A 288358-nucleotide genomic window follows, 5' to 3' on the forward strand; every position below is an offset into this window, starting at 1 on the left:
GGCAGTGCAGTTTCTGTATGTTTTAATGTTAAATGTGTATACAACTCTTCTTTCTTGCTTAGGCAACTAGACACTTTTTGTGTAGGCACCATGTGACATTTTCTTTAAACGAATTTCATAAAGTAAAATACTGTGTCTGAAATTAAACACTATTTTATTCAAGAAAGCTCTTTTTATCTAAATCCTACAAAGACCATGTGAAATAATGAAAAGTTCTCATCCTCCATAATTTGACTTTGTTCATGTTCTCATCATTGTTGCAAATGAAGTAAAGGAAAAGCTTTTTTCATTTAAATAAGATTTGATTTAAATAAGATAAATTAATAAGCATCAGCACTTTTAAATTGCACACATTATCATGGATCAATGTTTTACATTGCAGTTGTTATTCCAGATCCCTGTAACAAAGGTACATTCTTAAAACTCCAACATTAAACTCCCGCCTCCCTAACATTCAGCATTAGAAGAAATCCATGTTGCTGGGACCCACTGAGGCTCCTCCTGAGCCTTCCTTATGGCAGACAACAACTGAGCACATGCATCTTGCAAGTTGTCATTCACAAGCACATGGTCAAAAAACTGGCCAAACTGAGACTCCATTTTTTGGGCTATATCCTCCATTTCTTGCAAGTCTTCCTCCTTCAGAAGAAATAGAAAAATACGTTTAGCACAGATTTAATGGAACAAATAGAAGTAATGCAAATTTTTATGCTGTCACATTCAGTTGAGAAGTTATTTAAAATAACAATTAGGTCAATAATTGTACTCTCTTCTAAACCACAAAATTTATGATTCTATGGTTAATCTTACTCAGTTTTTCCCTGGTCAATGTTTCACAAAATTGAGTGATGATTAATTGACAGACAACTCCCTCTCTCTCATGTAGATTTAAGTTATTTTATTATATTATCTAAACACTTGAAGCTATCAGAGCAAATACAACATAAAACCAAAGCATATTTCCCAATTAAATAAAATTTAAACATAAAATTCAAATGAATATTCATCTGTTAAGAATGACAATATTTTGCAATACAAAATGGCCACTTCCAAAGGGAAGGATGATAACTGGCAGGTATGAACCAGTTCTATTGAATTAGGCACACCTAAATTGCATTTACTTCATGATGACTTTAGCTATAACATTCTGCACTGTAGCTATTAAGAAATGTCCATTCATTAATGAAGGTCATTTAGCCTTCACTTGTTGCTAGGGCATTAAATTCATTGCTATTATTTTCTTATTTGTCCATTGCAACTAAAAGAGTACTGCTTGTTGCCAATGAAGTCATAAACCCAAATGCAAATCAGGCATTGAAATCTTGTAGCAATACTCCTTTACAAAGTGGCCATATACCTGATCAGAAACAATTGTATTAATTTGTTTGGACTACATCAAAATGAAAACACAACACTTTAAATGCTAGTAATATTCAGAGACTACATCCATGGTATCCAAGCTCCTAAATGCAACCTGGAGAATCAGACTTTCATGTAATGTAGTCATTGGAAAAAATATGAAGATAAAAATAATAAAAGATGAATAATATAAAGATGTCTCATATTACAAATGTATATTCACTGCAGCATTTTTAAACTTCCAAGTGAACTTATTTATAAAATTAATAGTCCTTTTTAAATACAATTAGGTTTCTGCACACTCAATTTCTGTGTTTAAAAAGGACTTTTGCAAACTGTGGCTTTGAGGCCTTTTTTTTTAAGCTAACTCCACAAAGGAAAGAAAAATGATAGCATTGTAGCATTGATTAAACTTAAAATATCTGTAATTGATATCCAGTTTAAAAAAGTCAAAAGAAAATTACACATTAGAAACAAAATTTGCATTCCATAACATAAGAATCCTGTGGAAATATGCAGTGATCTTTTTTACTAGAAAAAAAGAATTCATCTACTTCCTCTGTGTCTTACCTTGAACTTCACGTCCACAAAGTAGTCTGTAATGATCTTGGCATTCTTCCGAGATTGCTTCATACAACTCATGTTGGATGGCTTTATATATATAACATAAGGCTTCAGTTCATGGGTTCGAGCCACTTGAATATCCTACACAGAAAAACAGAGGTCCTAGTTTCCTAGAGTCAGCATGAATGTTCTCAAAATTCCTGAGACCGGAAATTAGCAATGATTTTTTAGCCACAGTATATTTTCAATGTGCCTCCAAGTCCTCAACTCCAAAAGACAGACAAACATTTTAATAATCAAGAGGTGAAGCTCTAGAATACATAAGGCTCAGAGAATACACAAGTGTTCCTACCTAGTTCCATTTATGAACTAGGACACCCTTATTAAAATCTGAGAGTAGGATTCTGTATGTGCTCCCATGGGACAAAGATATAACTCTTCTGGTGCACCAGCTCTTTTCACCCTCACTTCCCTTTCATCTCACTATTGTCTCTCCTTGGATACTCCTGCCATTCTACCAAACACTGATCACAAGGTTTGATCCAGGTAAGAACAAATCTCTCTTTCCTTGATTCTCTTTAGCACATAATTCCATTTCTTAATGACTGAGGAAAACCCAAGGATCATAAAAATTGGGACTACTCAATTTGAAGCCATTAAAACCAGCCTACAACCTTGCCTCTGTCTCCACCACGCCCCCAGCAGAGAGAGTCTTCCAAACTTAAAGGTGCCACATCTTTTGCTGGTAGGACCCACAGGCAGACAAGTGCCACATACTGGGCAGGATAAGAAAAACAGAGCCCAGAGATTTCACAGGAAAGTCTTTTAACTTGCTGGGTCTCACCTTCAGGGAAAACTGACGCAGGTGACTCCTTCCCCCTGATAGGAGGCCAGTTTAGTCTGGGAAAACCCAGCTGGAGTCTATAATACCTATGTAGATCCTCCTAAGGGTGGGGAGGGAAAAGGCACCATACAAGCAGGGCAAGATACAAGAAAACAAACTGAAAAATTATCCTCTGTTAAACAAAACCTAAGCAAGAGGTCCAGAAAAAGCTGAACTGAAGGATAAAGAACACATAGACAACAAATTCATCTAGCAAGAAAACCCTAGGTAAGAGAAGTGAAAGCAATCTCCAGAAAAAACTAATTAAGGTAATTAAATGTCTGGATGCCAGCAAAAAATAACAAATCACACCAGGAAAATTGAAGATATGGCCCAGTCAAAGGAACAAACCAATAGTTCAAATGAGATACAAGAGCTGAAACAATTAATTCAGAATATACGAACAGACATGGAAAACCTCATCAAAAACTAAATCAATGAATTGAGGGAGGATATGAAGAAGGCAAGGAAAGAACAAAAAGAAGAAATGGAAAGTCTGAAAAAACAAATCACAGAACTTATGGGAATGAAAGGTACAGTAGAAGAGATGAAAAAAACAATGGAAACCTACAATGGTAGATTTCAGGAGACAGAGGTTAGGATTAGTGGACTGGAGGATGGAACATCTGAAATCCGACAAGAAACAGAAACTATAGGGGGAAAAAATGGAAAAATGTGAGCAGGACTCAGGGAATTGAATGATAATATGAAGCACACAAATATACGTGTTGTGGGTGTCCCAGAAGGAGAAAAACTAATGGAAGAAATTATCACTGAAAATTTCCCAACTCTTATGAAAGACTTAAAATTACAGATCCAAGAAGTGCAGCGTACCCCAAAGAGAATAGATCCAAATAGACGTTCTCCAAGACACTTACTAGTCAGAATGTCAGAGGTCAAAGAGAAAGAGAGGATCTTGAAAGCAGCAAGAGAAAAGCAATCCATCACATACAAGGGAAACCCAATAAGACTATGTGTAGATATCTCAGCAGAAACCATGGAGGCTAGAAGACAGTGGGATGATATATTTAAATTACTAAAAGAGAAAAACTGCAAACCAAGAATTCTATACCCAGCAAAATTGTCCTTCAAAAATGAAGGAGAAATTAAAACATTTTCAGACAAAAAGTCACTGAGACAATTTGTGACCAAGAGACCAGCTCTGCAAGAAATACTAAAGGGAGCACTAGAGTCACATATGAAAAGACAGAAGAGAGAGGTGCAGAAGGAAGGAAAATTAGATATTATATATAAAATACAAAAGGCAAAATGGTAGAAGAAAGTACTACCTGTACTGTAATAACACTAAATGTTATTGGATTGAACTCCCCAATCAAAAGACATAGACTGGCAGAATGGATTAAAAAACAGGATCCTTCTATATGCTGTCTACAGGAAACACATCTTAGACCCAAAGATAAACATAGGTTGAAAGTGAAAGGTTGGGAAAAGATGTTTCATGCAAATAACAACCAGAAAAGAGCAGGAGTAGCTATACTAAAATCCAACAAATTAGACTTCAAATGTAAAACAGTTAAAAGAGACAAAGAAGGACACTATCTACTAATAAAAGGAAGAATTAAACAAGAAGACATAACAATCATAAATATTTATGCACTGAACCAGAATGCCCCAAAATACATGAGGAATACACTGCAAACACTGAAAAGGGAAATAGACACATATACCATAATAGTTGGAGACTTCAATTCACCACTCTCATCAATGGACAGAACATCTAGACAGAGGATCAATAAAGAAATAGAGAATCTGAATATTACTATAAATGAGCTAGACTTAACAGACATTTGTAGGACATTACATCCCACAACAGCAGGATACACCTTTTTCTCAAGTGCTCATGGATCATTCTCAAAGATAGACCATATGCTGGATCACAAAGCAAGTCTTAACAAATTTAAAAAGATTGAAATCATACACAACACTTTCTCGGATCATAAAGGAATGAAGTTGGAAATCAATAATAGGCGGAGTGCCAGAAAATTCACAAATACGTGGAGGCTCAACAACACACTCTTAAACAACCAGTGGGTCAAAGAAGAAATTGCAAGAGAAATTAGCAAATACCTCGAGGCGAATGAAAATGAAAACACAACATATCAAAACCTATGGAACGCAGCAAAGGCTAAGAGGGAAATTTATTGCCCTAAATGCCTATATCAGAAAAGAAGAAAAGGCAAAAATTCAGGAATTAACTGTATACTTGGAAGAACTGGAGAAAGAACAGCAAACTAACCCCAAAGCAAGAAAAGGAAAGAAATAACAAAGATCAGAGCAGAAATAAATGAATTGAGAACATGAAAACAATAGAGAAAATCAGTACGACCAGAAGTTGGTTCTATGAGAAAATCAATAAGATTGATGGGCCCTTAGCAAGATTGACAAAAAGAAGAAGAGATAGGATGCAAATAAATGAGATCAGAAATGGAAGAGGAGACATAACCACTGACCTCACAGAAATAAAGGAGATAATAACAGGATACTATGAACAACTTTACGCTAATAAATACAACAATTTAGATGAAATGGACGGGTTCCTGGAAAGACATGAACAACCAACTTTGACTCAAGAAGACATAGATGACCTCAACAAACCAATCACAAGTAAAGAAATTGAATCAGTCATTCAAAAGCTTCCCAAAAAGAAAAGTCCAGGACCAGACGGCTTCACATGTGAGTTCTATCAAACATTCCAGAAAGAATTAGTACCAACTCTCTTCAAACTCTTCAAAAAAATCTAAGTGGAGGGAAAGCTACCTAATTCATTCTACGAAGCCAACATCACCCTCATACCAAAACCAGGAAAAGATATTACAAAAAAAGAAAACTACAGACCAATCTCTCTAATAAATATAGATGCAAAAATCCTCAACAAAATTCTAGCAAATCGAATCCAACAACACATTAAAAGAATTATACATCATGACCAAGTAGGATTCATCCCAGGTATGCAAGGATGGTTCAGCATAAGAAAATCAATTAATGTAATACACCATATCAACAAATCAAAGCAGAAAAATCACATGATCATCTCAATTGATGCAGAGAAGGCATTTGACAAAATTCAACATCCTTACCTGTTGAAAACACTTCAAAAGATAGGAATACAAAGGAACTTCCTTAAAATGATAGAGGGAATATAAGAAAAACCCACAGCTAATATCATCCTCAATGGGGAAAAATTGAAAACTTTCCCCCTAAGATCAGGAACAAGACAAGGATGTCCATTATCACCACTATTATTCAACACCGTGTTGGAGGTTCTAGCCAGAGCAATTAGACAAGAAAAGGAAATACAAGGCATCAAAACTGGAAAGGAAGAAGTAAAACTATCACTGTTTGCAGACAATATGATACTATACGTCAAAAACCCGGAAAAATCCACAACAAAACTACTAGAGCTAATAAATGAGTACAGCAAAGTAGCAGGTTACAAGATCAACATTCAAAAATCTGTAGTGTTTCTATACACTAGTAATGAACAAGCTGAGGGGGAAATCAAGAAACGAATCCCATTTACAATTGCAACTAAAAGAATAAAATACCTAGGAATAAATTTAACTAAAGAGACATAAAACCTATATAAAGAAAACTACAAAAAACTGTTAAAAGAAATCACAGAAGACCTAAATAGATGGAAGGCATACCATGTTCATGGATTGGAAGACTAAACATAGTTAAGATGTCAATCCTACCTAAATTGATTTACAGATTCAATGCAATACCAATCAAAATCCCAACAACTTATTGTTCAGAAATAGAAAAACCAATAAGCAAATTTATCTGGAAGGGCAGGGTGCCCCGAATTGCTAAAAACATCTTGAGGAAAAAAAACGAAGCTGGAGGTCTTGCGCTGCCAGACTTTAAGGCATACTATGAAGCCACAGTGGTCAAAACAGCATGGTATTGGCATAAAGATAGATACAACGACCAATGGAATCGAATAGAGTACTCAGATATAGACCCTCTCATCTATGGACATTTGATCTTTGATAAGGCAGTCAAGCCAACTCACCTGGGACAGAACAGTCTCTTCAATGAATGGTGCCTAGAGAACTGGATATCCATATGCAAAAGAATGAAAGAAGACCCATATCTCACACCCTATACAAAAGTTAACTCAAAATGGATCAAAGATCTAAACATTAGGTCTAAGACCATGAAACAGTTAGAGGAAAATGTAGGGAGATATCTTATGAATCTTACAATTGGAGGCAGTTTTATGGACCTTAAACCTAAAGCAAGAGCACTGAAGAAGGAAATAAATAAATGGGAGCTCCTCAAAATTAAACACTTTTGTGCATCAAAGAACTTCATCAAGAAAGTAGAAAGACAGCCTACACAATGGGAGACAATATTTGGAAATGACATATCAGATAAAGGTCTAGTATCCAGAATTTATAAAGAGATTGTTCATCTCAACAACAAAAAGACAGCCAACCCAATTACAAAATGGAAAAAAGACTTGAACAGACACCTACCAGAAGAGGAAATACAAATGGCCAAAAGGCACCTGAAGAGATGCTCAATGTCCCTGGCCATTAGAGAAATGCAAATCAAAACCACAATGAGATATCATCTCACACCCACCAGAATGGCCATTATCAACAAAACAGAAAATGACAAGTGCTGGAGAGGATGCGGAGAAAGAGGCACACTTATCCACTGTTGGTGGGAATGTCAAAGGGTGCAACCACTGTGGAAGGCAGTTTGGCGGTTCCTCAAAATGCTGAATATAGAATTGTGATACGACCCAGCAATACCATTGCTGGGTATCTACTCAAAGGACTTAAGGGCAAAGACACAAACGGACATTTGCACACCAATGTTTATAGCAGCGTTATTTACAATTGCAAAGAGATGGAAACAGCCAAAATGTCCATCAACAGACGAGTGACTAAACAAACTGTGGTATATACATACGATGGAATATTATGCAGCTTTAAGACAGGATAAACTTATGAAGCATGTAATAACATGGATGGACCTAGAGAACATTATGCTGAGTGAGTCTAGCCAAAAACTAAAGGACAAATACTGTATGGTCCCACTGATGTGAACCGACATTCGAGAATAAACTTGGAATATGTCATTGGTAACAGAGTCCAGCAGGAGTTAGAAACAGGGTAAGATAATGGGTAATTGGAGCTGAAGGGATACAGACTGTGCAACAGGACTGGATACAAAAACTCAAAAATGGACAGCACAATAATACCTAATTGTAAAGTAATCATGTTAAAACACTGAATGAAGCTGCATCTGAGCTATAGGGTTTTTTGTTTGTCTGTTTGTTTGTTTGTTTGTGTCTTTTTTTTTCTTTTTCCTTTTCTTTTTTTTTTACTATTATTTTTTTTTTATTTTTTTCTCTATATTAACATTCTATATCTTTTTCTGTTGTTTTGCTAGTTCTTTTCCTAAATCGATGCAAATGTACTAAGAAATGATGATCATGCATCTATGTGATGATGTTAAAGAATTACTGATTGCATATGTAGAATGGAATGATTTCTAAATGTTGTGTTAATTTCTTTTTTTCCTTTAATTAATAAAAAAAAGATTGAAATCATACAAAACACTTTCTCAGATCATAAAGGAATGAAGTTGGAAATCAATAATAGGCAGAGCACCAGAAAATTAACAAATATGTGGAGGTTCAACAACACACTCTTAAACAACCAGTGGGTCAAGGAAGAAATCAGTAAATATCTCGAGGCAAATGAAAATGAAAACACAACATATCAAAACTTATGGGATGCAGCAAAGGCAGTGCTAAGAGGGAAATTTATTGCCCTAAGTGCCTATATCAAAAAAGAAGAAGGGTCAAAAATTCAAGAATTAACTGTCCACTTGGAAGAACTGGAGAAAGAACAGCAAACTAACCCCAAAGCAAGAAAAGGAAAGAAATAACAAAGATTAGAGCAGAAATAAATGAAGTTGAGAACATGAAAACAATTGAGAAAATCAGTAAGACCAGAAGTTGGTTCTATAAGAAAATCAATAAGATTGATGGGCCCTTAGCAAGACTGACAAAAAGAAGAAGAGATAGGATGCAAATAAATAAGATCAGAAATGGAAGAGGAGACATAACCACTGACCCCACAGAAATAAAGGAGGTAATAACAGGATACTATGAACAACTTTATGCTAATAAATACAACAATTTAGATGAAATGGACAACTTCCTAGAAAGGCATGAACAACCAACTTTGACTCAAGAAGAAATAGATGACCTCAACAAACCAATTACAAGTAAAGAAATTGAATCAGTCATTCAAAAGCTTCCCAAAAAGAAAAGTCCAGGACCAGACGGCTTCACATGTGAATTCTATCAAACATTCCAGAAAGAATTAGTACCAACCCTGCTCAAACTCTTCAAAAAATTGAAGTGGAGGGAAAGCTACCTAATTCATTCTATGAAACCAACATCACCCTCATACCAAAACCAGGCAAAGATATTACCAAAAAAGAAAACTACAGACCAATCTCTCTAATGAATATAGATGCAAAAATCCTCAACAAAATTCTAGCAAATCAAATCCAGCAACACATTAAAAGAATTATACATCATGACCAAGTAGGATTCATCCCAGGTATGCAAGGATGGTTCAACATAAGAAAATCAATTAATGTAATACACCATATCAACAAATCAAAGCAGAAAAAGCACATGATCGTCTCAGTTGATGCAGAGAAGGCATTTGACAAAATTCAACATCCTTTCCTGTTGAAAACACTTCAAAGGATAAGAATACAAGGGAATTTCCTTAAAATGATAAAGAGAATATATGAAAAACCCACAGCTAATAGCATCATCAATGGGGAAAAACTGAAAACTTTCCCCCTAAGATCAGGAACAAGACAAGGTTATTTCAGTTGGGGCATGCCCCAAGTGGGTCTTAATCCCCTTACTAGAGTCCTTTACAAGAGAATGAAAGAGAAAGTGAGAATGAAAGAGAATGTGAGAGAAAGATGTACACAAGAAGCTCAGAAAGAAAGCCACAGACAGTGTAGCCAGAAGCTAAAAGCAACAAAAACTGGGAGAGAAGGACCAGCAGACACCACCATGTGACAGGAGTCCAGGATTGCCTGATCACCTGTTGATGCCTTGATTTGGACTTTTTCATGGTCTTAGAACTGTAAGCTTGTAAACTAATAAATCCCTATTGTTAAAAAAAAAAAATAGGGCCTACAAATTGTATATTCCTTATCTTACTTTATCTTGCTCACCCCTGCTCCATTCCACATATGGCCTCAGGAGATAACTATAAATGTGACGACATGGGAAACTTGTCTTCTGCTTAAAGCAATATCATATTCCTCTACAAGAAGTTACCTTGAAGGCTTTGAGATCCAGGTCAAGGCAAAAAACATTCTAATTTTTTTTATGCCCTCCTGCTCAGTTATGGTTTTTTGTTTGTTTGTTTTTGGTTTTGGGTTTTGGGTTTGGGTTTTTTTGTTTTTGTTTTTGTTTTTGCCTGAGAAATAAGACTTCTTCCTCAACTGAGGTGCCCTTCAGGTAAGATCTTAGTCCCTAGATATGGAAAGTGGTCCTATCCTTAAAACGCTAATAGAATAAAATGTCTTAACTATAACCTACAGCATATGCACAAAATAGATGATACATGTTCATTACTTTAGAGAGATGGGAAATATCCCACTTTAGACCCACCTGAGGCTCTAGGTCCATGACACACACCTTTCCTTCATCAAGGACTGCTTGAACAGCATCCACACTAGTGCCATACAGGTGGCCTTTGTACTCACCATACTCCAGCATTCTGCAAAGTTTGAGCAAGGAAAACAAAATCTCTTTCCACAAGTAAAATTAGTAGTTCCATGAAAATAAACTCCAGTAAAATCAAATGTAAATATGAAGACCTTATCAGTACATAAAGGAATTTGTGGATATCATCAGGATAAAAAAAATTAGGAGTGCCAGGACTTAACTACTTTCCAAAACTCTCTAAGGTTTGCAACTCAATTCCACTCTCTCTCGAAACCCAATGAATTGGTGCACTAGTATATCAATGTACATTTCCTTGTTTAACACTTTGGAAACAAAAGAACTGGAGCGTTTTAGATCATGCATAATAATAAGGAATCTATTTTGAATGTAAGGCAATCAGAGGCAAAAATTAGATTCTGAACCTTTTTACCTGTGGCTATATATGAGGCTTTCAAATGTTTCGTTTGACACATAGTGATACTCACGCCCATTCATTTCATAACTCTTTTTGGGACGAGTAGTATCTGTCAAAAAAGGGGATGAAAGTTTTTAGTCTTCAATTTTTTTTACTTAATGCCAACATACACTTGAATAAAAATGTCCAATTAAAATTAACAAATGAATGCATAAGCAAACAAATAAATAAGATGCTAGAAACAAAAGAGGAAGCCCAAAATGGTGATAAGAAAGTAGACATTCTCATATCAAAATCAGTTAATTTATACACCTTTATTGAGTGCTCACAGTGTATAAACAATGTGTTAGGTATTAAGACAGGATAGGCTAAGAGAACACAATAACAACCTGCTATTACTTCAAAACAGGCACTAGTGAATTGGAAAGGAGCCCTCTGAAGCCTAAGTGCTTGGAGCAATGCCAGCAATATTTTCATGTTTCAATAGTACATTTTCCACCATTCATTCATCCCCATACTCCTTGCTAGGTGAAATGTTAATGTCCATATTTTACCAATGAATAAGTGAAGGTTTTGGAGAGTAACTAAGTTGTGCACAGTCATAAATTCAAACTAGAACACCAAGGTGCTCTAACCTCTACCTGAACTAGTGGTCTTTCAACTACACCAGATAGTCTCAGATTTGAAATGGAGAAATCCTGTGACATTTTGCAGTCTTGCTAAGATACCAAAGAGGAGTTGTGATTAGTACTAGGGATCTCCACAGGGAAAGATTTGCAGACTTGCTTCAGTCTGATTCTTTGATATGGTCACTTTGGTTATAAATTCTTCAACTTAAATGGAATAAGAAGTTCACCAAAACTTTAAAGTAATTTATTGATTGCTCATCCGTTTATCCAACTAATGTGTACTAAGTGTCCACTGTGTTCCAGGTATCATGTTAGGTTCTTAAAACACAAAGATGAAGAAGACACAGTTCCAACTCTGTGTCCTATGAGCTGCGGAGTTAATCCACTGATCTGCATTTAAACAAATTCCCTTTAGTCATAAACAACATGTAAATTTGCATTTTATAAAGTTTAAGATGAAATAGATCAACACCTGATGATATCAATACATAGAAATGATCATGCACCTAAACGACAAAAGGTAATTATGGACCTTTAAGGGGCTCAAAAAGCAAAGGTCATCTTGGGGTCATTTTTGTTTTTTCTTTAAGTCTCTCTCCAGATCCTTAGAGTTGTACACTTCTCTTATAACTACCTACTGAAAAATAATCTAGCAAAACCCTATAGCTCCCCTGTGATAGTGAATTATGTTAATAAAAGCCTAAAATGATCCCTTCTCCTTTGGATTGATGTTTGTGGTAGGTCTATTAATTAGCATATAACTGAAGGTATCCATTTTAAGTTTAAAACTGTTCATTTGATTTAAAAGCAAAATATGGACAGTATTTTCTCACTTTGAATGACAGCTATCTGTACCCCTTTAAATTCTTCTATGTTCTGTGGACATTGTATTTTTATCTAGATTATTGAAAAATGTTGCTTACTTTTGTAGTTTCTATGTTTGAGATTAATGCACATTCGTACATATGTATAAAAAGTATTTGAGAAAGCACAGCCTATGGAATATAATCATAAGGTAATTTTTTTAAATCTCCCTTTTGTGGGGCAAGAGCTTCTCCTGCCCTTGGATGAAAATGTAGCAGTTCCCAAGACTCTTCTGATCACTTTTAGGTTAAAAAAAAAAAGTCTACCATCATTTATGCCATAAAACTCAAGTCTCAATTTAGTAGTTAAAATTCCATTCCCATAGCTAGGGGGAAATACCTGAAACTGTTAAACTGTGTGCCAGTAGCCTCGATTCTTGAAGATGATTGTGTAACTATATGGTGTTTACAGTATGACTGTATGAAAACCTTGTGTCTTATGCCCCTTTGATCCAGGATATGGACAGATTAGTAAAAAAATAAAGACAAACAAATAATAGGGGGATAAGGGGTGAAAAAATCGAGTAGATTGAAATTCTAGTGGTCAATGAGAGGGAGGGGTAAGAGCTATGGAATGTATGGACTTTTTCTTTTTTTTTTTTTTTTTTTTTTTTTTTTTAAAGGAAAGACAGAGAGAAGGAAGGAAGGATAGAAGGAAGGAAGGAAGGAAGAAAGGGAAACATCTTTAAACATTTTCTTGTTTTTATTGTATTCTGTTTCTCCGTTTTTGTTACATGGGCTGGGGCCGGGAATCGAACCGAGGTCCTCCGGCATAGCAGGCAAGCACTTTGCCCGCTGAGCCACCGCGGCCCTGGACTTTTTCTTTTTATTCCTTTCTCTGGAGTGATGCAAATGTCCTAAAAATTGTCGTGGTGATGAATACACAACTATGTGATGACACTGTGAGCCACTGATTGTATACCTTGGGTGGACTGTATGATATGTAAAGATATCTCAATAAAAATGTATTTTTTAAAAATTCCATTCCCATGTAATAATCACAATTATGTGGTTCATTTACATTTTAGGCTGTTCTCCCAACATCCCACTCAGACCTGCTTCACCCAGGAAAGCCAGGAGTCAGAGAAGCCAGAAGTCAGAAAGTAGTATGGTTCTCTTCTTCTCTTTCCCTTCTATGCATTTTCGAACTCCTTCCCCAGTTTTATACCTCTCAAAGGCTGGAGTACAGGGAGAAAGGAGGGAAAAGCAGGGCTGGAAAACTGCTACCTGACTGGTACTGATATTGATTGGAATTGACTCCCTTTAAACTTGGCAAATGGAATGTTAACTATTATTATTAAATATTAGTTTTCCCGAAAGATCATCTATGTGATCATTAAGAAATGGAAACAAGACAATCAGCTTTTAAAAGCCTAACTGGCTACATGCCAGTAAGTCAATGTTCTCTACTGAAGTAAATACAATTAGAAATACCTAAGGACAAGCCTTCAATTCTAATATTTTTACAAATAAGATGGTATGACTCAGTTAAGTGAGACCTGTACATTTGTAGAGATAAAGTTTTGCCAAACCATGAACTGAACTGTTATGAAAGAAAAACAAAACATACGTGGCACAGCAATTTGAAAATGGTTGGGATTAAGTTCAATAAGCTGTCTTCTCAGTTCATTTACTCCAACACCGGAGGGTCCTAAATGCAAAAAGTCACATACAAAAATCATTAGATTTGGATAAAAGATAATCATACGGTGATGAAGTCATCATCATACCAGTCCTTCTACTGAAGAAGTTTGAGAGTGAACGTTTTTAGGGAAATTACACCTCATCTCTTCTCACAAATTAGAACAACTACAGAAAGCTCTTTGGAATTTTGCTGGTGGCTAGTAACCTACATTTCATCATTCAGAAATGAGTTAGGGAATTGCAGGAGCCTGTCACCCCAGCAAATTTTATCTAATATTGGACACAGTGGAGATAATCTGATACAACCTGCCTTTCTATTTCAAATGAAGTTTCTATAATATTGCAACCCAGAAATTAACCTCCACAATCACAGGGTATGTGATTTATAGATTGCAGCAGCACATTTCCTGACAGGTGGAGGAGTCAGTGCCCCATGTCTAACCGGATGCCGGGCTGACCTCACAAGCATACCAACTACGCAGTTGCACAGGGCTGTGCTTCGAAGGGTCTCACACTTGGTTTAATGCTGTGTTAATGCCATTTGAAATTCTTAATAATATTTGAGCAAGGGGCCCTTACATTTTCATTTTGTACTGGGTCCCACAACTCATGTAATTGGTCCTGGCTGCAGAGCATGTTGTTTAGCTCTATGGGGCCTGCCCTGATCACAGCTGGGAGGCACAGTGAGGACAGAAGGAAGATGTACGTTGCTTTCACTGCAAGGACCAGCTTCACAGAGATCTTAGTCACAAAGGCAGGTCACACCAGCATTATGTTTGCCCTGTTCTTTAGCACCAAAAGTACAGTCTAGAATATTTTAGGCACTTTCTAAATGAGGCAGCTAGTCATTTCTCAGGAAATTGGACATTAAAGACTTTATTTTTCTAATACAGATTAATGATCCAGTCTGGGAGAACCCTCGTCTATGTTTATAGAACAAATTATAAATAAGAAAAAATAATCAGTTGTACCTCATCCTAATGCAACTTGGTGTGCAACATTCAACTGTACACAATAAAAGCATGATACAATAGAATTTTATTTATAAATATACATATGTAAAATGAGCTTTATTTTGAAAAACTAGATGTTAATATGGAGGTCCAAAAAGTAGCTCTATTTTTACCACTGCTCCTATAATGTATCTAAAAGGAAGCTTCTTTGTGGATGGAGACAGCACATGCTGGGACGTACCCACGAGCACTATTGGGCGGTGTTTGTCTGCAGGGTGTCGCTGGTACCTCACCACCTCCTCGTAAGGGGCTCCCACTGCACTATAGCAGCTGCTGGTGCAGCACACACTGCTGTGCGTGCTGAGATGACACTTCCTGCGACAAAGGCGCATGCTGCGGCGGAAACCAGCTAGGAAGGGCAGAAACACAGAGAATCTAAAATCCAGGGCAGGAGAGATTACTTCTTGCTTCAAAATTGATGATGCATGTAGTGACCATGATCCTAGAGCTTAATTAATATATTCATGTCTATCTGAAATTAGAAGAGAAGAAGCAATACAAAGGTAAACACACACACACACACACACACACACTACTCCACATGTCCAAAGGGGAAAAAACACAAAATACCCTCTAAGCTGCATGAAGGACTATTTGACAGACATCGAACTAGGTGCTGGCGATAGAGTCACCAACTAAACAAAACCCCTTTTGCCATGGGATTTACATTTTGTGGGGGAGGAGAGACAAAAACTAAAAATAAGTACTTGGAAACTGGGGAAAAGGACAGAGAGTGAAAGTGGTGCTTTATTAAATAGATGGTTCAGTTAAAGCATCTGAAAAGTTGGAATTGAGCAGATATCTGCATGAAATAACAGAGCCAGCCAACAAAGCAACTCAGGGAGAGCATTCAGGCTGAGGGACCAGCAAATACAAAGGTACAAAGAAAAGACATCCTCAGAGTATTTGAGGCCTAGGGAGAGGGAGAGAGTGATGGGATTGGAGAGGGCCAGGGCAGGACCATGCAGGGCCTCAGGAAAGAGTTGGGTTGTGGTCAACATGTGATGATAATCCACTGCATGGTCGAGGACAGGGTGTGACATGATTTGATGTATATTTCTGAAGGCTTCCTCCAGTTGCTGTGGGGAGGATATAAAGTGTAGGGAGAATAGTACAGGCTCAGCAGAGAGTAGTTTGGAGGCTGTTGGATGTGTCCAGGTGGCAGAGGATAGTGACTTGGACCATGGTGGCTCATTATTCACCTAACTCACAAAGATACTCTTGGGGCTTGAATCATGATCCTACAGAAGGATGTACAGGTCCCAACCCTAGTCCTATGGGTGTAAACCCATTTGTAAAAAGGGCCTCTGAAGATGTGATTGGTTAAGGTGTGCACAAACTGAATGAGGCTGAAGTCCCTAAAGCAAAGGAATCCGGACAGAGAAAGAGAAAGTTACAGGAGGAGCAAGAATCTGGAAGACAACAGAACCCAGAAGAGAAAACATTTCTATTTCTACTTTAGCCAGCAGATTCTTCTTGGAAATTCAGCGTCACCATTGTGCTCTCATTTTGCAGCTTGCCCTACAGAATTTGGACTTGCCAACATGGTGATGTGAGCCAATTCCTATAATAAACCTCAATATTTACATATATGTACACATATATGTATGCATATATATCTCCTGTCAGTTTTATTTCTCTGGAGAACACTAATACAGATATAGACAGGTGTGCTGGTTTGAAAAAAATGTATGCACTCTAGAAAAGCCATGTTATGATCCTAATCCCATTTTGTAAAGACAGCCATTTCTTCTAATCCCTATTTAGTACTCTATGTGTGACACTTTAATAAGATCATCTCCCTGGAGATGTGACTCAATCAAGAGTGGTTGTTAACTAGATTAGGTGGAGATGTGGCTCCACCCATTCCAGGTAGGTCTTGAAAACTTTACCAGAAAACTAAAAAAGAGGAAACATTCCGGAGAAAGTAGGAGATTCAATGAGAGAGTAGAGAAGAACGACAGATCCATGAGAAAGCTACAACAGAGAACGCTCCAGAACCATGAGGCAGAGACTCCAACAGCCAATGACTTTTGGAGACGAAAAAGGAAAATACCTCCCAGGGAGCTGGAGAGGAAGCTAGCAAATGATGCAGTGTTCGCCATATGCTCTTCCAGCCGAGAAAGAAACCCTGACCATGTTCGCCATGTGCCTTTCCACTTGAGAGAGAAACCTTGAACCTCATCGGGCTTCTTGAATCAAGGTATCTTTCCCTGAATGCCTTAGATTGTACATTTCTATAGACTTGTTTTAATTGGGACATTTCCACAGCCTAAAAACTGTTAACTTGCAACTTACTAAATTCCCCTTTTTAAAAGCCATTCCATTTCTGGTATATTGCATTCCAGCAGCTAATAAATTAGAACAACAGGTTAGGTGATTGCCTGAAACTGTGTAATTCAGTGATGGAGTTGACCATCTTAGTCCCAAGTTTCAAATGCCTAGAATCCTGCTTAATCTGCCTAACAAATCACACAGCCTTTTGGTGTTTTCAGATGCAGCTACACACATATCTAGGCTTTAACGTAGAGGGAGACACAAGAAATGGAGACGTGCATCCACATAAGAAATGTACATATAAAAAGACCAAAAAATGGAAATGAACCATGCACACACATACACATACACACATGCGCAATCGGCCTTTTCCACATCTTCAACAAGTTCTCTTTCTTTTCCTAACAGTGAAGAGAAAGCCTGGAGCCATAGTATCCTTCCCAAAGTTCTGCATTAATTGTCCTAGAATGGGGCTTTATAGTCTTTGAAAATATTTTTATTTGAATTCATTTCAAGCTTACAGAATAGTTGTAAGAATTATACAAGTAATAAAAGTTTTTTTCTGAAACTTTCCATAATTGCTGATATGATACCAAATTACCTCTGGATATTTTAGTGTGTAATTTTATAACAAGGTTATTCTTTTATTTAAACCCTAAACATCCATCAAAATCAGGTTATTTGAGACTATTAAATGTGAGGTTTCCATTAAACTTTAACAAGCTTCCATCCACTAGTTTTAGCATCTGTTGAAATTCTTGTCTGAGCTAATTATGTCCATCTTGATTGCAAAAGGATGATTTTCTAATTAAATTATTCTCCTACATGTATTAGTTGGCATTCTACTCTAAGAAAATCTTTCTCTTCTTCCCATGTTTTCATTTATTTTTTTATCTTAGATTTATTCAATGGGTTACCAAGATTATGTATTTTGATGCTCTAACTGTCTCTGATATGGTCAGTGGGATCCTGCCCCCTCATTGATCTGGCTTCAGAATCTTTTTGACTTCTCCCTATTATCCTCTGAGTACTTTCTTTCTGACCTAACAGCATGATCCAGGTTCATCTTATCATTTCCCTGCCTGAATCTCAAAAACAGAGATTTCTCCAAGGAGTCCTAGTTACTTTTAGTGGAGAGTGGTATTTAGAAACCAAGACCTGAACCACAAGGAGTGCTCATTCTAGTGGGGCTTGCTGCTTCCAGTTCCTCTCAGAAGATGGAGTTATGGACGATATGTGTGTATATAAACACACACACATTTGTATCTATATATATTGAAAACTATGAGTTAAAACCAATACCTACAATGCTAATCCAATTCAAATGAGTTCATTCTAGCCTTCCCCATTTCCATATTTGTAACTTCCTTCTCTAGCAGTGAGAAATATGATTCTTATTATTCTCAAAACATTTAGTTATTGTATCAATTCCCTCTGTATGGAGCCAATCTTCCATCACCGCTATTTCTTTACAATATGGACCCCCTTTTTACTCTAATCAGGCTCTGACATACCATAATGGGTTGTTGCCATCACTACCTCCTCCACACCCCCACATAGATGCCCTTTCCACCCCACTCAGACTCTAATCCCCCAAATTAAGCTTCAGATGCCCTCCTTGCCCTGTTGAGGCTCTGATTTCCCACAGCCTTGACAAAGATGCCCTCCTTACCCAGTTTGGGCTCTGACAATTCTGCCAGGCTGTCACTACTGCCCCCACCTCCAACCCTCCCTACTTTATGCTGGTTCCAACAAGCTGCACCAGGCCACCACCAACACCTGCATAGATGTCCTTCTCACCCTACTCAGACTCTGATACTCCACCTGGCTACTTCTTCCCCACCTTTGTGTAAAGGCCTACCTTGTTCAGCCCTACCTCAAAGCTTTAGGGCTGAATTATCTTTGAAGGGAGGCTGGCAGGAAGGGAGACTCAAAGGTGACCTGTAGTTTTGAAAGCTTCTCTGATCATTCCAATGGGCATTCAGGCTTGAGAACCAACATAGTAGTTAGTAGTTTACAGACCCTGCAGCCCCCTCTCCTTCCACTGACTCCAGGTTGAATGGGTCACTAAGGAGGCAGCCCTGAGGGGTTTTAAACATGCAGGGCCTGGTCCTTCAGAGAACTTTACCCAGATGACAGATTATGGAAATGTGGTTTGGTGCTCGCTTCAGCAGCACATATACTAAGATTGGAATGATACAGAGAAGATTTGCATGGCCTCTGCACAAGGATCACAGGCAAATTCGTAAAGTGTTCCATATTTTATAACCAAAACAAAAGGGTACGTTTGGTAATTAGAGAATTGGTCTCTTTAGAGGAAGATAAATTGGTTATGGAACAGTTTGGAAGAGAAAGAAAAGATTTGTGTCCAAGGAAAAATTGAAAAATACCTAGTGGATAAAGCACAATGAACGTTCAATAGATAAGAAGACTGACAAGAAAAAAGGACAGAGGAAAACTTAGACAAGGAAAAAGTTTGGAAATGTCCATCAGCAAAAGCAGCTTTCACTCAGGTTGGTATGAACATAACTTGGCAAAGGACAAAGACCCACCTCTTATTGTCACCTACCGATAAAGAACTTCTGACCATAGCCAACAAGTTCATCCTTGCCTGCAACACAGAGAATGGCAGGAGCAGAATATGTGGATGGGGAGGAAAAAAGTTCACTTGGAACAAATGTATGAAATTATCTTCAAGTTTTCAAATGACACTATTTCAGTAGATATACAGCTGAATGCAATACAGCTGAATTTTAACTTTAACAGCTCACTGAGGACTGCCCTGAGCACTTTCCATTCTATTATTTATCTGCATCAAATTACATTGAAACACCCTTCACAATGTTAGCATTACACTGAATGTATTCTATCTAAAGAGGGAGAGAGCAAAAATCACTTTTAGGCTGGCTTGAAATTATGAGTAAAATATTGAGTAACAGTAAAAACCTATAAAGACAGAGTATATAATTTTATACATACCCTAAAAAAATTGATTTTTTTTTTAAAGTGCCTACCTGGCTTTGGCTTTAGTTTATGGGTGTTTCTTATAATCTCTTTGTTAGATATGCATTTTGGTTTACTCCATTATAAACTGACTCATTCTGTAAATTAGTATTTATTCTATGACTGCCAATTGTTTCTGACCAGGAATCAGGAAAACAAAAGTGAGGGAAACTGCCCAGAGGCTCTGAAACCTCTAGAGCCTTTTTAAATTTCTGTCTCTGCTTCCATTGGGGCTCAGAAAAATTGTCATAAACTCCAGCGAGAAATGCTATTTTTAAAATTATTTATTTTTTACTATATAGTCACATATCATGTAATCATCCAAAGTGTACAATCAATGTTCACGAGATCCTCTTATAGTTGCGCATTCATCACAATCGACTTTTTTCTTTTTTGTGTGAAAAATACCATATATAAAAAAAGCAATAAATTTCAAAGCACAGAGCAACAATTAGTTGTAGAACAGATTTCAGAGTTTGGTATGGGTTACAATTCCACCATTTTAGGCTTTTACTACTAGCTGCTCCAAGATACTGGAGGCTAAAAGAAATATCAATATAATGATTCAGCAATCATACTCATTTGTTAAACCCTACCGTATCTGTGTAACTCCACCATCACATCTGATGTTTCTCCCACTCTTTAGGGGTGTTTGGGCTATGCCCACGCTAACTTTTTTATGTAGGAAGGGGCTGTCGATAATATGGGATGGGGGGGATGGAACTAGTTGATGTTCTGGAGAGAATGGCCCTTCTGCAAGGAAATGCTGTTTGGAAAAGTCATTTTCAAATTATTATTATTTTTTTTACTTATATCAAACTTTATGTTTATACAACTCTGTTCTGATCATTGAAATAATATAGAGAGACCATTTAGAAGGAACCGACATACCCAACTTCTTTTTCCTTAACCTTTGTGTTTTTTTTTAATGTACATTTCAAAATATAAAGAAATCATACCAATATTAATTCCATCGCTTGGTAAGTAAACACATTTTTCTAAGTGAAATATGCCAGTAAATTTAAAAGGAAATGTTTACTTAGCGATATATTCATAAAGCTTAATTACTTTCATTGTTTGTTTTTAAATATTTTCTATGAAATTCAATACTTAATCATTGATTTCACCTGTAAAATATCATATTTTCATGTTAAAAGTTATGCTGCTACGTATTTACCTTGAGGCACTGAAAGATCTTACACATAGCTCTATTTGGCTTACCCAGGAAATAAAAACAAAAAAATTACCTTCTGAAAGCTCCTCTGGATATATAGGTATGTACAGAAACAGACGTGAAAAAGTTAAGCAAGTTACCCATCAAATGAAGGCAAATGATCATAGTAAGACAACACACAATGGGGGACCAGAAACTCACCTCACCTGTCTCAGCAACTCAGGGAAAACAGCATTTTCTGAAAGTGGCTTACCAAGACTATCCTGCAGGCTTTTCCTTTTTGTATTTTTGTTTGACATGGGTAGGCACCGGGAATTGAACCCAGGTCTCCGGCATGGCAGGTGAGAATCCTGCCACTGAGCCACCATTGCATTGCCCTCCTGTAGGTTTTTAATCTAGTTGTCTACTTAGCTGGCGCAAAGTGGGGAGTGAAGGAGAAAAATTAGAGGAAGGCAACTGACTGAGCCTTCTCTTTCTCCTTCTATCCAGAGGCCACGTTGCTGCCCCCACTGCCAGATGGACAGTGGAAGTGCACCGGGCGGGCTTGGCCCCAGTGTCATCCTTCCTAGCACACGTTTCCATCTCCAGTAGGCCCCTTGAAGAGAGATGGAACTGAATACAGAGAAAGCTATTTTCTACTTTCTTCACATTTTGAAACCATGACATATTCTGATTTTTTTAAAAAATAATGTTCCTATGCTGCAATATGGACAAGCCTTGAAAATATTATGCTAAGTGAAAGAAGCCAGTCACAAAGACCTCATACTATTTGATTCTTACTCATATGAATGTCCAAAATAGAGAAATCTATAGAGACAGAAAGTAGAATAGTGGTTGCTGCTTCGGGCTGGGGAGAGGGTGGGGAAGCACTTTTACTTATATTATGTAAATTAGTGTTCCCGTTCTAGAAATGGGGAAAATAAAGGACAGGGAGGTTAAATTACTTGCCAGAGGACCCACAATTAGCAAGTAATTAATCCAGGATTAATACTTGGACAATCTAGCTCTGGAGTCCATCCTCTTAACCACATTATCACACTGCCTGTCCTTTCTCAAACTTGCAAATACCCCTGATTCCCAACCACAGCTTTTGCATGAACAGTATTTGCCAGGAAAATGATGAGTTGAACAAAGCAAGGAAGGATGGCTATAATTCAGAAAAATTAAAACCTAAACCAATCCCAACCATTGAGGAAACTGTATATAATTATACTACCCCAAACAGGCCAACTAATTAATTGAGGGTTTCTTGTTATTATTGTTTTGGCATGGTCAGGGTCCAGGAAATGCCAACCATTTAATAGAAAATAAGGCATTTGGGTACAGCATAAACATTAAGTAAATAATTTAGGTGAGTGGTTCTTAACTCCATCAGTCTCAATGCCCTCTTTTTTTTTTCAGGGTAGGGGGTGCATGGTTCAGGAATCGAACCCGGGTCTCCTGCATGAGAGGTGAGCATTCTACCACTGAACACCTGTGCCCCTTTCAATGCCCTCTTTTTAAAACTCATATTTATAGCAATCCCTCTGCTCTGGTGAAATAAAATTCATAGCTAGTACTACGAAACATACAATTTTAAAATATCAATAGAATGCTCTACCTTTAATATAAAGGAAAAAATAGGGAGTAATTTATTTTAAAAATAGTATGCATTTCAAAGTAAATGCTTGGCATGACTTTTCTCAAAGACATTGTTAGATGCTTACACCTACTTAAAATGAAGAACTCTGGATTTAAAGGAAGATCAAAAAATATTCCTTATATGAAGTACAGAAAATGGAAGAGCAGAGGAACAGATGGACATGAACAAAAAGAAGTATTCTGATAAGTAATGACAGGCCAGATTTATTTTTATATGAGAAGAGAAAAAAGGGAAATTGTCTTAATTGAAATGGGGATAATGTTCCAAAGAAATTTATAGACAGATGAAATGGAGACAATGAGTAAGCATAATGTTCTAGGGTGTGGGTAATATTAACTTTCCCCAACAATTTACCATAATTTCAAAAATACTCTATGGGACATATTTGGTTACTAGTGATGTAAACACTACTCTAAGAGACATTTTATGATACCATGTGTCATCAATAATTTCAAATAATATATTGAAGAAAAAGAAAAAAAATTCAGCATAATTTCCTCATTTTCCAATTTATTTACTCTCAGAATAGAGTAGACAGAATATATGGAATTGATAAATTACTGGGTGGTTGCAAGGCAATGTCTTTTTTTGTTTGAATCTTTCTCTCCATAGTGACCATCTTTTAAACCACTGGGCTCTTCATGTTATTTCTTGTGAAAATTTACATTACTATTGTATATTAAAGAAATACCCATTCATATTTGAAATAGGTTTTGTCCAACAGGATGTTCAGAAGATATGTGGGACTATGGCCAACCCTTCATTTTGCAGGACCTTCTCACCTACCATTCTTGATTCCTACCAACTAAAAAGCCAGCAATGTCCCCAATGATTGCAACAATCAAAATATGGCCCCGAGGGGACAGTGCTGCCCTATTGAGAAACACTGGGTTAGGTGAAATTTCCAATTTCTCACAATACACTGTTGATGCATTTAAATAATTATTGTTTTGCATCTCCAAATATGCCAAGACTTTGGAATATTCATTTAAAAATCAGTACCAAAGTCCATTTTGTACCTACCAGATTCAAAAGTTTCTTCGTCTTTGGTTTTTCCATGGAGGCAAAACAAAACAAAGAAAAATCCCACAAAAATGTCATTATGTTATAAACCACACTGTCTATATTTATTTTTAACACTCTGATTCCCAGTCCCTATGCTTCTGCACATGTATCATTCTTTTTTCTTTTTCTGTAAACCAAGGTCAAGTCAGCAGTGTCTCTATACCATCTATAAAAGCAGAGGAATAGGCAGACACTAGAACAAAAAGAAGCACATGGCATTAAGTAGTTTGGGATATGATAACAAGCAGGGGTGCAGCAGGAGGCAGAAAGAGAGGAAGAGAAAAGAAAGAGAGAAAGAGAAAGAGAAATGGCAAAAGGAAGGAAGAAATGAAAAAAGGGAGGGAGGGAGGGAAGGAGAGAGGAAGGTAGGAAGGAAGGAAGGAAGGAAGGGGGGAAGGGGGGAAGGGGGGAAGGGGGGAAGGGGGGAAGGGGGGAAGGGGGGAAGGGAGGAAGGGGGGAAGGGGGGAAGGGAGGAAGGGAGGAAGGGGGGAAGGGAGGAAGGGAGGAAGGGAGGAAGGGAGGAAGGAAGGAAGGAAGAAGCCCAAAGGTGGCTTGCAGGCTTAGGAGACATGGTGCTCTGCTTGAAGAGTTGGGGGTCCACAAACAAGGCAAGTGTGGCAGGAAAGGATGGGTGTAAGAATGGCTTCATTGAATAGGCTTGTTAGACTGAGAAAGATCGGAGGTAAACCAACTTCCTTACTAGTTAAAACAATTCTTGTTAGTACTTTAAAGGAACATTAAGGATTAAGAACCAGAATGTATATGGAAGACAATTTGACCTATGTAGCAATATTATCAGCGCACACACTGATCAGACAGTGCTGTAACTAAAAGGAACTCACACAGGTGTGAGATGATGTATTTATAAAGCTATTCATTGTAGCACTGTTTATCATAGAAAATATTGGACGTAACTCAAATGTCTGTCAATAGGTGATTGTATAAGTGCACGATAATTTAATGAATAGAATACAATAAAGTGGTTTAAAAAAAAAGATGAAGAGGTTCTTTATGTGTTAAGATGCAGTCCTCTGCAAGATATACAGAAAGTGAAAAAAGCTAGGAACAGAAGTGTGTATAGCATACCATCAAAGAGTACATGCATTTGTGTTTAAAAAAAAAAGAAATGTAATAGTTGGGGAAGAAGAGGAAAACAGATAAACATTTGTTGTTAAATGCACAGAATGTGTCTGGAGGAATTCCAAAGAAACTGAGAAAACTGGGAACAGTGAAGAGGAACCTTTTACCAAATATACTTTTTGCAGTTTTTTTTAAATTTTGAATTCTGTGGACTATTACCTAATACAAAAATTTTAGTTAAAATTATAGAATGAAAATAATATACTGTAAATTAATTTTAAAAAACAGAAAGTACACTTGTAAAATAAATATAGTGCAAGCATTATCTGCAATTATTCTGGGAAGTTATGTGACTCTTTGAAATACCCACCATTTAAAGATTTCATATTGGTCTTTAATTTCTAAAAACTAGATTATCTCATAAAACCAAGGCAAATTTCTGCTATTTGAACAAAGACCTTCCAACTAGTCTCCAAACAAAGCTGTAATGAATCTTGAGCTAATTTTAGTTTTGTCACTAGATTTGAAAATTCATCTCCCAATTTACAAAAATAAAATAAAATGCAGTAATGTGGAAAATTTCATATACATTTTTCAAATTTTGGAAAACCATTTTTTATCTATACTAGAATCTACTACAAGATGGTATCAGATTTAATTACAAAACATATATTTTGATTTCACATTATGTTATGATATTTCAAAGGGCTTGGGGGTTTCCACAGTGTTGCTTAGTGTTCCTGAGATTTTCCCCAGCATATTGCTTCCTGGAACACTTTCTAGAACTTTGATAGGAGATTTGAGGCATTCCCACAGCGATGCTTCTCTTTCCAAATTCCAGAACAACATACAAACTTTGGAGAAGGAGGTTCATTTAACACATTTCTAGCAAAGGGAAGGCAGGTGCCCCTTTGATAGACTGTGTTTGAGAAAATCTATAGCTGAAATGTTTCGCGTTTCTTCTGGTAATACATCTTTCAAAAGAAATATTACCTGCTTCCACACATTTCTCATCAATTTTCATGTCATCTTCTAGAAAAGAGGATAGAAGGGGAAAAAGAGAACTTAGAATTTATCAGAATTAAAAACAAAATTCCTTATGTATAGTTTTATACCAAAAAAATGCAGATTGCCTTACAACTATTGCTTACTTGGAGAGACCAAAAAATTTTATTCTATTAAATGAAACTGTTTGATATGAGATGCTATATAATATTAAATTATTAAATATTTCAAATGCTGGACAAGTTAGCTTAGCTCTTTAAGCCTCAGTTTTCTATCTGTAAAATGAGGAGAGTGAAAATACCTACTGCTTAGGATAGGCTTAGTAGAAATAATGCATGGAAAGCTCAGGCACATGATGAGTGCTCAATAAAGGTACTATTTTTACCTTTATCTGGGACACAAACAATTATAGCTTTTAAAACCATTCATCCTTGCATCAAACCCCTCCACAATATGAACTGAACCCAACATTGGAGATTACTGTCCATTTCTCTCCTTTGCTCATCTTACACTGTCATCAAAGCAGCCTGGCTGTTCTCACCCCGTAACTTTGCTTATGCTATCTTCTTTGCTTGCAATCCTTCAAGGTCTATCTCAGATATTGATCAAAATGAATATCCCTGCCTGTTTCACATGCTTCTCCCATCCTCAGAGGACACAGAGCAGAGGAGGCTGGAGCCCTAGACTTGCAGGTCAATTTTCAAATGGCTACTCCTAGGATGCACAGGTGGTCCCGTGGTAGAATGCTTGCCTTCCATGTGCGAGACCCAGGTTCGAATCCTGGGCCATGCACCAAAAAAAAGGCAACTCTTCTGCAGTTCTCTCATCTCTCTTTCCAATTTCAGTGATGAATTGTGGGTGGTAGCTAATGGACTGCTCTCCTCGGTTTTCCCCCCTCTGCAAGCAGATAGCACTGTGTGTTTGTGTGTGTGTGTGTGTGTGTGTTTAACATCATGATGAGCTATTCAGATGGCCAGGGTGAAGGAAGAACTGGAAGTCCCATCTGGCCCCAGGGTAGGACCTTTCAGAAGGGAGCTTGAATCCAGATAGCAGTGCTTGCAACCTCTGACAACTTCTTTACCTTCTCTGAACCTCAATCTCTACATCCATAAAATGGAAATAATAGTAACAATTTACTCATATGGTTAGTTTTAGATGATGTATGCAAAGTAATTGGCGCAAAGCAGCTCATCAGTTTCACAATTTTTATTGAGTCCTCAAAGCAGTGTGGTATCAGGCTCCGGTGCCGAGTTAAATGTCCCTTCTCTTTTCTTTTATCCCTCTCAGTGTTATGCTTTCTGTGCATTCTCTTGATTGACATCTTTTTGTAAATTAGGGTGTTAGTGATTAGCACACTACCAGATACTTAGGAAAAGTTCAATAAATAGCTGAACTAAATTGAAGTGAATTTTAAGAAAACAGCAGTATACTTTGGATATGAGGTATTTTCTAAACACTGTTTCTTACCTTCTTCCATAGAATTCACTGGGTACAGCAAATGAAGCAGAAAAATAAAAATAAAAAAGAAACACAATTTGCTATAATGTCCTCAGATTTACTTACAACAAGAAAAGCAAAGGTGCAATGTTATTTTAATTAATTATTCCCAGGTTTTATTCTCTAGAAACCCAGTAGCTATTTAATAACTTAATGATACATTAATAACCTATAAAAACCAATACATTCATGAGCATTGTTAGAAATGGGAATCTACTCATTTCTGGCAACCTCATTCCCTTTGATCCCAATGAACTCTAGAGGATCGTGTTCTACTCATTCCTGAATTACTGTGACAGCACATTTTAAGGACTTTGTAAATCATGAAGGAAAGAAGAAAAGAGAGAAAGGAGAAACATAAGATCAACTGTAAGTGCATCTTCTATTAATAGGTTCTCAAGAACCATCTGCAAATTAACATACGCCTGAAATTTCTCACTAGTTTTGTTTTTTTGCATGGGCAGGCACGGGGAAACGAACTTACTAGCTTTTGATCAATAAAATTGTTTATACCTCCTAACCTAGCTCCTGATCTGCTCCTGAGCTTTTCTTTCCCAATGGCAAGAATTAAGCAGAGCAGAAAGATATAAAACCATATTTATTGCAACATTATCTATGATAGTTGGAAAGAAAAGAAACTAATAGTTCAGAAAAGGATTGTACTCCATCAGAGACATTCCCTGTGAAAGGTGACCCTTTAAAGACCATTCCCGGACTTGGAGTTTTAAGAGAAGGGTAACAGGGTGCTGAAAACTATTTTCAGATGGATTCTTCAGAAGGCCGAATATAAATTACACTTAAGCTACTCAAATTGATTAATTAATTAGTTGTTGAACATGGTCATACTCATTACCAGGTGCTGATTTAAAACCCTAGTCAGCATTTCTATATACCTTTGGTAATTGAAATAGAAAAAAAATTAAAGAATTCATTCAATCCAACTTGTAAACAAAATTTTCAAAACATGGTAGAAATAAATAAATTTTATCACTGTGAAGATTATGATGTGAACAATGCTTAAGAAAAAATATTAAGCTAAAAAAAAAGATGAAAAGTGTATTGCCACTATTACTACAACCATGTAAAATATGTATCCACAACTGAAAGATAGTATGAAAATACTGTATGTATGAAGAAATTATAAGAGTGTTTTCTTTCAAAAATGTCTTTATAGATGTCAACATGTCTCTTCAGTAGGAATATAAAGAAAAAAATATTTTTAAAAAATATATTTTAAAGTGGATGAGGGCTCACTCTAGACAAATTTCTGACTTTGGTACTGTCGTCTTTAGTCTCCTTACAGTTTCCTCTTTATGCCCCTCTCCCTCCTCCTGGGACCACGTTCCCTTCCTTCACTCCTTTCCAGGGGCCCACTCGACCACAATCTCGGAAGCTTACTCAGCTGGCTCCAGCAGGCCTCTGCCAAGCCAGGGCATCCTTTAAAGCAGTAAATTGTTCACAGGCATTTGCCACCATGAGTCCTTTTACTAACCATTCCCCCACTGCCATTTGAGTAATAATATTGTCTAGTGAACTGTCATGGTTAGGGACAGGTGTCAACTTGGCCAAGTTGTGGTACCTGTTCATCTGATTGGGCAAGCGCTGGCCTGTCTGTTGCAATGAGGACATTTCATAGGATTAGGTCATGATCACGTCAGCTACATCCACAGCTGATTCCATTTGTAATCAGCCAAAGGGGAGTGTCTTCTGCAATTAGTGATGCTAAATCCAATCATGGGAAGCCTTTTAAGGAGGACTCAGAGGAGACAGGTTGCATTCCTGCTTTGGCTGGTGAGCCTCTCCTGTGGAGTTCATCCAGGCCATCCATTGGAGTCATCGGCTTCGCAGCCTGCCCTGTGGATTTTGGACTCTGCATTCCTACCGTCATGTGAGACACTTTCATAAATTTTATATTTGCAAGTGTTCCCTGTTGATTCTGTTTCTCTAGAGAACCCTAACTAATACATGAACAAACATCATTTATAAATAATTGAGTCCCATATCTATTCATTAAAGTACACACAACCATTAATCAGAGCTTCAGATGAGTGTGAAATTTAACCCCTCTAAGTTGATAGAACCCAAACTAAACTCAATGTGCAGCTTTATAGGTCTGCTTTCAGTTAATGTATAACATATATACTAACTGCAGAGATCTCTGAGGACTTCAAGTTTGGGGTGGAGTGATGACTTAAGGAGTCATGACTCAAGTATTTTTGCATTTTCATAAACCAAACTCTTCTACATCCAAAGGAAATAATGTCCAGAGTAGAACTTTAGATGGCTGCCAGGGAGTTTATTGGGGCAAGGGATCTTGAGAGATCCTTTCTTGGGTAGGAACCCAGAGCTAGGAGAGAGGAGTAGGCTTCCCTGCCATGCACAGAGTGGGTTTGAAGTATCAGCACACTCACATGTGGTCGATTTGAGGCAGGTATGGGGTTGGTAAGGCTGAGACCAGAAGAATTCCCGTTGCTTCCTATGTGAAAGAAAATACATCAGGAGGGAGGTTAAAATCAACCCAGCATATCCCAGGTGAAACAGACCCCAGGACAACCACAGACAGATCTTTTCCCAGGGTTCTTCTGCCTCCACTCGTTAAAAGGATGATTTCTTTTCCAAATGCATTGTCAAACACATTCTTCAACTGCATATACTTTCTCATTACATTTCCTCCCTCCCAGGATCTTTTGAGAGAAATGCCGACTTAGAGTGAAAATCTGACCCATGACCCTGTGTACGTATGCCACAGAGCTTCAGTAAATCATGCATGGTACCTTGCCTCTCATGCATTTTAGCCTGTCTTAGCTGGTCTCAGGATTTTCATAACATGATCTGGTTTCCCTCTCTGACTGTTGGATATTCTCTACAGTTCCTTCAGATGCTTCTGTTTTTCCTTTTATTACTAGAACTACCCCTGGAGTTCAGGTCAAGGCCCTGTCTCTTTTTGACATCTGAAACCTCTAGTCCTCTTCCCCTGGGTCACCTTCCAGCAATTTCTTTGAGCCTCTTTCTTGTCTTCACATACCCAAAGCAACTTTCTAAGAGAAGTTGGTCTTCTCTTTCCTTATTCTAACTGTAAAGGGTAGAATAAGAGTAGACCTTGAAGCTCATTTCATTCTTTGCTACTTCAAGTGTGGTTCCCAGACCAGCAACATCAGATTTATTTGGGAACTGGTTTAAAACACAGAATCTCAGCCCCTTTCCCTAGACCTTCCCAATTAGGGTCTCTATTCAACAAAGTCCTCAGGTAAGTAACATGCACATTAAAATTTGAAAAGCACCAATTTACTTGAGGCATTATCAGACTCTGGAGTGCACCTGAATCCAATTCTCTAAAGCTAAGGCTAGGGCATCTGCATTCTGTTATTCTAATTCACACTAGAGTTTGAGATGGGCCAATTTAGTTTACCTTTCTCACTTTAGAAAGAGCAGCAAAAGATATCTATGGTGTAATCTGATTAGCATGAGACTGAGATTTAGAAGACCTTGGTTTCTGTATTCCATCTTTTCCTAAGGATCTTGGACAGATCTCCTAACTTCTGAGCTCTACTTCCCTATTGATAAAATGGCGCTAAGAACTATCTAGACTTCCAGGAGTGTAAATCTCCCTGGCAATGTGGGACAGGACTCCTGGGATGAGCCGGGACCCAGCATCATGGGACTGAGGAAGCCTTCTTGATGAAAAGGGGGAAGAGAGAAATGAGACAAAATAAAGTTTCAGTAGCTAAGAGATTTCAGAGTCGAGAGGTTATCCTGGAGGTTATTCTTATGTATTATGTAGATATCCCTTTTTAGTTTCTGGTGTATTGGAGTGACTGGAGGGAAGTACCTAAAACTGTTGAACTGTGTTCCAGTAGCCTTGATTCTTGAAGACGATTGTATAACTAATAGCTTTTACAATGTGACTGTGTGATTGTGAAAACCTTGTGTCTGGTGCTCCTTTTATCTGGGGTATAGATAGATGAGTAAAAAATATGGGTAAAAATAAATAAATAATGGGGCAAATAAAGGGTAAAAAAATTTTGAGTAGATTGAAATACTAGTGGTCAGTAAGAGGAAGGGGTTAGGGGATGCATGAGTTTTTTTCATCTATCTGGAGTGATGCAAATCTTCTAAAAATGATCATGGTGATGAATACACATGATATTGTGAGCCATTGATTGTATACCATGGATGGATTGTATGTGTGTGAAGATTTCCCAATATAAATATTGAAAAAAAAAGAACTGTCTAGAACACAGTGCATGTTAAAGGAACTGGGAGGACTAAATGATACGTGAAATCTTGCTGTAAACTCTTAATTAGTATAGGTCAGATTTAGGCATTCTTTTTTTCTTTAACCCAAAATATAAAAGCTTATTATTTTTAAATAATAATAGATTCACAGTGAATGGGGAAAAAATGTGTAGGGAATTCTATGTGCCCTTCACAAAGTTTGCCTGAATGGTGATATCTTGCCTAGCTACAGTGTAATACAATATCAAAACCAGGAAACTGACATTGATAAAATCTAGAGTTTATTCACATTTCCCCAAATTGATTTAGGCATTCTGATCCATTAATTGTTTGAAGAGCTAACATATGCACATAAAAAATTTTGAATAGTGTGAAAAAGTAAGGCTTCTTTCTTCCTTTATCCCACTAAATATCAGCATTTCCTGCATTTTAGCCTTCAGTACTTTCCTTTGGCTACTCTTAGTTTACCCTATAATCCAGAGGGTTCTTTTTTTTCTTTCTCTCTCTCAGCTCCTTCTTTAGCCTTCACTCTTGCCTTTTTCTTCCAGGAGTGCCTGGTGACTCATTCCCACTCAGTTAATAATTGATGTCCTCCTGAAAAGATTCTGGATTCCTTCACATTGTTTCTGTTTCCTCCAGAGGATAGGGCAGCTCACTCCAAGCCAAGTCATGTCCACTTGCCAAAATTCCTTGCTACTTTGGTATAAACCTTCACCATCTAATCCCAAATTTACAATACAGCGATTCCACACTCCTTTAGGCAGGTATTATTCTCCATCAACATGTCTTTTTCGAGAGGCCTTCCTCCTCATCCTTCTACTATTTTCCAAAATTAAATATGATCTTTCTACCTGGAGAGTGAAAAAGAACTCAGCTACTTGCATTCAGTCACTCTTCTTATAAATATCTCAACAAATATTCATATGCTTATCCACTGTCTCTAGCACATTTCTCTTCATACCTCTACCAGGGAATCGCCTGAGGTACTTAGTTAAAATGCAGATTCCTGGGCCACATCCTAGACTTACTGAATCACAATGGGGCCTTGAAATCTGAATTTTAATAAGCACCAGAGTTAATTTTATAAACAGTAAAGTTTGAGATGTGGGAGAGAGGTAAATTGTTTGTACCTCATTTACTGCGACTCGGAGAGATTAAGTGACATTTCAAAAGTCACATCAACTCTGGGCAGACCCCTTAAGAAGATGTGGCATTGGATTTGGTTTAAATGCTCTCCTCCAGTTCTCCAAAGGGCTTCCTGATTTTCTGAATGAGAACTGGGAACCTGAAGTGCCGAAGGGACATTTGTGAAGACTCTGCTTATTCTCTGTGGGCCACCCTTCACCTATCCAGAGTGACTGAGCACTTATCTCCTCCTCCCCCAGGCTCTAAGCCACCCCTGTCAGTGCACAGGCGCCCCGAGAGTTAATAGCACACTGACATGGACAATATGCATGAAACGTTTTCTGAAGAATAAAATAAAGCTGCCTTTATGACAGTAAAGACCACTGACCAGAAAAAAGCCAACTCAGATTAAAGCAAATAAAATCAGCTATTGACATACTGCTTTTAAATAAACTTCTTTCTTATTTTCCTAGTATATTTTCACATGGCAATCACTAAAGGCAAAATGAATTTGTTTCTTCTCTTCTTTATTTGTGTACTAATCCAATGAGCCTATGATTTCTGCATGCTCCTAGGCAAAACCTCCACCCAAACTTCCTCACTGCCTTCTGCCCCGAGACTCTAAGGACTAATCTTACTAGACCTTTGTCCCTGTGTTGTCCATCAGCCCCAGAGCCCAGATCGTCCTTTATCCTCTTCACTCTAATCCCCATAAGTCTCTGTTGACCATCTGCGCCTCCCTGAAAGCCTTGCCCACATCCCAGGAACTCAGAGTAAATCTTCAGCAAAATCTCTCAGACCTCAGCTTCTCCTTTGATGGAGCCTTTTACCCTCTTGTTCTACCTGAACAAGAAGCTTATTGCTGGTCCTGTAACTTTCAAGAGGTCGACATTTCCTCTCCCACTCCCAGTGGTGTGCTGGTAAACCAGCTCTTAGAGGCGGATGTGGGGGCTGATTTGTAGCTTTTGCTAATTTCTGTAGTGTAAATACTTTCGTTGTGGCTGATTTCATGTTACCATCCTGACTTCAATGAATGACTTGTGCTAGTGGCTCCAGCACACCGCGGCACTATGGCCCTTCTTCCACTGGCCTGGAGGTGGGGTATGTGTCCTCCTTGCTCCTCAGTGCCTCTTCCAGACCATTCTCCCTCTTCTCTAGAAGCCCCCAACTTTGAATATCATTCCCTCTAATCTCTAATAGCCATTTTTTGATCCTAGATAACTCCTCCTCACTCCCACACTCTAAATATCCATTTGTCATAACTTTCCATGACTTTATTAGGCACATAAATAACACTTCCTAATACCCAGGTCTCTCAGTTTCTTGACCTCCTGCCTTTCAATGACCTTCCCCTCATCCTGCCTTAGCCACTCTCTCCTACTGTCATACTCTGGACCTTTTCATTACCAATTGCTGCAGTCTCTCCATTATTTCCATTTCCAGCATCTCTTTCTCCAATCAATACTTTCTATCTCTTCAACTCTAAAAACCTCTCGACCCTGTGGAAACTTTTAATCCATTGCTCTCACTTCCTTTTCAGCGTACTCACCCCTTCATTGCCTCGTCTCCCTCCTTGACAGCTTAAATCCCAAGGTACATCATTATCATCACTCTCTTGTCATTCTCTTCATTTACTGTAAATCCAACTCTCTGTCTAATCTGGACCTGCACCCAAAGAAGCTGACCAGAATCACTTCAAATTCATGACCTTTTATCCCAAATGGACCTTCATGGTGATTGTACGAAATTTACCTAATCCATCCACTCCGCAGGACTCATAGAAAATTTTGAAGCTTTTTCCTCCCTCCTTTCCAATACCTCTTTCCCCACCTACACTCTCAGTTTATGACATTGCATTTGATTGCATCGATCGTGAAAAACAGAGTGGTCAGAAGTGAGCCCTCACAAGTTCCCACCATAGCCCTGCCCTCAGCTGCACCCTACTGTATGGTTACTATAGATGAACTGCCTCTGCTCCCTATATAAGGTAAGCCCTCTATTCATACACCAGATTGCATCTCCTTCTGTCTGCTAGAGGACAACAACAACAGCAGTTCTCTTCTTTCTCCTATATAATAAAAAAGTCCCTCTTGATTGGAATATTCCCAGTTGATTATTTTTATTCCATCTAAAAAACTCTCTCATATCATCCCACTTTCCCATCTAGCTATTTCTTCACTGCTCTGCTCCACTTTACACCAAAACTTTCAAAGGATTTTCCATGCTCATTGCCAACTACTTCTTTCCTCCCAATCTAATAAGAATTTTGGTCCCAACTTTCCACCAAAATCACTTTTATCAAGACCACCAATGGCCTCCACAATGCTAAACCTAATGCCCAGTTCTCAGTTCCATCAGCAGCAGTGGGCAGAGTTGATCAGGATATCCTACCTCTGGGCCATTCCTTTTCAATCTTTGTTTTTTTGCTAGTTCCTTCTCTCCTCACTCTCTTAACTTTGGCTAAGCCTTGTACCTCTTCTCTTTTCATCTTCACTCATTCCCTTGGTGGTTTTGTCAAACTCCGGTTAGCACAAGGCAAGTGTGGTGGGATGAGATTAAGTAACTGAGGCCCCACCTCAGCCTTCAAAGATTTATAGAAGGAGTTAGAATCACTTTTTAAATTTCAATTTCATTTTCCAAATAGCTTTCTCTTTTTTCTAGCCCGTTTGTAGTTAAGATGCTTAGGGCAAATAGATAAAATTACATTTGGATTTATAAACCAATTTATAAACATATAAATTGTGTGTAAACACACAACGTGCGTGCTTTTATCCATCGGTTTCTCTTTCTTTGCCTCATCTTAATGACGAGAGAAGCCTGAGAAGAACATTTACTTTCCTGATAGCCCCGTCCTGAGTCCAGGAGTGATGAATTCTTACCTCTTCAGAAGGTGGTTAGAAGGAATTAGCCCAGCACAGGTACCAAGATCGGAGAGTTTCCGGGCCTGCCACCAGAGGGCGTCATTCTGGTCCACGATCTGGAGGATGTCCCCCTTCCCAAACGGCAACCCGGCGTCCACGCAGGGGATGGCAGGATCCTCCTGCGGCCAGTACTCCGTCATGGCGCGAACGTACACCTAACAGAAGGCGCATAAGCGCCATCAGGAGAACCCTTCTCCCTGCCCGTCAAGACTTAGCATTTCTCCCAGCTTTCACCTACTGTTCCTCTCCACCCTCCCAAAGGGGAACATGCCTCCTAAATTGAGTCTAAGGGCCATGAACAAAAGTGACTTTGAGAATAGAGTCTCTCAGCTTTGAGAAATTTTTACTCGTTTTTACCATTCTTTTTTTTTTTACATGGGCAGGCACTGGGAATCGAACCCGGGTCCTTGGGCTTGGCAGGCAAGCATTCTTACTTGCTGAGCCACCGTGGCCTGCCCCATTTTTACCATTCTTAATGCAGCTTCTTGACTTCTTGGTATTCTCATCTCTTCTATTGTATTCATTTACACATTTTGCCTCTCACTTCTTCAGTATTAGACAAATATGCCACATAGTATTGAGCAAATGTCAGCACATTATAGATGACAGTGGCTTTATACACAGAAATCAGTCATGGCTATTGTTATGTGGGGATTTCCTGTGGCCTGGTATCAAAGCCTGGCAAATTCTTACCATCTTCTGGTTATTAACAGGAGGGTCAGACACTGGAACCACTTTGAACATGATTGTGCCACGAGACATGGCCTAGAAAATGTCAAAGGAGAGGAAATGACAAACTCTGTGTTACTGGAATTCAGCAGATGCAGTTGCAACTGAATGTGACCGGGTCCAATGACAACTTCCCACAGGGACATTCACAAGGGTCCAGTAACTAGATGTCACCACCAAGAAATGGCATCACGCTACACCAGGAACATCCCACCTAGCACTGCCCTTCTGCCCACGGGTACTGGGGAAAACTGGCATGCATGTCCTTAAGCTCCCCTTGCAGCACCTTTTATGCCATGCAGAACCTTGCAGAAAATGCATACAAAATATTTAGAAGCTTAGTATACTCCTTATACTACTACCCTTCGGTCCCTGAGTCACCTCTGTGAAAACCTAGAGTTCTCCCAGGAACCCAGTTTGAGAACTACTGCTGTATATACTATATATGATCAACCTCAGGCCCCACATATGGAGTTTGCATAGGGGGAGAAGAGCAGAGGCTGTGCTGCTATGGCCAGTGACAGCTCAACTGTGATTCAGGGAGGGGTTTGAGGGTTGAGAATGGGAATCTGTAGGTGACCAAAGGCTCATACAATCAGCTTATAAATTCCCAACTCCAATCACCAGGAGATAGTGGCAGGGCTTGCAAGGGCCTCCTCCCTCTATGCTGCCCTCTGGTGACTTCTTTCTTTTCCCAAAATTACCCTCAAGTAGAATATTAAGCAGTTTTGGTCATATAAAAATATTGGAGAATAAGAAGTAGTTTACTGAGGTTCAGCCTCTCCAATGTCTCTCTCTGCCCACACTGGGCTTGGTTTCCACTGGAGCAACCCAGGTGTTAAGGGACCTGAGCTGGGAATCTGGCCACATTCCTGGGGCTGAAGGAGGGGCTTGGGAAGGGAAATTTCCAAGCAGGCCAGAACCACAGGCAGCAGAGGAGGACCGGCACAGACGAGATCCCAGGGCCTGGAGAGAGAAGGCTGACCAGAAGCACCTGGTGTTACAGTACACACACCATGGCTTGCTGGGCCCAATTTGGCCTTGGTATTTCACTAAGTCATGGACAAAAACAACAAGGAGGAGATGTTACCAGAATATGGATCACTTTTTCAGGGTCCAGGCCCTCGACTGGAATGCCGTTCACTTCCACCAGCTTGTCTCCAGCGTATAACAGCCCTAGGCAAACGCGAACACAAAAGAAGGGCACAGAGAAATAGGCGAAGTAGAGATAGCTATCCCAACAGCTGTTTAACAAACTCACTCATCCAAGCATGCTCTAAATTTTAAAAATGTATTATGAAATAAGAATAATAAAAACAAACTGGTTATTCCCAGTTATGCCACCATGAGAAGTGCATGAGAGTTCCATTTTCTCCACTTCTTCACCAACACTTGGTATTAACTGATGGTAGTTTTTAAATATTTGCTAATTTGATGTTGTAAAATGGAAACAGAACAGTGGAAAGAAGATAGAACTGAAAATAAAGATATCAGGATAATAAGTAAATGAAAGGTGAAAGGGAAAAAGAGAAGGGAGTCTCTAAAAGAGAAAATGTAGTAAAACATTTGAGAGGTAAGCAAAAGTAGGTAATGTCATGGAATAGAAACCAAGGCTGATGAAAATTTCAAGAAGAGTGTGATCAATAGCATCAAATGTTTGATAGAGGATGAAGGAAAGCCCAATGGACTTAGCAACTAGGAAATCTCTGGGGTATTAACTATTAGAATTTTAGAGTATCATCCATGCTCCAGGCTTCAGGGACTGTGGGTAGTGAAGACGCTGGGCACAGAAATACCCATTTTAGGAGCACAGGAGTGAAAGGCAGAAAATTTGATTCACTAGTAAGTAGAAAGTGTAAGCAAAAGGGACTTCAAGATGAAAAGAGCTATGCCTGTTTGAAAGCAGAAAGGCTAAGTCAAGGGGGAAAGTTCAAGGCAGATGGGCCTGAATCCTGGCTCTAGCTGTGTAACATTGGGCAAGTTAGTTACTTTATCTCTTTGAGACTCAGTTTCCTCATCTATAAAATGGCATGATAATACTTACCTTGAGCTGCCATGAGAATGTAAACCAAGGGAATATGATTAATGTGGTTTCTAGAATGGAAAGGACTCAATGAAGGGAAGGAGCAAGATTTCTCTGGAGTATCTATTAATTCCTTCTTTATTGTTTTAACCAAGCAATGGAACTTATTAAAGCCCCAGCCTTAGTTAGGAAAGAGGGGTTTCCTAGAAAGAAGATTAATCAATCAAGGGTCTCCCATTTTCTGGACAGAATTGTATCCAGCTGCTCCTGCTTACCACTCCTCTCAGCCAGTCCACCGTGGATGACTCTGGCCACCAGGATGTCCCCTGTTGTCTCGTGGCGCTTGATGGTGGCCCCCTGGAGAGTCAGAACCATGGAATCCCTCTCTGATCTGAAGTGGCCATTTTTCTGGTAACTTCCCTCATTCTGGCCTTTCAGATAAAGATAGTCATGCCAACCAACAAGAGAGGAGCCACACAGGGCTCTGTCCCATCAGGCGGTCAAAGAGGAAAGACCATCTGCCCTTTGCCTCCCAAGGCTTCTATCCAACCACATCAACAAGAAAAAAGTATCTTTAGCTCCTTCTAAAGATAAAGCAAGTCCCATAATTACAACCTAATCAGAGAAACTATTCTTAGAAAATAAAATGCCTTACTTTGCTCCCTTTTAACAGAGGAGAAAGACTTAGGCGATTGCAATGGGATTAAGAGAAATATATGTACATGGCAGAGAGCCAAATATTACAATTCAATACATAGTCTTATTTCTTACAGCTTTTACTGAGAAGAGAAAAACACTAATCAGAAATCTTTCCTTAGTGAAAATATTATATACATAATAAATTTGAAAGCATGAACAAAAATTGTTAAGATACAGTTTATAGCTGTCATTATCCTGGATTGTCCTCAGATTTTCTGAATGCCTCAAACTAGATGTACAACCACAGACAGGACAGACTGCCCAAGTAGCTACTACAGATAGCTACTAGAAATAACTTAGTTCAAGATTAACCCTGGTATAATTCACAATGAAAGATAAAATGTTTCCTTACTAGAGGCTGGTGATTTTTCACCAAACAAACAATCCTCATTGCTTCCTCACTCTCAGAGATGCTGTCTGGAAGTGGGGGGAGAAGGGGTTCAAAGTCTTTCTGAGACACTGTGTCATGAGCACTTAGCAAGGCCTGGGAGTGGAGAAGGAAAAGATGAACAAATGTTACAGGGGGGACACAGCCATTTGGAAGACGGAAGCTCAATACTATGTAAGACACACAACAGGTATGACAACATTAACATTAACCGCCAGTACCACACACATGCCAGGCCCTGCTCCAGGCTGTTCATGCAGATTAACTCACTCAACAGTCACAACAACTCCATGAGGCAGATGCTTTTATCATCACTATTTTTACAGATAAGGAGACAAGGCACAGAGAGGTTAAGAGAAACAACATATTCTTTCATTTCTGCTAAATGTATGATTTCATCACTTTCTCACTTTTTGGAAACCCCTGTAGTTGTTGATGATCCTTAGAAGCCTAAACTATAAATTCAGCCTTTATAATATTTTTCCCAATTAAAGCAGAATGAGGGACAGTAAACAAAACATCTTGGTTTAATTGGTCAGTACAATGAAGGGCCTATGGGGGAGAGAATGAGAAAAAGGAGTGTCCTGGTTTAAGGTCTGATCAAAGAGTTCCTTCTATGCCTGATTCATTAAGTTTTCATTTCACAGGGCAGGGATGCTGTAACTCTATGTCACTGTCTGAACCTGGGGGACAGAATTTAGTTGGAACTCAGAGGACATTTTCTAGGAGTTTGTGCTGTTGAGGATATTTGATAGCCAATGGTTATCTTGTAAACTAAACTTTTGACTAGTAAATTCCATTGCCTTAAATGCAGATATTCTCTTAAGGTTCTAGTTTGTTGATAAACTGATCTCAAAATCCATTAATAGTAAGAGATAGGCTGCTGTAATAAAATGTTTTCCATGTACTCCCTCACGGAGTGAATCATCATAATATAGTATATCACGAATATCTTCCACATTTTATCCTAAGCTTATTCTCCCACATTGGAAAGTAGTATGAGGGTTATTTCTCTAAAACTAGAAGCTACCCTGATTGTCCCTTAAAACTTTAGAAGGGCAGTGGCTTTGTCAGGGAAATAGCACCATGGAAAATTCTGGATGATTCCTTATAAATATGGCATGCATGGCTCTTGGCTGTCAACAATGACCCAGTCACATCTAAGTTCTGTACCTTTAGTGCATTCTCTCGGGCATCCATGGACTGTAACAGAGCATCTATTTAGAGATCACACTTTGTCATATTTATTTATCCTCCTCAGTGCTGTCTGTGTTGGGCTTATCTTCTCTTAATAAGCACTTGCCTTAAAGTGTGGATCCTGGAGGATTTGTCTCAGCTCTTGGATCTCAGGAGAATTAGGGGTTCCACGCAATAGTTCCACTACCTGGTTGATGGAAAATCATAGATCATAACATTTTTGAAAAGCTTCATCACCTTGTTAACCTCACTCAGGCTAAATCACAAATCTGCTGACTAGTTGGTGTCGTCCTTATAAAAGCTACCATTAGAGACTTCATCTTTAAAGTCAGGGCCTGGCATTCTTCCTTATTCACGACACTTTCTTATCAACAGGTAGAATCCCAGATTTGAGGTTTACCTAAATCCCAATGCCCCGTTCCTGGCACATCACAGACTTGGAGAAGGAACTAATACAATTTCAAAACACCATACAAGCAAGGCACTTTTCCTCTAGCATCTTTGAAATACCTCTTTGCTAATGTGAGTGCTTAAAAGGCAGGTTAAGCTACCTGAGTTTCTCCAGGTACTTTGATTTGTACCTGGAGAAAATCAGGTAACTTAATCCCATGGGATGCTCCATTCTTCACATTGAAAATAGAATACTAATTTCTATTCTAGGGCTTATTGTTTGATTAGCAACTTTAATGCTTGTTTCAATAAAAAACTGCTAAACAGCAAAAGCTCTGATCTCTTTGCTGTGGTTTAATACCACAGCAAAGAGATCTGCCTTCTGACAGACTTAAGACCTCTTGATGCTAGCCACCTCACAAATCTTCAGCAATAGTGCGTTACATACAGTCAAATGAAACCAAGCAGCTTAAAAAGCTAAACCTCTATTCACTATGATAACTTAAAATTTCAAGTGTGTGTTTTCCTATAGAACAGTTATAACTGAGAACTATCCGAGTTGTTGATTACTGGAGTTAAGGGTAGAATTGCTTTGGGTTTTTTTTTTTCTGTTTCTTTTAATACGATTAGGCAATAACTAGCAAAATGGATTATCATATATTCATGCACTCAACAAATATTTATTGAACACCTACTATGTGCTAGGTGCTGTTTTAGGTGATATGAATACAGCAGTGAATAGGTAAACAAAATCCCCATTCTCAGATTGGAGATAGGTCTTATATTCTACTGAAGAAAGACATTAAATAAAATATATAAGTAAAATAAATAGTTTTATCTGGTGGTGAAAAGAGTTAATAAGATAAATAAGCCAGGATAGAGAGTGCTAAGAGGGGGTTGCAATTTTAGACAGGGTGAGCTGGGAAAGCCTTGCTGAAAAGGGGACATTGAGCAGAGACTGGAAGGATATAAGGGAACAAAGGATGTGGCTTTGAGTGGGCAAGGGAGTAACATGCAGAGGGAATAGCAAGTACAGAGGGCATATGGCTGGGCATGCCTGGTGAATTCAACCACAAAAGAGCAACTGTGGCTGGAGAAGAATGCACAAAGGGGAGAGCAGTGGGTGTGAAGTCAAAGAAGTAATGAGGGTTAGATTGTGTGTGGCTCTGTGAGGTCTCTGATATTTACTCTGAATCAGATGGGAAGTCACTGGAAGAGTTTGAGCAGAGAAGTGACATGATCTACCACTTTTGGAGAGGATCTTCCTGGCTGCTGTGTTGGGAATAGACTATTTGGGGATGAGGGTAAAAGTGGGAGACCAAGTAGGAGGCTATGTTGCAATCAACTGTGTAAGCGATGATGTTGGCTTATATTAATCAGTATAACAGAGGTGGTGAGACTCTGGACTTATTTTGAAGGTAGAGCTGACAGGATTTGCCACCAGATTGGATGTGGGATATGAGAGAAAGAGAGAAAGAGAAAGATGACCCCAAATATTTTGGCCTGAGCAACTGAAAGAATGAAGGTGTAACTACTGAGCTAGAAAAGACTGTGCGAGAAGCGGGATTGGGGAGGAAAGATCAGGAACTAGGTTTGGGAAATATTAGATTTGAGATGTCCAATAATCATCCAAATAAGATGGGAAGAAGACAGTAGGATATATGAGTTTAGAGTTCAGGAAAAAGGTGAAGGCTAGAGATAAAAACTGGGGAATCATTACAATAACAACATAACCCAGTTTATATAGAGTTGAGTCCAAAGTTTACTAAGGAGACAGAGAAAGAAAGAGACCCTTATCCTAAAAATGGTGTCTTTCCAATTTTAATCTGAAGAGATAGCATGTCAATTTTCTCCCTTATATTAAAAGTCAATTAAAAATACATTAGATGCATAATCATAAATTAAATATTTTCTGTTAGAGCGTTTAACTTCTTTCAAATAACACTGCTATCAAAATGGCATCATTCTAACTCTATTATTCTATGAATTACAAATCATCTTACCTCATGGGATAATGCCTGTGCATGGGCTGTAGTGGGAACTGGTTTCTTTTCTTTAAATCCCTGGAGGCAATCGTAAACCTGCAAAGGGTGGGAGGCATATAGATGACAGGGTGATTACCATTTGAGGTTCAAGGCCCCCAAAGGGAAGAAACAGCTGGGCACTACACAAACAGCTGAAACTGATGATGTTTTGTTTGTCTTTATTAAGGGGTATTTCTCTAGTTGACAAAGAGAAATGAACTCAAGTGTCTGGTGGTTCTAATGCTTCAAAGGCTTTATTATTAGCATCACTGGAAATTGATCTTCCCTAAGTGATTTCATTAATAACAAGAAACTCAAACTCTTACTCTTGCCAAATCCTAAGTAAGGGTAGGGTTTCTGGGGCCGAGACCAATAGGGACTTGAAGACTAAGTACAAAGGGGCATCTCAGGGGGAGAGACTTTTGGGGCCAGAGACCCTGAGGACCCCTGGGAGCAGGACAGCTGCAAAGGACTTGTGCTACATGGTCCAGCGTCCTGCCTAGGATCCCGACAGGAGGGCAGGCACGCTTTACATACTCGCTGATATTCTGCTCCCAAATTTTAGGCTTTTTCCTTTTCCTAATACCCCAGTAAAACTTCGTTTATAAAAATTCCAGTTATGTCTCTGTTGACCCTAAGGAATTTATTTTTCATGCCAGTATCTAGGACTGGGCTGAGTACAGCAAAGCCTGCCTAGCTCAGCCGTGCAGAACTGAATTTTATTTTAGCCATCTAAGGTCTCTTATAGATGGAGACACGACGTCGGAGATGCCAACTCGGCCCACTTTCTCCGTCTGGCCCTGTGACGCCTGTGCCTCACTGCTCTGTCTCAGTGCCAGTGCCCACAGCACTGGGTTTGCCTGGAAGTGATGAAGGGATAAGGGAGCGCAAGGCACAAACAGCCCACCCGGAGTGAGTGAGGCCACTCCTTTAACAAAATTAAAACTCCTGTCCTAGCTGAACCCAGGGTGGGGACATGCCTCATAGAAAGCAGGTGTTTTAAAATAAGTGCAAGGAGAAGTCCTTTTTCATATTAAAGATGTTGATATTTTCTCTTATTTTAAATAATGTAATATTAATATGCATAATAAAACTGACCACATTTCCTTCTTAAGTGAAGGTAACACACATATACCAAAAGAATCTTCAAAAGCACCTTTCTCAATAATAACATGCTTCAGAGGAACAAAAGTATAGTCAGATTGGAGATGCTATCTACCGTATAGTGCATGAAAATTTTCCAAATTGGGAAAAGATGAAATTTTCAGGATAAGAAAAGCTTAAAATGCCTAAACAGAACTGTAGAATCTCATTTTCCTTTCCCGGTTTTTAAAAAAGAGAGAAATAATATATTCGTAAGTATTTTTATTTTCCTGAGTTCATTTCCAGGACAAGGGGCTACAGGGTGCAGAGAAGGGTGGCTAGTTTTGGGGGGCTAGTTTGGTAGCTGCCTCGTGATCCCAGGGGACCTCTAGAAGAGGAAAAAGCCTAAAATTTGGGAGCAGAGTAGAAGAAAAAAGAATTGGGGGGAGAACAGAGAGGAGCTGTTGTGTTCTTTTCCACCTTAATCCTTTCCTAAATCTAGTGCAATAACTAAGCTAAAAGGTTTGGATAGTTCTTCTTTGAGGATTGCCTCTTAAGAACTTTTTCCAAATTGAAATTTCCTGCCGACTGACAAGTGACACTGTTGGATAAGCAGTCCTTCTGTTCCACGCGGTGAGCCAAGGCTTCCAAGCAATGGAGTGCTCACTTTTAGCAGAGCCTGCAGCCACGGGGAATAGAGGAGATCATATAAGAGACACACTCCATTCATATCTCGACTGTAGAACAGACTCAGCTCCTGCAACACATGCCTCAGGATTTGGGAGAGACCTGGAAAAAGGAAAGAGCAGAGAGAGAGTGGCAGATGGAGGTGGGAGGTAAGGCAGGCATATATGTGAGAGACATGGTTTAGGGTCTCATGAAGACAACCGGGACATGGTTTAGGGTCTCATGAAGAGTGGAAACAAGCACTGAGTTTAGAGTCAAAAGATCTGGTTTCAAGCCCTGTTCTATGATTTACTGCTCACATTTGGGAGAATCACCTAACTATCTGAAACTTAGATGTCAGACATTCTGAAAGCAATATAATGATTGCCTTCCCTTCCTCCATCTTACCAGCCTTTAGTTTATCACAAAATTATAGACTAGTTATTTTCTGCATTCTGCTTCTCTAACTCAAACATAGAGACTTTTGTCTTTTACTCTCCATGAAAATTTTGCTGAAAGTGTTATTGAAAAACTCTTCCTCCCAATATGTTTTCAAAACTCTAACCGCAGGATTCCACTGAAGAAAGGACTAAAGATAAATATTCAATGAATGCCTGATATTTTCCGAAGTGTTTTCATGGAAATTCTATTCTTGCAGCGATATCTTTAACATGAACAGATGATGAAATGTTCTAAGTTGTACTTAAGACATTGTAGGGTAGAAAAAGGAAGTTCTGAACCCAACATGCCAATTTCTTTCCTTCCCATCTTGAAAATTTCTTGCAGACTTACTCACTAATGGATGTAGTTGTGCACTCAAAAGTGTACACGGTAGAATTTCTGTCCATCCGTTTGATCACAGATTTAGACTACAAGCCTTTTTGGGACTAGAAAAGGGATTCTGGTGACACATACCATTCTCTGGATTGGTTGCTGTAGACAGTCTCATGTCCTTCTTGCCTGGTGGATCTGCTTTTTTGTCTGGCTGTATCATCCTCTCTGCTGGGCTTCCAAAAGAAGTTCAGAGCTAGGAAGCAGATCAACGAACAGTACATAACTCACTCTACCATGCTGGCCACATGGCTCCTAGCACGTTATAACATACTTTCAACAACATTTATTGTGCTAAACACTGGAATGCACATAAAATAAAACACAATCTTGTCCTTGAGGAACTTACTCTCTAACCAAACTATTATGGAAAGAGAAAACAATTTCATAAAATGTCCCCCTTTTAAAAAAAACAAGGGACAAATAAGGTTGTGTTTATCTTTCACTTCTTTGCCTAGCTGATTTTACCCACCATTCATATCTGACCACCCCTGCCCACCTTCCACTCAGGCATCCATTCCCTTTCCTTGCACTCTAAAGTTCCTCACAGCTCTGATGGTAATTACAAGTGATGGGCTACTGCTGTGATGTACTCGCAGGATAGATTTTTCTATTTTGGTTTAGGTTAGATTTAGTGCCAAGAAACAGAAACCCAAAATAGCAGTGGTTTAATAATATACAAAGAAGGATTTTTTGCTCCTGTAAAAGAACAGAGGTAGAGACAATCCAGGGCTGGCAGAGCAGACTTGCACCATGAAGTTCTCAGGGAATAGGCTCCTTCCAGCTCACTGCTCCTCCACCCCCGGGGTGTGATGCTTTTTATCTTCCTCCTTCAAGATGGCTGCTGGAGCTCCAGCCATCACATCTACATTTCAGTGAGCAGGATGGGATAAGGGATTAGGAAAACAAGAGCAAAGGAAACATGCCAGCTTCTCTTAAAGAAAAATTTCTGGAAGCTGCCCTACACAACGAGGAATTGCCTTATACCCCATATAACGTTCAAACATCCCACTGGACTTTCACATTGCTGGAAAAAAAGTCCCTATTTATAAGTATGTGAGCCTAGAACCCAAATCTTTAAATAAACACAAAAATTTTTGCACGGTTTTAATATATGCTGAATTTTTCTGGAGTGCTACTACTGTGTAAATTCAGGAACAATTTTATTTTGTTTTGCTTGGAACTTTATCCAGTTGTTCACCATCTCAGAGAATCATGTCACCAATAGTATTGCTGCTTTGGTGTTTAGGGCTTCACCACTTCACATGGCTACCAGCGTCCGTATCTGTAAAGATCACTCTGCATCTGCCATCTGTATCTGCACCTGCATTCAAAGCTGTTGCATCCCTGGAGCAGATGCAAACATCTGTTACTTCATTATATCTTTTAGTGTAGTCATGTGCCATATTTACATATTGAAATATACAATGTCTTAGTATCAACTACATTCCTTTAATTTTTCCTTATTATTTATATTAGGACATTTAAAGTGTTTTTAAAAAGTTAGGCGTAGGTGTCTTAGTTTGGAACCCTCAGAGTCAGATCCAGAGCAAGGATTCTATTGCAAGTAATTTATCTGGGAGGTGGTCCCAGGAAACAACAGCAGGATAGTAGGGAATTGAGACAAGGAGGGAAGGAAGCCTGTAAAACATGTATTATCAAGCAAGTAAACACGATGGGCAATTGGAGCTTAAGCCCATGGAGGAACAAGGGCTGGGAAGGTGGGGGTATTTCTGTATCAGTGCTGTCAGTCATTGGTTAATGACTGTTTGCAGAGAGTGTTAATTCCCCTGGCCCCTCCAGTGTGCTGCATGCCTGCCTTCAGACAGCAAGTGCAGGAGCTGGCAGTGGAAGTTGGGCCAGAGTGCCCCAAAATGGTTAGGACCAAAAACACATGGGCAGGGTGCTGACTGCATTTGCTACTACTGGATAATAAAGTATACATCAGGACCTTTTCTTAAAGGAGTGTTTCAAATAAGTGAAAAACCGGGACATTGAATCTGAGAGGGTTGAGAACCTCAGTCTGTAATCTAATCAGAGTGTTAAGGTTGAGCCTGGAAACAAACAAAAAGCTGGATCATTATTATTTTGTCTCTAAATTCTAAGGCTGTGAGAAAAGCCACAGAAAAAACTGCTATAAAATTTTAGACAATTGATGAAAAGAAATGTATCAAATAAGGAAAGTAAATTGTTTGGGGGTGGCATTCTAGTAATTTAAAAGGCACATTTTTGCAAACTGTATTCAGGTAGTGTTGGCTTGGAAAACACATATGTACTGGTAAGCATTTTTATTTGGTAAAAAATAATGTAACAGAAAAATTTCAAAGTGTTTGATCCCACCGCCCAAATGTCTTTATTTTTAAAAATCTCTTCCAATCTAAACACATCTGTTTTTACAATATAGATAACATAATAATCTTGTAATATGCTTGAATCCCTAGGAGAAATTTGAACATGAATAGGATATTAGATAAGGAATTACTGTTAATTTTGTTGATGCGATGATGGCAATCTTATAAATTTATGGATAAAATTTTCTGAAGTTTGTTTTAGTACCCTAGAAACAACTGAAAGCATAGGTGAACAAGATCAACAAAATGTGGTTCCTGTTGCTATGGGGTGATAGAGGCATGGAGGTTCAATCATGCTATTCTATCCACTTTTGTGTATATTTGAGAATTTCTGTGATCAAAATATTTTAAAAATCATCTTGAGCTCATAATCTTTTTTTGCTTTTTTACATTATAAACATTTTTCTTTGCTTTTACACTCATTCATTAAACACATATCTATTGCATATCTGTTATATGCCAATTTCTTGGGATAAACTAGAGAGCAAAACAGATCCAGTCTCTGCCTTGCTGAGCTTACAGTCTGATGGAGACACTCGATCACCAACTCAAAATCATTTCCTGACTGCACCTTGCCTCAAGATTGTAGACTAATTTGCCAGCCCTACGTGGTATTTAAGGCTCTCCAGGACCTTTATGGCTCCATCTCCACTTTCTCTCATACATTCTTTTGCAACCACATTGAAGATTCTACCAAAACTTGACACTATTAGCAGCCTTGTCCCTTCATAACCTACCATATTCAGTCAGATTAAATCAACCCTTTTCTTATATTCTGTTTTTTTTTGTAGCTGGTATTAATCATTTAGCTCAACAATTGCAAATATGATTTATCTTCCTTTCTGGAAGAGATGCACCGTCAGGGTAGAGGACTGCAAAAGAGATGGGTGCTTGCTTAAAAGTCAGAGCAAACAGATGGGTCTGACACCAAGCCATCATATTCCAGCAACCTTTTAAAATTTGTTACTTTAAGGCAGGGACATATCCTTGGCAAATCACATATCCTCCATTAAGCAGTGCAGATTAAACAGGCCAACTGTTTGCACATCAAAAATTGAGCCACATTTCTTATATGTTTAATGTCCAATTGACAGTATGCTGAACTAGGTCTCTCCATTCAACAGATGGGACACTAGAGACTGACAATTCTGGAAATTAATTTATTATAAGGAGCTTTATAGATAAGATCGTAGTTTCTGAGATGTTTTTAATGATGAAAATAGCTTCTAATAAATCTCCTGCCAACTCCAGGGCCACACAGATAACAAATTCATAAGTTCTGAAAGGCTCATTTTGGCCAAAAGTTTCAGCCATTGAAATAAAAACAGTAATTTTCAATTCCACAACCTAAGTGAATTCTGACAACTGTGTCTGCCTGGTCATTCTCAGGTTTTTATGACACATCCATAGAAAACCCAGAAAAGTATTTTCCCTCCCCTTAGGTAGCTAAGAAAACTGTTACAACTTAACCATCCTCATAGCACTTATGCTCCACAATTCTCTCATCCATTTCTTTTTTCAGTGTCTGTCTCCTGTGTAATGTCTGTAAAGGGTCTGGAGAGCAATATTCGGGTTTGTCTTGCTTACTGCTGTAGCCTCAGCCCCTGGAACAGAGCCTGAGTTGTAGCAAGCACTCAGGATTTTCAGTTATTTTTAAGGGGTAGAAAAATGGGAGGTGAAGATATGGAATAAGAAACCTCAGCTGATACTACCCCCACCCAAGGAGTTTGCAAGGAAGATCAGCACTGAGGAGGGTGGCAGCTGAACTCCAGAGAGCTGTGCCCTTCCTCTCCTCCACTGACCTCTCTGTTTATGCTGACTTCAACTTCCTTTCTTAATAAACTTTAAAAGCAGGAGCTCAAAGGGGCCTTAGAGATACTCAAATACAAACTCTTCATTTTACAGATAAGGAATCTGAGATTCAAATAGGTATTCAGTAGTTGACAAGTAGAAAAATCACACATTTTCTTCTTTTGTCTCTGTAACTAATCCTGAAAGATGGTAGTGCCTGACCAAAGATATTTCCATGATGAACATGCAAACGACTGTGAAGTCTCTTCCCTTTCATGAATCTGTTCCAAGTTCGTCGGTTGAAATACCTATTTCTGCTGAGAATGAGAATTCTTGACTGAGACTGCAATTAAATACCCTCTGATTTGTAATTCTAGACCATTTAACACAGAAAAGATGGCCAGCTTTTGTCATTAACTTAGAAGATGCATTATTATTTCTGACTCCTAAGGTATTGGTCCTAAGAATTACCTTAAAAATCAGTATTATTGCATTAACTTTTAAAATATGTAGTAACTACTATTAAATGCCACACCCCCCTACCCCTCTTACGCTTGTTTTTCAAAAAATTTTTTTCCTATTAGGCAAAGCCTGAAAGAGCATTTGAAAACTTCATGGTAAATGGCCTATATAAAAATGCTGGTTTCTCCACGCACTTCCCAAAAACAAACAAGCAAAACAAAGGAAAAAAACAAACAACAAAAATTCAATAAATAGTGCTACTATAACAGGATACTCACATGGAAAAAGAATGAAATGTGACCTCCGCCCTACAGCATACAAAAAAAAAACGGTTGGTTTCCTGCTTGATCAAAATGCCGTTGACTAGGACTGGGACCAATCCTCAATTTTACTCAGTTTCCATAACAACTCACATTATTCCAGACTTAAGTGGCTTCTTAAAGTCTACTCTTTCAAAGTCATAAAATTTTCCTTATAATTTTGGAGATATATACTTTGAAGCTCAGCTATTGAATTAGATTACCAGGAATTAGATTTTTAGCTGTTAAAACCTGACAGAAGGGCTAGATATTTATAGGAGATGCCTTCTGGTAACTGAGGGTCATTTTGTAAGGTCTCTTACCTGCAAGACTGCAAACATGCAGTGCTGCTCCTATCCCAGAGCAAAGCTTTCGTAGAAAATAGCAGTTGGCTATTAAGATGCCAAAGTCACCTTGCTGCTGCAGTTTAATCTCTGCACATCCTCTTTGTTTTAATCTAGAAACTTAAACCAGTCTAACCACTAAATTATGCACGTCTCACCTGCCACAAATCTTAAGTATTACTTGCCTGAAAAAGTATAATTTGTATGATTTTCAACATTCACTTTAGTATTTTCTTTTACAAATTGCCAGAACAACAGTCAACACCAAAAAGGCTAACATTTTTGCTGATTAGTTCAGGATAACAGATACCCCACAATAGAAGATATAGAAGATAGCATTTTAATTTTAACTGTGGGGGTAACTGAGAGAAAGCCACCATTAGAGTTATATATTTTCTCATGCTATGGCAAAAAAATGGTGGGAGTCTCTTCAGCCAATAATAATGAAGGATTTGAATCCATCAAAATAGTTGCTTCTGTTAAGTCCCCTACCAAGTTACTGCCCTGAATTTATGAATATTCACTACATTTTCTACTTTTATTTGAGAATATTATGCTGCAGGGGAAAAGGAAAAGGAAGAAAAATTGGAAGTAGACATCACAAGAAAAGGGGTACTGCTGACAGTACGGCAAAGGGTCAAAGTCCAAGTAGCCAATATTACTGAGAGGTTTACCAGTTCTTTTATTCCAAATTAAACAAGGCTTTCCTCTGCTCTCTACTGCAGAGGAAAGCACAAGCCTGGAATGTAAAACATTCGTGAGAATATTGGGCAGAGCACACTTTGTCAAAGCACTTAAATTTATTTAAAATTCTCATCTTTAACTCATTTTCTACTTTAAGAACTTTCAATGCATAACCTAGGCATCTCCAGCAGCTGTAGCAGGAAAACGCACTAGAACTGCAGTAGGAGAGATCTGGGTTGGACGGCTTACTTTGACAGCGAACAAATGACAGCCACTCCTTGCCTGTGAAATGGGGACAAACAGGTTAGCACCAGCCTGTCAGGGCTGCTGTGAGCATCCGTCACACATGGCAGAGATCTTCGTAAATTGTTTTACGAATAATAGGTATTTTTCAGACTGGCCTGGAAATTTAGGATTTATCCCTCCAAGAAAATTAACTGAAAATTCACATTTGAATATGTTATCTGAAAAGGATAAATATAATATGAAGAACCTAAAGTAACTGGACAGTTTCACTGAAGACTCTAATAAATTAAAGAATCAATTGTTAGGTTTTTTCTTAGAATTGAGACAACTTACCATTATTTGAAGATTTTTCAGTGGGTCTCAAGTTTTTCCTTCTCTATTTCTACCTATTATTCCCATTTGTCTCTCCTAAAGGGGTTCAAAATCAGTAAATTTATCTTTACCGGCCTTATCTATAACTACGTGTGGTGTCGGTGTATATAAAGTCAAAGCACCCCCCAATGGAAATACGGAATGTTTAACATAAACTAATCTTTAAATGTTGATCCCTTTTCAATACTGAGAAGGCATGTTCTGTTAGAAAGCGGCAGTGAGAGTAAACGGCTTCTTGAGAAGACATATCACTTACATCTGGGAGAGAATTAACTAATGCCTACTATTTCTGAGGAGAACTGTAAGTTCTTACTCTTTCCTTGAATTTGTTTAGGAGAAAAGAAATAAACAGCAACTATCAAAATATGTCTTTTATTCATAGAAATAATGTATTTCTTTTAAGACTTCTAGGATAATTAGAACAAGAAAGTTAATTTGTTCTTTGCCAGTAAAGATGCTATAATTATTAGTTTACATATATTTTAAAGAGAGCTCCCTCCAGAGGGAGCTCTGAGACCAATATAAAGGGGCATAGATTACAAAGTGAGCAAAAGAAATGCTGTCTGTGTTTTCTTTAATTTTTTAGGCCACCTGTGTCATTCCTTCTACAATCATAAAACAACCACAAAAAGATGAATATATTTTATTATGAAAATTGCTGCTACATTACAGCCATCATTCCAAAACAGTATTTTAATAAACACTTGTCTTGATTATAAAGTAGAGCAGAAACCATGATCCTTTTTCAAAATTAACATCTGCTGAGTCACTTAATGCAAGTTGGGGGTCATTCCACATGCCCACCATGGGGTGGAGGGGATGAGATGAGGAAAAGCACCTATATTATTCAAAACGGCTACTACTGTTACTTGTACAGTGTAAACCAACAATTTTAAAACACAAAGGACATTTTTTAAAAAGCAAAAAGCAGAACACTGAAATGTTGTGGTGTCACAATACTTTCAAGGTGGGAAAAGCAAAGCTTGCTTCCTTTTTTCTTCCCCTCTGAGTCAGCATGAGGTATAGGGAAGAACCACAGCACTAGATTGGGGATGGATGCAGTTCTTTTCTTCTATTCCCAGTCTTCAGATCTGCTCCACAACCCAGCCTGCATGCAAAAGCTCTTCAGGTTCTCATTTGTAGCCTTGGAATACAGCGTTTGCACATGGACAAATGAGGTTCCACAGTAGCCCAGAGTCAGTGTTTGAATTCCAGTGTATTCACTCTCTGCAGCACAGTAAGGAAACCAGAACAAAATTCCTATGTTCTTTCTAAGCAGGAGGCAGAAGGCTCTTATTTGAATGAATTCCATGTTTTGGGGTCAGGGTGTGGCAGTCACTGCATAGAACCTTTCCCATCATGAATACTCTGGTGGAAAAGCTTAGAAAAAGTTAAAACTGCAGTTTAAAAGTTCCTTTTCCCCCTTCCTCAGTAAAGAAGCATGATGCACACATGATTTCAACAAAGGAATAGTGTGACTACTGTAGTTTGAAGTACAATCTGCTCCTTGCAAAGAGATTTGGGGGTAACTGCAGACGGATTCAGGAAAACCAGAAACTCAAAAATATCCATCAACTTCTTTAATGCAAGAAGCTATACCTTTTCTTACAACTTCATGTAGCTGACATACCCTTTATTGTACAAAGGGATATCCTCTTTTTTTTTAAAACAGAAAAATGACATTTTTAGTCATTCACATAGGCCAAGACCTGGTTTAATTTGATTTCTCCCTCCTTTTCAGTCCTCCCTTTGTAACAGTGTTTTTCCCTGGGTTCAGAGCTCTGATCATTAGTAAGGCAGGCTCAGAAGTGACAACAAAAATAACATGACATCCTTTCTAATGTCAGCGGCGTTTTTTTGACACTGTAGGAAGACTCCAGATGGTGCTATAGCACTCTATAGCAGATAATCCAGTTTTCAAGCTGTTATGCTGTCTAGTTTAGCTTTTCACGCTGGATCTGGTAATAACATGCCTGAAAAAGTTCAGAACAATTTCAAATATACTTTTAAAGAAATCACATATCTACAACAATGCAATGGGACTAAAGCAAGAAATCCCTTATTAATACTAACAGCCAAAAAAAATTCAGTTTCCTTTCATTTTTCCCTATTTCTTTCAGTTCTCCTATTCAATGACTTTTTTTTTTTTGCCTAATTGTAAAATTTGGTACATTCTTCCTGTAACTTTATCTTGCCTTTTTTTTTTTTTTTTGCATGGGCAGGCACCAGGAATCAAACCCGGGTCTCTCTGGGACAGCAGGCAAGAACTCTGCATGCTGAGCCACTATGGCCCGCTTCCTGTAACTTTAAGAAGAAAACTTTTTCTAAGCTATATAGTATTCTTCATCAACCAGAAATATTATAATTTGCTTGGCTACTATTGATTGGACATTTAGAGTACACCAAATGTTTGTTTCACTATTAAAAGGTACACCAGATCAACTACATTCGGAATCAGTCTAGTGTGTTTGACAAAAAATATAGCTTAAGAAAGATCATCCTAGATTCAATGAGTGAGAATTTCCAGGACTCAGGAATGCATTTTTAATAAACACCCAAGGTGATTCTGAAAGGAGCCAGGCTTGGGAATTAATCACACTATATCCAATGCCTCATGCAAAAATATACATAACATTTTCCTCCTTCAGTTTAATTCCTTAGGATAAATATCCCCTGGAATAGGATTACTGAGTCAAAGTACACAAGTGTTTTTGTGGATATGCTATTGATATGTATGTTCATACAATTGCTTTCCAAAAGAGTAATAGCTATTTACCCTGTTATCAGCAATGTGGGAGTAAAACCAATTTCACCCTGATCCCACTAGTACTGGGTATAATTTAAGAACATTTTTATTAATTTAACAGATACCAAATAGCACCTTGTTTAAATCTGCAGCACAATGATTTTCCAGTGAGGGTGAGCATTTTCCTACATATAAAATGTATTAATTCTGTTTCTTCCTTAGTGATTTGTTTAGAGATGCACTTCATATAATGCATGAACTAATAGTGCCAAACCATATTTGTGACAATATGTTCTCCAGTTTCTTGGCCCCATGCCCCCCTTTGGTTTAACAGAAATGTTATTTATGCTTTAGTTTAGAAATTTAAAAAATTAATTACAGATCAGAAACCTGATATTCATTTCTAGTTTTTTTCTCATCTTAATTTTATCTCTTTCTTTTTGTATATTTATATCTTTAAGGCATCTATCATTTGCTATGTGGGATGAGGTGATTCCACCCTGATTTTACATGCCCAGTAAAACTGCTAAAAAGCAATCCCAAAACTCTGTTGTACCATTTATTAAATAATCATTCTCCTCAGTTTTATGTTAGAATATTTCCATTTTCATGTGAAATTTTTATTAATAATAGTACCCATATAAGGGCTGTCCCTTCGTTCAAGTATTTGTCTATTCCAGTAACAGTAATATACTATTTTATCTTAATTATTGTAATTTTATAATATTTCACTAACTGAAGAATTTACTGCCCCCCTCTGTTTTCAGAAGTGTTTGGCCATTTTCTATCTGTTACTCCTCCAACAAGTTTCAGTGATTCTGCCAAATTTCAGGAAATTCAAGGTGGGAAATTGAAATGACTTCTAGCAATCTTAGAGGACACCCAGATCAGAAAAACTTATTTGAACCCACTGGTTACAGTAAATACAAAGGAAAGAAAGAAGATACAATTCAAACTCATTATTTACATACTTCCCCTATGTTTTTACCTTAGTTTCTTTAAAGAGTTTTTTTTTTTTTTTTTTTTTTTTTTTTTAAAGAGAGAGGGAGGAAGGGAAGGAAAGACAGAGAAGGAAGGAAGGATGGGAGGAAGAAAGGGAAACATCTTTAAACATTTTCTTATTTTTTATTATATTTTGTTTGTTTGTTTGTTTTTTTTTTACATGGGCTGGGGCCGGGAATCGAACCGGGGTCCTCCGGCATGGCAGGCAAGCACTCTTGCCCGCTGAGCCACCGCGGCCCGCCCTCTTTAAAGAGTTTTACTGTTGGATACTTTTTGGACACTAAGAACCCTGTCATGGTTAGGGACAGGTGTCAACTTGGCCAAGTTGTGGTACCTGTTCATCTGATTGGGCAAGCGCTGGCCTGTCTGTTGCAATGAGGACATTTCATAGGATTAGGTCATGATCACGTTAGCTACATCCATAGCTGATTCCATTTGTAATCAGCCAAAGGGGAGTGTCTTCTGCAATTAGTGATGCTAAATGCAATCATGGGAAGCCTTTTAAGGAGGACTCAGAGGAGACAGGTTGCATTCCTGCTTTGGCTGGTGAGCCTCTCCTGTGGAGTTCATCCAGGCCATCCATTGGAGTCATCGGCTTCGCAGCCTGCCCTGTGGATTTTGGACTCTGCATTCCTACGGTCACGTGAGACACTTTCATAAATTTTATATTTGCAAGTGTTCCCTGTTGATTCTGTTTCTCTAGAGAACCCTAACTAATACAAACCCTTTCTGCTTCTTTTCTGGGGTTACAATTATATAGATGATCTACATTTGTCAGCATTTATAACAATATGAATGGTCAATTTACTGGGAAGATTGGGTGGTGAATAATTTGCTTTTAGTATCCTGAATAATAGACTCACTGCAGAGTCTTAGTTTCCTGCTTTACTGCTATATTATCATGTTTTAAAGTATCAACAAAGTGTGTTCTAAAGGCATTTAATATTTGCATTGAGCTTTCACAGAAAGAAGAAAGTGACAAATGACAGATTTATAATAGGACAAATGAAGGCCAGACTTTAAGATAAAAATTATTAAACATTACCTATACTCACCTTCAAGGTGGTAAACATTATACCCTGTTCCCCATGCTGAAGATATGGGTCCATTAGATCCTCAATGAGGTGTACTTCAGAACCTAAATTCCTAATCCTGCCCCAAAGAGGAAAAGATGCTGAGTTATTTTCACTTACATATCCATCCTCCTTTTCATATGATGGAGGTACGGGGAGTGGGGTGGGGTGAGAACAGCTCAATTAAAAGGTAACCCCCTCACATTAGAATGTTTCTAGAAATGGATTTTTTTTTCCAGTGGGGGAGCATATTCCCGTCATCAGTTCAGGAAAAGCAAGGGGCAGACTTGTTAAAAGTAGTCACTAATATTAAAGTCAGAAGGATTGGTCACCTGGCCCGTAGCACCACATATAGGAAAACAGGAAACAAGTCATCCATGGACCACAAGAAGTCTTCCTGGAGTGTTGCCAGGACACTCTGAGAGATCTCTTCAAAAGTCTGCTGGATGACCTTAAGTTTGTCTGAAGGGGTAAATGTTGTGCTGTTGAAAAGAATGACGAAAAGATACCCTATGATTTTCTTAATAGATCCAACTGATATTTATTTATTTATTTATTTATTTTTTTTTTAAAGGAAAGACAGAGAGAAGGAAGGAAGGATAGAAGGAAGGAAGGAAGGAAGAAAGGGAAACATCTTTAAACATTTTCTTGTTTTATTGTATTTTGTTTTTCCGTTTTTTGTTACATGGGCTGGGGCCGGGAATCGAACCGAGGTCCTCCGGCATAGCAGGCAAGCACTTTGCCCGCTGAGCCACCGCGGCCCGCCCTGATATTTATTTTTTGACAATATTCTCTCCTGGAGTTCAGATGCTTTAATTTGGACACATTAGACCTAATGGGTTACTGGAAGATATGACTTTTGTAATTCTATGGTTTTAGAAAAGAAGCCTCCAACTGTCTGAGGTTTACATGGAATAATCTGCAAAAACCATGCTTCCCCTTTTTTTTTTGCCCATGTGGATTCTTATTTTCCTAATATATGTTCTCTGAGTAAGAAGTTAGGCTAATTTCCATTTGTTTGAAGTTGTCATTTTGTATATAAATTTCTGGGTAGGTTCTCCATCATTTCGGAAAATGCAAAGGCCTTGTAAGGCAAAAGATAACCCAAAAGTCTAAAACATTTCCTAATCTCTAGGGTAAGTCTGACACCATTTGGGCTAGGAAGGAACCGTTAGAGCTTTGGTAAGGTTAAGATCTTATTAAATGCTTAATAGACTGACCACTACTTTAATTGATGTAATTTTTCAACAAATCAGAGATTACCTGATCTGTTGTAGGCATTCTACAGCTGAGGCAAAACAAGCATCTTTTGTGGTTGGCAAAACCTGCAAAGTAAAAATTGAGGAAAATCAAAGAAGAAAGTTGTCTTCTGCAATTACAATTTTAAAAATTATACTGATGGCAGATTCCAGGTTTTTGGTGAATAACTGATGCTAACACATGTTTGGATAATGTTCTACCAAAATGAAATGGAAGATTTCTTGCTATCTTGAATCTCCCACACCAAAGAAAACAGAATTGCTGAAAAAACTAAAGTCTACTATACCTTTTTACTTTCTCCAAGGATTGACAAGGTCACTGGCCAAAATTTCCTACAATGGAATCCATATACTGTTAATACAAAATTGTTACTTATGGTAGATATGCTATATAAACAATTGACCGCCCTGTCCCTATTAAAAATAACTATTCCACAGGTTGGTTACATTTTAATAAATATTCTAGAAGTGATTTAAGAGGATCTATCATATCTCTAAAGGATTGGTTATTGTATACTCAATAAATCCTACACAAATCCTATACATTAGCTACATTCTCAATTATTGGTCAACATCTTGCTTTCATGCAGTTTATCTAATTTTTATTTTTAATTACACTGGAAAAAATTGACCACTTTTTAGGTTCTTTTATTAGGTTTCTTCACTTTAATTTTTTTGGGGGTTTATTCACTCTTTTTTGATAGCACAAACACATAACTGTTGGGAAGAGGGGTCTATTTTATCACAGCACTAGAAGGAAAGCATAATCATCAGTACTCCCCTGGAATAGTAACAAATAAGTGTCCTACAACTGAAAGAACACTTCTAAAACTTTTACAATAAAATCGCAGATGTGGAGGGAGGGATGAAAAGAAGAGAAAGAAGAATGCCAAAAACTGAATACAATTAACTTTGAGAAATGTGAATATAAAATACATATTTTGTATTAAAGAACTATAAAATATCAGGCAGGATAGCTAATATTTAATTTATATATAAAATAAAATTTAAAAAACACATTCAGAGTAATGTCATCAACATGGCAATGTAAACAGCTACTGAAAACTTCTTAAAGATTCAGTGAAAAAATGGGCAATTCTCACTTGTTCAGAACTCTGGGGGAAGGTATAGACTGGAGAAGAAGCCCATAAATGCCGAGTCATGCAAAGAGAAGAATATCAGGTAGGAAACGTCCACTCCAGAATGGCCAGCCCTCTCCCCTCCTCCCCACTCTCCCACACACTCAGGAAGTGCAGAGAAGCAGCAGTCAGGATCCTCCCCACCCCATGGGGGCTCAGACTATAAAATCTCTCACAGCAGTGAGACAGATACCCACCTACATCCAGATTAACAGATCCAAGCCCACAGCTTCCTAAAAGCAGCAAGTAGCCAGGAAGAAAATGCCCAAATCAACTGTTTGGGGACCCAAGGGGCAGGGGGGACATTTCAAGGCCCAGGTCAGTGTGCGATGAGGAGTCTGAGAAAACATGAACAGAGACTATATTTCCAGCCCTGGATCCTCGAGCCCATCCCTCACCCTTTTGGAAACAGCTTGAGGCCCAATCCTAGAAACCAGCTGCAGACTGGGGCAGCTGGGGGAATCCGTTGCCACAAATACAGTGGGGGCACAGCCCCAAAATTGGACCAGATTTTGGTCAGTGAAGTGAGGAGCCGCACAGTTTCAGTCCCACCCGGTCAGATGCAGCCTGGGCTGGAGGAAGAACATTGCTTCCGAGGACAATTAAGTCACTAAACAGCACCATCTGCTGGGCAGGTAGAAAAGTGCAGGGAATTGCAGGGCCTTTCAGAGCCTCTGTAAACCTTATCCCAGGCCCACTGGAGCTAGTCTACACCACTTGCATGGGTACCTGGCCCTATTTTGGCTGAGAAATACAGATGACTCAACTGACAAAGCAGTGCCCTAAAACAAACCCAGGTCTTGTTGGCCAGGGAAAAGCAGAACAATCCTAGGCTGGCTGTTGGCTGGGGAATTTGAAGCTGTCACCCAGCCCAAGGCTCTTCCACTTGGGAATCACCAGATACTTTGTGCCCACAGGTGGGGTCTGAGCCAAAGTGCACACAGCCCAACCTCCAGCCCTGGGGTTGGCACTTTCAGCACTCATCAAGATCTGCAGCCTTGACTGGATTTGCACCTGGTTGGGTCCCAGCTCAGTGTGCTGTGGTACTCAGAGAGGCTGGGTTGTGGGGAAGAGGAGGCTCAAGACCACCATCTGCTGGGTTTTCAGGGGAAGTGCAGTCTGGCAAACTGCTTTTCTGCCCAGCTCCAAAGGACTTTCCTGTGTGAGGCCCTGGCCCTGGTTTGGCTGGGAAACACTGACAAACCAAGTGCAAAAGGAGACATTTCACACAAATCCGAGCAACTGCAAAATCTCAGACAAGCGAGGGAAATCAACTTTCAAAATAACTGATCAAGATAATCAAATGTCACCAGCAAAAAAATCACAAAGCACGTGAAGAAGCAAGAAGATATGACCAAGCCAAATAACCAAATAAAAATGCGAGAGGAGACACAGAATTTGGAATAACTAATCAAAGATACACATACACATCTCTTAAATAACTTCAAGGACTCGACTAAAGAGATAAAGAATACCAAGAAGACATAAGAATAACATAAACCAGAATGTGAAAGAACAGAAAAATCGCACATCTTATGGAAATGAGATACTGTAGCTCAAATTAAAAATATACTAGATACACACAACAGATTTGAAGAGGTAGGAAAAACAATAAGTGAACTAGAGGACAGAACAACTGAATTCAAACGCACAAAAGAACAAATGAAAAAGACGGAAAAATTGAATTGGATCTCAGGGAAATGAATGACAACACAAAGCACACAAATGTAAGAATCATTGGTGTCCCAGAGGGAGAACAGAGGAATAAAGGGCTAGGAAGATTATTTGAGGAGATAATTAGGGGAAACTTCCTAACCCTTATATAAGACATAAACACGCAAATCAGAGAAGCCCAATGAACTCCAAATAGTAGACCCACTCTAAGACACACACGTATCAGACAATCAAATGCTGAAGAGGAGAGAGTCCTGAAAGCACCAAGAGAAAAGCAGATCACCACATACAAGGGAAGCCATATAAGACTAAGCGATGACTACTCATTGGGCACCATGAAGGTGAGAAGGCATGGTACAATATATTTAAAATACTGAAAGAGAAAAATTGCCAGCTAAGAAGTCCTTATTCAGGAAAGCTGTCCTTCAAAAATGAGGGATAGTTTAGAATTTTCTCAGATAAATAAATGCTGAAAGAATCTATTAACAAGAGATCTGCCCTATAAGAAATACTAAAGGCAGTTCTATCAACTGAAAAAAAAAAATAGGAGAGAATGGTCTGGAGGAGGGCACAGAAATGAAGATTATCAGTAAGGGTAACTTAAAGGATAAAAAGAGAGAGAGGAAAAAAAATAGATCTCACAATGATAATACAAAGAATAAGATGGCTGAATCAAGAACTACCTTTACAGTAATAAGTTTGACTGTTAGCAGACTAACCCCTCAATTGAAAGACACAGATTGGCAGAATGAATTAAAAGGTATGATTCACCTATATGCTGTTTAGAAGAAATTCTTCTTAGAGCCAAAGATACAAACAGGTTGAAAATTAAAGAATGGAAAAAGATATTCTATGCAAATAGCAACCAAAAGAAAGCTGGGGTAGCTATACTAATATCAGGCAAAAAGAGACTTTAAATGTAAAGATGCCATAAGAGACAAGGAAGGACACTATATACTAATAAAAGTGGCAATTCACCATGAGGAAATACAATTATAAATGTTTATGGACCCATCAAGGAATTCCAAAGTTCATAAGGCAAACACTGGCAAAACTGTAGGGAGCAAGAGACATTTCTATAAGAACAGTGGGAGACTTCAACACATCACTCTCTTCTATAGATAGAACAACCAGACAGAGGATCAATAAGGAAATAGAGAACCTAAACAATATGATAAATAATTTAACCTAACAGACACATAGAGATTGTTGCACCCCAAAAACACAAAGATATACATTCTTCTCAAGTGCTCATGGAACATTCTCCAGGATAGATCATATGCTGGGCACAAATCAGGTCTTAATACTTTTAAAAGGATTGAAATTATTCAAAGCACATTCTCTGATCATAATGGACTGAAGCTGGACATCAATAACCACCAAAGGACCATAACTTTCACAAATATATGGAGGTTAATGAACACACTCTTAAACGATCATTCAAAGAAGAAATTGCAAGAGAAATCTGGAGATAAATGAAAACGAGAATACAACATACTAAAACCTGTAGGATGCAGGAAAGGTGGTCCTGAGAGGAAAATTTATAGCTCTACAGATGCCTACATTAAGAAGCGAGAGAGAGCTAAAAATCAAAGACTTAACTGAATAAATGAAGAAACTAGAGAAAGAGCAGCAAACTAATCCTAATGCAAGTAGAAGAAAAGAAATAAAGATCTAAGTGGAAAAATATGAATTGGAGAACAAAAAACAACAGAGAATCAATAAAAGAAAAAGTTGGTTCTTTGAGATTGAAGATCAACAGACTGACAAACCCTTAGCTAGACTGACAAAGTAAAAAAAGAGGGGAGATGCAAATAAATAAAATCAGAAATGAAAGGGGGGTCATTACCATGGACCTCCCCCCCCAAAAAAAATCATATGAGGATACAATGAATATTGTATGTATGCCAACAAACTAGACAACTTAGATGAAATGGTGAATTTCCTAGAAACACACTAACGTATACTGACTCAAGAAGAAACAGAAGACCTCAACAAACAAATCACAAGTAAAGAGATTCAATCAGTCATTAAAAGCTTCCCTACAAAGAAAAGCCAGATGTTTCACAGGAGAATTTTACCAAACATTCCGAGAAGAGCTAACACCATTCCTGCTCAAACTCTTCCAAAATTCAGCATCCTTTCATGATGAAAACACTTCAAAAGGTGAGAACCAAAGGAAACATCCTGAATATGATAAAGGACATAAATGAAAAACCCATTGCCAACATCATACTCAATGGTGAGAGACTGAAAGCCTTCTCCTTAAGACTGAGAATGAGACAAACATGCCCAGTCAGCACAGCTATTCAACACTGTGCTAGAATTTCTAGCTAGAGCAATTAGGCAAGAAAAAGAAATAAAAGGTATCCAAATCAGAAAGGAAAAAGGATTATTTGCAGATGACATGATCCTTTATTTGGAAAATCTCAAGAAATTTATGACAAAACTACTTGAGATGATAAACGAATTCAGCAAAACTGGGGGGATACAAGATTAACCTGCACAAATCAGTAGTGTTTCTACTCACCAGGAATGACCTAACTGAGGATACAATTAAGGAAAAAATTCCATTCACAACAGCCACTAAAAGAATCTAATATCTAGGAATAAACCTAAAAGTATGTGAAGGACCTGTATAGAGAAAACTACAAAACACTGCTAAAAGAAATCAAAGACATAAATAGGTGGAAGATATTCTATACACCTGGATAGGAGGCTAAATAGATGTCAATTCTACCCAAATTGAGCTACAGATTCAACATAATACCAATCAAAACTCCAACAACTTCCTTGAAGACTTGGAAAGTTAGTTACTAAATTTATTTGGAAGGGAAAGGGGCCTTATATGGCCCAAAGTATCCCAAAAAAGAACGAAGTGGGAAGACTTATATTCCTGATTTTAAAGCTTATCATAAAACCACAGTAGTCAAAACAGTATGGGTATTAGTACAAAAACAGACACAATGGAATCAATGGAATCGATCAATGGAATCGAATGGAGAGTTCAGAAACAGACCCTCAGATGTATAGCCAACTAATTTTTGACAAGGCCCTCAAATCCCACTGACATGGTACAGAACAGTTTCTTCAATAAATGGGGCTGGGAGAACTGAATTTCCATAGCCAAAGGAATCAGAGAGGACCCCTACTTCACATTCTATACAAAAATTAACTTAAAGTGGTTAAAAGACCTAAATATAAAAGAGCCAGTACCATAAAACTCCTAGAAGAAAATATAGGGAAACATTTTCAAGACTCAAGGATAGGCGGTAGCTTCTTAGACCTTACACCCAAAGCACAAGCAATGAAAGAAAAAATAGATAAAGGGGAACTCCTCAAGCCTGAACACTTCTGTTCTTCAAAGGACTCTGTCTAAAAGGTAAAGAGGCTACCAACTCAATGGGAGAGAATATTTGGTAACCAAATATCTGAAAAGGTTTTGATATCTAGTATATATAAAGAAATCCTACAACTCAACAAGAAAAGGACAGACAATCCAATTACAAAATGGACAACAGATATTAATAGACATTTTTCCAAAGAGGAAATACAAATGGCTAAAAAGCACATGAAAGATGTTCATCTTTTAGCTATTAGGGAAATGCAGATCAAAATCATCATGAGATATCATCTCACATCTATAAGAATGGCCATTAGTAAACAAACAGGAAACAACAAATGTTGGAGAAGATGCGGAGAAACAGGAACACTTATTCACTGCTGGCGGGAACATAAAATGGATAGCCACTGTGGAAGACAGTTTGGTGGTTCCTCAGAAAACTAAATTTTGAGTTGCCCTAAACCCTACAATTCTGCCACTCAGTATATACCCTGAAGACTTGAAAGTAGGGACACAAACAGACATTTGCACACCAATGTTCATAGAGGCATTATTCACAATTGCCAAAAGATGGAAACAATCCAAGTGTCCATGAACAGATGAGCAGATAAATACAATGTGTTATATACATATGATGGAATATTATGTTGCTGTAAGAAGGAATGAGATCCTAAAGCTTGAGACAACATGGATGAACCTTGAGGACATAATGCCGAGTGAAATAAGCCAAGCACAAAAGGACAGATATTGTATGATTTCACTGATATGAACTAACTAGAACATGTAAATTCAGAGTCTTAAAATGTAGAATCTAGGGAACCTAGAGATAGACAGAAGCTAGAGAAGGGGAGCGTTTTCCTAATATGTACAGAATTGTTAACAAGGTTGAACCTACAATGTTTGGGAAAGGACAGAAGTAATAGTAGCTCATTATTGGGATTATAAATTATAGTGCCATATTGTAGGTGAATCTGATTGAAAGTGGTTGTTTAAAGTCATATATGTCATCGATTAACACTACAAATATAAATAAGTTCTTGCATGGAGTACTACAAATGTAAAAAATAATAATAATAAAGGGGTACATGGGGAAAAGCATAGCTGTTGCAAACTATGGACTACAGTTATTATATTTTAACACTGTTTCATCAATAGAAAGAAATTTACTATTCCAATACTATGAGTCAACAATATGGGGGAATTTGGATTTTATTTTTTATTCTTATTTCTGTTCTGCAGTAATGAAAATGTTCGGATGTATGCACAATTATGTGATGATACTGTGAGCCAGGGATTGTATGATGGTTTGTGTGATGTGTGAATTTGTCTCAATAAAATTGAAAAAAAAATTCAGAAGAATAAACAGGTTTTATACGCATCTCCAAAAATTTCAGAACTAAAGATTATTAAATACCACTATTTTGCTTAAGAAGACAAATAGGCAAATAAGTAAATAAACTATAAGTTATATGTAATTAGATATCAAAGTACCAAATTCCTGATAACGCTATTTACATTTTAAATTAAAACCATTTGATTCTTCACCTCATAACTACTGCACTTACCTCTGTACCCCAAGAAATCCCAGAAGAGCAGTATCTGGCTGCTTATTTAGTCGCAGAACACACTCCCAGTAAATGTCTTCCTCACGATCATTATCCAAGGCATAAAGCATAAACAGTGGAGGGTAGAGTCGTGGTAGTAGCACAGGAAGCAGTAATCCAGAACTTGTTACCACATAACTACAATATTGGAATGGGAAGACAGGCATTAATATTAAAGTTGAATACAGAATCCAAGACAGAGCTTCAATTTCTAAAAGCTGAAAGCAAAGATGGGGAATTTTGAGCAAAGGAGCCACGATGGTATTACATTACACATATGGAGTTGACACACACAGCTTTACCTCTGACCCAGATTTTTGTATCAGAAAAAACTGTGAATTCATCAACTGAAAATTTACTTTACCTCCATTTCGAGGCTGATTTCTCTGTGGTTATTCTAAATATCAAATAACGTTACTCTGTCCATAACCTTTGTGCCCCAGACATTTTCCTGGGGTATGGTCAATAGAATTTAAGGCTTTAAAGGAACCTCAGGGACCAGCGAATCTAACTGCATCATTTTAGAAATGAGGACACTGAGATCTAGAGAAAAGAATTTTCCCTGGGACTCTTTGGATATGGTCATCTAGTTCCCAACTCCTTTCCTTCACCATCTCCAATTGCATTTACCATGGCTCTGGGGATTCAGATCTGGAATCTGACTTTCCAGTACAAAATGACTTCCTTTCAGTCGGCAGATGAGCAGAAAGAGGAATTGTGCTACCTTCCTCAGGAAGCTCAGGAAACAGGAACCTAAGGAATAATAGAAAACGTTATTATTCAGTCATACCTCTAGAATGATTAAACAGAGTAAAAACCTATTTCTATTATTTAATTAAGGGCCTATGAAATCAAACTTTATATCACTTAAATATCCAACAATAAGAAAGCATGATTAAGTAAATTAAAAATAACCCGATTAACATAAAATTAAAAACTTTTTTTGAAAAAGTCAAGTTGCTGAAAATTATTCTTCAAATAATCAAGTTGCTATATTATTGAGGACTTTTTTCCAGCTTTGATTTTTGCCCTAGATTTTATCTCTGACCTTCTAGATACACATGTTATATAACTCTCCCATAAGCAAGTTGTCTTCTCTATTTTTTCAGAATTAGGTCTTGACCTTTTAAAGGCAGTTTATAAAAGTATCCATTTTTGTAGAATTATACCTTGCCCCAGTCTCTGCCCTTAATTTTGTTGTTGATTAAAACAGGTCTGGAAACTTATCTTCATTACACACATCTAGTTAACATCAGAGTGCAAACACTCCCAGCCCAGTGATCATTTTAGCACTTCACTCTGCCCCCTCAAAATTTGAAACATTTCCAAATGCATTTACCAATTTTGAAGTTACTAATATATGGAAATTTCCTGAAACAAATTCATAAATGTTTATATAAGCATCTCAGTATGGTATTTATTTGTTGGTTTAAACAAAAGATCTTAAGTTCACAACTCATAAGCTTTGAATTTGCTTGCTGCCTGGGACTCTCTTTCCAAATCTGCTTTCTCAGCTCTTTCAAAATCACCACTCAAATATTGCCTTTATTAGTCAAGCCTCCCTGATCTTCTGTTTTAAACAGTGCTGTCCTACCTCCAGCCCGTTTCACTTTTTTATTTTTCTGTCTAGCACTTCCCACCATTTGACATAACTATATATTTCATTTGTTTACTATCTGTCCCCTACTAGAATGTAAGCTCCAGATCTCTCTCTCTCTCTCTCTCTCTGTCTCTCCAGGGCCTACAACAGTGGCTGACACACAGAAGGCACTCAATAACTGTTTGTTGAATAAATGAATGAATATGATGTTGTTGTCAAGGGACAAAACAAATATTCATGGATAAAACTTTACATTAGACCTCATCTACTCTATAGTTAGACTTTAGAAATACAATTTTTCCCCCCAAAGATTAAATCCAAATCATAACACCATTATATTTCATACCAAAATTAGAATAAAAAACCAAACACGTATTTTAGCCTTCTATCATATTTTAGGAGGAAAAAAAGATATAAAGAAAATTAGCAACAATGGCTAAGTTCATCTTAAAATAAACATAAAGTAAAAATATGCTTTCATTATTTAAGGACCTATGGCATAAGACCATCTTGTCAATGTATAATTTCTGCAATAAAGGGGAAAATTCATCATTTTCCACATGAGTCTCTAGATTCAGGGTGAAAATACCCAAGCATTAGTAAGTATGAACTACTATTCCACGTAGCTTGCAGATTTTAATGCAAAGATCTTATACCTCACCAGCTGGAACATTCGCTTAAGATAGGACTTAATCTCCTTAACAGCCTCCTGCAATAACCGCCGGTTGGCTCCCACACCCACATAGGTCATTCTGTACACGGCAACCAGCGTCTCCACCAGCCTACCCAGAGGGTGCAGAGGAGTATCACAGGCCTGAGCAGGAAGAGAATCAGTTAAATCAATCAATATATACAGCAGAAACAATAAATCAATAAACAATAATAATTTCTTAAATGATAAGACAATTTTCAAAGTGCTCCCAGAAGTGCTAAAAAGTCTATTAGGAGTCAATGTTTGGACTTGGAAAATTCAAATGTTTTAACTTCTTTCAGAAAGTATTGAATCTACCCAATTATATGGAGCAAGAGTTCCTAACATTCTCTTTTTTTTTCTTGTATGCTATATGATGGGGCTACATTTCATTATTTTTCCATATGAGTATCTTGTTGTTGCAGCACCATTTGTTGAAGTTTTGTTTGCTTTTTTTCTTCATTTGTTTTGCTTGTTTGTTTGTTTTTTGGGGGGGAAGTGCATGGACTAGGAATTGAACCCAGGTCTTCTGCAGGGCAGGCAAGAATTCTACCACTGATTCTTGTACCACCCCCCCCACCCAATATTCTTAATCAAAGAATCCTTTTAGTATTTTGGGAAAATAACCTCAGAAGTACTGTTTTGGAATACCATTAAAAAGAAAGTTTTTAATACATTTTAAACTTCATTAAAAAATATGAAATATTACCTTGAGAAAACTCAGTATTACTGTAGCTTACGTTCTGAAACAGTCACTCTGCAGCTGCCTTGATTTCTCCTAACACCCCTTCCTGAACTGCTATATTGGCGCACACCATGCCTTAAACAGTAACTGATCTTACAGATTTGGAAAAGAAAGTTCAGACAGCATGAAGAGAGGCTGTGACAGCACACTTCATCTATATAACGTGTAGTTTGCAAATGTTAAAAACAAAAAGCCAACTTTGACCCGAGTTCTCAGAAACCCCCTTGATCACTTTACAAACTTAGAAATTCTACTATCATAATGGGACAATCTTCAGGCAGAAATGTGCTGTGCTCTCAGCAATGAAAAAATTAACAAAAGAAAGACTTAGAAAGCAAAAACAAGACTAGGATAACAATAAGTTATGCATGAATTTGAATAATACATTGTGGTAGTTGCATCATTAATTCATAAGGGTTAATGTAATTTGACTCTAGTTTACCTTTATTAAATACTTCTTGATATCATCATAGTTCTCCACAGAGAAGGCACCAACATGCTGTGGAATGAATTCCAAACTCTCTAATGTCTGAGTCTGTGAACGACTTAATATCTCCGGGCTATAAAAACAGAAAGTAAAGTCTATCACATATTTCACTTCAAGAAACAAACAAGAAAATTTTCAAAGTGCACATGAAACATAGTTACCAACTGAGGATAAATTGGAGTGTTCAAAACAGTGTGCAGTCCAAATGAGCTCAAAAATGGTAACTGATCTGCTATTAGGTACCTGATTTATGATTTATTTAACATCCATTCAAAACAACATTTAATGTTACTTAGTACCAAGAACATTAACTTAATGAAGATTTTGCTGAATTCTAAACTATGGTACTGGGAAATACTACAAGGTTAAGTTGAAGAGAAAACTGGTGATAGACCTGAAAACTGAATAAAAGGGGGAGAAGGTGTGTGTGGAGGGGCGGGGGGAGCAGGGGCTAAGGAAACAGGAAAATAAATCAAACGGCACAGGAAGAAATGAAAATGATCTTGAGAAGCAAGGACAGGAATGAGGACAACAACAGGTGGCAATAAGCATTTAACAAGTAAAGGAAGCCTTTACTTAGAATGAATTAACAGTTTTCAAATATTTGTAATATACCAAAACACAATGCAATTATATAGAAATTGGATTTCAGAGATTGAAAAGTATTTCAGGATCTTTCAACGTAACACAGTAAAGTCTCATTAATATTAATTGTTATTCTAGTCTGGAAGGGATTATAGATTCTGATATACAAAACCTTTACTTGTTACATGCTTATTTATTTGTTATATGAAGAGGATAAGACAAAACACATACTAATAATCAAAAGAAACTTTTGGTAAGGTACTCTTATCATTACATTGGAACCAGTTAGAAATTGCAAACTATTCACGTTCATTTTTTACTATATTTTTCTAGATAAAAATATGAGATCTTGGTGGTAGAACCATTTTTTAAATATAAAAGTTCACCCACTCTCACTCCTCAGAAACACTCAACAACAATTAACACAGGTGAAACTGGAGATCTAAAGCCTCACTGTCAGCACTTAGGGTGGGCATCAGTGAAGTCTGACCATTTGCATCACAAACAGGGGTTAGCCCATGGCTTTAACCAATCCATTTCTTCCATTGATTGAAAGAACAGAAGGTAACAATCATGAACTTCATGAATGAAATACTATATACATTTTTATTTATCCTGAATACAGAAAAAAAGATAATTTTTTTTCTATGCTTGATTTCTAACAAAAAAAAATGGAGAAATAAGAAAGCAAATAGATTCTATGGTTTACTTCAAATACTAATGTTTTGCATACTTAATTAAACAGAATCTGTAATCCCTTCTAGGTTAGAATAACAATTGGTATTAATGAGACTTTACTGTGTTACACTGAAAGGTCCTGAAATACTTGTCAATCTCTGAAAATCAATTTCTATATAATTGTATTGTGTTTTGGTATATTTCAACTATTTGAAAACTGTTAATTCATTCTAAGAATTTGGCAATTTTTACGAAATCAGACTTTTTTAATCAATCAGAACAATCCATTACATTCTAGATATGTGGATGGTTGGTGAATTTTCTTTCTTCGGTTCCTCAGTATTGGGAAACAAATGGCATATGTGTAAATTAAAATCAGCATAAAACTGATTTTAAAAATCCAGTATACATGGGACATGACTCCTGGGGATGAGCCTGGATTTGGCATCATGGGATTGGGAAAGTCTTCTTTACCAAAAGGGGGAAGAAAAGTGAAACAAAATTAAGTCTCAGTGGCTAAGAGATTTCAAATAGAGCTGAGAAGTCATTCTGAAGGTTATTTGTATGCAATATATAGGTATCCCTTTTTAATTTTTAGTGTATTAAAATAGCTAGAAAGAAAAACCTGAACCGCTGAATTGTACTCTAGAAGCCTTGATTCTTGAAGATGATTGTATAACTACATAGCTTTTACAGTGTAACCATGTGATTGTGAAAACTTTGTGATTCACAATCCCTTTAGCCAGTGTATATACAAATGAGTAAGCAAATAAAGACTAAAAATAAACAAATAATGGGCAGGGGGTGGAGATAAAAGGTATGGGATATTCTGGGTGTTCTTTTTTATTTTCTTTTTATTCTTATTTTAATTTTTTTGGAGTTATGAAATGTTCAAAAATTGATTGTGGTGATGAATGCACAACTATATGATAATATTGAACCACTGACTGTACATTCTGGACGATTACATGGCATGTGAATATATCTCAATAAGATTGCATTAAAAATTAAATAAATACAGTTCCATATTCAAATCAATGTGAGCCCTTGACATTTTAAAAAAATAAAGGTGGCTGTCCTTTCCTGGTTCCTTTCTCAACTAGATGGCCACACTGGCTGTGCTGGTGAGTTATCCTCCTGCCACTCCAGTTCTGGCACCAACTACTACCCCAGCTCCAACCCTAGCCCCAGCTTCGGCCCTGGCTCTAGCTCCAGCACCAGTCCTGGCCCCATCATCCAATCTGGCGGTGGCAGCAGCTATAACCACAGCTGTAAGGCAGAACCCAGTCTCTATGCAAGCCCCAGTGCACACTCCCATGCCTCCATTGCCTGATCCTGCTCTCCTAGGGCCGTTCCCTGGTGGCCATGTGGTCAGGCTGCACCTGGTCATTTTGGCCACCATCATGGACAGCTATGAGCAACACAACAAGGGTGAAGCCCAAATTATCGGGATCTTGCTGGGAAGTGCAGACAAACACTCAGTGGAAGACACCAAATTGCTTTTCAGTGCTACACGATGAGTCTGAAGATGAGGTGCTGTTGACATAGAATTTGCTAAGGGCATGTATGAATTGTATACAAGAAATCTCTCCAAACGAGCTTATCCTGGGCTGGTATGCCACAGGCCATGACATCACAGAGCACTCCGTGCTGATTCATGAGTACTACAGCAGGGAGGCCCCCAACTCCATTCATCTCACTGTGGACACGAGCCTCCACAAGCCACAGCACATCAAGGCCTATGTGAGCAGTTTAATGGGCATTCCTGGGAGGACCATGGGGGTGCTGTTCACACTGCTGACAGTGAGATTCACAAAATATGACACTGGACACATTGGCATTACCTGATTATGAAGACCTGTTTTAGCCCCAATCAGATTATTGGACTCTCAGTGACTTAAATCAAGGAGGAGGAATATCAGCTCACATCCAGGAAACCCCAAGCACAGTGTTGCTATATGCAGAGGATGTACTGTCTGGAAAGGTGTCAGCTGACAATACTGTGGACTGCTTTTTGATGAGTCTGGTTAACCTAGTATCCAAAATAGTTCCTGATGACTCTGAGACCATGCTCAACAGCAACATTAATGACCTGCTGATGGTGACCTACTTGGCTAATCTCACACAGTCACAAATTGTCCTCAATGAGAAGTCTGTAAACCTGAGAATAGGCCCCAAGTAGCACTCCTGGAAATCTGGGTCCCAGCCCTAGGACTCATTATAGAGTGAAGGAGAAATGGTTTCTTTGTAGTCTTGAGACATGTTGAGTCAGCCAATTGATGATGACTAAATAAACACTAAATAAAACTACCTTTTGTAAATGGGGAAAAAGAAAAAAAGGCTTGACTCAAACAAAACTTTGTTCATTAAGAGGTTTGGCTATAGGAATTAGCAAGTTCTTTTGTTCCAAAATACTCAGCATTGCTTAATATTAATATTTCCTTATTTTTCAAGTTGCATTCTATATCTTCTCCTGGGACTTGAATAACATGAGTGTTAAATCTTTTGTTGTTGTCCCACAAGTTGCTAAGGCTCTCTTGATTTTATTCTCATTCTTTTTTCTCTTTATTGTTCAGACTGGATAGTTTATTGGTCTAAATTTTCAAGTTCAGTGACTCTTCTGCTATCATTTCTTTTCTGCTATTGAGTACATCCACTGAGTTTTTAACTTCCGCTATTCTATTTTTCCACTCTAAAAATTTTGATTTGGTTCTCCTTTATATCTTCTATTACTGTGCTGATACTTTCTATTTTAATATTTATTTCAAGTATGTTTGTGATCATCTGCGTGAGCATTGTTATAATAGCTACCATGCTCTGCCCCATACTGGGCTAGCATTCACTCACCTGTCTCTGTGTTGGCGTCGGTTGGTGGTCAGGGCCACAGCAATACTGTCCCATGCTTTCCAAAAGTCCCCTTTGCCTGGACTCTCACAGCCCAGTTGGCGCCAACATTCATCAAACACTGCTTTCCATTTCTCATCAGCTGGCACTGCCAAGTTGCCTAGTTTCCTGCTAATAAAGTCACATTAATCTTTTATTAATCATTCTTCTGTGCGAAAACTGGTCTTGAAAATTAGAAACCTTCTACTACAGAATCAAGAATGCTTTTGTGACAAAAATTGCCTAGGTTGATGGGGGTTTCATTTTAAAAACACTGAATGAACATTCTAAAAGGGACAGTTTTTAGCTACTTAATGTTTATTAGGCACCAAAGTATATGGATTGTTAAGTACAAAGAATATCAGAAGTGATTCCTCTGCTTTCTACAATTCTATAAAATTGATTTTGTAAAATTGATTCCTGGGTGGGCGACAGTGGCTCAGCAGGCAGAGTTCTCACCTGCCATGCTGGTGATCTGGGTTTGACTCCGAGTCCCTGTCCATGCAAAAAAGAACGATTCCTTTAAAAACAAGGACTTTATGTGCTTTGCTTATGTCATGAGAACTGTGAAATGCATTATATACTAGTCTCCAAAAATAAAACAGTGCAAACAACATATTAAACTCTTAATATATTAAGCTCTTTACTCTTTAAAATCAAGCCTATGTAGGGATTCCATTTAAGGTTGTTTAAGATTGTTTATTAAGATTGTCTATGTAGGGACTCCATTTAAGATTGTTCTCTTTCAATCAACTGGGACACCTGCACCATTGACGGCTGGATCACTCTCACATGTAGAAATTTTATTTTAAATATCTATACTTCAAGGCTTACAACCTAAGCCAAGACTGTTCATTTAGTTATCTACAGTAGTGTCAGATGACCTATCAAGAAGGTTAGGGCAGGCCACAGTGGCTCAGCAGGCAAGACTGCTTGCCTGCCATGCCAGAGGACCCGGGTTCAATTCCTGGTGCCTGCCCATGTTAAAAAAAAAAAAAGAAGAAGGTTATACCTTGTTAAAAAATGAACTTTGCAAATTTGATTGTGCAATTAAAATATGAACCAACTTTGATAAAGGCAAGACAACTCAAAATATTCAATAATTAATCCAGAAATAAGTAGCTACTTACAAAACTTTGGGTTTGTCTTTATCAGTCTCATACAGACTAGGTTTGAAGTAGGTTCCAGTGACTTTTATCCCAGATCCCCATTCTCCACTAAAAAAACCTTCAATGTAATCTCCATTTGGCATTGTCAGTATTCCCTAGGTTAAGTTTGAGGAAAAAGTAGGAAATTAGAAGAAGTATATTCAATTAAAAAATCAAGAGAAAATAAGCACTATCTGGCTAAGATTTTTCTTTCTAACTTACTGTTTACCAGTTCTCAAATTCTACCAAAAAAAAAAAAAAGTGTGTGTATACATTCATGAGCAGAAACAGAGTATATGAAAATAACCCATGGGTCAAAGAAAAATATCACAAGAAAAACTGAAAAACATTTTGAGCTGAATGAAACTGGACACATAACCTATCAAAATTTATGAGATGCTGCTTAGAGGGAAATTTACAAATGCGTATATTAGAAAAAAAGAAAGAAAGAATAATCTATCTAAGCCTTAAGCTTATGAAAACAGAAAAAGAAAAGCAAGCTAAACCCAAAGAACAAAATGACAAAAGATGAGATCAGAAATCAATAAGATAAAAAAGTGAAAAAAATATACAGAAAGATCAATGGAACCAAAGTTAGTGATTTGAAAAGATTAACAAATTGATAAACATTCAGCTAGACTAAGCAAGGAAAAAAAAAAAGAGAACACAAATCTCCAAAAATTGGAATGAAACAGAAGCTATTACTACCAACGTCACAGAAATGTTAGAAGTTATAAGGGAATAACAGGAGAATGATTTTATGCCAACAAATTAGATAACTTAGATTAAATTCCTAGAAAGACACATTAGCAAAACAAACTCAAGAAGAAACAAGAAATCTGAAAGACTTAGAAAAAAGCAAAGAAATTGAATGAGAAACTAAAAAGCTTTCACAGATGGCTTCACTGGTGAATTCTCCCAGACACTTAAAAAAGAAATAAAATCAAGGCATCAAAAATTCTTTCCAAAAAAATAGAGGAGGAGTAATACTTTCTGTGGTAGGTTGAAGTTGTATGTACCCTGAAAGCATGTTCTTAAATGTGATCTTTTCCTTGGGGTGTGAATTCATTCTAAGATTTTTTGATGAGGTTACTTCAGTTAAGTAAGGTGTAACACCTCAATCAGCATGGCTTAATCGTATTAATGGAGTCCTTTATAAAAGAATGAAATTCAGAAAGAGAGAGAGACAAGCAAGAAGGTGAAATCAATGAAACCTAAAAGAGAAGGGAGAGATTAGCAGATGCAGCCATGTGCCTTGCCAAGTGACAGAGGAGCCAAGGACTGCTGGTAGCCAGTCATTTAAAGAAACCATCACCTTGATGATGCCTTGATTTGGACATTTTCCCAGCCTCAAAACTATGAGCAAATAAATTCCTATTGTTTAAGCCAACCCATTTCACGGTATTTGCTTTGAGCAACTGTTTCAATTTGCTAAACTGCTGAATGCAATATACCAGAAATTGAATGGTTTTTATAAAAGGAATTTATTAAATTATAAGTTACAATTCTAAGGCGATGAAAATGTCAAAATTAAGACACCAACAAGAGGATATCTTCTCTCAAGAAGGGCTGATTGCATCCAGGGTTTCTCTGTTATATGGAAAGGCACATGGTAACATCTGCTATCCTTCTCTCCTGGCTTCAGGGTTCAAGCAGCTCTCACAGCTCCTTCTGCATCTCCATCCGTCTGTGTTCCTTGTTTCATCTCGCTACCCTCTGTGTCAGCTCTGAGCTCTTTCTCTCTTCTAAGGACTCCAGCAAACTAATTACGACCTACCTTGAACGGGTGCGGTTACATCTCCATGGAAACAATCTAATTAAAAGGTCCCACTCACAATTAGGTGGATCACATCTCCATGGAAACAACCTTATCAAAAGATCTTACCTAACAATAAGTCAGTCCCCATACATTCGGATTAAAAGAACATGGCTTTTCTGGAGGTACATAACTGTCTCAAACCAGCACAGCAACCTAGGAAACCAAAACACTTCCCAACTCATTTGATGAGGCCAGTATTGCAGTGATAACAAAGACAAAGATATCATGGGAAAAAAACCAAATTAACTATAAATCAATATACCTCATGAAAAGATACAAAAATCTTCAGTGAAATATTAACATTAAATCCAGCAGCATACACAAAGGATTACATACCTTGACCAAGTATGATACAACCCCCAAAAAGCAAGGTTGGTTTAACATCAAGAAATCAACCAATATAACATTCCATCTTAATGGAATAAAGGACAAAAAACAAATGATTATCTCAAAATATGAAGAAAAAACATCCTAAGAAAATACAAAACACATTCATGATAAAGGCTCTCCACAAATCAGGAATCTAAGGGAACTTCCCCAATCTTCTAAATTTATAAAAAACATTCAGGTACATCACACTTAATGGTAAAGTACTGAATGCTTTCCCAAAAAATCAATGCAATCATGTCCACTCATACCCCTTCTATTCAACATTCTAATGGAGACTCTAGCCAGTACGACCAGACTAAAAAACAAAAAGTAAAAAACCTTTCATGGGCGGGCCATGGTGGCTCAGCAGGCAGAGTTCCTGCCTGTCATGCTGGAGACCCAGATTCGATTCCCGGTGCCTGCCCATGCAAAAAAAAAAAAAAACTTTAATATTACAAAGGAAAAAATACCATATGGACATCTCAATGGATGCAAAAAGGCATCTGACAAAATCCAGAACTGCTTCTTGATAAAAAACACTTAGAACACTAGGAATAGACAGAAATTTTCTCAACACAATGAAGAGCATATATGAAAATTCCAAAATTAAAATCACATTTAATGGTGAAAGACTGAAAGTTTTCCCTCTAACATCAGGAGCAAGACAAGGATGCCCACTGTTAGCATTATTATTCAATGTACTAGAAATGAAAGGCACCCCAAGTTAGAAAGGAAGAAATAATGCTTTCCTTATTTGCAGATGACATGACCTTTTACCCTGAAAACTCCACAACAAAACGCCTAGAACTAATAAATGAATTCAGCAAAATGGTGGGATTCAAGAGCAACATGCAAAAATCGGTAGTGTTTCTATCACAAGAATGAACAATCAGAAGAAGAAATCAACTAAAAAATTCTATTTACAAAAGCAAAGAGCCAAATGTCTAGGAATAAATCAAGGATGTAAAAGACTAAACAAAAAATTATACAACATTGCTGAAAGAAATCAAGTGAGATATAAATAAACAGAAGGGCATTCCATGTTCATGGACTAGAAGACTAAATATTGTTAAGATGTCAATTTTACCCTAACAGATTTACAGATAAAACAAAATCCCAATCAAAATTCAACAACCTTCTTTGCTGAAATGGAAAAGCCAATCATCAAATTTATACAGAAGATAAGGGGTCCCAAATAGCTAAAGCCATCTTGAAAAAGAAAAATGAAGTTGGAGAATTCATACTTCCTTATCTTAAAACTTATTACACAGTAACAGTAATCAAAGCAGCATGGTACTGGCACAAGGACAGACAGACCAATGGAAATGAAATGAAAGCTCAGAAATAATCTCTCATATTTATGGCTAACTGATTTTTGACAAGGGGGCAAAGATCACTAAATTGGGAAAAAATAGTGTCTTTAATAAATGGTGCTGGGAAACTGGAGCTCTATTTGCAAAAGAATGAAAGAGAACCTCTACACCTTATACCTTATACAAAAATCAACCCAAGACGGATCAAAGATCTGAATATAAGAGCCACAACTATTAAATTCCTAAAAGAAAACATAGAGAAGCCTCTTTAGGATGTTATGTTAGGACTTTACACCCGAAGTACAAGCAACAAAAGAAAAAACAGATAAACAGGACTGCATCAAAATTAAAAACTTTTGTGCCTCAAAGGACTATCATGAAAGTAAAACAACAGCCTACATAATGAGAGAAAATATTTGGAAACCACAGGTTTAATATCCAGAATAAACAAAGAAATCTCTCAACTCAACAACAAAAAAAGACAAATAATTGAATTCGAAAATGGGCAAATGGTATGAAGAGACATCTCTCTAAAGATATACAAATGGCCAAAAAGCATGCAAAAAGATGTTCAACATCATTAACCATTAGGGAAAAGCAAATTAAAACCCAATAAGAAACCATTTCATGCCCAGAAGAAAGGCTGCTATTTAATAAAAACAGAAAGTTCTAAGTGTTGGAGAGGATGCAGAGAAACAGGGACACTAATTCATTGCTGGTGGCAATGTAAAATGGTCAGCCACAGTGGAAGACAGTTTGGCAGTTCCTCAAAAAGTTAATTATAGAATTACCATATGACCCAGAAATCCCACACCTAGGTATATACTCCAAAGAACTAAAAACAGAGTCAAACAGATATTTGTACACCAATGTTCATAGGGACATCATTCACAAATGCCAAAAGATGGAAGCAATTCAAGTTGAATGGATAAACAAAAGGACAAAAGGACAGACACAAAAAGACCAATATCGTATAACCTCAATCGTATGAAATAGAGTTAGCAAATTCATTAAGTCAAAAACTAGAATACTAGGATATCAGGGGTTGAGGAGAGGGTAGAGAATGGGAAGTTAATGCTTAACTTGTACAGAGTTTCTGTTTGGGGTCATACAAAACTTGGTTATGGATGGTGGTGATAGTAGCACAACATTGTGAACATAATTAACAGCACCAAATTATATATTTGAATATGGTTAAAAAAGGGAAATTTTAGGTAAAAACATGTTACTAGAATAAAAATTGTTTAAAAACCAAAACCACAGAACTGAACAACATACACAAGGAATCCTAACATAAACCATGAACTATAGTTAATAGTAATTATAACATTCTTTCATCACCTGTAACAAATATAGTACACTAATGCAAGGTGCTACCATTAGGGGGTATATGGAAACACTGTCTTTTCTGCATGATTTTTCTGTAAACCTACAACTTCTCTGATAAAAAAAAAAAGACACTATTAAGAAAATGAAAAGATAAGGCAAAGACTGCAAGAAAATATTTGCATACCATATTTCTGTTAAAGGATTTGTATCCAGAATTTGCATCCAAAATATATCAAGGACTCTTAAAACTTAGTAAGAAGACAACAAACGACCTAATTTAAAAATGGGCAAATGATTTGATCAGACATTTCACCAAGAAGATTTATCAATTGCTACAATTCCCCAGAAAAGATACACATCATTAGTCATTAGGGAAATGCAAATTAAAGCCATAATGAAATATCATTCATATACCCACTAGAATGGTTGCAATAAAAAAGATAGAAAATAACAAGTGTTCACAAAGATGTAAAGAAACCAGACATCATATACTGATGATGGGAATGTAAAATGATGTAGCTAGCCACTTTGGAAAACAGTTTGGCAGATTCTTAATACACTAAACATCAATTTACTCATACAATTCAGAGATTTCACATCTAAGTATCTTACCCAAGAAAAATGAAAACTTATGTCTACACAAAAAGTTGTATTCAAATGCTTATAACAGTATTATTCCTAATAGTCTAAAGCTGAAAATAACCCAGCATCTATCAGTTGGTGAATGGATACATAAAGTGTAGGCTTGGATACACTTTTTAGGTCAGCAATAAAAAGGGACAAAAAAATTAAATATGCCACTCTGTGGAAAAAGTTCATGAACATTATGCTAAGTTTAAGAAGCCACACAGAAAAGACCACATACCGTATAATTTCAATTATATGAAAGGTTCAGAAAAGACAAATCAGTAAAGTGAAAAAGTTCATTAGTGGTTGTCTGGAACTGAAGATGGAGATGGAAAGTGACTACAAATGGGCAGGAAAGATCTTGTGGGGTGATGGAAATGTTCTAAAATTGTAGTGATGGTTGGACAACTCTGTACATTTACTAAAAGTCACTAAAATGTACAATTAAAACTGGTGAACTTTATGATATGTAAATAAGCCTTTTAAAAGTCAAGATTTCATCAGTAAAAGATTGTGTTCAAGGGAAAAGAAGAAAGTTAGTTTCCAACCTTTCCACTAAGAGTCCAGCCATCTGAAAATTCTCCGTCATAGATAGTGTCATCTTCAGAAAGTAAAACCCCATTTCCCTGTGTAAAGAAAGAAATAAAAAATAACACAAAATGCAAAGTGACTTAGAGTACATGCAGCCATACCCCTAAATCCTTAAGTAATCTTAAAAAACAAGAAAAATAGTACTAGGAAGGTAGAACATTAATTAAAAGACAAAAACTAAGGACATGGGAGAAAGTCAGTAGTAACTACACATAAATATTTCACTCACCATCATTTTATTAAGGTTAAAGTTGCCTTCATAGTACAATCCAAACTGGGTAACTACCACACCATTCCCTTGACATACATCATCTTGCCACATTCCCATATACTTTTCACCTCTGCATGGAAATTTAAAAAACAGAAAAGATGTGGGGATGTTGTTCTTTCTGCATGATATTTCTGAAAAACCACAACTACTCTAATTTAAAAAATTAGAAAAGGGGGTTGACAGGTAGTTCAGAGGTAGAATTCTTGCCTACCATGTGGGAGACCCAGGTTCAATTTCTGGCCCATTTACCCCTTCCCCCCCCAAAAAACACATGTGAACAAAATTCTCTAAGATATACAAGTCACATACTTGCCTCTGTACATGTGTATGTACAGATAGAGAAATACATGTATGAAGGGAGGCATATTAAAAAAAAGGGAAAGAAAAATCAATGGTAAAGATAAACTGTGAAGAAAGCAATTAAATAGATCTCAACCACTGCCTCCAGGATGTTTTCTCTTCCATTCTTTTAGTAAAAGTGGTCAATTCTGTCTTCTCGAACATGGAACAATAATGTTTTAGCAAAGGATATTTTACTCAGAGTAATATTCTCAGAAATTTAATATTACAGTCTACCTGACAGAGATCTGTATACACTCAATGTCTTTCTTTGATAACTTAAAAATATGTAATTGAAAAAAAGAAGAACACTAAGAATTTAAATAATTTCATTCAAAATTTAATAGGCAGGGCGGTGGAACAGTGGCTCAGTGGCAGAATTCTCGCCTGCCATGCCAGAGACATGGGTTCATTTTCCGGAGCCTGCCCATGTCAAATAAATAAATAAATACTAAAATAAAAATAAATAAGTAAATAAAAGGCAGAATCAAATCTATGCACAGAGACCCAGGTTTGTTTTCCGGTACCGGCCCATGCAAAAAAAAAAAAAAAAAAAAGTAAATGAGGTTTATCACAGGATAATTCTCATTGTTCACTTATACTTAAACTCAGAGAAATTTTACCTGACTGCATGAAAAAAGTAAAATAAGTACAAATTGTTGGTTAAAGAATTATGGAATTTAGTAATAATGGCAAAAATTTTAAATCTCACTTATAGAAGGAGTGATTATTAATAACAAAAAAGAGGTGGAGGGAGAGTACAAAGTAAGTTAGAGAGTCCAGATATGGAAGCAAAAGAACTATATTCCTCTCCATATTAAGTAAATTCATATTAAGTGAATTTAACTAAGCTGATTCCTGGGTTCCTGGCATCATAACGTGGTTGTGATTTGATAGGCAGAACAAAGCAGAAAAATGTTTAGCTATCATTCTACAACCCAAAATGGAATTTCCATTGGTTCACATTTCCCTCGCCCCAACCTCCACATTCTACTGATTGCAAAAAAGGCTTTTCTTTGATGACTAGTTAAAGATTTGGCATGCTCTTTGAGACACAAAACACTTTGTATTATGAAACTTTGAGGAAAATCGTACCAATATTAATTTGGAGTGATTCTGATTTTGTAAGGAAGTAATCTATCATTCGTCCACTAGAAAATCGGTAAAATGATACCTGATAACTCTGTCTTATTAATAAATTTCTCAATGCTATCAAATTAAGATGATCAGCCTTCTTAAAATTATCATCTCTTTTGGAGAAGTATAGGAACCTTATCCTCTCACACTAAATTTTAAGATTAGAGGCAAAATACTGTACCTAGTGATATCATCAAAGACACCATATCCTGCTTTCTTATCCAGTACCCATTGGCCAATGAACATACTGGGAGAAGAGGAAGTCAATTTTCCACTCCGGAGGAGACCATGACCATGACGCATGTTATCTTGAAAACAGCCTTCGAATACTTCACCAGAAGCATAACTGCAGTTAGTCAGAAAGATAGGCAGAGATCAAAAGTACATCAAACTTCTAATGGGTAATTGGAGCTGAAGGGATACAGACTGTGCAACAGGACTAGATACAAAAACTCAAAAATGGACAGCACAATAATACCTAATTGTAAAGTAATCATGTTAAAACACTGAATGAAGCTGCATCCGAGCTATAGGTTTTTGTTTTGTTTTGTTTTACGATTATTACTTTTATTTTTTTCTCTATATTAACATTCTATATCTTTTTCGGTTGTGTTGCTAGTTCTTCTAAACCGATGTAAATGTACTAAGAAACGATAAAAAAAAAAAAAAGTACATCAAACTTCGATCCTCATCTTTACAGAGTTTAGGGAATCTAAAACTATAGTGAAATTTCAACTGCAGTTGTAATTATTTATTTGTTTCTAGGATTACTTTTTAACAACCAAAAATCTCATTTTTGAATGACAGAAGCTAAAAAGTTAAAGACATTATGAGTAGTATGATGCATTAACATGGGTTGGAGGGGGGAAACGCATGGTGATAGGGAAATGAAATTATGAGTGATCTCTGAGAAGAGAGAATGATGGTTTTGTCCATATTAGAGTCAAGTAATTAAAATAAAATACATTTATAGGGAAGATATTTAAGAGATTCTATAAGAAAGTTATGGTCTACAAGCCTGGTACAAATCAGATAAGAACTAAATATTAACCTAATATTTTCATCTTGTGATGAGAGGTTAATCTTTAAAAGAAGACTTTACATAGAACTTCAGTCATTAGAAGAGTAAATAAAATTCATCCCTTAGAAATTCTGGCTACATAAATGTTTAGGTTTACATGGTTCTTTGAAAATGCAATACCAGTCCAATAACCTTCCAATGTTAATACCTATAGACTCCTTGGCCACACATTTTTCCATCTTTCCAGTGGCCCACATAATGGTCTTCTTTGTTCAGTGCCTTGTTTGGGATTCTGTATTCTCCATACCTACCAAGGATAATAAAAATATAGAAGAGATGTTTATGGCATATTCACATTTTGCATGTATATGTTGGTAAACATTTCAGAAAGGAGGACATATTTATCTATAGAAGGAAAGGGGTTAATGAGGTCTTAGCTTAATCTATACCTATTAGCTAAGCTGTTTGGCAAATACTAGAAGAGTGGAACATTGGTCCAACTACATAAAGTGATGAGGTGTTTAACTCCATGTCTAATGAAAAACAGAAGACCTGTGTTGGAAGCCTATTTCTGCTACTAATTAGCCACATCATCTTGAATAAGCCCAGGTATCCAGCTTCCTCATATGTAAAATGAGGAAGATACATCAGATTATCTAAAGTCCCTTCCCATTCTAAAAAGCTATTAAAAAGAGATGAAGATGTCACAAATTTTACATTATCACACACATACAAATTACCTATCCGATTTACATAATAATATTTTTATATAGTAAGATAGCTTATCTCTCTAATATGATGCAAAATAATTTCACTGATGTAAAATTTGTCATGTAACTATATTAACAGTGCCAAAAGACACAGTAAACTTACAAAAGTTATGTCATTAGACTATCACTTAGGATAAATATATCACCTGGAATATTTCCCTTAACATATCATAGAAATTAAAGGTGATTTAAAACAACTAAAAGGAAAATTTTTCCATGTCTTTTATTTAATGGGGGTACTACTATCTTAATGGTTTCACAATGAAATTACCCAAGGTTTTCAGACTTCATTACTGAGGAATGGACAGAAAAACAGCTCCATTTTAACACGCGGACTTCGAGTCCTTTAGCACTGTTAATCAAGTTAAACGATTCACTCTAAGTAATAAGAAACTGCATTCCAGACTCCTCGCTCTCTTTAGGCTCACACATCTGCATCATAAGCCCTAATATATTTTATGTATTTCTTAATAACAAAACAAAAAAGTACTCATTGTTTTTGAAAGTAACTCTGAACACAAATGTAATTTGTGACTGAACCTGAATTTAACCTCATATTTACACAATTTTCTTACCCATCTTCCAAGCCATTCCTGAACATACCAGAATACATCTTTCCATCAGGCCACTTCAAAACCCCTCTGGAAAGCATAAGCAAAGAACAATGCATGTCAACTGATGTTTCACACAGTCAATATTTTTTCAATAATTAGTCAAACTATCACTGTCATCCCAGGCATAAATCAAACATTTTCACCTGCCATGAGGTTTCCCTGAAAGCCAACGTCCATCATACGTTGCATCCTTTAGGCGAGGATCCTTGTAGAAAGTATATTTGGCACTGCGTGAAATGGGTGGTTCCTGCCTCTGAATACTGCTGCCACTTCCATAAGGTGGAAGATCAGACATCCCCCTCAAAGCCTGATCCACAGCTTGGCTTATAGCCCGTAGCCACTTAGCCTAGGAGAAAAGAGTTAAGTCAATAAGCATAAGGCAACAACCCATCAAGCATTGCTTTAAATCCTGCTAACTTTCCTTGGTGTAAATAATTTTTCTGTCCCCTAATGCTTTTCCTATTAACTACATAATACTGACTGGCTCTTGAAATTCATTGCTATGTGTTTAAAATTGATTAACACTGCAAAAACAAACAAAAAGCCCCTACACTCTTGATTTAATGAGAATTTATCAGACATAACTGGATCATTAGCCAAGAAACATCAGTTTTTATTCTTTTATTTACTATCACAAGAAATAGAAGTAGTCAGTTAAAAGATTGTAAGAAAAATACCACAATCGACTAACCTTTTCCTGGGGTGTTGATGAAATGAGAGTGAACTGCTCCTCAGGTGTAGTTATTTTTAAGCCATTCCTAAAACATTCATGAAGATAAATACCAGTAGATTTGACAACCCGTCATCATAATGTCAATCTTCAAATATTAAAAGCAACCTATTTATTTCAAGTGGACCAGAAGTCAATTAAACAGAAATGCATTCATGCACTGGGTCCATTCTCAGAGCGGTGGAAAGGACACAGAGTTACTATGCTCTGTGTTGAACAATGGGGAATGTGAGCAACGGAGATGCCCTCCCACCACCTGTTTAAAGGCCAATAGGGATAGAGAAGGTGTTCTGTTGTGATTTTCACTACAAGCCGTTTTACTGCCTGTGTGTTGGGAGAGTAGGCCTCATTAAGTAGAGTGGGGAGGTAGGTTCCTAAATCCTCCTGAGTTTTCTCACATCTAAGGAAACAACCTGGGTAACACAGGGAGAGAATGGGGGTGGAGGGAGGCAAGCTACTTACACACCACCAGCATCTTCAGAAAGTGGCTCCACCCACAGTGTGGCCAGAGGAAAAACATGGTGTGTGGAGAACTGAAAACAGAGAACATGGAGATCCATCTGAAAAATCCCATGTGGACCTGGGGTCTCTGCCCACATCCCTTCATACTGTTAACCTATATGGGCCCATAGTTTCTGCTGTACAATCTTTATGGTTAAACACATACGCATGCCAACTCTGTTGCATGGCTGCTTTAACATGATTAACCCCAGTGGGTCTTGCCATCTTTGCTGCAAGGACCCCATCACATAGCCAATATACATCCTCAAGCTTAAAAACATCCTTGAAATTGAAAGCATACCACAAATGCAGACTGTAGCCAAACATTCTCTTTTATTCAACAGTTTCAGAGAAATCATAATAGTTGAAGGTATAATTAAAAGGGCAAAGTACTCCATCTTTCAGGACCTTTTTTAAGGTTAGGAATAGAGCCTACCTGAGCATGGACCAGGGCATCATTAAAGAGGATGAACCAATTCACAGAAAATCTCCCAGCATGTTGCAGAGACAGGGCTCGGTTACTGCTCTCACACAATAGTCGACGCTCTGGTTTCCTCAGGGAATCCTAAAATTAAAAAGAAAATACAAAGCCAAACAATAAAATCTATTTTAATATACAAAGAGAAAACAAGAAAGATAGAAATCACATTTAGGGGAATTTGCCAGTCATAGCTTAGCTTGATGTTAAACGTAAATTAAGATGGGATTCAAACATTTCATAAAGTTAGAACTTCAAGATTTTTAAAAAGGCAGATGAGATGAAACTTCAGAGAGGATTCCTAAAAATGAAAGAAGGTGCTGATATTAGAGCGCCCACTGCTATGGTCTTTAGGCATTTTAAGAAATGAGGTCATTAAAATGTTCTCACGATAAAGAGCGAGGAATGAGAAAATTATAGCAGTTGTTATGGAAATCTTGCTTTTTGCTGGAGTAATGACAATTGCTATGGTCAACTGGCATGGTTTACCGTCATTTTTCCAGGAAAGGTCTTCCAGAAGCCCAATGTGTACTCTGCTTCCTTTCTTTTCCTGCCAAGATGGAGAGCAAGGGACTCATAACAAGAACTGGAATCCTGCAGTTCCTTGTATTCTGGAGATGTCTAGAGACCAATAATTAAGGGAAGAAATCAATGTCAAGAATCTATAGTCTCAAAGTGACTTAGATCTGTATTATAAACTCAGGGAGAAAATTTAGCCTAATAGTCATCATGCATTAAAGGGAGCTGGGTAATGGACAAGCTTAAAGAGAAATTCTATTACCTGTAAGTACATATGAAATAGGGGAATAAGTCAAGAAGGAAAGAAACAAACACTAAAGTTATCAGTGAAGAGAGGAGTAGAGAATTCAGGATAGGGAAGTTCTCAAATGTTTTAGAGTCAGGACTCCTTAATTTTACTTATGTGAATTATATTTACTGACTTTTACTATAGTAGAAAAGAAACTAAGAATATTTAAAATTTCTTATTAATCTATTCAAGGTAAAATATTTCATTTAAAAAAAAACAAAAAGATTTAGTGAGAAAAGTAGCATTGTTTAAAATGTTTTGTCCAGCTTAAAAGACAACAGTTGAATTTTCATATCTCCTTCTGCATTTAACTGCTACAATATGCTGTCTGGTTAAAATATATTAAGAAAATCTGGCCTTAGAGAGACATATAGTTGGAAAAGGGAAGAACATTTTAATAGCCATTTCAAATAAAGGTACATACTCTCCTTTGATACTATACTAAATTTTAAGGGGTGATTTCTTAAAGGATAGCTACAATGTGGAATTTGAAATCATATCAATGAACTTTTTGTGCTGGGTTTTTTAAAATTTGCCAGTATGTCTTGCACTTTGAATACATCTTTTAAACATGCATGATTTTAAAACATCATGGATTAGACATTTGGAAAATATTGGCTCACTGAGATATGAAGAGCTTCCAAATGTGTTATACTTCATTATATAATATCAAAACTCACATGGTAAGATTACCACCAATCTTATCAGAAAAAATCTAAGTATTAGGAAACTGTGAAACTCACATTGGTAGATAAATGTTTTCCAAAATTTGAATTTTTGCTTAAAATGCCAAATTTTAACATGGGCAACAAGTACTGTCAGTTGTTATCCTTGAAGCGACAAGCTCATTTACTCATTTTTGAAAAAATGTTTGTCAAATATTCAAATCAAAATAACTACAGATATTCTTCCAAGTTGAAAAAAAAAGGGCAGCTAGATCAACCTCCACCTCAAACAAGTGCACCAGTGTCTTCTCTCAAGACAACTACTAAACTTTGGCATGGAGCAGAACTGCTTATGTGTACTTACTATTTCATAACAAAGAATTTTTAAAATATGTGTATTCAATGGACAGGAGTCTGTCTCATCAAGAACACAATTAAGTGAACTGGCATTTTGTTTAATTTTTATTTGTTTGTTGTTTAACTACAAGAATACAAAGATTACTGGGACAGCTTGGTGCCACTGCTTTGATTGATGTAAGAAGTCAGCAGTTTTACTCATCTTTGCTTTTGCATCATCAGTGCAAATGTCAACATAGTGACATTCGTAATGTGAAATGTCTTAGTATTTCGCAATATTAATTGTGAAAAAGGTAAATAATGTTTTAGTATTGTTATGAAAATAGTTTTGAGCTTATGAATCCCCTGGTAGGTCTTTGGAATCCCCAGGGGTCTGCAGACCACACCTGGAGAACCAACTGCTGGGACAGTGTATAATTGTCATGTGGAGAGAGTCAACACGATATGAGTGATCCCTCAAACTCCTGAGCAATTACTTTATATTTCACTATTCTTAAGAGTCATTCATGTTCATTCCTTCCATTTATTCAAGAAACATTTGATGACTGTCTACTAAATATAGAATAGTATGCTGAGCGCTAAGACAAAAAGATAAGTAAGGCATGATTTTTGCCTTCTGGAAGCTAGTAACTAAGCAGAGAAGACAGAAAAACATGCAATATACCAAAATAATGCAATGATTTTGTTAATAGGTTATATATCAGAAGAGACAGTATAATAAAGTGATTAAGAGAAAAGACTGGGGCCAGAGTGCCTGGATATGAATCTTTAGCTCTGTCACTTCTCAGCTGTGCTCAACTCTCTCATCTGTAAGATGGGAATAATATTCATTTCACAGGACTGATGGGATGAAATGGATATACATATGCTCAGAACGGTACCTAGGACTTGGAAGGCATTTATTAAATATTAGGTATTATTCTTTATTTGGAAAGGTTTTTAAAAATATGGGTGTGTGGGTGTAGGTGTGGGTTTGTACAGTATGTATTGGCTGTAACTTGGACTTACTAAACTACAGCTTTCAAGGGTGGAACATGGGCATGTATGATTTGAAAAAACTTACATAGCTAACCCTGGTTAAGTACCACTAACGTGATAAGCAAATAATGGAGAGACAAAGTGCTAGCAAAGCATAGATAAGGGAGTAACTAATTCTTAAGAGATGGGAAGGGGAAGGGGGTGGGGTCAATAAAGTCAGCGAGGGTTTCACTGAGAAAGTGACTTTTGACTCAGACCTTGAAGATTTCTCAGCAAAGACAGGGTAGAGGGGCGTTTCAGGAAGGAAAGATAAACATATGAGAGCTATATCTAGGGAATCTAAACCTACATAGGGTTGAAGAGAAGGCTAGAAACAAAAGAAGGTATGAGATTGTAAATGGCCTTGAATGTTAAACTAAAGGATCTGGATTATTCCCTAGAATTAGGGTTCTTCAGACTAGAAATAGTATAATATCAAGCTCCTGAAAAATTCCAAACTGATCTAGGATGGAAGATTTTTGATTAATTGAGAACATCTGTATCACTATGTTATTTGACAGCCCAAACCTTCACAGTTAAAGCTAGGTGTGTTTGAGTTAAGGCTAAAATTAAACCAAAGAAAAAGCCTACAGAACACAATAGGATCAAATGGAGAAAGCCCATATCAATTCCTGGTTCATCTTAGGGACCGCAGTCTGTCCAGATTAGGAGACAGAACAAAGCATCACCAGGATTCTAAACTTCTAAGGACCCTGGAGTAATTATGGTTTCTCCAGACCCCTTCAGAATGGAAATTACACATTTTAGTACAATTTCAAAGATGACTGTCACTATGTGGCCTCTCTAAGCCAACACAGCAAGTGAACTCACTGCCCTCCCCCATTATTTTGGGACATGACTCCTGGGGGTAAATCTCCCTGACAATGTGGGACAGACATCAGGATGAGATGGGAATAAGAAAACCTTTTCAACCAAAAGGGGAAGAGAGAAACGAGAAAAAATAAAGTGTCAGTGGCTGAGAGATTTCAAACAGAATTGAGAGGTTACCTTGGAGGTTATTCTTATGCATTATATAGATACCCCTTCTTAGTTTATGGTACATCTGAGCGACTAAAGGGTAGTACCTGAAACTGTAGAACTGTGTTCCAATAGCCTTGTTTGCTGAAGACGATTATATGAATATTTAATGTTTACAATATGACTGTGTGATTACGAAAACCTTGTGCTTGATAATCCCTTTATCTAGGGTACGAACAGATGAGTATACAATATGGATAAAAAATAAATAAATAATGGGGAACAGAGGTTAAAATATATTGGGTAGATGGAAATACTAGTGGTCTATAAGAAGGAGGGGCAAGGATTATGGTATGTATGAGTTTCTTCTTTTGTCTTTTTATTCCTTTTTCTAGAGTGATGCAAATATTCAAAATATGATCATGGTGATTAATATACAACTATGTGATGATATTGTGAGGTGCTGATTTTACATCATGTATGGAATGTTTGTGTTTTATTTGGTCTGGAACTGAAATTTTCTATAGAATCTAACTCAACCTATCTGTATAGCTCATCTAAACAACTGAAACACAGAGAGCCCAGAATAAGAGGCCCTTTAATACAGTACAGATTATTGTAATGCCTGGATACATCCTAGAGTATATTAAACAGATAATCAAAAAGTATTGGCAAAGTCCCTTGAGGGAGGGGAGAAAGAATATGGAACTATTAAACCTACCATCAGGGAATTCTCTGATACTGTGTCAAACTTTAGGGACACCCGAATCAATAGGCCATGCCCTCAATCAGGAGGCTCACTCTTATGAAGCTTAAGTAGGTACCGGAGAAGCTTAGACTACCTACAGTTGTGCCTGGAAGTTACTTCTGGAGGACCTCTTTTGTTGCTCAGATGTGGCCTCACTCTCTCTAAGCCCAAGTCTGCAAGAGAAATCATTGCCCTCCCCTCTACGTGGGACATGACATCCAGGGGTGAAAGTCTCCCTTACAACATGGGAGATGACTTCAATGGATGAATCTGGCCCTGGCACAGTGGGATCAACAATTCCATCCTGATCAAAAGGGGGAAAAGAAATGTTATCAGTGGCAGAGAGAGTTCAAATAGAGATGAGAGGCTACTCTGGAGGTTGCTCTTATGCAAGCTTCAGTTAGATCTTGCTTCCTATCATAACCTGCCAACTCCCAACCAGGACCATTCTAGCCAATCCTAAAGAACACCTAGGGCAATATATAAGATTCCACAAAGGTTTCATGCACTAGAGCGACTTTCCAGAAATCTACAACCTCCAAATGGTAACCTGGTCCAGATAAGTCCTGAAACCTAGAGGGCCCAGCCTCTCCAGAACAGCAGATAGTTCTATCTCCTTAACTCATATTAGTGACAGACCCTTCCAATATGAAAAAGTTAGAATGGCCATAGCCCAAACAACCCTAAAGAGAGGGATGGAAAGATCAAGGGTGATGGTGGAGTTATACAGTGAAGATAGGATTTAACAAATTAATATGAATGCTGAATTATTAAATTGATATCTTTTAGTCTCAAGTATCTTAGAGCAGCTAAAAGTAAAAACCTAAAATTGTGGAATTGTAACCCAGGTCAAACTCTGAAATATGTTCTACAATTAATCGTGCTGCTGTGCTTTGAAATTCATTGTTTTTTTTTGTACATAGACTATTTTTCATTAAAAAATAGAATAAAAATGTCAATTGTGATGATAAAAAAATTTTTTAAGCCTTCTAGCCTCCTATATTCTAGAGCAGCTAGAAGGAAAAATCTGAAAGGATCATATGATAGCCCATGAAAAAAAATGTTTGTATTCGTATGTGTGTTTTATCAATAAAAATATTTGGGGGAAAAAAAAAAAAAGGTGACTGTCTCAGGACCAGCTTTAACATGCACCCACATCCGAGAGTGATGCTAGCTATCTATGAACCCACCTAACTAATTCTATACAGAAAGTAGACTAGTTAACATTTGAGAAAAGCCTTTAATCCTGTGATTGTCATAACACCTGGCATTACTTTATTATGTATCAAGACCATGTGGTAACTCCACTGCCTTATAAGTGTCTGCTACTATATAGAGAGCCAGGGTTTGAAAGAGCTCCAGAAGGCGGGAGCACTTAGTAGGTACTCAAAATCCACAGCAAGGAAAACTAGATTTATGTATAATCATACATTCCTCTTCCAATTTCCTGCAGAAAGAGATGCTTTAATCAGATACATATAAACTAATATTAAATTAGTAGGGTTCCAGATCATGTGGCAGTATAATTTTTTTTTTCATGTGGCAGTATAATTTAAACAAGGAAACAAACTGTTTGTCCTTGGCTTCCCAACCATACAAAGGGGATATTTATGGGGGATTACCACTTCAAAACAAGTAGCAAGCTTCAGCAAAACTTTTGCATAATTATGAAGTCGTCTGATTGGTAAGAAAAATAAAGTATTCAGTATTTCCATCAACTGGGTGTTTTCATCATTCACTTCTGATAAATCTTGCAACAGCTCCTGGTTTTTATTTAAGAAATCACTGGAAGTAGAGAAAGAAAGATTCAGTAACCCAGTATGGTATTTATAATATGCATGACATTAAACAGAAACATTTCACTATATAGTACTTTTTCAGAATGCATATTTTACACACTATGAAAGAAGATAAATACAGTGAAACAAGCCAGATATTATTAAAAGAGTTCTTATTTTTAAAACAAAAAAAAAATTTCTTAGTATAAAAAACGCAATTGGGAACAATTCTAATAGTAACTTTAATAGAAATAGTTAGGGACTTGTGCCTTATTTCCTTAGGAAACAATCATGCATCCCAGAGTTTCAAGTGGGAATTAGAGGGATAAGCTGATGCTATTATCAGATAATTTGATAAGTCAGAGCCATAAATGGTAAAACAAACTGCCATTACAACAATTGATTAAGTTGTGTAAAAACAGAAATACTGGAAGAAAAACAAAGCTCCTTGCTACAACTGAAATGGCATGGAATATTTAAATAATTCTAAGTTTCTCTTTTTTTCTTCAATTGTTGATCACCTAACAAAAATTTTATTAAGGAGAATAAGAAGCTGCAGAAAACAGTAACTTCAATTAGTAAAGCAAGTTACATGTGAAGATTTCAATAATGAGTTTCAAAAGCATTTAAAACTGAAGCTAACACTTAGTTTTTATTTACTTTTTTTTAACAAATCCATGATTAAAACTTTATTACACTGGTGACCTGGATTCAATTCCTGGTGCCTGCCCATGCAAAAAACAAACAAATGAAAAAAAACTTGATTACAAAATTTAATGCTGGTCAGTAACCAATAAGATTAGGTTTACCAAATATCAAACACTTAAAAGATTTGTAAGTAAGTAACAGCTGGTAGGATATCATAATTATCATCTGCCACTTACTGATCAACAACTATATGCCAAGTCCAATTACAATTCCTACTAAAAGGCCTTATACAGGACACAATTTCACACAAGCTTATAAGGTAGAATGAGTCACGTTAAAACCCCTCAGACCACTACTGAGTAAAGAGAAATTTAACTCAGAAAATATAAAACAGTGTATCTTGGAAACATGAAATAGAAATCTGTAAAAACTTACAGGAACCCAAAAGTTCAAAGACACAAATTTGATTGTTTTATATTGTAATTAAGAGATTTTGGATGATGTACTCTGGATAACATGGCCCAGATATTTATTTATATTTGGCTTCTGCAGAGATCCCCCTCCTTGTTTCTCTGCCTAGATCAGCTGACCACACTCACTTGACCCTATGAAGGGTTCTGTTGTGATATATTTGTTAAACGTACTTGGAAATTTATTGCTTTTTTTGTAAATATGTTATATTACATGATAAAAAATATTTTTAATATCCTGAGAAAGAAAAACAAAGTCGGACATCTCACACTACCTGACTTTAAGGCATGTTATGAAGCTACAGTGGTCAAAACAACATGGTACTGGCATAAAGACAGATATCCTGACCAATGAAATTGAATAGTGTTCAGATATAGACCCTCTCATCTATGGACAATTGATTTTTGATAACGCAGTCAAGCCAACTCACCTGGGACAGAACACTCTTCAATAAATGGTGCTTGGAGAACTGGATATCCACATGCAAAAGAATGAAAGAGGGTCCATATCTCACACCCTATACAAAAATTAACTCAAAATGGATCAAAGACCTAAACATTAGATCTAAGACCATTAAGTTTTTAGAAGAAAATGTAGGGAAATATCTTACAAACTTATAATAGGAGGCAGTTTCCTAGATCTTACACCCAAAGCATGAGTATTGAAGAAAGAAATAGATAAATGGGAACTTCTCAAAATTAAACACTTTTGTCCATCAAAGAATTTTGTCAAAAAAGTAAAAAGACAGCCTACACAATGAGAGACAATACTTGGAAACGACATTATCAGATAAGGGTCTAATACCCAGAATATACAAAAAGATTATTCAACTCAACAACAAAAAGACAAACAACCCAATTACAAAATGGGCAAAAGACAAGAACTGACACTTCTCAGAAGAGGAAATACAAATGGCCAAAAGGCACATGAAAAGATGCTCAACTTCCCTGGCTATTAGGGAAATGCAAATCAAAACTACAATGAGATATCATCTCACACCCACCAGAATGACCATTATCAATAAAACAGAAAACAACAAGTGCTGGAGAGAATGTGGAGAAAGAGGCACAGTTATCCACTGCTGGTGGGAATATCAAATTGTATAACCACCGTGGAAGGCAGTTTTGGCGGTTCCTCAGGAAGCTAAGTACAGAACTGCCATATGATCCAGCAATCCCATTGCTATGTATTTATTCAGAGCACATGAAGGCAAGGACACAAATGGACATTTGCAAACCAATGTTTATAGCAGCATTATTTACAATTGCCAAGATATGGAAACAGCCCAAATGTCTATCAACAGACAAGTGGCTAAACAAACTGTGGTATATACATACGATGGAATATTACACAGCTTTTAGACAGAATAAAGTCATGAAGGATGTACAATGTAGATGGATCTTGAGGACATTATGCTGAGTGAGACTAGCCAGAAAGAAAAGGACAAATACTGTATGGTCTCACTGATATGAGCTAACACTAATGAACAAACATGAACAATTTCAGTTAAGAACACAGGTCATCAGGGGATAAAAATAGGGTAGATATAATCGGAGCTGAAGGGATACTTTGCAACTGGACTGATCGTAAAAATTCAGAAGTAGATAGCACAATACTACCTGATTGTAGCACAATAATGTAAGAACACTGAATGAAGCTGAATGTGAGAAGGACAGAGGGATAAGGGCTGGGGGCACATATGAAACCAGAAGGAAAGATAGATGATAAAGCCTGAGATGGTATAATCTAGAAAGGCCTACAGTGTATAATGAAAGTGACTAAATGTACAAATTAAAAAATGTTTTTGCATGAAGGAGAACAAAGGAATGTCAATATTGCAGTGTACTGAAAGTAGATGGTTATTTGTATTTTAAAACTTCAACTTCTGTGTGAGACTAAAGCAAAAAATGTTTCTTTGGTGCAAAATTTATATTTTGATTAGTGCATTTTCTAATATATGGACAGGTTAACTGAACAACATAAGTACATGGAATCTTGAACAGGGAGTGAGATTTGTAGGTTTGTCCAATGTGATGCCCCAATAAATCCCAGAGTGATTTAAACAGTGAATAAAGAAGTATTTGCAAAGTCCCTGTGCAGAATGGCAAGAAAAGGGAAAATTCAACTTCCCCATTTGGAGAATTCCTGATATTCTCAAAAGCAGTAGGGACAACCAAATCAATAGGCCAAGCCCTTAATCTTGGGGTTTGTTCATATGAAACTTATCCCTGCAAAGGATATGCTAAGCCAACTTTAAATTAGGCCTAAAGAGTCACCCTCAGAGAACCTCATTTGTTGCTCAGATGTGGCCTCTCTCTTGCCTGACATGGCAAGCAAACTCACTGCCCTCCCCATCTTTACATGGGACATGACTCCCAGGAGTGTAAACCTCCCTGGCAATGTAAAACAGAAATCCTAGAATGAGCTGGGACTCGGCATCAAGGGATTGAGAAAACCTTCTCAAATGAAAGGGGGAAGAGAGTAATGAGACAAAATAAAGTGTCAGTGGCTGAGAGATTTCAAATACAGTCGAGAAGTTATCCTGGAGGTTATTCTTATGCATTATATATATTTCCTGTTTTTAGTCTAAGGTGTACTAGAGAGGCTAGAGGGAAGTGCCTGAAACTGTAGACCTGTGTTCCAGTAGCCATGTTCCCTGAAGATGACTGTATAATGACACAGCTTTCTCAATGTGACTGTGTGATTATATAAACCTTGTGTCTGATGCTACTGATGCTCCTTTTATCTACGGCATGGACAGATGAGTAAAACATATGGATTAAAAATAAATAAATAATAGGGGGAACAAACGTTAAAAAATAATAATAGATGGATATATGGTGAAAAATGTACTTATTGCAAACTATGAACTATGGTTAACAATAATATTTTAATATTCTTTCATTAACAGTTAACAAATGTACCAATGACAGCAATACTATTGGCCAATGGGAGGGAGGGATAAAGGGTATGAGAGGATTTGGGTTTTATTTTTTTATTTTTATTTCCTTTCTGGAGTAATGAAAATATTCCAAATTGATCATGGGGATGTATGCACAACAATGTGACAATACTGAGAGCCAGTGCTACTTCAGATGGTCTGTACAGCGTGTAAATGTGTCTCAATAAAACTGTACTAAAAAAAATTTCTTAAAAAGAGACAAGACATGAATTGATTGCAACTGGGCACATTATTTGGATCACAGTTGAAACAAACTTAAAAACATAAATGGACATTTGAATGTCTCTTGGATATTTGATATTAAGAATTATTATTTATATGGAATTTGCTTCTAAATAATATGGAGGTGGATGTAGATGAAGGTAAAGGGAAAACACATTGGCCATGAAAAAAGAGAAGAACAGGAGGTTTGGAATTTTTCAGAATTGGTAACAGACACGAATTCTCAGACTGAAGAAGCACATATTCCAAAACTCAAAAATAAATTAATGCCTCGAGATATCATAATAAAACTTTGTAATACCCAAGTAAAGAATTTAAAACAATTGGAGAGATCAGATAATTTGTCTACCAAAAAAAAAACCAAACAATCAGAAAATATGCTCTCATAAGCAACAGCAATGAACAGAAGACAATGAAATATTTTTGAAGTGCTGAGAGCTTTATACCTAGTTAAAATATAATTCAAAAGTGAAAAGAAATATGCTAGACATGGATGAATCTTGAAAACATTATGCTAAATAAAGTAAGCCAGACACATCAAGACTAATATTTTATGATCCACTTATATGAAATATATAGAATAAGTAAACGCATAGAGACACAAAGTAGATGCGCGGTTACCAGGGGCAGCATGGAAGAGGTAACGGAAAGACATTACTTAATGGTACAGCACAGTGTTTCTGCTTGGGTTGGATGTAAAAGTCTTAAAAATAGATGGTGGTGATGGTAATACAACACTGTAAATATAATAATGCCACTGAATTCTACACTTAAAAATAGCTGAAATGGCCAATTTTATGTTCCATACATTTTATCACAATAAAATTGAAGTTCTAAAAAGTGAAAGAGAAATATAAACATAAGACAAAATTTTAGTTTGCCACCTGTGCTGGTTTGCAAGGATGCATGTCCCCTAGAAAAGCCACGTTTTAATCAAAATTTCATTTTGTAAAGGCAGAATAATCCCTATTCAATACTGCATGCTTCAATCTGTAATTAGATCATCTCCCTGGAGATGTGATTTAATCAAGAGTGGTTGTTAAGCTGGATTAGGTGTCAACATGTCTCCACCCATTTGGGTGGGTCTTGATTAGTTTCTGAAGTCCTATGAAAGAGGAAACATTTTGGAGAATGAGAGAGATTCAGAGAGAGCAGAGAATGCTGCAGCACCATGAAGCACAGAGTCCATCAGCCAGTGCTTTGGACATGAAGAAGGAAAATGCCTCCTGGGTTGCTTCACGAAACAGGAAGCCAGGAGAGAAAGCTAGCAGATGACGCCATGCTCACCATGTGCCCTTCCAGCCGAGAGAAAAACTGTGACTGTTCGCCATGTGCCTTCTTACTTGAGAGAGAAACCCAGAACTTCATCGGCCTTCTTGAACCAAGGTATCTTTCCCTGGATGCCTTTGATTGGACATATCTATAGACTTGTTTTAATTGGGACATTTTCTTGGCCTTAGAACTGTAAATCAGAAACTTATTAAATTTCCCTTTTTAAAAGCCATTCTGTTTCTGGTACATTGCATCCCAGCAGCTAGCGAATAGAACACCACCCATAGATCTTCACTAAAAGAAGGCAGTAGTATAATATATTCAAGATCCTGAAAGAGAAAGACTTTCAGCCAAGAATTCTGTACCCAGTCAAAATGTCCTTCAAAACTGAGTGAGATATAACTAATAAAGCAGCAGTGGCAGAGAGAGTTCAAATAGAGTTCCGAGGCTACTATGGAGGCTATTCTTATGCAAGCTTCATTTAAACATTGCTACCTGTGTTAGATTCAGCTGTCAACTTGGCCAGGCGAGCATACTTAATCTTGTTGCTGCAGACATAAGCCAATGGTATGTGAACCTCATCTGTTGCTAATTACATCTGCAGTCAGCTAGGAGGCATGTCTGCTGCAATGAGTGACGTTTGACTTAATTGGCTGGGGCTTAAATGAGAGATCGTAATGTAGCACAGCTAAGCAGCTCGGCATTCCTCATCTCAGCACTTGCAGCTCAGCCCAGGCCTTCGGGGACGCAGAAAGAAGTCACTCCGGGGAAAGTTGTTAGAACCCAGGGGCCTGGAAAGAAGACCAGCAGAGACCATCCTGTGCCTTCCACGTAAGAAAGAACCTCAGTGGAAAGTTAGCTGCCTTTCCTCTGAAGAACCAACAAAATAAATCCCCTTTTATTAAAAGCCAATCCATCTCTGGTGTGTTGCATTCCGGCAGCTAGCAAACTAGAACACCATCAATCATAATTTGTCAAACCCCAACCAGGACCATTCCAGCCAAACCTAAAGAACACCTAGGGCAATATGTAAGATTCCACAAGGATTTCATGGACTAGAGTAACTTTGCAGAAACCTAAACCTCCAGATGGGTCCCTGGACCAGATAAATCCTGAAATCTAGAGGGACCAGCTTCTCCAGAACATCAGCTAGTTCCATTTCCCTACCTCACATTATTGACAGACCCTTCCAATGTGAAAAAGTTAGAATGGCCATAGCCCAAACATCCCTAAAGAGAGGGACAGAAAGATCACAGGTAATAGTGGAGTTTTACAGAGAAGATAGGATTTAACAAATGAATATGATTGCTGAATCATTAAATTGATATCTCTTTTAGTCTCCAGTATCTTAGAGCAATTAGAAGTAAAGACCTAAAATTGCGGAATTGTAACCCATGCCAAACTCTGAAATAAGTTCTACAACTAATGTGCTTTGAAATTCATTGCTTTTTTGTATATATGTTATTTTCCACAAAGAAGAAAAAAGAGTCAATTACGATGATAAAAAATATTTATTCATTTTAGCCTCCTCTCTTCTGGAGCAGCTAGAAGGAAAAATCTGAGATGAGAGTATGGTAGCCCATGACAAACACTGGGATATTCCTATAACTACTTGTTGAAGTGTGCTTTAAAAACCATTGCTTTTTTTTTTTCTTTACTTTGTATATACATCATATTATACAATAATAAAAAAAACTGAGGGAGAGATTAAAATTTTCACTGCCGAACAAATGCTGAAAGAATTTGTCAAAAAGAGATCGGCTCTACAAGAAATACTAAAGGGAATTCTGCAGTTCAGAAAAAAAGACAGGAGAGGGAGGTCTGGAAGAGGACACAGAAGTGAAGAGTACAGTAAGGATAACTTAAAGGAAAAAAGAGAAAGAGGGAGAAGAATATACAGATCTGACAAAATTCAAAAAGTAAGATGGTAGATACATGAAACAGCTTTTCACTAATAACTCTGAATGTTAACAGACTAAATTTACCAATTAAAAGATACAGATTGGCAGGGTGGATTAAGAAATATAATCCAGCTATATGTTGCTTATAAGAGACTCATCTTAGACACAAGAATAGAAGTAGACTGAAGGTGAAAGGATGGAAAAAGATGTTCCATGCAAGTTGTAACCAAAAGAAAGCAGGAGTAGCTATACTAGTATCAGATAAAACAGGCTTTAAGTGTAAACACATGATAAGAGACAAAGAAGGACACTATATATTAATAAAAGGGACAACTCACCAAGAAAAGAAGAAGTAACAATCATAAATATTCATGCTCCCAATTAAGGAGCTCTAAAGCACATGAGACAGATGTTGGCAAAACTGGAGGGAACAATAGATGTTTCAACAATAACAGTAGGAGACTTCAATACACCACTCTCCTCTATAATAGAACAACCAGACAGAAGATCAACAAGGAAATAGAAAGTTAAACAACTTGATATGAATTAGATCTAACAGATATATATAGGTCATTGCACCCCAAAGCACAGGGTTATACATTCTTCTGTAGTGCTCATGAAACATTCTCCAGGATAGATCATATGCTGGGGAACAAAATAGGTCTTTATAAATTTAAAAACACTGAAATTATTCAAAGTACCATCTCTGATCATAATGGAATGAGGCTGGATATCAATAACCACCAAAGAATGAGAACATTCACAAATATATGGAGATTAAAAATCACACTCTTAAAACAACGAATGGGTCAAAGAAGAAACTGCTAGAGAAATCAGTAGCCATCTGGAGATGAATGAAAATGAGAACACAACATACCAGATCTTTGGGGACGCTGTGCTGAGAGAGAAATTTATTGCCCTAAATGTCTATACTAAAAAACAATAATCAAGAACTTAATTGCTCACCTTCAGGAACTTGAGAAAGAACAGCAAACTAACCCCAAAGCAAACTGAAGAGAGAAATAGAGATCAAAGCAGAGATAAATGAATGGAAGAACAAAAGAACAACAGAAAAAAATCAATAAAACCAAAAGTTGGTTCTTTGAGAAAAGAAATAAAATTGATGGGCCACTAGCAAGACTGACAAAGAAAAAAAGAGAGGGGATGCAAATAAGCAAATTCAAATATGAGAAGGGGTGTGTTACCATGGACCCTGAAGAAATAAAAGAAATGATGAGAGGACTCTATGAACAACTATATGTCAACAAAATAGACAATTTAAATGAAGGGGACAAATTCCAGGAAACACACAAACAAGCTACACTGACTCAGGAAGAAACAGACGATCTCAACAAACCAACCACAAGAAAAGAGATTCAATCAGTCATCAAAAATCTTCCTACAAAGAAAAGCCCAGGGTCAGATGGCCTCACAGGGGAATTTTATCAAACATTTCAAAAAGCTAACACCAATCCTGCTCAAACTTTTCTAAAAGAATGAGGAAAAAAGGAAACTACCTAACTCATTTAATGAAGCTAAAAATCATTTTAAAACCAAAATCGGATAATGATGCTATAAGAAAGGAAACCTACAGGCCAATCTCCCTAATGAACACAGATGTAAAAATTCTCAACAAAATACTAGCAAATCGAATCCAACAACACATTAAAAGAATTTACACCACAACCAAGTAGGTTTCTACCAGGAATGCAAGGATGAGTCGACACAAGAAAATCAATTAATGTAATACAGTACCCTAACAAATTGAAAGGGAAAAACCACATGATCATTTCCACTGATGCTGAAAAAGCATTCAACAAATGCAACATCCTTTTCTGATAAAAACACTTCAAATTCAGGAATCAAAGGTAATTTCCTCAATATGATAAAGGGTATCTATGAAAAACCCATAGCCAGCATCGTACTCAATGGAGAAAGACTGAAACCTTTCCACTTAAGATCAGGAATGAGACAAGGATGCCCACTGTCACCACTATTATTCAACACTGGTCTAGAAGTTCTAGCTAGAGCAATCATGAAGGATAAAGAAATACAAGGCATCTAAATTGGAAAGGAAGAAGCAAAACTTTCATTATTTGCAGATGACATGACACTATACATGGAAATTCCTGAGAAATCTACAACAAAGCTATTTGAGCTAATAAATTCAGCAAGGTGATGGGAAATAAAATTAATGTGCAAAAATCAGTAATGCTTCTATACACAAGCAATGACCTAACTGAGGAGTCCATTATGGAAAAAATTCCATTCAAAATAGCAACTAAAAGAATCAAGTACCTAGGAATGAACATAACTAAGGACATAAAGGACTTGTACAGAGAAAACTACATAACATTGCTAAAAGATATCAAAGATCTAAATAGGTGGAAAGGCATTCCCTGCTCATGGATAGTTAAGATGTCAACTCTACCCAAACTGATCTACAGATTCAACACAGTACCAAAATTCCAACAACCTACTTCGAAGACTTGGAAAATCTAGATCCCAAATTCATCTGGAAGGGGAAGAGACACTGAAAAACTAAAAGTATCCTAAAAAAGAAGACAGTGGGAAGATAAACACTTCTTGACTTTAAACCTTACTATAAAGACACAGTGGTCAAGACAGCATGGTACTGGCAAAGACAGAAGTATCGACCAATGGAGTTGAATCGAGAGTGTAGAAACAGACTACCAAACCTATGGTCAATTGATTTTTTTTTTTTTTATCATTCCATTCTATATATACAATCAGTAATTCTTAATATCATCACATAGATGCATATTCATCATTTCTTAGTACATTTGCATTGATTTAGAAAAAGAAATAGAAAGACAACAGAAAAAGAAATAAAACGATAATAGAGAGAAAAAAATAAAAAATAAATAAAAAATTAAAAAAACTATACCTCAGATGCAGCTTCATTCAGTGTTTTAACATAATTACATCACAATTAGGTAGCATTGTGCTGTCCATTTCTGAGTTTTTGCATCCAGTCTTGTTGCACAGTCTGTATCCCTTCAGCTCCAATTACCCATTGTCTTATCCTATTTCTATCTCCTGATGGTCTCTGTTACCAATGACATATTCCAAGTTTATTCTCTAATGTCGGTTCACATCAGTGGGACCATACAGTATTTGTCCTTTAGTTTTTGGCTAGTCTCACTCAGCATAATGTTCTCTAGGTCCATCTATGTTATTACATGCTTCATAAGTTTATTCTGTCTTAAAGCTGCATAATATTCCATCGTATGTATATACCACAGTTTGTTTAGCCACTCGTCTGTTGATGGACATTTTGGCTGTTTCCATCTCTTTGCAATTGTAAATAATGCTGCTATAAACATTGGTGTGCAAATGTCCGTTTGTGTCTTTGCCCTTAAGTCCTCTGAGTAGATACCTAGCAATGGTATTGCTGGATCATATGGCATTTCTATATTCAGCTTTTTGAGGAACCCCGAAACTGCCTTCCACAGTGGTTGCACCATTTGACATTCCCACCAACAGTGGATAAGTGTGCCTCTTTCTCCACATCCTCTCCAGCACTTGTCATTTTCTGTTTTGTTGATAATGGCCATTCTGGTGGGTGTGAGGTGATATCTCATTGTGGTTTTGATTTGCATTTCTCTAATGGCCAGGGACATTGAGCATCTCTTCAGGTGCCTTTTGGCCATTTGTATTTCCTCTTCTGAGAGGTGACTGTTCAAGTCTTTTTCCCCTTTTGTAATTGGGTTGGCTGTCTTTTTGTTGTTGAGTTGAACAATCTCTTTATAAATTCTGGATACTAGACCTTTATCTGATATGTCGTTTCCAAATATTATCTCCCATTGTGTAGGCTGTCTTTCTACTTCTTGATGAAGTTCTTTGATGCACAAAAGTGTTTAATTTTGAGGAGCTCCCATTCATTTCTTTCTTTCTTCAGTGCTCTTGCTTTAGGTTTAAGGTCCATAAAACCGCCTCCAATTATAAGATTCATAAGATATCTCCCTACATTTTCCTCTAACTGTTTTATGGTCTTAGACCTAATGTTTAGATCTTTGATCCATTTTGGTTAACTTTTGGATAAGGTGTGAGATACGGGTCCTCTTTCATTCTTTTGCATATGGATATCCAGTTCTCTAGGCACCATTTATTGAAGAGAATGTTCTGTCCCAGGTGAGTTGGCTTGACTGCCTTATCAAAGATCAAATGTCCATAGATGAGAGGGTCTATATCTGAGTACTCTATTCGATTCCATTGGTCAATATATCTATCTTTATGCCAGTACCATGCTGTTTTGACCACTGTGGCTTCATAATATGCCTTAAAGTCAGGCAGCATGAGACCTCCAGCTTCATTTTTTTTTCCTCAGATACTTTTAGCAATTCGGGGCACCCTGCCCTTCCAGATAAATTTGCTTATTGGTTTTTCTATTTCTGAAAAGTCAGTTGTTGGGATTTTGATTGGTATTGCGTTGAATCTGTAAATCAATTTAGGTAGGATCGACATCTGAACTATATTTAGTCTTCCAATCCATGAACACGGTATGCCCTTCCATCTATTTAGGTCTTCTGTGATTTCTTTTAACAGTTTTTTGTAGTTTTCTTTGTATAGGTCTTTTGTCTCTTTAATTTATTCCTCAGTATTTTATTCTTTTAGTTGCAATTGTAAATAGAATTCATTTCTTGATTTCCCCCTCAGCTTGTTCATTGCTAGTGTATAGAAACACTACAGATTTTTGAATGTTGATCTTGTAACCTGCCACTTTGCTGTACTCATTTATTAGCTCTAGTAGTTTTGCTGTGGATTTTTCAGGGTTTTCGATGTATAGTATCATATCATCTGCAAACAGTGATAGCTTTACTTCTTCCTTTCCAATTTTGATGCCTTGTATTTCTTTTTCTTGTCTAATTGCTCTGGCTAGAACCTCCAACATGATGTTGAATAATAGTGGTGATAATGGACATCCTTGTCTTGTTCCTGATCTTAGGGGGAAAGTTTTCAATTTTTCCCCATTGAGAATGATATTAGCTGTGGGTTTTTCATATATTCCCTCTATCATTTTAAGGAGGTTCCCTTGTATTCCTATCCTTTGAAGTGTTTTCAACAGGAAAGGATGTTGAATCTTGTCAAATGCCTTCTCTGCATCAATTGAGATGATCATGTGATTTTTCTGCTTTGATTTGTTGATATGGTGTATTACATTAATTGATTTTCTTATGTTGAACCATCCTTGCATACCTGGGATGAATCCTACTTGGTCATGATGTATAATTCTTTTAATGTGTTGCTGGATTCGATTTGCTAGAATTTTGTTGAGGATTTTTGCATCTATATTCATTAGAGAGATTGGTCTGTAGTTTTCTTTTTTTGTAATATCTTTGCCTGGTTTTGGTATGAGGGTGATGTTGGCTTCATAGAATGAATTAGGTAGCTTTCCCTCCACTTCAATTTTTTTGAAGAGTTTGAGCAGAGTTGGTACTAATTCTTTCTGGAATGTTTGGTAGAATTCACATGTGAAGCTGTCTGGTCCTGGACTTTTCTTTTTGGGAAGCTTTTGAATGACTGATTCAATTTCTTTACTTGTGATTGGTTTGTTGAGGTCATCTATTTCTTCTTGAGTCAAAGTTGGTTGTTCATACCTTTCTAGGAACTTGTCCATTTCGTCTACATTGTTGTATTTATTAGCATAAAGTTGTTCATAGTATCCTGTTATTATCTCCTTTATTTCTGTGAGGTCAGTGGTTATGTCTCCTCTTGCATTTCTGATCTTATTTATTTGCGTCCTCTCTCTTCTTCTTTTTGTCAATCTTGGCAAGGGCCCATCAATCTTGTTGATTTTCTCATAGAACCAACTTCTGGTCTTACTGATTTTCTCAATTGTTTTCATGTTCTCAATTTCATTTGTTTCTGCTCTAATCTTTGTTATTTCTTTCCTTTTGCTTGCTTTGGGGTTAGTTTGCTGTTCTTTCTCCAGTTCTTCCAAGTGGACAGTTAATTCCTGAATTTTTGCCCTTTCTTCTTTTCTGATATAGGCATTTAGGGCAATAAATTTCCCTCTTAGCACTGCCTTTGCTGCGTCCCATAGGTTTTGATATGTTGTGTTTTCATTTTCATTCGCCTTGAGATATTTACTAATTTCTCTTGTAATTTCTTCCTTGACCCACTCGTTGTTTAAGAGTGTGTTGTTGAGCCTCCACGCATTTATGAATTTTCTGGCACTCTGCCTATTATTGATTTCCAACTTCATTCCTTTATGATCCGAGAAAGTGTTGTGTATGATTTCAATCTTTTTAAATTTGTTGAGACTTGCTTTGTGACCCAGCATATAGTCTATCTTTGAGAATGATCCATGAGCACTTGAGAAAAAGTGTATCCTGCTGTTATGGGGTGTAATGTCCTATAAATGTCTGTTAAGTCTAGCTCATTTATTGTAATATTCAAATTCTCTGTTTCTTTATTGATCCTCTGTCTAGATGTTCTGTCCATTGATGAGAGTGGCAAATTGAAGTCTCCAACTATTATGGTAGATGTGTCTATTTCCCTTTTCAGTAATTACAGTGTATTCCTCACGTATTTTGGGGGCATTCTGATTCGGTGCGTAAATATTTATGATTGTTATGTCTTCTTGTTTAATTGTTCCTTTTATTAGTAGATAGTATCCTTCTTTGTCTCTTTTAACTGTTTTACATTTGAAGTCTAATTTGTTGGATATTAGTATAGCTACTCCTGCTCTTTTCTGGTTGTTATTTGCATGAAATATCTTTTCCCAACCTTTCACTTTCAACCTCTGTTTATCTTTGGGTCTAAGATTTGTTTCCTGTAGACAGCATATAGAAGGATCCTGTTTTTTAATCCATTCTGCCAGTCTATGTCTTTTGATTGGGGAATTCAGTCCATTAACATTTAGTGTTATTACTGTTTGGGTAATACTTTCCTCTACCATTTTGCCTTTTGTATTATATATATCATATCTAATTCTCCTTCTTTCTACATTCTTCTCCACACCTCTCTCTTCTGTCTTTTCATATCTGACTCTAGTGCTCCCTTCAGTATTTCTTGAACAGCTGGTCTCTTGGTCACAAATTCTGTCAGTGACTTTTTGTCTGAAAATGTTTTAATTTCTCCCTCATTTTTGAAAGACAATTTTGCTAGATATAGAAGTCTTGGTTAGCAGTTTTTCTCTTTTAGTAATTTAAATATATCATCCCACTGTCTTCTAGCCTCCGTGGTTTCTGCTGAGAAATCTACACATAGTCTTCTTGGGTTTCCCTTGTATGTGATGGATTGTTTTTCTCTTGCTGCTTTCAAGATCCTCTCTTTCTCTTTGACCTCTGACATTCTAACTAGTACGTGTCTTGGAGAATGCCTATTTGGATTTATTCTCTTTGGGGTGCGCTGCACTTCTTGGATCTGTAATTTTAGGTCTTTCATAAGAGTTGGGAAATTTTCAGTGATAATTTCTTCCATTAGTTTTTCTCCTCCTTTCCCTTCTCTTCTCCTTCTGGGACATCCACAACACATATATTTGTGCACTTCATATTATCATTCAATTCCCTGAGCCCCTGCTCAAATTTTTCCATTCTTTTCCCTATAGTTTCTGTTTCTTTTTGGATTTCAGATGTTCCATCCTCCAGTTCACTAATTCTAACCTCTGTCTCTTGAAATCTACCATTGTAGGTTTCCATTGTTTTTTTTCATCTCTTCTACTGTATCTTTCATTCCCATAAGTTCTGTGATTTGTTTTTCCAGACTTTCCATTTCTTCTTTTTGTTCATCCCTTGCCTTCTTCATGTCCTCCCTCAATTTATTGATTTGGTTTTTGAAGAGGTTTTCCATTTCTGTTCGTATATTCAGAATTAGTTGTCTCAGCTCCTGTATCTCATTTGAGCTATTGGTTTGTTCCTTTGACTGGGCCATATCTTCAATTTTCCTGGTGTGATTTGTTATTTTGCTGGCGTCTGGACATTTAATCAGATTTCCCTGAGTGTGAGACCCAGCAGGTTGAAAGACTTTCCTGTGAAGTCTCTGGGCTCTGTTTTTTTTTTTCATCCTGCCCAGTATGTGGTGCTTGTCTTTCTGCAGGTCCCACCAGCAAAAGATGTTGTGGCTCCTTTATTAATGCCACTATTGGTGTTTGTTGGACCCAGTCCCTGCCACTGTCGGAGACTCCCTCCTCTCCTTCTGGGCAGCCGCCTATTGGGGAGGGGTGCCGACCGCCGGCCGCTGCAGCTTGGGGAAGTCGCTGATCCGAGACTCGCGGCCAGTCCAGGAAGCCGCCCACGAGGGAGGGGTGCTGTCCGCCGGCCGCCGCAGCTTGGGGAACTCGCCTCTCCGAGACTCTCAGCTGCTCCGGGAAGGAGGGAGGGAGGGACACCGGCCACCAGCCGCTGCGGCCCGGGGAAGCGCGCGCCGTTCGGGGAGCTCACCGCAGCGGAGTCTCGCAGCCGGTCCAGCCAGTCCAGAATGGGGTACGCTATGTGTCCGGTCCCTGCCGTGGCCCCGGGAGCTGTTCTGCACTGTTTCTGGTCACTTAGTAGTTGCTCTGGAGGAGGAACTAAGACGCGCGTACCTTACTAAGCTGCCATCTTGGCCCCGTGGTCAATTGATATTTGACAAGGCCCCCAAATCCTCTAAACTGAGACAAAAGAATAGTTTCAATAAATAGGCATGGAGAACTGGATATCAATAGCCAGAAGAATGAAAGAGGACCCTTACCTTACACACTATTCAAAAATTAACTCAAAGTGGATCAAACACCTAAATATAAGAAGTAGCACCTTAAAGCTTCTAGAAGAAAGTGTAGGGAAACATCCTCAAGACCTAGTAAGAGGAGGTAAAACTTTACACCTAAAGCACAAGCCACAAAAGAAAAAACAGATAAATGGGATCTCCTCCAAATTAAATGCTTTTGTACCTCAAAAGATTTTGTCAAAAAGGTGACAGCCAGCTCAATGGGAGAAAATATTTGGAAATCACACATTGGACAAAGGTCTGATATCCAAAGGAATCAAACAACTCAACAACAAAAGAACAAACAGCCCAATCATAAAATGGGCTAAAGATATGAATAGGCATTTTTCTGAAGAGCAAATACAGATAGCTCAAAAGCACATGAAAAGATGCTCATTTTCAATAGCTATAAGGGAAATGCAGATCAAGACTACGATGAGATACCACTTCACACCTATAAGAATGGCTGCAATTAAACAAATAGGAAACTACAAATGTTGGAGAGGATGTGGAAAAACTAGGACACTTATGACTGCTGGTGGGAATGTGTAATGGTACAGCCACTATGGAAGACAGTTTAGGGGTTCTTTAGGAAACTAATTATCAAGTTGCCCCATGACCCAGCAATAGCACTACTTGGTATAAACTCAGAACTGAAAGCAGTGACAGAAACAGACATTTGCACACCGATGTTCTTAGCAGCTGTCATTCTACTCTGTTCTCTCTGAATCGCTCTCATTCTCCAAAATGTTTCCTCTTTTATAGGACTTCAGATACTAATCAAGGCCCACCCAAATGGCTGGAGACATGTCTCCCCTAATCCAGCTTAATAACCACTCTTGATTGGGTTACATCTCCAGGGAGATGATCTAATTACAGATTCAAACATACAGTATTGAAAAGGGATTATTCTGCCATTATGAAATGGGATTTTGATAAAAACATGGTGTTTCTAAGGTCCATACATCCTTTCAAACCAGCACAGCAGCATTATTCACAATTGCCAAAAGATGGAAACAATCCAAATGCCCATCAACAGATGAGCTGATTAACAAAATGTATACAATGGATTATGCAGCAGTAAGACAAAATGACATCCTGAAGCACATGACAAGATGGATGAGCCTTGAGGACATAATGCTGAGTGAAACAAGCCAGACATAAAAGGATAGATACTGTATGACTCCACTTTTATGACCACGGTAAAGGTAAAATCAGAGGCTTGTAATACAGATTACAGGGGACTTAGACATACATAGAAGCTAGAGATGTGTGAATGGTTAACTAATGAGGTTGAACTCAAATATAAGGGACTAGATAGAAGGGAAGGTGGTTCTCTAATGGGTCCATATGTAATATTACCATATTGAAGGTGAAAATGATTGAAATGAGTTGTATAAACCTATGTGTTCCACTGATTAACACTAAAAATATAAATAAGTTCTTGCAAGAACTACTTTAAGGTATGATTCGTGGGCAAAGTGTGTTTAAGTCCAAGGTATGGGGGAAAACTGCTATTGCATGCTATGGGCACTGTTTAAGAGGAAAACATCAACAGTAGGGGTAAATAATGGAGGTAGGAACAAGAGTTAAGGGAGGATCAGATTTCCTATTATTTGGAGAGGATGTGTTTATTGGTTATCTTTCTCTGGGAACAATGTAATTATCTAAAATTGCGAGTGCTGATGGACTGTGGACTTTGGACATTATACATGATGCCTAATGAATGCAGGTGCTGAAGGATGCACTGACTGAGAAGCAGATTGGTGAGTGATGGTGTATACATATGATTAAATATTGTGCTGCTACAAAAAGGAACAAAGTCGTCAGGCATGCAATGATGTGAATGAACCTGTGGGACATCTGGTGAGGCAAAATAAGCCAGAAACAAAAGAACAATTATTGTATGGTGTCCTATAGAAAACACTTATAAGAAAACAGGGGCCTAGATTGTAAGCGCTCACAGGAGACATTTAGTCTGGAGTGGTAATTATTATTTCTGGATTTTGAGGGGCTGTTTTATATATGTATAACCTGGTATTTAGAGATAAGAATGAAGCCAATCAGGTTCTGATTAAGGTAATTCAGAACACAGGGTGTTCTAGTTTACTAGCTGCCAGAATGGCTTTTAAAAGGGAGAACTTAAAGTTGCTAGTTTACAGTTCTAAGGCTGAGAAAATGTCCCAATTAAAGCGAGTCTATAAAAATGTCCAATCAAAGGCATCCAGGGAAAGATACCTTGGTTCAAGAAGGCCAATGAAGTTCAGGGTTTCTCTCTTATCTGGAAAGGCACATGGTGAACACGGCATCATCTGCTAACTTTCTCTTCTGGCTTCCTGTTTCATGAAGCTCCCTGGGAGGCGTTTTCCTTCTTCAGCTCCAAAGGTTGCTGGTTACTGGACTCTTTGCTTCTCGTGGCTACATTGTTCTTCTCTCCTCTCTCTGAATCTCTAGCTTTCTCCAAAATGTTTCCTTTTTTATAAGATTCCAGTAAACTAATCAAGACTCACCCAAATGGGTGGAGACATGTCTCCACCTAATCCATTTTAACAACTCTTGATCACTCAAGATCACATCAAATTCTCAGAAGCAGTGGAGACAACCAAAGCAATAGGCTGAGCCCCCAACCTTGGGGTTTGTTCATATGAAACTTAACCCCACGAAGGATAGGTCAAGCCTACTTAAAATTAGGCCAAAGAGTCACCCCCAAAAGAACCTTTTTTGTTTTTCAGATGTGGCCTCTCTCTCCAGACAACACAACAAGCAAACTCACCACCCTCCCCCTGTCTACGTGGGACATGACTCCCAGGGGTGTGGGCCTTCCTGGCAACATGGGACAGAAATCCTAGAATGAGCTGAGACTCAGCATCAATGGATTGAGAAAACCTTCTTGACCAAAAGGGGGAAGAGGGAAATGAAACAACATTAAGTGTTAATGGCTGAGAGTTTCCAAACAGAGTCAAGAAGTAATCCTGGAGGTTATTCTTACACATTAAATAGATATCACCTTGTTAGTCAAGATGTAATGGAGAGGCTGGAGGGAACTGCCTGTAAACATAGGGCTGTGTTCCAGTAGCTGTTTCTTGAAGATGACTGTATAATGATATAGCTTTTACAGTGTGACTGTGTGATTGTGAAAACCTTGTGTCTGATGCTCCTTTTATCTACCTTATCAACAGAAGAGTAAAACACATGGAATAAAAATAAATAATAGGGGGAACAATGTTAAAATAAATTTAGATTGAAATGCTAGTGATCAATGAAAGGGAGTGGTAAGGGTATGGGGTATGGTATGTGTGGTAGTTAGATCCAGTTGTCAACTTGGCCAGGTGAAGGCAGCTAGTTCTGTTACTGTGGATATGAGCCAATGGTACATGAACTTCATCTGTTGCTGATTTACATCTGCAGTTGGCTAGGAGGCGTGCCTGCTGCAATGAAGAACGTTTGACTTAATTGGCTGGTGCATAAATAAGAGAGGTCAACGTAGCACAGCCCAAGCAGCTTGGCATTCCTCATCTCAGCACTCACAGCTCAGCCCAGGCCTTTGGGGATGTAGAAAGAAATCACCCCGGGGAAAGTTGATTGGAACCCAAAGGCCTGGAGAGAAGGCCAGCAGAGACCATCCTGTGCCTTCCCACATAAGAAAGAACCTCAGTGGAAGGTTAGCTGCCTTTCCTCTGAAGAACAAACAAAATAAATCCCCTTTTATTAAAAGCCAATCCATCTCTGGTGTGTTGCATTCTGGCAACTAGCAAACTAGAACAGTATGTATGAATTTTTTTCTGTTGTCTTTTTATTTCTCTTTCTGAATTGAAGCAAATGCTCTAAGAAATGATCGTGATGATGAATATGCAACTTATGTGATATTGTGAGTTACTGATTATATATGTAGAACAGAATGATCATAAGAATGTTTGTGTTTGTTGTTATATATATATTTAATTTAAAAATTAATAAAAGAAAAAAAAGATCACATCGAGATGTGACTCCCTGAGTCACAGCTCCAAGGAGATAATCTAATTACAGTTTCAAACATACAATACTGAATAGGGATTAGAAGAAACAGTTGCTTTTACAAAATGGGATTAGGATAAAACACGGCTTTTTTGAGGGTACATACATCATTTCAAACCAGCACACAGCGGTAAGGAAGAAATTGTCTATATTTTAGAACTGCACCTACTCTTTGAGACCAAAGGAAGAAAGGTTTATTTTGTCCAGAACCTAAATTTCTGTATCACATAATCTAACTCAACCTGTCTGCACTGCTCAGTTGAACAACTGAAACACAGGGAGGCCAGAATAATAATGAGGAACTTTAATCCTGTACAGCTTAATGTAATGCCTGGATACATCCTAGAATATATTGAGCAGATAATAAAAAAGTATTGGCAAAGTCTTTTGAGTGATGGGAGAAAAAATATGGAACTGTTAAGCTTTACTATCATGGAATCCTCAATACTGTGTCAAACATTAGGGACACCCAAATCAATAGGACAACCCCTTGATCCTTGAGGCTTATGCTTGTGAAGCTTATACATGTAGCAGAGAAGCTTAGCCTACCTATAGGCATGCCTAAGAGTTACTTCTGGAGGACCTCTTTTGTTGCTCAGATGTGGCCTCACTCTCTCTAAGCCCAACTGTGTAAATGAAATCATTGCCCTACTCCCTACGTGGGACATGACATCCAGGGGTGAAAGTCTCCCTGGCGGTGTGGGAGATGACTCCCAGGGATGAGTGCAGCCCTGACACCATGGGATCAACAATTTCATCCTGACCAAAAAGGGGAAAAGAAGTATAACTAATAAAGTATCAGTGATAGTGAGTTCAAATAGAGTCAAGAGGCTACTCCGGAGGTCGCTCTTACTCAAGTTTCACTTAGACATTGCTACCTGTCATAACTTGCCAAACTTCAACCAAAACCATTCCAGCCACTCTTAAAGAACACCTAGGGCAATATATAAGATTCCACAAAGATTCCATGCACTAGAACAACTTTCCAGAAACCTACAACCTCAAGATGGGTCCCTGGACCAGATAAATCCTGAAACCTAGAGGAACCAGCCTCTCCAGAACATCAGCTAGTTTCATCTCCCTACCCCAAATTACTGACAGGCCCTTCCAATGTGAAAAAGTTAGAACGGCCATAACCCAAAACTCCTAAAGAGTAGGACAGAAAGATCAAAGGTGATGTTGGAGTTATACAGAAAAGGTAGGGTTTAACAAACAAATATGATTGCTGAATCATTAAATTGATATCTTATAGTCTCCAGTATCTTAGAGCAGTTAGAAATAAAAACCTAAAATTGTGGAATTATAACCCATGCCAAACTCTGAAATATATTCTACAACAAAACTGTGGCACTGTGTTTTGAAATGCATTGCTTTTTTGTATATATATATGTTGCTTTTTCACAAAAATGTCAATTGTGACGATAAAAAAAGTATTTATTCCTTCTAGCCTCTTATATCCTGGAGTAGGCTAGAAGGAAATATCTGAGATGATGGTATGGTAGCCCATGACAAATTCTGGGATCTGTCTTGTAACTACTTGTTGAACAGTGCTTTGAAAATTATTGCTTTTTTCTTTCCTTGCTCTGTATATATGCTATATTATAAATTTAAAAGCTAAAAAAAAAAACCCAGAATTTTCTGTGGCACATAATCTAACTCAATCTGTCTCAATAGCTCATTTAAACAACCCAAACACATGGAACCAAGAATGGGAATGAAGGCTTGTAGGTTTGTATAGCTTAATGTAATACCTGGCTATATTTCAGAGTATGCTGGGCAGATAGTTAAATATAGAACTGCTAAAACTTTACCACTGGTGAAATCCCTGATACTGTCTCAAACATTAGGGGTTCCCAAGTCAATAGGCTAAGCCCTTGATCTTGAGCCTTGTTCCTGTGAAGCTTATTTATGCAATGGAGTTGGAGTTCTGCCTACCTACAGGTATGCCTCCGAGTTACTTCCAGAAAACCTCTTTTTTTGCTCACATGTGGCCTCTCTCTCTCTCTAAGCCTAACTCTGCAAGTAAAATCATTACCCTCCCCACTATGTGGGACCTGACACCCAGGGGTGAAAGTCTCCCTGGCAACATGGGACCTGACTTCTATGGATGAATCTGGCCCTGGGATTAACAATGCCTTTCTGACCAAAAGGGGGGAAAGACATACAATGAAACAAAGTATCAGTGGCTGACAGAGTTCAAATGGAGTAGAGAGGCACCTCTGGAGGCTACTCTTATGTTAGCTTCAGCTACATATTGCTCTTTATCATGATTTGCCAAATCCCAACCCAAATCATTCCTATATACCCTAAAGAATACCTAGGGCTCTATCTGAGATTCTACAAAGTTCTCCTGCACTAAGATTACTTTCCAGAAACCTACAACCTTCAGTTGGGTTCCTAGGCCAGATAAGTCCTGACACCCAGAGGGACCAGCCTCTCCAGAACATCAGCTTAGTTCCATCCCCCATCCCATATTGTCAACACCCCTTCCCATATTGTCAACACCCCTTTCCAACATGAAAAAGTTAGAATGGGCATAGCCCCAAACCCCTAAAAATTGGGAGAAGGATCAAAGGAGGAGGAAGAGTTATAACAGAGAAGATAGGATTTAACAAATGAGTATGACTACTGTATCATTATATTGATATTTCTTTTAGTCTCCACTGTCTTGGAGCAGCTAGAAGGAAAAACCTAAAATTGTGGAACTGTAATCCATGCCAAACTCTGAAATCTGTTCTAAAACTACTTGTTACAATGTACTTCGAAATTTATTACCTTTTTGTATATATGATGTATTTCACAATAAAAGATGTTTAAAAAAAGTACAAGCACTAAATGAAATATAACAGGAAAGATAAACAGGACATACAGGTGAAAACATCTTACAACAATATGTCAATAAATCTGAAAACAAGGATGGAAGATACAATTTTCCAGAAAAAATGTAAATAACCTAAAACATAAGAGATAAAGGCTTGATCAGACCTAATTATTAAAGGTACTGAATCAGGAGTTAAAAAACTACTTAAAGGAAATGTCTCTAAGGAAGGCAGACATTTTTACTGATAAATTCTATCGAATCTTCAAAGCATAGATAATTCCTACTCATACAAATTGCTTGACAAAACAGAAAAAAAGGGAAAGCTTCCCAATTTATTTTATATTTGCTAGTATAATCTTATTATCAAAATTAGGTAAGTTCATAAAATTAGGCTTAAGGTCATCCCCAAGAGAACCTCTTTTGTTGCTCAGATGTGTTCTCTCTCCAGCCAACACAACAAGCAAACTCACCAACCTGCCCCTGCCTACGTGGGACATGACTTCCAGGGGTGTGGACCTTCCTGGCAACATGGGACAGAAATCCTAGAATGAGCTGAGACTCAGCATCAAGGGATTGAGAAAACCTTCTCGACCAAAAGGGGGAAGAGGGAAATGAGACAAGTGTCAATGGCTAAGAGATTCCAAACAGAGCTGAGAGGTTATCCTGGAGGTTATTATTATACATTAAGTAGATATCACCTTGTTATTCAAGATGTAATGGAGAGGTTGGAGGGAACTGCCTGAAAATGTAGAGCTGTGTTCCAGTAGCCATGTTTCTTGAAGACGATTGTATAATGATATAGCTTTTACAATGTGACTATGTGATTGTGAAAACCTTGTGTCTGATGCTCCTTTTATCTACCTTGTCAACAGATGAGTAGAACATATGGAATAAAAATAAATAATAGGGGGAACAAATGTTAAAATAAATTTAGTTTGAAATGCTAGTGATCAATGAAAGGAAGGGGTAAGGGGTATGATATGCATAAATTTTTTTCTGTTTTCATTTTATTTCTTTTTCTGAATAGATGCAAATGTTCCAAGAAATGATCATGATGATGAATATGCAACTATGTGATGATATTGTGAATTACTGATTATATATGTAGAATGGAATGATCAAAATAAGAAAAAAAATTAGGTAAGTTCAGGAGATATAAAAATTTTCATATTCAGACAGATGCAAAAATTTAACAATTAGCAAATTGAACCCAGCAACACATTAAAAAAACTAATGTATAATGATGATTGAAATTCTCTTACGATTCAAGGTTACTTAATAGTTAGTAATTAATTCCTGTTCAGTTTTTTTTTAAATGGAAGGGAACTTGTTAATCCTATAAGGAACAAACCTTTAGGGAAATCATTCTAAATGGTGATATGTTAAAAAGAGTATTCCAGGGTGGGCCACGGTGGCTCAGCAGGTAAAAGTGCTTGCCTGCCATGCCCGAGGACCCGGGTTCGATTCCCGGTGCCCACCCATGTAAAAAAAAAAGAGTATTCCACTTAAAATAAGAAATGAGATAAAAATGCTCATTACCCCTTCAAAAAGATATAAGATCAAAAGCAAAAATGGTGAAACATTAACATCTGTCAAATCTGAGTGTGAAGATGGCGGAAAAGGATAGGTTGAGTTCACCTGTATTCTGTGGAATAACTAATGAAGTGGCAGAAAAATGCCCAGGACATTGGTTCCTGGGTACGAGTGACCAGAGAGGGACTTCTACATTATATAGGGAGGACCTGGATGAAAAAACAGGGAAATTATGATTGAGAGGATAGGGTGAGTTTACTCAGTTGTGACTGCAACTGGGGTGGGCTGCAACGCGCAGGCAGGAGCAGGTGCTGAAGGAGCGGTTAACTCTGGCACTCCTGCCGACCTCCACATCTAGCTTGGGAGATCTTTCCTTAGCTTTGCAGCCGGGAGCTTCCATGGGGAACCTGGGAGGCAGCAAACTCGGTTTACCTATGCACAGAGACCTTGCTGCCAGTACGCAGTACCTACCCTTGACCCCTGAGACAGGCTGCTGTGGACGCCTAGTTTTGACAGACTGGGGGACCTTGCGTTCAGGAGGAGCAGGGATGTAGAACAGAGGTGATCTGACAACTGGCCAACTGAAGAAACTCCCTGGGTCCTGATACTTCTATCCTTTCTCCATGGAGGCCCAGAGTATTCACAGAGTGCACCAGTGGAGAGGCAGGGAGGAGGAAGCCAGCCATGTCACACTGCCATACATTCCCAGGTTGGGTATGGGTAGGGAGAGTTGAAATACTCAGTTCCACAACCCAATGTTTTTCCACACAGGAGCCTAGGGACCACCAGACCCATCATGCCCACAAGTAGATTTCCTGTCAAGGTGCACATAGCTCACTCCCCAGCCCTGGAGTTGGCACTTTCAACTCGCACCAAGATCAGCAGCCTTGACTGAATTTGCACCTGTTTGGGTCCACAGCAGGCTGATACAGTTAGAGAGAGGTGGTCTGAGGGGAAGAGGTGGCCCAAGAGTGCCATCTGCTGGGAAGACATGAAAAGTGCAGACTAGAAAACTACTTTTCTGCCTAGCTTTTAAACATCAACTAGAGTTATACCTCCTGTATGAAGTATCAGCATTGGTTTGGTTGGAAATTACTGACAAATCAAGTGCAAAAGGAGACATTCAGTGCAAACTGAAGCAACTGCAAAATCTTAGATGAGCAAGGGAAATCAACTTTCAAAACAACCTTATCAAGATAATCAAATGCCAGAAGTCAACACAGAAAATCAAAAATTTTGATTTTTGATCATGAAGATCAAAAACATTAAAAAAAAAAAGTATTGGCAAAGCCCCTTGAAGGACTGAAGAAAATACATGGAACTATTAAACTTTCCCATCCAGGAAATCCCCGATATTCTCTTAACCATTAGGGACTTCCAAGTTAATGGGCCAAGCCCTTGATCTCAAGGCTTGCTATTATTAAACTTATTTCTGTAATGGAGAAGCTACACCTACCTATAATTATGCCTAAGATTTACTTCCAGAGAATCTCTTTTGTTGCTCAGATGTGGCCTCTCTCTCTCTCTCCAAGACCAACTCTGCAAGTAAAATCATTATCCTCCTCCCTATGTGGGACGTTACATCCAGGGGTGTAAGTCTCCCTGACAACATGGGACATGACTCTGAGGGCTGAGCCTGGCCTTGGCACCTTGGAATCAACAATTACTACCTGGCCAAAAGGGGGAAAAGAAATATAACCAAGTAAGGTTATCAGTGCTAAGAGATTTCAAATTGAGTTGAGAGGCTATTCTGGAGGTTACTCTTATGCATGCAAGCTTCAGCTAGATATTGCTACCTGCCATGGTATGCCAACCAACGGTATTCCTGTAAACCCTAAGGAAAACCCAGGGCTCTGAGACTCTACAAGTTACACTCACTAAGAAACCTAAAACCTCCTGATGGTTATCTTTCAGGCAAAATAAACCCTGAAACCCAGAACCACCAGCCTCTTCAAGAGCACCAACCAGTTGCATCCCCCTACCCACCCTATGTCAACACCCGTTTCCAACATGAAGAAGTCAGAACCTGAAACCCATCCCATACTTTGCAGTTGTTCTACTAACTACTTGTTAAAATGAAAGTTATTGCTTTTTTGTATATGTCATATTGCACAATAAAAAATGTTAAAAAAAAACAGTGACTACATATTTGAAATATATTATTGCTAAAATATATCTGCATTTTTTTAAAACCTAACTTCGTTGCTAGGTCAATACTTGTCGAGAAACTATAGACTTCCAAATTCTGACCTTAACTAAAGGGTTTTTTTATATTTATTATTTATCCAGAAGATAAATACAAATACTTCATGTTTGTAAAACAGTTTGTACTTTTCAATGTACCACCAATACATTATTTATTCTTAACAAAAAGGGAGAGAGTATTCCCATTTTTCAGATGAAAAAAAATTAGGCATAGTGAGATGAAGAGATTTATCCAAAGTCACAGGGTTAAAAATTAGAAGTAGCTCTTGTACCTCTTGAGTTCTTTTTCAATATCACACTACTGAAAATAAGCAAGGACCTATAGCACCTGTCCTTTATAAAAGCTAGTGAAAAAAAACTTACATTTTGATTAATTTGGTAAAGTGACCCCAAAGTCAAAGCTTTCCCTGGGCACTCAAAAATACAGAACTTTGGTTGTTATATTGATAACTGGAAGGTACATATTTGCTTACGTGGCAGGCTTAGCGAGAAGCTGGAATCCTCCCATAACCAGGAAATTTGTTATAGATGTGCAATACCTTGAGCAAAAAAAGAAAAAGAAAAACAAAAGCAAAAGACACATGTATATTAGTTTAGAACCTAAATTTGTTCTTCTGATTTTTCAAAGAAGTACCTGGAACAGATTCTTAGTATCTCATATCTCACCACAAAGTTTCATAACTTTTGTGATTTCAACATTCATGAATTGTTAGGAATTTATGAGAAAAGCAGGTCATGTGATAATCACAAAAACCAGGGGGAGAACCACCTTAGTGAAGATGATATTACAATTGAAAATCTACAAAAAACACCTAAAAACTATGCAGAAAATACTAAAATTACTTAGATTTTACTTGGTAATTTGATTATCAAACTTGAGAAAATATGATTGGAATTATTAGATTTTTAATGTAAATTTTCTCCAATTTTCATTTCAGGTTTCCCAATTAAGTCTCCACAAATGAACAATAGAGAAAGTTAAGAAAACAGACTGAAAGAGTTTGAGTGAGGCAGTGTTGACTTAAAATAAATCAATGTTGATTAATACTAATCTACTGCTACAGAATAAATATTAATATACTGCTTTGAGGGACATACATTTTCCATATTCCTGGGCAGGCAAATGAAATCAAATTACTTTGAGCGAGAAAGTATGTTTTGCAAGTAAAAGGGATAATTCTATTAAAAATAGCCCAAGTACAAAATAAAAGCATCTTCAAGCAAAAGGCCTGAAGTAAAAAAGAAGAAAAAGAAGTAAAACAAAGATTATCAGGTGAATGCGAGTCAAAAAAGGGGAAATTATATCAATAAAAACTGAAACCTTCATATAAACAATAATGAAATCTAGTTTTAAAAAAAGTAAATTAAGGTGGTACAACGGCAGCTTAGCAGGCAGAATTTTCGCCTGCCATACCGGAGACCCAGGTTCAATTTCCAGTGCCTGCCCATGCGAAAAAAAAAAAGTAAATTAGTTTCAAATTATTTTTATTTCTCATTTCTGAAAGATGATGGGTAAAAAGATTCAAATCAGCTTATTACCTCTCAGATAATAACTTCAAATATGCTCAATTACTTAGGATTAAAATCACATACATTTAAATATATATATAAATAAGCAAACCATATATCTGCATGAGTCTGAAAAGAGATATGAGAAGATAATTAACAATGGTTATTTGGTTTTTCCTGGTTGGTGGGATTACGGGCTATTTAAAGTATCTTGTTGAGTACCTTTCTTTTAATGGTTTTCAATAAAAACATACATTACTTATGTTATAAATAACCTAAATTAAATGCTGACAGAACATAAATTGCCTGAGGCAGGTACTTTTCATCAGCTCCATACTGTGACTGCAGGCTGGCACTTAGCAGACCCTTAGTCAGTATTTATTAGATGGATGATACATGAATGAATAAAGAATAAAACCTATACTTCAGATCAAAAGCAAATCCTAATACAAATTAAAATAATACTTAAATTATGGCTGGCATTAAAATGTCAAAATACAAATTAAGAAAAAGTGAGGACTATTTCGAGTTAAATTTTCAAATACACTTGAGATTTCTTACTTGAAAAACATGAATGAACTCCGGATAACTATCCTAGGTTCTATTAAGACAATATATATATATATTTTAAGTAGTTTGGTCTTTAAACCCTCCATTTACATAACAATAGAGAGCAGACAGCAGAAAAGCTCCATATTTATAATCAGCAGTTGGTCTTAAAATAATTTGTTTAGAGTTACTTATTTCCTCAAATTTGAGTACAATTTACTGAAGTAAACAAAACCATTCTCTAAAAAACCAGACTTTTTCTAGCACATTTTATGCAAAGTAAGTAAAATAGCAATCGTTTTACTAGAATATAGAAGGAAATGTGTAAATTATTATTTTAAAACCTTTTATTTTTGCCCTTAGGGAAAACTAAATTTAAAAATGCAAAACAATATTGATTTAATATTAAAATACTGCTTTGCAATTTCTATTACCTTATATCACTTTCCCTAATCTAGTCTCTTCTGATTAAGGAGCTGTACTCCTTGGCAGAATAACCCTGCAGAGATTGAACATGACATGCGACTGGATACTTGCTCTGTATAACTATCCAAGAAGAGACTTGCATGCTTCAGAATGACCAAACTCCTGGCTTCCTTTATTCCATGAAGGAAGCTGCTCAGTGAGGTTCCATGTTGACCAATTAGATAGCACAACTTGCTGAAACGGCTTGCCACTTCCTGCAACAGCTGGACTGTAGTTACAGTGCCCAAATTTTCTGTAACAAATAATGATGATGAGGATTATGAAATAACCTAAGGATCTTATAGTAGCTCAGGTTACTCATTACTTGAATACTTTCCAATGTCAAGATTACAAATTTCCTTTTTCTAATAATACTTAACATTATTATTGTAGATGTAATCTCAACTATGGAGCTTACATTGGTGTCACAGAAAGCTATTTCAGAGATCACAGAGCTCAATCATCTGAAGAGCTTACTGAAAACACAAGGCCCTTATAGATTCTGATTCAGTGGGTCTGGGTTAAGATCTCAGGATGGACATTTAAAAATTTAAAACATTTTAAAAAGCTTTCCAGGTGGTTCTGAAAAGCAGCCAAATTAGAGAAACACTAAACTGACAATTCTCTCATTTTGAAGATAAATGATCTGAAGTCAGAAAAAAGGAAATAAATTATTTATTTTCACATGACTGGTTAATAACAGCCACTTCTGTGGTTACATTTTAGTTAACATTTTTAACTTTTTGTACTCACTTCTCCATTACTTGCCGCTTGGGCAAGCCCAACCAACCCTTCAGTGCAGAAAAGACAATCTAAAAATCAAACAGCCTAGGTTACTTTGAACTTTTAAAGAGGATTTTGGGAGAATATTTGCTTCTCCCCAGCCCAAAGTATCTAATTTCTAGGATTTCTTTCCAAAGCAAGGCTAAGTAGACTAAGCCCAACACAGAAAACAGGAACCAGGACAGGGGAAAGGCAGATCTCACTTTCCTTTCAGAGCAATCCAGGAAACCTGGACTGCTTCCTATCCCTTGCCAAAGTCCTTGAGCACTGGACTCATTCAGGGATGGGTAATTTATACAACAGAGGATCTACAACATTTAGAAAAGCCAAACATAAAAAAATTTTTTTTTTTTATTTATATCATTCTAAAAGATAGACCATATGCTGGGTCACAAAGCAAGTCTCAACAAATTTAAAAAGATTGAAATCATACACAACACTTTCTCGGATCATAAAGGAATGAAGTTGGAAATTGATAATAGGCAGAGTGTCAGAAAATTCACAAATACGTGGAGGGCTCAACAACACACTCTTAAATAACCAGTGGGTCAAGGAAGAAATTACAAGAGAAATTAGTAAATATCTCAAGGCGAATGAAAATGAAAACACAACATATCAAAACCTATGGGACGCAGCAAAGGCAGTGCTAAGAGGGAAATTTATTGCCCTAAATGCCTATATCAGAAAAGAAGAAAGGGCAAAAATTCAGGAATTAACTGTCCACTTGGAAGAACTGGAGAAAGAACAGCAAACTAACCCCAAAGCAAGCAAAAGGAAAGAAATAACAAAGATTAGAGCAGAAACAAATGAAATTGAGAACATGAAAACAATTGAGAAAATCAGTAAGACCAGAAGTTGGTTCTATGAGAAAATCAACAAGATTGATGGGCCCTTAGCAAGATTGACAAAAAGAAGAAGAGAGAGGACGCAAATAAATAAGATCAGAAATGCAAGAGGAGACATAACCACTGACCTCACAGAAATAAAGGAGATAATAACAGGATACTATGAACAACTTTATGCTAATAAATACAACAATGTAGATGAAATGGACAAGTTCCTAGAAAGGTATGAACAACCAACTTTGACTCAAGAAGAAATAGATGACCTCAACAAACCAATCACAAGTAAAGAAATTGAATCAGTCATTCAAAAGCTTCCCAAAAAGAAAAGTCCAGGACCAGACAGCTTCACATGTGAATTCTACCAAACATTCCAGAAAGAATTAGTACCAACTCTGCTCAAACTCTTCAAAAAAATTGAAGTGGAGGGAAAGCTACCTAATTCATTCTATGAAGCCAACATCACCCTCATACCAAAACCAGGCAAAGATATTACAAAAAAAGAAAACTACAGACCAATCTCTCTAATGAATATAGATGCAAAAATCCTCAACAAAATTCTAGCAAATCGAATCCAGCAACACATTAAAAGAATTATACATCATGACCAAGTAGGATTCATCCCAGGTATGCAAGGATGGTTCAACATAAGAAAATCAATTAATGTAATACACCATATCAACAAATCAAAGCAGAAAAGTCACATGATCATCTCAATTGATGCAGAGAAGGCATTTGATAAGATTCAACATCCTTTCCTGTTGAAAACACTTCAAAGGATAGGAATACAAGGGAACCTCCTTAAAATGATAGAGGGAATATATGAAAAACCCACAGCTAATATCATCCTCAACGGGGAAGATTGAAAACTTTCCCCCTAAGATCAGGAACAAGATAAGGATGTCCATTATCACCACTGTTATTCAACATCGTGTTAGAAGTTCTAGCCAGAGCAATTAGACAAGAAAAAGAAACACAAGGCATCAAAATTGGAAAGGAAGAAGTAAAACTATCACTGTTTGCAGATGATATGATACTATACATCGAAAACCCTGAAAAATCCACAGCAAAACTATTAGAGCTAATAAATGAGTACAGCAAAGTAGCAGGTTACAAGATCAACATTCAAAAATCTGTAGTGTTTCTATACACTAGCAATGAACAAGCTGAGGGGGAAATCAAGAAATGAATTCTATTTACAATTGCAACTAAAAGAATAAAATACTTAGGAATAAATTAAAGAGACAAAAGACCTATACAAAGAAAACTACAAAAAACTGTTAAAAGAAATCACAGAAGACCTAAATAGATGGAAGGGCATACCATGTTCATGGATTGGAAGACTAAATATAGTTCAGATGTCGATCCTACCTAAATTGATTTACAGATTCAACGCAATACCAATCAAAATCCCAACAACTGACTTTTCAGAAATAGAAAAACCAATAAGCAAATTTATCTGGAAGGGCAGGGTGCCCCGAATTGCTAAAAGTATCTGAGGAAAAAAAATGAAGCTGGAGGTCTCATGCTGCCTGACTTTAAGGCATATTATGAAGCCACAGTGGTCAAAACAGCATGGTACTGGCATAAAGATAGATATATTGACCAATGGAATCGAATAGAGTACTCAGATATAGACCCTCTCATCTATGGACATTTGATCTTTGATAAGGCAGTCAAGCCAACTCACCTGGGACAGAACAGTCTCTTCAATAAATGGTGCCTAGAGAACTGGATATCCATATGCAAAAGAATGAAAGAGGACCCGTATCTCACACCCTATACAAAAGTTAACTCAAAATGGATCAAAGATCTAAACATTAGGTCTAAGACCATAAAACAGTTAGAGGAAAATGTAGGGAGATATCTTATGAATCTTATAATTGGAGGCGGTTTTATGGACCTTAAACCTAAAGCAAGAGCACTGAAGAAAGAAAGAAATAAATGGGAGCTCCTCAAAATTAAACACTTTTGTGCATCAAAGAACTTCATCAAGAAGTAGAAAGACAGCCTACACAATGGGAGATAATATTTGGAAACGACATATCAGATAAAGGTCTAGTATCCAGAATTTATAAAGAGATTGTTCAACTCAACAACAAAAAGACAGCCAACCCAATTACAAAAGGGGAAAAAGACTTGAACAGATACCTCTCAGAAGAGGAAATACAAATGGCCAAAAGGCACCTGAAGAGATGCTCAATGTCCCTGGCCATTAGAGAAATGCAAATCAAAACCACAATGAGTTCTCTTGTCTTGCTATTTCTTTTTCTAAATCGATGCATATGTACTAAGAAATGATGATCATACATCTATGTGATGATATTAAGAATTACTGATTGCATATGTAGAATAGAATGATTTCTAAATGTTGTGTTAGCTAATTTTTTTTAATTAATAAAAAAAAAAAAAAACCACAATGAGATATCATCTCACACCCACCAGAATGGCCATTATCAACAAAACAGAAAATGACAAGTGCTGGAGAGGATGTGGAGAAAGAGGCACACTTATCCACTGTTGGTGGGAATGTCAAACGGTGCAACCACTGTGGAAGGCAGTTTGGCGGTTTCTCAAAAAGCTGAATATAGAATTGCCATACGACCCAGCAATACCATTGCTAGGTATCTACTCAAAGGACTTAAGGGCAAAGACACAAACGGACATTTGCACACCAATGTTTATAGCAGCATTATTTACAATTGCAAAGAGATGGAAACAGCCAAAATGTCCATCAACAGACAAGTGGCTAAACAAACTGTGGTATATACATATGATGGAATATTATGCAGCTTTAAGACAGAATAAACTTATGAAGCATGTAATAACATGGATGGACCTAGAGAACATTATGCTGAGTGAGACTAGCCAAAAACTAAAGGACAAATACTGTATGGTCCCACTGATGTGAACCGACATTAGAGAATAAACTTGGAATATGTCATTGGTAACAGAGACCATCAAGAGTTAGAAATAGGGTAAGAGAATGGGTAATTGGAGCCGAAGGGATACAGACTGTGCAACAGGACTGGATACAAAAACTCAGAAATGGACAGCACAATGCTACCTAATTGTGATGTAATTATGTTAAAACACTGAATGAAGCTGCATCTGAGCTATAGTTTTTTTTTGTTTTTTTATATATATTTTTTAATTTTTAATTTTTATTTTTTTCTCTATATTATCATTTTATTTCTTTTTCTGTTGTCTTGCTATTTCTTTTTCTAAATCGATGCAAATGTACTAAGAAATGATGATCATACATCTATGTGATGATATTAAGAATTAGTGATTGCATATGTAGAATGGAATGATTTCTAAATTTTGTGTTAGTTAATTTTTTTTAATTAATAAAAAAAAAAGATATGGCTTTTCTGGGGTACATGATAGCTTCAAATTGGCACAGGAGCTAATACCAGTTCTAAGAAAATCCCTCCTAAAAGTGATAAAAAAAAAAAAAATGCAGACAACCCCACAACTTACAAAGAGACTAAATTCAGAAAAAAAAAAAAGTATAAGCTGCTTGTTGTTTTAAAAGTAGATGTTTTTCTTTTAGAAACAATGGGCTGACCCATGCAAGCAATGCCATCCTAACATGGCAAAATTTAAGTTCTAGAGTGCTAGCCTGAATTCTGGGTACTTAGTACAGGCTGCAAGGAATGCAGGAGAGAGAATGAGGAAAGAAAATTTACCCTTCCTTTTTCTGAATGCAGGACCAGACTTAGGGAAAAAAAATTGAAATGATGCAAGTTTGCCGTCAAAGCCCCCAGTGTCTATTCTGCATTCCTTTCTGACCTCTTAGAAATCTTCCCAGATACTTATTACATCTGGACAGTAGCACCCCATCCAGGACTTCCATATCCACGTCCTCTATATTACCTTCTCAAATCCAATCTCTTTGTAGATGATTTTAGCTAAGAAAAGGAAAGTCATCAGATTTAATCAATTCAAATTAATGTGGGATAAGACATTTACTATCCACATTTTTAAAAGAACCATCCACAGTTTTAAGAGACTACTTATAAATCCAATGACTCTCTACTTGATGATATGAGTCTAAGAACTTTAACAAAGAAAATAAAAGATTCAAGTACAGGTATACCTTGGAGATATTGCAAGTTTGGTTCCAAACCACCACAATAAAGTGAATATAGGAATAATGTGATAAGTATTTTTTTAGTTTCCTAGTATACATAAAAGTAATGTTTATGCTATACTGTAATCTATTAAGTATGTGATTATGTTTTAAAGAACAATGTATATATCAACTAAAATGCGACAGAGAGATACGAACTAAAGCACATGCTGCTGGAAAAATGGTGTCAACAGACTTGTTCAATGAAGGGTTGCCACAAACTTTCAATTTGGAAAAAATGCAATACCTATGAAGCACAATAAAACAATGTATGCCTGTACTATAATGGAAGATATCTTAGGACTAGTGAGCTGTAAGTGTTGTTTGAAGGACTAGAGCTCCTAGGGTCAACTTTCCCATGGCTATTACTGCTTTCTGACATGAATTTCTAAAAGCTCCATTTTGATCTACGCAAGGATTCCCTGGACAGGAGAATGAATTCTAAGAATGGTAGAATAGGATAGGGCCAGCTGGGTTATTGACAAATTGGAAACAGTTTATAAGTTGTTGATTGCCTGTGTACAGAAAGAAGAGAATGGAAAGGAAAAAAGAAAAAAACCATAACCCATAAGGTTTTCTTAACGCTATTGCATACTGTGGGCTACATTTAACAGAAAAACATCAATAGTACCACAGCAATACCAGAGGTACATAATGGGGGCAGGGACAAGACTTTGGGGGAGGTTTGGATTTTCTGTTTGGTGAGGGAGTGTTTACTGGCTTTCTCTTGGGAACAATGCAGTTATCTAAAATTGATGGACTATTTACTTTGGACATTATACATGAGGCCCAGCAGATGGAGGTGGCTGAAAAACGCACTGACTGAGAAGTAGATTGGCGAACAATGGTGTAAGCATATGAATGAATATTGTGCTGCTACAAAAAGGAATGAAGTCGTGAGACATGCAACGATATGAATGAACTTGTGAGACATGTGGTGAGGCAAAATAAGCCAGAAACAAAATAGCAAATATTATATGACCTCATTTAGAAAATACTTTTAAGAAAACTGGGACCTAGACTGAAAGTTCTTATAACAGTCACATTTAGTCTGGAGGGGGTAATTGTTATTTCTGAATTTTGAGGGGCTGTTTAACAGATGTATAACCTGGTATTTAGAGATAAGAACAAAGCCGATCAGATCAGGATTAAGGCAGTTCAGAATACAGGTGTAAGGAAGACACTGCCTGTATTTTACAACTCCACCTACTCCGAGACCAAACAAGGAAATATTTATCTTGTCTAGAACCTAAATTTCTGTAGCACATAATTTAACTCAACCTGTCTGAATAGGTCATTTAAACAATCCAAACACAGCGAGTCCAGAATAAGAATGAGAGTCTTTAATCCTGTATAGTTTAATGTAATGCCTGGATACATTCCAGAGTATAGTAAGCAGATAATCAAAAAGTACTGGCAAAGTTCCATGACGGATGGGAGAAACAATACGGACTATTAAACTTTACCACCAGGGAAACCCCAGTTAGTGTGTCAAACATTAGGGACATCCAAATCAACAGGCCAACCCCTTGATTCTGAGGCTTGCTGTTGTGTGCTTATGTAAATAGTGGAGAAGCTTAGCCTACCTATAGGTATGCCTCAGAGTCAGCTTTGGAGGACCTCTTTTTGTTGCTCAGATGTGGCTTCTCTCTCTCTAAGCCCAACCCTGCAAGTGAAACCATTGCCCTCCCCACTACATGGAACATGACATCTAGGGATAAAAGTCTCCCTGGCAGCATGGGAGACGACCCCCGGGGATGGGTCTGGCCTTGGCACCATGGGATCAACAAAGCCATCCTGACCAAAAGGGGGAAGGGAAGTATAACAAATAAGGTATCAGTGGCTGTGACAGTTCAAATAGGGTTGAGAGGCTACTCTAGAGGTCACTCTTAAGCAAGCTTCAGTTAGACAATGCTACTACCATAACTTGCCAAACCCCAATCAAAACCATTTCTGCCAATCCTAAAGAATACATAGGGCAATATATAAGATTCTACAAAGCTTCCATACACTGGGGTAACTGTCCAGAAACCTACAACCTCCAGTTGGGTCCCTGGACCAGATTAGTCCTGAAATCTAGAGGGGTCAACCTTTCCAGAACATCAACTAGTTCCATCCCCCTATCCCATATTATTAACAGCCCCTCCCAACATGAAAAAGTTAGAATGGCCGTAGTCCAAATACCCCTAAAGAGTGAAAGAAAGATCAAAGGTGATGGTGGAGTTATACAGAGAAGGTCAGGTTTAACAAATGAGTATGAGTGCTGAATCAGTATATTGATATTTCTTTTAGTCTCCAGTACCATAGAGCACCTAGAAATAAAATTGTGGAACTGTAACCCATACCAAACTCTGAAATCTGTTCTACAACTAATGGTTGCAATGTACTTTGAAATTTATTACTTCTTTGTATATATGTTATTTTTCAAAAAAAAAGGAAAAGAAAAGGAAGAATATAATACCAAAGACAGGATTTAGCAAATGAATATGACTGCTGAAGTAATATACTAATACTTCTTTTGGTCTCCAGTGTCTTGGAGCAGCTAAAAGAAAAATGAAAGAACTTGGAACTGTAACCCATACCAAAGTTTAAAATTTGTTGTACAACTACTTGTTAAAATGTACTTGGAAATGTATTGCTTTTTTGTATATATGCTATTTTTCACAATTAAAAAAAAAAAGGTTTTCTTTTTCAGTGACACAAAGTGAACATCTAAAATAAGAGTCCAGATTATTAGGGGATGGGGTTGGGGCTCTGCTTACCTAAACTAAGAAGAGGTCTGAGAATTTGAGATTTAATATCACTCAGTTTTGAATAGAACCGTCTTTCTGTAGTAGCCAACTCATGGAGACTAGCAATATAGCCCATAATGTTTTTGTCCACCAAGGCTAGACAGTTGTCTTTTCCTGCTGTTACTCCACTTATGTACCCAAGCTGAAACAAAAAAGAAGCAAAACATCAAAATAACTATAATTTTTTAGCATCAATTTAGTGTACTGAAGCCAGCTTATATGATTGTTATATATTTAGGAATTCTGCAAGCCACCTATTATATCATTAGTAGCTTGAAATTGGCCATAGTGAAAGTACCAAGAAAAGTAACAACACTACAGAACAAGACTTTTCTTTTTTCAAGAGTTGGTTAACCAGTACACCACTGTTACATATGTTTATCAGGGTCTATATATATATAGCTACATACATATCTAAAATTTATCTCCAAGATGTTTTTTATTTCACATTAGACTTGTTTGGAATCATGGACACCCTGAATACATAAAGATCCAAATGATATGGATACGTATCTCAAGATCCCCTTTTGCATGATACAGGATTAAGGGAAAGCAAAGAAGATCCCTGTACTGTATATTACATTATCAAGGGTCTAGAAATTATCTTTCCTCTCAAAAGTATAATGTAAAAGTGATTTTCTTTAAGGGGACTTTTCATCATTTACCAGTGATACCACTGAACAAAAACTTTTGATGTCTTTATCTGCATATCCTTATTAAACTAGGCATCAAACTATAGGCCCAACAGACTGTAGCATGCCATGGCAACCAAAGTTACGTATTAGAGCCTCAGCCCTTCTGTCAGGATACTTCACCTTTTATCTAGACTGTAGATCTTCTGTGAGAAATGTGGAGCCAGGGCTAACAACCACAAAGGGCCAATTCGCATGTCTGAAATAACTGTCTAAATATAGTCCAAGAGCTAAATCTTAGTGTTACCCTTTAGCAAGAACAATCATGCCCTTATAAATTCATAGTTTATATTGTTGATCAGAAACACAAAAACAAAGAATAAAATATAGTAGACAGGATACAGTATTCAATAAGAGCATGAAATCCAGAATGCACAGCTTTGAGAGTTAATTTCATTGTGGCATGTCACTCTGAGGATGACTTACTTAAGGCACTTTAGTGGGGAAAAAAGAAAGTTTATGAAAAAGAGAGAGTAGGAAGGAAAGCAGAGAAGTTCAGACCTACAAATGAAAAAAGAAGTGGTAAACAGTAGTAAATAAACAAATAGAGAAGGAAAGCAGTGGGAAACAGTACTGTGGGTGGTCTGTCAGGCCTGCCACTAGCTTGTCTGGTACCCATCGTCTACTCTATTTCTATTCTAATTTACCCCTGAGGGCTCCACGAATGCAGTCAGGAAACATCACCGTGAAATGTGTTTTTTTATTATTCTTATTTGAGGGTGCTAATTCAATGGACATTATAAAGTACATATGTGCTGGTTTGGATCTGTTGTGCACCCCAAAACAGCCAAGTTCTTTAATCCTTATTCAATATTGCTGGGTGTGATCTTTTTTTGGTTTTTTTTTTCCATGGAGATGTGACTCACCCAACTGTAGGCAGTAACTTTTGATTTGATAGTTTCCATGGACATGTTTCTCCACCCATTCAAGGTGGGGTTGCTTCCTTTGGAGAAAAACATCCCCAGGGAATTCTTATGAAAGGAGAAACCAAGAGAGAAAGCTTGCAGACTTTGCCATGTGCCTTACCAGCTGAGAGAGAAACCCCGAAGCCATCAGCCTTCTTGAGCCAAGGTATTTTACCCTGGATGTTTTAGTTTGGACATTTTTATGTCCTTAGAACTGTAAACTTGCAACTCAATAAATTCCACTTTTTAAAAGACATTCCATTTCTGGTATATGGCATTCCAGCAGCTTTTACAAACTAAAACAGTACATACTATGAGGAAACAGCAGTAAATGAAAGAGCCTAAAATCCATACCCTCATGAATTTTATGTTATAAAGAGGACAGACAATAAACAAAATAAGTAAATTATACAGTGTACTAGATGTGATTTGCACTATGCAAAGAAATAAGGCAGAAATACAAACATATAATACCAAAACAATAGATTCCTTATGTTTTATTATGAGTTTGGATTTTAGGATCCAATTCTGTTCACCTTACTACAGGAGAGAAGTACTGGAGTCTTAATGTCACTGTGACTCTCTGGAAGGATGTCACCTTCTGTAGGATCCTGTCGACCACTGTAATATAACCCAGGCTGGAAGTCTTCTGTGTCCACTAAAAACAGGGAATAATCCTCGCCTGCAGCTATACTCCAGACTCCATTTTCATTGCCTACCTGTAACAACAGCAAGACACTCCGTTAAAACTAACAGCAGTCAGGATTTCAGACTCACAGGATTTGAAATGCCAGTTACTTAAACAGGCATGATACAAAGTAAGTAATATCTCAGGGAGCAAAACTTACCCAGCAATGTGTCCAATAAATGCAGAACAGATGCAGGAATAAGAAAGTATCCCTTGTTCAGTTTTTAAATTTACAACTGGATTGTTTTTATAAAAATCAGAATTTAAAAAGGAAAAAAAAAACCAGATCTGGATTTTGTTTTATTTTTATAGTTCCTCAGAGAACTTTTTCCAGAAACTTCTAGAGCCTTACTCTGGCAGGTCAGACACATCTGGCTGCTTTAGTCTATCCTTATTCAAAATAAAAGGAAAACAATCTAATAAAGCTAAATTTCATTCTGGCCATACTAAACCCTTAGGTGGTGTGCCAGTTTGAATCTGTTGTATACCCCAGAAAAGCCATATTTCTTTATCCTCATTCAATATTGCTGGGTAGGATCTCTTCGATTGCTTCCATGGAGATGGGACCCACCCAACTGTGAGTGGTACTTTTTGATTAGATGGTTTCCATGGGGATGTGACTCCACCCTCTCAAAGTGGGGTTGCTTACTGGAGCCCTTTAAGAGGGAACTATTTTGGAAAAAGCTTTAGAACCAACAGAGGCCAGAAAGCCAGAGTACTTTGGAGATGCAGAAGGAAAATGCCCCCAGGGAAGCCTTATGAAATGAGGAGAGAAAGCTAGCAAATGTTACCAGGTGCCTTTCCAGTTGAGAGAGAAACTTTGAACATCATTGGCCTTCCTGAGCCAAGGCACCTTTCCCTGGATGTCTTAGTTTGGACATTTCTATAGCCTTGTCTTAATTTGGACATTTCATGTCCTTACAACTGTAAACTTGAAACTTAATGAATTCTCTTTTTAAAGCTGTCCCATCTCTGGTATATTGCATTCCAGCAGTTTACAAAGCAAAACAAGTGGTAAATTCAGTCTTCCACTTGGAACTCACTATCTCTCTGGTATAACTTGACTGTGTCAACTTTCAGGATGTTGAAATTGACAAGACCCCTGCCAATATGGCAAGATCCATGAAACCTAGGTTCATGGATCCTCTAGACTAATGAGTCTCAAGGAGTGGTCCACAGAGAAATAGTAATTACCTGGGAATGTTAGAAATGCAAACTCTCAGTCCCCAGAGCTAATGGGGATGTTTTAACATGGCTTCCAGGTAATTCTGATGTATGTAAAATTTTAAGAACCACTGCTTTAGACCAATGTTTTCCAAACCTTAGGATTCAGAGGCCACCACAGAAAGGGAAGAGTAAGAACTCTGTGCCCCCCTCCATCCATCAACCAAAGTAGTTCCACGGTATTATGCTTTGTGAATTGGAACTTCTCATAAGAATTCATCTGAAGAAAGGGTTCTGTTCTGAAAAATTATTTTGAAAACTACTGCCCAGCCTCTCAACCCAGATTCAGCCATGACTCTTGGACTGATAAAAAATTTGATTTCCAGGATGTCCATGTTACACTGCAAACTTTCCCTTAGTATAAGAAGTTAATTTTCTATTTTATTCAAATAAATTAAAAACAAGGAAGAATAATTTACTATATCCTTATTTTTGACAAAATATTAGAAACTGAATAGCTTACTAATGAAATATTTTATAAGACTGGAGCTAGAAGTAATAATTGTCACCTAATTTTTTTTTAAGTCTTTTCTTCCCAGTAAAATTAACTTCACTGAAAGGAAAAGCAGTACACAATATTCCCATAAAGTTTTTTTTAAATATTTTTACTGAGAAATCTACATATACATACAGTCCATCTACAGTATACAATCAATGGCTCACACTATCCTCACTTATTTGTGTATTCATCACCATGATCATTTTTAGAACATTTGCATCACTCCAGAAAAAAGAAATAAAAAAAAACAACTCATACCTCCCATATGCCTTACCCCTCCCTGACACTGACTACTAGTCAATCTACACAATTTTTTTTCACCCTTATTCCCCCTCCATTATTTATCTATTTATTAGATTATTTTATTATCCATCTGCCCATACCCTGGATAAAAGGTGCACCAGATACAAGGTTTTCACAATCACAAGGTCACATTGTAAAAGTTATACAGTTATAAATCATCTTCAAGAATCAGGGCTACTGGAACACAGTTCAACAGTTTCAGGTACTTCCCTCTAGTCACTCCAATGCAACACAAACAAAAAAGGGTAATCTATATAATCATAAAAATAACCTGCATGATAACCTCTTGACTCTGTTTGAAATCACTCAGCCACTGACACTTTATTTTGTCTCATTTCTGTCTTCCCCCTTTTGGTCAAGGGGGCTTTCTCAATCCCATGATTTTGGGTCCTGGCTCATTCCAGGAGTCCTGTTCCACATTGTGAGGGAGATTTACACCCCTGGGAATCATGTCCTGCATAGGGGGGAGGGCAGTGAGTTCACCTGCCAAGTTGGTTTAGAGAGAGAGGCCACATCTGAGCAATAAAAGAGGCTCTCTGGGGATGACTCTTATGCACAATTATAAGTAGGCTTAGCCCATCCTTTGCAGGAATAAGTTTCATGGGGGCAAATCCCAATATCGAGGGCTTAGCCTATTGAACTGGTTGTCTCCACGGTTTTGTGAGACTATTAAGAATTCTCCAAAAGGGGAAGGTGAATATTTCCTACTTTCTCCGCAGTCCCTCAAGGGGATTTTGCAAATACTCTTATTTTCTGCCCAAATTACTTTGGAATATATTGGGGCATCACATTAACCTGAATAAACCAATGAGATTTCCTACCCTATTCAAGATTCCATGTAATTAATTATGTATTCAAATAAACTGACCATACAAGTTAAATTAGAAAATGCACTACCCAAAATATAAATTTTGCACCAAATAAACACCTCTCCCATTGGTCTCACAAAGAAGTTGAAGTTTTAAAATATGGACCATATCATCCTTTATGCTGTACTCTGATTTACCCTCATCCTATCCAGATCTGCTTCATTCATATCTCTAGTCTAAGTCTGATCATTTTTTTCAGCTTTTTTTTTAAACAGTTATTGGGAGGAGTAATGATGACTTTCACAACTTCAGAGCTCTAATTGTAAGTCTCAGGTATCACATGAATACCTGAAGTTTCAGGGACCTATATAAAATTTTAAACAGTAACAGTCCACAGTACATACTGAATACATGAATTACTGCATATTTATTAGCTGTAGCTTGCATTTAAATCGTGCTTCTGAAACTATAACTCTCAATGGAGGGAGCCTGTCTTGGAAAGGGGGAGATCTTAGAATCACACTACATATAAATGAGCTCTACACCCCACTCTGTTATTTTATGCCCATGCAAACCTGCCCTCTCAAAAAAACCTCATTTAAGGAGCCAATACTACTGATAAGAATCTGGAATTACACCTCAGGGTATCCAGGCAGAAAAAAAAATTGAGAAACACTTTCTGCTCTAGAATTGCTTCAAAAGGACTAGGAACTACCAATCTCTGAATAACATCATATGACTAGTCGCATATGTGAAATCAGTTTATTTTCTTTAGATCAGCTAAAGAAAATAAAAAGGCTTACAAAAAAGGCTTTACTACTATGTATGTAAAAAAACATAACAGGGCAGGCCACGGTGGCTCAGCAGAGCAGGTAAGAGTGCTTGCCTGCCGTGCCCGAGGACCCGGGTTCGATTCCTGATGCCCATGTAAAAAAAAAAAAAAAAAAAAAAAACATAACATTACCAAATAATGTCATGTAAAAGTCAAACTAAGTGAGAAGTCAAATAGTTGACGTTATTTGGTAGCATAAAGCTCAGGTGTCAACACCCCAGTTCTAGAAACCTTTTGTTCTAAAAGAAAGAATTTTTTTGTTTTTTACATAAAAAGTATGAATATTTAATGAATGCTGGAGACTAAGAAATATAAACTAACATCAAAAAAAAAGAACATTTAGTAAAAACAACCGGCTTCAGGCTTTAAAATTTTTTTTAAGCATATCAAATCAACTACAAGTTATAAATATACAATTTTCCACAACAAAAAATAGACAACTACAAGGTATTACCACTTAGAATTCTGAAATAAATTGCTGCAAAGTTATCAAGTCCATAAAAGTACCTTTGCAAGACGAGGAATTGTTGTTGGAAAATCAGAATGCCCAAGTTGACCAAAGGTATTGCTACCCCATGAGTAAACCTATCAGAAAAACACAGGAAAGTAAGAGTTGTGAATCTGATATTGCATGTAAATTCTGAACTTGTAAAATTTTATACACACACACACCAATAGTTAAATAAATTACTTAATAAATCTCTTATATGGGTCTTTCTATTCTTTAAAATAATAGATATTAAGAAAATTCAGTTTTAAACAAAACCAGAGATTACGAGTGGCTAGAGTAGGATAAGAAGGCTAACAGTACCACAGACTAACAATAGCAAAGACAATAACTTTTCAGGTGCTTACTATCTGCAGGCAATATTCTTAACATTTTCACAATATTAATTATGTTTAATCATCAAAACAATCCTGTTTGTTTTTAACAGATAAGGAAACTGATTCAGAGAGGATAACTTACCCCAGGTCACAAATTTGTAGTGGCACAGAGCTAGGATTTAATCTCTAGCAGAATTATTCTATCCCGTTTCTTAATAAGGGATGGGAAAAAAAAAAAGAAAGAAGGGGATGGAAAAAACAAAGGTACGTGCTATAACAAAAAAAGTAATCATGATTTTTTAATGTGTGTATAAGAGTTATTGAAAGACTGGAAAGCTTTTCATATATGAAGAGTCTTTGTAGGAAAACACAAGTATCTATATTCCATTAGAGACAAAAGAAAACTACAATACAATACCTATAGATAATGAAAATGGTTTTGCTTATTCTGATTAAAAAAGTAATTCATGGCCATTGTTATAGAATTGTGGCAGTACAAAGAAATATAAAAAGTGAAAACTACTGATAAATTGAACACAGAGATAAAATTTTGTTTTGGGAACACACAGATATATCTTTCCATAAATCTTAATGTCTACAAGATACATACACCATATACACAAAACGTAAAGTGCAAAAAGGGACTGCACTATACAGTCTGTTTTGTGACCTGTTTTTTTACACTTAATGCTAGGCACTGACATTTTTTATGTCAATAAGTCTGCTAGTTTTGTACCCTGGAAAAGACTATGTTCTTTTAATTCATTCTTGTGGGGGCAGACATGTTGGTGGCAGAATCTTTTGATTAGGCTGTTTCCATGGAGATGTGACCCACCCAATTCAAGGTGGGTCTTAATCTTTTACTGGAGTCCTTTTAGAGAGCTCACAAAGAGAGAGAGAGAGCTTACACAGAAACATCCCCGGAGAAATAAGCAATGACCCTCAGAAGCCCAGAGGCATTTTGGAGAGAAAGACCAACAGATGTCACCATGTTCCTTCCCAAGTGACAAAGGAACCACAGATGCTACTGGCCTTTCGTCAGTGAAAGGCCTTAATTTGGACATTGTCATTGCCTTAGAACTGTAAATTTGTAACCCAATAAACTCCTTTGTAAAAGCCAATGCATTTCTAGTATTTTGTATTCTGGCAACTTTAGTAAACCGAACCATAAGTATATATCTACATCATCTTAAATAACTACACATAATTCCACTGTGGGTACACTTTTAATCAAATCTACTGAAGCAAGCATATTTACTATATGCTCTTTCCAATTCTTTAATATTAAAAATCTTTAATATAAATTTGTGTGTGTGTATATATATATGGAATATGTAAGGTTATTTTAATTTTTTCTTCTACAAATGAGAAACCAGTGGGTCCAACAGCATTAACTGAATACTCAAGTTTATTTCCCTAACTGATCTGAATGTCATATTTATCATATACTGAATTCTCATATATTCTTGCATCTATTTCTAGTATACAGCCATATTTCTGTTCCTCTAACTAGTTTGGAATTTTATCATTTATAAGGCTAATGCTCACCCTTCTTCTCTGTTCTTTTTCAAAATTTACATGTTTACCTCCTATTTATTCTCCCAGAATAGTTAAAGGGTATAGATACCTTATTGCATTCACAAAAAGATAAAGGATTGGTGGAGAATTCTTACTGAATATATATATATAAAAGTAATTTAAATCAACTACTTTTCTTAAGAGGTTTTATGTATATAGAATGGTTTAAGTGATTCTGAAGGTCACTTTCAGGCTCCACAATTTTTAAAGAAAAAGGTCTTGTGTTTTCTTAATGTCTTAATTATGGATTTTCTTCATGTAGGAACAAGTAAAAATTCACCAATACCCTGGAAAATTTTTGGTTCTATTTTTAGATGAGAGCATGACAGAAAGCTCCACAGTCAGGCAGATCAGTGTTTAAATCCAAGTTTACTATCACATGTGTGACTTTAGACAAATTACATAATTTCTTATAACCTTACTTTTCTCATCTGTAAAATGGGAATAAGCACCATATAGAACATTGGAAAGATGAAATGAGATAAGCTGTTGTTGCCTGACACATAACAGATAACCAATAAATGATGACCTAATCTTGCTGTGTTGGTCAGCCATGAAAATAATGTCAGCATTTAAAAGTTTGCCTCCTACCTGGGATTTTGCAGTAAGTGCAAGAGAATGGTAACCACCTGCCTCCAGATGGATTACTTCTTTACCATCCAGACATTTTACACACAATGGTTGAAGCCTTAAAGAAAAACATACATATAGCCTTTCTGAAGTTGCAAAATAAATGCTTTCAAATAAAAATAAACATTTCAAAAGAAAACATTAAAGTAAAAAACACTGGTTATATGTACAATCTATTCCTAAATATTCTAAGTAATTTTTAGATGGTTTTAATTTAATCTAACCACCAGATTATTTATTAATCACTCACCCCCAGAATTCAGAATCTGTTAAGAATCATAAAATAACATCTGGTTTCATTATGGAAGAGAGTAAACTCAAGGCACAATGAAATATAGCCATAAGGGAGAGTTAAGAAGAAATTTATTTTTAATTCCATAGATGACTTCACTTTGCTAGGAATAAAGATATTCATATCAACTGTTTTAGATATATCTAAATTTCACCTATAAACTTCACAAATATCTAATTTGTTAAATATCTCTATTGGTTTGAATCCGTCATGTACCCCCAGAAAAGCCATGGTCTTTTAGTCCAATCTTGTGAGGACAAACCTATTGCTAGCCTTTAATTAGGTTATCTCCATGTAAATGTGACCCTGCCCATTAAGGGTGGGTCTTAATCTGCTTACTGGAGTCCTATAAGAGGGAGACCTTTTGGAGAAAGCACAAACACTTGGAGACAGAAAATGCTCCAGGAGATGTTAAGCAAAGAGATGAAATCCAGGTTTACCCCTGAGAAGTTAAGAGAGGACCCACAGACACTTAGAGAAAGAATGCTCCCTAGGAAAAGCCAAAAGGACCCACAGGAGCCGAGAGAACCATACTGAAACCAACCCAGGAGAGAAGAGTCAGCAAGTGCCTTCCCATGTGATAGAGAAACCCCAACATGTGATGGGCCTTTCTTGAGTGAAGGTACCCGCTTGTTAGTGCCTTAATTTGGACATTTTCATGGCCTTAGAACTATACATTTGTAACCTACTAAATTGCCTCTGTAAAGGTCAATCCACTTCTAATATATCGTATTATGGCAGAATTAGCAAACCAAAACAATATCATAAAAGTTCTTCTTAAATAAATGACAGTTTTTTCCTGATGTACATGAACATAGTTTAATATTTCAGTTGTACTTATTCCGGCAGCGGCAGAGAGACATCTTTCAGGTAAAAAAACAAACAAACAGAAACTTGCCAGATCTTTTATAAGTTAAAAATTTGAACCATTCAAGTGTTTCAATGAAACACAATCTTATCCCCAACATCCTTTTCTATACGCCAAGATGATTATACACCTAAGAAGAGATGAAAAGGTGCACAATGGATATTTAAGTATTTATTGTTAAGAACAAATTCAAGACTGAGGAGACAGCTTTTTATCAGAACTAATAAGATATAATAGTCTGAAGCTAGAAAGGACTAGATTTTCTCCCAGAGGAAACTGAGATTAAGAGACCTCTACAGAATCTCTCCTGCTAGATTTTGGTGACAGGAGAAAGATGATTTGTTTACGCCAATTCCCATGAGTAAATTTTGGTAGCACTTACCTAGGCAGAACATCACCATGCCCCAGCTGCCCTTCCTTCCCTTTCCCCCAGGTCCATACTTCAGTTCTTAGAGAAGGGAGGAGCGCATCTGCTTCTCCACTGTATGTAGGGGTCAGAACCACAGTCCGTGTTTTCACCCGGGCAGCCTTTCTTAAGAGCCTGGGGGAAACTGAAAACAAAATACGGATAGGGTAAATGAAGGAGGGGGGGAGGGGACCAGGGGAAGGAAAAAGATATTTTGATAAACTGCTAATTTTTAAAGCAATACACTAACATGGTACTTTTGAAGCATATTCTACAGGTTCTGTGCAGAAACGGGATTTAGTTAAATGAGTTTGTAAATGCTACACAGAACATTTTACCCTCCTACCACTTCACACACACATGCTGAATAGCCCTATTTAAATTTGTCTAACCCAGCTCTGCTTCCAACATTTGGCCACAGACCCTTTTCTATATAAAATCTACTGCTATCTAGGAGAAGTTCTATAAATCTACAAGAACTTCTTTGGTGGAAAAAAGATCATAAAAGAGAAGTATTAAAATTAAAACATTTACATTTTCCCTACATATTTCAAATCATTTTATAGCAAAGAATTTTTTAAAAGAATGACACTATCTTCTTTTTTTACAGTGTTCAAAATTACAGCAAAGGCATATAATACTATGTAAATCTTGTACACCAATTTAGTGGCAGTGTATGTTTTTCAGAAAATCATCAAATGTCACTAAGTTAGACTTAGTCATTTAACTTGTATGTCACAATAAAGTGACTGTTACTGGCTAAGATCAACATCCCTTCTGGTGAGCATATATTTCTTTTGTTTGCATAAAGAAACTCAAATAAACATACAGATGTTTCCCCAAGGATATATTTCCGATAATTTTAAAAGAGGGCAAAAAGAATACATGGAAAATTTTTCTTAAGATATATTAGATAACTACATACAAGTTAATCTTAGGAAATAAGTCTCTTAGTAGGACTGCATATTTCATTTGGTCTAATGACATGACAAAAATCAATATTCTATATCTGTGGTTCCAGGAGATCTCAAAGATATTTACACTTAAAATGTTAAAGGATATTTCAGAATATGAGAATTTTGGCACAAGATTCTTCATCAGACTTATCAGCACCCATGGAATTCTTACACAGATATACATTTACATACATAACATGGATACACATATACTACATATATATATATATATATATATATACACACACACACACACATACATACATATTTAAATTTATCAGAACTAAGGGATTTATCTGCATAGATGGAAATCTAGTGGCAATGCAAATTAGGGGGCAGGATAAGAGAAGTGCTCAATGGCACAGAGCAGTACAGTAAGTGATTAGGACGAGGAACAAAGCAGGGAATAGGAGCAGAGCAGAAAATAAATGCTTTAGTATAGTCTAGTATTCCTAACTTTGGAACTTTGTACAAAATGGTGTAAGGGATAAGCAATCTACATTCCATGGTCAAATACGACCCACTATCTATTTCTGTAAATAAGGTTTTATTGGAACATAGCCTTGCTCATTTGTTTATGTATGGTCTATGGCTGCACTTATACAACAACAACACAGTTGAGTAGTTGTGACAGAGACTGCATGGTTCCTAAATTGTAACATATGTCTCTCTGGCCAGTTACAAAAAAAGTTTGCCAGTTTCTGATTTAATGCTATTTTTCTCAAACTTTAATATGCACACTAAACACCTGGGGATCTTGTAATAATACCTATTTTGATTCAGAGTTCACAGTGGTGCCTGAGATTATGCATTTCTAATAAGGTCCCAAGTGCTGCTAATGCTGCTGGTCTGCAAACCACATTTCGAGAAGCAAAAGTCTAGATGACCAAGATTGTGGAACTGATTGAGAAACATACAAGAGCCAACTACATAATGTTCCTCATACTCTAAAAAGTTTACTGCTAATGGTTTTAGAAAATGAAGTTTTCTCTTACTGATGCTTAGGCATAGATTATGTGGGGATGCTAGAATTAGCTCCTCTTTCAGACCAAATAGAGTAATTTCTTGGTTATCTCATGGTCATTTATCTGCAACCTCATCTGTCTGGAATATGGGCCCAAACTGGGAAATGGGTGGTCTCTGCTATGTTCCAAAATAATAAAATAAGTAAGATCATAAGCAGAAGAAAAAGTTATGTTCTATAGTTATTTCTAAAGCAGAGAAGTACGTGCCTTTCTTTTAAAACCATCTAAAATTGCCAAGTAAAATTTGACATTTGAATTTGTCAGTCTTAATAACTAGGAAAGATTGTTTATTATAACATAGCCTATGGTATCAGAAGCATCTTGGATTCACCAAAACTCAATTCAAAATATCTGGTATTTCTTGGGTTTTTCTCAGTCCCTTGATACTGAGTCTCAGCTCATTCCAGGATCTCTATCCCACGTTGCCAGGAAGGCCCACACCCCTGGGAGTCGTGTCCCACGCAGAGAGGGGGAGAGAATGAGCTGAGAATTAACATCAAGGGATTGAGAGAACCTTCTCAATCAAAGGGGGAAGAGTGAAATGAGACTAAGTGTCAATGGCTGAGAGATTCCAAACACAGTCGAGAGGTTATCCTGGAGGTTATTCTTATGCATTAAGTAGATATCACCTTGTTGTTCAAGATGTAGTAGAGAGGATGGAGGGAACTACCTGAAAATGTAGAGCTGTGTTCCAATAGCCATGTTTCTTGATGATTATTGAACAATGATATAGCTTTCACAATGAGACTCTGTGAATGTGAAAACCTTGTGTCTGATGCTCCTTTTATCTACTATATCAACAGAAGAGTAGAACATATGGAATAAAAATAAATAATAGGGGGAACAAATGTTAAAATAAATTTAGTTTGAAATGCTAGTGGTAAATGACAGCAAGGGGTAAGGGGTATGGTATGTATAATCTTTTTTTCTCTGTTATCATTTTATTTCTTTTTCTGTTGTCTTTTTATTTTTTTCTAAATCGATGCAAATGTTCTAAGAAATGATGAATATGCCAACTACGTGATGATATTAAGAATTACTGATTGTATATGTAGAATGGAATGATATCTTAATGTTTTGTTTGTTGTTAATTTGTTTTTTTAGTTAATAAAAAAAAATGAAAATAAAAAAAATCTGGTATTTCTTTACCTTGTGACAACAATCCAGGCAAGGAAAGTCTTCGGCTGCCTCCCTCTGATTCCTCTTCTCTGATATCTACAAGGCTTGAACTTTTCTTCCCTTGCATTGATTCCTGTTTAACCTGTTCTTCTCTGGAATCTTTCAGACCCTCTGGGCCTGTGGAAATATGGCCTGCCTGTATTCCAGTTTCACAAGGGGCCGTACTATAAAAGTTCATAACTTTCTTAAGAGACAAGGCCCCGGCTTCATATGTAGCAGCCACTCTCACACCAACAGCAGATGCACAAGAGACCACCAAGCTGTTTAGGGCTGAGGTGCTTGTGGTTGGTGGGCTGTGAAGATTAGGAATTGCTTCTTCTACAAGAGGCTAAAATATACACACATAAAAAAGTAAATATAAAAATACAATCCTTTATACAATAAGCAATCAATAAAAAGAATATCTAATATCCATCACTATTTGTAAGCTTAATGAATTTAAAACAGAAAGAAGCTTTCTTCACCTCCAACTTAAAGGTATCCTTTCTTGATTACAGATTTAACACATTAATTAAAATGAGTACTAAATTAATTAGAAACGAATACTTGATATACAGTTCCTTATCAAGTATTTCCCTTTGAGTGTTGTTTATCCAATGGTATTTAAAAATAAGCCTCAGCTGCCTTTATAAAATTATTAGTAGAAGAGGGGGCAGGGGAAGAAAGATTGCTACTAAGAATATCAGGAAAAAATTAGTTTTAAGGGGAAAAGGCTTTTCCTAAAAAAGCTTTTTCCTAAAACATTTTATAAATGGAAATCTAGATACAGCATACACAGGTAAAACAAGTTATACCTCTGACTTATGAAGCCCAAAATTATGCTCTAAAGTTCATATCTTTCTACAGTCTCATTGAGTTATTTTCCACAACTTAGGAATTAGGTAAACTGAAGGATTACCTTTACTCTCGTTACCATGAGGGTTAATATGGCAGGTTAATAATTAAACATTTGGAACAAACAGTTCATCCTTGTGTGATTTAGAGGTACAAGAGAAAGTCAAATAAAAGTTCTCTAATATCTTAGGGAAAAAATCAATTGAAACTAATTCTAAGCTGTCAAATAACACTGTTTAGTAAAAAAGGATAGCTATCCAATTTACCTACTAGATACAAAAAAAGCTTTTGACTTATCACCATAAAACACAATGAAAAATTTGGTTCTCATTCTACCCAAAGGTACCAAAGGGCATATACATATTCCTTAATTTGTTCTGTCATTAGAAAATAAACAAACAAATTTACAATGGCTTTTGATTTTCATAAGGGAAATAATTCCTAGGGCCTAGATCAATATGTGGCATGTAGCAGGTACACAAATTTAATTCATTTGCTGAATTAAAACAAAATTTAGAAGTGTTATTCCTGTGTTTGAAATGTGTAATTAAAATATTTAATAAAATAAATAAATACAATAAATAGATAAATACTTCCTTGGTAATCCACTTCCTTGATATCTTGTTCAGAAGAACTAACATCACTGTTTCCACTTTTGTGTACAAAGGCTTAAAATAGAAGCATCGATGGTATTTAAGGGTGACTATTTAAAAGGGTTCTTACCATTTGCTAGAGGAAAGTCACAAAATTCTACCTCATATAAACATTAAATTATAATGTAAAGTGGCTTCTTCTACTTAATATTATTTAAGAATGCATGACCATGACATTCAGGGATGAGAGTCTCCCTGACAACATGGGACATGACTCCTAGGGATGAGGCCCCAGCACAGTGGGATTGACAATGCCTTCCTGACCAAAGGAGGGAAAAGAAATGTAGCAAAATAAGGTATTAGAGGCTAAGAGAGTTCATACAGAGTCCAAAAGCTATTCTGGTGGCTACTCTTAAGTAAGCTTCAGCTAGATATTGCTAATTGCCATGGTTTGCCAGCCCCCAAACAACATCATTCCTATTAACCATAAAGAACACCTAGGGCTCTATCCGAAATTCTACAAGTTTCATGCACTAAGTTTACTTTCCAGAAACTATACTCTCAAGAGGGTTCCTAGGCCAGATAAGCCCTGAAACCCAGAGGGGTCAGCCTTTCCAAGGATATCAACTAATTCCATCCCCCTATCCAATATTATTGACACTCCTTTCAACATGAAAAAGTGAGAATGTACATAGCCCAAATATCCCATGATTGTGAGAAGGATCAAAGGAGAAGGAGGAGTTATAACTAAAAAGATAAGATTTAAAAAATGAGTACACTTGAATCATCATATTGGTATTTTTTGTGTCTTAGAGCAGCTAGAAGGAAAAACCTGAAATTGTGGAACTGTAACCCATACCAAACTTTGAAATCTGTTCTATAACCACTTGTTAAAATGTACTTTGAAATTTACTGCTTTTTTGTATATACGTGTTATATTTCAGAATAAAAATTGTTTTAGAAAAAGAATGCATAACTAGTAAATTTTGATGAGAGACATAATTTTAGGAGTCCCAGTTAACCAATAATAAAATTCAATAGTGAGGCACAATGTTCCATTGTCAAATATTCTAGGTTCTTTTATTTTTTTTTCACAAAGGTGAGATGTTCCTTTCTCAGAAGAGAAAAATCTTATCCTAAACAATGTATATTCCTAATGAATTAGCTGTATGATTGAGAGATTGTTTATAAAAAATTAAATTTAATATAAAGACACACCACCAAAACTAGTATTTGTAACAAAAACTTTAAATGTTTCACAAAATAAATTCAAAGGAAATACAATTTCAATGATGGTCATCTAATAAATAAGTAGTGTATAATAAACTATTAGCTTCTAAATTAATAAACTAAAGAGATGACTTTAAGGGATAACTTTTAAAAAGTCTCAAACATTTTTATAACCAAGTCAAGAATTTTCTACGTGCATTCCTGTTAAATTATTATCTTTACTTGGCTTAAGTTTTCATATCTTTTAAAAACAGCTTATTCCTAATTTTAAAAAAGTCAATATCCACAAGGTTCAAAGAGCAGACTGTGAATAAATAAAAACTTTATGCCATGTTCTCATTCTGATAGACAGTAAACAGGAATACAGAATCAGGAGGCTACAGGGTTCGGTTCCCAGTGCCTACCCATGGGGAAAAAAAGAAAAAATAATAATTAGGAGGCTATGTGTTTTAAAACCCCTGAAAAAAAACATAGGAATAATTCTTTTATGATTAAATGTTTTTGTTTTGTTTTCTTGTTTAAATAAAAGCAAAATCAAAAGGCTACACTAAGAGTAAAATATAGAAACTATTCTTTTAAAGCACTTTGTTTTAAGCAGGGACATTCAAACTTTATGTACGCTACTGGCAAATAGCTTTCTCTTCCATTTTACTACAAGTTCTCAAAATGAGAGTAATTTAAATAAGATAAAGAAATACTACCCGTCTCCCTGCAAAACGTCCAATGAGGACCAAAGCTATACCTGAACACTAATTCAAAAAATATGTAATGCCAGTAAGCTTTTAAAATTTGCCTGTAATAGACAGACATGTCAAAATAGCAGCATTTCCTGATAAAGAAGGAAAGAACTTTTCTCTACAAAACTCTAAAGAATGGTACAAATATAAGTCAGAAGGATCTTCATGAGCATATAGTTATATTATACTATTCAGGCATCCAACATAATACCTTAGCCATGGGAAAAAGTTTTAGGAAGAAAAAAGTGGGATTTTGATACTTACAAAACAAGCCTGGTATGACATCTTTCAGAATCATAAAGGTCCAGAACTTGAACCTAAAAAGTGATTCTGAATTGATACAGGTTCTTACCTTATCTACACTTGCCTGATAAAACAGAATTATAGTCAAACCCTGAAAATAAAAAAATGTTACCAAGTCTTAAGCATTTTAAAGTTTCTAAAGAAAAGCTCATATGGTTGAACTCCAAAAACACCTTTATATTATAAAATTTAACAGGTACCTGAGATGGTATTGGCTTTTCACTGTTCTCAGCATGTTCTCTTATTGAATGATCTGACAATTTCCGTAAGTATTCATTTACTGCCTGGGTGTCAGGATATGATGGTATATTTCTCACAGATGAAACTTCAGTTGTCCCCAGGACGTCTTGCTGGGAGGAACTGTCATCACTGCCCATGGTGCAAATACTTCCAACAGTCAATTCAGTAGCAACAAGCAGATCACCTTCTTCTACAAGAGTATTCTCAAATACTTCTCCCTGACTGTCAAGGGTTTCAAGAGTGGAGGGGGTGATGGCAGTGCTGGCATGGTTCTCTGCCTGTGATTCTGACAGTGTCACACCTAATGGGCAACAATGACTGTCTGATATAATCACATGGTCTTCTTTATCAGTCATAGTAATTAAGAGCTGGCTGCACTGGTTGCATCTTTCTGAGACTGGCTTCAGATCCTGGGAAGGGAGGCACTGTACAAGTGCTAAGCTGTGGAATGCACCACAGGCAACTTGTAGTACGACTCGTCCAGCAAGATGTTCTATTTTTTGTGGCTTTGTCACTGGGAAGGTAGTGGTAATGAGACCCAACTGACAACCAGAACCCCATGCCCAAATCTCTCTGCTTATTGACAATGCCAGTGTGTGCTCCTCGCCACATGCCAACTGCAAAATCCTGACTGCTAACAAAGGACTGGCCTCAGAATCAGAAATGTTGACAGGATTCGGTTCTGGCACATATTGCTGGTTAGCTACTGCACACTGGCCAGCAGAATTCTCTCCCCACATGTACACTATGCCGCCTTCTGTCACTGCTCCACTGTGGAAACTCCCGGTTGCCACAGTAACAACATTCTGCCCGACCAGGGCTTTTTCTAGAATGGGGCTACTCGGACAGAGCTCTGCTGGTTCACTTCTCCAGGGAAGGGAACCAAAGCTGTAGACCTCCCCATCTGAAGGTTAAAAAAAACAAAAGGAGACAAAATTAGTGAATTAACTTGAAATTTTATCAGCAGACATTTAGTCCCCTCTGGATTTAACAAAACATGATACATGTATTTTTAATTTTCAAAAGCACAGTTGTAGAGATTTGACTCAAGCATGCAATATCCATGTTTGTTCATCTTTTAACAAATAGGTACTAGCATTCTGAATTATAGTGAGAATGTCTACAAATTGGCAAAAGGTTACTCATCCTTTAGATTCATCCTACAAAATCCTAGCATCAATCCACTACTAATGGCTATCATCACAGGTTATTATAGAAGCAAATTCCAAGCATTCAAAGACAAAATAATGATCGTGCTAACATAAAATAAGCAGAAGACAAAACAGGAACATTCACTAGCACCTACAATCATCCACTACCATTGAACACGTCGGCAGCAGAAAATTATGCAATAACATAATATTATAGACTCATTCTGGACAAAATTAAGAAATTAGCTTTACACCTCCAGGGCATACACCAAGCTCAAGTGTTAATAAGATGTGACTGTCTTCATAATTTGTACCATATATAAAAATTTTTAATGTTACAGTTATGAACCTTGTATACAAATAGCCCTTCTCAGGGGAGATTTATTTAAAAAGCAAATCATCACAACAAAATAAACACAGCAAAAACAAATGAATTAGGGTGCACGGGTAGTTCAGTAGTTAGAATGCCTGCCCTCCACACGGGTTCAATTCCTGGGCCATGCACCCAAAAAAACAAACAAAAAATGGATTAAAGAATTAAAATGGCAGGTACCAGTGAGTTAGGTATAGAGAGCAAGTTGTTTATAGCAGTAAATTCTATGGGACTGAATTGATAATTACCTGTTTGTTTCTAGCTATACTGCCAAGTCTTAATTTTACCACAGTATTGCAGGAGTTAATGAAGAAGTAAGTATTATATTTTTCTCACAGAAAAGTAATCTAGTTGATGATCCAAAAAAAAAATACAGACTTAAAAGTTTAATTATGGGTGGGCCACAACGGCTCAGCAGGCAGAATTCTCGCCTGCCATGCCGGAGACCTGGGTTCAATTTCCGGTGCCTGCCCATGCAAAATAAAAAGTATAATTATAATAAGATTCTTTCATCAATTGTAATAAATGTACCACATTAATGCAAGGTGTTAAAAACAGGGAACATCTATGGGAACTCTGTATTTTCTACATGATTCTTCTGTAAACATATAAATAAATGCAGACTTTATCTTTGGCCTATTATATTTGCAGATATATTTATATGCTTAGATTAACTCACTACAACATCTATGTAAGGAGGAACACATTAATGGCCAGAGGGAAAATAAATGCATTTATTTGGAATTTCTAGTTTGGATAAAGAATATTGAGAAAATAAGCTCAATGGTTAAGCTCTTTTAAACTTTTTTCCCCAAAATAATATATTTGCAACGGCTGATCAACTTTTTCAATTAATATTATTCTACTAGAGATAGTATTGCAAAGAAATGGATATCTGGACCCCTTTTATTTGTTAACTTGGAGGACATCAAACATAGTGAATCAATGAAGTGTTTTCATTGAATTATGTGCTCTTGGCCAAACTGAGTAGAGACAATGAAGCCTGCAAATTCCTAGTGCTCAATCTGTACCATTTCCTCACCTGGAAAAAATAGCATGGGAGGTCCTTGTACCATTTCAAAACTGCACACTCATGTGAGATGAGATTTTTCATAACTAATATTTAAAACCAGGATACTGCTTAAACACAAACAATGATAAGCTATTTATATACATATTTAAAGTTTTCCCTTATTTGCCCTGTCTTTTAGGTATGATTCTAGATTTTAAGGAGATCATGTTCACATGGAGTTCCAAATATTTTAGTGAAGGCCGCCAAACAACACAATTCCAATTACATATGCTTAAGAACCATACATCTTGAAGCCCAAAGAGCAGGTATTGAAAATAGTTTCCATTTTTTTAAATAATGCTTTTTAAAAGTCTCATTTAAAATACTATTACATATTATTGTAGTAAAAGTGAAGTAACAAAAAAAGATGTTAGAAAGAAATCCAGGTGTGCCAGTCTGAACTTATCAGGTACCCCAGAAAAACCATGTTTTAATTCTGATCCAGTCTTGTGGGAGCAGCCCTTTCTTTCAATTCCTATTTAGCACTGAAGGTTGTAAAGCTGATTAGATTATATCCATGGCAAGGTGACATGCCCAATTGTGGATGTGTCCTTTGATTAGATGGACATGTGACTCCACCCATTCCAGGTGGGTCTTGATTAGCTTCCTGGATATCCTTTAAAAGAGGAAATATTTTGGAGAAACAAACAGCCTAGGGAAATGAGAGATACGAAAGAAATGACAGAAGCCTCAGAGTCAACAGAAACTTCAGAGCAGAGCTGACACAGATATGAACACATGGAAAACAGAGACACCGATGTCTGGAAATGCTTAGAGCTCAGCTAATGCTGTCATGAGATGTTAAGCAAGCCAGAACTTGGAGAGAGCCAAGGGATGTCAAGAGATGAAAGTCAGCCCTGGAGAACTAAAGTGAGGAACCTCCTCAGGAACAGAGGCTGAAAGCAATGGAACCCAGGAGCAATGGACCAGTGTACCTTCTCAGCTGACAGAGGTATTGCTGAGACATCAGCCATCCTGGAATAAAGGTACCTTTCTCTGGATGCCTTAGTTTGGACACTTTCACTTCCTTAGAACTATAAACTTGTAACTTATTAAATTCCCTTTTATAACAGTTCTGGTGTATTGCATTATGGCAGCTAGCAAACTAACACAACAGGTTTACCCCCTAAAGCCACGAAGGCCAGGTTTAAACTTTGTTTCCTAGAATTTGTCTTCCTTCAGTTCCCAGAAAGAAAAGACCAGCATAATTTAATAATTAATGTTTATAATGAGGAAATTTATAAATTAGTTAAGTAAATGGCAGTCCTAGTCCAAATCAAGTCGTTAAAACTGCCACCAAGATTAAAGGCAACTCTCTATAAATTAAAGCCTATGTTTCTATCTAGTACAGCTCTATAGATTTTATTATATGTTCTTGTGAACTGCTATTTATGTTTGATAAAAACTGTACTGAAACAGTATAGAAGTGATTTAAAAAGTGGGTTTTGAAATCATACTATATGGGTTCCAGGACTGACCAGGACACTGTAATAGCTGTGTGTTAGAGAAGATTATTCAATCTCCCTAAGCTTCAGTTTCCTCATCAGTAAAGAGGGATAATAATAGTAGCTACTGTACAAGGTGGTTGTGAAAATTCAGTGAGACCGACAATACATGTGACACACTTAACACAGTGCCTGGCACACTTAATTGTTCAATAAATGTTAGCTATTAATAGCATTATTATTCTGACACATTTAAAGAACAAAGGCTACAGCTAAAGAGCCTCTGAATAGATAGCTTTTGCAAAAAGTTAATTTTTCATGTATTAATTACTATAAAATTTTTAAACTATAATTCTCCCTTTTATTCTAGTTATATCTTCATTTAAGAACTAATCTGGTTTTCTGATTAAGGGAATAACATATTTTAAACACAAAAAGGGGTATAAGCTCTAGTGTAGACCATAAGGAACCCCTGGTATGCAGTAACTATTTTACTTGATTTTATACACTGAGGCACGGGTTAAGAGTTCCAATTAGTATTTACAAGTTATTCTTTTCAATACCTTCAGTCAGAAGAACCCCATGTTTCATTCCAAGGGCTGCCTGGAGAACAGTCTTTCCTCCCCAGCCTGGCAATCTCTCCGGTGTCACAGAACAGGATCCTGCCTGCCAGACATGAACCAGGCCCCTTTCTTTGGATCCTTCTGCCTCTGTTGAGCTATAAATATTGAGAAAAATAGCTTGTTTCTGCAATTCAGGATTTCTTTTTGTTGTTGTGACACAGGAGCAGAGATAAACGATTATTATAAAAGCCTTAACGATAATCTAAACCCACACATTATTTATCTCTAAGAAGCAAAGAAAACCTGAGCTATTTTCTGTAAAGTTTCATAATTTAGCTTAATTTCCAAGATTTTAACTTTTCACGTTATTAACCTCTTGCTTATACATTAAACTTCTAACATGCCTTGAGGTGAAGTCTTATTTTTAAATTGTAGTTTATAATTGATAAAAAGTATTTGATGAAGAAGATATGAAGTCTAGGGATCTTACTTTAAACTGAGCTTAAGCTATGTAATTGTTATTTAAAAACTTAAGGATCAGTGCCTGCCCATGCAAAAAAACAAACAAACTTAAGGAACATATAGCAGTAAAATCTCTCATGCTTTACCCATGTTCTATTCAAGATATCTATTCTTCTGATGACTTTTGGTTCAAGGAACACAAAACAGAAAGCTGCATAATACTGACCATATCTTAATTGCTTCCCTTTCTAAGAAAAGGGCACATTAAGATAACAGGGGTTCTTTGATACATAAGTATTCCAATATGTTTCCAATGATGGTACTTTTTTTTTCATTTTCTTTTTTCTAGAAAACGGGTGCCAACATTTTAATGAGGCACCACAACATTCTTGTTATTTTTTTTAATTTTCTAATACCTAGGACTTGCTTTAGTTTTGCTAAATAATATTCCCTTAAATTGTACTTGGACATAGACATGATTTTATGGGAGAAACCACAATTTTAACCCTCTTTATAAATATCTTCCATGACTAGTTTTCTAAGGATGGAATATAACTTATAATAAGAAAGTCTACTTCTGAAACTGTGAACTTAATAGTGTGAAATAATTGCTGAGAGTTTTAAAATGATGAATAAATATATTCCATGCCTCTTCCGAGCATAAGAAACAAGCATATCACTAATCAGCTTTATTTTAGTATCTTTCTCTTTCCCAGTCAATTACAAATGTCCTTCCCCATTTAACAATCACTGACAAGAAAACCAAACTGATGAAAAGCTACACAGCTATAGAACTGTTATGTTTTTCTAGAAGAATTGGAGAGAAAAAACAAATGGTTTTACCTTCTCTTCTTTGAGTCCATCGGTCAGTGGGTGTACGCCATCACCAAAAATTCCTCTTTGAGAAAAGTATGCCAGGACCTAAGTGGTAAATCACAAGGTAAACACAAACAACAGTTTTTTGCACAAAAGAATATTTTGCTGTTTTGTCCCTCTGCCTAAAAAAAGGCGGTGAAGGGGTGCCAGCCGTCTAACAAATGCACATTCACTCAGCAATAAGAATGCAGAGAAACTATTGGAAGAATTTTACATCCTGCCTGCCAAAGTCAAATCTCTAGACTGAGCCTACCCACTGAGCTTGTTGGCAGTCAACAACAAAAATTATTTGTTGACAGTCAAATGTAATGTCAAAGGAAGAAAAGACTATCTACAATTAAGCTGTGCTTTCTCAGGCAACAGATTTTTTTTTTGTTTGGTTTTATAAAGAAGGAAGTTGAACCAAAAATTCATTGTAAGTATTCATTACATGCACATTAAGGTTACTTTTTAAATGCTTCAGGAACACATGAACACTTAAATACTAGTTAACCGAGAATTTCTAATCTTTTTCAGTAACGTCTCAGATTCAAGTTTCATTTACACTTAATAGTAATGCACAACAAAATCACATTATTAAAATAGGAAGTCCTCCATTTATTGGAACTTGTAGTATATTCCGCAAATCAACTTCAATTCGAGACCAAAATACCTCATACTACAAAAGGAAGAAAAGTTTGAATTTAAAAATACCTTTTCAAATCTACCATTTAATAGAAAAAAGGTGTATGAAAATTAACATACAAATATCGTGACCTGACAGTTTAGAAACCCAATATTTAATAAAGATAACAGATGGGAAAATAAATAAGCAAACAGAAATGGTCAATGCATTTCAACTCAGATACTCAAATTTTCAAGGACACCAAAACACATGAAAATAATGGCAATGAAGTCTTCTGATTTATGTAAACCACAAAGATACTGGGGCCAAATTTGTGATTGCTCTGCAACAGGCTACGTCATGGACACTGTGGTCTGGAAAGAACCCATACCAGCAGGAGTGATTTAAGACCCATCTGTTCACTCCAGGTTGTATGCAAATTCTTATAGTTTCCCATCTGCATATCTGGAGGAAATTATTTTCTATTTAATGCTTATTTTAGAAAGATTTCCAATTATTCAAATTTGAATGGAGGGTACTATGTAAAAAAAGACAAATCCGAATAAATGTGACAAATACTACTGATCTGACAAATACAACTATTAAATGCTACTATGCTTTATGTGTGACAATTAACTTTAAATAAAATGTACAGATAACAGTACAAGAGCAAGCAATTTTGAAACCAGTTCTAATCTGGGCTGGTCTATCAGAAGTCAGAGTTACTGTACCCTTAATCAAAACTAAACATTACCCGACAGGAGCCAGAGAACTCCGGAGACAGTGAAAGTACACAAGCACACCTTGCTTAACACAGCTGATTCTTTTTGGTAAAGTGAATAAGGCAGTCAATGTTTATTTTCTTTTAGTTTCAGGTTTTTAATTACAGAACTTTCTTAAAATGGATTATACTCTATTCCATTTTAAATATCACTAACGCTTTTTTTAAACATAAATGTAATTAAAACTCTAGGAACTTTTGCAATTTTTTTTTAACTTACTATTTGTGGTAGACAAAATAATGGTCCCTCAAAGATATCAACATCCTAATCCCCAGAACCTGGGAATTAAGACTGTTAATCAACTGACCTTAAAATACGGACAGTATCCTAGATATCAGGTGGGCCCAATATAATCACATAAGCCCTAAATGTAGAAGAGGGAGGCAGAAGGAGAGAATCTGAGAAAGAAGTGAAAATCACAGAGGTGCTATGTCTTAGGCTTTGAAGATGAAGGGCCAAGGAATATGAGTAACCTCTAGAAGTTGGAAAGAGCAAAGAAATGGATTGTCTCCTAGAGCTTCCAGAAAAGATCACGGCCTTTTTAACACCTTGATTTTAGTTCAGTGGGACCCATGCCAGACTTCTAACCTAAAGTACTGTAAGATAATAAATCTGTGTTATTTTAAGCCACCAAGTTTGTGGCAAATTGTTTCAACTATTCTCTGCTTAATTCAGTTTCTTTAATGTACTTTTAACAATGACTTAATTTTGGAGAGTAAACCAAAAAGTCGCATTGCTTACAGCAAGATATTCTATGGGTACTTTAAATATTTATTTTAATAGTGATGGTTGACACTTATTTCAAAAGTTTTAAGCCAATTTTAGCGTAGACCTACTCACACAGAATGCAAGGAAAACCTGCCTGCAAATACTCTTCTGAATGGAGGAAAGAGACCTGAGCTCTTTAATTTCATCCAAGGCTGCCAATTTGACAGAGAAGAATGAGAAAAATAAATGCAAGATGTTTTGGGAGCATTACAGCTACAACTTGGTAATGTAATTCTTGAACCTACAAATACCTCACTCTTTCAGACTGTGGAAATTCTCTAAAAGGAGTATTACCCATTGCAGGAGAATATAAACGTAATACAATAAATGTCCAGTAATGCCCAGTCAGCTAAGCTGAGAATCCCATGCACATTTTCTTAACATTTTTTTTTTTTTTAACACGGGCAGGCACCGGGATTCAAACCCGGGTCCTCTGGCATGGCAGGTGAGAGCTCTGCCTGCTGAGCCACCATGGCCCGCCCCAAGAAATTTAACATTTTTTATTGCGCAATATAACATATACCAAAAAAATGATAAATTTCAATGTACATCATAGCACATAATTATAGAACAAATTTCAAGGTATGGTATGGATTACAGTTCTACAATTTCAGGTATTTCCTTCTAGTTGCCCTAAGACACTGGCAACTAAAAAGAAATATCAATGCATATTCATCATTTCTTAGTACATTTGCATCGATTTAGAAAAAGAAATAGAAAGATAGCAGAAAAAGAAATAAAACGATAATAGAGAGAAAAAAATAATAAATAAATAAAGAAAGAAATATCAATGTAATGATTCAGTGGTCATATTCATTTGTTAAATCCCATCTTCTCTTTTGATCCTTCTCCCAATCTTTAGGGACATTTGGGCAATGACCATTTTAACTTCTTGTTCTAGTTTGCTAGCTGCCGGAATGCAAAATTCCAGAAACAGGAGGGTTTTTAAAAAGGGGAGTTTAGGGTACATGGGTAGTTCAGTGGTTACAATGCCCACCTTCCACGTGGGAGACCAGGGTTCGATTCCGGGACCATGCATCTAAAAAAAAAGTGGGGAATTAGTTGCTAGTTTACAGTTCTAAGGCCAAGAAAACGATGTCCCAATTAAAACAAGTCTATAGAAATGTCCAATCTAAGGCATCTAGGGAAAGATACCTTGGTTCAAGAAGGCTGACAACATTCAACGTTTCTCTCTCAGCTGGAAGGGTACATGGCGAACATGGCGGCAACTGCTGACTTTCTCGCGGCTCTACAAAAAAAGGACCCCCTCCAAAATGTTTCCTCTTTTAAAGGATTAATGAATGGGTGGAGACACAACTCTATGGAAGCTATCTGATCAAAAGTTAACACCCACAATTGGGTGGGTCACATCTCCATGGGAACAATCAAAATGCTCCCACCCAGCAATACTGAATGAGGATTAAAGGACATGGCTTTTCTGGGGTCCACCACAGATTCAAACCGGCACACTTCTTCATGTTGAAAAGGGGTGTGGACATTATGGGGTAGGGAGTTGCAACTGGATGACGTTCTTGGAGAGACTGGTAACTCTGGGTTTCAGGGCTTATCTGGCCTATGAACCATCTGGAGGATTTAGGCTTTTTAGTGAGTGAAACTTTCATACAGTCTCAGATAGGGTCCTGGATATTCTTTAGGGTTTACAGCAATACTGTTGGTTGGGGCTTGACATATCATGGCAATCAATAATATCTGGCTGAAACCTGCATGTATAAGTTTAACCTGCAGAACAGCCTGTAGACTCTATCTGAAATCTCTTAGCCATTGATGTCTTATTTGATTGCATTTCTTTTTCCTCTTTTGGTCAGGTAGCATTATTGATCCCACTGTGCCAGGGCCAGGCTCATCCTGGGGAACAATGTCCCACGTTACCAAGGAGCCTTACATCCCTGGACATCATGTCCCATATAAGGGAAAGAGTAATGATTTTTCTTGCAGAGTTGGGATTGGAGAGGGGGAAACCACATCTGCGCAACAAAACAGGTTCTGTGGAAGAACTCTTAGGCATAATTATAGGTAGGCTTTAGCTTCTCCATTACAGAAATAAGTTTCATAAAAGCAAGCCTCAAGATCAAGGGTGTGGCCTATTAACTAGGAAGCCCCTGATGTTTGAAAGAGTATCAGGGATTTCCCAGATAGGAAAGTTTAAGAGCTACATGTTTTTTTCTCCAGTCCCTCAAGGGACTTTGATCTGCCCAATATACTCTGGAATGTATCCAAGTATTACATTAAGCTACACAGAATTGCAAGATCTCATTCCCAATTCTAGCCTCTATGTGTTTAAGTTGTTTAACTGTACTGACCAGACAGGTTAAGTTAGATTGTGTGCTACAGAAAATGTAGGTTTTGGATAAAATAAATCTCTCTTCCTTTGGTCTCATACAGTAAGGAAAGTTCTAAAATACAGACAATATCATCCTTTACCCTGTATTCTGTCTTTTACCTTAGTCCCAACCACATTGGCTTTGTTCTTATTTCTAATCTCTGATCTCTTTTTCAGCTTCTTTAACAGTTCCAATGCATGCTTTTAAAAGGCATTTTTCAGGATTACTGAAAATTCCCATGAAACATTCTTATGAATATTATACTACTAACAAATGAATTTCAAATTCCCAGGTAATACAAAATTTATGCCTGTTATTATATAGTATATATAATTTCTGATACAAATTATTCTTTAAAATTTTGCTGCCATTCTTTCATTAAAATAACCAAAAATTAAAAAGGCAGTATTACAGAAATACAGTTCAAAGTATGCTGGCTTATTATAACACCTAGTGCTTAAGGTCCTTGGGGGACCACATAATTGAGCATGCCAAAATATTACACAATATCGTAATATTATAAAATATTACACATTAAATGGAGATTTAAGTTTCACTTATATTGAAAGTAATAGAAACATATTCTTGATTAGGAATGAAATATTGTTTTTTAACTCACAAGTTTAAATATTATGGTTATAATAATCATCAGCTATTAAATATTCTATTTATTATTTAACCATTTAACAAGCTGTCACAATTTTTACTTATTAATACCTACAGAGAATTATTTTCTTTGACTTTTAACTAAAACACCTACTTCACAGTATAAACTCTGGTTAACTACATTGTAATAAAATGTAACCAACCAAAACTTAAAAAATTAAGTGTTAATGATCACATGAAATGTATGGTAATTTTGTGTCTTGATTCACTCTCTGTCCAAATTTCTTTCAGGTCATTATGATACAATTTATTCCACTATATTTTGAGAGTTCATGATCAATATACCATTTCCCATGAATCTCTAGAATTTAAATTCCCCTGCAATCTTTTAAAAAGGGTCATTCCTAGTTTCCTAAGGAAAATATTTTCCTAGGAGAAGAGGGAAACAGTAAAGCAAAAATAGTCTTTCTCTTCTCCTAAGAAAAGCTTTACACAAGTGGAGCTGCACTAGCACATTCCTTTCCTACTGCAGAGAGAGAAGACTTACTATTCCAGAGTCTACTATTTTGAGGTTACATAGTAAATTTTTTTAATGACATTATTAGAACAGAGCCCTGATTATAAATAATTTTTTAAATGCCATAAAGTTTCATAAGTTCTTTTTGTGAATACAAAAAAAGATTTAAAAAATCAACAAGTCCATGTGTCTAACATCTAGTTTTAATAAATATTAACATTTTTCACATTTGCATCCACTTTCTCAAAAATAGAAGGAAAAAAGGAAAAAGTTATATGTAGAGATGAAAGTGACTCACTCACACCCTCCCTTCCTCTCCAGTTGTAGCTACTATTTCTAAAAGTAGTGTTCTAGTTTGCTAGCTGCCGGAATGCAACACACCAGAGATGGACTGGTTTTCAATAAAAGGGGATTTATTTAGTTAACATACAGTTCTTCAGAGGAAAGGCAGCTAACTTTCGACTGAGGTTCTTTCTTACGTGGGAAGGCACATGGCAATCTCTGCTGGCCTTTTACAGACCTCTTTTCAACAACTTTCCCTGGGGTGATTACCTTCTGCATCTCCAAAGACCTGGGCTGAGCTGCAAGTGCTGAGATGAGGTATGCTGAGTTGCTGCCTTGGCTGTGCTACCTTGACCTCTCTCACTTAAGTACCAGCCACTTAAATCAAACATCATTCATTGCAGCAGGCATGCCTCCTAGCCGACTGCAGATGTAATCAGCAACAGATGAGGTTCACATGCCATTGGCTCATGTCCATAGCAATAGAACTAGGTACCTTCACCTAGCCAAGCTGACACCTGAACCTACATACCACAAGTAGTGTATCCCATTCCCATTATGTTCTACACTTTGATGTATTTTCAGTATATACATATTGATAAGCAATGTCTAGTATTCTACTATTTTCAAATTTAAATTCATCATACCATACATACATCCTTTGGCAACTTGCTTTTTTCACTCAACATTATGTACTTGAGATGTGTCCACGTTGATATGTATGACTCTAGTTCATTCATTTTTACCAGGGTATAGCATTCCATTGCATGAATAAATCATATAATTTATCCATTTCTCTATAATGTAGAGTCAGATTGTCCTGTTTTATTGTCACTTTAAAAAGCACTGCTATAATTATCCTTGTTACATGTTTTCCTGGGCCTCTGCACAATTTAATTTTAAGAATTCAGCTTAAGGATAATTTAGGCTGTAAGAGAAAAGTACCCTGGAACACAGGGGTGAAAGACTCCCTGGCGACGTAGGAGATGACTCCCAGGGATGAATCCAGACCTGGCACCGTGGGATTAACAATTCCATCCTGACCCAAAGGGGAGAAAGAAATGTAATTAATAAAGTATCAATGGCAGAGAGAGTTCAAATAGAGTTGAGCAACTACTCTGGTGGTTGCTCTTATGCAACCTTCAGTTAGACTTTGCTACCTATCATAACCTGCCAACCCCCAACCAGGACCATTCCAGCCAATCCTAAAGAACACCTAGGGCAATATATAAGATCCCACTGGAGTTCCATGCACTTGAGTAACTTTCTGGAAGCCTACAACCTCCAGATGGGTCCCTGGTCCAGACAAGTCTTGACACCAAGCTCAGCCTCTCCAGAATATCAGATAGTTCCATCTTCCTACCCCATATTAGTGACAGACCCTTCCAATATGAAAAATTTATAATGGCCATAGCCCAAACACCCGTAAAGAGAGGGATGGAAAGATCAAAGGTGATGGTGGAGCTATACAGAGAAGATAGGATTTAACAAACGAATGTGAATGCTGAATCATTAAATTGATATCTCTTTTAGTCTCCAGTATTTTAGAGCAGCTATAAGTAAAAACCTAAAATCGTAACCCATGTCAAACTCTGATATGTTCTACAACTAATTGTGGTGCTGTGCTTTGAAATTTATAGCTTTTTTGTATATATGTTATTTTTCACAACAAAAAAAAAGAAGGAAAAAAAGTCAATTGTGATGATAAAAAATATTTAAGCCCAGGGGGCCCACGGTGGCTCAGTGGCAGAGTTCTCGCCTGCCATGCAGGAGATGCAGGCTTCCTGGTGCCTGCCCATGCACACACACACACAAATATATACATATTTAAGCCCTCTAGCCTCCTGTATTCTGGAGCAGCCAGAAGGAAAAATGTGACAGGATCACATCATAGCCCATGACAAACTCTGGGATCTGTCCTGTAACTACGTGTTGAAGAGCACTTTCAAAACTATTGCTTTTTTATTTCTTTGCTTTGTATATATGTTATTCTATACAATAAAAAAAGTTAAAAAAATAAAAAGAAATTGGGAAGCTAAAAAAAAGAAAAAGAAAGAAAAGTACCTCAGAATGAAAATTAGCAGACCCAGATACCACTGTTGGGTCTAACAATCACTAATCAGGGCAGTGATGTGAACTGAAAAGCTGTGTAATGACCCTTAAATAAAAAAAAATAAATAACCTGAAAGTAATGGAAACATGAGTTGATCGATTCATGGAAATAATGAGACTACAGCTGACCTTCTCTATGGGCATAATCCACTGGCAACCAACCAAAACCTTATGGAAAGGCCCCACCTTTTTCTCAAAAGATTGAGAAAACTGTATTTTCCTTCCATTTAAAAGAACTATATGATAGTTCAAAAAAGTACTCATTTCCTTGCTGATTTATATATTTTTGTTCTACCCACTTGGCTCATTAGTTCAGCTGCATGCAGGCAAACATCAAGATTCAATTTAAAGACAGCTCCAGAGCAACAGAGATAGAGATAGGAAAATAAATACTAACGGGAGTCAAATCCTAGTCTGTTGCTATTTCATTTGTGGTTTCTGAGCATCTTAAGAACCTATACACTACAAAATCTACAACTATCTTATTACTGATGACTGAATTAGTTGGTCATCAGTGGAAAAGGGTTTAAAAAAAATGTTTTGAGAAACTCTGTCAGATACCACTTCATACCCACCAGAATGGATACTATTTTTTTAATGGAATATAATAATTGCTGGTGAAGATGTGGAAAAATGGAACTCTCGTGTATTGCTGCTAAGAATGTAAAATGGTACAGTCACTGTGGAAACAGTTTGATGATTCCTCAGAAAATTAACACAGAATTACTATATAATCCAGAAATTCCTCTCCTAGGTATATAACTCAAAGAATTGAAAGAAGAGATTCAAACAGATACTTCTTATACACCAATATTCATATTCATTGCAGCATTTTTCTGCTGCAATATAACCAAAGGTGGAAGAAACCCAAGTATCCATTGGCAGGTGAATGGATAAAGTATGATATATCACACAATGGAATATTATTAAGCCATTAAAAGATTGAGGTTCTGATACATGCTAGAGCAAGGATGAATTCTGAAAACATTATGGTAAGTGAAACTAGCCAGGCACAAAAGGACAAATATTTTTTTGATTCCTATGAGGCATGCGACTAGGTCAATGAACCTTAAAGACAGATGTTGAATTAAATGGCAGAAACAAAAAGACAAATAATATCATGCCTCACTCACATGGACTAACTATAATATACAAACTCAGCGAAATGAAGTCAAGAGCATGGGTTTTTAGGCTGGGGCCTACTGTAAAGTGTCCTAGATTGTAAGCTCCTATATAGCAGTCACATATATTCAGGAGTTGTAACTGTTATTTCTAAATTCTGAGATACTGAGCTGTTTGTATATAACCTGGTCGTTCCCAGAAACTTCAGGTATTTATGTGACACATGAGACTCAAGAGTTAGAGCTCTGAAGCTATGAAAGTCAGTATTACCCCATACAGCAACCATTTAAAAAGTTGAAAAAGTGATCAGACTTCGACTAGAGATATGAATGAAGCTGATCTGGATATGACTAAGGTAAATCAGAATACAGGGAAAGGATGATATGGTCTATATTTTAAAACTTAACTTCTGTGTAAGACAAAAGGGAGAAATGTTTATTTGGTGCCAAATTTTTTGGGTAGCACATTTAACTTGTATGGTCAGTTTAGCTGAATACTGTAAGTACGTGGAATTTTGAATAGGGTGTGAGATCTTGTTAGTTTGTCCAGGGTAGTGTGATGCCCTGATATATCCCAGAAAAATTTGGGCAGGGAATAAAAAGTATTTGCAAAGTCCCCTTGGGGGACTTGGGAGAAAGGAAGAGACATTCAACTTCCCCATCTGGGGAATTCCTGATAGTCTCACAAGCAGTGGGGACAACCAATTCAATAGGCTAAGCCCTCAATATTGGGGTTTGCTCCTATGAAACTTATTTCTGCAAACGAGAAGCTAAGCCTATGTATAATTATGCCTGAGTAGCCCCTAGGGAACTTTTGTTGCTCAGCTGTGACCTCTCTCTCTAAGCCAACTTGGCAGATGAACTCACTGCCCTCCTACACTACGTGGGACATGACTCCCAGGGGTGTAAATCTCCCTGGCAATGTGAGACAGAACTCCTGGATGAGCCGGGACCCAACATCACTGGATTGAGAAAGGCTTCTTGACAAAAAGAGGGAAAAGAGAAATGAGACAAAATAAAGTTTCAGTGGCTGAGAGATTTCAAAGAGAGTCAAGAGGTTACCCTGGAGGTTATTCTTATACATTATATGGATATCCCTTTTTAGCTTATGGTGTATTGGAGTAGCTGGAGGGAAGTACCTGCAATTATTGAGCTGTGTTCCAATAACTTTGATTCTTGAAGACAACTGTATAACTATATAGCTTTTACAATGTGACCGTATGACTGTGAAAACCTTGTGTCTGATTCTTCTTTTATTCAGGGTATGGACAGATGAGTAAAAAAATAAGGATAAAAAATAGATAAATAATAGGGGAAGATAAAGGGTAACAAATTGTGTAGATTGGAATACTAGTGATCAATGAGAGGGAGGGGTAAAGGGTATGGGATGTATGTTTTTTCTTTTTATTTCTTCTTCTGGAGTGATGCAAATGTTCTAAAAATGATCATGGTGATGAATACACAACTATGTGATAATATTGTGAGGCACTGATTGTACACCATGTATGGACTGTATATGGTAAAGATTTCTCAATAAAATTATCTTTAAAAAGTAAGAATAAATCAATAAAAAGAATACCAAAATGTGTCGGGCATACTGAATCAAATTTCGCTTTCTAAATATATTTCAAGTATTTAGTGTTAATAAAAAACAAAAAATACATACATATTGCATGATCCCACTCATATGAAATATCTAGAAGAAACACATTCATAGAACCTGGGAGTAGACTGGAGGTTACCAGGAGCTTGAGGGAGGGAAAATGGAGATTTAACGCTTAATGGGTACAGAGTTTCTGTTTAGGGTGATGGAAAAATTTAGGTAATGGATGAAAATGATGGTAGCACAATCAGAAAATTTGTATCCATAATACCAATGGAATATGTGGTACATTTTCCTCCACAAAGTTATAAAAAAAAAGTTAAATGATTTAGAAGTCACTGAAATCCTCACAGCATTCCAAGGAATGACTGAAAAGGGCTCAACCTCATACTCTTATCAAAGTAGGCTTTTTTATACCATCTCAAAAATTCTCCTCTTTACTGTCCTTTCTTAGTTTCTTCACTCACACCTATCCTCACATGTACTCAGAATTATAGAAGGTTTTTACAAATCAGTCACATTCTTTGGAAATACCTTTACAATGGACCCAGCAGTACTCCTTTATTAAAAAAAAAAAAAAGACGGCAAACCCATGTTTTTCATGAAAAGGTAGAAGACTAATAGTACTCTTTCCTTCTAGTCATATACGAATGAAAATCCAGTCTAAGTTCTTAATATACCCTTTGCTTCTTTAACAGTCAAAACAGACAACTTAAATTCTGAAAAATCTGGAATTGGGGAAAAGGGGTTCCAATTCATACCACATAAATAAATTTAAAGAATAAGTGCCTTGTATAAGATCACTCAAAATTTTCCTCCCAAATTCCCTTTTTGGTACTTTATCTTCTGCATCATCTTCTCAAATTTTAACATTGTTAAAAGTATTGAACTTTTCTTACTCTGTGAACCTTCAATCTGCCAATATAGTCATAGTTAGGGAACTAAGTAATAAATTTAACTTAGTATAGATTCCATCAGCATCTTTCCCACATCAAAGTGTCCATATGAAATACTATAAAATTATCAAGGAACTAACCCCAGATTTTTAAAAGCGAATATAGCTCTTCTTTAAAAATATTCAGTTTTCTTTCTCTCCGCTAGAAAAAAAAGGAGTCAGTTTGGGTCATGTTGGACTAGAAACATAATTAATAATTGCACAAATAGCTAATATGTATTGAAATTTACAATGCATCAGGCACTATAATAAATGTGATAAATGAATGTTTACATATAAAGGTACTATTATGAGGAAGGACTTTTATCCTCAATTCAAATATGAGAGAACTGAGGTAGAGAGGTTGACTAATTTGTTCAAGGTCAAAAGTGGAAGTGGATGTGAACTTCTGGTATGTCCACATCCAAGGGCTAGATCTTAACCACTATATCGATATTAGTAAGGTTAAAATATTACTATTCACCGCAAAACAAATTTTTCACTATATCCTTGCCAACACATCATCAAGTAAACACTCAAAATCATACATATTTATGATAAATGGAAATAATCTTACACCAATAAGTGATGAATTTTTCTAAGTGCTCAGAATAAGCACACATCACGCAATTTTATTCCTCAAAGCTGTTTTAAGAACATTTACAGCTACCAACAGATCTACGGGTAAGATATGAAGGATATACATTTGGGTACAACAATTATTTCCTTCGCGATCCCAAACCCAAAAGAAAATACTGTATATGGACATTCCACTTCAACCAGAATGTTTTTCCTCTTTCTTCATCAACAAAATCCTAAGTAGTAGTAGAACAGCCTTACCATGCATTTCTCCAAAGCGGCCCTATTATTCAGAGGACCAACACCAGCGTCAGGACCTCATGATTGGCCTTACATTATTTTCCTTCTCAAAAGAACCTTATTTTTCCCTCTGATGAATCACCTGACACTAAAAAGGACTTGGTTAAAGTCATTCTCTTTTTCCTCACTCGCCTTTTCAAGCCACCAATACCCTCAGTCACACTTCCACGGGAATCTGCACCCAGGAGCAAACTCGCCTGGGACACTCACCAAGGTTCGTAGCCAGAGACCTGATTTATTAGCAGCGCTTACCGTAAGCATTCAACAAATCCTCAAGAATGAATGAGAGGAAGGCAGCGTGCGTGGAAGTGGAGACGCGAAGGCATTTCACGCGGCAGAAACAACTGCTCTTGGGCCCCGTCTGGGAAGCAGGGGCGGGGGCGAGTAGGAAATCTTGGGGACAGGGGCTAGCAGTTCGCCTCTGGCGCTCCTCGGGAGGCGAGTGCCTTCAGTAGGATGCCCGGACTCGGTCCGTCGGACGCCCGGACTGGGAGGACGCGAGCGCAGTCTCCACGGGCCCCCACAGCTCGCTCCCGGGCCTCCGCCAGTGCCTCGAACTCGCTTCGGGACCCCGGCCTCCCGCAGACAGGATGCGCAGTCCGGTCAGCTCTCGCAAACCCAGGGCCGACCCGAGACCCGTACCCTCTCACCTGACGCTCGCCGACAGCACCGCGCTCAGCATCCGGCGAGAGCCCAGCAACCCAGCAGGTCCAGGAGATCAGCTGATTCACGGGGGGCGGGGCCCCCTGGCGGGGGCGGGGCTGCAGGGCTCAGAGGGAGTTTGCGGACTGGGGGCGGAGCTGCAGGGTCCCGAGCGAGTGCGCGGACGGGGGGCGGGGCTGTATCCCCAAAGTATGAGGGTTTTAGCATGGAGACCGCCGACGGGGTCTAATATGGATCAAAATTACTAAAGAGGCGTTTGGTCCCGCGCTTCTTCGATGTACTTGCTCCTCCTTTCGGCCGGGGCTGAGTCGCCAATCCTGGAACGCTCTTAAGTGGTGACGTAACATAGAGTCGTCTCGGCCTAGCAGACGCTTCCATGGAAACAGATGGTGGTGGGATTGCTTACGGGACTAATGATTGTTGCTATCCTCAAACTGTAAGAGCTGGAAAGATAAATTCGCTCATCTTTGAAGTGAAAGGCTAAAATATCTTCCACTTGCCTCTCCCGACTGCTCCCGGACAGTAGTCGTTTCCCGCCCCCGGCGACTGACGTCATAGCCATGCGGCGCCGTTTGGCCCGAGTCCAACGCTGTGTTTTTACTACTTAGTTGCAGTGCCGAAGGTTTAAGTGAGTTAGGAAGGTAGGAGTTCGCCTCTACCTATTTAAAAATAAAGCCTATTTTATCCACTGAACTTACTAATATACAAATCTTAGTCAAGTTAGTTTGCGTGCCCAGTTTCAGGACAGTCTGCTTTGTCGCAGCCGCAGTCACAGTCCCACCCCCACTCAGCCGCATCCCCAGACCCCTCCCGTAAAGATTTTCCCGAGCCGCCACACTTGGCGCATAGTGGGTGTCGAGCTCTCTCCTGTTAGACAGTGTACTTTTCTGGAACGGTAAATCTGTACTTAGACCATCAGCGATAGAGGTGCAGTCTGTCTGAAGCTCCTGTGGATAAATGCACCAGCACTCTCAACGCAGTTACCTCCCAGATCCTCCGCCCGCCCGCCAAACTGTAATTCTGCAACAATTCAACCAACCTTGTCCGCTCCTGCACCAGTGCAGGAAAATCACATAACTCTGATTATTGGCAGCACTGTAAACCACAGATGTCCAACTTCAGCCGGGACTTCCACGCAGCCAGCCTGAAGTAATCCCTTATGCGTTGCTACTGATCATTTCTCTGAGATCCCTCCCTTGCCATTCCCAACCTTTATCCTCCCCTAACCTTGTACTCAACTCTACTCATCCACCCACTTTGGTTAAAAAAAAAAAAAAGTTTAAAACGTTGCCGCCTACATTTCTGAGGGAAATGAAACTACTAGGGATGAATTTCCTCAACTTCCACCTATTACTATTCTCAAACCTACTTGAAGCCCCACCCATTCTTCTCCCTCTTTTTTCTTGGAAGAGGTGTTCTGTTTGTCCGGTACTACCTGCACTCTGGATCCCTTCCAATTCTTTTAAAGACTTTGCTCTATTATTTATAGTTGCTCTATAGTGTATGTTCAATGAGTGTTCTAGTTTACTAGCTGCTGGAATGCAATATATCAGAAATGGAATGGCTTTTAAAAGAGAGAATTTAATGAGTTGCAAGTTTACAGTTCTAAGGCTGAGAAAATGTCCCAATTAAAACAAGTCTATAGAAATGTCCAATCAAAGGCATCCAGGGAAAGATACCTTGGTTCAAGAAAGCCGATGAAGTTCAGGGTCTCTCTCTCAAGTGAGATGGTACATGGCAAACACAGTCAGGGCTTCTCTCTCAGCCGGAAGGACACATGGGGAATACGGCATCATCTGCTAGCTTTGTCTCCTGGCTTCCTGTTTCATGAAGCTCCCTGGGAGGCGTTTTCCTGCTTCATCTCGAAAAGTCACTGGCTGGTGGACTCTCTGCTTGGTGGTGCTGTAGCATCCTCTGCTCTCTCTGAATCTTTTTCTCCAAAATGTTTCCTCTTTTATAGGACTCCAGTAAACCAATCAAGACCCACTCAAATGGGTGGAGACATGTCATCCCCTAATCCAGTTTAACAACCATTCTTGACTAAATCACATCAACCAGGGAGATGATCTCATTACAGTTTCAAATATACACTATTGAATAAGGATTATTCTACCTTTTAGAAATGGGATTTATATCAAAACATGGCTTTTCTTAGGGGGTATACTTCCTTTCAAACCAGCACAATGAGTGTTCAAGCCCAACTCGCTTTTTAACCTTCTTACTCCTCACATAAGCCTGCTCTGGTCTATCTCATCTTTATTTTTTCCCCTCTGCCCTCCTTCCCTTTGTAATCTAATTTGCTATATCTGCTCTCCCAGTTTTTTTCACCCCAGTTTGCAATTTCTGCCTTTTGAGGCAGAAGAGGTCATTCTGGAGGTTATTCATATGCAGTATGTAAATATCAGTTTTTGGTGTATTGGAGTAGCTAGAGGAAACACCTGAAACTGTTGAACTGTATTCTAGTAGCCTTGATTCTTGAAGATGATTGTATAACTATATAACTTTTACAGTATGACTGTGTGATTGTGTAAACCTTGTGACTGACACTCCCTTTATCCAGTGTATGGGCAGATGAGTGAAAAATAAGGACAATAAGTAAATAAATAATGAGGTGGGGTGGTAGGGGCATGAGATGTTTTTAATTGTTCTTTTAATTTTTATTTTTATTCTACTATGTATTTTTAATGAAAATGTTGAAAAATTGTAGTGATGAATGATGAATGCACATCTATATGATGGTACTGTGAACCATTGATTAAACATTGTGGATGATCGTATAGTATGTGAATTCATCTCAATAAAATTGCATTAAAAAGGAGAATTTATTAAGTGACTTTTCAGCGTTTATTTTTTGTCTTTTATTGGTTAATGTAAAAAGCTATGTTGATAGATTTACTAATGTTAAATTGTCCTTAAATTCCTAGAATAACTCCTACTTAGTCATGATGTATTTTATTCAGTATAGAGTTAGACTCCAACATATAGTGTATATTTAAATATCTCATTTTTAGAAAATGAAAAAAAAGATACTGATGATATGTAAAGATTTGGAATGACCTGGCAGTTAGGTTAAACTTAAAAGATTGCTAGATGCCGATTCATGAGTATAGAATCCAACCAATTGTGTTTTAAATGTGTATCTTTTCAGGGGAACAATAACTAGGTAGATAAATGACAGATTGATAGATTGATAGAGAGATATGGCATATATCTTTGTCCTTGTATATGCATATACAAGTAGCTGCCACAGAGAATGGGAATTGGGAACAAGGATGGGAGGAAAATTTACTTTTCATTCTAGGCCATTTTGTCATATTTGTATTTTTAATTATGTGCTTTTAAAACTTATTTTAAAAACTTTTAAATGTGAAAAATATACTTTTTAGTGGAAAACTCCTTCTAGGTTTTCCTCCTACCCTTTAAGACTTTCCTTTACCTTTGCAGGCTCTTTCTTTGACTTGCCCTTAAATTCATTTTTTCTTTTTTTTACTAGTAGAATTAACAGAAATGAAGTTCTTGGACTCCTGAATCCAGGCCTTAGAGGACAAGCAACTTCCACATCTCTTTCTGAGAAGCCAGCTGCTATGCTCTAAAGAAGCTTCAGATATAGTACAGATCAGTATGAGACAGTGTGGAGAGAGAGGCCACATGTAGGAGCACTGAGGTGTCAAGCATGTGGGCAAAACCTTCTGGGACCTTCCAGCCGGTCCAGCTCAACAACTGAATGTAGCTGAAGGCCTGATACCAGCCAATGCCAAGTAGGGCAGAAGAACAGCCCAGTCAAGTCCTGCCTGAATTCCTGACTCAAATTTCTGAGAAATAATAAAATGTGGCTTTAAGCCACTAAGTTTTACAATGACTGGCTAGGCAGCAATAACTGAAACAAGTGGGAAAAGTTATATCATAAATATTAAATATGGTAGTCCTATAAAGAGGCAAAATACTGTAGTAGCTAGAAGCATATGCTGAAACTAGACCACCTGAATTCAAATCTCAGCTCCAGCACTTAATAGCTTTGTGAACTTGCACAAAAGATTTAACAGTTGTATGCTTTGATTTCCTCATTCATAAACAGGGATAGTAATGTACCCCAGAAAAACATGTTTTTAAATTTAACCCATTCCTGTGGATGTAAACCCATTATAAACCTTTTGATGAGGCTACATCGGTTAAGGTGTGACCCACCTCATTCAGGATGGGTCTTAGTCCTCTTAGTAGTGTCCTTTATAAACAGAATGGAGAGAGTGAAAGAGAGCATAAATTGAAATCAACAGAAGCCAGAAGAGAGAGACCAGCAGATGCTGCCCTGTGACTTGCCATGTGGCAGAGGAACCAAGAATCGTTGGCAGCTGGTTTTTAGGAAAAAAAGCATTGCCTTCGTGTTGCCTTGATTTGCACATTCTCATGGCCTCAAACTGTTAGCTAATAAATTCCCATTGTTTAAAGCCAACCATTTCATGGGATCTTCTTTGAGCAGACCAGTGTTACTGGATTTCAGTTTCCTAGGTTCTTAGTTACGCCATAAGAAAGAACACATGAGAAGAGTGACAGGACACATGAGAAAAGTGACAGCTATGTAATGGAGATAGAGAATAAGTTATGAATTGCTAGCAAGCCACCACCAAAATGTTACAGACTTCAGAGAAAGAATGATCCTGCTGCCATCTTAATTTTGGACTGCTAACTGCCCAAACTGTGAGACAATAAATTCCTTTTGTTTAAGCCACCAGTCTGTCGTACATTGTTACAGTGACCATGGCAAACTAAGATACCAACTTTATAGGGTGATGTAGGATTGAATGAACTGATATCTGTAAAGTGCTTAGAATGGCACCTGGCACTTAGTAAGTGCTATATGTGTTATTATTATTATGGAAAACAATAAATAAAGGTAAACTAGGAGAAAGGGAAGGGTGCAATTTTATATAAGGAGGGCAGGGAAAGCCTCTCCTCCAAGATGACTTTTGAACAGAGACCTAAAAGGAAGTAAGGGTAGGAGCCATGTGGACATCAGGCAGCCTAGGCAAAAGGAACAATTTATTGCAGAGGCTTCCTACAAATGGTAGGAAGGTAGGAGATAAGATAAAATGAAGTAGAAGTGATCTGGTAGAAGGGCTAGATCATTCTGGCCTTGGAAAGGATTTGGGGCTTATATGAGTGATATAAAAAGTCATTGGGCCTTTTTACAGCCATGAGAAGCCACAGCAGAACACTGCAGAACTACAGAGCAGAGTCCACTAGCCAGCAACTTTTGGAGATGAAAAAAGAAAATGCCTCCTGGGGAGCTTCATAAAACAAGAGGCCAGAAGAGAAAGCTGGGAGGCTTCATTCCATTCCAACTGAGAGAGGAACCCTGGACTTCATCAGCCTTACTTGAGAGAAGTTTCAGTAATCCAGGTGCAGTTTATCTAAGTGCCTCTGACTCCAGGTGTCTCATGAGGTTGCGATTAAGCTGCCAACCAGGCCTGAGGTCTCATCTGTAGATCCAACTAAGAGAGGATCCACTTGCAAACTCACTCATGTGGTGTTTGGCTGTTGGCCTGAGGATTTCATTTCCTCACTGGATCTTGTCCAGAGGGTTCCCTCATTTCCTTGCTGCATGAGTCTCTCCATGGGGTTGCCCACTACATGACTTCCATCAGAACAAGTGCATGTTCTGGGAATTGAACCTGGGTCTCCCGCATGGAAGGTGAGTATTCTACCACCAAACCACCCATGCACCTGTGGTGTGACCTTCTGATTAGATGCAGATGTGATTCCTCCCATTCCAGGTGGGTCTTTATTGATTTACTGGAGTCTTTCAATGGGGAAACATGTTGGAGAAACCTCAGAAATGACAGAGATGCTCAAAGCCAACAAAGAGACCTGGTGCAGATGTTTGGAAATCAAGATAGAAATAGCCCAGGTGCTAATCAAGGACTCACAAAAATAACCAGAACCTGAAAAAAAGAATTATCCAAGCCCAGCAGATGTTAAACTAAGAGATGAAACCCAGAGTTTTGTCCCAGGACAGCTAAGTGAATGCCCATGATGCTTAGAGAGGAAATCACTGGCATAAGAAGCTGGAAGCAATGGAACTGGGAACAAGGACCAGCAGACGCCAGCCACATGCCTTCCTAGACCACCTTTCCTTGAGCTAAGTTATCTTTTTCTGGATGCTTTAGTTAGGATGTATTTATGGTCTTAGAACTGTAAACTTGTAGCTTAATAAATTCCCTTTTTAAAAGCCGTTCCTTTTCTGGTATATTGCATACTGGCACTTAAACTAATACAATGTCTGTTGCCCAATTTTTGATTGGATTGTTTGTCTTTTTGTTGTTGAGTTGTAGGATTTCTTTAGCTAATCTATATATTAAACCCTTGTTTGGTGTATGGTTTTCAAATGTTTCTCCTTGCAGGGACTGCCTTTTTACTTTCCTGGCAAAGTCTTTTGATGTGCAAAAGGTATTTGATTTTGAGGAGATCCCATTTGTCTATTTTGATCTTCTTTGCTCATGCATTGGGTTTGGGGTCTAGGAAGCCACCTCCTATCATGGGATCTGTGGGATACTTCCTTATATTTTCTTCTTACTTCCCTATATTTTCTTCTAGAAGTTTTATGTTATTATCTCTGGTGTTTGGGTCTTTGAACTATTTTGAGTTGATTTTTGCATGGGGTGTGAGATGTGGGTCCATTTTCATTCTTTTGGATGTGGATGTCTGGTTCCCCAGACACAATTTATTGTGTCCCAATTGGATTGACTGCCTTGTCGGAGATCGGTTGTCCGTGGATGGGAGTGTCTATATCCGGGCATTCAATTTTATTCCATTGGTTGGTATGTCTATCTTTGTGCCAGTATCATGCTGTTTTGATTACTGTAGCTTTGTAGTATTCTTTGGGGTCAGATAGTGTGAGACCTCCCACTTCGTTTTTCTTTCTTGGGATGTTTTTGGCTATATGGGGCACCCTGCCCTTCCGGATAAATTTGATTATTGGTTTTTCTATTTCTGCAAATTAAGTTGTTGGGAATTTGATGGATGTTGCATTGAATCTGTGACCCAGTTTGGATGGAATTGACATCCTGGCTTTATTTGGTCTTCCAGTCCATGGGCAGGGTATTTCCTTCCATTTGTTTGGATCTTCTTTGATTTCTTTTGGCGGTTTCTTGTGGTTTTCTATGTATGGGTCTTTGTGGCCTTGGTTGGATTTATTCCTAAATGTTTTGTTTTTTTGGTTGCTATTGTAAATGGAGTTTTTTCTTGATTTCTTCCTCAGGTTGCTCATTTCTCATGTATAGACACACTACTAATTTTGTGCATTTCTCTTTGTGCTGGTTTAAAAGGGTTGTGTACTCCAGAAACCTGATTCAATATTGTAGGGTGGAAAAATTTGATTGGATTGTTTCTATGGAATTTGACCCATTCAATTGTGGGTGTGGCTTTTTTATTAGATTCCTCCATGTAGAAGTGACATGCACAATTGTGGGTGTGCCCTTTTAAATAGATGGAGATGTGACTCTGCCTATTCAAGGTGGGTCTTGATCAGTTTACTAGAGTCCTTTAAAATGGGGAAACATTTTGGAGAGAACACAGAGCTGACACAGACAGAGATGTCTGGAGATGCAGAAAGTAAATGCTCTCAGGGAAGCTGTTTGAAAACAGAAGCCAAAGGACCAGCAGATGCTAGCTATATGCCTTCCCAGATCAACCTTTCTTGAGCCAAGGTTATTTTTCTTTGGATGCCTTAGTTTGGACATTTTTATGGCCTTAGAACTGTAAACTTGTAAATTAATAAATTCCCTTTTCAAAAGTCAACTCATTTCAAAAAAAAAAAGTCAACCCATTTCTGGTACATGGCATTTCCAGCAGCATTAACAAACTAAGACAGATTTTGGTATCAGAGAAGTGGAGTGCTGTGGTTTGCAAGTTCCAAACACATTGGAATGGCTTTTTAAATGGATGGGGGAAGATTCTGGAAGAGTTGTGAGGACTTTGATAGAGAAGGCCTTGAAAAAACTTTGGTAGAAATGTGAACTCTAAAGATACTTCTGATAAGGCCTTAGACAGAAATGATGCATGTGTTAAAGTGGCAGAAAATCTGGCAAAATTAACTACTGGTTTTGGATGGAAGACAGATTTTAAAAGCCATGAACTGGGGTACTTAGCTGAAGAGCTGCACATATACAGAAACTTTACCTCTCATACCCAATCCCCCCTTCCTAGGAAGATATTAGAGGATATGAAACAGAAAATGAGGGGGAAAGGAAATGAAAAGAGGGACACCTACCTCTTCCCACTGAAATATTCCTGCATGAGGGAAGTTGCAGGATGATAACTGTGTGGTGGTGGCCAATCATTAATGAGAGAAGAAAGTCAGAGAACTCAGAGGACTGGCTCTCTTCTCCCACGATGATTCAGAGGGTGGTGAGTTCTCCAAACACAAGGCAATCCACATGTCAGCAGCCAAAGACAATAACAAACACCCACCACACTTTTCAAGGAAGAATTGTCTTCATGATACACCACTTGAATATGCAGTAAATAACTTTTTAATTACAATTTTAATTTTGAGATAACTATGCATTCATATTTACTTGTAAGACTTCATACAGTGAGAACTCATGCACCCTTAATCCATTTTCCCTCAATGGTATCATCTTACAGAACTATAGTACAATATCACAACCAAGATATTGACATGGATATAACCAAGATACAGAACGGTTCCCTCCTCACAAGAATCCCTCATGTTGCCCCTTTAGAGCCGTATTCACTTCCCTCCCCCCTCACTTCCTCCTTAATCACAGGCAAACACTAATCTTTTCTCCATTTCTATAATTTTTTCATTTCAAGAATGTGATATAAATTAATTATACAGTTAAAAAAAAATAAGTCATTGGTGGGACGCACGGGTAGTTCAGTGGTTAGAATGCTGCCTTTCATGAGGGAGACCCAGGTTCAATTCCCAGACCATGCACCCAAAAATTAAAAATTAAAAAAAAAAAAGGAAAGACTGGAAAAAGTCACTGGGGAGACTCTAACCAGGCCTTGTTGTACTCTGTCTTCCATTTTTCTTCTTTTACTTTTTTTTTTTTTAACTTTTTTTTATTGCATAGCATAACATGTATACAAAGAAAAGAAATAAAAAAGGAATAGTTTTCAAAGGACTCTTCAGCATGTAGTTACAGGACAGATCCCAGAGTTTGTCATGGCCTACCATATGATCCTGTCAGATTTTTCCTTCTCGCTGCTCCAGAATATAGGAGGCTAGAGAGCTTATTTTTTTTTTTTATCACAATCCACTTTTTTCCTTCTTTTTTTGTGAAAAATGACATATATACAAAAAATATACAAATTTCAAAGCACAGCACCACAATTAGTTGTAGAAGAGATTTTGGAGTTTGACATGGGTTACATTCCACAATTTTAGGTTTTTACTTCTAGCTGCTCTAAAATACTGAGACTAAAAGAGATAACAATTTAATGATTCAGCATTCATATTCATTTGTTAAATCCTATCTTCTCTGTATAACTCCACCATCACCTTTGATCTCCCCAGCCCTCCCTTTAGGGTTGTTTGGGCTATGGCCATTCCAAATTTTTCAAATTGGAAGGGTCCATACCACTAATGTGGGGTAGGAAGATTGAACTATCTGATGTTCTGGAGAGGCTGGGCTTAGTGTCAAGACTTATCTGGACCAGGGACCCATCTGGAGGTTGTAGGTTTCTGGAAAGTTACTCTAGTGCATGGAACCCTTGTGGAATCTTATATATTGCCTAGGTGTTCTTTAGGATTGGCTGGAATGGGCCTGGTTGGGGGTTGATAGGTTATGATAGGTAGCAAGGTCTAACTGAAGCTTGCATAAGAGCAACTTCTAGAGTAGCCTCTCGACTCTATCTGAACTCTCTCTGCCACTGATACTTTATTAGTTATGCTCCTATTCCCCCTTTTGGTCAGGATGAAATTGCTGATTCCAAGGTGCCAGGTCTGTATTCATCCCTGGGAGGCATCTCCCACGTAGCTGGAGAGACTTTCACCCTTGGATTTCATGTCTCATGTACTGAGGAGGGCAATGACTTCATTTGCAGAGTTAGGCTTAGAGAGACTGAGGCCACATCTGAGCAACGAAAAAGGTTCTCCAGAAGTAACTTTTAGGCATGCCTATAGGTAGTGTAAGCTTCTCTACTATCTTCCTAAGCTTCACAAGAGTAAGCCTTATGATCAATGGCATGGCCTATTGATTTGGGTGTCCCTAAAGTTTGACACAGTTTCAGGGGATTCCCTGATGGTAAAGTTTAATAGTTCCATATTCTTTCTCACGTCCCTCAGGGAACTTTGCCAATACTTTTTGATTATCTGCTTAATATATTCTAGGATGTATCCAGGCATTATAATAATCTATATAGAATTAAAGAACCTCTTTCTTATCCTGGGCTCCCTGTGTTTCAGTTGTTCAAATGAGCTATTCAGATAGGTTGAATTAGATTATGAACTACTAAAAATTTCAGATCCAGATCAAATAGACCTTTCTTCCGTTGGACTCAAAGAGCATGTGTGGTTCTAAAACATAGATACTGTCTTCCTGATCCCTGTGTTCTGAATTACTTTTACCCCCACCTGTTCGGCTTCATTCTTATCTCTAAATATCAGGTTATATATATAAAACAGCCTCTCAAAATCCAGAAATAATAATCACCACTCCGTATTTAATGTGTCTGCTCTAAAAGCTTACAATCTATGTCCCTGTTTTCTTATAAGCATTTTCTAAAGGTGACCATACCATTCTTGTTCTTTTGTTTCTGGCTTATTTTGTCTGACCAAATGTCCCACATGTTCATTCACATCGTTGCATACCTCATGATTTTGTTCCTTTTTGTACAGCACAACCTTCATTCATAAGTACTCACCATTGTTTGCCAATCTACTTCTCTGTCAGTGCATCCTTCACCCACCTGCATTCATCAAGCATCATGTAGAGGGCCCAAAGTCCGCAGCCTATCAACGTTCTCAATTTTAGATAATTCATTGCTCCCAAGAGAAAGAAAGCCAATAAACACACCCTTGCCAAATAGTAAATCTAAACCTCCTCTTAACTCTTGTTCCCTCCACCCCCCATTGTTTACTTCTGCTGTTGCTGTGGTAGTGCTGATGGTTTCCTTTTTTTTCCCGCATGGGCGGTCACCAGGAATCAAACCAGAGTCTCTGACATGGCAGGTGAGAACTCTGCCTGCTGAGCCACCATGGCCCACCCTGATGGCATCCTTTTGAACATAGCTCATAGCATGCAATAGCAGTTTTCCCCCGTTCCCTGGACTTAAACACTGTTTGTACAAGAATCATATCTTTGAAGTAATTCTTGTGATAACTAATTCATATTTCTAGTGTTAATCAGTGGGACACATAGGTCTGTACAATCCCTTTCAATATTGTTCATCTTCAATATGGTAATATTACTTATAGACCCACTAGAGAACCACCTCCATTCCTATCCATTCCCTTACATTGGACTTAAACCTCATTAGCTAATGGTTCCCCCATCTCTAGCATCTGTGTATCTGTAAGTCCCCTGTATTCTGTTTTATAAGTCTCTGATTATACCTTTATGCTGGTCATAAAAGTGGAATCATACAGTATCTATCCTTTTGTCTCTGACTAAAAATTTCACTCAGCATTATGTCTTCAAGGTTCATCCATCTTGTCATGTGCTTCAGAACATCATTTTGTCTTACTGCTGCATAATATTCCATCATATATATACACCACATTTTGTTGATCCACTCATCTGTTGATGGGCAGTTGGTTTGTTCCATCTTTTGGTGATTGTGAATTATGCTGCTATGAACATCGGTGGGCAAATGTCTGTTTGTGTCATTGCTTTCAGCTCTTCTGGGTATATACCAAGGAGTGCTATTGCTGGATCATAGGGCAACTCAATATTTAGTTTCCTAAGGAATCACCAAACAATCTTCCATAGTGGCTGCACCATTATACATTCCCACCAGCAGTGCATAAGTGTCCCAGTTTCTCCACATCCTCTCCAACATTTATAGTTTCCTGTTTGTTTAATAGCAGCCATTCTTATAGGTATGAGATGATATCTCATTGTAGTCTGGATCTGCATTTCTTATAGCCAGTGAAAATGAGCATCTCTGCATGTGTTTTGAGCCATCTGTATTTGCTCTTCAGAAAAAATGCCTATTCATATCTTTAGCCCATTTTATAATTGAATTGTTTGTTCTTTTGCTGTTGAGTTGTATGATTTCTTTCTATATACAGGAGATCAAACCTTTGTCTGATATGTGATTTCAAAATATTTTTTCCCATTGAATTGGCTGCTTCTTCATTTTTTGACAATGTCTTTCAAAGTGAGCATTTGATCTTTTTTATTTATTAAACATAACAACATACAAACACAAACATTCTTACCATATGATCATTCCATTCTTTTTTGTCCTAATTTTTTTCATCACATAGTTGTATATTCATCATCATGATAATTTCTTAGAACATTTGCATCAATTCAGAAAAAGAGCTAAAAAGAAAACAGAAAAAAATTCATGCATACCATACCCCTTACCCCTCCCTTTCATTGATCACTAGCATTTCAATTTACTAAATTTATTTTAACATTTGTTTCCCCTATTATTTATTTATTTTTAAATAAAATAATTATTTATTTATGTTTTACTTATCTGTCGATAAGGTAGATAAAAGGAGCATCAGACACAAGGTTTTCACAATCACACAGTTACACAGAAACATTTGATTTTGAGGAGGTCCCATTTATCTATTTTTTCTATTGCTGTTTGTGCTTTGGGTGTAAAGTTTAGGAAGCTACCTCCTATTACTAGGTCTTAAAGATGTTTCCCTACATTTTCTTCTAGAAGTTGTATGGTGCTAGTTCTTATATTTAGGTGTTTGATCTACTTTGAGTTAATTTTGTTTAGGTTGTAAGATAGTAATCCTCTTTCATTCTTTTGGGTATTGATATCCAGTTCTTCCATGTCCAATTATTGAAAAGCCTATTTTTTCCATCTCAAAGGATTTGGGAGCCTTGTCAAAAATCAGTTGACCATTGTGCTGGTTTGAAAAGATGTATATCCCCTAGCTAAGCCATGTTTGGATCTAAATCCCATTTTGTAAAAGCAGAATAATCCCTATTCAATACTGTATGTTTGAAACTGTAATCAGATCATCTCCCTGGAGATGTGATTTAATCAAGAGTGGTTGTTAAACTGGATTAGGTGATGACATGTCTCTACCCATTTGGGTGGGTCTTGATAAGTTTCTGGAGTCCTATAAAAGAGGAAACATTTTGGAGAATGAAAGAGATTCAGGAGAGCAGAGAATGCTGCAGCACCACGAAGCAGAGAGTTCATGAACCAGTGACCTTTAGAGATGGAGAAGGAGAATGCCTCCCAGGGAGCTTCATGAAACTGGAAGCCAGGAGAGAAAGCTAGCAGATGACGCCATGTTCGCCATGTGCCCTTCCAGCTGAGAGAGAAGCCCTGACCGTGTTCGCCATATGCCTTTTCACTTAAGAGAGAGATCTGAACTTCATTGGCCTTCTTAAACCAAGGTATCTTTCCCTGGATGGATGCCTTTGATTGGACATTTCTGTAGACTTGTTGTAATTGGGACATTTTCTCGACCTTAGAACTGTAAACTAGCAACTTATTAAATCCCTTTTTAAAAGCCATTCTGTTTCTGGTATATTGCATCCTGGCAGCTGGCAAACTAGAACAACCATCGATTTGGTGGTCTATTTCTGCACTCTTGATTCATTCCATTGGTCAATGCTTCTATCTTTGTGCGAGTACCATGCTGTTTTAACCACGTTGGCTTTATAATAGATTTTAAAGTCAGGGAGTGTTAATTCTCCCACTTTGTTCTTCTTTTGTAGGATGCTTTTAGCTATTCAGGGTCTCTTTCCCTTCCAAATGAATTTGGTAATTAGCTTTTCCAAATTTTCAAAGTAGTTTGTTGGAATTTTGATTGGTGCTATATTAAATCTGCAGATCAATTTGGGGCGAATTGACATTTTAACTATATTTAGCCTTCCTATCCATGGGCATGAAATGTCTTTCCACCTATTTAGCTCTCTTTGATTTCTTTTAGCAATGTTATGTAGTTTTCTGTGTACAAGTCCTTTATGTCCCTAGTTAAGTTTATTCCTAAGTATTTGACTCTTTTAGTTGCTATTGAATGGAAGTTTTTCATTAACTGACTCCTCAGCTAGGTCATTGCTTGTGTATAGAAATGTTACTGATTTTTGCACAATAATTTTATATCCTGCCACCTTCCTGAGTTTGTTTATTAGCTCAAGTAACTTTGCTGTAGATTTCTCAGGATCTTCCAAGTGTAGTATCATATCATCTGCAAATAATGGAAGTTTTACTTCTTCCTTTCCAATTTGGGTGCCTTTTCTTTATCCTGACTGATTGCTCTAGCTAGAACTTCTAGCACAATGCTGAATAATTGTGGTGACAGTGGGCATCCTTGTCTTGTTCCTGATCTTAAGGGGAAAGCTTTCAGCCTCTCTGCATTGAGTACAATGCTGCCTATCAGTTTTTCATATATTCCCTTTGTTATATTGAGGTAGTTACCTTTGATTCCTATTTTTTGGAGTGTTTTTATCAGAAAAGGATGCTAAGTTTTATTGAATGCTTTTCCAGCATCAATCGAGATGATCATGTAACTTTTCCCTTTTGATTTGTTAAGGTACTGTATTACATTAATTGATTTTCTGTGTTGAACCATCCTTGCATTCCTGGTATAAACCACACTTGGTCATGGTGTATAATTCTTATAATGTGTTGTTGGATTCGATTTGCTAGTATTTTGTTGAGAATTTTTATATCTATGTTCACTAGGAAGATTGGCCTATAGTTTTCCTTTCTTATAGCATCTTTACCCGGTTTTGGTATTAAAATGATATTAACTTCATAAAATGAGTTAGATAGTTTACTTTTTCCTCAATTTTTTTGAAAAGTTTGAGCAGGATTGGCATTAGTTCTTTTAGGAATGTTTGATAGCATTCTCCTTTGAAGCCGTCTGGCCCTGGGCTTTTCTTTGTAGAAAGATTTTTGATGACTGATTGAATTGCTTTGCTTGCGATTGGTTTGTTGAGATATTCTATTTCTTCCTGAGTCGGTATAACTTGTTTGTGTGTTTCCAGGAATTTGTCCCCTTCATCTAAATTGACTATTTTGTTGGCATATAGTTGTTCATAGAATCCTCTCATGATTTCTTTTATTTCTTCGTGGTCCACAGTAACGCACCCCTTCTCATTTCTGATTTTGCTTATTTGCATCCTCTCTCTTTTTTTCTTTGTCAGTCTTGCTAGTGGCCTATCAATTTTATTGCTTTTCTTAAAGAACCAACTTTTGGTTTTATTGATTCTTTCTATTGTTCTTTTGTTCTCCCATTCATTTATCCCTGCTTTAATCTTTGTTATTTCTGTTCTTCAATTTGCTTTGGGGTTAGTTTGCTGTTCTTTCTCAAGTTCCTCCAGGTGTGCTGTGAAGTCCTCAATTTTTGCTCAAAATTTTTGTTAAGTTAATTTAACAACTGAAACACAGCACAGAATGAGAAAGAGGTTCTTAAACCCTGTATAGATTATTGTAATGCCTGGAAACATCCTAGAGTATATTAACCAGATAATCAAAAAATATTGGCAAAGTCCCCTCAGGGAGGGGAGAAAGACTATGAAACTATTGAAACTTACCATCAGGGAATCCCCTGAAATTGTGTCAAATTTTAGGGACACCCAAATCAATAGGCCATGCCCTTGATCATGAGCTTACTCTTGTGAAGCTTATGTAGGTAGTATAGAAGTTTACACTATCTATAGGCATGCCTAAGAGTTACTTCTGGAGGACCTCTGTTGTTGCTCAGATGTGACCTCAATCTCTCTAAGCCCAACTCTGCAAGTGAAATCATTGCCCTCCCCCCCATATGGAGGACATGACATCCAGGGGTGAAAGTCTCCCTGATGACATAAGAGAGGACTCTCAGGGATGAATTCAACCTGGCATCATGGGAGCAACAATTACATCTTGACCAAATGGGGGAAAAGAAATGTAATTAATAGAATATCAGTGGCAGAGAGAGTTCAAATAGAGCTTGCTCTTATGCAAGCTTCAGTTAGACCTTGCTACCTATCATAACCTGCCAACCCCAACCAGGCCCATTCCAGCCAATCCTAAAGAACACGTAGGGCAATATATAAGATCCCACTGGAGTTCCATGCACTAGAGTAACTTTCTGGAAACCTACAACCTCCAAATGGGTCCCTGGTCCAGATAAGTCCTGAAACCAAGTCCAGCATCTCCAGAACATCAGATAGTTCCATCTCCCTACCCCATATTAGTGACAGAACCTTCCAATATAAAAAATTTAGAATTGCTATAGCCCATACAACCCCAATTAGGAGTATGGAAATATCAAAGGTGATGGTGAAATTATACATAGAAGATAGGGCTTAACAAATGAATATGAATGCTGAATCGCTGGATTGATATCTCTTTTGGTCTCCAGTATTTTAGAACAGCTAGAAGTAAAAAATGTAAAATTGTGAAATTGTAAGCCATGTCAAAGTCTGAAATACGTTCCATAACTAATTGTGGTGCTGTGCTTGGAAATTTATAGCTTTTTTGTATGTATGTTATTGCTCACAAAAAAAAGAAGAAAAAAAGTCAATTGTGATGATAAAAAAAGCATTTAAGCCCTCTGGCCTCCTATATTCTTGAGCAATTAGAAGGAAAAATATGAGAGGATTGTATGGTAGCCCATGACAAACTCTGGAATATATCCTGTAGCCACTTTTTGAAGAGTGCTTTGAAAACTATTGCTTTTTTATTTCTTTGCTTTGTATGCATGTTATACTACACAATATAAAAAGTTAATATATATATATATCTATATATACACCACCAAAATATCCTCCAGGCTTTCAAAGTAGAGTTATAGTCTGTGTATCTCAATCTGCTTAACCATTAAAATAGAAGCTGTGTGTGCCATACTTTTAATTCTTACTGAATTAGATTATATTTTCTTTCTTAAGCTAAAAAAAAAGTTAAGAACAGCTTAAAATGAGGATGCTGAGATTCTAAGGGCTGAGATTTTTAGAAAAGGAACATCCAACTCTCCTTGACATCTGGGAGCTATGTGGCTCAACTTCATGCAGAAAGATAATGACAAAAATGAAAAAGCAAAGACCTGCTGATGACATATGATAATTTTAGAGATGATTTAAAAAGAAATGCTTCTACTCATCTCATACCAAAAAATAATTAGTGGATTGAATGACTAATCACCAGATGTAGGTAAACAGATGCTAACTTGTTATTTTTAGAATGGAAGCACATGACTATATGAGTGTTGAGACATATGTTCATAAATTCTGTTTTATGACATATAAGTAACTGTTAGAGCAAGCATATTTTAACAACATTTAAATATCTATATTTAAAAACAATTTTCTTCTATATCTGATTAATTTCTGTGCAACATGTGCCTATAATGTTATACTTTTCTTTCTCTTGTTCTGTACCTATTCTGATACATTTTAGCATCCTGATCTCAAGCTGGGCATTTTAAGTCTCTTTTTTTTTTCTAAAACTGTAGTTTGGGGCTGAAGTACCTCTTTCATGTATTACAATGTATGATATGTAAATTACCATAGCATAAATTTTCAAAAAAAAGAAAACATTAGGTCCCCAATTAAAAAAAAAATTGTCTCAAATATTTATTTCCAGGTGAGTTGTTTGAAACTTAGAACATGTTTTTCTATAGAAATGGTGAGGTAAGTAATAGTTCAGTTCCTGGGTTACTTGATTTATGATATCACTCCATACTGCATTTGCAATGAAAAATATAGCAGAAAGCGATAGTTATGCAATATTTTGTCATTTTAAAAATGAGAAGAAAAAACCCTTCATATTGAGTCACTTTTCAGGAATTCTGGTACTTAAGGAAAAGCAAATTTTAAGAAACAAGGATGCAGAGTTCAATGGAAGTTGTGGAGTTGCAGAGCACAGCGAAAAGAAGGTGAGTGGGAAGCAGTGCCCAACCAAGCCATATTATGGAGCATGAGGCTAAAGGCAATATATGCTGCCCTTATATATATTTATCAAAAGATGGTTCCATATTTTAAACCGTGAGAAAAGTTAACAAAACCCCTACAATTTTAAGAAAATGACAATTTATAAAGCTCCGCATTGCCAATCTATTCGGAAGCTATTGTCAGTCTTAAACACCGCCCTGGCTGCGGTAGGCACCAGCAGCCACGTGTCGGGAACCGAGGGCTGATTGCAAACCATTGTTCCTTTGCGCAATCACGTGGGGTCATAAAACAAACAACAGTCTGCCTTTATTTAACATTTTGATGTTTTGCCCAAATGTATATTCTGAATTACTTTTGATTTTTCAAAATATTGCATTAAAATATTTCTTATCTTGTTTACTGAGTTTTTGGCGCCCCCTTATGCCTCACTCTAATCCTGTCACTCCCTGGTGGGAAGCAGTGAGGTAAACCTCCCAAGGGACTCCCTCTCCCCCCAGGCTAAAAGATTCCTTTCTTTCTCTCTCTTTTTTTTTTTACTTTACCTCTCCAGTTTCATCCTCCCTCCCTAGTACAGAAGGCTTTGTTACCATCAGGAGCCACCTGGCTAACTGGGATCTGGGAACTGGGGAGGACAATATAAGTAACCTGATCAATTTGCACAAGATTTTAAAATACTTAATTTTTAAAAACGTAGTTAAACCCTCTGTCATGGTTAGGGACAGGTGTCAACTTGGCCAAGTTGTGGTACCTGTTCATCTGATTGGGCAAGCGCTGGCCTGTCTGTTGCAATGAGGACATTTCATAGGATTAGGTCATGATCACGTCAGCTACATCCACAGCTGATTCCATTTGTAATCAGCCAAAGGGGAGTGTCTTCTGCAATTAGTGATGCTAAATGCAATCATGGGAAGCCTTTTAAGGAGGAATCAGAGGAGACAGATTCCATTCCTGCTTTGGCTGGTGAGCCTCTCCTGTGGAGTTCATCCAGGCCATCCATCGGAGTCATCGGCTTTGCAGCCTGCCCTGTGGATTTTGGACTCTGCGTTCCTATGGTCACATGAGACACTTTTATAAATTTTATATTTGCAAGTGTTCCCTGTTGATTCTGTTTCTCTAGAGAACCCTAACTAATACACCCTCTAAATTTCAAGCCTTTCTTTCCAAGCCCTAGTAACTGCTAGGCTCTAGTAAGCAATAAAAGTAGTTGGAAAAATAAGAAAAAAATATGAAATAACGGTATAGTTGGAAAGCAGCGGAGATAAGAAAAGTTATGTAAAAAAGGACACGTTAATGCTAAAGTGATGGCTAGAGGTGAAATCAGCTTGGCTGTGAGTGACAAAGTCCAAGCAAAATTGGGGTTTGTGTGTGTATGGTGGGAGGAAAGAATTGGGGTTTGGAGAGCGTTCTTTGGTGGAAAAATGTTGATAGGGAAGAAAAGTTGATATGGCAAATTCTCCATCCTGGCCACCGAGTGGAGCTGCTGACACAAGGCTGGCTGCTTTCGGATATGAGGAAGGGAAAGGTCTCAGATACTCTAGGGAGGAGACACAGAGAGGCAGTCCCAGGGGTCTAGCATCCCATTTGTGGATATTAGAAATTCAAAAGTCAGATTTTTGTAACTCGCTTTTATTTGTACTTATGCACCCACAAAATATTCATATTTTAAATTAACAGCTTGCAGGACACATTTTCAAATAGTTTTAGAATTTTATTATTTTAGTACTGCAGTGTGTTCTGCCCTCCAGTGTGAAAGGACAGTTTTCCAGGCTATTTAATCCAACAGGGCACTGGTACATGGGAACATTTTAATGTGTTTCACAGAAATTAACAGTGACAAATTATACAAAGGTACCGCCATTCTTTAGCCAAGAGCCTAAGCACTTCTGTGAGGGGCCAATTGCCCTGAATGTATATTGAATGTGCGGGTCTTCTAGAAGGAGATGCCTAAAGTTTAAAAGAGTGAACAGAGGAAGCTCAATTTAGCCTCCACCTTTAGGAACGCATGTTTCCAAAGGGAGTTCTTTCATATGGATTGGGAATATCATTCTGAGTACCAATGATATTCATTGTGTGTGTGCTGGGTTGATGGTTAAGTGCATAGACCCTAGAGCCACATACCAGTGGGTTTAGATTCTAAATCTAATTCTGATACTTATTCTCTAAGAAACTTTGGACAAATCCCAGTTTCCTCATCTACAAATGGGGACATTAATATCCACATCATAGGAATGAATCGAGATCATGTGAAGTGCTTATTTAAACAGATTTTTTTAAATGCTAGCTTTATTAAGTGATGATGCCTCATGAAAGAGGGAGGATCGAATGCATGTATGAAAACTCTTTGGTGTGACTGTCTCCCTTATTCTTAAATTGTATCAAAAAGGAAAATGGTCAAGAATGTTGTGGTAGATTGAGTTGTGTACTCCAGAAAAAAGACTGTTTTAATCTTAATCCCATTCCTGTGGGTATGAACCAGTTGTAAATAGGACCTTTTGAAGATGTTATTTTTAGTTAAGGAGTGGCCAACTGAAGCTCTTAAAAAGAAAAAGTCATGGGAAGGAACAGGAAGCCAGAAGTCAGCAGAATTTAGAAGAGAAAGGAGAGAACATTCCATGTGACAAGAAAGCTTAGGGGCCAGCCAGAATGCTACCTCTACCAAACCCAGGAGGAAGCAAGCCTTCTAGCATCTGAAACTGTGAGCCAATAATTTCGGTTGTTTTGGCCAACCCTTTATGTGGTATTTGCCTTAGCAGCCAGAAAACGAAGTCAACCAGTTAAAAGCATAGATATTAGAGCTACTATGCCTTGCTCAGAATTCTAATTCCACCACTTTCTGCTTGTGTGACCTTGGGCAATTATTTAATGCTCTGGCCACAAAATCATTTGGAGTAAATGCAAGAAAATGATGATGATGATCATGATAGTGGTGGCTTTTTTCTACCGATAGCCAGCAGACTTGGACTAAATATGTAACCAGTTGCCTCACTGGGAGGACTAATTATGATATATTTACAAAGATGTTCTTTATTAAAAAAAAAGAACATTGAAAGACTTTCTCAAAATCATGTTGTTACATCAAAAGTGGAAAATTAAATATAAAATAGGTGTCTCCCATTGTTTTGATTTGCTAATGCTGCCAGAATGCAATATACCAGAATTGGATTCACTTTTACAAAGGGAATTTATTAGGTTACAAATTTACAGTTCCAAGGCCATAAAAATGTCCAAATTAAAGCATCAACAAGAGGATACCTTCACTCAAGAAAGGTTGATTGTGTCTGGGGATTTTCTTTCACAGGGGAAGGCACATGGCGACATCTGCCTGCCCTTCTCTGCTGGGTTAGTTTAAAAATGTTTCACTCCATTCCTGCGGGTCCATCAAGTGTCATTCACTTAGTTTCATCTCTCTGCTCTTTGTGCCAGCTCTGAGCTCTCTCTGTGCTTCAGCCTTTTATTCTCTTTATAAAGGATTCTAGTTAAAGGATTAAGACCCACCTTGAATAGGCAGAGTCACATCTCTATGGAAACAACCTAATCAAAAGTCCCCACCCACAACAGGTCTGCTCCCATAAGATTGGATTGGAAGAATATGGCTTTTCAGGGGTACATAACAGTTTCAAACCAGTACACCCATTCAAAGGGCACCCACCCAGTCATCAATTCGTTTCTGGAATTTTCCCATAACTCATTTTTTTTTAGCCTTAGGCACAATTTTTATTCACTTGTACACTGTACAAATATTATAACTTCCCTTTGCTGCAAAAAGTATAAAAATAATCTTTATATAGGAATCCATTCATTACTGTACATCTTTCTAAATCTCTGCAAATGGCTCTAACAGGGTGTGCTGGTTTGAATCTGTTGTGTACCCCAGAAAAGCCATGTCCTTTAATCCCCATTCAGTATTGCTGGGTGGGAGCTTTTTTTATTGTTCCCATGGAGATGTGACCCACCCAATTCTGGGTGGTACCTTTTGATTAAATGGTTTCCATGGAGATGTGTCTCCATGTACTCATGGTGGGATTGCTCACTGGAGCCCTTTAAGAGGGAACCATTTTGGGGTGGGCCACGGTGGCTCAGCAGGCAAGAATGCTTGCCTGCCATGCCAGAGGACCTGAGTTTGATTCCCGGTGCCTGCCCATGTAAAAAAAAAACTACAAAAAAGAGGGAACCATTTTGGAAAAAGCTTTAGAACCCACACAGCCAGAGACCTTTGGAGATGATGAAGGAAAATGCCCCCAGGGGAGCTTCAAGAAACAAGAAGCCTGGAGAGAAAGCGACCAGACTTCGCCATGTTTGCCATGTGCCTTTCCAGTTGAGAGAGAAACCATGAATGTCATTGCCCTTCTTGAACCAAGGTATCATTCCCTGAATGCCTTAGATTGGACATTTCTATAGCCTTGCCTTAAGTTGGACATTTTCACAGCCTTAGAACATGTAAACTTGCAACTCAATAAATTCCCCTTTTTAAAAATCGTTCCATTTCTGGTATATTGCATTCCAGCAACTTGCAAACTAGGACACAGGTAAACGAATAAACAAGGAGGGTTTAGGAGCAATGAGGGCAATCCTCAGAGACTGACCTGCTCAGATTCCTAGCTAGAGACCTTTGTTCCTTCCAGTAAGCATCCCATCACCCCCGCCTACAGGTTCTCAAGGCTTAAGGGCTGAACAGAAGAAGGGTGGACTAGAGGGCCAGGAGTTGCTGAAGGGTCAAGGTGGGCAGCAGCAAAGGAGGCTAAGGGTAGTGCTGACAAACACCTAGCTCTACCCATCTCTTCCATCCTTGGAGCCAGGGTGAAGGCTGGCAGGGGACTGGCAGGGACAGAGAGTAGAGCTGTACAAACTACCCTATGGGGGCGAGGGTGGTTCTTCCGTTCTGGGCCACTGGGTGGCAGCTTGGAAAGGGCACAAAGTGGGGGAAGATCCCAGAAAGGGGAGGCAAACACTTTGGCTCCACAGTGGAGGAGGCTGAGCCCCCTTCCCCTGCTCTCCTAGCACAGTACAGATGCAGGGACAGGAGTGGGAGTCCTGGCCAGAGCTGTGCAGTGAGGGAAGGCTGGGTAGCCCTGGAGTCAGTAGCTCTTTATCTGTGTATAGACAGGGCGAGGGGGTGGTCCCCAGGTAAATCCCAGGTCAGAAAGTCTGTGTCTCAGCCACACCGGACATGTCCCTGTCAGTCAGAGGTTGAGAACATGCACATCAAAGCCATAACTCATTCTAACTCAAGAAATTAAAACAAGGAATGGTGCAAATGCAAAGAGCAACAGAGAAAGCACCTTGCACCTTAACTCTAGGAGCATCTTTCTTTTTTTTTTTTTTTTTCTCTTAAACTGAAATAGGACATCCCCCACCATGCATCTACAGATGTACAGAGGATTCCTACATTTTTAGCCAATTGGTTCTTTTTTTAGATATGGAGTTCAGTACAATTGCATTGTTTCACAAACTAAGCCATTGTGTAACAGTAAGCCCTTGCAATTAGATTTCCTCATCTGTTTGTGAAATGTCTTTTTTTAACCTGTCATTGATTTCCAGTAGTTGTCAAGTGTGTACCTACACATATGGAATCACTCAGCATTCTTAAGCTGTTTGTAGTTAACAGTTTTGATCCACAACAGGTAAACTACTCTTTGAGAGGTGAAAGTCAGCATGTGGGGGAAAGCTGAATGAGCGGCAGGAATTTATTTTCAGAACAAAAAGCACAGAGTGTAAGGATAGAAAACTAAGCATGGTACTTGGAGCATTTGGTATTTTGGGGCAGAAAATCCAAGTGCTCCAGAAGGTGTCTTCTTAAATCAGTAAGCACTTGTGAAATTTGGAAAGAGGGTCATCCTGATCCACATATTTTCTCAATTACTCATCAGTCCTGTTAACCTTGCTCTTTCTTGAAGGTAGTATACTACTACTTTTTATACTAGATAATACTAGAATTTACAACATCAGCTTTATTGTGAAAATTAAGTACAGATATACAGTAGCATACTAATATGCAATAATAATATAATGTAAACGAAGACCATAAGCGCTTATAAATTTACGAAGGAGACCTAGATATCATGTGCTTGCAGTTCTGTATATTGTCAGCAGACAGCACTCTCAGCATAAGTTTCAATTTAAGGCCCTCCAGAAAGAAGAAAGAAGCATGATTCAAGAATTATAAACCGTGGTTTTTATTTAGACCAAAGATGATGTCAACAGACCTCTTGATTAATGAACTAGCAGTACTTACCTATTGCTGGTTCATCCTAAATGTAATAATTAATTTAAATCTGGGCCTAATAATAATGAGGAATGCTATCAAAGAGATTACATACTCTGTGTCCTTATTAAATAAAATTTGGGAACTATGGTTGGCCTTGGGGAACACTTTATAAATATTTTCTACATTTACTAATTAAGTAACCATGGGCAAGTTACTTAAACTCTCTAAAACCCAATCTTCTCAATGATCAAGTGGAATAATGATGATACTATCATTGTTACGGAGTTTTGAGGATTAACTTCTGTTCCAGCATGGAGTGTGGCACAGAGCAAGCATTGAGATGGTAGCTGCTGATATTATTATTATAATTATCATTGGTTGAGTAGTGTGCCCCCAAAATACAAGTCCACACAGAACCTCAGAATGTGACCTTATTTAGAAATAGGGTCTGTGTAGAAGTGACTAGCTAATTAGAAGGAGGGCATACTGATAAGGCAGACCTTAAATCTAATGACTAACTTTCTTTAAAAAGGAGGGAGGGCCACGGTGGCGCAGCAGAGTTCTTGCCTGACTTGCCAGAGACCCGGGTTCGATTCCCGGTGCCTGCCCATGCTAAAAAAAGAGGGAAATCTGTACACAGAGATGAAGGCAGAAATTGGAGCTTGCTGCACCAAGCCAAGGGATGCTGGCATTGCCAGAAACTGGAAGAGAAAAGGGTTCTCCCTGGAGTCTGCAGAAGGGAGCATGACCCTGCCTATACCTTGATTGCAGACTTCTAGTATCCAGAACTGTGACTGAATAAATTTCTTTTTGCTTTAAGCCATCCAGTTTGTGGCACTTTGTTACCCCAGCCCTCAGAAAATATAATGATATTATTATTACTTCCTGTACTTTTATTAAAAGCCATTCTCCATATTAGAATTAGGCATGAATAAAAGGAAACTTTAAAATAATAAAAATGGATTTTATGTTACTGTGTTTTTTAAATATTATTTTTCTATTTTTTTATTTAGAAAATTCTTAAACACATCAGGCGGGCCACGGTGGCTCAGCAGGCAAGAATGCTTGCCTGCCATGCCAGAGGACCCAGGTCCGATTCCCAGTGCCTGCCCATGTAAAAAAAAAAAGAAAAGAAATTCTTAAACACATAAAAAATGAAGTTCCATATAGCCTTTACCCAGTTTAAGCAATTATCACCACTTTTATCAATTTTGTTTTTTTCTATCCCCAACTTTATTTTTCTGGAATATTGTAAAGCAAACCCTGGGAATGATTTCATTCTACCTGTAAATACTTTAGTATGCATCTCTGATAAGAATATTTTTAAAAACGCAATCACCATGCAAAATTAAAAATAGATCCTTAATATCATCTAATACCTAGTTCATATTTAAATTTCCATACGTTTCAAAAATATCTTTTTACAGTTGATTTGTTCAGATCAGTATACAAATGAGATCTACATATATATCATGTTTGCTGTGTCTCTTCAGTCTTTTTAATTCTCTTCTTCTTTTTTTATGCCATTGATTTGTTAGAGAAATCAGGTCACTTGTCTTTCTTGATTGTTTGCTACCTTGTGTTATTTCACTTCTCTGTCCTCTCTATTTCTTTTCATTCGGTTTTAGGTCTAGAAACCTAATTTAAGTTCAATGGTTTTTCCTTAGTTAAAAAAAGCCATTACAGGTGGTGCTGTATACTTTCTGTTGTATCACATTAGGAGGCACATAATGTCTGGAGGTTCCAAATTTAGTGAAGCTAAAGTTGATCAATGGGATCAGGTGGTGTCAGCCTGACTCCCCATTGCAAAGTTGCTCATCAATCTTTTACCTAATGACTTTAGCATCCACTGTTGATCGTTGCCCAGATCCATTATTACTTTAGAGATTGCGTAATAGAGATTTGCTATTTTTTTCATTTCTTCTGCATTTTTTAGCTGGAATTCTGCTATGAGGAAAAACTTTCCCCTCATTAGCTATTTGGTAACTATGAAAAAAAAAACCAGTTTGCTTAGAAAAGACAAAATAAATACTTGAATTTTCCCCCTTTATCAATTTTCAAAGTAATGAATTTGCTCTAGAAACCTGCAAGTGACCAAATAGTACCTTGTTTAGAACCATTATAAATTTATGGATTTACTTATTTACTGTGTTTCATTTCATTGCAGACATTATTCTTTTTGTTATTCAAAATGTCCCATTGTAAGCCAATGGGAGTCCCTTTAAAATTGGCCCTTATGTTTTTTCGACATGATCCCATTGGCTTAAGATGAACTGGACATATTTTTAAATAACTTCTTTGTTTTCTGGCAAGAAAGAAATCCCAGACTCATCTTGTAGATCTCATGCCTTAGGCCAGAATCTGCCATTTTTCCATTGACATTTGGTTCTTTTGCAGTGGAAAATGGTAGTGGGAGACCAGGAATTGAGTACTAGGGTTGATCACTGCTATTGAGTTTTTGTCAGTGTTTCTACGACTTTTTGGTTGATAAGAGTTTTGTTTTGTTTTCTTTTTTTAAGATAAAAAAATCATGAATTCATACTGATATTTCCAAATCAAATTTGAGATCATGTAATTTTTACTTGATTTCTTTGATGTTCTGTTTTTTCTTGTGCTGAAAAGTTTGTTGCTAATGACATTAACACAATTACTTTTTTGTTTTATCTTAAAATATACCTATAATAGTATCAAAATAATATCAGTAACATTGCTACTATTGCTAAGGCTACTGACAACTCTTTTTCGCCTCATTTCTTTGCCACAAAAGGCAGCACACTATAAGATGGTACTGCATTTTCCATTTTCACTTAACAATATATTTTGGTGATCACTACATATCATTATTTAAAGAGAGTTTATTCCTTTCTACAGTTGCATGTTACCCATTGTGTGGATGTATATGGATTATCTTTAATGTTCCTGACACAAATTCGCGTTATTCCTCATATTATTATGTGTTGAATGCTTGTGATAATTTAGATAGTCGAGAAAGGTTAAAATTAGTCGAGAAAGGTTTAAAATTGATTAAAATAATCAATATCCTGCAATTTTGCTGCTATTTTTTAAAACAATGGCTACCATTTGTCTTAGCACAGAGGACAGAACAGCTTCTCTCACTGTGAAGTGGACCAGGCCACTGAGGAAGGTCTGGCCAAGTTGATCTCAAGTGGCCCGTAAGCTGGGTCTGATTCACAGCTCACAGTGAAATCATCAATTTTTTTTTTTTTACGTTATTCAGAAATCTTTGGTTATAAAATTTTTTTTGTTCAGGTAAAGCTAGAAAATATCTTAAGAAGTCATATAGTATTTTTCCTTGACTTTAAACAAGGTCACACTATGTTTTTGGAAACTCCGAAGAACATTTTACAATTTTCTTTAATAGCCCATGCTAGATTCTAAGAATAGCATTTTAAACCTTAAAAAAAAAAATCAGGCTATTTTATTTGTGGTATTCTTGCCACTTATAGGTTGTTAATACCCTAAGATAATAAAAATGTTGGCCATTTTAAAATTCTACAACTTAAGATCATTAGAGGGTAGTAAAGAAAAGTTGTTCCAAACCTGGTCTGGGATATAACTTTGTGTGGTGAAACTCACAGTTTCCTTTTAGGAAAAAATTAGCATTTAGGATAAAATGTAAAAGCAATATTGTGATAAATTTTAATGGAATTAAGAAATATTCTGAGAAACTAACTTTTTTTCACTCAGTTGATTGTCAGCCAAAAGTTCAATAATCTTTAACTTAATATTCTTTTGAGGGGGGATATTAGTGCAACTAGTTCCTTTTTAAAATAAATGATCCCTATTTGAGTGAATCTTTGAATTGGATTGTTTTGATCCCTTCTCTTATAGCAACTTTGATCTAAAACTTCAATGCGTACTCATAATTGAATTATCTGAAAGTCTTTTTTTTTTTTGAACCATTGTGAGGTTCAGCCTTCAAACATCTATTAATATCATTTTGATCTTAGAAATGGCTAATTTTTTTCTTAATGATAATGTATGTATAGGAGTATGCATCCTACATTCTGTCTTTCTCGTTCTGACTAGGATGTTAAAGTTGTAATAACCCTAGGAGTCTATAAGAAATTAAAGTTCTGTTCAAAAACTACAGACTGTAAATCCAGCTCAAGCCAGATTCCTTGGCATGCCATGCTATTACATATACAAAACTTTAATTATATTTCTGTAAAAGGAAGAAGAGAGGGAAGCAATGAGGGAGGGGGATATTTCATGTAAACTCCCCTCTCTCCACCATTGACCAACATTATCTGTACAGTAAGAACAACATATTTATCTTTAATAGATGTTCACTACATAGTTTTGAAAAATGGGTGAATGAATGAATGACTATCCCTCTGGGGCTATCAGGTACACTATTGTTTGAAGGCAAAGAGATGCAGTAGATATCTTCAGCTTTCTTCCTGTTCTGTGAGTCTACTAAAGTTGGCTAGGTTACAAATTTGTGTTAAGGTCTGGAAAGCAAATAGTTTTCAGATGAAAGGCAGAGAAAATACTCCTCAACGCGTCCACTCTTGCATTAGTGAAGCCTAATAAATATCACCATTTATATGGATAAACAATGTCAAGTCACCTAAACTATGTATTCCAAGAGCATACTGAGCTGTGCCAATTTTTATTCCATCCTATTTGCCACCTGGTTTTCAGTTGTGTCCACGTGAATGCAGGCAGCAGCCTTTCAAATGTACAGTTTCTTGCACTGATAAGGGAAAATTGCTGAAGTCATGAGGCTGCTCCAGGCAGAGCCCTCATGTGAGTCATATGAAAGCTCCAGCATTACTGACCTCTGGCAAAAAAGGGAGCGAACGAGGACGGGAGAGGCAGAGGGAAGAGGTTCAAGTGTGGGTTTTCTCTCTGAACCCGGAAGATTATGGGTCAAGAGCTATGTGCAAAGACTCTACAGCCTGGATGCAGCTGCTACCCGGGTTCGCAGGGAGGCGAGGCACACAGCCGTCGGAGCAGTCCACCCGTGATGATGGAAGCTGCGTTCCAGGTATTTGTATACCAGGCAGGAGCATCTTTCTCTATTGATATACTAAAGAGTTCAGAAACTCTCTCTTCATATGCAGGGTCTGGTTTTTTCGTTTTGTTTTTTTTTCCCCCTGCGGTAGGTCTAAACCAATAAAGAGGAAATTCTATTAAAGTCACAGAGAATTTATGGCTGCTGTTATCAAATTTGGAGATTTTCTTGTAAAACAAGAGGGAGAAATAATCCTATGCTCTGGGCTACACGAAAGCTCCCTTGACTTGAGGCAGAGAAAGCAGTTAGTCTATCAAAATCTCTGGGTTACTAAATTACAGAACTGAGCCTCAAAGAGCAAGCTGCAGTATTGGTATGTTGTATATTCAAAATTCAAAAATTAGCTAATGGTTGTGAGCAATACCATACTAGAAGATAAATGAAGTGGACATGAGAAAAAGCCTGAGTTAGAAAAATCAGAAAACATCCATCAACGAGATTGAGGTTAACCCAAGTGTCAGAACATTTTCAAGTGAAGAAAAGGTGCCGGATTTCAGTAATTAATATCATTTTGGTCTGTTTTAGGCATCTGATTTTCAGGAACGGTTCCTTTTGGGGAGTAGGAAGCTTAGAAAACATTTGAAGAGTGAAAATGAAGCAAACGAAAAAATGATTTATGCCGGCCACTGAATCTTGACTTCGCATAAATTTTATTCATTCTCTCTTACCCCCTCCCCTCCCCCTCTAGCTAACAGACTTAAAAGAAGCATCATGTTCTATGACTTCATTTCACCCCAGGGGACTTCAGGCTGTTCGTGCCCGGAAGTTCAAGAGTAAAAGGCCAAGGAGTAACAGCGATTCTTTTCAGGAAGAGGATCTGAGGCAGGGTTTTCAGTGGGTGAGTGAGCAGCTGATGCTGATCATGAAGAATTTAATGTGTGCTGGTTTAGAGAGGCTGGCCCTTACTCCCAGGGCAATTACTGAGTGTGCCTCTCTGAGTACACTCAGGCAGTGCTGTCTAATTTCCAGGGAGTGAGTGGGGGGGGGTGTAACCACTAAAAAAGTACTATTATTTTCTTCCTCATCTCTCCCTCCTCCCCATTCTCCTTAAGCAGAGGAAGAGCCTCCCTTTTGGGGCAGCCTCGTCTTATTTGAACTTGGAGAAGCTGGGTGAAGGTTCTTATGCTACAGTTTACAAGGGAATTAGCAGGTGAGTGACTCAGAGCTGGGAAGGGATATTAGAGATGAGTGTCCCACCCCAGCGTTCAGACCTGTGCAAAGCATGATAATCAATAGGGAGAGGATGATTTAAATGGCCTCGAAAGAAAAACAAATCTGCCCTGTCTCAATTAAAACCCTTTATCAGTCTTTCCTACCTTTCATTCAATAGACTTTTTCTACTGCTGACCCAAAGAGCCATTACTGTTTTTCAGCCTGGTATGAAATGCAGTTGATGAGGTGCCTCTAAAGGGTGTTCCATGAGTCTGCTGCTTCATTCTTGCACTTAACCATATGGTAGAAACTCACGTCAGTTTCTACAAAGTATAATATATGCAAAGAATGACAAATCCTGAGTTTTTTATACTCACAAAATATTTTAAATATACACATTTTCATAAACAACAGACTTTGTTAAACATATATGAAAGACACTCAAGCTGTACTGTCTTATAGTTAGGGTGGGGTGATTAGGAAGGTCTGATTTGTTTAATTTTAAAGTTACTTCCATGGAGAAAAATAATGGCTCAATTGTGTTAATTTAAAATATTTTATGTAAATGCTACAAGATCAAATATTATATTATTTCTCTTAGTACCTGCATTATTATTTTTTACCTGTTAATGCAGAATTTGAGAGGAAATATAATTCTGATTATATTTATATTTCAGAGACAGGATTTAATTCAATTCAATAGACTATCCTAGGAATTAAGATTATAAAAATATTTCCTTCAAGGAACTCAGTCTAGGAATAGGATGAAAATACATTAGAAATACTTGTCCAAGTACACAGACATATATGTAGAAGTGTATTCATTGCCACAAGATTTATGATAGAAAAAAAACTGGTCACAAATATAGATTTATGGGGGTCTAGCTAAATAATTACCATACAATGAAATAGTATGCAGCCATCTAAAATATGAGATAGATGTACTAGTATGAAAAGATTTCCAATAATTTGAAAAAGGTAAGTTAAAGAACAGTGTGTACTCTATGATCCTATTTAGAAAAAAGTACTCTTATACTGTATATGCATAAATCTGATTGTGTATAGAAGAATCTGGAACGACACACAAGAGTTCGCTAACAATAATTACTTCTAGTGGTTGGAACTGGGGTGTAGGGAGCAAAATCACTCTCAAACTTTTCACTTTTTTCTCTGTGATAAAGGCATTACATTTATAATTTAAAGACAAGTTTAAAAATATCAGAGATAGATGCCAAAGAGGCATTTGATAAATTCAACATCAATTACTATTTTTTTAATTCTCAGAAAAATAGGAATATGATGATAATTCCTCATTATGACATAGAATATCTATTTCAAATCAATAGCCCACATACTTTATTTTTAATGACTATTAAGATAGAAATAGGGCAAGAATGCCCATTAATCCTCATTGTTTAAAGATTATCATAAATGTGCTAGCCAATGCAATAGGAAAAATCAAGACTGAATATCAGCTTCGTAGACTATAGGGTTGTCTACCCCCAAAAACCTCAAAGAATCATCTAAGAAACTTAAAAGTAGTAAGATAAAGTCATAAGATGATCAGTTATGAAATCAAAATATATTGATCAGAAGTTGTCTTATGTATTAGAAATAATCACTTAGAAAATATTATGAGGGAAAATTACACTCAAAATAGCATCAAATGATAATCATTAGCATTAAAAAATGGACAGGATTTATATAAAGATTTACTAAGGGACATAAAAGGATTGGAGAAGAGCCAAAGGGAATTTATTCATTCTAACATTTACTAATATCATGTATCTCTTTCTATTTTAGCCAATAAGAATATATCAGAAAGTTAAATACACAAAAATCTCCTAGTCTTCTAGAGTGTACATTCTAATGGGATAAGGTAGATAATATACAAATCACTAAAATACTGAGTTTGCCAAACAGTGAGAAATTCTGTGGAAAAGAATAAAACAGGGAGGAGGGATAAGGAACACCAGAATGGTGGGTGATGGATTATAATTCTAACCAGGAAGATGAGAGGTGCCCTCACTTAAGAGGCCTTAGTGAGGCCGAAGGAACTGCATGTATATGAGAAGAGAACTCCAGGCAAAAGGAACAGCCAGTGAAAAACATCCCTGAGGCTGGGGTAGGCCCAGCACTGAATGGAGAGAGTGGAAAGAGACAAGGACAGGGCGGAGTTAGGGGAGGGGGAATGTTTAGGGTCTAGTCAGCCCTTCTGGAGACCACTGTAGGTACAGAATATTTAGACTGGAAAATCTAATAGTGCAAAGATGTCAATGATTCTCTACATTAAATTAAAATTTAATGAGAGAGTGCAATGTAGCACAGCCCAAGCAGCTCGGCATTCCTCATCTCAGCACTCGCAGCTCAGCCCAGGCCTTTGGAGATGCTGAAAGACTCACCCCGGGGAAAGTTGTTGGAACCCAGAGGCCTGGAGATGAAGGCCAGCAGGATCGTCCTGTGCCTTCCCATGTAAGAAAGAACCTCAGATGAAAGTTAGCTGCCTTTCCCCTGAAGAACTAATGAAATAAATCCCCTTTTATTAAAAGTCAATAAAAAAATTACAATTTAATGAATTGTAAATATATTTTAAAGCTACAATAATTAAAATATTGTAGTGCAATTGTTGCAAATAGACAGGTCAAAGAAACATGATGGAAACTTCAGAAAATTCAAATTAAGATCTAATATATAATCATGGTGGCATTTCAAATCAGCAGAAAAAAGAAAGTCCAGTAAATGGAGCTGGAACAATTGTGAGAGATTTGGCAAAAGTTAATATACCACATGAATTAACAGAGTTAAACGAAAAAGAAAACATTCAAGAACCAGAAAAGATACAGGAATCCCTCTGTAACCTTTGGGTCAGAAAGGCCTATTTATGCATATGCTCAAGTTAGAATCCATAAGGGAAGATTGGAAGTGCTCATGCAGCCCCATCTATCCAAGTATGTTCTGGGAGCTCTAAGTTTGAGACACTTTAATAGATATTTTATAAAGGTCAGATCAATGCAGGGAACCCTTGAACAAAATCAAATGTGATCTTTTATTGTAGGTGTTCTCAGCATCTTAAAAATGTTAATGTGTCCTGTGACAATCTAAGAAAGTTTTAGAGTAATATATAGCATTTTCTAAAATTATTTGACCAAAAATTTTTTAAGGGAAAGAATTTCACAAAGCCATGCATGTTCTGGGGTAAAAACTTGGAAAAATACCAAACATCATAAAAAATTGAAGTTCTAAATTTCAAAGACATGATAAGGCATATAAAAGAAATTGGTGAAAAGTATATGCAAAATATTCTAATAGAAAAGTGGGGAACTAGGCAAATCAAAGAGAATAGAAAAGGGCAATACACATGAAAAGTGAGTTTCACAAGTTCTTAAAAAAATAAAAATGGAAACGGGATAATCCTTTTTAACTAACAGCCAAAAAAGTGAAGATAAAAACTATGCCCCAAAAGTAAACCCCGCATTGAGGGAGGTATATCAAAGCGACACAGGAACCAACTGAAATAGCTCCCATGGCCAAAGTTGGGAGAACTTGAACAACAAAATAAAGTAATATTTAACCCAAAGTATAAAATAAATATCCATGATTCCATACTAATCGAAGTAAATAAACTTAATCAATGGAGGAGAAGAAACAAATCCCCCATACAGAAGAATTCCAAATACTTTATACAAATACTCCTCACTCAGGTATCCTCCCCACTTGTTAGTTATGGGCTGCAAATTGTGGCTTCCTTCCAAAGAGTACAGTATGGAAAGGGGGAGAAGGGAGGGGTGTAACTTTACAGTGGAGAAATCTGATGAATACTACCTTGGCCAGGTAATCAAGGTCAATGTCAGTAGTCACAAATCATGTTGACAGTGTGTACCCTTGATATGAGGTGATGAAAATGGTTCTTTACTTCCCTGGTTTTCCTTCTAAACACCCATAAACCCAATTAATCATGAGAAAACCATCAGATTAATTCCGATAGTGGAGCATCCTACAAAAACCTGACCTGTACTCCTGAAAGTTGCCAAAATCGTCAAAACCAGAGAAGTCTGAGCAACTGTCACAACTAAGAGGAGCCTAAAGAGACATGATAACTAAATGTAATGCGGTATCCTGGATAGGATCCTGGAATAAAAAAAAAGAACATTAGGTAAAAAAAGTAAGGAAATCTGAATAAACAATGATGAGCTTTAGTTAGTAATAATATCTCAACAATTAATTATAATAAATGTACCAAACTAATGTTAATAATAGGATAAACTGGGTGTGAGATATATAGGAACTCTCTATGCTTTATTCTTAATTCTTCTGTAAATCCAAATCTGTTCTACAAAAGTAAGTCAAACAAAACAAAACAAAACTCTGCTCAGTGTTGATGAGGGAGTGGCTAAATGGAAGCTTTAATGACCAGTTCGTAATATGATCACATGGTGGAAAAATTGGGGAACGCAATAAAAACTTGTGCAGTGCATACTCTTTGATTTTGCAATTCCACCCCATACCTAAGGAAATCAATGGGATGGTATGAAAAGACTTATCTACAATATGATCATCACAGTATTTTTTAAATAGCAAAATGTTAGAAACAATCTAGAAGCATTTGGAATTGGTTAAATACATTGCAATATATTTATATGATGAAATATTATATCATTATTTTCTCACATTGTATAAGAATGAATAAGAGAAATGTTAAATGGGGAAAACAGGTTGTGAACAATGTGGTATGAATCTCACAGTATTAAAAAATATAGGATGCACAGGTAGTTCAGTGGTAGAATGCTCACCTTACATGGGGGAGACCCGACTTCAGTTCCTGGACCATGCACCCCCCTGTATGTATGTTTTTTGTGCATGTGTTAAATCTTCTGTCTTCCGAGCACTTAGCTTACTGAACTTACAAAACAATGATAAAGGGAGAGATGATGCAGATGAGGAGCTAGAGATAATGTTGGGTTGTGACAGACAATGTAGCACCTAGGAGACCACTATAAGAATTTGGCTTTTATTCTGAGTGAAATGGAGAGTTAATGGTAGATTTTGAACAGAAAAGTGTCATGGTTTGACTTTCATTTAAAAAGGAAATTCAAAAGACTTAAATAGACATTTCTCTAAAGAAGATATACAAATGGCCAATAAGCACATGAAAAGATACTCAAACTTCATTTGATTAGGGAAATGCAAATCAAAGCCACGATAAAATACTACTTCACACCCACTAGAATGGCTCTGTTAGAAAATATGGAAAATTACAAGTATTGGAGAGGATATGGAGAAATAGGAACACTCATTCATTGTTGGTAGAAACAAAAAATGGTGCAGCCAATGTGGAAGATAGTTTGTCAGTTCCTCAGAAAGTTAAATACAGAATTACCATATGACCAGGCATTCCCAGACTTCTAGGTATATACCCAAAAGAATTGAAAGCAGGGACTCAAACAGATGTTTACACACTAATGTTCATAGCAGCATTACTCACAATTACCAAAAGATGGAAGCTGCCCAAGTGTCCATCAACTAATGAATGGATAAATAAAATATCCCACACACACAATGGGATATTATTTAGCTATAAAAAGGAATAAAATTCTGATCCATGCAATGACATGATGAACCTTGAAGATCTCGTATTGAGTGAAATAAGCCAGACACAAAACGACAAATATGTATGATCTGAATTATATATTTGAATGTGGTTAAGAGGAGAAATTTTAGGTCATCTATATGTGACTAGAATAAAATTTTTTTTAAAAAATGTAGGATTGTACAACACAAACAGTGAACCCTGTTGTAAGCTATGGAGTATAGTTAATAATACAATAATAGAAATGTTCTTTCGTGAATTGTGACAAAATAGCACAGTAACGTTAAGTGTTAATAATATGTTGGTATATTGGACCTCTGCATTTTATGCATGATTTTTCTATAACCTCCAACTTCCTTAATAAAAATAATAATAAAGGATGTCTTTGGCTACTCTGTTGAGAATAGACTAAGCACAAGTGTACTTAGGAGGAAACCTATTAGGAGGTCTCTGTAATAATTCACATGAAAAATAAGGATTGCTCAGATATGCAAACAAAGGGAATGAGAAGGAAAGGTGCACATCAATATATTGTGAGGTTGAATTTAGTGAATGTTTCTCTATGCTTTTGCTTTCACATATCCTCTAAATTTTCTACATGGCACACACAATCATTTTGGTAAACAGAAGAAAATGTTTTGGAATATATAAATATGAACTTTTACAAACTCTCTATTTTGAGATAATTGTAGATTCATATGCTGGAATATATTTCGAAGGAAAAGTGCTTTTTTTAGTCCATCATTGGTATGAATGCTGCTGCCAACCATGTCAATAAGTGTGTTTCCTTTCCTCCCACTCTTACAGGATAAATGGACAACTAGTGGCTTTGAAAGTCATCAGCATGAATGCAGAGGAAGGAGTACCATTTACAGCTATCCGGGAAGGTAAGAACAGTAAAAGTGGACCCAAGAAATCTATTTTGAGTCCTCGCTCTGGCAAAAACAAACAAATGAAAAAACAAAAAACCACGTTGAGTCTATTACATGGTTTAGACCCTAAACCATGCACCTAACCTAGCACCTAGGGTTTTTTTGTTTGTTTGCTTCTTGCTTTTCTCTAGAGAAGTTGTAGGTTTACTGAAAAATCATGCATAAAATACCAAGTTTCGATATAGCACTTAGTCTTTCATATTTCTAAAGAGATACATGGCTATTATATTTCCTTGACCAGAACTATTAATTCAATGAGTAATTTGCTGAGTACCTTTTGTGTGTTTGATCCTGTGCTAGGTGCGAAGGCTATATTACACTACTCCCAGGAAATCTATGCAAAAGAGAAAAATATATAATAATATAATAACACAAATTCTCAGTGGGCAATATGACTGAAAATAGCATATTGTTTAGATAGCACTTGAAAAACTTTGTTTTCTCTATTTTTAGTGTTGTCCATCTATTTTCTCTCTTTCCTGGGAAGTTTGGCAAAGCTGGTGAGGAACCTGGTGTCAGATGGACTATGGTTTGAATCTTAGGTCTGCCAATTACTTGTGATATGATCTTGGCTAGATTATCTATAAAAGACTCATTTTTTTTTTTACTACAAAAGGGGATGAAAACAGTACCTATTTTGTTGAATTGTTATGAGGATTAAATGAGAAAATGCATATAAAGCACTTACCACAGAGTCCATTTTCAGAGTTCAACCAATGTTGGCCATTGTTATTATCATTCCCTTCTTAGTCCTCTCCTTTGGTGATGTCTTGTTCGCCATGAAGATAACTAATGATTTATGATTTAAAAATCAGGAAAAATTAACACTGAACATATATCAGTAAAATACAACTTATTAACCTTCCTGCATGACCCATTTGAAATGACAATAGGACTGATATCCATTTCAGAGAAATGGCACATCTATGGTCTTACTTTCTTCTCCCTTTAAGTTCTCTTCTTTATTGAGTTCATACTTATGTGCAAAGCTGAAAGATGAAAAGGAAAAACCCTGATTTCTGTCATAAATCATTGTCAATCTTAACAGAGCAGATAATTCAAGTTATGATAAGTATTACAATAGAGGTAGAAAAGGCCCTGTAAACTAAGGAGAACAAGATATTCTTAGTGTGGCTAATGGAGTCAGTAGATTTTGAACCGAGCTTCTAGGTGATTTATGCAAACAGGCATGGAGAAAGCAATTCAGAAAATGAGTTTATAACTGAATTTAATGCCATTTTCTAAAGTCTTTCAGAGCCCATGGGAAATGTATGTTTTTTAATTCAAATATAAGGGCCAAATGGTTATTGGTTTAGCTGGGGATGCATCCTGGTAGGCTCAGGTGCATTCTGGAGGACAGCCTGGTTTTAAGTGTTTAATTTAATGGACACTGCATTTACTAATCTAGCTATTAGTGGTCCTCCATGAAAGGATGATCAGATTTGGAAAGAGATGTGTGGATAGGTTAAAGAGTGTTTTTGGACATTGTAGCAATCCCTAGGTCACCAGCGTAAGGGAAGGGTCTCTGGACCAGGATTGCCTTTGCAAGGAGCTGCCTTCCTGCACCTGAGCTTGCCGATTATGGAGGCCAGATTTGCTCAGATTTGTCCACAGCCAAGTTTCTCAGGCTGACATTTTGACTGTTACAGTGAAACCTTTTGCCAGTTTTGCTAACAGATGGTTCTCAGCATGGTTCAGAAAAACTGTATCTGAACTCGCTCTGTATTCTGAATGTTCTTTTTATTGCATATTGACTGAGGAATTGCCTCTCCATCACAGGTGTTTGCAATTACATTCAGTATTCAATGTGGACTTCCTTGGTTTGTTTTATGGACTTACCTTACTAAATGCTTTGCTTGTATAATATTAAAAACCACAAAAGGATTTTTTGACATAGAGGAGGTAGTTAGGCATCTAATTTCCAACAATGAGTATTTCTTTTTCCAACAGTGTAAAAGCTGAAAGTCCTTGTTAGAGGAGTCATTTCTCCTCAAGAAGATATGAGGCCTCATTTGAAAACTTTGGCACTGTCCCATTTTTTTTTCCTGCAAGAACTTTAAGGTTGCGAGACCAGGGAGACAGGAGGTTAAATGAGAAGGGCTGGAAGGCAAAATAAGAACAGCTGGAATTCATTAGTTAAAATCCAGGGTCACTAGCTAAAAAGGCAACTGAAAGCCACATGCAGAAAACACTGAAAGAGTAATGCACCTTCTTTAAAAAGCCTTGAAGCAGGAATTACTTTTTCTGAAACATTTGGCTGCTCTGATGGTTCTGCAGCCAGAGATTTATTGAGTAGGATTTCACTGTGTATGGTCTCTCTCTATGAAAGTACAATGCATGTGGCAGTTTATTAGTCTGGTCATTTGAGGACTATTTGATTGTAATGTGTAATATGAAATTAGCAAAAGTATGCAGCGCACTAAAGGAAACATGTCTTGATACATGTGCCAGGTACTTTTCATGTGTTACCTTTCTCAATTCTCTTAACAACCTTTGGAGATAGATATTATCATTTCAGTTTTGTATATGCGGAAACTTCAGCTGGTTCAAAATCACATAGCTAATAAAGGGCTGAGCCGTGATTCAAACCAAATCTGTCTGAGTCAGCAAAGTCATATATTGTCTCTGCATTCATCCTAAGAATATTTATGGAGTATCTACTATAGCCAGCCACTGTGCTACTGCTAGGTACTTGGCACTGCACAAAAATAAGACATGTTTCCTTCCCTTATTCCTTTGCTAATAAAAAAAGGTCAACAGCCTTCCTTCCGAGCAACTTAGAAAATCCTTTGTAATTGGCCGTAGAATAACTTGGAGAATATTTATTTTTTTACACTAGGAGAACAAACTTTAATTTGAATAGGCTAATAGTTTACTTTTTATAGAAGAGCAGTGCTTGCTAGTTTTATTTAAGCTATATAGCAATATCTTATGTAAAATATATTTTTATAAATGGTCAGTTTTTGGCTAAAATCTAGGACTTTCAGCCTGTTCGCAGCATTTGTTTAGGAAGCAGTCATATAGCTAATCTTTTTTTGGTATTTTTTTAACATAATCTTTTTAAAACCCTTACATCAAGAAGGAATGAGGTCCTGATGCATGTGACAACATGGGTGAACCTTGAAGACATTATATTGAGTGAAATAAACCACATACAAAAGGAAAAATAATGTACAGTCTCACTAATATGAACTAGTTCATGGAATGTTCTTCCATGAACTAGAACAAATGTATGTCACTATTACATGATGTTAATAAAGGGTGGTATGGGGGGAAAATGCAACAAATGCAAATTATGAACTATAGTTAATAGTAATATTGAGATATTCTTTCATCAATTGTAACAATGCCAATGTTGTCAATAATAGTGTGCTATAGAAAGTATAGGATTTTTCTTTTTGGGGCAATGAGAGGGTTCTCAAATTGATTGTGGTGATGGAAGTATAACTGTGAGTATAGCAAGAGTCATTGATTGTACATTTTGGATGGATTGTATGGTATATGAATAAATAAAACTGTTTTTAAAAAAATAACAAAAACTCTTACATCAACTTTTTGAGACAAAATGTTTTGTTTTTTACTGTAGAGATGAATGAATTTAAGGTTCATAGAGGTTAGGTAACTTGTCTGACATAAAGCCAGTAATCAGAGCTGTTAGTATTAGCATCCATATATATTCTACTTAAAATCCTTTCTATTTCATTATAATACATTTGAAATTGCTTAACTCAAGCATTTCTCCTTTAGCATCAGTAAAAACAAAATTGAATCTCTTTTTATGATATGTTTTTTATGAACACTAGCAAAGTGCAAAAGCGAAACATTTTAAGGAAAATAATATATAATAATGTATGTTCATCAATTCTGATTCTAAAATTGATTCTACAGCACCGGTAATTGCAATGTTTAAATTAGAAGCAGTTTCAGCTGAGACTATCTTAAGATCATTACAGAGTAATTATTCTCAATCCATATATAAGAAAATCGAGCCAAAAAGAGGCTCTCTAAGGTCATACAGTAAGATGGAGAAGGACTTTGATTATAACCTCTGAGCCTCTGGTTATTGCAAATAGATTAGGACAGGCTCTGGCTAGTAAAAAGTCCTCTCTGGAACGCAATCAAATAACATTGTTACATGTTTGTAAAGCAAAATAATGCCAGAATGATAGTATGTGATCAGGATTACAATTCCAAATAAATCGGATAATTACTTGTCTACTCTTTGTCTAAATAGTTGTCTAATCATTATCTATGTTTATCTAGATGATTTATTTTCTTGGAATGCATAACTTGACCCATTGACTTGATTTGTGACACGCAGGCCAGAGACATTATAACTTTGGGGATTACAAGCTCTTTTTTATTCAATATCCCATTGGGAGTTGGGGGTGGGCATTGTGTCCATTATTGAATCCTGTATAAATTCATTACAACTGGCCTGGTCTTCACTAATTTACAAGCACTTCTTGAGCACCACATGCCAGGGACCGTGCTAGATGCTGGAGATACAAAGAGACGGATGGGGACAAAGCCACGTACTGCCTGGCGAGGGCTCTGGCTACCTGCCACTCACTACGTGGAGCCACCTTAGAACTTTGAGAGTCAGCTTCATTCTTCCTTGTTATCGTCATCTATTATATTTTCTCCCAACTAAAGCAGAACAGAGTAGAATAATATCAAAACATCATAACCACGTACACTTGCAAAGCATCACTTTTCCTAAAACTTTACTAGATCACAACCCCCAATGGGACTAACCAATCCAAGAAATTAAATATTCTTAAATCATTGCCAGATGAAAATTCTAAATTATTAAATATCTTAAATGTATAAGAATCAGATTAAATCTCATTTAATATCCAGCCAGTAAGCCATACAAGATACCTTTTTTTGGACATGTAGAATAAAACATAAAAGAGTAATACTTTGCATTTTTAACACCAGCTGAATAAAATTCCTTCATGGGTCATTTTTCTTGACCTTTCAGATTATGTTGTTTTCCTCAGCATTCTCTTTGGCTTCCTGGTTGTTCTCATGTTCATACCGAGTCAATATGTATTAAATTCTTACAACACCAGGCACATTGTAAGCACTCATTGAGTGTCAGCTACTATTATTATTTTTGTTTATCATCATCATCATTACAAAAGTATTTCAGAAATAGAAAAATTCCATTCTGATTTGTGTGGCCTCACATAATTTATCTTTGTGTCTTTAGTTTGATGAAAAGCAAAATTAAGTATACTGAGAATACATAAATTATAAAAACAGTAACTTTACAGGAATCAGAATGCTCTGATTTTAAGGTCTTACCCTTTCTTGGTTGACTTTTGTATCCCTCAGCTAATTAGGCTGCAGAACAGATATTATATACTGCTGTGAAGATTATGAAGTAGCCTTGAAATTAGAAGAAAGACCTTTCCTTCCCACATTTAAGTCACACACATCTGAGGCTGCAGGCATTTCAGATCTCTCTGATGCACGAGGCAAACAATATACCAACAATACCATGAAATAAATGTTTTAAACATTGCCAACTGTTTCATATAAAATCCCCATTAATTACTCGGCAAAATTCACAGTTTCCATATATCTATTTCAGCAGCCCTGGGGTGTTAGAAAAGCAGTAGTAGACACAGCCCTAACACACACAACATTTAAAATCTAATGAGGGAGACAACTAAAAGAAACAAATAAGGATTAAAGACATCTTCCACTGAAATGCTCTATGCCAACCAATTATGTGTATATAAATGGTATTAGGTAGTAAGTGATCATTAATTCAATAGTAAATATTTATTGCGTGCTTATAACGTGCCAGACGTTGTAGGCACTGAAGATATAGCATTAAGCAAAGAAGACAAAAAGCCTGCTCTCAATGGGGTTTATATTCTCAAGGATGAAGACAGACAACTGATGTGTATTGTATAATGTGATGAGAAGTACCATGGAGAAGAACAAAGCAGGGCACAAGGATAAAGGTTGGATGTGAAGAATTGTGTGTGTGTGTGTATGTGGCTGCTATTTTGTCTACCTTACATGTAGCAATTGAGCAGACACCTGAGGGGAGCAAGGGAGGAAGTGTTAAGACCCCAGGGTGGAAATGTGTTTGGAAATCTCCAAGGAACATCAAGGAGGCCAGTGTGACTAGAGCCAAGTGAACAAGGGTGGGAGTGTAGGGGATGAGGGCAAAGAGGTCGTGGAGATGGAGGAAGGGGCTTGCGGGCCACTGTGAGTCCTTTGGACTTTACTGTGAATAAGATCAGAGGCCACTGGAGGGTTTGGAGTGCAGGTGATATGGCCTGCCTTCCATTTGAGAAGGATCACTCTACCTGGCTGTCTGTGGAGAAGAGACCCCAGGAGTCAGGGGATGAAGTAGTGAGACTAGTAAGGAGGTATCTGCTATCATCAGCCCAGATATGATGGTGGCTTGGGCCAGGATGGTAGCAGAGGAGATACAAAAAGTGAGGGTTTCTGGACATATTTTGAAGGTATTGCTGAGAGATTTGCTAATGGACCAGATAAGGGTGTGAGATAAAGAGATGTGAAGAGTTGCCATTTACTACAAATGGCTAATCCTCATTAGGTGGATTAATAGCTTTAAACAATTTATGCAAAGAAATTGTGGACTGGAGATAAGACTAATACCAAATTTTTTTTTATTTTTTTAAGTTTTTTAAAACATAACAGCATACAAACATGAACATTCTTACTATATGCTCATTCCATTCTTGGTATATAATCAATAACTCACAATATCATCACATAGTTGTGTATTCATCACCATGATCGTTTCTTAGAACATTTGCATCAATTCAGAAAAAGAAATAAAAAGAAAAAACTCATTTATAGCATACCCCTTACCCCTCCCTCTCATTGATTGCTAGTATTTCCATCTACCCAATGTATTTTAGCCTTTGTTTCCCCTATTTTTTTAAACCCCTTATCACTCCCTTTTGTTGATCACTAGCATTTCAATTTACTAAATTTCTTTTAACATTTGTTCCCCCTTATTAATTATTTATTTTTAATCCATATGTTTTTCTCATCTGTCCATACTGTAGATAAAAGGAGCATCAGACACAGGTTTTCACAATCACACAGTCACATTGTAAAAGCTATATCATTATACAATCATCTTCAAGAAACATGGCTACTGGAACACAGCTCTACAGTTTCAGGCGCTTCCCTCCAGCCTCTCCAATATACCTTAACTAAAAAGGTGATATCTATATAATGTGTAAGAATAACCTCCAGGATAACCTCTTGACTCCGTTTGAAATCTCTCAGCCATTGATACTTTATTTTGTCTCATTTGTCTCTTCCCCCTTTTGGTCTAGAAGGTTTTCTCAATCCCTTGATACTGAGTCCCAGCTCATTCTAGGATTTCTGTCTCATGTTGCCAGGAAGGTTTACACCGCTGGGAGTCATATTCCATGTAGAGAGGGGGAAGGCTGTGAGTTTGCTTGTCGTGTTGGCTGAGAGAGAGAGAGAGGCCACATCTGAGCAATAAAAGAGGTTCGCTGGGGGTGACTCTTAGGCCTAATTTTAAGTAGGCTTAGCCTATCCTTTGCAGGGATAAGTTTCATATGAACAAACTCCAAGATTGAGGGCTCGGCCTTTTGCCTTGGTTGTCCCCACTGCTTGTGAGAATATCAGAAATTTTCCATATGGGGAAGTTGGATTTTCTCCCTTTCTCGCCATTACCCCAAGGGGACTTTGCAAATACTTTATTATTCACTGTTCAAATCACTCTGGGATTTATTCGGGCATCACTCTGGACAAATCTACACTATCTCATGCCCTACTCAAGGTTCCATGTACTTATAGTGTTCAATTAAACTGTCCACATAAGTTATATTAGGAAATGCACTAGTCAAATTATAAATTTTGTACCAAATAAACATTTTTTGCTTTAGTCTTACACATAAGTTAGAGTTTTAAACTATGCATTACCATCTATTTTCAACACCCTGCAATATTGACATTCCTTTGTTCTTTCTCATGCAAAAACATTTTTTAATTTGTACATTTAGTCACTATCATTGTGCACGCTAGGCATTCCTGGATTTTACCATCTCAGTCTTTTTCGTTTATCTTTCCTTCTGATTTCATTTGTGCTCCCAGCCCTCCTCCCTCTATCTTCTCACATTCAGCTTCATTCAGTGTACTGTATTGTGCTATCCATTTCTGAATTTTACAATCAGTCCTGTTGCACAATCTTCAGCTCCAATTACCCAATATCTATCTTATTTCTATCTCCTGATGGTCTCTGTTCTTGGCTGAAATTCTCCAAGTTATATTTACTAATGTTAGTTTATATCAGTGAGACCATACAGTATTTGTCCTTCTGTTTCTGGCTAATCTCAATCAGCATAATGTCCTCAGGGTCCATCCATGTTGTTACATACTTCATAACTTTATTCTGTCTTACAGCTGCATAATATTCCATCATATGTATATACCACAGTTTGTTTAGCCACTCTTCTGTTGATGGACATTTGGGCCGTTTCCAACTCTTGGCAATTGTAAATAATGCTGCTATAAACATTGGTGTGCAAATGTCCATTTGTGTCCTTGCCCGCATGTTCTCTGAGTAGATACCTAGCAATGGTATTGCCGGATCATATGACAATTCTATACTTAGCTTCCTGAGGAACTGCCAAACTGCCTTCCACAGCGGTTGCACCATTTGACATTCCCACCAACAGTGGATATGTGTGCCTCTTTCTCCACATCCTCTCCAGCACTTGTTGTTTTCTGTTTATTGATAATGGCCATTCTGGTAGGTGTGAGATGATATCTCATTGTGGCTTTGATTTACATTTCCCTAGTAGCCAGGGAAGTTGAGCATCTTTTCATGTGCCTTTTGGCCATTTGTATTTCCTCTTCAGAGAAGTGTCAGTTCATGTCCTTTGTCCATTTTGTATTTGGGTTGTTTGTCTTTTTGTTGTTGAGTTGAACAATCTCTTTATATATTTATAATAAAGCAAATTTGTGTGAACAACAGAGAAATAGCAAAACTGACCTTTTCCTGTTCCTATAAAACTGAAATTATCAAAAAAACTATATGAAATAAAGATTTATACCCATATTGTTAGCAATGAGCCTCATTCTAAATAGATATTGGTCCTTGAACTTTTTAACAAATGGTAATATGAAGCCATTATAATTAACAAAACATTTTTTAAATTATAAGCACTGGGAGTTTTAGTAATATATTTAAGTGAGACTAGAATTTTATAAAAAACAAAATTGCTAACTTAGCAATATTATTTATTTCAATTTTGCCATATTCTTTTAAAATTTAATTTTGGTATATACTTTACTGTGTATGTGTGTGTGTGTTTGTGTATAAAGAGACCAATTCATGAACATAATTTATTTAAAATAACAAATACACATAAAACACATGCTCAAGCATTTTTTATTAATGTTGTAAATATGGAAGGTATTGTAAACTCTTCAGCAGAAACATGGCATAAACAAAATTTTAAGATGTTAATCTGGGAATGGGGTTGAATAAAGTTCAAGGTAAAGAGGAAGGCCAAGAAGCTGATGGGAAGGATACGAATTCTAATTTGCATCTGTGTTATACTTTATGTTAACCAAGTGTTTTGCACATGGGATCTAATGCCATCCTCAAATAAACGCTGTGAAGTAAAGTCAGCAGAGATTTTATCTCTTTTTCAAAGGGAGTGACTTGAAATGTGGGTTGACTCACTCAGATAGGAAGTGACAGGGCCAGGATTCACATTAGGGCTTCTGGCTCCACGGTCAGTTCTCTGTCAAGACACTCAATATGTTTGATAAAATAAGTACATACCCTTGGTTGGGCATTGTACTAGGTGGTCTGACAGTATCCTGAAGAGAGGGAAAGTCACTCATCTCTATTCACATGTAGACTTCAGATTAAACATATGCTGGTGAAACTGTTTACCATGTTTATAAAGCAACATATGGCAAAAGTGAAATAAAAATAACTCAAAAGTACTCAGGGGGCAAAAAGTAAAAATGTCATTAAAGCAAAGTGGGGTTAACAGGTGTACTAGGGCACTTTTGGTGGAAGAAGTTCTCAGCCCAAACTGACTTAAAAAGGAAATTCCTTGGCTCACAGAGCTGAGAGGTTTGCAGAGTTCAAAAGTGTCACCAGGAATCCATGTCTCCCCATATCCCTATGTTTTTTCCTGTCTTAGCTTTATTCCCAGGCAGGCCTTGCCACTGTGATCTGGCCATAGCAACTCCTGGCTAAATCCTACAGGCTCAGCCCTCCCAGCAGAAAAGAAAGAACCTCTTTCTAACTGTCATCAACAAAGAACAGCTCTGTATACCTGCTTGGGTTTTATGCCTGTCTCTCCCAACCAATCACCGTGGCCAAGGGGTTGGTTGTGCTCTGATTGGCCAGGCCTGGTCACATGCCTGCTCTTGGGTAAGGACAGGATCCGCCCCAATAGAATAGCATGGACTGGAGGAGGGGACAGAATCCAGAATGGGGTTGGAAAAAGATTGTTTCCCCACTGGAAAGTAGAAGGGTCTCTACTAGAAGAATGAATGGATGCCACGAAGGCAAAACAACAGCTGTTCATTGTAACAGGACAAGATTCCTGAAGGAAATAATTTTGTTCCAGATTTTGAAGGGGATAGTTGAGAGTTTTTGTTCGTTTGTTTTTACTTTTTTTTCTGTTATGGTAATTAATATATATATTAATTGTATTTGTCCTTTTGTTTCTGGTTAATCTACATTATAATATATATATTATATATATTTATAATTGGAGCTGAAGATTGTGCAACAGGACTGATTGTAAAATTCAGAATTAATAATACCAATTGTACTATATAATATAATTATATATTAATATTAATATATAATTGATATTATTAATTACAAATAATTAATGTAATATTTTAATTATCATAACAGAAAAAATATATGTATATAACAGAATTTGCCATTTTAACCACTGTTAACAGTACAACTCAGTGGCATTAATTACATTCACAATGCTATTTGACTATTACCAGTATTTTCAAAGTTTTCATCACCCAAAACAGAATACCTCTGCACCCATTAAGCAAAACCTCCCATTCCTGCCTCCCTGAAGCCCCTGTAACCTCTAATCTACTTTCTGACTGTAAATTTGCACAGTCTAGGTATTTCATATAAGAGGAATCACACAATATTAGTCATTTGTGTCTGGCTTACTTTATTTGCGACAATATTTTCAAGTTTCATCCATATTGTAACAGGTATCAGAACTTCATTTCTTTGTAAGGCTGAATAATATCCCATTGCATATGCTTCATTTGTTTATCCATTCGTTTATTGATGGCACCTGGGTTGTTCCCACTTTTTACCTATGGTGAATGATGCTGCTATGAATATTGGTATACAAGTATCTGAGTCCCTGTTTTCAGTTCTTTGGGGGAATACACCTAGGAGGGGAATCACTGGGCCATATGGGAGTTCTATGTTTAACTTTTTAAGGAACTGCTGACCTGTTTTCCAGAGATACTGCACAATTTTACATTTCTACCAGCTATATATATGAGTTCTAGTCTCTACCTCCTTGCCAACACTTATTTTCCATTTTTTAATTTAGACATCCTCATGGGTGTGAAGTGATACCTCATTTTGGTTGTGATTTACCTTTTCTTAATGAGTAATGATGTTGAGAATCTTTTCATGTACTTATTGGCCATTTGTATAGCTTCCTTGGAGAATTGGCTATTCAAGACCTTTGCCTATTTTTGAATTTTAATTGTCTTTCTGTTGTTGAGGTGTAAAAATTCTGTTCATTTTGTGATCTTATAGAATTCTATGCTAGGAGAGAGTTGGTGCAGGAGATTCATGATATGCAGACATAACACTACAAAACATTTGAGTTCTTATATTTAACTTTTCTTTTCCTGGAAGTCTTAAGGACAGTGTTTCTTTATGCAGGGGTGCCCTGATTTGAGACTTATCTCTTAATTGTGTCTTTTCTGGTCTCCACTCTGCTGGAGCCAGGGTCTGGGTGGGGACAAAGGGACTGATGGTCTATAAACGGGAAGAATATGTTACTTACCCCTGGGTCTCCCGAAAACAACCTTTCAAACCTCCCCCCAGCCACTCACTCACATGTTTGGTGGTTTCTCCCCTTAAAGCCTGCCTTTAACAACCTAATAAATTGTTATTGAAGAGGCAAGAGACAGTTCTCAGCCTTCCCCACTTGTACTCCCCATGGCTACCAAGTTTGGCCCTCACCTCTTTTCAGGTTTGCATTTTCTTTCCCAAAGAGGTTTGAGACTCTTCCTTTAGTAAATTCTCTCCAATCTCTATCATGTTTCAACCATTTTTCATCGCACGCTCTTATGCCTGCCTTCCACCAATCACATCTACCACCCCTGTTGATCCCCAAGTGACTTTGAATTTTGGAATGTGGTCACACGTTGCCACGTCCTGCTCTAGCAGGCAATACACCCCACTTCTTGCTCCTCCAGTGGTCTTTATCTCTCCAGGCCTCCTCTACTGTAGCTTTGAAGCACTGATGATAAAATTCCCAAAGGAGAACATCTGCAAAGTGCTCTGAGTACTTTGATACAATTGATTGGGTAAATGGAAACATATGTTTTGCAACTGCTCTAGCCTGTAAAAAAAATAAGTTGTGTACGGCAGTAGACTCGCCATTTAACAAATAAGGAAGATCTTTTGTCATTGTAAGTATTATTTCACACAAGTTTTTTTTCCCCAGTAATAAAAACCAGAATGGTTGATTTGAAATGATTAAAAAATAAATACTTCTTGATAGCTCAGAAAACAGCACTTTCATTATCAATGATTGATTTAACATTTTATTTAATTTTTCTAGCATCTCTCCTAAAGGGTTTGAAACATGCCAATATTGTGCTCTTGCACGACATAATCCACACCAAAGAGACACTGACATTCGTTTTCGAGTACATGGTGAGTTCACTCCAGCATTTTACAAAGCATGAAGGAAAAGCCTGGTGCTTATATGATGAATCTGTTAATATTTTATGGCATGATAAAACTTTCATTACAATGTGAAAGGTATCACAGAAATTTTCCTTACTGTGGTTAGTAGAGGCTGGTTGTTTTCATGCCCATTCTTTAGTCCTGCTTCTTTACCCACTATTTTGTTGCAGTCATTCCCTTCACCAATGATAATAGGCATTTTGAATTTGCCTCCTAAATGAGACTCTTGCATTTGATTTGTGTCTATTTTTAATCACTCTCTAATGTTTTTTCAGGACAGTGACGACATGTCACAGGATTTTTTTTATTGTATCCAAGCTTACTAAATAACAATTCATAACGTATTTTTGAGACAAAAACATATCCAAATAAGCAGAAAGAAATCATAAGGTTATATATACTAGTTCCCTCCAAGAACGCTTGGGTAGTCAAAAAATCCCAGCATCATTTTCAGTGGCAGTTGTTTAACAGGAGAATCTCTGTGCTGAGAAACAGGCTTGCTTCTAATAACAGCCACCTTGGAAAGACACACTATGCTTGACCTTAGCAGTACCGTCTCAGAAACCCTGGTCATGTTCTTTTCACACCTTATTCTCAAAAATTCTGAACTTTATAATACTTTTGATAGGTTTGTGATCTACTTTAAGGCAACAATCCTAAGTCATTAGCCCCCCTAACGTGACTTTCTTCTCTTTCTCCGCCATTTTGTTTAGCACACAGACCTGGCCCAGTATATGTCTCAGCACCCAGGAGGGCTTCACCCTCACAACATCAGGGTGAGTACTTTACGGGTTAGGACTCTCTTCTGCCTCACCCACAGCAGAAGAGGTTTTTAAACAGACTGCCATCACAAAGCAATGTTCCATCATGATAGGTAAAAAGATGGACATTACTGATATTTACAAAAAAGTTAAAAAAAAAAAAAAGAGTTGCCCCCTCAAAACCTCAAAATACAAAGCAATGTCAAGTTGTTCTCTGAGCAGCCTAACTCTTTGGGTCAGTCATTGTCATCATGCAAATATGTATAAACCAATGATGTATAAACCAATTAAAGGGAATAGCATCAAAAGGAAAGAAATGAAGCCAGGCCATTATAAAAAAATACCTTCTTTCAGGCAGACTGCTGTGGCCTGTGATAAAGTTTGCATTGTACTTAGAGTTCTCGCTAGAATTAGCAAACAGACTACCTCTGTTGGATCTTAATGGGTAATCCTATCGTCTGTTCTATCAGATCCTATTATACATATAGGAACAACTTCCATTTTTCCATTCATTGGATAGAAATAATAAACTCTTAACTATCTTTAATTATACATCCACTATCAACTTTAAAAACCATCTGGGTTTCATACTTTCATTCCTTAGTTTTGATTGGCATTAATCAATTAACAGTTGACTCTTAAAATAGCCATAGGAGAAATGTATCTAATGTAGTCATTCATTTAACAAACATTTATTTATGTCTTCATTTATGAATGTTAGGTTTCTTGTTTTCGATGAGCTTAAAGTCTAATAGGAGGTGTGAACGACTGAATGGGCAATGAGAAGCAATGTGATAAAGGCTATATTATGTATGAATACTGTGGGAACACGTACTAGGGACCCGTAATAAGCCTTGGAGGCAAGGGGGACAGGAAGGTTTGGGTGACAAGGGGCTGAAAAGAGTGGAAAAGTTTTAAAATAGCTCTGTGATGAATAGGAGAGAAAGCTGAGGATTTGTTTTTTTATGACAGTGTTTAGCAATTAGAATAGAAAAGGAGAGTAAGTAGTTAGTTGGATTGAACCAGGGTTGGATTTTTCCAGACATAAGTGTGAGAAAGACGGTTGGGCAAGAGAGCTGAGATTGGCAAGAAAGAGATTAAAAGGTCAGTGGCTTCAAAATTGAGTCTAATCTGAAAGAAATAAGTGAAGATAGGTTGCTGACAGCTAGGGAGAGATGAGAAGGGTCAGGGAATTCGATTTGATTAAATAGAAGAACAGCTGAAGAAAGAAAAACTGTGAGAAAGAGAGATGTTCAGGCTTGAGTGATTACCACATTCGAGACACCAAAGTAAATGCTTAGAAGGATAAATAAACAAACATAGAAGATATGATTCCTAATCTCAAGGGATTTAGAGCCAAAAATTGGAGATAAGAAATATACACCAATACTATGCAGGACATTAGTGGGTTGTGGAATAAAATTGGTGATTAGCAATAGGCATGTTTTAATTGAATTAAAATACAATGGATGAGGGTGGTGCAGCAGTGGCTCAGTAGCAGAATTCTTGCCTGCTGTGCCAGAAACCTGGGTTCTATTCCCGGAGCCTGCCCATGTTAAAATATATATATATATAATTTTTATGTATTATTATTTTATTTTATATTTTATTATTATTTATATATTTATTTATAAAATAAAATATAATTTTATTATATATATTATTTTATTGTGTATATACATTATATACACTATATATATATGTATATAATGGATGAGAGTAGAATAGAAAATATTAGAATGCATCATATTTATTAAGAATAAATATTATTTTGTGCAACTTTTCTTGCAGTTGTAATGTATTTAAATTTATGTATGGATGTAAATACTGGCTACATATGTATTTCTTACCATAGGTTGCAATCAAAAAAGTTTTTAAAACACTAGATTGTTCTAACTTTCTTATTTTGAAGAGGAAACCAAGGTTTGAGAAGACAAATACTTTGCCTGAGGTATAGAACCAGTTTTGTCATTGCTAAAAGTGATTCTTGGTTAAGATTCTTTTTCAGTAGTGCCACCCTACATTTCTGGTCCTGTTAGTCTGAAACATAAAATATATTAGTGAAATGGGATACATAAGTCAGGGAAAATAGACTGGGCAGGTAGCTAAGAGTCCCACTTTCCAAGAAATGTGGACTTCATTTCTTAGAAGAGTGATTAAAGGTATCTAAGTTGAGAGGGATGACATGCTCAGAAGGAAATTTATGTAATCATTGCTTTTGAAAGGGAGGAAGAGTCTAGAGTCAGAGATTCCAGATGGGAGTCTATTGGTGCGGTCTAGCCCAGTGTTTCTCAAACTTCAATGAGCAGATGAGTAACCTAAGTCATTAGGTCATTAGAATATTAGTCGATCAGGGACTGATTCACTAAGTCTAGGGTGAGGCATGAGCTTCTGCATCTTTAACATGATCCAAGATACTGCAGATGCTGCTGGTTGAGGACAAAGCTTTGAGTAGCTAGGGCCTAGGGAAGAAGTAATAAGGAGGGAGCTTCTTACCACTTTCAGTTTGGTGCTGCCTGGTCCACAATTCATTTGTTGTCCAAATAAACCTTGACCAAAATTTTAAAATGCTTCAGTTTATCATAGGCAGAATCTGGTGTCAGAAGCAGGATCCAAAAGAGACCTGTGACAGCCTCTGAGAGCCATGAGTAGGCAAAGTAACTGGAAAGCCATACTGTGTTCAGTGTTTTCTTGCTGCACACAGAAGCTGGGGGGAAGTCCCTCTTGGATGTGAGCTCCACAGCCTTGTATTGCGCTGTCTTAAGTTTGGGCACATTAAAACTGGACTAGATCCAGATGAGGTCCTAAGTAAGATACCCACCCTTTGGAAGGGAAAGCAAGCACTGAGTGCCTAGAGAACTGGTGTTCTATAAGACTAGATTGGGTCCATGGAAGTCCTCTAATAGTTTTTTTTTTTTTTTTATTAATTAAAAAAAGAATTAACAAAACAATTAGAAATCATTCCAATCTACATGTACAATCAGTAATTCTTAATAACATCACATAGTTGCATATTCATCATTTCTTAGTACATTTGCATCGATTTAGAAAAAGAAATAAAAAGACAACAGAATAAGAATTAAGACAATAATAGAAAGAAAAAAAAAAACAAAAACAAAAAACCTATACCTCACATGCAGCTTCATTCAGTGATTTAACATAATTGCATTACAATTGGGTAGTATTGTGCTGTCCATTTCTGAGTTTTTATATCCAGTCCCGTTGTACAGTCTGTATCCCTTCATCTCCAATTATCCCTTCTCTTTTTTTTTTTTTTTTAATTAACGGAAAAAAAGAAATTAACCCAACATTTAGAGATCATACCATTCTACACATGCAATCATTAATTCTTAACATCATCACATAGATGCATGATCATCATTTCTTAGTACATTTGCATTGGTTTAGAAGAACTAGCAACATAACCGAAAAAGATATAGAATGTTAATATAGAGAAAAAAATAAAAGTAATAATAGTAAAATCAAAACAAAACAACACAAAACAAAACAAAAACCTATAGCTCAGATGCAGCTTCATTCAGTGTTTTAACATGATTACTTTACAATTAGGTATTATTGTGCTGTCCATTTTTGAGTTTTTGTATCTAGTCCTGTTGCACAGTCTGTATCCCTTCAGCTTCAATTACCCATTGTCTTACCCTGTTTCTAACTCCTGCTGAACTCTGTTACCAATGACATATTTCAAGTTTATTCTCGAATGTCCGTTCACATCAGTGGGACCATACAGTATTTGTCCTTTAGTTTTTGGCTGGATTCACTCAGCATAATATTCTCTAGGTCCATCCATGTTATTGCATGGTTCATAAGTTTATCTTGTCTTAAAGCTGCATAATATTCCATCGTATGTATATACCACAGTTTGTTTAGCCACTCTTCTGTTGATGGAGATTTTGGCTGTTTCCATCTCTTTGCAATTGTAAATAATGCTGCTATAAACATTGGTGTGCAAATGTCCGTTTGTGTCTTTGCCCTTAAGTCCTTTGAGTAGATACCTAGCAATGGTATTGCTGGGTCATATGGCAATTCTATATTCAGCTTTTTGAGGAACCGCCAAACTGCCTTCCACAGTGGTTGCACCCTTTGACATTCCCACCAACAGTGGATAAGTGTGCCTCTTTCTCCGCATCCTCTCCAGCACTTGTCATTTTCTGTTTTGTTGATAATGGCCATTCTGGTGGGTGTGAGATGATATCTCATTGTGGTTTTGATTTGCATTTCTCTAATGGCCAGGGACATTGAGCATCTCTTCATGTGCCTCTTGGCCATCCGTATTTCCTCTTCTGAGAGGTGTCTGTTCAAGTCTTTTTCCCATTTTGTAATTGGGTTGGCTGTCTTTTTGTTGTTGAGATGAACAATCTCTTTATAAATTCTGGATACTAGACCTTTATCTGATATATCATTTCCAAATATTGTCTCCCATTGTGAAGGCTGTCTTTCTACTTTCTTGATGAAGTTCTTTGATGCACAAAAGTGTTTAATTTTGAGGAGTTCCCATTTATTTATTTCCTTCTTCAGTGTTCTTGCTTTAGGTTTAAGGTCCATAAAACCGCCTCCAGTTGTAAGATCCATAAGATATCTCCCAACATTTTCCTCTAACTGTTTTATGGTCTTAGACCTAATGTTTAGATCTTTGATCCATTTTGAGTTAACTTTTGTATAGGGTGTGAGAGATGGGTCTTCTTTCATTCTTTTGCATATGGATATCCAGTTCTCTAGGCACCATTTATTGAAGAGACTGCTCTGTCCCAGGTGAGTTGGCTTGACTGCCTTATCAAAGATCAAATGTCCATAGATGAGAGGGTCTATATCTGAGCACTCTATTCGATTCCATTGGTCGATATATCTATCTTTATGCCAATACCATGCTGTTTTGACCACTGTGGCTTCATAATATGCCTTCAAGTCAGGCAGCGCGAGACCTCCAGCTTCGTTTTTTTTCCTCAAGATGTTTTTAGCAATTCGGGGCACCCTGCCCTTCCAGATAAATTTGCTTATTGGTTTTTCTATTTCTGAAAAATAAGTTGTTGGGATTTTGATTGGTATTGCATTGAATCTGTAAATCAATTTAGGTAGGATTGACATCTTAACTATATTTAGTCTTCCAATCCATGAACACGGTATGCCCTTCCATCTATTTAGGTCTTCTGTGATTTCTTTTAGCAGTTTTTTGTAGTTTTCTTTATATAGGTTTTTTGTCTCTTTAGTTAAATTTATTCCTAGGTATTTTATTCTTTTAGTTGCAATTGTAAATGGGATTCGTTTCTTGATTTCCCCCTCAGCTTGTTCATTACTAGTGTATAGAAATGCTACAGATTTTTGAATGTTGATCTTGTAACCTGCTACTTTGCTGTACTCATTTATTAGCTCTAGTAGTTTTGTTGTGGATTTTTCCGGGTTTTCGACGTATAGTATCATATCGTCTGCAAACAGTGATAGTTTTACTTCTTCCTTTCCAATTTTGATGCCTTGTATTTCTTTTTCTTGTCTAATTGCTCTGGCTAGAACCTCCAACACAATGTTGAATAATAGTGGTGATAGTGGACATCCTTGTCTTGTTCCTGATCTTAGGGGGAAAGTTTTCAATTTTTCCCCATTGAGGATGATATTAGCTGTGGGTTTTTCATATATTCCCTCTATCATTTTAAGGAAGTTCCCTTGTATTCCTATCTTTTGAAGTGTTTTCAACAGGAAAGGATGTTGAATCTTGTCGAATGCCTTCTCTGCATCAATTGAGATGATCATGTTATTTTTCTGCTTTGATTTGTTGATATGGTGTATTACATTAATTGATTTTCTTATGTTGAACCATCCTTGCATACCTGGGATGAATCCTACTTGGTCATGATGTATAATTCTTTTAATGTGCTGTTGGATACGATTTGCTAGAATTTTATTGAGGATTTTTGCATCTGTATTCATTAGAGAGATTGGTCTGTAGTTTTCTTTTTTTGTAATATCTTTGCCTGGTTTTGGTATGAGGGTGATGTTGGCTTCATAGAATGAATTAGGTAGTTTTCCCTCCACTTCGATTTTTTTGAAGAGTTTGAAGAGAATTGGTACTAATTCTTTCTGGAACGTTTGGTAGAATTCACATGTGAAGCCATCTGGTCCTGGACTTTTCTTTTTAGGAAGCTTTTGAATGACTAATTCAATTTCTTTACTTGTGATTGGTTTGTTGAGGTCATCTATGTCTTCTTGAGTCAAAGTTGGTTGTTCATGTCTTTCCAGGAACCCGTCCATTTCCTCTAAATTGTTGTATTTATTAGCGTAAAGTTGTTCATAGTATCCTGTTATTACCTCCTTTATTTCTGTGAGGTCAGTAGTTATGTCTCCTCTTCCATTTCTGATCTTATTTATTTGCATCCTCTCTCTTCTTCTTTTTGTCAATCTTGCTAAGGGCCCATCAATCTTATTGATTTTCTCATAGAACCAACTTCTGGCCTTATTGATATTCTCTATTGTTTTCATGTTTTCAATTTCATTTATTTGTGCTCTAATCTTTGTTATTTCTTTCCTTTTGCTTGCTTTGGGGTTAGCTTGCTGTTCTTTCTCCAGTTCTTCCAAATGGATAGTTAATTCCTGAATTTTTGCCTTTTCTTCTTTTCTGATATAGGCATTTAGAGCAATAAATTTCCCTCTTAGCACTGCCTTTGCTGCGTCCCATAAGTTTTGATATGTTGTGTTTTCATTTTCATTCGCCTCGAGGTATTTGCTAATTTCCCTTGCAATTTCTTCTTTGACCCAGTCGTTGTTTAGGAGTGTGTTGTTGAGCCTCCACGTATTTGTGAATTTTCTGGCACTCTGCCTATTATTGATTTCCAACATCATTCCTTTATGGTCCGAGAAAGTGTTGTGTAAGATTTCAATCTTTTTAAATTTGTTAAGACTTGCTTTGTGACCCAGCATATGGTCTATCTTTGAGAATGATCCATGAGCACTTGAGAAAAAGGTGTATCCTGCTGTTGTGGGATGTAATGTCCTATAAATGTCTATTAAGTCTAGTTCATTTATAGTAATATTTAGATTCTCTATTTCTTTGTTGATCCTCTGTCTAGATGTTCTGTCCCTTGATGAGAGTGGTGAGTTGAAGTCTCCAACTATTATGGTATATGAGTCTATTTCCCTTTTCAATGTTTGCAGTATATTCCTCACGTATTTTGGGGCATTCTGATTCGGTGCGTAAATATTTATGATTGTTATGTCTTCTTGTTTAATTGTTCCTTTTATTAGTATATAGTGTCCTTCTTTGTCTCTTTTAACTGTTTTACATTTGAAGTCTAATTTGTTGGATATTAGTATAGCCACTCCTGCTCTTTTCTGGTTGTTATTTGCATGAAATATCTTTTCCCAACCTTTCACTTTCAACCTATGTTTATCTTTGGGTCTAAGATGTGTTTCCTGTAGACAGCATATAGAAGGATCCTGTTTTTTAATCCATTCTGCCAATCTATGTCTTTTGATTGGGGAATTCAGTCCATTGACATTTAGTGTTATTACTCTTTGGATAATATTTTCCTCTACCATTTTGCCTTTTGTATTATATATATCATATCTGATTTTCCTTCTTTCTACACTCTTTTCCATATCTCTCTCTTCTGTCTTTTTGTATCTGACTCTAGTGCTCCCTTTAGTATTTCTTGCAGAGCTGGTCTCTTGGTCACAAATTCTCTCAGTGACTTTTTGTCTGAGAATATTTTAATTTCTCCCTCATTTTTGAAGGATAATTTTGCTGGATATAGGAGTCTTGGTTGGCAGTTTTTCTCTTTTAGTAATTTAAATATATCATCCCACTGTCTTCTAGCTTCCATGGTTTCTGCTGAGAAATCTACACAAAATCTTATTGGGTTTCCCTTGTATGTAATGGATTGTTTTTCTCTTGCTGCTTTCAAGAGCTTCTCTTTCTCTTTGACCTCTGACATTCTAACTAGTAAGTGTCTTGGAGAACGCCTATTTGGGTCTAATCTCTTTGGGGTGCGCTGCACTTCTTGGATCTGTAATTTTAGGTCTTTCATAAGAGTTGGGAAATTTTCAGTGATAATTTCTTCCATTAGTTTTTCTCCTCCTTTTCCCTTCTCTTCTCCTTCTGGGACACCCACAACACGTATATTTGTGCGGTTCATATTGTCCTTGAGTTCCCTGATACCCTGTTCAAATTTTTCCATTCTTTTCCCTATAGTTTCTGTTTCTTTTTGGAATTCAGATGTTCCATCCTCCAAATCACTAATTCTATCTTCTGTCTCTTTAAATCTATCATTGTAGCTATCCATTATTTTTTCTATGTTTGCTACTTTATCCTTCACTTCCATAAGTTCTGTGATTTGTTTTTTCAGTTTTTCTATTTCTTCTTTATGTTCAGCCCATGTCCTCTTCATGTCCTCCCTCAATTTATCGATTTCATTTTTGAAGAGGTTTTCCATTTCTGTTCGTATATTCAGCATTAGTTGTCTTAGCTCTTGTGTCTCATTTGAGCTATTGGTTTGTTCCTTTGACTGAGCCATATTCTCCATCTTTTGAGTGTGGACAGTTATCTTCTGCTGCTGGCGTCTGGGCATTTATTCAGATTTCTCTTGGTGTTGGACCCAGCAAGGTTGTAATATTTTTCTGTGAAATCTCTGGGTTCTGTTTTTCTTATCCTGCCCAGTAGGTGGCGCTCGTGGCACCCGTTTGTCTGCGGGTCCCACCAGTAAAAGGTGCTGTGGGACCTTAAACTTTGGAAAACTCTCGCCGTCCTGGGGGTTCGCTAGCCGAAACGGCTTGAGCCGGCCCGGGGTCCGAACGCAGGGAGGGTTGCTGGTCGCCGCAGCCAGGGAAAGAGCCCGTCCAAATTTCCTAGTCGGCCCTGGGCAACAAGCGTGGCGGGAGGGCGCCAGCGGCAGCGGCCCGCCCGAGAGAGTGCACGTTCCCCGGGAGTCACGGGTTTGGAAGGGGCCTCCCCCACCCGTCACCGTTCTCCGCGGCCTGGGGGTTTCCGATCCAATTCTCTCAGTTGGTCCGGGGGCTGCGCGTGGTGTGGGCGCCAGCCGTCTTTGTTTCAGGGGACCGCCTCTCCAATTCTCCCAGCCGGCCCGGGAAGGGGGAAGGAAGTAACTCCGGCCGCTTGCCACCCCGCCCGGTAAGGCCCGCGCGCCTCGGCGATCTCACCCGAGCTGCTTCTCTCAGCCAGCCAGCCGTTCCAGGATGGGGTACGCTGTCTTTTTTATCTCTGTTGTGGCTTTGGGCGCTTTCTGTATCGTTTCTACTCCCCTAGTAGGTGTCCTGGAGAAGAAACTAAGATCCGCGCGTCTTACTAAGCCGCCATCTTCCAGGAAGTGCTCTAATAGTTTTTATTCTTATGCTTCCTCGAAAACTCTTATAATCAGCTACAGGCCCGAGTGCTTTGTCTTCAACAAAAAGGACTATCTCAAAGGCCTATGGAAAGGCACAGGCTTCTAATGATATTGCTCAAATAACTTTAAGACCATACCACTGGACTGAAACAAGATTCCAGAATTCTAGTCAGAGAAGCCAGTGGGTTAATGGGATTGCTAACACAAGATCTAGCAGAACAAGGATTAATTATTTAGGACTGAATGAATGATTATGTTTTGTTTGGATTATTTCTGATGTTTTAATGCTCTATTTTATAGATACAAGGAATCCCTTATTCTTTTCCCTTAAGCTATCTATAATTCATTTAAACACTTATCTTTTTTCTCCTTGCCTGATCCCTCCAGAATTTGGAAATTCATACTGAATATGCTTATTTTTATGGCAAAGTATTTATTTGCATAGGTTCAATAAGAATCTGTCCTCATTGTTAGCAGGACATAATTGGAGACACTAGTTATATAACCAAAGCTTTGACTGGAATGTCATGTTTGAGAATGATGCTCCTTTTAAATAGAGATAACCAGACTCCTTTGACCAAAGTTGACTTTATGGAACCAATGCTTACAAAATCCTCTTGGAAAAAACTCTCTGATACCTGGTTCCAGGGTTCCCAGTTTTACAGATCAGCAAGGAAGGTCACTTTCTAGCAGTTATAGAAACCATGAGATGCCTTGGGGACTTCAAGAAAGTGGAACTCATCCAAATCTATTGCTACTGCAGGTGAAATCTGGTGTTGCATTCTTGGCTTGACTTCCTAGCCTAAAGAGGTTTTTATAAATCCAATCTGAGGTTTCTTGTGAAAACTGCCAGCAAAGCAAACTTAAAAAGCCTATACGGTAAATCACCATTCTAACTACACCTATGTAAATGCTGTACCTGTGGAAATCATTAGGCCAAATTTAATGAAACCGGCCTTATTTTATGATCAAGAATAATCGTTCCTAGAGTGATCTTTGATCAAAACAAGGGTGACTGTGGAGATAAATTTTGTGTTTCAATAGAAAGCTATCGCACACTCCTGTGGGCTGTCAGATACTGCTCCTGTTCATTGTCTGAGCTATGCTCCGTCCCTTTTGTAAACTGCAGTTAAGTGCATGGTGTTATTACATACCTGTAAATTGGACTGGATACCGTGATCTTGCATATGCTTTCTACTCCAAATACCAGTCAGATAGAATACTTTGGATCGTTTGTCCATTGGTCCTCAAACCAACAAAAGCAAGATAATGCCCCTAACCCCTTGACCTACCGTAATATAGGGTTCCACTCTTTCATATGCTCCATCATACCTTCCCTAGGAATATCTGACCTGAGTGAGCAGGTATTAATATATCTAGGGTAATGAAATAGCTTTAACACCACCCATGATACCCTTTAAGCCCTCCAGGCTGAAGCTGAAAGTTTAGCATCAGTGTTCTTGCAAAACAGGCTTGGTTCTAGATACCCTGACTACCCAAGAACAATGTTGCTTTTAGTTCATAAGTCTTGCACAATAAGTAACCCAAATATTTTTAAGTCAAGTTGTTTCGTGAAGTCAGTCAGGCTCAAACATTCCAAAGGGAAGACCTATTTTCTGACCTAGGTTCTTGTTTTAATAAATATAGAAAGAATGAGTATGCTTTGGATTTATCATTTAATGGTGTTAGTCTATATGCTTTTACTTCTTGTTTAAACAAACTGCTTCAAAATTCTGTTGAAATTCCTTATCACCCTCAAGACAGATGATTGCTCTTTTTTTTTTTTCATCTTAAAACCTGAAGCACACTATGACAATTAATTTTATCTGTTTAAGGATTCCTATTGCAAGCATCAAACCAAGCATTTGATTTTATTCTCTGGGTCAAAATTCATATATTTAGGGAAGACAAAAGTAAGCTGTGATCCATGTACATGGATGATAACTAATGGCTCAAGGTTAATCACATTGCAGTCTTTACATTTCTATAGCATAGAACTCAAATGTCACAGGTCTTTTAGGTCCTTCTGGATATCCCAAAGAGTATCTGCACTCTTCTGGAAGTTGAGCAACTTCATCACCCTTCAGCTTCTGCTTGATAATGCTGGTTAATCCCCAAACATTCAGGATACATGGAAAGTTAAGAAGACTTTGTTCTCAATGCCAGATATCCCCTTCACCATTTTGACATTGGATAGATTTTTGAACATGGATTCAATCAGATCAACCACACTGTATCCAGTAGCCCATTTGGAATATCCTTTTAGCTTGATTACTTCATGGGCACTTTCAGCAACCACCTTATGCACTTCCTTCCAATTTTTGCTGTCTTTATCTGTTCCTATTTCTGGATTCAGTTCTTAGAGAGAAACTCCTGCCACATTCACTCCACTCTACACAGCCACGCTTGAGTCTTCATGTTCTCCCAAAATCCATCTATGGCAGCTGCTGGGATGAATGCCAAGTTTTTCAGCCATAATATAATGACATCTAGCAGAATCCAGATTGCATCTATTTCCAATCACATAGTGCTCAGGTAATCCATTTAGTTTCCAGGTAACATATGTTAAAATATCCACTGGGTTGGAAACCACAATTATGATGCAAACAGAACTGTACTTGACAATCTGAGGTACAATGAATTTGAAGACATTAACATTTCTCTGAAACAGGTTGAGGCAACTCTCCCCCTCTTGCTGATGGACTCCTACGGTTACCATCACAATCTCAGAATTAGCAGTTACAGAGTAATCTTCATCTGCCACAATTTTAGGTGTCTGAAAAATGTTGATAGTACATACCATATCGATTTGTCCAATACCTACTACACTGATCTTATTGTCTAGGACTGTTGCCTCTTCTGCAACTGCTGCAATCAGTTTTTCCTTAAGAGTGGCCATTGTGTGTAGGAGTAGGAGAGGGACATCAGGATGCCTCTACAAGTCTGAGGGTGAAGACAAAGTCAGATGGTTGCTCTTAAAATAGCTAATCAGAAGGAAAATTAGATAGAAATGGGACTGTCTCTAATGGACAGAGACTAAATATAAAAGAATAATATGAGACATCCTGAAGCAGAGAGTGGGCAGTACTTTTATTCCACCCAGCAGAGTAAGTAATCTCACTCCAAGGATCTTAAATGTAATTAAAGAGCCCCTCAGCAATTGTTACTGCAATCAAGAAAATAAAATAATAATAATAATAAAGGAATAGAATGACTGAAGAGATTCCTTGACCACCATATAAGAAATGAAATCAGTGGTGGTGACTAGAGCATTTTAGTCAAATTTCCAATGAGATCATTGGAAAAATAACCAAAGGGAGCAAATGTTAGGTAAAATATAAAGGCTCCCTGCATTGGACATTGCCAGGAGGAAGCCCTATCTAAGAAAGGATTTTCCAGAATTAAAATTAATTGACCTGCAGGGACTTTCTGAGAAAATGGAACAGAATTGCAGATAAGCAACCCTGTGATAAATCAGTCTGGGTCCGGTAGAGATAGCTTATCAGAATGGATAAGCATACCATACTAATCAATGTATATTTGCTCTCCCACTCAGTAAGACCATCCTATGTAAAATAGAAATTTAACATCGGCTAGTTGGAACGCTTCCTCACTTGCTTTTGTGTTTGCCCTGTGTAAGCTTCCCCTATCCACTCCCTTGGCAGGGCTCATTTTCAGTTTAGCAATGCCCAATTCATGAAACAGTTGTTGCCCAAATAAACTTAAATGAAAATTTTAAAATCAAGTAAAAAAGAAGTGGTAAGGACCTAAATTACGGTAGTGACTATAAGAAGAGAAAGGAAGGAGCCTAAATGAAAATAGTAACAGAAGAGTTCAGCTAGGATTTGGTAGCTAACTGGGTCTGTGGTGAGAAAAGGAAGGGGCCACACATGACTGATATTGAGTTTGACTGACCAGGAGAATTATAGCTCTCTTAATAGAAATAGGAGAAGCTGGTTTGGAGAAGAATAGGTCTCCTATTTTAGGAATGTTTGAGCTCCTCATTCAGGTGGAATATCCAGAGGGAAATAAATGAGCAACAGGCAACTATAAAATGAGCTTGGTGCTCAGGAGGAGAATAAGCTAGAGATGGTAAACTTGATGGTACTCTGCACGCTGAGTTTATATTTAAAGACAAGGAAGTAGATAACCAAAAGCACAAATAAAACAAGGAAAAAGGGCTGATGATAGAACTTCTGCCTTTAGGAGAAGAGAACAGAATAGCAAAGGACAAATGGAAGCAGCATGTAGGAATGTAGAAAATGCAGAAAAATACATTGTCATGGAAGTCAAGGAAAGGGACAATTTCAAGGATAGCATGGTTGAGTGCAACATAAACAACCAGGAATACAATTGAAAAGCAAACTTTTGACTACAAGGACCTTGAAGATTTGTGAGGGATGCACTAATAAAGAGATAAAGTTATTAAGGGGTATATGGAGGCATAATGAAAGAAATTATCCTATCAAAGCAGAAGGGAGGAGGCATGATGTTCCCCACAGTAGAGGAAGCAGTGAAAATGCTGGGATGCCAGAGAAGGCATGGTGCATTCCAAGAGCTGAAGGCTGGAGTTTGGAATAACAGAGTTTGGGGTAGAGATGAGGCTGGAGAAATAAGCAGGAGTCAAAGCATGAAGGGCCAAACTGTGCCATGCTATTTCAGATAAGGAGTCATTAAATGGTTTTAAGCAAGTTGGTGACAGTTCAGATTTGCTTTTTGTAAAGCTCATTCTGATGACAGATTGGAAGGAGGGCAATACTTCTTCCTGAAATGTTCTACGTCCTTTCCCTACTCACCTCCACACTCCCCGTTTTAGTTTGTTAAAGCTACTGGAATGCAATATGCCAGAAATGGAATGGCTTTTTAAAAGGGAATTTATTAAATTGCAAATTTCAGTTCTAAGCCTGTAAAAATGTCCAAACTAAGGCATCCATTGACAGATACCTTTGCTCAACAAAAGACTGATGGGTCCAGAACACCTCTGTCAGCTGGGAAGCACATGGCCACATCTACTAGCTTTCTCTTCCAGTTTCTCCTTTCATAAGACTTCCCCAGGGCTGTTTTCTTTCTTCATCTCCAAAGGTCTTTGGCTGTGTGGGCTTGGAAGTTTTTTCCGAAATGGTTGCCTCTTAAAGGACTATGGTAAACAACCCTAGCTTGAATGGGTGGAAACATATTTCCATGGAAACAACTTAATCTAGGAAACCCCACCCAGCAATATTGAATGAGGATTAAAGAGCATGGCTTTTCTGGGGTACAAGTAGCTTCAAACTAGGGTACTCCAATCATGGACTTCTCTTCCTCACTCATTCCCTAAAGGCTAATCAGATGTCAGATGATTGTGAAGAAAGTGGAAAGATATGCAAGCAGTTACATAGCTAGAATTTGTGGGAGAAAGAAGAGTCAGCAATGATTTTTCTGGCTTTAAATATTAAGATGGATGATGGGGCCATTCACTGAGATAAAGAAACAGGAGGAAAAATGGATTTTAGAGGGATATGGTAAGTCAAGTTTTGGACTTACTGAGTTTGAAGTGATCATGGGATGTTCAATTGAACTTCAGACTATATGGTTCTAAAGTTCAGGAAAAAGATCTGAGTTAGAGACAATAATTTTGAAATCCTCAGAACACAGTTGCTAATTGAAGCAATCAGTGTAAGTGGTCAAGACGACTCAGTATAGTGTGATAACAGAACATCAAGTATGGAGCCAAAAGGAACAACAATATACTAGAGATCCACAGAGGGAGTGAAACCTATAAGAAGAACAGCCAGAGAAGTAGGAAATAAATTAGGAGGTTGTGGTGCTAAGGGGAGAGAGAGAGCTTCAGGAAGGAAGTTATGGCCAGTGTTTCAGCTTGCTAAAGTTGCTGGAATGCAATATCCCAGAAATGGGTTAGCTTTTACTATGGGGATTTATTAGCTTACTAATTTATAGTTCTAAGGCCATGAATGTCCCAATTAAGGCATCAATAGGATGATACCTTCTGTGAGAAAAGGCTGCTGGCATCTGGGGTTCCTCTGTCAGATAGCAAGGTACATGGGTGGTGTCTGCTCATTCTTCACTCCCAGGTTTCATTGCTTTCAGCTTCTAGTTCAGTGGCCTCTTTGAGTTTCTGTGGGTCCTCTGTTAGCTTCTCCGGGACTTTTCCTTACTAAACTCTCTTGGCTTTTTCTGTCTTTTATTCTTTCATAAAGGACTCCAGTTAAAGGATTAAGACCCACCCTGAATGGACTGGCTCATGTCTCGTTTGAAATAACCTAACCAAAAGGTCCCACCCGCAATAGGTCTGCACCCACAAGAATAGATTAAAAGAACATGGCCTTTTCTGGTGTACATAACAGTTCCAAACTACCATAGCCAACAAGGTCAAAAGCTGCAAAAATAAGGAAGGAGGCTTCCATTGTATCTCACAGCAAAAGGCATTGGTGACCACAGTACAAACATTTTTAACAAAGTGATCATAGCAAGACCCATTTTATAGTGGCATGAATTTCACATTTCAGAGGACAAACAGTTCCATCTGATGACAAGATCCAGTTTGTGACTCCATGGGAGTAAGTAGCTGAAGTGCACTGAAAATTATTGTCATCGAGGGGGTTGGCTGGAATTGTTCAACTCAGCATTGAGGTCATGGAGGCACCAGCTCTGATTCAGATGCCAAAGTCTTCAGTGAATGATGAAGAATGCTTGGGAGTTCAGTACATGACAGTGAAAAGAGGAAAATGCAGCCAATGGAATGAAAGCTCGGGAGCAGGATTTTTTTACTCAGGGATAGAGAAGTAATGGTTTGGAAGTGGTGTTGAGGAGTAAGAAGGCAACTTACCCTACCTTTCAATGATTCAAAAGCATAAGGAAATTATAGCACTTGCTTGAGAATGCTATAAGGAAGCAGTGAACTTGGGGTCTTATATAAAGAAAGAAGCCAGAAGGAAATTCACTGAAGAGGTTAGGTTGTAGGTAGTTTTTAAACCAGGCTTGAGGAATGAAAATTGAACGGTGGAGTAGTTTTGGACAGGGAGGAACAGGAGAGACTGGGTTAAGTGAGAGGAAGCACAGAGCAGTGTGGAGATGAGCTGATGGGGGGAAAGAAGATAATCAGAAAGGCTTATATTTTGAGTAGTGAACAAGAAAGACAGAATGGGAATCATAGTGAGGGTTACCAGTCTCAGCTTTCTGACAGAATGAGTTCCAGAGATCCCCAGTGGGTAAAAGGACTCGGGCTTCTCTGTAAGGAGTTGGTGCTGACTGATCGATTGTGTGTTGTTTCTTTTTTTTTTTTTTTTTTTTTTTGAGAGATTCCTCGCTCAGATGGCACTAGCCCAGTGGAATTGTTTTGTTCCCAAGAGCCTCATTGTGTTGGAAACAGGACCAACCCTTGGAATATGGCAAGCCGCTCTGGAAAGTCACCCAGTACCTGGCTTGATGTTGACTGAGGAAACACCATTTGATTATATTATTTATGGAGCAATTGGTGAAGCCACAGCAGTGTTGAAGAAAATTAAGATTGCAAGGAATTAAAGAGTGAGTGGGTGGTGAGGTTCGTCAGCACAGACTGCAGCTTTGAAAAGGTTGTCTGTGAAATATTATACCTTAACACCCCAGTGCTTTACCACTTACAAATGCTTGTGGACATATGTGGAGGCGGAGAGAAAAGGGACTGAAGAGCAGGAAGATGGGAGGATGGTGTGACTAATTGGTGAGAACGGTCTATACTTGGGACATAAAAGACATTTCAGGCTGACCCACTCTCTGTCTGTGTCTGACTCAGCCAGGCAACTCTCTCTCCCCTGTCATGTTTTAATTTTCTGACTTTTCAACAGTTTTTCAGAATAGTGTGGTGGAATCAGACAGGTCTGAATTGGAGTTCTGGCCCTGACTCTTCCTTGGGCTCTTGTTTTATCTGTAAAGTGAAGACAAATATATCGACCGCACAGAGTTGTTTTGAGGATTACAAAATGTGGTAGGCACTCAATCAATACAATTTCCCCCTTCCTTCTTTCTGGCTCTGTCCCACATCTGTCTCCATCTCCCTCTTTTTCTAGTCCTTTTGCATTGAAAAACATATTTTTTAAGCACATACTAAGGCATCTTAGCTTCTTTCTGGAATTTAAGTTGATTAGTTGCATTGTCTTTCCCATGAACTTTTGTATTGATAACCAAGTGAAGGGTCTAAATGCCCATATAGGAATTTTGTGCTCTTGGTAGCCTAGTGGTTAAATGAATGGTAAAATGAATAGTGTGCGTATGTGTGTGTATATATGCATGTGTCTCTGTGTGTATGTGTTTGAAAGCAATGGTAAGATTCATAGAACTGGTGAACATTTGAAGTAAGGGTCACAAAAAACTTTCTAAAACATTTTCAAATGACCTGTGAACTTGATGTGAGACCTGCATGGCAAACTGAGGCACAGGTATGCTGTGGTAGGATAATTCCGTGGGCTCCTGCTTCAGTATCTGATCATGCTATTCATTAACTTGGTTCCAGTGCCTCATCCCACTGTTAGTTCAATACAGGTCCTGGCATCTCAGAAGTTCCTGGTTTCCAAAATGCAATGGAAAAAGTGGATTTATCCACACAGCTCTGCAGTTGCCATTTTGCCTGTGTTCCCAGGAATTCTGGGGTTGGCACTTTCTTTTCTAAACTGCTAGAACATGCTCTTGGTTGGCATAGACCTTTGTAAACACTTACATTGGAGTTTGAATTCTCAATTGCCAGTGGCACTGGAAAATATTAAAAGACATTGGAATACTAAGCCTTCTTTTCTTCCTTAAGCTTCTATATTGGTAAGAACCTCTTTGGTTTCTGTGCTTCATAACCACATAAAACATATTTAAATTGGGGCCTAGAATGTATTTTTCCTGTTTCTTTTCCTCTTTCTCCTTTTTCCTATTTATTCCTTGTTCTCTTTTGATTTTTTCTTTTTTCTTTGGTCTAATTTCTTTCCTCAGTCTGTACTATATTTCCCTTGTTTTCAGCTTTGAACTTAAGAATTTAAAAATAGGTTACAAAGATAATGATTCCTTTATTTCCTAATACCATCGAAGGATATACTCCACAGTCTGGTCTCCTTGTGTTGTGTTTTTTAGAGGGTTTCAAGTCACAGAGCTTGGAAAATTTAAGCAGTTGTAAACTTTAGACTATCACTTCCAGGTCACTTTGATCTTAAATGCCAAATTCATGGGTGGGAATGTTTTTTTTTAATCTTTCACATCTAAATCAATAACTAGTCTTCCAAAGGAAACTTCAAAGTTTCACTTTAGATTTTTAGGGAAGGGTAATTCCTTCAGTATCAAAGAAATGAGACATCAGAAATGCCAGAATCCCTTTGTTTAGAACACGGTCTATTACTTGACTTTCCTTGTGCCTTTTTTTTCCCCCTGTAAATGTAAAATCTTCATTTTTCTTGTTTCTCAGGAGACAGTTTTACTGTATTCTTTTGGAGAGTGTTTTTAATTTAAAGGGGAAATCAGCACATAGTGGCTCAAATCTGCTTAGATATGGTGTTCATTCCTTCCAGCTTTTCATGTTTCAACTTTTGCGGGGCCTGGCATACATCCACCACCAACATGTTCTTCACAGGGACCTGAAACCTCAGAACTTACTCATCAGTCACCTGGGAGAGCTCAAACTGGCTGATTTTGGTAAGTCATCCCTCATGTCTCCTTGTGGGCCGCGAACAATGATGCTTTTGTGAGAACACATTTAAAGCGTTGACTAGACCTGGCCTTTGATAACTGGAGGCCAGAGGAACAGGATGCTTTATGAGGATGTCAAACTACTATATAGGGAGCACGGGGCAAAAACAGGAGGAGATTGATAGCTTCTTAGGATTTCATCAATTCTAGTCCAATCAGATGCCCCAGATCTGGGCACCCCTACTACCCCAAAGACATTTCTTATAGAGAGACATCTGTAGAAGGAACTGTACTTACAAAGTTTTCCTGAATCTGAATGGATATATAAAAATTCTATCAGAATAGGTCAAGGTCATCCCAGTTTGACAGGACAAAGAGGTCAGCTCCATCAACTCCACACTGTAGTGTGGACCCCTGCTGGAACCAGAGGCTCCAGGATGCTTCCTCTTGCTTGCCTAAGTATCTGTAGAGCTGTGACTATATGGGTACCTGAACTTTATATTCCCATCAAAGAGATGAAGATTTTCTGAGTTCTACTGTGTCCTTATATTTAAGCACTTATCATAGTTTATAATGATATATGTATATGCACACGGACACAGTTATATAGATATATATTTGTGTGATTATTTCACATTCTACATTAGACTGTAAACATTATGAAGGTAAGGTTGGGTCTCTTTTTTTGCTTATCATTATATTCCTACTGCCTAACACCATAGTAGGTGCTCAATAAATATTTCTTGAAAAACTAGTTCCATCTGAGCCAAGAGACCACTTCTGTCTGTTTGACTGATGTAAAATGGTGAAACTATAGCAATAGTACTTTATTCTGAGACAGAAGCTGTTATCCTAACATGGAAGCAATTCACAGACATTTATTTATCAATTCCTCACAGCATTGAACTCATCTATTGGGTTTTTTTCCAACTATATAGAATGTGTGATTTCATGAGATATGTAGCTAATAGAGAAGTAAACTTATTTGTAGGAAAGCACTTGAGAAAGACTAATCTTGAGAAATACTTCACTAAGTATTTTGGATTAGCAATCTCCACCCTTTATTACTAAACTGGGGTTCCTGGACTGAAAAAAATGACCTTATTAGTCAGGGCAAGATTCCAGCTGCTATAACAGAGATCCAAAATTACAGAGGCTTAAACAGACTGGATGTATAACTTTCTCCCACATAATAGTTCCAAATTAAGTAATTTAGATCTTGTGTGGTAGCTGTTTGGAGACTTGGCCCAGGTTCCTTCTGTCACGGGGCCCTGCTATCTCTAGGGTATTGCGCCAGCTACACATTTCAAGATGGCTGCCACCTCCTTCTCATTACAGCCCAAAGAAGGAGAAAAGGGGAAGCTGAACACTTGACCCCTCCATTAAGTGCATGATCTGGAAGTTCATTCATCTCCTCTGTTCAATTCATGTGGGCAAGAACTTAGTCACCTGGCCACACCTAGCTGCCAGGAAGGCTACATCTAGCTGCAAAACAGGTCCCAAACTGAGAAATTCACTTGATGAAATGGGACACAAAGGCAAGATAGTAGATTAGTTCTATTAAAAGCATCCATAGTTTGTGTATTATTTTTATAAGGTTGTTTATCAGTTATACTCTCCCCTGCAGAATGCACCATAGCGGCTCTGTAGGAAACCACAGAACAATGAGTTCTGTGTTTTTCTTCTTTGGGCAGGTCTTGCTCGGGCCAAGTCCATTCCCAGCCAGACCTACTCTTCAGAAGTTGTGACCCTGTGGTACCGCCCTCCTGATGCCTTGCTGGGAGCCACTGAATATTCTTCAGAGCTGGACATATGGTAAGAGCTAGTATCAAAAAAAATGAAGGAAATGTGAGTCATCCTATCCGTAAGGCTTGCTTTATCACCTGTATTATTGTTTGTTTGTTTTTTTCAATTAGAGAAATTGCAGATTTGCAGAAATAAGCAGAAAATATAGAGTTCTCATAGACCTGTCACCATTTTTAGCATTTTGCATTTAGCATTTGTTACAGTTGATGAGAGAATGTAAACTATAGTCCATAGTTTACATTAGGGTTCATGCTCTGAATTGTATAGTCATATGGTTGTTTGTTGTTGTTAATTTTTATTCTAGTGACATATATACCACCTAAAGTTTCCCCTTTTAACCATATTCCAATATATAATTCACTGGTGTTAATTGCAGTCACAATGTTGTGTTACCATCACCACTATACATTACCAAAACCTTTCCATCATCTCAAACAGAAACTCTGCATCAATTAAGAAGTAGCTCCCCATTCTCTACCTAGCCCTGGTAACCTGTATTCTAGTTTCTGACTCTATGAATTTGCATATACTAATTGTTTCATATCAGTGAGATCATACAATAGTTGTCCTTTTGTGTCTACCTTATTTCATTCAACATGATGTCTTCAAGGCTCATCCATGTTGTCGCATGTGTCAGAACTTTGTTCCTTTTCACAGCTGAATAATTCTTTTATATGGATATACCACATTTTGTTTACCATTCATCTGTTGATAAACATTTAGGTTGTTTCCATCTTTTGATAATTGTGAATAATCCTGCTAGGAACATCATTGTGCAAATATCTGTTTGAGTCCCTGCTTTCAATTCTTTTGAGTATATACTGAGAAGTTTGGGAATACCATGTCATATGGTAATTCTATATTTAACTTTCTGAGGAACTGCCAACTGTCTTCCATTTTGGCTGCACCATGTTACATTTCCACCAATAATGAAAGAGTGCTCCTTTCTCTCCACATTTCTCCAATATTTGTAATTTTCTATATTTTCTAATAGTAGCTATTCTGGTGGGTATCAAGTGGCATTTCATTGTAGTTTTTATTTGCATTTCCCTAATCAAATGACATTTGCATATCTTTTTTGTGCTTATTGATCATTTGCATATATTCTTTGGAGAAACGTCTATTCAAATCTTTTGCCAATTTTTAACTGGTTTGTCTTTTTATTTTTAACTTGTAGGATTTCCTTATAAATTCTGGCTATTAAACCCTTTTCAGATATGTGGTTTCTAAGTATTTTCTCCCATTGTGTAGGTTGTCATTTTATTTTCATGATAAAGTCCTTCAATGCACAAAAGTTTTCAATTTAAATGAAGTTGCATTTAATTATTTTTTCTTTTGTTTCTCATGCTTTCAGTGTAAAGTCTAAGAAACCGTTACCTAACATAAGGTCCTAAGATCCTTCCCTACATTTTCTTTTAAGAGTTTTATAGTCCTGGTTCTTCTATTTTGGTCTCTGATTTATTTTGAGTTAATTTTTGTATATGATGTGAGGTAGGGATACACCCTCATTCTTTTTTCCCAGAACCATCTGTTGAAGAGACTATTCTTTCCCAATTGAGGGGACTTGTCAAAAATCAATTGGCTATAGATGTGAGGGTCTATTTCTGAACTCTTAATTTCATTCCATTGGACTGTAAATCTGTCCTTGTGCCAGTACCATGATGTTTGGACCATTGTAGTTTTGTAGTAAATTGTTAAATCAGTGAGTGTGAGTTCTCTGACTTCATTCTAATTTTTAAAGATGTTTTTGGCTATTTGGGGCCCCTTACTCTTCCATATAAATTGGATGATTGGCTTTTCCATTTCTGCAAAGATGAAGTAATTTTTAAAATAAAATCACTAATTATAATAATCACTTACATTTGTACACAGAAACATAAAGTGCATTCAAATATGTATTTCATTTGAGTTTTGCAGTTATTCTGAGTTTTTACAATTAAGGAAACTGTGATCCAGAGAGATCTTGCCCAAAGCATCTTCTGAATTCCGAGCTCTCTGACCACACCGCTCCTCCTTGTTCTTCTCTTCAGTCCTTTGTCTTTTCTCCTCTTTGGCCCCTTGTCAAGAGAGAAACACATGTGCCCAACATAATTCACAGCCTGGTGAAAAAGGTATAAAGATCAAGATCCAGAAGTCCTGAGTTTCACACCAGTTCTGTTTCTAATCCATTACTCTTGATTATGTTATCTTTAAAAAGTGGTGCAATCTCTTTGTGTCTTCATTTAAAAAGCGAGGGTAAAAACTCTCCCTATGAGGGGTTAAATGAGACTGTAGTTCAAGGATACTAACCAGACAGGTGCTATGGAGTTGAACAACATAGTTGGGGAGCTCACAGTAGTGAGCATAGCATCTCAGGCACTCGTTGTCCTGGAAAGGCAACATTCTTGGAGGCATCCAAGCCATTTCTGGGCCTCAATTAGATCTGTGGTGACTTTGCAGTTGTAACAAACTCCCCAAAGGGAGAAAATGTAATAAATTATATGACCATTTTTGGTTCCTGTTCTAGTTTGCTAGCTGCTGGAATGCAACACACCAGAGACAGATTGGCTTTTAATAAAAGGGGATTTATTTGTTAGTTCTTCAGAGGAAAGGCAACTAACTTTCCACTGAGGTTCTTTCTTACGTGGAAGGCACAGGATGGTCTCTGCTGGTCTTCTCTCCAGGCCCCTGGGTTCCAACAACTTTCCCCGGGTGACTTCTTTCTGCATCTCCAAAGGCCTGGGCTAAGCTGCGAGTGCTGAGATGACGAGCTACTTGGGCTGTGCTACATTGCGTTCTCTCATTTAAGCACCAGCCAATTAAGTCAAACATCACTCATTGCAGCAGACACGCCTCCTAGCCAACTGCAGGTGTAATTATCAACAGATGAGGTTCACGTACCATTAGCTCATGTCCGTAGCAACAAAACTAAATACGCTCACCTGGCCAAGTTGACGACTGAATCTAACTACCACAGTTCCTTAGAAGAAAGGGGTTATATAGACAGAAGGCTCTGTTTTTTTAAAATCAACAATAGATTAAAAAAACATGATACATCTGTATCCTAAAAACCTAAACTAAGCTTTTAAATTTCTCATTTCGCAATTTCTTAATTGAGAAGGTTTGCAGGGAAAATTTTCCTCCGCTGTATCTGGGATCATTGATTTCCTGAAACCTGGTATCATCTCTCAACATATCACCTGCTAGTCAAAACCCTCCTGAAACTTGTCAGCTCACGCTGCTCTGCGCTGTCACTTCAAAGGCTGCACTATAGCAGGCTCTGGGTTTAATGATCATTTCCCAAGTTGTGTTTCACAGACAGGGTAAAATTTCTACCCATCATTTTATAACTTTGTTTTGTTATGGAACATTTAAAACATTCAAAAATAAACATTATATATATATATTTTATGTATTATAATATATGTATATATGTAGATGAGTGGTTCTCAAACAAGGTCAATTTTGTTCCCCAGGGGACATTTGGCCATGTCTGGAGATGTAGTTTGTTGTCAAAACTGAGTATGGAGGTTGCTATTGGCATCTAGTGGGTAAAGGCCAGGGATACTACTAAATGTCCTACCATGTAAAGGGCAGTTCCCCACAATGAAGTTTATCCAGCTTGTTTTAGTTTCCTAGCTGCTGAAGCAAATCCCGTGCAATGAGTTGGCTTACGTACTGGAAATTTGTTGGCTTTTTTTCACTTTGCACATTTTCGAGATTGATCCTGTTGATCTGTGTAACTTATAATTCATTTCCTATTGATGAATATTTCAGTTATTTAGTTAGCTTTTATTTTGTTTTGTTTGTTTCACTATATGAATATTCTTGGTATTCATATTTAAGGACTTCTCTAGCACACTTACCTATAGTAGAATTTGCTGTGTCACAGGGTAGCGAATGCTCAATTTCATAAGATGGTGCCTGTTTGGATTTGCTAAAGCTGCTACCAGCATCCAATATACCAGAAATGAATTGCTTTTCTTTTTTTTTTTTTACATGAGCAGGCACTGGAAATTGAACCTGGGTCTTGGGCATGGCAGGCAAAAACTCTACGTGCTGAGCCACCATGGCCTGCCCATGAATTAGCTGTTCAAAGGGGATTTATTAGATTACAAAACTACAGTTCTAAGGTCATGAAAATGTCCAAATTAAGGTAACCAGAAAAAGATACCTTGACTCTTAAGAGAGGCCAATGGCATCCAGGGTTCCTCTGTTACATGGGAAGGCCCATGTTGACATCTGCTGGCTCATCTCTCCAAAAATCTCTCTGGGCTTCTGTGTGTCCTTGTTTATTCTTCCTCAGGCATTTCTGTCTCTGAACTCTTCAGGCATTTCTGTCTCTGAACTCTCTCCAAAACATTTCTCCCTTAAAGCAAGTGGATCAAGACCCACCTTGAATGGGTGAGGTCAGTCTCCATGGAAACAACTTTATCAAAAGGTCCCACCCAACGATAGGTCTGCCCCCATAAGAATCGATTAGAAGAAAATGGCTTTTCTGGGGTACATAACAGTTTCAAACCAGCACAGTGCCAAATTATTTTCCAAAGTGGTTGCTACAAATTATATACCAGCAGTATATTACAGTCACATTATACACATCCTCACTGACTTTATACTATCAGATTTCTTAGTTTGCTAATCAAGTGGTGTGCAGGTTTGAAAGGATGTATGTCCCCTAGAAAAGCCATGTTTCGATCAAAATACCATTTCATAAAGGCAGAATAATCCTTATTCAATACTGTATGTTTGAAACTGTAATCAGATCATCTCCCTGGGATGTGATTTAATCAAAAGTGGTTGTTAGGATGGATTAGGTGGTAACATGTCTCCACCCTTTTGGGTGGGTCTTGATAAGTTTCTGGAGTCCTATAAAAGACGAGACATTTTGGAGCATGAAGGAGATTTGGAGAGAGCAGAGAATGCTGCAGCACCACAAAGCAGAGAGTCCACGAGCCAGTGACCTTTGGAGATAAAGAAGGAAAATGCTTCATGAGGAGCTTCATGAAGCAGGAAGCCAGGACAGAAAGCTAGCAGATGATGCCATGTTCACCATGTGCCCTTCCAGATGAGAAAGAAGCCCTGACTGTGTCCACCATGTGCCTTCTCAGCTGAGAGAGAAACCCTGAACTTCATCGGCCTTCTTGAACCGAGGCGTCTTGCCCTGGATGGATGCCTTTGATTGGACATTTCTATAGATTTGTTTTAATCGGGACATTTTCTCAGCCTGAGAACTGTAAACTAGAAACTTATTAAATTCCCCTTTTTAAAAGCCATTCCGTTTCTGGTATATTGCATTCTGGCAGCTAGCGAACTAGAACAAGTGGATAGAATGGTATGTTGTAATTTTAATTTGCAGTTCCCAAATTACTAACGAGGTTGGACATCCTTTTATAGATTATTTTCCATTTGTATTTTCTCTTCCATGAAATACCTGTTCATGTCTTTTGCTCATTTTCTGCTGTGCTCTGTCTTTCTGTCCTCTCTCTCTCTCTCTCTCTTTCTTTCTGAGCTCTCATCTCTTATCTCTCAATTCATCACAGAAGTTCTTCAAATATCCTGGATGCTGATCTTTTTCCTATTATATGTTTTGTAAGTAGCCAGTTCATGGCTTATGCTTCATATTTTTATACTGTCTTTTCAATGAAAATTCTTAACTTTATTATTGCTGACCTTATCAGCCTTTTCTTTCATGGTTAGCCATTTTTTGTTTCTTGTTCAGAAATTCTTCCTTTGCCACCAACCAATCTGCTGACCTACCTTCTTCAAGTGATCGAAGTTGAAATGCTGAGGTTACATTATAGTGCCATTTACCTGGAATGGGTAATAGATTATGTTACCTAAATTTTAAACCCTTTAATATGCCTCCCAAGAAGCCTTCTGATTCAGAAAACCACAAAAGAAAAACGGAAGACAAAACAAGAATTACAGAAAAGTGGGATGTTGTTGCCAATATGAGTTAGTAAAGGGAATTCAAAAATATATTTTGATTAAGAACACTGAGGTTATATATTACCACTGTATTTCATGTGTGAGTAAATAACACTATCCAATTATAAGTAATGGAAAAGATATGGGCTAAAAAATCATTCCAAATTAAAAAGAGAATCTTTTCCTCCCTGATATCAGAAAGATATTGTCTAATACATATTTTTAAAAGTTGTCAAGTTTTTTCTTTCACCTTAAGTCTGCAATACATTAGAAATTGACTTTTGTTTTTGCCAACCAGTTATCTCATCCCACTTTCTTAGGTGATCTGTCAAGCCAAATCTCTAGTATGTCAAATCTATAAATGTGTAGGTCTGTTTCTGGACCTCTTTTCTGTTCCACTGGGGTCAATTTGTCTGTCCCTGTACCAAAGCCCCACAAGTACTAATTTCTGCAGCTTTATAATAATACTTGATATCTGGTAGAACAAATATCCCCACCTTTTTCATCATCATCTTTTTTAGGAGTGTCTTAGCTGTTTTTCCCCTTTTGTTTTTTTAAATATAAATTTTATTTTCACGTTTCATGAAAATTTCTAGTAGCATTTTCATTGGAATTGGCACTGAAATTATAGGGTACTTTGAGGATAATTAACATCTTTATAATATTGTTTTCCAAATTTTGAGCACGGTGTATCTCTCCATTTGTTTCATCTTCTTTAATGCCTTTTTTGTAGTTTTATAATTTTTTCCCTAAGGACTTACACATCTTATTTTAGATTTATTCCTAGATAACAATATTTGTATTACTATTGTAAATTAAAGGAGACTAAAGAGACTTGCCATCTAAAGCAATGTAAGGTCCTGGATTGGATCCTGGGAGAAAATGGAGCTATGGAGAACATTGTTGGGACAACAGGTAAAACTTAAATAGGAACCGTGAATCAGATAAGGGTATTTGATCAGTGTTAAATTTCTAGATTTTCATCATTGTTCTGAGTCTATATAAGAGAATGCCTTGTTTTTAGGAAGTATACATGGAAATGTCTAGGGGTGAAGAGCATAATATGTGCAATTTACTATCTAACACTTTGAGAAAATACATAGACAGGTAGATAGAATGCTGACATGAAAGTGACAAAACATCAGTATTTGGTGAATGTAGGTGAAAGGTATAAAAGTTCTTTCTACTGTCCTTGCACCTTTTCTGTAAGTTTGACATTATATAAAGATTAAATTAAATTTAAAAACTCAGCAAAATCTGGTCTTTCACCAAAGATAATATGAGAAGCACTGGCCTAGCATATGATGGTATTCCTTTGGTACAGGGACAGACAAATTGACCCCAGTAGAATATCTCATATCACGTGTGTTTAGGGAGAATGTGTGTTCTCTAATTGTTAGGTGCATGGTTTTTTGTTTTTGTTTTTGCTTTTTAATCTAAAACAGTTTTACTCACACACCATACAATCCATCTAAAGTGTATAATCAATGGCTCTTGGTATAATCACAGATTATATCACCACAATCAATTTGAAAGCATTTTCACTATTCCAAAAAGAAAAACCTCATGTTTTAGTTTGTAAGTTGCTAGAATGCAATATGCCAGAACCAGCATGGCTTTTAAAAAGGGGAACTTATTACGTTGCAAGTTTACAGTACTAAGGCTGTGAAAATTTCCAAGGTAAGGCATCCAGGGAAAGATACTTTAATCCCAAAAAAAGAGCTGGTGAAATTCTGGGTTTCTCTCTCAGCTGGGAATGCACATGGTGACGTCTGCTGGCTTTCTTTCCTCATTTCATAAGGCTTCCCCACGGGCCTTATGAATCTCTAAAGGTTTCTGGCTGTGTGGATTCTGTTAGCTCTGAGCTTTTTCTGAAACGATTCCCTCTTAAAGGGCCCCAGTAAGTGACCCCACCTTTGATGGGTAGAGACACATCTCCATAAAATCATCTAATCAAAAATTATCACCCACAGTTGGGTGGGTCACATCTCCATGAAAACGATAAAAACAATCCCACCAAGCAATATGGAATGAGAATCAAAGGGCATGACTTTTGTGGGGTACGTGACAGTTTCAAACCAGCACACACCCCTTATTATTGATGTTTAGCAATGGTATGGTACCCTTGTTACAACTGATGAAAGAATATTTCAATACTACTGTGAATATTACTGTCCATAGGTTGCATTTGTCGTATTTTTTCCCCGTATACCACCCTATTATTAACACCTTGTAATAGAGAAGTACATTTATTTATTCTAGTTCATGGAATATACTATATGTGTACTATCGATCACAGCCATCCTCCCCAACAGGAATGTTATGCGTTCCACATCTTATCCTCCAGCTTTCCTTTCAGTGATATACGCGACCCTGAACTTCCTTTTTCAACCACAATCATATCCATGATTCAGCACTGTTAATTGCACTCACAATAATGGGCTACTATCACCTCCATACATTATTTCCAAACCCTACAATCAACTTTATTAAAAATTCTGGGTACAGGTTTTATATATATATTCAAAAATTCAATTGTGCTATCCAAATGTTCTTTATGTCATTTTTGTCTGCTTAACCTATCAATGAAGAATGTGTTCCCAGCCCATGCACTCAAAAAATATATATATATTTTTTTTTCAATAGTGCTGTGATAATAAGATATTCACATGGAAAAGAATGAATGTCACCCCCACCACACGGCATATACAAAAAAAAAAAAAAGTATGTTGAAATCTGGTACTGTGTTGTTGATTTGTATAATTCTATCCTTTTTTAGTTTACTATACTTTGAAGCTATTTTAATTAAGAGCAAATAAATTTAAAACTGCTCATTGTTCCATCTTACACTTTAGGTCTCACTTATGGCATAATTTTTCTTTCTTCTAAGATAAATCTTTTAGAATTTTCTTTAGAGTAGGCCTGTTGGTGACAATCTCTGTTTCTGTATTTTTGAAGAGAAATCCTCATTGTTGAAAAGTAGTTTTCCAGGGGATGTAATTCTATATTGACTACTATTTACTCTCTGAACTTTGAAAATACAATTCCCCTGAATTCTCTCATCCACTGTTGCTTTTTCTTTGCAGGTGCTCTCTCATTTCTCACTGGCTACTCTTCAGAATGTTTTATTTGCCTTTGTTAGTATGTAGTTTTCACTATGATATGTCTCATGTGGATGTCTTTTTACTTACCCTTCTGGGAAAACATTGGGCTTCTTCTAATTATGAATGCATGTCTTTTGTCAACAATTTAGTTTTTAAATATTGCCTCTCTTCCATTCTCCCTATTCTCTTTCTGGAGTGCCAATGAAAGATTATTATGCTTTATCTTTCTATTATCCATATCTCTTATCTTCTATATCGTCCTTTCACATTTTTCTTATTTCATATTATCATAGTTTCTTAACTGTTTGTACTACATTCTGGGTATTTCTTCAGCTTATCTACTAGTTCTTTAAGTCTCTCTTCAACTGTATTGAAGTTGAAGACTTACCTTTCTACTGTCTATACAAAAAAGTATGTTATTCCATTTATAAGTGAATTTAACCATGAATAATGATGACACACAATAAAAATTCAAATTATAAGTTAAAATTATTGCAGCTCATTACTCATATTCATTCCACTATTGCTGTTATTTGCCTGGTAAAAACCAAAATGTAGTGTAGAAATAGAACAATAGACATCTTCTAATGAGTTAATTGTATTTGCTCACTCAAAATAATTGCTGAATATTAGGTATTTACATAGGGATAACCCTTCTCCATTTTTTTCTTTTTCTTGTCAGAGTTATAACAGTTAAATTGAGTAGGGAAGAGATTTCCAGTTGACAAAGGAAGAAAAGAGAAAAAAAAAAGTAATTCTGTTTTGCTAGGCCGTGCAACCCCATAGGGTCCAAACTGAATGCCTTTGCAGGAGGCAGAAGACAGTGGATGAGCATTAGACCCTTTGTCTTAAAGAAACCAATTATACCAGCGAATGCAATAGCTTCTCGTTTACAGAGAGCCCTGGTAGCAGCAGTGTCAATGGGGGGGCCCAGAGCAAATAAACAGGGTCCTGGTTAGATTACAGAAAATGTACAAGGAGGATATATTGATTATTCCCAAGGTTTACAGCCATCATTCTCTAATCTCCCAACATTTTTTCTTCTTTTTCTGTTACCCTCTTCAGCACCTTAAAAGATCCATTAAGGTCTTTAGTGAGAAAAACTCAGTATTTTAGAATGATCATACTGGGTTTTAAAGAAGGATTTATTTTGGAGCACAGTGTCCTCTATTCAGACCTGACTTCAAGCAGCTGCTGGCTTTAGCACCACCAAAAGTTGTCCTCAGTTGTAAGAGACTCTTTACAATCAGATTTCTTGCTGCAAACTTCCAAATATAAAGAGTGGCCCAGGGAAAAGCAATATGAATGTTGTTGTCACTGCCATATATTACATTGTTCTAAATGAATTTTAACAGTGACAAAATGAAATACTGATTGGTTTTTCCTGGCAATCTTTTTACATGATTTTTGTACCTCTGAAAAGCCTAAAAACTCCTGAAATGGTTTATTGCCTAAGGAATTTGAGAAATTTTTTTTCTCTCATTCAGAAGCATTTGTTCGTGCTAGGAATAGAGAAAAAGTTACGAAAAGAGCCAGAGAAAGCAGAAAATATGTAAGCTGTTTTCTCTAACTTGACTGAAGAACCACAGTTGGAGCTGTAAAATGTCCCAGTGCATCTCTCCCTCCTGGAAGGGTTCACTGTTTGATGCCACCCAGTCTTCTTCCCTCGCATATGAAGCGCCCCTTCTACATGGGCTGCCCAAAGGCATCTCCACAGAGCAGAAATCCCCTGAGAAGCACAAGATTGTAGGGTAAAAAGAGCCATGGAAATGAAGATTTAAGAACAAAACAGAGGAATAAAAGGAAATTGGAACTGGTTCCCTATCTGGACCTGAATGTTCAGAATATTTAAAATGTTTGCTTAAAGCTAGTTTAGGTTGGGCAAAACAGAAAATAGCCTCCAACTTGTGTCCTTAAATTTAAAATGCTAATAAAAAATAGAACAGTTTTGAAAAACCAAACTATTTTCTCTAGCTTAGACCTAGAAAAAGATCTTTCATCTTTTCTACTTAAGGTGTGCATACTTGTTTTCTTATAAACTGAAATATAATTGACTTGGGAGTTTTGTCTGTCTTTCTAACTTTTTTTTTTTTTTAACATGGGCAGGCACCAGGAATCAAACCTGGATCCTCTGGCATGGCAGGCAAGCATTCTTGCCTGCTGAGCCACCGTGGCCTGCCTTTGTCTGTCTTTCTATCTTATAAGCATCCTAAATGTTGAGACTACTCACCAGTAATGTTTAATTGTTTATACATATACTACACATATATATATATATGAGTGATCTTAGACTCTAGATTTTTTTTTTAGTTAAGGAAAGATTTACCCTACCCCTAAGTGAAGCTTAAAAAGACTCAAGAGAATGCCTATATGGTACCAACCAATGCAAATGGAGAATTTCAAACAAATACTAGTATTTGAGCTCCATAACAAACACATCTTTTAGTTTTGCAAATCTGTCGTACTTGCATAAATGCCTGAGTTTTCCAGTTTTCTCCAATACATTTTACATAATTTTGTACTGCCCTAGGAGTATAGAAGTTAAAGGAAACTAAGAAGTTATAGAATAAAAGGACTTCCTTCTTGGTTCTCCACAGCCACCAATATGGAAGAAAAAAAAAAGCCCAGTATGAAAAGGCAGCAAGACTTTTCTATACAATGAAAATCTTTTATTGCTGTTGGGGTGGTAGTGGAGTGGGTATTGGAGAAGTGGAATCCGGATTTAAACCTAGGAGAGGCTGTTCTTTTCATCTTGTTTAAAATGCCTGCAGGCCACATGGTCCTAGTGGTCTGTGAGCCTCTGGGTCTTCGGGGAAGTGTTTGGGAATAGGATGAATGGTTGGCTCAAGTCTTCAAAAGCCATTAGGTCTAGTTCCTACGCCAAATAAGCCCTGAAATCCAGAGGTACCAGTCTCTCCAAGAGCATCAACCAGTTTTACTCCTCTATCCCATATAGTTGACACCCTTTCCAGCATGAAGAAGCTAAAATGGGCATTGCCCTGATATCCCAGAAGATTGAAAGAATGATCAAATGAGAGGAGGAGACATAACTGAGAAATTAGGTTTTAACAAACAACTGTGACTGCTGATGCATTATACAGATATTTCTTTTTAGTTTCTAGTGTATCAGAACAGCTAGAAGGATATACCTGAAATTTTTTAATTGTAATCTGGTAGCCATGATCTTTGATAATGATTGTATAACTGTATAGCTTTTATCCTGTGACCATGTGATTGTAAAAACCACGTGACAGACATTCCCTTTATCGAATGTATGGGTAGATGAGTAATAAAATAAAGACATGTATGAAAAAAATAGGTTGGGAATATGGAGGAAAATATTGCTATGTAAACTATGGACAGTAGTTATAGTACTGCTTTAATAATCTTTTATCAATTGCAACAAATGTAACTACTGTTAAAAATAGTAGAATTACAGAAAAAATGTTACCATCAATTGCAACAAATTTTCCACACCAATGCAAGTGTTGTTGGTGGGGTGGTGTATGGAAATCCTGTACTTTATGCATGATTATTCTTTAAACAACAACTTCTCTAATGAAAAATTTAAAAATAAATAAGTAAGATGAACTCCAGCTGAGAGGCAAGACTTTAAAGAGAAAAGCAAAAGTCATGAAGTTTCCATTTTTATTTTGTAATCAATCAATTTTTATAGCATTTACATTCAAACAATTACAAATATGTTTTATATATATATATAATTTTTTGTTTCAAGATCAAATGGTTTGAGATGAGGAGAGGGTGTTTGGGGAGGGGGATAGGCAGCTGTATGTGGGGACCATTCCATGGTGTTCTCCAACTTACTTTCTCAGTTGGTTTATCTGTTAGTTGACCATTACTGGCAAACAGTTGACAGTTTCTTGTTAACTTTTTTCTCTTCCACTTATTGTTACTTTATCCCTTGTATATTGTCTTAAAGACAGGAAGCCAAAAGAACAAGATATTTCAATGCAAGTTAATGAGGAGCTTAAAAATGACAGTAATTATAAAAACTCATTTCAAGGCACTCTTCACCAGATTCCTAAATTACATTTGTTTGATTAATATTTTTGTATCATACTTCAAGATGTCTTATACTTCAAAAATCAGTAAAGAGAAAATATGGTTTTATGGATATATTACCCAGATTGGCTTTTTAAAAATTAGGAATAAAGACAACCGGTTCTTTAAGGGTAAAAAAAAAAAACTGATTATGAAGCTCAATCCAAAAATTTTTTTTTCTTTTTTACAAAATTCTGAGAATAAGCCGGTTGATTAAGTACAAACTAAATATCAGGTCTTGAAAACAGTTTTTGTCTATTTCAATATGATAACATATAGGTAAATCTTAATCTTTCGTTCAATGTATATTCCATCCTTAAGCTAGATACAAGATAAACATTATTTTTTAAAAACTTGTTTGTCAAGAAATTTGCTGTCTTTTATACAATGAAGGTAAATCAAACAGCACAAGGAGCCTAGAATAAGAAAGAGGTCCTTTAATCCTGTATAGCTTAATATAATGCCTGGATACGTCCCAGAGTATATTAAGCAGATAATCAAAAGGTATTGTCAAAGTCCTTTGAGGGATGAAAGAAAAAATATGGAACTATTAAACTTTACCACTGGGGAAACCCCTGATACTGTGTCAAACATTAGGGACATCCAAATCAATTGGCCAAGCCCTTGATCTTGAGGCTTGCTCTTGTGATGCTTATTTATTTAGCAGTGAAGCTTAGCTTACCTATAGGAATGCCTAAGAGTCACCTCCAGAGTGATTCTTCTATTGCTCAGATGTGACCTCTCTCTAAGCCCAACTCTGCTTACCCTCCCCATCCATGGGACATGACATCCAGAGGTGAAAGTCTCCCTGGCAACGTGGGATATGATTCCCAGGAATGAGCCAGGCACTGGCACCATGGGATCCACAATGCCATCCTGACCAAAAGGGGGGAAAGAAGTGTAACAAATAAGATAGTGGCTGAGAGAGTTCAAATAGAATCAAGAGGCTACTCTGGACGTCACACTTATACAAGCTTCAGTTAGATGTTGCTACCTATCATGCCAAACCATTCCTGCCAACCCTAAAGAACACCTAGGGCTTTATATGAGATTCTACAAAGATTCCATGCATTAGGATTACTTTCCAGAAATTTACAACCTCCGTATGAGTCCCTGGACCAGATAAGACCTAAAATGCAGAGGACCCAGCCTCTCTAGAACATCAAATAGTTCCATCCCCCTATCCCATATTAGTGACAGACGCTTCCAACATGAAAAGGTTAGAATGGCCATAGCCCAAACCCCCTAAAAAGAAGAACAGCAAGATCAAAGGTAATGATGGAGTTATACAGAGAATATAGGATTTAACAAATGAATATGATGGCTGAATCATTAAATTGATATCACTTTTAGTGTCCAATATCTTCGAGCAGCTAGAAGTAAAAACTTAAAATTGTACAGTTGTAACCCAAACTCTGAAATATGTTCTTCAACTAAGTGTGATGCTGTGCTTTGAAATTTATTGCTTTTTTGTATATATGTTATTTTTCACACAAAAAAAGAAAAAAAGTCGATTGTGGTAAGAAAAAAATATTTAAGCCTTCTAGCCTCCTATATTCTGGAGTAACTAGAAGGAAAAATCTGAGAGGATTAAATGGCAGCCCATGACAAACTCTGGAAGCTGTCCTGTAACTACTTGTTGAAGTAGTTGCTTTTTTATTTCTTTGCTTTTTATATATGTTATATACACAATAAAAAAGTTAAAAAAAAAGTCTATTGTGATTATAAGCACACAGCTATATGATGATGTTGTGAACCTTTGATTGTACACTTTGGATGATTACATGATATGTGAATATATAATATGTATCAGTAAACTTATATTAAAAGTAAAATTAATAAATAAAATTATTTATTTTATTAAATAATTTAATAAAAATTTTAAAAAGTAAATCAAACAGCATGTGTCCACAGTGAGATGGAAAAAGTCAAAATTTATCAGACATAATGAATAGTTACAAATATTATTAAAAACCATATTTTAAATGTACTTGATGATAAATCTTTAATAATATAGTGATCTATAATAAAATATTTTACTTAAAATTCCTTTACCGTGCCACATGAAAATGACAAAATGATTGAGAGTTTGAAAAATTATGTGTTAAGGTGAATGGGGTTTGGCAGTTTAAAAAAGAATTGAAAAGTACTGGACCAAGCAGTTAATCTCTGTAATCAGTTACCTGAACCATTTTTGTCACTCAAAAGACTTTTATAAGAATAAAAATTTGAATTATTAAAAAAATAAATGTTACTCCTTACTGTAACTTTACTCCTTACTGTTTCAGGGTCAAGAAGTATTCTTTGGTTTGATCAATAGGAAAGAAAATACATATTTTACCCTAGTCAATCTATTTAAGATGCACATTTTCTGTTAAACCAGGATGCATTTTACAATCTGTGTCATCTTACAGTAGCACTCAGCCAGGCTGCAGTTGTGACCATAGTAACAGTTGCACATGCATGAGCATCAAATGTGGCAGCATCAAAACTTAACGGGTGTCAGTGACTTGCAGACAAGAGAGGTGTTTTGTTTTGTTTTAACCCCTAGGAACCAAATGCTTGCAGGGAGGGAGTGAATCAGAGATGTTTAGCAACATTCTTTAAGCAGGAGTCAAAAATAGGCTAACTCTACTTAATTGCAAGTCAGCTTAGGAGCCCAGCACCAATGACTCTTAGTTCTGTTATGGATTCATTTAAGAAATACTGCATCATCAAACTCTTGGTACAGAGGTTGCTGCCATGGGTGACCATGGACAGCAGAGTCTTGAGTCAAATGCTGAATGTGAAAAAGGTTTAGGAATACTGAAACCAACTTGTTTCACTTAATGTTTCAATTTTTTGCATGTGCACATATGGTATATGATACAGTAATCTATCTAATTAAATGCATAACAGCCCTTTCGTTAAGTATAAAATAAACATGTAATAATTTTGTCATAGTTTAACTTGAGTGTTTTTGTTACTGTTGTTTCTTAATGGTACAAAGAATAATGGTGCTTCTTACAATTGATAGCATTTTAGATTTAATGAAAGAGAGTATTAGATTTGGGATTTCAGTATTCCCTATCCCCACCCCCTTCTCACAAAATGGGTAGCTTGAATGAACGAAAATAATTGCTGTGTAGGCTGTGCTTCTAGCTGCTGGTTGTGTTCCATCCTAATAAAATGCTAAGGGCTATGGGCAGTTTTTGTTTGTAAAAGGGACTTTTTTTTTTGCACAAGGCTCTTTATAGCATGTGGCCCCTATTTAACTGTCCCCCAAATACTTCATGGGAGGAGAAATGCTAGTAGATCTGTTTCACATGTCTGGTTTCCTAGGAAGCATTGGGTTTACTCTTGTTTCTTTTGCTAGGGGAGCAGGCTGCATCTTTATTGAAATGTTCCAGGGTCAACCTTTGTTTCCTGGGGTTTCCAACATCCTTGAACAGCTGGAGAAGATCTGGGAGGTAAGAGGAGAATTCTTCCTGAGAAAAAAAAATCTGCATTTCAAATGAATGAAGCAGTCCATCTACTTTGAAATATTGAGGCATGTATTACTGTTGTAGAAACCATGATATTTGCCTCAGATTTAAGAAGCTTGGGAGTGAGTGGTCAGGAAATCCAATGTTGTCCCATAGCAGCCCATGAATCCACCCCACCAATGAGAATTGGGTCTCCTGCTCCCTATTATTATTTTTTATTTATTTATTTATTTATTTATTTATTTATTTATTTATTTATTTACATGGGCAGGCACCGGGAATCGAACCCAGATCCTCTGGCATCGCAGGCAAGCATTCCTACCTGCTGAGCCACCGTGGCCCGCCCTCTCCCTATTATTATTACTGTCTCAATTTCCCAGGGCATCTCTGCCATTACTACTTAGGTGTGTCCCTACTTTGCCACTCTCATATCTTATCCTATCATAGATATGGGTCTGGATTTTTGTCAACTAAAGACAAGACACTAAATTTTCATAGAATCCTAATATAACAGAGGATTTCCATGTTAGTGTGAGAGAGTATGCTATTTACTGAACTCTGTAACCATAACCAAATTCCTAAGGTGTCATGGTCTTTAAATTGGAGGGTTTAGCCCTCTCTATAATGTATCCTACTCCCTTTCAAGTTTTGCCAACAGCTTCAAGTATAGGTATCTTGGGAAATTTGCCAGAGTACGTTTTCTGTGTGCAGGTGAGGAAAATTGTCTTCATTTAACTTCTTTACAATTTTGATTTGATAGCCCTGAACTTTTTACCTGTCCAGGAATGATATAATTTTTTCATTATTAAATTGCATTCTCAATGTGAAGTCCTTTATTTCTTAAGAAAAGCTGTTGAGTTTATCTTTTATACACACATATAGATACAAGGGAAATTCCTCTGGGAATATTTAGAGAAAGGGAAAAGAATTAATTGCTAGTGTAGGGAGAGCCATTGACTCACCTATATGGAGAAAATCCATGCAAATCAGTTTGGTGCTACAGATTCATGACCTAATAAGCATTGTCTCCTGACTAAAATAAAATATGCTTTGTGAAATTAAGATTTTTTTAATAGAGATGAATCACAGCTATTAAATCTTCTTTTGGAAACATGGAAAAATTGGGAAACATTCATAAACTGAAAAAACATTTTTCAAGCCACAAGATTTTTGTTCTTGAAAATCCCGTGCAAGAGAGTTGCTGCCTTCAAACAGCATCAGTATATTTGAAAAGAATATTAATATGTTCTTGAATATTCTAGAAGAGCCCACAAGAATATACTAATATATTTGAAAAGTTGTATATAAATTGAATTTTTTATTTTACACACTGTTTGCAAATGATCATAAATTTAGCACAGCACATAGAAGTCCTAGAACAGAAAGAATGGGTTAATATTTTCTGGGGTCTGATAACTCTCTAGTTATTCGTTCAACTTTCCAGAATTGGCCTTGGTGACTGACACCAAACCTCTAAAGAGTATTTTAGGTAATTCAATAAATGAAAGAATTTGGACTTGAATTTGGGCATAAGTACCAGAGAATGAGTGACACAACAAAAACAAACCTAAACATGTCTTAAATCAAACCAACAGATCCAACCCAGGAAGTCATGTTCACTTATCCTTATCATACTGCAGTAAATCAAAGGGGCTTTATTTTGACATTTTTGACAGCTCATTACAAATTTAGAACAAATAAATACTAAAAATAACACTGGCCTAGAATCAGGAGACATGAGTTCTGAACCCAGTTCTAACTTGAGGTCTGAGGAAGAGTGAGTCACGTAACTAATGTTTTAAATTGTATTTGATTCTTTAACTCCATGAAGCTGTGACTTCTTTGAGCAGTCAAGTTAACATCACGTTTCCCATGAGTTTTAGTCTGTATTCTTCTTTGTTCACTAGATTTTCCACCATTATTTCTCAGGTCTCTTAACTTATATGACTCAACATTGACTTTCAATCTATGCTCAAAGAGATAGTTCCAAATTTCTTAGCTATATATTATGGGCACAAGGAGGTCCGATTCATTTTATTTCATTTCCCCCCAATCTTGTACAAGGAAGTTGAGACAACAGTTTTATTATCACATTTGTCACTCCACACTCTGAGGACAAAGTAAGAAAGGCAACACATTCAAGAACTATGCTGTGTTTTATACCACTACATCTCAAGCAGTTCAGAAAATTAAACAGATTTCTTATATCCCGGAATTTGTGTTTTACTGAATGTGGTCTACACAAAATGAATTAGGAAGCTATTTTGGGTTCTCTGATGTCTGATGTAGGAATTGCTTCTTTAAAAACCTTGGGTCCATTCTAAATCTCCCAACCTCTAGTCACAATTTTAGTATACGTTTATCCTGATATTTCACTCTTAGGTATAAAGATACAAAGAGAAATCCTGAATCTTTATTTTGCTATCTTTTTGAGATGCCTATATGAGAATGTATGTGTGTGTGTATGTGTATTTTTATATCTGAGTCTTTATCACCACTTTCTGACCAAATTTTTTTAAACATCTAATTCTTTCAATAAGTGTTTCTAGCAAATAATCCTGGATTCAGTTCTAAAATGAAAATAGAATAAACTATACAGACTTTAGATCCATTAATCAAAGTACCTTTAGTTTCCATTCCAGCAAAAGCAGATAAACGGCCCTTCCAACCCACTGTGGTTAAAAGGTAGCACTCACTAGTACCATTTTAAGAGCCTTTGGGGAAGAAGTAAGTCGACAATTTCTGACTTTGTTTTTCCAGACAGTGAAATGGAGATTTAGTAATTTTCTCAAGTGAGAGAGAATTAAATAACTTTCACATAGAAACTTGAGCATCAAATTTCCAAATAAAGTAGATTAAATTTTTGTTTAAACTTTAAAAATCTCTAACTTAAAGCTTGTAACATAAGATTTCTTTTTAATGTATCCATTTTATAGGCTTTAGTTAAACACAGTACAAAGGTACCAACAACTCTGGTAAGTTTCGTCTTAGAGAAACTATGGATGTGGCCATTTATTTCTTTAAATGTTTTCCCTTCATTACCTTTGCTTTCTTTCCATTGTGCTTTGCCAGCCAATGGGAAACGTATGGGCACACGTGAATCACACTCACTTGTTTACACATGCACCGTGTAAATACGAAAGATGTGGTGGGTTAAAAAAAAAAGAAGAAGAAGAAGAATTAGCTTCCCATCCTCTGGCCTTCTCCCACAAAAGAAGAATTAGTCCAGTTGGTTTTTCAAAATGGATTCCAGGACTCTTAGCGTTCCCTCAGGCTCAGGGTGGTTGATGGGAAAAGCCTATAATCCTCTCAGTAGCTTTGCAGTTTGTTTAGGGAATGGATCAAAGAAGGAAGATTTCACTGGGTGGCATGATCTTTTTTTGTTGTTGTCTGAGGGAAAATAGCACTTCAGTGTCTTTTGTGTGAAAGCAAGCTTATATACACCAAAAAGTATACCTCTCAGCCAGAGTCCTAGTCAGCAAGCTGGTAGATACTAAAATCTGCATTCCTCATTGATTCTATTCAGTCACTGTGGGCAGTTGGCTTCCTGCCATAGCATGTATGGCATCTGTACCTAGTGCTTTACAAATGGAGTCATTGGACTCTTGCTACAAGGGATGCTTCTAACATAAGTTCTATTGCAGTGGTATAACAAAAGCTATCAGTGTTTTACTAATACATCACAAAAATAACATTGCTTCTCACTCCCTGATATAACTGGCTGTGGGGTTTTATGGTTATCAAATGATGTGCCTAACAAAATGGTAAGATGATATCTACAGGGGAACTCACAGCAACAACTCCATCTAAAACCTGAACTTTATCAGCTTTGTACTCCAAAAGGCTTTTGTTGTCACACAACATCTTAATTAAAAACTAGAGCTTCAATTTGGTAATCCAAAGCACAGGCCAACTGTTTTTCAAAAGTGATACTTCCTTTACAATCCACAAGCGAAGAACCAAATGCCATATTCGAAGCCGCTGAGCCACATAGATAAAAAAACAAGCAGATGAGATGAATTTGGTAAAAAGGGCCAGAGTTAGATTTGGGGTCATTTTTAGCCAGCATTTCACTGCTTAAAGGTCAGTAATCCAAATCTTTTCATTTGGGCAAATCGGGGTACTGCTCACTGCCTATGCTGAGGCATAATTAGGTCACCAGGAATCTCATGTTGACACATATATGGTCATCCGATGTAAGGCAAAGGGACAAAATTACTCCTACTTCTTTATAGCTCCAACTCCAACATGGTGTCTTAATGCAAAGTGATTGTGCAATAAATATTTAGTGATGAGAATATGACTAAACCAGGTCTGCCTCAGAATGACAAGTGAGTTAGTGAAGATGTAGGCTCAGGACCAAAGGAATACACTACAGTTTAGCTCAAGAAGCTAATGTGGGAAACATTAAAGTTTCTTCCTTGCATATATCAGCTGGCATAATGTGATACACATCTACTTTTTTTCTTCTTTCCCCTCATTTGTCTTCCACGTCTCCATATCTGCTCCATCTGCCTCAACCTCCCCCCTCACCTTTCTTTGTCTTTCTTTGCCTTTATATAGATACTGGGAGTCCCTACAGAGGATACCTGGCCTGGAATCTCTAAGCTACCCAACTACAATCCAGGTAATATTGATCTGAACTCCTGAATACTCTGAGAATTAACAGTGCAAGGAGAAACTTAGCTGCAAAAACAGGTGTCCTTCTTGTATTGTCACCTCAACAGCAAGTGTCTCCTTGACTGATCATTTTAAAAGAGTACATCAAAACAATAGTCAAGGTTAGAACAGGTCTCCTCCTCTGTAAAATACGCATAACAAGCTGACTAGAAATTTGAAATGACTATTATGGATTCCATATCCATTTCCTAATACCTGATGGCACAAAAGAACAATTCAAAAGCTGGACTCACTTTTGAGTCCCATGACTATCACTGAGTTTATTTTATGGGTTATTATATCTCACAAAGTGTAAAGAGAAATCTATGCAACAGAGGAGAGGTAGAAGTTCTCCAGGCGTAGGACAGGCCAGGTGAGATGTCTCTAGTTATCCTTAACCAAGCACAAAAAAGCACTACCTCTAGACCTGGCCCTTGGTAATTTTCAGTCACTCATTTGGTCCTCAAAGCTTGGCTCCTAGGAGTGAATTTGGAAGTTTTGGAAGTATTGCTCATGTCAGAAATCTTTGAGAAGGGTTCTCAGGGCCAAGATAAAGGGGTCAGATTATCTAGTAGTCACTTCAAGGACATCAAGACAAAAGGGAGACAGGCCATGAGCCATGGAATGAAAAGGTGTATCAGAAGCTGGAGAAGTAAGTAATGGCCATGCCAATGCTGAACTCTCACTAGCAGGATCAGAGGGGAGGTAGATACATATAGACAAGGCCAAGGTTAAGGTAAGTGTGGTCCAAGCCATATTTTCTCGCCTTTGCAATCTTATATTGTCCCATTATTATTCTTCCCAAATGGTTGTCATTACCAACTTTGGTATGATATGATCCTTGTATAATGAGAACGAGTAATTGTAGGGGGATTAAAAATGCAATTCAATAGAAAACAGAATGCATAAGAGGCTGGGGATTTTTTCCCACTCCTCTCCAAGCTCTATTACTTTTTCTCAAATGGTTACATATACATAGAGATCAGGCATCATGAGCTGACCAGGATTATGAAAACCCTATAGCAGATTTAAGACTAACTCTAAAGTCCTCTCAGTTGTTTTGTGAATGGTTGTAACCATTACTGAAAGGCTTTAGGGTCATTTATAAGTGGTCCACAATTTCAGTTTGGCTAGAGTTTAGCACCTGAGAAAAAAAGCCACTCTCAGCCACAGGAATTAAAATGGTGCCGTTCCTCTTTGACCTGAGATAGGGAAAAAAAGAAAAGCCTTCTCACAGTGACCACAGTCAAGCCTGCAATAGCTCCTACCTCCAGTTGCCACGCTGGCCGGGAACCTGGGTTATCTTTTGCCATCTTGCCTATATGTCTGCTTGCCCATCCTCCTTTTCTGGTGAAAATGGGCTTCCTCGGCTTCCTAACATGGATGGAAGCAGAAATTTAGGGTCACAGATGGGTTGTAGAAAACAGTTTGGATGATGTCGAGGCAAAGCTGCTGTAGTAAATATATGCTGTTTCCCCAAACTTTGAACATTTTGGGTTTCAAATTGGTCGAAGCAATGGACAGTGATCCTTAATACAAAAAGCCTTGGTAAGAACAATAAAAAAACTTGGACTAAATGCTTTCCTGCCAAGTTCTTTTCTAAATAAGACAAACGGCTTCCAATAAACAGTGAAAAATACGTTGCATTTTTTCATTTTGCTCTTGTTTCAAAGTAATGTGTAATTTTTCATTTATGAAGAAAATTTCCTAGGTCCAATATCATTGAGGAACATACTTTCCATTGTTTTTCTAGCAAGGATTCAATTAAATTCAAATCAGTCATTTTTTTCAAGCACCTACTGTCTTTCAGGCGCTGTGCTGTGTGCTGGGGCTGCATGGATGGGTTAGGTGCATTCTCGGATCTCTAGAGCTTGAGTTTGTTTCCTTCACCCACACGCTGTCACCAGTTGTCATTGCCCAGCACTCATTTGTGAGCTCTGCTTCTATAGGTTTGGGCTGCTTGTGACAGTGGGTGCAGCTGAGATTATGGAAGGAAGGGAGTCATTTTAGCCATAACCAAAATGTCTGTCCCCATGGTAGTAAAAGTTCAGCATATCTTGGACAGGGATCACTACTATTGAAAACAGAATCATAAGGAAAAGTGTGTTTTTAAAAGGAAATGCCCTTATGTGACTTGAGAAGTCCCTCTTGAGTCTCCCCACCTCCCATCCCAGTCTGAGCTGCTGAAGTGCATCCATGCACTTCAACTCCGGTTATTAAAGGTGCACAGAAGAGGGGAAAGAAGCCAGAAAATATGGCACAGATGAAAATTATGTTAACGTCTTTCTAGATTAGATTGCCATTCCTTTCCTTTTCATTCGAAGTAGCAGTAAGATTCCCCAACTTTTGAATTAAGTTGATACAACAATTTGACGACACCAAATGCTCAGAATTTGGGAGAACCAGCCAACATCCGTCTGCACCTACCCTGCTATTTCTAGGTTCTATCTGGTCTCTATCTAGGAGAACAACACAGTTTCTGTTTGTATAGGTTAAATAAATATATATCACCTGATACTGGCCCAGCTGGACAGGTTTCTCTCACAGGTTCCCTGTTTTTTTCTTGGGACTCTGATGAGCAGAGTTGTAGGTTTTCTAGCCATCAGTTAAGACTCTTGTGCTTGATTAAGTACAGGCAAGGTAAGGGGGGGATACGATTTTAGCGTCTGGCTTCACTTTTTTCCCTTCCTTCTTTCTGCCCTACCACCTACCACCCCCATTTTAAGCAAGCTAACTGAGAACTCTGTGTCTTCCACTTCAAAGGGTCAGTTGTCTTATTTTGATGTGGGCAGATTGAGAAGTAGGCTTTGAAAAGTAGGCTCTTTTTTTTGTTTTGTTTAATCTTTTCTCCTGGGATAGCTTTCAGAGCAATATATCCAAGTGTCAGTGAGGGGGTTCTGACGAGCATAGATTCCCAGGCTCTCAGCAGGATCGTTCTCTAACAGAAATATAAAAGTGAAATATTAAAAACCCTGGAACGTGAACTCCATCTGCAGAGTAGCCAGTGTCTTGCCTGCTTGCACCATGGGAAAAAAAAGATCTCCTTGAAAAAAGAGGGAGAAGGAAAAAAAGTGCTTTGAGTAAGAGGTTTACAGGTTTAGTAGAGCATAGTAACATCCCCTCAAAGAAGTGGGTGTTGCTCTGTGACCCCCCAAAAGGCGCCTCTTTTGACTAGGCGGCCAGAACACTCACCCTTCCCCGGCAACACACCCCCCTTTTCACATGCGAACCGAGGCTCCCGTGATTGGCTGAACAATAAACTGGTCACACTTGCTAAAGGGCTGCCATCTTTCACACAATTAGCCAAGACACATTCATCAAACTGGCGGGGACCTGGGACTGTGCTGGCCTCCTGCCGTGGGGGAGGAGATAGGTTTTGGTGATCCTTAATAGGGATCTGCAGGAAGCAATAATAAAGAATGGCATGCTAGAGGGGATTCTACCATTAGAAAGTTTGAAAAGGTGAAAGCCCCCAATGCTGCCATATTTGGGACAGACTGGGTTTGCGGCACGGAGGACCCCAAATGCTTAGAACAGCAAACTGAATCTTTTATCCTGGTTAAAATCTACTAATACAGGACAGTGGCATGAATTTAAACAGTGCACCCTCGCTGTTTAAAATATCACTTTGTGAGATATTTTTATGAAGCTTCTTCCGTGGTCCTCTTAGTTCCACTCTTCACCCCCTACCCCTCCACCCGAAGAGAATGCGCTCAAAAGGCACCCCCTTTGGGGTCTCCAGCATTTCAGGGTCCAATTGGACAGTGGACATGCTGAACCATATGGCATATGTTTCACCACCAGAACCAACAGGAATAAAGCATGTGTAAGAATCAGGAGAAGCATTTAGAACCAATTCAGAGAAAGCGGTCATTGGTAAGGTATTGGTCCTAAATCAAATATTTGGAGGATGTGAAAAAGAGTTAATTTCGAGTGAAAAAAAATTATCCTTTGTACTTTCGATGGTAATGTCTTCTGACTTTTCCAAATTCCTTTTAAATAGATTTTTCCAATAGCAATATAGCGCTGATAAGATCATACCTTAGGGAGACCAGTTTGCTACAGAATCATGTAGGGCTTTTTAGAGAATCAACTAAATATTTAGACATTTCTCAGCTAAAGTAAACGGAGGCCCTTATTCCTCTGGAGGTTGTCCAGTCACCATCTCATTAGATGTGAAGATCCTGTGATAAAGAGAAGCTTTTTCTCTTTCTTTTTCCTTCTTTTTTTTTTCCTGCCCACATGATTGCAGCCCAGTTGTGGTTTTTAATGTCATTGATTGTTTCATCCAACTCCTTTTGCTTCACTGAAAGGGTCTGTCGTAGCTCTGTTTGCTTCCTTAAACACGGTTTTTGAAAGCGCTCATGCTGTGTGAGCTCAAATCCTAGCATTAATGTACTGCTGGGTTCATTTCACCACACTCAAAAGCGCTGAGTTTAAATCCCTCTCAATTCCATTTGAGGCACCAGAAGACTTTATCCTTCTCCACTAATGGTTCCAAGTTTACATCTAGATACTGGGGGTCAAGGACAGGAGAGGATTTAGAAATAACAGTGCATGACATTAGTCAATGCATTTGCCAAATTGGCAATTAGTTCCTGATGTGCGTGCAAAGCATCTTATTCCTGTCTCTTTGATGCTCGTTCCCATAGAGAAGGGAATAGAGTCCACAGAGGCCTTCAAACTTTTAAAGAAATATCTGCTGAAAATCATGCCTGATTTGTGACGTGAGCTCTGCTGTAGGGAAGCATCCGGGATTATCCTAGTTCTTACAGTCCCAGGAAAGAACACTGCACGTGGAAAGTTTTTCCACTGGTGGAATGTAGAGGAAATCAAAAGGCAGGAAAACGGTACTAAAAGCCCTGCAGGAACCCAGAATCAGATGTACAATAAGTGATAGGCGAATGAATCCTGCTGACACCCAATTATTTTCAGTATACTTGGTTTTTCAACTTCTGACCACCAGGTGGAAGCAAGAAATAACCAGGAGTCAAATCTGACATCAGATGTCATTACCTTACAGCAATGTAGCCTAAGTCTTTGAATGTTTTATTTTGACCTTAAATCCAGTGTGAAAGCTTCCTTTTATTTTTACTGCTATAGGTCAGGTGAATATTACAATCTAAAATGATCCTTGCCCCTATTGGGATGATAAAGAGCTGTAATTCTTTGAGCTCAAAGAGTTGAGCATGTCTTTGTGTGTTTGATGTAAACATAGTCTAAAAATTGCAGCTCATAGCATCAACCTGTCACATGAGCCCCCTTAGTCAAGGGAGACACTTGGTGGATTGAACTAAGGGGAAAGATACTGATAAAAGAAGTTTTAACTATGGGCTTCAATTCTTATATGGGGTGGCAAGTCCAAGCTCCACCTTTTCCTCTCTGGGAAAACTTGAAGTTTCTTATTTCCCAGTTTCCTAATCTGCAAAATGGGAGTAATGCTATCAATTAAAAATGCTTCCTACGTGCCAGGCACAGAACATACATAGTTGTTAATCCTTACTACTGCCTGCCAAGAGGAGTAGGGGTATTTTACAGTAGGAGAGGGGCAATTTAACCTCTCCCAGGTTCACACAGAGACTTTCCCTAAATTGGAAATGGTCAATCTGCATCCAAACCCCATTCTTTTTCCATTAATGGTATCCCTCTATCTCCCTTTGCAGGGTGGTTCTAAGAAATGTATTAAATTAATGCTGTGGTGCTTAGCTTTTAGCAGGTGCTCTGTAAAAGTTAGTTCCCACTCTGGTTTTCACAAGTGTGGAAGCTTAGCTGCTTGGTGACTTCTGCACTTCAGACCCAGTTACCCATATGTGAGAACTGCTGCTTTTGAGTGCTTCTCCTCCCCTTGGCCTTCTGCTTATTTTTAGCTCGCTTAGAATTTTTGGCTTCGCTCGAAGTCCGGCACATATCCTGGCTCCAAAATTGACTTTTGGTTTTGTTTGGCTGGGTTTTAACCTTGCCTGAATTCACACAGCCTGAGACCTGACCTTCAGTCATACCCACCTAAGTCGATCTGAACACCTGGTAAGGCTGTTCTTTCCTGGGGAAGCGTCCATTCTATTTCCCCCTAAACTGAACCGAGGTGAGAGGTCTGCCACTCTGTGCCCAGGTGAGCCCTTCCCTGAGAGAACTCTGTTTTCTGCATGCTACAGAATGGATATTCAGTAGGGATTACTAAATCACAGACAAGCATTAGTGTTTTCATCGTCAATTTCACCAAAGCGTTCATTGTACCAGGGGGCACAGGATGGTATGGTGGAAAGAATACTGAAGTTTTCTAAGGAGCAAACCTGATCACTTTCTAGTGCTTCTGCTATTTTACACTTGCCCCCTACCTGGAACATCATAAGTAGCCAATAAATATGTTAAATGAAATCAGTGACGAGGAGTTAGAAACCCTGGTTTCTAGTTCCAGTTGCACACTCTAGGGCTAATAATCTTTAATAATCTTTTAATAATCTTTCCTGGCCCACCTTGCCAGGAAAGCGCATGTAGGTTGATTATTCACCTTATTGCTGGCCAGTAATAACTACTATTTACTGAGCACTAGGTATGAGTTGGGCACGTTGCATACATTATTTCACTTTGACTCACAACAGCTTATCAGGTAGAGGCAATGTTGTACCTCTATTTTACAGATGAGAGGGCTGTGACTCAGAGAGCTTTGTGTTTTGCCTTGGTCATCTAGCCAGTAAGGGGTGACCCAGAATGTCCAGACCTGCTTGACCTCACAGTGCTGCTTTTAGCACTATTCCAACCTATCTCCCAACTAGCAAAGGGTAAATCGAGTGATGTGGTAATTAAACAGTGCCCTAGACGCAGGACCGGCTAATAACACTTTTCTGAGTCCGTTTCCAAATAATTATGTTCTTCAACCGAGACTTGCATTTTCGAGTCTGTGAGCTTGGCGACGTGTTTCTGGAATGTAATGTGAGCGGAGCCCCCACCTTGGGACTCCAGCAGCCCTCCCTCACCTCAGCTAATGAAGCCGCAAGTGTTCACCGAATCTATGAACCGTGATTGGGCTCATTACTGTTTCACTTCTGGAGTGCTGCCGAAAGCTCCTGGGGAGTTACCATTAACATCTTTATTAACTCGTCCCACAAATCAGTCAGTGAAATTAATTTAGATACACACTCTACTTTGATCTTCATTAATAGTTTCTTCTAGTTTTTACATTTATTTTTAGTTTTCTCATCTTTAATTTATTTGATGGCAATTATTAGTTTTTATTGAGGGAGATTAGATGATCTTCAAGTGGCTAAGATTAGAAAAAAATTACAAGTCAGTGAAAAGCAGGTAGAAAAGATTTTTATTTTTAAGGAAAACCCTGCTATATGCCTTCCCAATTCAAAAAAGAAAAGGGGCCTGCAGTCCCAAATATCATGACTCAACCAGAGGCTCTTTCCCTGTCCTTGCAGGTGGTGCTTTGTGCTATTAATTTCTAAAAGATATAGAGCAGGAAATATAAGTAGGCTCCCTTGAGTTATTTTTAAGACTTTTAAGGAAAATGGTTAAATAAGTTTGCTTCATTTTAATTTTTTCATCCAAGCAGTCAACTTCACATTCATTCAACAAATATTTATTGGATGCCAGGTACCAGGGACTGGAAGTTTCAAAAATAAATAAGACATTGATACTTGCCTTCAAAGAATTCTGTCTCGTGGGAAACAAATAAACAATAAAACGTGAAAAGAATTCTTACAGCGACAACCCCCAAGGACCTCTAGGAATACAGAAAAAGACTCCTTAGTTTGTCTGGGGAATTCTGGGGTGCTTTTGAGAGGAGGAGACATGATTGGGTCTCAGAGATGACTAAGTAGACTTTCTCCAGTTGAGCGAAGGGGAGAGAACATTCCAGGCAAAGGAACTTGACCCGGAGGAATAGGAAAGCAGGGAAGTGTGGCAATATGCTCAGCAGGTAAATTGCTTAGGGCAGCTAGAATGTTGGCCTTGTCGCAGGCCATAGTTGTGGATTAACCTGGAAAGGTAGACAGATGGGGACCACATTGAAAAGTGCTTTGTAATGATGTAAGGATTTGGACTTTGACCTGTGAACAAAGAGAAGGAATTGTTTAATTTTTAGCAGGGAAGTAATATGGCAGGATTTGAATTTTAGAAAAAATTGTTTGGAAGAACATATGTAGAATTGAATTGGTGACAGGGGAGCCAAAAGGCAATGCTGGAGATCTCCAGATTTCAAAAAGACAAATGGGAAGCCTCAACTAGAGCAGCAGCAGTGGAAAAGGAGAGGAGGGACAAATCTGAAAAAGCATCTATGAGGTGGAATCAATGGGAGGTACTAACTCATTGGTTATGAATTTTGAAGAACTCTCTCTCCAGTGGGTGAGCGAATGCTGGCATCATTACTGGGATAGGAAATCAAAGGGGAAGAAAGAGATTTGTGGGGAAGGTAATGACTGTAAGGTTTGAACATTTTGAGATAGAGATATCCCTGGAACCACTAAATGGAGGTCTAAAAAGCAATTAGAAATGCAGGCCTGTGATTACTAGGGTCCTAGAAATGTAGAATTGGGAGACAGCTGCTTAAAGTGGTATTTGAAGCCCTGGGTGTGAATGAGATTGCCTAAGGAGAAGGAAGAGAAGACCATGATAGAACCCTGGAGGAGCCGTGCTGAAAGAGCAGGCAGAGGAAAAGAAGCCCTTGGAGGCTGAGAAGTAACAGCCATGGAGGCTGGAGAAGACTGGGAGATAATAATACCATGGAAATCCTATGACCCTAATCTCATGAGGGAGGAGAGGAGGTACCATTATCTGTGTATTCCCCGTGCTGAGCACAATGCCCATGTATAGTGGCCTTTAAGTCTTTGTCGAGACTAGAGGAGTGGCAAATATTGTCAAATGGTGCATAATCAAATATGACGAACACTGAAAGGTGAGATCAACCTATAAGCTCAAAAATCATTCGTGGGGGTGGGCAGAAATCAAATGTGGTACTTCCTCTTAGAAAAGGGAGACTCCTGAGGGGATACCCTCCAGAAGAGGTCTGGCCTCTCTTTCCTCTACAGACATCATTACCTTAGAAACAGGCTTCAGAGAATGTGGATTTTTTTTCTCTCAGAATCCACAGAAAGTTTTGGTGCAGGGTTAGAAAGGCCCCTTGGCAGGGGTAAAATGCCAAGAAGCACCCTCGGTGAGAGCACTGGCTTTGAGTGTCCCGACAATGCCCAGCCAAGAATCTAATGCCTGGCAATGCAGAGCACCCGCAGAACAGTTTTGACCCCTGAACAGAAGACTAAGGATGCTTCCAAGCTAGCTGCCTGAGGAAGAGTGAAGCAAGCAGCTGTGAGGGCAATGAGTATGTGTTTGAGGTGGGGGTGAGGTGGAGGTAGGAGAATAGCTACAGATTTTTGCAGTCTGTTTTAAAGTTACTGCTTGAGATAGCTAAATAACAGCTAGCCACATTATCAACTATTTAAATATATGGTATCTCAAGAATGCATTGTATTAGGGAAATTCCAGAGGCGTAGTTCAGTAGACCACACTATAAGATAACCCTGGGCTGATTGTGGCAAGGCTATAGTAACTAGAAAATGTTTTACCTTGAGCTAAGACTCGAAATGGTCCTGATGATGTTTTATCAATCAATCAACAAAACCCTATTGATTGAGATCGCCATACTTGAATCAGTTGTGCAACAAGATTTATTAAACATTCATCAAAACTGGATTATTTTGCTATAGCAGTTGTAGATCGGTTACATTTTAATTTTCCTTTGTTTAGTTTAGTCAGTCTTTTTAGCTTCCTTTTACGACTTAGTCTTTCCTGCCTCAAATTCCAATTGAACTCAAATAGGAGCACTTTTAAAAAGAACTGTAGAGGGAGGAGATAGAGAAAAATCTGAACTAATGATTCACTAAAATCTTTGTAGGGAGAAGGGAAAAGAAACTAGCTCCAGCCCTATTATTTTTAGAGGCTGTTGAAACCAGAGAAACAGACTCATCTTGAAATGACACTGTGTAAAATGCCTGACTGCTTGTGGATCATTCTCACATTGATAGCTAGAAACTTAACTATGGAACTACGGGAGTGGGGGCGGGGAATCAATTGAGAGGCAAGGTCACTCAGCCTCAGGTTATCTGCATAAGAGTAGGAGGGTAGGCCACAAATAGGCACTGGGCCTTAGCTCTTGCTTCAGGACAATTCTCTGGGTGACCTGTGAAGCCAGGAATCCCCTCTGTCCCAACTAAAGTAGCACAAAACAGATGTGGGAAGAAAGATACAATAGTCTACACATGACCCGGAACCCCAAGTAGAAAATGTCGCTATTCCTGGGTAAACTCTTAGATGTCATCCTTTTCTAGTACAATTTATGAGAACTGATTTTTTTTCCCTTGCCATGCTTCTCCCACATCCTTTATCAACATATTATGTTTCCCACACTGTTCTGCAGTTTTATATACATTGATTAATTGAATTTGCAGAACAGCCTCACGTGAGTTATTGTAGATGAGGAAATGAGCTCAGAAAGGGGTGTGGCAGGTCACTGGTAAGTGGTTCACTGCCCGCTTTGCTAGCCCAGTGGTCCTCAGCCTGAGCTCCGCACTAGACACATCTGGAGAGCATTAAAAAACAACAATAACAACAACGAACCAATGCCTGGACCTTCCCAGACTAGTTAAATCAGACTCTCTGGGGGGGTGGAGCCAGGGCTTCCTTGATTTTAAAAGCTCCCCAGGTGATTCTCATATGCAGCCGGAGTTAAGAACCTCTACATTAGGCTCTGCTGCCTCTCCAAAATGAGAAATAAAAACCAGAAAAAGAAAGGAAGAGGAATGGCCTAACGTTCACGGAGCCCTACTACATGTCAAGTACTTAATCTTATTTAATCATCCCAGCAATGGAAAATTATTCCCATTCTACAGATTTGGAAACTTCTCACTTAGCCAGATAGGTTAAGACATTTCCCCCAAAGGAGAAAGGAGATTTGATCCTAGACTCATATTCCTGATACCATGCAGCTGAGAGCCAGGCCTGGGGCCGTTGCTGAGGACTCAAAAGAAATCAAGCCAGGCTTCCATGTACTCAACCTTGGAGTAAGTTAGAATTTTAATAGATATCTAGAGAAAGTCAAGGTTTTGGAGCAGAGCAACAAGTCAGAAATAGAGAAGAGAGAGACGCATGGTACATCAGACAAGGTAAAGAGGCAGAAAGGAAGGAGGCAAAAGGTAAGGAAATACTTAGCCTGTGCTCACTATCCTAATTTCTCACAGTAATGCTATGCTGTAGGGACTATAACTGTCCCCCTTCTGCAGATGGGAACACTGAGGCCCGGTAAAATTAAGCAATATCCTCAGATCATAGAGCTGGTAAGTGCAGAGCTGGCTTCAAACCCTGGCCTAGGGTCTGAGTGCCTAACCACACACCATTCACACTCCCATAAAGCTCAAAGGAAGAGAAAGGAGTAGAGGCCAATAGGATTTGTTTTATTTGAGGCTCAAAAGCAGGCCCTTGACATTCATTTCTCATTGAATCACCTCAGAGACTTTGTGAGGCGAATACCACCCCCAATCTGGATTAAGAAAACTGAGACTCACTGTGGTTAAAGTGTCTTAATTTAAAGGGAGATGGAAGCAGCAGAGTTGGTACTGAAATGCTAACGCAGCTGGCTGCGGTCCCATACTCTCTCCATTGCTCCACAAGAAGGACCACATTAAAATTAGGAATAGACAGCAAATGTCTCTTAACCTTTGCTCAGACTTTGGCTCCTAGCACTGAGGTGTCTTATACAATAAGTCAAGAAAAAATGCAGCATGTGGACCCTAAGAAGGGAAAAACAGAAAATGGGAGAGGATTGAAAGGGAGTTCATTAGGATTTTTGAAAATTGGAATATAAAAGAGAGGAAATATTTTTAATTTGTTTGGCCAGGGAGAACTCTGAAAATTTCTTTGTAAAATAAACCTGTGAGGAAAAGAAATGGGCAATATCTAAGAAGGTGGTTTGGAGAGAAACATTCTAAAGAAATACCCGGTGGTCTTATCTTTACTGGTTTTTCGAATTTAGGCACAATCGTACTGAACAGAGTAAATAACCTGTATATACAAGTGCTTCCCCATAGCGCCCACCTGGGACCATAAAATGCAGCAGAGTGGTTCACGTTCGATTGCATCTGACCTTGAAAACTCAGCTTAAATCACTTTCTTTGATCACTCTTTTTCCTCTACTACTCTTAGCACTATAATTCAATTTCTAATTGAACTTACTTTTGGAGTTAAAAAAGTAAGATACACTTTCTACTAAAAAATAAATCAATGCAAAAAAAAAAACCACTATCAACAGCTTGGTAAGTAGCCTTCCAGATCTTTCTGCATGCACATGAAAGCATGAATATGTGTCAGTACTATCAAAACCATTTTTGTCCAAATATAATTAAATTCTTGACTGTGGTAAACAGTCTTGGTTTAATCCCATTCCTGTAGACACTGAAAGAAGAGATCTTTTAAAACCAAAACAATTACATTTCAAGCCCAAGAAGGACATAAGGCAGAAATGTCATTTGTGGGTGTATGTGGTTTATCTGTTTTTTATTAGAGAAGTTGTAGTTTTACAGAAGAATAGTGCATAAAAGACAGAGTCCCCATATAACACCCTATTATTAACACCTTGCATTAGTGTGGTACATTTGTTACAATTCATGAAGGAACATTTTTATAATTGGACAGTTAACTGTGAGAGTTGAAATAACCCTTTCTCAACGTGGAATGAGGAGTAGAAGGGATCGGATAAGGAACATCATCTCACAACTTTTTGTTTCCCCCATAGCTCCTCTTATGGTCTTTGCAGAGAGTAAGCAGTTTTTAGTGTTTCTTGAATGAATGAGAAATTGTCCCTTTCATGGTGGTTTTATTTTGGTTTAAATAGTGTCGATACCAAGAATAATAGAAGCACATGTTTCCAAAAGTAAATGTTATCATCCAATTTTGATTGTTCAAATTCATTTTATTCAAATTCATTTGGATTATTCTCCTCCATTTTTACCACAAGTGGCATATAAAATGTCACCATTACTTTTTACCACTTACAAGACTTTTGAGACTTTGTCCCATCATCCGTCACGTGACTCCTCATGCGTGGCTGCTTTGTTCTCCCAAATGAATTGTAAGCTCTGCAAGGGTGGGGAGGCGTCTTTGATTTTCTTCTGTGTACTCCGTGGCACTGGGTACATGCTCTGCGTGCAGTAGATGTTAAATAAATGTTTGCTGAATTTACTGAAAATTGTGACACTCCACAGAATTCTAAAAAATTCAGGGTGAGAAGAGGCCTTAGAAACTATCTCGTTTGCCTACCCACCTTACACCTGAATCCTCTGGACTTCAAGCCAATAGGGCATTTAGAATTTTAACATTTTTGGCAAAAGTATTTTCGGGTTATTTATTTTAATGTTTCCGTGTGTACTTTCCAGAATGGTTCCTGCTGCCTAAGCCCCAGAGCCTTCAGATGGTCTGGAACAGGTAAGCGCTTAGGGAAGCTTGTCTTTTAGCAGGGTTGAAGCGATCTTTCCCTGAGCTCTGTTCATTGAGCAACAAGCCACTGAGCACCTCGGTTTGGAAGCTCCAGACTCCAGAACGATGCAGCTGGGAGAGCAAGGAGCCACCTGGGAATCTGTTAGTTTTTCTCTATGAACCATTTTACTTGCAGTGAGTCTGGTCATTAAAACTGTTTTGTGTCCCTCAATCACGCCCCCAGGCCCTGAGAACGAGGGAGTGTTGGCCTGCAAGAAAACCTAGTGGGGTTATTATTGTCTGACACAGAGAAACCAAATAACATCATTGAGTGGCTATTGGGGGGGGGGGGGGGCGCTTGATTCATGGAGGTCAGGCGTTCCCAGGCCCTCTCTACGCAGTCTCGGCTCAGACCAGGGCAGACTTTTATTACCAGCTTTCAACAAACCCCCAGTTTCTTTTGCAAAGTAAAACAGATAATAGAGACATTCCCGGAATAGTTAGCTACCTAAGCTGTGCCAGGCAACCTCAGGGCTAAGAAGAACTCAGTGTTTTCGGACAATGACCAATTACAATAACCAGTATTATTTGATCTGAGAGTAATTAGCCGAGGCTCTGTTCTTTTTGCTTCAGTGAGGAGGCAAAAAGGGCAGTGAGCAAAACATCAGAGACAGTGGAAAGGAGCTCAGATGTCAAAGAAAAACACAGTCTTGCAGGTGGAGAGAAGTGGAAGAGTATTTCACCTGCCAAGATCCTAAATGAACATTTGAACACTGTTCTTCCCTGAAAATGTGTTATAGTTTAAACTAACTAAATTTGTTTGATTCTCCATACTCCCTAGTCACATGCTTTGAAAAGCTTCCAAGTAGAGTGAATATCAGAGAACAAATAGTAAAGTAGGTGAGGAATACAAGTATGGCCATCAAAGGATCTTTTATTGGGAGGGCCAGTCTCCCCGGGATATCTGCACTCTCCACTCTTATTTTCAAAAGCACCGTACAACCTGAAACTCCCCGTTATTTGGGAGACAGATTCCTGGGGCGCTAGATCATTTCATTCAAAATGTACAAACTTTCTCTTGCTTGCTCCCTAACCACTGGCTGCAAATATTTGGTGTTTAACACTGCCCTGTGACTTGCTTTTGTTTTGCCGTTGCCTTCCAAAACGTATGGTAACTCCCAACCACCTTAACACTCTATGCTGCTGCCACTGCCACCGTCAAATGACAGATGTGCTACCAGTGCCCTGCAGTTGTCCCACTGGTCTTTCCTTCTCGGGCTGAGCAGGACTTGAACTCACTGAAAATTCCTCCACTAACCTGATCATGCACCATACCCAGCACCCCTGCCCCTTCCCTTGCTCCCAGCAATGCCTATTCTCCTTTGCTTGGTCTTTAGGCTTCTCTCTGCTCAGATCCTCAAAACAAGGAGTAATGCCTAGAGTTGAGCCGTCTAATACGTAGCCGCTAGCCACACGTGACTATTTAAATTTAGCACAGTTTCTTCAATGTTGTTTCTTTCTAATGTTGGATGTGATTCTTATTGTGGGAGCCTCCTTTGCTCCTAAACCCATCGCATTTACAAGTACCAGCTCTATCCCTGCCCTTTTCCTCTTTCTAGGTATCGAGGGGAAAAAACAAATAACTTAGTAGAGCTCAGAATGGTCTGTCCTTTCCTGCACAATGAAGGTTGCAGGCAGCAATGTGGTGGGAGATTTTTGTACTCAGAGCCAGGCTGTGCTAAGAAATCAGGACTGTTGCCTCAGGCCCCTGAGAACCACCAGATTTTAGCTGTGTTGAGTGATGAATTAGTAGATGCTGCTTTACACAATTACAAAGACTGGTTTGCTTTCTTTCTTTTTTTCCTTTCTTTTTTGTCTGTCTTTCCTTCATTCTGTCTTCTTTCTTTTTGTTTGTGTTTCTGTTCTGGACTTCTGAAAATTAAATGTGGATGTCCTTGTGCCCAGCACATCTTTTAGGATCAATATGCAATTTTAATACATTTTAGAACTTTTGCAAGCAGTGCAACCTGTGGCGATTCATATTGGCTGGAATGGATTTATTATCCTTGCCGCAGGGCCAGGCGCTCTCCTAATGCTGCTGGAGGAACTGGAAATTGGTACAGCTCTTCTGGCTGATTACATCAGTCGAAAACTTCAACATACTGTATATCCTTCTACTTAGGAGTTCCAATTCTAAAATGTGTCCTAAGGAAATGATTGCACAAGTACACAGAGAATTCTCTTTGAGGATATTTGTCACAGCATGGTTTTAATAGTACCCTCCTTCTCCAACAAAAAAGGAAACAACTTAAATAAGGGCCTGGTGAAATAAATCACAGCATGCCTCATAATGGAATGTTGTGCAGCCATTAAAATTATGTCCTAGGAGGCTATTCAGAGTCATAGGAAGATGATCAAGATAGTGAAGTGGCAAAAACATGGTGTAAGATATATAATATGATATGATCCCTCCCCCCCTTTTTTTTGTAAAACAAAAAATGCGTAAGTGTTAAAATGGAGAAGAGACTGTGGTGGGGAGAGCACTAAAGCAATATTTTGGCAGTGGAATGCTTCTCATTCCTTGGAATGTTACTAGAAGAGTGACTCACCACAGCATTCTTTGTCTTTATTAACAGATTCTCATTAATTAGGTGGGTGGGTTCTTCTAATCCTGCGAAATACTCCTGATCTATTTGTTAGCTAACACCACAAATCTAACCAATAGTATTTATTAACATTTGGCCTTTGTGGAGAGGTTCTGGTAGGCAAATTAACGTTTTTGATGTTTACTTTCATGCCAACTTTTATTTCGAAAGTAGGGGTTGTAACCAACATGGGAAGAATTGCTCCAGAGAAGTTAGAGAAGGTGGCAAGTCTAGAAAGTAAAGGCAATGGATAGCAAGCAAGATGGTAGATAGCAGAAAGAAGCAGAAGGATACAAACATGAAATTGTCAGTAAATCAACATTTGTGCCCAAAGAAGCAACATCTGTATTCAGAGGGATCTTGTTCTCGGCTCCCAGATAAGAGTGTTATATGCTAATCGCAAGGTGGAGATTATTAGGATGCTCACCAAAGAACTAGGTCTGGTGACCCCACCAATGCCTCTTGTAAAGGGTTATGTTCAAGAGGGCATGGGTTTGGTTTTCTCATAAACAAGGAGTCTTCACCTTGGACTTTAGAGTCCATGAAACTGTCAAAAATCCTGAAACCACTAAAAAGCCTGGATACAACCTTTTGGGGTGGGGGTGGAGGAAATGGTTGGTTAGTTGAAGTGGAAAGTCCTAAAAAAATAGTCTTCATCAGTACCTATGCTCCTTTCCTTCACTTGCCTGGTAAAAATGGCTTGTTCTTGTTAAAAGGCGTCTTCCTTCTACCCCCATGTATTGGTTTCTCAGCTGCTAAAATAAATACCAGACAAAGGGTTGGCTTAACAACAGGAATTTTTTGGCTCAGTTTCAGAATCTAGAATACTTGCTTCCTCCCAGAGTCTGTATCTTCTGGCTGGCCAACAATCTTTGGGGTTTGTTAGCTTTTCATCACATGGCAATTCATGTGGCAGCATCTTCTCCTTTCTCTTCCACGTTATATTAACTTCTGTCTTCTGGCTGCTCACCATGATTACTCCTATGTCCAATTTCCTTTGCATATAAGGACTTCAGCCATATTCCATTAAGGCTCACCCTCATTCTGTTTGGGCACATCTTAATGAATAACATCTTTAAGAAGAGGTCCTTTTAACAGCCTAGAGTATATTAACCAGATAATCCAAAAGTATTGGCAAAGTCCCCTGAGGGAGGAGAAAAAGACTATGGAACTATTAAACCTTACCATCAGGGAATTCCCTGAAACTGTGTCAAACTTAAGGGACACCCTAATCAATAGGCCATGCCCTCGATCATGAGCTTACTCTTATGAAGCTTATGTAGGTAGCATAGAAGCATTCCAGCTGATCCTAAAGAACACCTAGGGCAATTTATAAGATTCCACAAAGATTCCAGGCACTAGAGTAACTTTTCAGAAACCTACAACCTCCAGATGGGTCCCTGGTCCAGATAAGTCCTGAAACCTAGCCCAACCTCTCTAGAATATCAGATAGTTCCATCTCCCTACCCATATTAGTGACAGACCCTTCCAATATCGAAAATTTAGAATTGCCGTAGCCCAAACAACCCCAACGAGAGGTATGGTAAGACCGAAAGTGATGGTGGAATTATACATAGAAGATAGGACTTAAATGAATATCAGGCTCTGATATTTGTACTATCTTCCCCACTCTAAAATTCAGCTTCATGTGTCCTAAAAACCTGTACCTGGGCAGGGCACTCTGGAAGGAGGAAATACCTGTCGGCTCTTCTTCAGACCTTGAGTTAATTAGCAGGATATACCCCAGGTTCTCTTCTCTCCTAACTGGCCTGGGAAACAGGACTGAGGCTAGGCACAGTTTTTCTTTAAAAATGTCTGAATCAATTACTTCCTCTTTTGAGGATAAAGTCATCTGTTCGTAGAAACAGTTTTATCTCATGGGAATTAGACATTGAAAGTTCCCTGTGTAAATCATATGCAAAAATTAGGCAAATTTCAACTCTGGTCCAGGACAGCCAGCATCCCTGAAATCACAGCACCTGAAAAGGCGAAGAGTATCTGCATTTTCTCACTTTAAGATTTTTGGGTTTTGTTGTCTTGTTTTTTTGTTTTTGTCTTTGTTTTTGTTTTTATTGTTTGGGGCTTTATAGCTTTTTAAAAGTCTTTCAAAATGGGGTGGGCATCATATGTCTTCCAGGCAGACCAAAGAGAGATATGCTGTCGTGGGAGTACACCAGTTTTTCCCAGGCCATTCATGGTGCTCGGGCCCAGTGGATGGAAAAGAGAACCAAATTTGTTTGTTTGGAGTCTGCTTGTTGAGCACAAAGGTTCCTAAATATCTACCTGGTTTAATTGTTAAAATATTACTCCCAAAGGAGATATCATAATAGTCCTTAAATGGGTAAGGTTAATCTGCAAGATCTTCCAAAAACTTTGCTGAGGAGTCCAGCATCTCTTCTGCCAGTCTCTCATAGCGGGGGTCTTTCTAAAGAGGATGTGGGCAGGTGATGCAGAGCTGGGCACCCTCTGCCAGCCACTGGGCCCTAGCATGCGACTGGGCCAGAGGATGAGGCCAATGGCAGCATGGCACCTAAGCATCTGCATCTCAGTAAGTTTTTACATGTATTAGACATTAAATAAGCCTATGTATTTTTGCTTATTTGGGGATTTGCTCAGGTGTTTCTTGGCCATGCAACTTACTTCTAAATGTCAAATACCAGTCCTGGGGTTAATTGCCTCCTGGGATCTACTGTGTTTTCCCTCTCATGGCTTTCCACTTGTAAACCTGTCCTTGGGCTTTGAGAGATGAGTGTATTTAAATGAGTGGTACTAGATTAGCAAATACTTTCAAACATTTTCAGTAGAAAGCATGAAGACCACTCACTGCCCCTGCACCCACCCCAGCTTCATATCAGACCCTGGATGGCCTGAGGAATGTCAACTGGCTTTGTTCCCTCCTTTAAATTTACTCCTCTCCCTCCCACCCTAGGGCCTGCATGAGACCTGCAATGTCTGCCTCTCTCCTGCCCCCAATCCTTCAGCACTCAGCTCAAATGCCGTTCCTTAGAAAAGCCTTCCCTACCTCCTCCCATTCCAAACCAAGTATGCTGGACTTTCCCCCTACATCACTGTAAGATGCCAGAAGGCAGTCTTATCCTGTATCCCCCAGGACTGACCACCTGCTAGAACACAGTAGTTGCTCAATAAATGCATTGGCTCGTCTCCACCTGTGTAACTCATCATAAGGTCAACTTGAGGATTTCTCCCTATTTTTATTTGGGTACTAAATTATCTCTCTTCCTATGCTCTATCTTAGGGAAAACCAAAAGAACCCTGGGGGTTGAGCTTCAGAAATATGATAAATAGGGACATTTTCCACCCAGGTGTCACCCTCCAGAATTACTTCTCCCAACCCACCCCCACACTGCCAAGATTCTATGCTGGTGGCTCTTGGAGTTCAGAGCCTGAAGCACATTTCAATCAGGCATCTCTGCTTGGTTGTCCCTCAAAGAAGAATGCTTGATGATATATTTCTGCTTCGGTAATTCTAATTGTGCACTCGATGTATACATGGTGCCCAGAGAACCAGTGGAAGGTGGGGGAACCAAATGATAGAACTCTGAGATTTTCCCCTTTCATGTTAGTAACAGGACAGGTAAGAGTTTCCGTGTGGGGGTTATTTTCCTGCTTGCCATCGATTTCAGTAATTCTAAGAAAATTCTACTTGAAACATACACATCTAATTCTAGTCATCTTCTTTTCTTTCCTTTTCTTCTTTTCCTCTTTATTTTTCAGAACGGAGTCCTCTGGAGAAACTTAATTTTTCTCTCCCACTTTCCAGGTTGGGCAAGATTCCTGAAGCCAAAGACCTGGCCTCCCAAATGCTGAAAGGCTTTCCCCGAGACCGGGTCTCTGCCCAGGAAGCTCTGGCTCATGACTATTTCAGCACCCTGCCATCTCAGCTGCGCCAGCTTCCTGACGGTGAGAGAGAGAGAGAGAGAGTGTGTGTGTATACATATCTGTTTTTTTCTGATCACTGGACGATCACAGAATTGACAACCAGAAGTGAGATCTTGCTTTGCCTGGAAGAAGCAACATGGGACCCAATCTTGCCTGGTTTTTGCATGAAATTCTCTAAATCGCTAAAGCACTGGTGGGGAGAGGTGACAAAGACCTTAATAATCCAAGCATTTTCACAGATGCCCATTTACACTTAGAAATTGGAAGAGATTAAAGTTACCTCCGAGGTGTTTGCTTTAGCTGGCATCTGCCAGGAGAAGAAAAACCAAAGTTTCTAATAACCCCCTTCTCTTTCCATAGAGAGTAAGATGATAGGTGACATGGATATGTCCTGGGAGCAAAGCTGGGCCTTTCTTGATTGGTAATGCGATGCTGCAGAAGGAAGTCCTGAAGTGGGGCCCTGGGGGAAGGGGAGCGTCCTTCCAGGCTGGCTGCCTGCTGGAAACACAAAGTAACCCTGAAATCAGCCTTGGCTGCCTGAACCTGAAGTCATCCTCCAAATCTGACATCGGCCGAGGGAGCATGTGATTGGAACGTGCCTCGCGTTTCTCAGAATGCTGTCGGGAAGGCCCGTGTGGAGGATGCGGGCGTGTGGGTGGATGGTTTGTGGGGGGGCTGTCCCTGGGCAAGGTTTCTTTGGAAACATCCACCATTCACCTGAAAACAATTTTTGGAAGTCCTAAGCCCAAGAAAAGAAAAGTAAGAAGGAGGGAACTAAGGGCTCAGCCGGGGAAGAGAGTATGGGGATGGGCGTGGAGTGGGGGAAGGGACCTGGAGGGGTTGGGGAACTCGATACCCAGACTGGCCAGAGACCCTCGGGTTTGTGAACACAGCGCTGTGGTGTCTAAGACATTGTCCTGCCATGGTCTAAAGCTCTTGGTTTGGGAGTTCTTGAGGTATTTTATTATGAAAGTGAGTCCCTTAGGATCTCCCAAAATAACCATAATCACATAGCTGGGATTAATGTCTTACTTAACCTTGTAAGAGAAGTCAGTCAGCAGTATTTATTAAGTTGCCATTAAGTGTCAAGAACATATTAAGTGCTATAAAAAGTTGAGGGGGGAAGAAAGAGACTTGTCCTTAGCTTCCAAGATCCTATAGAGTGGGAGGAAAAGTAGGCGAGGAAGAGGAGGCAGGACACCCTCCTACGCATATTAACACAGATCATACCTAAACAGCTGAAGTCTGTGCCTAATCGACTGCAGATGTTCAGAGGATTTGTATGTGCTGAAGTCAGTTCTTTGGAGGGACTAGAATAATTCAAGTGAGATGGATTAGACTAGAGGTGAATCTGGAGTGGAATTTGGAGGGAGGGGAGGGACATGGTGTGGCATATGGATGAAATAAAAGACAGTTCAGGCAGACCTACAGTCCTTATTCTCTTCCTGGTATCTCTGCCCCAACTCTAGTCTGGTTCCTCCCTCCACTCCTATCCCAACACTGTCTTCACAGTCTGAGCCTTTAGATTCCTCCTTCTTAGCTTTCTTCTTAAGCTTGGGACTTCTAACTCGACCACTTCATGCAAGTGTATATGCTAGGGCAATGCACGCGCACACATGCACGCTTCTCTCTGCACTTAGAGTAACTCTCCCCACCCCCAAGCCCTCCTCCAGGATCTATTATATTCAGTATAGAGAACCTCTGGGAATCATCAAAGATTTGGGGGGCACCAAATTTTGCCTCACGAAGGGTAATTGGAAGAAACAATCACTATCCAAGCTGATGTGTTGTTAGAAACTTTGGTTTTGATTCTTTCTGGCAGATCCGAAACACATCCACCAACAGAGGGGCTCAGGTGCACGGATGTCTCAATGAGTTATGCATGTGCGTGCGTGTAAAGGCATGAGAGATAGAAGGAAAGAGAAAGATCTGTATTCCTTCTCTGTGCACCCAGCCACAGAGCCCAAATCTACTTTGACACTTTGAGAAAAATGAAAAGATGGAATCTTGCAGGAGCCTGCCTGAGCTGGTGGGGAGACAAGGAGCGTTCACAGCAGGAGGGAAGTTGACTTTTCTTTATACATATAGGGGTTTTTCCATGCAGAGTTTAAATTATGCCTGATAAAAGGAGTTTCGTGGATGTTTCAGTTCTTTCAAATTCTCCTGGCTTCCTCCCAATTAAATGAGGTTTGTCAAAGCCACAGGGCTCTGCCGCTGCTGCCACGGCCGACAAGCACTTCCTGCAGCGACATCTCGAATCCCCGAGGGAGAAGATGAAAGGGCTGGCTCCAAGAGACAGTGGAAGGAGGGGCGGGACTGTGTTGTGTGTGTGCGTGGGGTGGGTGCGGGGGGGGGGGGGGGTTGGAAATAGGTGCAGAGACAGACCGACAGTTGGGATGCAGGACAGGTAGACAGGGAAAACCAAAGCTACCAGGAAAATTGGAAAGAAAAATAGAAGAGAGAAGCAGCTGGGGCCAGTTTAGGTACCTCCACGGCAGCGACCCTTACCAGGGGCACATCATCAAATAAGGGCTGCATTCCCTTGGCCTGGCAATGCCAGTCTCCCTTTTTGTTGCCCCTGGCAATGAGCCTTTATTAAGAGCCTTCTATGCAGACAGGGAACATCACAGGGTTATCACAGCTCCCAACCTGCGGGGACACAGACTCTCCATCCCTGCAGTTGGCTGCCACGGGCATAAAAGAAACATGCAAAAATAAGACATGTTCTTATGAGTGGCTGGTAAGGAAAGTCTCCCTGCTATAATTATGCAAGAAATTTTGCTCTCTGGTGGCATTTCAGTTTGGAGTCATTTAGGGCTTATATTTATATCATTTTATTATTCAGGTTTTATTCTGGTTGCAGGATAACAGAGTTGTCACTTTAAAGTATATTCTGTTTCCCCTTTGATCTGGAAGATGCCAGCTCTTATTGTCTGCCCTCTAAAGAAGACAATTAAAGCATGAAACCTGTGGATGGGAAATACATGGGGAGTGGAAGGACAGTCTACATCCCAGAGGCAGAGTGACATAGATAATCCCCACAAAAAAATGAAAGAATTGCCCCCATCATCCATATCGAATTTCACGAAGCTGACAACTTCTGCACAACGCTTTCTCTAAGTTGTGGCAGTAAGTTTACAGCCAGAGGAAATTTATCAGGGGGTTACTTGCCATGGGAAACCAGGAATTCCAGGATTAGTTCCCTTTTGGAGAGCACACTTCAGTGGAGAAGCGTGAATATTAGAATGGCAAGCATAAGGGAACCTCTGCCAAGCGCTGACATTTTCCCTTATTGACTCTTGAACACCTGAAGAAACATTTGTTGAGGGAGAAATTTTTGGTAGTCTTTCTCAAAACACACTCAACAGCAAGCTGATGGCTTTTTCAGATGGCCGAGGAGCCATCCTTCCCACCCAGACCCAGGCTAACGGCCAGGCTTGCAGTCCTCATGGCGGAGCCTGCAGTGCAGGCTGTCAGCTGGGGCAGCTAAGACCTAAAATTAGGCTCGGTGTGACTCTAATCTTAGCTGCAGCTTCAGCTTCTTCGTTTAAGTCCCTTTGCCCTCAGCGTGAACTTGGGCTCTTGGAAAGGAGCACGGTTTAATGATTTGGGGGTGGTGGGGATAGAAAATCATTAAGCTGCCCCTTCTAGAAATGGACTCTGCTCCTTTCTTGCAGAGAGCCTTCCAAATGTTACCCTTGGAGAGTTAAGACTGATTTTGGAGCTTGGCCAACTTGGACCACAGACACTGATCCACCGAAGTATTTTTAATCTGGAGCAGTAAATGCCACGTGATTTAGGAGTCTGGTCTTTAAGCCGTGGTCCTTGATCGTCAGGACATCAAAGACTTTCACTCTGTGGGTTGGTCCTATTTTGCTTTCCAAATCCCAGGCTTGAGTCTCTCCCATTCCTTTCTGGACTAAATCTCCTTTAAAACAGATTTCAGAATCTTGGGGGGAAAAATCCTAACACTTATAAGTTTGCAATTATTTCACAAGTATTTTTGTAAAAGCAATGTACTACAGTCTGCACTGTCATCATATGCTTACATACTAGTAGGGATGAAAGAAGAGCAGGAATTTATCTCTGCCCGTAGTAACCCCATCCTAGTACCTGTACTCTGGAAGTTCTTCGATATGCTTGCTCACATTATTCCATTAAAGTCTGATTAAGTTTTTGCTTTGCTCCAGTAAAAAAACTTCAGACCTTTTTAAAATATTATCTCTACATATACTTAAAGAGCCATATGATATCACATTCCAGAGCTCATTTCTTTAGGCTGAATTCCTTTTTAGCATTCTTTTTTTTCCCCCTTTCACATATAGATTCTGTTTCTCCCACTGTTGAGTCATATTGTTTCATTGCTCTATTCTGAATGTGTTTCGATTCTTTTGCTTCTCTCTGAAACCATGAACATAGCAAAGACTCAGGTTTCTACCCCACTGGGAGAATTATGTCCCAGTTTATTCATTGGATATTTACTGAGTGTCTTCTGGGTATGAAATTGTGAGGGACACAAAAATGAATTAGTCGTGGACCCTGTCTTCAAATAGCTTACAGTTCTTGAGGACGTGAGACAAGCATACTAATGGCTGCAGATCAAGTGAACACATGTGAAATGCTCTGGAGCTCAGGGAAGGCAAGATTAACTCCAGCTGGGGGGATGAGGCTGCCTTCATGAGTGGGTCTTGAAAGATGATGGGATGTGGATGGTTGGAAAAGAAGGACATTCCAGGGAGAGGAATGTCATCCTCCTCTTAATATAGTCTAACATCCATCTGAAGCTGTCTTCTTTTTCGTTACAACAGCACATTGCTGACTCCTGTACCATGATAGTTTCTATCATTCTGTGTATTCTTGAACAATTTATACATTCTCTAACATGTACTAACGAAGCTTAGTTTAGTGCTATGTATTGTATTCTCTCACATGATTCCCAATCTATTCTGTTCATTGCCTTCATTGTCTAGACTGGTCAAAGTTTAATCAGATTTTGTCATTCCACAAGGAGGGGGTTCAGGGGCTGGAGATGGTGGGGAAAGGGAAGGGAGATTCGAAGCCACATTTCTTGACACTACACTGCTTCATAGAGCTTGTTCTAATTCAGACCACTCTCTCCACCTTTTAAGTCCTATGTTAATCAATACTGATCAGTCAGCAGCAAGAGTTAGGAGGTCACTTCTTCACCTTCTATGCTCAGAGTCGTCTTCAATCTGTTCCCATATGTTAGTGTAAATGTTGGATTGAGAGAAGGTTCATGGTGTTGCTAGGAGACTGGGTAAAACAAGTCCCTCAAACCCATCACACCTCTATGTTGGTTAAATTTCTTAGCATGATGTACTGAAAAAGCTTTCAAATATAGATAAACCACTATATTTGAGGTCTCTTGGAGCCAGCCCTTTCTCTAGGATATAATTAGAGAGACATGAGAGTAGGAAGGGACCTTAAAAAACTAGCTATTCCATATCTTCATTATAAAGGTGAGTTATTGACCCCTGGGAAAAAATGACAGTAGCAACTATACACTTTCTATAATTTCTCATTCAGTCCTTACATTAACTGGTGAGGCTAGAATTATTACTCTCACATTACAGATAGGGAAATTGGGACTCAGATAGGGTAAGGAAATTGCTCAGTCACACAGTAAGTGAAGGAGCCAAGATTTAACTTCATATCAGGCTCCTTTCCACTACTGTGCTGCTTGCTAAAGATCACATGGGAATTTACTGGCAAAACCAGAATCAGAATCAAGTCTTTTGACCCTTAGTCCTTTCCCCTTTCAACCATATCATACTCTTATATTTATTTTTAATGCAATTTTATTGAGATATATTCACATACTGTATAATCATCCAAAGTATACAATCAGTGGTTCAGAGTATCATCGTACAGTTGAGCATTTATCACCACAATCAATTTTTGAACATTTTCATTACTCCAAAAAATATAAAAATAAAAATAAAAAAGAACATCCCACACCCCTTATCCCACCCCCCACATTATTTACCTATTTTTTGTCTTTATTTTCTTACTTATCTGTCCATACAATGGATTAAGGGAATTTCAGTCACAAAGTTTTCAAAATCACATGGTCACACCATTAAAGCTATATACTTATCATCTTCAAGAATTGAGGCTACTGAATTATGGTTCAATGATTTTGGGTATCTCCCTCAGCTACTATAATACACCATAAACTGAAAAGGGATACCTATATAATGCATAAGAATAACCTGCAGAATGATGTCTCATCTCTATTTGAAATCTCTCAGCCACTGAGACTTTATTTTGTCTCATTTCTCTTCCTCCTTTTAGTCAAGAAGGTTTTCTCAATCCCAGTATGCTTGGACCTAGCTCATCCCAAGAGTCTGATGGAAAATTGGGCAAAGGCATAAAATAGCAATTTACACAAGATGAAAAAAAAGAGCATGTCAACACATGGGATGGACAGCCTTACTAATGTTTCAAAAAACAAAAATAAGTGTTAAATTAGCTATTTTTTCCTTTTCCTTTTTGACATTCAGTGCTGATGAGGTTGTGGTAAAATGATACTCTGCTGATGTGGTGTAACCTTTTATAGGCAGCCTTTGGAAAGCAATATGGTGCACATATCAGGAGCTGCAAAATAGTCATTCCCTTCAACCCTGCAATTTTGTTCCTGGACATTATCCAAAGAAATTGAACAGAAGCATAAAACAAAACAAACAAGCAAACAAGACATCTAGATGCATGAAAAAAGTTCATGGCAGTATTGTCTATAACATTTTAAAAATAAGAATCTAAATATTCAACACGAGAGGATGAACCACTTGGACAGGTTATACTGACCCTGCGTATGTACAGTACAATGATTTTAGATGATAATTATCGAAGTGTATGTTAATATCTAAAGTGTTTAAGCTATGAAAAGAGCTAAGAGAAAATAGCTTACAAAATTGCATAATATAATGTAACTGTGCAAATATATTATGATATGAACAAAACTGAAAGGTAACGTAGAAAAATAAAGATGCTCTTCTAGTATAGTGAGATTATGGGTGATTTATTTCCTTTAAAGATTTTTTCTTCCTATTAGTATGATATTATCTTTACAGTTAAAAAAATGAGAAAAATGGTACAGAAGGTGCTCAGAGCTCTAGATTGGGTACTAAATGACTCAAGCTTCTTTTACTCAGTATAAAACATGCATCATTGGCCTTTGTAAGCCTCAGTCTCTTCATCTGCACAACAGGTTAACAGTGGTTCCCTTTACCCCAGATTGACAGAATGTTTATTTTATAAAGCTTTTAACTCACTGAATGCAACAGTTCATGTAAATGCAGTCCTGGGAGAGTGAGAGGTGGGAGAGAAAAAGATAAATAGGCTCTAATTAATTTT

The 288358-nt window shown here is 37.7% G+C and overlaps 3 protein-coding genes, 1 non-coding gene and 1 pseudogene across 13 annotated transcripts in view; 3 read left to right on the forward strand and 2 right to left on the reverse strand.

Annotated features, from left to right (window-relative positions):
* Positions 1 to 321: 321 nt before the first annotated feature.
* Positions 322 to 46335, reverse strand: MPP4 (MAGUK p55 scaffold protein 4). Of its 2 annotated transcripts, XM_077152003.1 has the most exons (21): positions 46257 to 46335; positions 45343 to 45464; positions 43572 to 43649; positions 41285 to 41365; positions 39946 to 40077; positions 39170 to 39251; positions 37962 to 38047; positions 36836 to 36907; positions 36101 to 36297; positions 30272 to 30336; positions 27831 to 27848; positions 26352 to 26390; positions 24237 to 24257; positions 21645 to 21659; positions 19964 to 20005; positions 15299 to 15466; positions 14031 to 14111; positions 10984 to 11077; positions 10497 to 10605; positions 1930 to 2064; positions 322 to 639 (listed from the first exon to the last, which is right to left on the reverse strand). In XM_077152003.1, exons 1-21 carry the CDS (start codon positions 46333 to 46335, stop codon positions 448 to 450), a joined length of 1908 nt encoding a protein of 635 aa, XP_077008118.1. In that variant the 3' UTR covers positions 322 to 447. The 2 variants fall into 2 exon arrangements, with proteins under 2 accessions (XP_077008118.1, XP_077008119.1); XM_077152004.1 differs by lacking the exons at positions 21645 to 21659; positions 24237 to 24257; positions 26352 to 26390; positions 27831 to 27848.
* LOC143678461 (U6 spliceosomal RNA) lies at positions 19553 to 19659 on the forward strand. Its single transcript, XR_013173270.1, has one exon. It is a non-coding gene; the product is annotated as a U6 spliceosomal RNA (small nuclear RNA).
* Positions 46336 to 53143: 6808 nt separating the features above from the next.
* ALS2 (alsin Rho guanine nucleotide exchange factor ALS2) lies at positions 53144 to 169596 on the reverse strand. 8 transcript variants are annotated; one of them, XM_077154716.1, is made up of 34 exons: positions 169317 to 169596; positions 155032 to 155109; positions 153727 to 153881; positions 149083 to 150026; positions 145156 to 145513; positions 142002 to 142170; positions 140421 to 140517; positions 137934 to 138011; positions 133608 to 133790; positions 131445 to 131616; positions 122995 to 123175; positions 120873 to 120938; positions 93483 to 93645; positions 87777 to 87908; positions 87246 to 87374; positions 86771 to 86841; positions 86270 to 86336; positions 85722 to 85924; positions 85540 to 85605; positions 84403 to 84501; positions 83355 to 83519; positions 81656 to 81767; positions 81384 to 81461; positions 75361 to 75494; positions 74195 to 74362; positions 70040 to 70157; positions 68818 to 68975; positions 67192 to 67314; positions 66523 to 66699; positions 59089 to 59134; positions 58806 to 58867; positions 57875 to 58024; positions 57525 to 57621; positions 53144 to 54694 (listed from the first exon to the last, which is right to left on the reverse strand). In XM_077154716.1, exons 2-34 carry the CDS (start codon positions 155049 to 155051, stop codon positions 54656 to 54658), a joined length of 4980 nt encoding a protein of 1659 aa, XP_077010831.1. In that variant the 5' UTR covers positions 155052 to 155109; positions 169317 to 169596; the 3' UTR covers positions 53144 to 54655. The 8 variants fall into 8 exon arrangements, with proteins under 8 accessions (XP_077010831.1, XP_077010834.1, XP_077010829.1 ...); XM_077154719.1 differs by lacking the exon at positions 169317 to 169596 and adding an exon at positions 168265 to 168395 and having other exon boundaries at positions 74195 to 74359; XM_077154714.1 differs by lacking the exon at positions 169317 to 169596 and adding an exon at positions 168265 to 168395.
* On the forward strand, positions 72451 to 73666 carry LOC143677972 (eukaryotic translation initiation factor 3 subunit F pseudogene; annotated as a pseudogene).
* Positions 169597 to 197420: 27824 nt separating the features above from the next.
* Positions 197421 to 288358, forward strand: part of CDK15 (cyclin dependent kinase 15) — a 93704-nt gene continuing 2766 nt past the window's right edge. For both annotated transcript variants that reach the window (XM_077152006.1, XM_077152007.1), the window contains exons 1-12: positions 197421 to 197543; positions 198259 to 198408; positions 198626 to 198720; positions 205117 to 205196; positions 218093 to 218187; positions 218934 to 218996; positions 237850 to 237973; positions 239662 to 239782; positions 256205 to 256298; positions 260877 to 260940; positions 274397 to 274445; positions 280863 to 281002. In XM_077152006.1, coding sequence (XP_077008121.1) covers positions 197421 to 197543; positions 198259 to 198408; positions 198626 to 198720; positions 205117 to 205196; positions 218093 to 218187; positions 218934 to 218996; positions 237850 to 237973; positions 239662 to 239782; positions 256205 to 256298; positions 260877 to 260940; positions 274397 to 274445; positions 280863 to 281002 — 1198 coding nt within the window. The remainder of the gene's footprint in view (positions 197544 to 198258; positions 198409 to 198625; positions 198721 to 205116; positions 205197 to 218092; positions 218188 to 218933; positions 218997 to 237849; positions 237974 to 239661; positions 239783 to 256204; positions 256299 to 260876; positions 260941 to 274396; positions 274446 to 280862; positions 281003 to 288358) is intronic.

Source organism: Tamandua tetradactyla, chromosome 3 (genome assembly GCF_023851605.1).
Source record: "Tamandua tetradactyla isolate mTamTet1 chromosome 3, mTamTet1.pri, whole genome shotgun sequence".
In the NCBI taxonomy this organism is placed as follows: domain Eukaryota; kingdom Metazoa; phylum Chordata; class Mammalia; order Pilosa; family Myrmecophagidae; genus Tamandua; species Tamandua tetradactyla.

Bases quoted from the DNA above. Each gene is read 5' to 3' on its own strand.
- MPP4 (XM_077152003.1), bottom strand. From the start codon at position 46,335: ATGATACAGCCAGACAAAAAAGCAGATCCACCAGGCAAGAAGGACATG. The intron at 38,048-39,169 runs GTAAGCAGGAGC...GCGTTTGCCTAG, and splicing joins TGGACTGGCTGAGAGGAGTG to GGCTGTTATACGCTGGAGAC. The intron at 11,078-14,030 runs GTATGTTTTGTT...CTTTTTTGACAG, and splicing joins TTTTCAAATTGCTGTGCCAC to ATACTACTCGTCCCAAAAAG.
- ALS2 (XM_077154716.1), bottom strand. From the start codon at position 155,051: ATGGACTCAAAGAAGAGAAG. The intron at 83,520-84,402 runs GTATTAACATTG...GACTAACTGCAG, and splicing joins TGTGGCCAAGGAGTCTATAG to TTATGCTTCTGGTGAAGTAT. The intron at 75,495-81,383 runs GTTGGAAACTAA...AACTTAACCTAG, and splicing joins GCTGGACTCTTAGTGGAAAG to GGAATACTGACAATGCCAAA.